Source organism: Pipra filicauda, unplaced genomic scaffold (genome assembly GCF_003945595.2).
Source record: "Pipra filicauda isolate LSUMZ 115617 unplaced genomic scaffold, ASM394559v2 scaffold221_size1283894_pilon, whole genome shotgun sequence".
NCBI classification, from domain to species: domain Eukaryota; kingdom Metazoa; phylum Chordata; class Aves; order Passeriformes; family Pipridae; genus Pipra; species Pipra filicauda.
In genome coordinates this window covers 680,439-968,796 of record NW_024104334.1, presented here as the reverse complement: position 1 = coordinate 968,796, position 288,358 = coordinate 680,439, and the positions used below count along the sequence as shown (strand labels likewise).

Below are 288,358 nucleotides of genomic sequence, written 5' to 3'. Positions count from 1 at the left end.
GCCTGTAGAGAGAGGATGGGTTTTTTTGCTTAGATCAAGCACCTTTACCATTCTTGCCTTCCTCCTTTGATACACACACATTAGAGTAGGGCAGAGGAGCAGCTGTTGCGTTTGGCTAGATGCAAACAGGTTATATTTCAGGAGATCTTTAATTAAAGACAACAAGTACAAATCAGTTGGTTTATATTCCACAGCTTTGCTTTAATTCTCCAAGGTTCCATGATGAAATATATAAACAGTGCAATGTCAGCAGACAGGTATTTCCCGCAGAGCTTACTCCAGTTCCCTGTGGCGTGACAGCTGCCTGAACTATGAGCCGACATGGGTGAGGAGACTCACCTCCTGCACTGCACACCTCTGCTGGCTGCCACAGCCTCCTGACAAGGCCCGTCTGTAGAAGCCCCAGAAGCAGGGCTGCCCAGCCTCCCTCAGGTGAGTAGTGCCTCTGAGAAGTGTTAGCCCTTGGAAGCCCAGCAGTGCAACTGAGCTGCTGCTGTTACTTATTAGAATGTATAGCAAGTCTAGGACTGCTTTTTGCTGGGTGTGACAGTGTCCTCTGGGCAGCACAATGCTATCAGCAGTGGGCCAACAGCAATGCTCTGAGCTGATACCAAAATCCTTGCTCAGTTTCAAGAGAATCTTTGAGGATTTAGAATAATTATTGTTCAGTTCACTTTTGTACGTTAATGATGATGTGCTGCTAGTTCACTTTTTATTCTTCTTAAAGAATTAAGACACTGGACTAGCTCTAGGGAGGTGCTAAGAACAGATCAGAGGGTCCCATTAGGGCTGTGTAGAAATGTTTTGTTTAGTTTTTCTATGCTAGTAGGTAGTGCAGCCCAGGAGGAGCAGAGCTGTAGAGTCAGACAGTTATCAGTGATGACCTGATGTTCACTCTACATAAGTTTTGTGAGGGTTTATTTCAGACCACCATTAGTCCAGCTTTATGGAGCTGTGAGCCACCTGGATCATTTGGGTTAGCTTCAGCCAAAAGCAATCTTGTTTGCCCACTGTGTGTGCCCAGTGCCATGGACCATAGCACAGTAGGTGGGGACAGTTAGGAGTTTCATGCTCCTGATTTGAACTAAGATGCTAATTTAGCCACACAGAAATGTGGAATTAGGACAAGGCAAACATGAGTGGGTAGTTGTTGCTACATGCTGTGACCGAAGGCTCTTTTATGGTTCAGTCTACAGCATTCCTAAGGAAAAGGAGCACCACAAGCAGAGTGCAACAGTCGTATATCCAAACCACTTCTCCAGCTCTGCTTCAGTACCTGCTGCTGCACATACAGTGCAGAAGATCACAGTCAGTCTCCAAACAGCTGGCCACAGGTGAACGTGGTAGTACTTCTATCCCTTTAAGAGTACTACATAACATGGAGTGAGAATAGAACTCTCATAGCTTGGTATCCGAATATCCCTTTGCCATCAGATCACACAGTGTAACCTGCAGAAACAGTACAGGGAGAGTGATACTGTTTATAAGTTTGGATTACATTTTGTTGTGGAATTAGAAATGCTGGGTAAGTTGAAACAAAACCGCTGTCACAAGCACTGCCACAGTCTGGCCTCCGTAACATGCAGGGTTTTCACCAAAGATCAGATTTGTCTCCCTTGGCTGGCTCTTGCAGGAGAATGGTATCTGCTAGCTGGAAGTTGGTATGGAGAATGGTATCTGCTAGCTGAAGGGCACGGCGTGATCACAGGCTGCTGTGACAGTGTGAACACCCTTCAGGTGATTCCTTGTCTTTGTACATTGGTGTAGGGAAGTTTGTTACTCCTGATTTTCCTTAAGAAAGAGTGAGCACACTGTTGACACTGTAGTGTAACAAAGAGCTTTATGTCAGTGTGTCAAAATGTCCCACGTCTCCCAGCAGTCCATCAAACATCACATCAATACAGTCAATACTGAAAGTGTCAAATAGAACATAAGTGCAAATAAAATGACTGCAGCGCTGTAGCAGGAAATTCACGAACTCATCTCGGCCTTCAGTAGCATACAGTGGCTTGCAAATATATTAAAAAAAAAAAAAAGGCTGACTTTTTTCCAAACAAGAATTTTTCTGAAAATTGTGGTGATCCCTTGCTAGAGATCCTACATCTTCTAGACAGCTAAGGCTATGCTAAGTATCTCAAGCCTTTGTTTTTACTTCATATACACAATCACATTACTTCACAAGGACATATGGCTGAAAAACACTAAGCTGATTGTTGGAAGGCTTTAAACTCTCCCTCACTGACCTAGAGTTGAAATAGCTTGTCCCAAAGTGGATGCTGTATTTGGAAGCCCCAAGGTGAGCTTCTGCTATCTGTCCCTAGGAGGGTTGCTGGCAGCAGTGTTTACCAAGGGACAAGAAACTACAGCCTGGTGCTAGTAAGAAAGCCTTGTCTTCAATCTTACATAGCCCAGAGGGGAGAGAGGAAGAGCCAGAATCTCACAGTCTTAGAGAGCTCTTAAGGGTTTGATCTTGATCTTTGTTTTATTCTGCCTTCCCCCATCTCTGGAAGAAACCACACATTTCTACTCTAGGATAGATCTCATGCACTGGAATTCTTCCCAGAGTTGGCACAGCTTCAAAGGGTTTTCTCTTGGCCGTAGAACCCACATGCTGTTGCAAAGATCCCCAGGGAAAAGAGCTGGAAACAGACAAAAGAACAACAAAGCTACAGGGTCCTCCAGGAGGCTATACCCCACTGGGATGATTCCCCAAAAGCCAGTCATACAATCCCTCTCTTACTTCCCCATCTTCCATTGGTCACCACAAAGCATCCTAGCCCTTGGGTTCTCTTCCGGACCCGTGACTTTCACAGTGCACTGTCCTGTTTCCTCTGCTGGTGAGAGCTCTTCCTACAGATGCTGACTTAGGGCCCTAGCAGCTTTTCCTTAATGGCATTTTCCTGCTTCTTCAAGCTCTCAGCAGAACATTCATCTGCCAGAGCCCTTCAGACACTCACAGCAGCAAGCTGTTCAAATGATCTCACCTGTTGCTACTGTACAAAGAGCCCTAGGAATGAATGCTGAGTCCCTTCATCCTTCTCTGTACAGGAATACTCTCCTTCAGTACTCTTTCAGGCTTGGCCATAAACATTCATTTCAACCTACTGATTTATTACTGGTGTGTGGGGTGGAGCACTGACCTTAGCAGCAGAACTCTGAGGACCCACAACAGCATTTGACACAGCTCCGAGGTATCCACCTGTGTATCTACATAGCAGGTTGTTCAATTTCTATCTACTCTGCAGGTGCAAGGTTCATGGGGTTCTGCCTGCACAAAAGAGAAAATACCGAAGAAACCTGAACGTGCATAAACTGGTTGCTGTGGAATAATATTGGTCTTTAATCTCAAAAAGCCTGGGTCTCTTTCTACCAGGTTGGATTGTGAACTGTCAGCAAAAAGTGGATCAAGAGCAGTGCTGAGGTTACCTGTGAAGTTTGTTGTAGCACTGAGGAAGGCTATTAGTTGGAAAAGGAAGTTCAGTTCCAAATCAGATACTAGCTTTACCTCACAAGCCTGATCCTGCAAGCCTCACTCATTTAAGTGGCTGTCTTGCCCTCAGCAAGATTGGTCCAGGCAGCAGCTCTCAGTGGCTCGAGCCAAAAGTTTTTATAGATAACTACATCCAGGCTGGAGGGGAAAGGGAAAAGACAGACATAGCAAAACTAATTCATTTTCCACAAAAGAGCAGTAATAAAAATGAGATAGTAAGTGAGCCTTGCCCTTAAGGTTACTGAATAGCTACTAAATTAAAGGAAAGGCTACCATGTTTGGTAATAAATTGTATCATCCGCTGCAGGCATCAGCTGCAGTTACTATGGACACAGCTTCCAAGACAGAGATAGGCAGGAAGAGAGAGCTGGAACAAAGAAGGAACAGTAGAGCTAAAAAAGGGTTAGCTGGGATTTTTGGAAGATCACTGTCTAAAAACCTTATTCAGTATAGAGTCAGAAATCCTTGGTGTGCCGAAATTCTGGCATGCTCCAAACCCTTCTGGTGGGCTGGGTGCCCCGTTCCACATCCTCGGAGATGGTCTTGATATCACTGATGAACGGGGAAATCCTGGACCGAGATTTAAATGTTGCTAAGGAGAGGCTGGTTCTGTTCTTTGTGTTCCATTGCCTGGCAAGCTTCTTGGCTTCTTCCTCCTCTTTGATCTTCTCAGCAGCTTCCTGCAGGACAGACCGGAAGAGCCGGGATACTTCCTGTGCTTCTGGTTCATATTCAGCAACAACTTGCCGGAATCTGAAAGCACAGTCAAGGCACAGCTTTGATTAAAAACATCAATTTACGGATTGCTGCCAAATCCCTGTCTAGGCTTGGAACTCGCACTTTCCTGCTAAATGGGACTTTCTGGACTGAAGGGAACAACAACAGGGAGGGGCCATGAAGATATGCTCAAGGTCTCTAAAATCACAAGCAAGCCATGGAATGTAAGGAAGCAATGAATCACTGTTTCTTATAAGCACAAAAGATAGTTGGGAGAACCAAACAAAGCTAGAAGGCAAGTTTGAAACAGAAGGAAGTGCTCTTTCACATAATACCTATTAAACCAGAACTCAGTGCTATCAATAGCTAAGAAACAAAATTATTAGAGAAGTTTATGGAAAATGTCCCCATCAGCACTGATTAAATATGATTGTCCAAATGCAAATCCTTGCTCGAGTAGTCCCTTAACTGCAGCTTACCAGAAGCTGAGGGTAGACCAAGGAAAGGCCCACTAGACTTCCCCTTTTTCCAGTGCTTCTTCCCCCTACCATTACCCAATGACCATTAGACAAAAAAAAATCCAGTAAAACTCTTCTTTGTTTGGTAGTCTTTCAATATCTAACGTTCAGTGAAGTGGTATTTCATCTTTCAATGGATTTCTGTAAGATAATGAACTGGCTCAGTTCATTATCAGCATGGTGTTGTATCTAATTAGATAACTGTGAATTACTTCAGTGCCTTTTTTGAGATTTACTAAGCTAGCTTAATACCAAGGAAGTGAAAAGAATCACCACTGTTTATTTTGCAGGTGAGGAAGATGAGATGCAGAGCAGGATAGTTTTCATGAAGCCGCTGAGTGGGCCACTGGCCAGGCAATGAAGAGAGCATGCCATTGCTGACACTTCGTTGGGTGACTTGGTCCCCAGCCTGGAGAGTGAGGGATCCGCTCCCTAGGCTCACACAGCAGTCATGTAGATATGCTAATTGTTCTGTAACAGTATGTATTTATGACAGAGGGTAATATGGGTACTCTTCTAATAAATATTCACTTCTTACTATAAAAATTACACCTACAAGCAGACAGAGAGCTGAACTATTACTTCATTAGAATGCAGGTATTTGTATTTCATGGAAGCTAAAGTGTATAAGGTCGGTAAGCATTCTGATATTTTTCTGCAACAGAACTTAACAAGGATGGAAAACAGTAGGGCTGTATTTAAATAAGCCTAATACATCAGAAGCAGGTAGAAGAAGATATTGACTCTTGGTTTTTTGGTAAGGCCTAGGAATGTAACAGGGAGTTTAGCACATATAGCATTGCACTACTTAATGGTGTGCCAAAGGGTACCCAAGATAATAAGGACAGAAAGAAAGCCAGAGAGAAACCAAAAAGACTTTTTGTGCATTTATGTATTTTGACTCTTACTGCTGAGGCCTATTGTTGGACATATATCTTGACATCATGCTGTATCCCAAATAGTTCAGTGCCTTTCTCTCCCAGCAGGTACTGGCAGCTACATATCCAGCTGTGGAGACACCAGTCAGTATTGCTTCCTGAGGGAACTCGGTGTCAGCAGAAGTCACAAGCCCCTTCCAGCATTAAGCTATTTCAGTTGCTTTGGATGAATTCTTAGTCTCCCTCCCCTCACCAAAACCTTTTAAACTTTGAACATTTGGGTGCAAAAAGCCTCTGAGGCACTGTAGTTCATAGTGGTACATAAATACTTACACAGTGATGCCAAACAGCCTGTAAATGCAAGAGACTAGGTCTTGCTGAGGGTAAGCACACAACAGTGGTAACAGGGATTTGCTGCACATTGCAAACATCCTCTCTGCCTTTTGAGGAGGCACTTCAGTTGTGTTATCAAAGAGCCTAAAATGCAGTTTTCACAATAAATATATTTTTCCTTTTATCCTATTTGAAGTATAGACAGATAAATGCATGGAAGCCCAAGTCTTCACAACATTATTATTATTATACCAGGGAAAGCACCTTCAAAGGATTTTTATTGCAGAGGTGAACTAAATGAGTCAGTCCATCATTTTATCTCCATGTGTATTTTAAAGAGAGGTGCTGTCATATTTTATGCCTGTATATATCAGTACATTCTCCTTTTTTCTATTGACAATTGTGCACCCAAAAGGCCCCATCACTGCCTCTGGTTTTAGAGGTTGTGTGTCATACTGCTGGATTGTGACTCCGGAGCAGGTAGCAGCATGTGTCAGGCTATTACTGGACCAGTGACTGGCTCTGGGAACAAGAGAGGAAATTGGGTGGGTTGATAGCACAGAGCTCTAATGGTTGTGCCTTGTGTTGCTAATAACACTCCCAACCAATTTAGCTGAAATAGTTTTCTAGAATCAGAGTAACTTTCCACCTTCACAGCTATCTGCCTGTTTGCACTCTTCTTAGCTAGGACAGTAAGAATAGTTTTGTGAACTCTGCTGTTATTTACCTCTGACTTATCAGGACCAACATCGAAACTACTTCATATGGATTTAAGCAGGTCTAAGAAACAAAGAGAAAGCAATCCAAAAGGTTGTCTGCTAGTCACCCAATGAAAAGCCACTCACATTCTGATGGAGAAGGGAAAGGGGAGCCTTTTCTGTCCCCTAATAAGATGAACTACTTTATCCTTTTATTAATGCTCACCTAACTTCAGTACTGGCACGTTTGTGTAAGGGGCAGCCTGTGTAGGAAGTCCAAAAGGTGTGCACACCACAGATATTTCTCAGCGGAAAAGATGGACAGGCTTTCAGGGCTGAGGGTGTAGCTAAACCAGTCTGTCTATCAGAGGACAGATGATGTTTGCTGCAGACACCTACACATAACCAAAGCCATCTTACCCGCTTATCAATGAAAGCCATTTGGTGTGCTGGATGATCCATCAGTCTGCTCTCTGCACAGAACACCCAATGTATAAACACAGCAAAACCACTGGAATCAAGGGATATGGGCTTTCACCTTGGCAAACAAACTCCACTCAAAGCTGCTCAGTGGAATTTAGCACACAAAATTGCACAAGGCTCACTTATCTTCTAGCACAGGTTAACACCCTTATGCTTTTGCATGGAACAGTTTCAAACTAGGCAACTGCACAACCATATCTAGAAATGCCTCAACAGGGTTTCCTTATTCATCATAAAAGCATTACCTATCTATCTTGTGACACAAGCTGTGAGACTGCTGGTAGCCTGTAAGACATTATGCAAGTCACGCAGACATGACTGTCAACAAAACTCACCTTGAACCAGCACGGGAAGCCTGGGGCAGATCTATAGGCATACATAGGGATGAGCACATTCCCCAGTCCAGGCAGCGTTTTAATCACGATTGAAACAAATTTGTTTTTCAAATTGTGACCCTTCTGTTTCTTAAAGATTTTAAGAATCTGGCTGCACTTGGCTCGTACTGGCACTGCTTTTTTAAAGCGCTGTCACCTGCCTATGTTATTCCGTAGGTCCCCAGTACGGAGGGTTCCCTAAGTACAGCCTGAACTTTAAAGACCTGTTAAATCCAATGGCAGTCCATGGACTTAAACAATATGCTTATAGTTCAGTGTATTCCTGAGTGCCTGGCTGAATTGGGACCTCTAAGTGGATTTAGTAATTCAAAGAAAATGTGGGGTGCTTAGTGCTAATAATTAGCTGCTGACTCCTGAATTTTGAACAGGAATTCTGGTTATAGTGTAACACTGTGAACAGCTTTGCTAGAGAAGGCTCCTTGACTCCTAAAGAATTATGGTATTCACACTAATTGCAACACTTATATCACATCACCTCAAACTTAAGCTCATAATTGTAAATAAATCCATTTTTGATTTTAGTCATTTGTCTTCAAGCATACTAGGAAAGCCGCTTCAGCTATACACAAACCTTAGAAAATTACAGTCCTTAGCCTGTGATATTAATAACAACCTGGGTCACCAAAATGCAGGTTTACATTTCAGTATTAGTGGGGTTTTTTTGTTTCCCTCTGGGCAGAGAAGAACAAAAACCCACTGTTTCACTTTTGCTGAAACCAAAAGAAATTAAAGAGACCTTCACTAACTCTGATTAGGGCTAAAGCTCTGAGTTAAGATGGCAAAAATCTAGAGTTTTGTATTGGTAACCTACTTGTTACCTACTAGTCTACTTGTTCAATTTAACCATGGCAGTCAGGTACCAAAGGCCTCACTGTCATTTCCTTCAAATGGTTCCAGGATTTAATTTTAAATAGTCAGTGATCTCCAACCCAGTAACCTAAAGCTAAGTTACTCCTGAATGCAATAGCTTTATTTGCATGAGGTAAATCAGAGTCTCCAGATGTCTGATGGTATTTGCAGTGTATTTGAATCCTTCCAGAGTTCCAGCAGACTCAAAGAGAGGTTTCTATTGACCTGAAATACAAAATTAGCAAACTGGCTGTGAAAAAAACCCTTTCATTTGTGAAGTGCTCCTTTCCAGCCTCTCCCACATTTAAAGAAACAAATTTATAGAAATTTTACCTCTCAGTAGATGAGACTGTAGCCACAGAAAAGGACAATTTGGATATCATTTAGACCTTTGGAGAATGAAGTGACATCTCTGACAACCCATACAAAAATTTTTTGTTCTAGCTTTGACTCTGAGCTCAGTCTCAGAAAGGAGACCTTGCATGACACAAACAAAACAAACTGCTGTCTTGCAAGTTGCCTGCTACTTGTGTTATTTAAGTATTGCATGTTTGCCAAGTACATCAAAAAGGACTTCAGCTCTTCAAATGCCTAAAAGGGAAGGGAAAGGATCAAGCTTACTATTTCAGTCAGAACCAAGGACTTCAGTAGGGTACACACTCTGCATTTCAATTTCCAAGTGCAAGCTCATAGATGGGGGTTTTTTGTGGAAGATTTTTCTAGAAGTTGCTGCATATTACGAAGTCATAGAGTATTCAAGAGGAAACATCAGTGGTGCAATGATCTTGTTATTAAACTACTTCACTGGAAATGTAGAGGTTTCCGTTGAATTGCTATTATACTCATCTTGTGGAATTTTGGGGAAGTTACTAAAATCTCTAGCTTATCTCGCTTTCTGAGAAGAGCATTTGTCCAATTTTGGCTGTCTTTCAATTAAATTGCATGTTCCTTCTTTCTCCTGTACATTTTCAGCTCCTAACATGGCAAGCCCCATTATTTTTCTTTGTTTCCATGTCAGCAATGAGGATTTCTTGGAATCACAGAGCTCTCGGTTAGAAAGTTATAAAAGACGAGGGATCAACTGTTTACATTTCCAACACAAGATGAAAGGATTATTGAATAAAACTAGGACATATGAGTTAAAGACAAGCAAAACACAGTTTTTTACAGCAGAGTTGTAGTTCAGGAGTGGAACTCTTCCACAGGGTGCCACAAATGCTAAAAGTTTACTTGTATTCAAAAAGAGAAGAGCCCCCACAGCCTAAACAAACTACTGAAAGAAAAAGTCACAACAGCCAATTATGGACCAAAAGTCCACTTCTGGCTCCAAAAGTCTCCCAGTTACAAGGCACAATTAGTTGGATGCTGTATATAAGGTATTGTAATCGCCTGTACCGTTGGATTTGCTTGCCTTGTTCTTTACTATTTTCCTTACACTGATGCTACTGGCCACTCTCACACACAGTCTGCACATCAGACCATTCAGACATTTGACCCAATCCAGTTCCACCGTTTTTGTGGCTATGATTTTTCCCTTCTCAATTGTGGAATTGAACCAACTTGTCCTAGTTAGGACAGCTGAGACCAGTTCATCATGGTATGGGTGTAACCCAAAACTGTGTATTCTATAGCCTTCCATGCCATTTCCCAGAAACTGTTGTCAATAGACTATTCGCACCCTCTGCCCATAGAGCCTGACTCCTCAGGCTATAAACTAGGTGTTAAGAGGTCTGTGAGATAGGAGGATGCTCTTGTCCTCACACCCTTTGTGGAACTCCCCGCCCTGAGGGAAGTACTGAGCATTCCTGCCTGGACTGGAGGATATATAATCTTGGAGTCTTGGAACATTTTTAACCCACTCGTGGGATCCAGAGGAAGACTGCAGCTCATCGCTCTCAACCAGACTTAGACCACCACTGGACTGCAATCACCACTTTTGACCAGACTGCAACAGCTCTCCCACCAGCAGGTTCTTCCCCTCTCCCTTTACTTTGGACTCAAGCGGGGCCCAAGGAACACCACGTTGTTCATGCCCCAGGGTACTGGGTTATACATTTGGGTTTTGTGGGTTAAGACCAATTGTTTGTTTGTATGATTGTACTTACTGTATTATTTTAGTAAATTGTTATTCTGACTTATAATCTCTCCTTTGAGTTGAGTTCATTTCCCCTGCTGGTTAACTCTTAAACCAGTACACAACTAAAGTTATGGAAGCCTCATTTTGTTACGTGGCTCTGCGAACCACGCAAACTCTGTAGTATGGAACAAAAACATGCCACTTCTTGAATCATGCTGTAACACAACTTATGATAGCCCACAATAGCAATTTGTAAGAATTTTAAGAGGATGGTTTTAGCCTTTTTCAATCATGCCCACATAGAGCCCACCAGCATTGCTGAGTACGTTTATCTACTGCCAGCAGTATGCCAAATCCTGAACAGTGAACGACACTACAAGCTGCACTGAAATCACACATCTTGCATGATCTATTTCAGTTAAAATAAAAATTAAAAATTAAAAAATAGCAGAGCAAGTTGTATGTGGCTCAGCTTAATACTTTTCCAAAGAAGATGATGAACCTTGGGGCCTCCCAGCTCCTGCAGCTGAAGCTTGCTCTCATGGAAATAACCTGTTTGCCAGACAGGCCCCGCTCAGTGACCCTGGGGATGGTGAAAATAACTCTGAACCCCAAGGGATTTGGAGTGGCTTGTTTACAGCATAGCTTGGAGTTATACAAATACAAGGGAGGTGCTGCCCAGCAAACTTTTAGTGGAGAGAACTTGGCCACTGAGCGATCTCTGATTCTGACACCATGGCCCTCTTTTCAACAAGGCCTGCACCGGCTTGCTTCTAAGATTCAGCCCCAGGGCTAGAGAGGTAGCTTTGGCATCCTTTCCTGGCTACTCCAGTGCTTTTACAGTTGTAGTTCAAGCACTGTAGATTCATTTTTTCAAGGGAAAACAGGTGTCAGCATATGCAGTGAGGGACTGCAGAGTGCTGAGACCCCCCTTGTATATGGCCTGCAAGGACTGCCTTCTAATCCTAACTGAAGAACATGTTGGAACAGGGGAATTTGATTATAAAGGTCCATTTCACAGCTTTGCTTTGGCTAAGGTGGGCTTCAGAGTCACTATTTGTCACTTGCACTGTGCTAAGTGCAAGTAAGGGTTTAACTTACAACAGCCACCTCAAAAGAAAAAGAGCCACACCCCTCCCTTCCAGTTTGGATGCTAAGGCAGAATTAGGTGAGATTCTAAAGGCATTTCCACAAAAGGTCACTCAGCTGGCAAGCAGCAATCCTATGTCTAGCACTTGAAAGGCTCAACAGCAAGTCCTGTTTACATCCACACTGCAGAAGTCAGAAGCACCACTTAGCTGTTCAATCCAACCTCATGCCCCACCTGCATCCCGCTCCATGTCAAGGATGTGGAGGGGGCAGAGGAGGGAGACACAAGTCCCTCATTTCTCTGGGAATACCTGGCTCACAGGCTGAAAAAAAATAATAGCACCTTTTGGCTAGTTTGGACACTGAGGACGAATGCCTCAATAGACCTACTGGACAGCCTAAATCAAGGAATGAAGGCTCCAGTGAGAGTGGATAAACACCAAAGGAGTGGAATCTTCACCCTTGGATATATTCAACAGTGGACAGGACAAGGCCCTGAGCGACCTGATCTAACTTTGAAGTTGGCCCTACTCTGAGTAGGAGGTCAAAGTACATACCTCCAGAGGTCTCTCTCAACCTCAATTTCTCCAAGATTCTAAAGTCTGAAGCAAAAGCCATCACAATACTGAAATGGTGACTTTTCATCAGACAAGATAAAGCTGCTCTGACTGTTCAGGAGCATAAAGTACTCAAGCCAGTCTCAGGGGGAGATGGCATTTAGTAACTTGGAGGAAATAATGTCGTGTTAAACTGACTTAAAACATTAGATTTCCCTTCTTCCACAAAGACACTGTCCCAGCAGAACTTATCATACAGGATGCCAAGTTTTGGTTCTGTTGGTCCTGGCAACTCTCATTCCCTCTTTGCATATCATATGGAGGAAAAGGGGAAAGGAAAGGTCTGTATCATCACATCTTTTACTGTACCTGACTATGACAGGCCCACAGTAGGAAGGATGTATTTTGGCACACATATCCTCCAACTGCAGCCGCTCTCCTGGGCTGATATCATAGTTGTGTTTTGGATAGCTGACCAGCCAGCCGTAGTCCACCCCAGTCTTGATCTTGCGATATTCATTCTCCCGCTCTCGCTGCTGCTTCTCTGCCTGCTTGATCTGCCAGCTCAGCTCCATCATCAGCGTTTCAACCACCATTTCTGTGGGGTTCCTCTGGGAAATGCGGCTTGGGGGCTCATTCCACCTGAACCAGGATGCCAGTGACATAGTGCTCTGTGTGTCTTCACTGGGAGTGGGTTGAGGGTAGGGAAGGAGAGAAAAAGAACAGTGCCATCATCAACAACCTCAGCCGAGAACATGCTGCCCCACATACCCCCCAGTCTGTTGTTCACCTAAAATTGCTACTGGATTAGCCACTTGGAAATAATTGGTGCTGGGCACCTTGAGAAATCTCACCCACAGCAGCCAACTTGTGCAGAGGGTGAGACAAAGGGTGAAGAGGCACCATCCCCTTAACTTCCACTCACCATGTAATTAAAATGAGTCATGGTTCTTACACCTTAAGTCAGGTTACAAGGATACTTTGCTCCCTCCAGGCTAGGCTGGGAAAGCCTTCTCCTGCCCACAGACAAGAGCTGGGGCTAGGGCTTGCCTGTCTGTACCCTTATGGGAGGGCACAAGCTTGCAGCAACCCTACATATGAAAAATCAATGCATGGAGCCAAACTATTGCTGGGAGGTACATTCTAGCCAGGAGATCCTTAGGGAGGAGGCAGGATGGGTGACCCGTGTGGTGGGTTGACCCCAGTGTCCACCAAGACCCCACCAAAGCTGCTTTATCACTCCTCAGCTAGACAGGGGAGACAGGCTTGTGAGCTGAGAAAAGGACAGGGAGAGATCACTCAGCAATTACTGTCATGTGCAAAACAGACTCAGCTTGGGTAAATTAGTTTATTACAAATCAAATCACAGTAAGATAATGAGAAATAAAATGAAACCTTAAAATACCTTCCTCCCACCCCTTTCTTATTCTTGGGCTCTACTTTACTCATGAAGTCTCTACCTCCCCCCATGCAGCAGCATAGGGGAGTGGGGAGTGGGGGTTGCTGTCAGTTCGCCACGTGTTGTTTCTGCGGCTCCTTCCTCCTCAGGGGGTGGCTCCTCACGTTTCCCCTGCTCCAGTATGGGTTTCCTCCCATGAAAGACAGTTCTCCATGAATTTCTCCAATGTGAGTCCTCCCCACAGGCTACAGTTCTTCATGAACTGCTCCAGTGTGTGTCCCTTCCACAGGGTGCAGTCCTTTAGGAACTGACTGCTCCAGCATGGTTGACCCCCCGGTCACGAGTCCTCTATCAAACCTGCTCCAGTGGGGGCTCCTCTCTCCATGAGGCCACAGGTCCTGTCAGAAGCCTGCTCCAGCATGGGCTTCTCACAGGGTCACAGCCTCCTTTGGGCATCCCCCTGCTCTGGCGTGTGGTCCCCCAGGGGCTGCAGGTGGATATCAGCTCCACCGTAGACCTCCATGCTCTGGAGGGGCACAGCTGCCTCATCATGGCCTTCCCCTTCTCTGGTGCCTGGAGCACCTTCTCCACCTCCTTCTGTGCTGACCTTGGGGTCTGCAGAGCTGTTGCATTCCCATATTCTTACTCTTGTCTCCTAGCTGCTATTGCTCTTTTTTTCTCCTCTGCTTCTTAAATCTGTTATCCCAGAGGTGCTCCCACCTGGACTGATGGGCTCAGCCTTGGCTAGTGGTGGGTGCACCTTGGAGCCTGGCTTTGGCTTTGTTGGACACAGGAGAAGCTTCTCACAGAAGCTGTTGCTGTAGCCCCCCCCCTCCACCCCAGAACCTTGCCACTCCCACCAAACACACCTGGGTAGGTTTGCTGCTGTAACATAAGCAGCAGAGCTCACCCATATTGGGTAGTACCCACAGGAGCATTAGCTACAAGGCCAGAAAGAGCTTTAACCATTATTTAGCAAATATGTTGTTGAATGCAGGGGAGGCTACATCACCTTCTGTAGACTGAAGTCCAACTATCAGCTTTACTGCAAGAGCATTCCTTCAGCACTACCATCAGTGGCAAGGGAACTGAGGCTGGTCTGAGATGGAAGTACAAGCAATACCAAGGTTTAAACTGTTATTACTTCTAAGTAAGAGGTTTCTACCTCTGGGGCATTACCCAGCACTTAGAAGACAGATCAAATTGCATCAATCAGCTCAGAAAAAGATGGAATTAACTCCCCACCCAGCCAGTCCCTTCATGTTGTCCCTTCAGGAGGACAATGGATGGAACAAAGTTATTACCTATTGTACTTGTATTTAAACACAATGGAATCCAAAGCAGGCACTAGGGACCCGAACAGGAGCAAAACAGCATCTGTTTCTTCACACAGTGCGCTTACGTGCCTTGTTGCTCCCTTCCATTCGCCCCTAGGGAGAAGGGGTGGCACAAACAATGATTGCAGCTGGGATTACAGAAAGGCTACTCCTGGCAGCAGCCCAATCAGGGCATGGCGTCAAAAGTTAACATGAGGGCAACGGATTAAAGAGTCTGATTCTGCAGGGCCTGAGCAAATCCTCATTATTGAGACACACACACAAAGGCAGGCATAAAATGGAGAAAAATATGCTTTTGATTTAAGTTTTCACACTGGGGTCTAGGGCCTTTAGTAACAATGCAAATCACCAGAAGCTCATAACTACACAATACTCCCGCTAGAGCTGAGAGCCACGAGCTCCCAGACTCCTTGGATGAGAAATGATCAGTAGGGTTCTGCCCTCAATGTGAGGAAAAGTTGCTTTCATGCCTTTATCACTTGTCGTAATGTAGCCTTGTTCTCTTTCAAAAATGTTCATACCATATAAATACATCACATCATTAAAGAAAAATGCTCCAAAAACCTGGATAGTCTGTACAATGCCCAAGTCTGAAATTATTTCAGGGTCTAACGCTTAGGCTTTTCCAGAATCAGGAAGTTTGCCAAACTGCACCAAAGGACTAGTTTCCCTAATCCTATATCCTACTTCTCCCAGCAAGCAATACCAGTTTCTTCAGAAGAAAGACATAAAAGGGCTGAAAATTTCAACAGGTCACAGATGTAGCTACCTTGGTGTGTAAGGCTGCAGGTGCTCTCCTGAGACTGTGTAAACATTAACACCTTTGCTACTTTGCAGCGCTTATACATGAGAGATCGCTGTAACTGGCTTTGCCCTGGAGCATCAGCTATGATTATCCTTATGACAGCAGTCACAGTCAGCAGCTGCTGGAAGTAATCCTGCTCCTGTCTCATTTCTGTGCTCTGGAGGAGGAGGAGCAGCAGGCCCTTTCATTTGTTTTTATCACCAGGGTGACTCCAGTTAACAACTCTCAAATCACCACACAGTGCTCTGGCTATCCTGCCACTGACTTACTTGTCCAAGACACATGAACGAACTCAGGTTGGAACTGATGTGCTGACAGCCTCAACTCCATGATCCCACCATTCCAACATGTACCTGGATCTTGCTGCATGGTGGCCTCCACTCACCATTATGCATTAATAAGGATGGAGATCTTTAAAACTGAAGACCTTTTCCTCGGTCTCATCACCCCTTGTATATCGCATAGGTGAGCCCTGCTAACGAAGTTGAGGAGCATAACAGGTCACAAGCTGTTGTAAATAATTTAAAGTCTCCTGTTCCTTTTCAGCTTCTGTGACAACAGCAATATTTTGTAAGCTTTTACAGGTACCTGACCAATTAAAGTACCATTATTATTTCCATTTGTGCCTTCATGTGATGAAGGTGAGCATGCCCTTCTCTATTTTACCAGCAAAGTGGTAGCTTACTTTGGGCTTATTCTGGCTATGACCTGGTCTCGCATTGATTTAACTCCTTTGACTTCAGGGGCACTAGGGGGCAATCAGTACAAGTGTGAAGCTGAAGAATGCCCTTCCAGCTATTCCTACCTCACCAGCTGTTTCATTAGAAGAGGAGCAAGAGGGGAAATTATTTGGCAGACCAGGACAGAGAGCAAGGAGACTTGGGGTCTAATTTGACATCCCTGGCTTTCACATGATTCTGGGCTGTTCTTACTGCCTTTATGTGTTTTTTTCTCATAGGTCTGTCTCAAAGCAAGGCATTCTGTATGAGAACCATTTCACCTAGCACTAGTACTGCAGAAGATAAACAGAAAAATATTTTGCATACCTTGTCTGAGCAAGGCCTGCTGAACCTGAGCCTTGCCCAGTCACAGAGCTTTCATAAAGTAGAGGTACCAGGCAGATTTGCTTTTGGTGTGGGAACATGAATGCCACAGACTCTGAATGGGACTTCCACTTGTCTGACATTAAAAAATCTGCTTCCACAGAAGAAGATATAAAGGAAGGAAAGCACTCACCTGCAGCTGAAATGGCCTATTTTCAAATGAAGGAAAATCCCCTGCAAGCATTTCATGCACACTGGCAGCTTGTGCTGGCTGTTCCTAAGGGAGTCTTGTTTGTATGAGATTGTTTCCGTCCCCATCTCTCATCCATCATCTCCTCTCTTTGAGAGCTGGCAAGTGGCCATCTCTATTTAGCAGGCTCAACAAGCCACCACTCTACCCACTACTGCCCTTTGCAGCCTGCAGAAAACACTGTGGGCTCCATTAATTGTGCCTGCTGTTTTTAAATTGAAGTTCACAGGCAGGCTAATCATTAACTGACTCAAAATGGCTTTCCTATTTGGAAAAACTGGAAGGACTGTCAGCAGGATATGGACAACTAAAGGAAGGCAGAAGTTACAGCCTGACCATCTTAATGGAGAAAAGGACAAATTTACACTTTGCAAGCAACCACATTAAAATTATTTTTAAAAAGAGATATTGTCCCAGCTGAATACACATCTTTCTGTTGTACAATTAGTCCATTTCCTGATTCCTTGTAAGAGGCTATCCTGGGAGGTGATACAATCCAGTTGATAAATTCCTCTGGTGTTATTTAAGCAAAATTTTGAAGGGGTTTATGTGTGTTCCACTCCAGAAACAGATCTGGGTTTCAAGACTTTGGTCTTATTGACCCTAGACCTTTGCCTAGAAGACAAGCCTTCCCCTCACAGTGTTGATTGCAAGTCTGACCAAGCACCTCACAGAGTTAAGCACATATTTACCTTGGCTATGTTGAGGTCTGGAATATCTTACTTTCTCTCACAGCCTCTGGAGGGTTGCTTCAAATATTAACGATTGTTAGTTAAGTCCCTCTGAGACTTTTTCAGGGAAAAGTTTCCTGTTAGCTTTGCCTTCCTTCAAAACTCCTTTTTGTTCTCTACGCTGTCAGCAATTCCTGCGTTTTTCTCCTCATGTACTTTACAGCTTTCCCATTCTTTTCTCAGGGCATGTTCTGTACAATTTCACCTTATCTTCCACTTTTTTACCTTCTCCCATATTTCCCCATGTGATTTCTTCTTGTTCCAGAGAATGCACCAAAGAATCATCAGAAATATCAACATTCACATGCCTTATCTGTTTTTTCACCTTCCTAAAACAGGAGTTCAGCCTTTCCTAGCTCTTTTTCCAACAAAGGGAGTATGTTTCCTTAACCTTCTCTCTGGCTGTTCTTTGGCCAGCTAGAGGCTGTTCATACAACCCTACAGACATCAGTCTCCTTCAGGCTCTTGTGGGCTAGATCACCACTTGCTAAGACTTGTTACAGCAGGGCTGCTTTCTGTAAAACATGAGTCAATCAGCAGGGCCTGTTTAGTGTATAGAAAATGAACTTCTGAGAATAAAAAATTCCTTTTCCATTGATCCTTTTCCTGGTTCCCAGATTGCAACACCCTCGAGGACAAGAAAAATGTAGGCAGAGGGTGGGAAATGTGCATTTCTGAAAAAAAAATGAGAATACAGCTGGACTCTCTATAAAGGTATGTCCTTGGTTTGACAAGTCTCCTGTGGTTTGTCTTTGCCTTCACAATCTGTCAGTCCAGAAGTACTGCTGACCATCCTCAGTGACTCTCGAGAGCCTTAGAGGTGTGGTAGTTGTGTCAGAGCAGGAGGAGAAGTCTTAAGGGGCTTCAAATCTAATCCAAAGTCCAGGGATGTCAATAGAAAGATTGTCACTCAGCTGGCTATAGATAGATTCCTGGGAAATCCACTGTCATCCAGTAAAAGCATACCAACAAAAGGGGCTGAGGAGCTGGGAAATGCCTTCTCTCCCTTCTTGTGGGTGGTAGGTCCTTCCTACTACAGTCAGAGAGAGCAGAATTTGTTCATGCAAGATACCCGCTTAGCCTTTTTCCATACATGCCAGATCAGAGGGTAACAAACAATGAAAATTATTTTTAAAATAAGTGGGACAAGCTCCATCCCCAAATTCTGCTCATAATTGTACTTTTTAAAAGACATGCAGTCACAGGGAAAAGAGATGATGCGAAACTGTGAAGCATATTAAACTTTGTTTTAAATGATTTACTTCCTAAGTAAGGTTTGGATTACTCTATCCAAGAAAGTCCAGTGTCCTTCAGATAGTGAAGGGTATCTAATATCTCCCTGGACTGCAACTCATAGGTATACTAAAGTTGATTTGGCTACACCCATCTCTGAATTCTGTACATGCTAACTGATGCAATGTTTAACAAGCTGCTCAGGCAGAAATTGCGGTCATGGCTATGCTGCTGGCCATACCTGCAGGAAGTAGCATTAAGTAGTGACAGCATCAAAGATGAATCTCAAATTCTGTTTCTCTTGGGACAAAGATATTTTAATTCTGTTCCAAAGAATCTTAGCAAGTTCTAATTAAGAAACTGCTGCCAACACCTTCTCAGTTTTATTTATATAGTCCACCATAGCTTTGTGAAAGAATCCCTGTTCTCTCTTCTCCACCACTTTCTGGTTTGTTCAGCCTGGAGAAGAGGAGACTGAGGGGAGACCTCACAGCAGTTTACACCTTCCTCATAAGGGTCAGCAGAGGGCAGAAGAGACACTGATCTCTTCTCTCTGGAAGTGGCAAGACCGGAGGGAATGGCCTGAAGTTGTGTCAGGAGAGGTTTAGTGTGGATATTAGGAAAACATTCTGCACCCAGAGGATGGTTGGGCACTGGAACAGGCTCCCCAGGGAGGTGGTCACAGCACCAAGCCTCACGGAGTTCGAGAAGCGTTTGGATGATACTCTCAGGCACATGGTGTGACTCTTGGGACTGTCCTGTGCAGAGGCCAGGAGCTGGACTTCAGTGATCCTTGGGGGTTCCTTCCAACTCAGGATATTCTATGATTCTATGATTTTTTTTTTTGCCATTACTTACCATTATTGGCTCCATACAGAGACTTTTACCTTATCGGAATACTAAAAAAATCCTACTTCCTATCTGTCTTTCTTGTTTAGTGACATAGAAGTCTAAGGTGTTTACAGCTACTTACCATGCAATTGTAATCTCAGTGGAAATTATTATAACCTCAGTCTGAGATGCTACGAGGCAATTAATGCTGGAAAAGCAGTAGGTAGGGCTTTTCAATCAAGAAATTTAAAAGCAATGCCAATATAATTATATTAACACACTAGCATTCCTCGTTCTGACCTGTAGAATAGAGAGAGAACTTTTGAGGACACTCAGGAGTCTGCTTATAGACCGCAGCAGAGAACCTGTGTTTTGCTTTGTAAGCATACTGATTCCCTGTTGTGATGGACACAAGCTATTTCTGGACTAAAAAACCTGAAAAATCTCAGTGGTTAAAACGTATCCAGGCACATGACCCTGTTACAAGTAGCAAGGAGTTTTGAAAAAGAGAAGTGCCGGGGGTCGAGCTAAGGCTTTAAATGCTGCATTATTTATTGACAAGTCTTCATGGCTGCAGGCGTTTAAGGGTAGCAAAAAGCACCTCACAGCAGCATCCAAGAGTGAGCCAGCTGTGACAGGGCACTGTGGCAGCCAGCAGGCCCTTGCATGCCAGGTAATGCCTGTCTGCCCCTAAAAGGGCAGTGCTCATGGTCTGACCTGCCTGCCACAGGCTGACAGCTCCTGCTGCTGCCCGGGTCTGCTTCTGAGGGACAAGTGCGCTCAGAAATATGTGAGAACCGTGCTGCCCTTCAGCATGTACTCTCGTTCCTGCATGCGCTTTTCTCCAGCAGACTTTGCATTGTCAGCACTATAGAAATGGGCTGGCTCTGTGTCTGGTGTAATTACCACAGAGTTACAAGTCACTTAAGCCTTTAGTGAAGGTGAGTGACTGTAAAAATCACCACTAGGTAAACCAGACAGACAGAGAGGTAAACCAGGCAGTCAGAGAGTACCACAAGGTGCTACAAGACAGAAACTTCTCTCACTCCTCAGCATTTATGTAGTGTGTAACCCATTCTTAGAGCTTCAATCTTTTAGCAAACAAGTCTACCTGATGCATTATACATCTGCATTTTGCTTGCAAGAGGGGTAAAGGAACAAGAATTCAGCACGAACTGCACCCCAAGCTCAGTATGAATGAGAAAGGTGTTTTTCAATCCCTAGCCAAAACATGATGAGAAAACGTAGCTGGTCAACTGGTACAGCTTTGTGATCTACAGTAAAGCTGCACTAATAGAAAACAGATTTGCCCTACTGAAATAAATGAAAGCTGTGTTGATTAACTCCAGATGAAAATCCAGGCTGCAGATCTTAAAGAAAGAGTGAGGAAGGGCGCAATAGCCTGGAGCTCTACTGATGGCTGGGACTCTACAGAAGATAATCTTTGAGTTAGCTGCAGAAGCAAAAGGGTGGGTGCTACTCAAATGTACTTATGAAGCACAGCAGCATTTTACAGTTTGTCTCCTTATCAGAGCACATGAGTTCTATTTGTTGAGAAACAGGACTATTATCATGCCAAATTCCCACTCATTCCTTAAACAATGTTTCTAGTAGCAGCCATAAAAACACTCTGTTATATACAACTTCCACTAAACTGTTTTCTAGACTTACAGAAGCCAGGAAGTTAAAACACACTGAATTGCTCTGTTTGCCTAACTTGTTATTAAAACTCGTATATATTGCTCAGGTCTTGCCGTGATGGATCAAACACACCTTCAGTTCTATATCTTGCTTTGATCTCTGCAGACTACAAAGCCAAGTTTCCAGTCAGGACAGAGGGACCTAAAGTATTCTTCACCATTCATTCAGCCATGTAAATGACAGTTCAGAAGGTAACACAGACCCATAGCCTTCCTGTTATTAACGTTATTCAAACCACAAAAAGAAAAGGTATTACTGCAATAAAGCAAGTAATGTCACAGACTGAAGCTTCTAATGCTGTCATCCACTGTAAATACTTATATCTATAGAATTACAGAAAGAGTTTGAAACTCAGATCCAAAAGGATATTTCACCTCTCATCAGGTTCTCTGAAGTTTTTTTTTTAATCATATATTGTGGCATAGACCAGACTAAGTGCTGTGAAAACAGGTGGGTGAGGCATGCATTCTCCATCCAGATTGAGGACTAATTCTTCCGTGAAAGCAGAAGTAACTCATTGCATCATAAGGTGAGAATCCATTTTAACAGATTTCTTTACATTTCTGTCCAGTACTGAACCATAGTTACAGTATCTACCAGGAAGACAATTGATTGAAGACCCCCAAAGTCTCACTCTGGCTCGATTCACTGCAGAACTAAGCCTCTAGTGAGAGTTTTCTCTGTACTGGAGAATACTAGGACCAGTGTTAAAGCTTCATCCTTGTGACAGGAGTTACTTAAAAATACTCACCGTTGTAAAATTAGCACACAAAAGAAGAAAGCTAAATTTACAGTTTGAAAACTTAAGCCTGTCTTTGTTGAGATCACTTACAGCATTGTGAGCAGCTCTGGGAAAGCTCATGCTTTTTGCCCTGCAGTAGCTGTATGTCCCAGCTGTGGGTATAGAGAGAGCTGTCATATAAGCAGTGAACAGTGCTGTCTTGAGACAGATTTTAATTAATGTGTTAGCTTTAAGAGATGTACGGTGTAGTCTATTCTTAGTTACACTGCCATAACTCCAGAGCTATCTGATTGATGTTAGTGCTACCTGGCTGGGTACCCCAAATACTGGACCTCCCCACTGAAGATACTTAGTAGGGCAGGTGTCTAATCTAAGAGATTTTAAAAGTGTCATATGCATAAGGCAGCACAAACCATGCTTTCCTCCTCAACTGCCTGTTCTTTACGTAACCAGTTACCCAGTGCTTATCCATGCAGGCAGCCGTGCCCGATCCCAGCCTGGGAGAGCTGTCCGAGCACCCTGACCCCCTTCCCTGCCCACCCATCCCGCCTCACCTTTGGCACCAGCGCTCCCGCTGCTTGTGCGGACAGACGGACACGGAGCGAGCGGAGAGGGTACCAGAAAGAGGACGTGGCTTGAAGTCAAGCCCTCTAAACTGGCACAGCAAGCTTAAACCCACAGTGGGGCATGGATTAGCCTTGGTGACGAGGGATAACAGCTGGGCTTACGGCAGTGCTTTTGAGCGATTAGGGCTTGGTCCAGTACTTCCACGGACACAGTCACCCGGCAAAGAGCTGGCACCTCTCGGCTTAGCCAGACTTCGGCACCTGCTTAAAAGTCCTTTCAAAACATGAAAACTTTGTGGGGTTTTCTAACCTGCAGCTGAGTCGGCACTTTGAAGAAATGAACGTACTTCACAGCACTGGGACTTTCTGAATGCGGTAAAGCGGCATTTGCTCCCTTCGCCCCCCGGCCGTCGCCCCCCCGGCTCGGTGCCCCAGGGCTGTCCCGGCGCTGTCCCCGGCGGAGGGCGGCGGGCACAGAAGCCCCTCGGGCTGGGCGGCCAAAACCCCACCGCCGGCACGGCGGGAATAGGGACACCCCAACCGCGGACTCTTCGCGGCAAAGACAGCGGTCACCTCCGCTCGGCACCACCTCCGTCCCGCCGGGCACCCCGCCCGCCGCCGCCGGCAGTGCCTCCTCCTCCTCCTCCTCCTCCTCCTCCTCCTCCTCCTCCTCCTCCTCCTCCTCCTCCTCCTCCTCCTTACCGCGGTCACCGCTCCCGTCCCGCCGCCGGCGCTCAGGCAGCGAGCGGCCGGGGCAGCGCCGCCTCGACGCCGCCGCTTCGCCCAAGTTGAGCGGAGCCGTCGCCGGCTTCTCCCTCCGCTCCCCGCCGGCTGCCCCCGCTCCCCGCCCGCGGCGCTGTTCCCATAGCGACTACGATAACCCGATTTGGTCCAGGGGCGGTGCGCTCCGACGGGGCGTCCGCCCGGCCCCAGCACCAGCCCCGGCCCCGGCCCCGAGTCGGCGCTGACCCCCCGCAGGGACTCACCTCTGTAGATTGAATTTGCACCGATAAATAACGGCGCGGTAACTGGATCTATTTGATTTGTTTCTCGCCACGTCCTTCAGTAACAGATAAAGCTGTCCAAGGGGTTTCGGCCACAAAAGCCACAAGGGTTTCACTGGGTTTAAAGGGACGAAGGATGAGGGGTCGGCACGGGATCTGGAAGGGCACGGAGAAGGTGAAGAGGAAGAAGTTTTTTACAATGAGAATGGTGAAACACTGGCACAGATTTCCCAGCGAGGTGGTGAATGCCCCATCCCTGGAAACATTCAAAGTCAGGTTGAACAGTGCTCTGAGCAACCTGACCTACCCGACGATGTCCCTGCTTGTTCCAGGGGGGCTGGACTAGATGGTCTCAGCCACATGTGGCCAGAGTGACCTCCGTGAGCCCACAGCTTCTCATCCCGCCTCTTACTGCAGTACAAAAATGCACAGAAAATCCCCAGTGTCATTGGTCAAACCCCCATCAAATTCAAGGAGAGCCAGGCTGCGCCAGAGGGTTGCTGACCTATAGCCTTGGGTAAGGACAGCACATGGACTGCTGGCACCACTCAAGGACACGTGCAGTGTAAGCACATGTGTAAAGTCAATCATGTCCCCACTGAAAAGCTTTCATGAATTATGGCCCAAATTCTGATATCTTGGTATTTATGCAGTACTCACACAGCCAGAGGACAGTGGTGCTTCAGACTACGTATGTCTGTACAGCACACACATAAATCAAAACAGGCCAGTTAAGAAATTACAGGTTAAAAGATGCCCAGTGCAGTCTAAATTAAAATGTATGAGGATGGGTTTTTTAAAGTTCAGTTTATTATTAGATCAAAAATTACAGCTGGACTAACAAAGAGATTAGAAGCATTTTCTGCTCTAATTACCTGTGGAGGATTACATGTCTGTCCTGAGCTTCAACACCAGCCCAGTATACTATCCAGTTTGCAGACATATATTTTCCAGGTTATATTTCCAATGCAGTGAATTCCTGGAAATTCCTGCCCTGAATCAGAGACAACGATGACTGGGGAATATCTTCAGGAACATTTCTTTGCAGATATATAAGCCTCACAATGGAAAAATCGTTCATCTCTCCTATACCTTATTTATCAGTTGAAGCCAAGGATTTTTATACTGTTGTACTGATATGACTTATCAGATCAGTCAGCACTCAAATCATCAGTTGCTTGGAAGCAACGCTCTGGTAACATAGGTGGAGGAAAGATTTATTCAATGGTACATTTTCCAGCACATGTCGTGACAATTAACTTTCACCGTACTGCAATTTGTAGCGCTGTCCATTTGAGACTGCTGTTTTCATGGTTTGTCAGATGCTTCTCTGACCCACCTCAGCACACCACTAACACTGCAGATGTTAGCTGCAGAGCCTTCATATCTTGGTGTCAAAGCCATGGACACTGGCTCTAAAGGTGGACTTCTTCAACCAGTAGCAGTCACGCTGCTGCTGCCTTCTGCATGGGTCCAACCAAAAGCAAGGAATCTCACTGAATTGGTGACAAAAAAGCAAATATAATATGGTAGGGTTATATATGGCCTGCTGTTTCTTGGCTTAGTTGGTGAAGTGTGACAATTAATACAATGGGGCTCACAGAGGGGACGTTGCATTTTCATAGGCTTAAAACCTTGCTTGGAAAAGTGCCACTTCCAGAGCTATTTGCCATATTTTTTTGTAGTGCTTGTTTTCCCTCAGCAAAGCAGTTTTTCATTCACTGGGAAGATCATCTTCCTGCTGTTTACTTCAAATCCAGTCAGCCCACCCACACAGAAGCGCACTGTGAGCAAAAAAAGAGAAAGTTCATTCAGTCTCTAGCAGCAGTCCCCAGCCTTTGTGAGACTGAGGCTCATTTAAGGATAACTAGCAAAGTTGCCATGTCTTTTCTAGCACGTCTCTTTCTCTCTCCCCTCACTGTGGGGCTGTACCCTTTCTCCCTCCATATGCAATGGTCGGGTCATTGGCTGTGCCCAGTAAGGCTTAAATGCTTGGATTTGATGCCTCAGTTGCCATGGGGTGTGACCTCCCACAAGAGGTGTGCAGAAAACACCAGCTCAGAAGGTTAAAAAAATCAACTCAGAAAATAGTGTCCTGGGTCAGTAAAAGATAGATACTTGGACGTCGTGTTCCAGAGCACAGCTGGATAATGGACACACTATACAGGGCTTTCTCAAGAAAAGTTAGGTGGAACTATTCAGAGTGAGTTGTACTTTATCAAGGACTCTTGGGTGAACTTACCACGGTGTTATCACAAAGATAGCTCTGACTACAGTGAACAGCCTTTCTCCTGTCACCTTACACAAGCTCCTGAGCAACAGGCCTGTTACAGTATCTGAGTAGGCTCTGATGCTGGTTTTTTTTCTCCTTCCCTCTTTTAGGAGATTACAGTTGCTATGGTTTACTAAAAGAGAGAGATCCTGAAGCCATAGAAAAGAGAATCACGGGATGCTACAATGCCAGGAGTGAAAAAAGATTGCTTAAAATTTGTATTAATTAGAGTAAAGGAAGAAATATAAGGAAAGAAAATTAGGCATAAGCAGTGACTTCAGATAAAAGATTTGTATCATGGCCAAATATTTATTGTGGATAAGCCCCCAAGCTAAACATTTCAGAGGATTCTAGGAAAGCAATAGAAAATTTACTTCACTGTAGGGAGATGGAATGAGTTCTCTACTAGGAGCATTATACCTGTAACCCCAGTAGCACTAGGAAATAAAAACCTACAAATGTTTCTTCTCTGCTGCTTGCACTGCCCACTAGGTGCAGTCACCTTGAACTGCTTTTTCCCTCTGACAGACTGTAATGGTTGAAGGGAAGCTGGATCTACGCTGCTCCTTGTGTATGTCAAGAGGACCCTTAACCCTGAAGCAGAGAGTGTAGCTTGCTGTGAACCTCAAAAACACTTATACTCGAGGAGACTATCCAGAGCACAATAACCAAATACCCTTCCAGTCATGACATATCCTCTTCTCTCTGAAACATCCTGTAAGCTGGGGATTCAGAGCCAGCACCTGGCAGAGCCACTGATGGTTTTACCTCTGTGCAGCACCAGAAAACATGATATGCAGTTTTTTAACTGCTGTGGCTTCCGTCTTGCCTTTCTGTTTGCCATTTAAAGACTCGTTTGCCACAAGTGTGGTGTTCTGTTTAACTGCTGATTATCTTAACTGAGCAATTTTAACTGGGCAAATGTAAGATCTGTACTTTTAACGCTATGAGTGAAAATGATGAAGTGTCATGAAATACTCATCCAAAAAACAGATGTAGTAAGGCAAGCTGAGCAGCAAAAAATACAACACAGATGGTCATGATAAATTAATCGAAGACACAAGGGGGGGAGATGCAAAAAAATGCCATGGAACCTATAAGTAGACAGATGTCAAAAATATCCGTGATTATGCACACATTCTCTGTGATTGCTTGGTTTCTAATGTGCACTATTAACAAACAATAATCTTCAAAGACGTTGTCAAGGTTGTTTGCTTTTAAAATGACCACAATCACAAAAGCTGACACAGTCCATGATGTCATCTTTATAGGGGAAATAATTTTTTAAGCATTAATTTTCACTATGTGATGAAAATTGCTCTAGTACTAGAGATGTAACTACTTTCACACCATATCTGAAGGGGTTTTGTCTCTGTCTTACCAAAATACATATTATTTTATTTTACAGTATTGCAAATCTGACAACAATTGACAGATTTACAGTAGTCCCAGGAGGATTTTAATTGTTTGTTCTCTTTCATTCAAGAGTGACTTTCTTACTGTTCAAAATTCAGTTCAACAGGAGTTTTGCCATTAAAATCAACAGGACCAAGGCTTTGTCCATGCTCTGTTTGAGTTTATTCCAGAGTCTACTGAAATCAGTGTTGGAGGGGGTGGCAGGATGGGGATTGAGAGGGGGTGGGTGGGAATTCAGCTGATTTGGGAAGGAAATTAAAAAAAAAAAAAGAAAAAAACCAGGGCTGTGTGTAATGATAATGCTGCCATTTCTCTGAATACAAATACAAAGCACATAGGGAATCTAATTATTTCTCCATACAGTGCCTAACCTCATTATATTACTGAAATTTAATGGAATGTGTTGGGCAAGAAACTAACACGTAAAACCCCTTCAGGAGATAGCAGGAGGAAGAAAAAAGACAAGGAGACTGGAGGACACAACAGCAGTAAGATCCTCTGGAGGCAAGAACTGAAAACTCAAACAAGTCCCCATGGGATCACACTGTTTGTGTAGCGGCTCCCAAAGAAAGCCAACTCTTCCCACTCTGAGTGAGCCAGACAGAGCTCTGGAGCACGCCTGTATCCTCCTCGAGTCTAATAGGTGCTTCTTTTAAACACTCTAGGAAAAGATGCAGGGTACAAAATCTCCCTATTACTACACCCTAAAACCTTAAAGCCTACATTCCACAGTTAGGGAAGTAGCATCAACACTTTCTCATTGCCAACAACTGCTTAAGAATGAAGGTTTCTGAAATTGTGGTGTTTTAGAGAGAGGCACCCTGTGGGCATTTGAAGTAAGCCCACATTTCCTGAGATATCACTTATATCCACAGGTTCTTTCCCAGGTCACCTACGTAGCACATGGAAAGCACTTATATCTAAGTTTCAACCCAGCATTTGGGGTGCCCCTTGCACTGCTCCACTAACCTGCTGAGTACTCTAACACTGGCCATAAGTCTCAAATACCTTTTGGCACAGCTGGAAACAAAAGCTGGCATACTGCGACGCTTACACTGGCTTGGGCCAGGGGAGGATTTTCCCTTTGGGGAGGCTGCTCCCTGCTTTCTGTGTACTTTCTTCACTGGAACCTACAGACAGAGGGGTCCACTGCTGCAGGAGCTGCAAGAGACGCTCCAGCTCAGTTGGGCTGGGAAAAGCAGAGGGCACTCACAACAATTTACCCATTCCCGCACACAGTGTTTTGGAGAGAATGAGTGTGTTGCCTCTGTTGCCTCCTGACTTCATACCTCCAGCCTGAAGAGCCCGAGTGTTCCAGGGGCAAGGGGAGACTTTAGTTGCTCCCTGTGGGTCACAAACAAGCCATTAAAGTAGGATCGCAAGGGGAGGGTGGGGAACTAGGGAGCTCTAGCATGTTTGTTTTTCCAGACCATATCTAATTTGCTCTCTTTAAAATGCTAATTCTTAAGGTAAATCTTAAATGTCTTGAACATAATTCCTTCAGTCAAATGCCTATTTTCCAAAAGATACGTAGCATTACCCACCCACAGACCTGTATTTCTTTCAGCGTGGGAGGTCAACATTTGAAACCGTAATCCCACAAATGCTGAAATTTGTTCTAAATCTAGAGCCTGTAAGTTTTTTTTTTTTTTTATTTTTTTTTTTTTTTTTTTTTTTTAGATATTGTTTAAATTCAACTGAACAACTGGTCTTTCCTTAAGGCCAGCCCCAGGCCGCCCCACTCACCCATTACCTACCATTACACTGAGACTATCAGACCAAGTGCAGTCCTTGCCGCAGGGGAGCTTCACTGAGGAAGGTGTTAAATGCAGTGATTTAGCAATAGCACATGTTTCAGTCTCGGTCTCGTAAGCAGCCGGTGCTCTATGCAAGCAGATGCATCTAGCTAATTGTATTCACAACACGTAGAGAGTCAGTTCAGTCAGTCCTGAGCCTCTGTGCCCACGAGTGAGTTGTAGAACCTCACTGCAGCACGGTCCTGCACTCCATTGAAAGGTAAAACTCCATACCCGTGGCATGAGGCAGCAAATGCAAGAGATGATGCAGAGGCTGTCCTCTGCATCAAGAGAGCTATCAAGATATAGCTGAAATAAATCAGGCTCAGCCTAGATGAGATATTCTAATATGGTGCTTATCTGCCACCCCACCCTTCTGTATGACAGAAACTGTTTTGGGCCTGCCAGTAGAATGTTCTACATCGTAACTCAAAATATTAATTATTTGACAAGCTAGTGCTCATTTTCTTATCACTGCAGCTGTCGGTCTTCTGTTGTGATTCCAAATGGTTAAGCAAACTGTATGCTAGGAGGCGTAATCTGCTGTAATACGCCGCGGTCTGATGCATGCACCTAGATTGGAGTGTTACTTAAGCTTTAATCCCCAAGAAATCAGTGATTACCCACAGGAGACAAATGGAGTGCTGTTTATAGTATAGTTGCTAGACAACGGTGCACCATATAAAGTCTATTTGTCCAAAGATTAACTGAATCTCAGAGGCTAACAACTTTTCCAACAACCTCTTTATGAACGGCAAAGTTTAAAACATCTAAATTTTCGATAGAGAAGAAAGTAATGCCATTATTACCGGGCATTTGCAGGGACACGGGGAAACGGTGAGTGTGGTGTACAATGTTGAGGAAGGGGCTTCTAGGGCTTAGTCTGCAGAGAAGTAAAGGAGCAGCACGGTGAGTACTCTGCACAGGTCCTTGTCACTCCTCTGCACACACAAGGTATGCATTTCCCCAGCATTTTTACACCAGTGCCAGGCAGCTGTTTTAAAGCCTTTCATTTGCTGCCTCCCTCAGAGAGTAGAACCAAAAATAGTAAAAACTGACAGAAAAAATGCACCATTAGATCCATCTCTTTTTCTCCCGTTTCCTCTCCTGAGTGCTACAGCACCTGCCTTTGTTCGTGCTGGCAAAGGGGGATATGTAAATGTAGCAGAGCTGGGCTGCACTTATCAAGATCTATTTGTGTTTCCTTATTTACTGCAATGCTGCCACACTTAGTTTTCCCTCTTTTTATAGTTTTTTTTTGTTGTCTCTTTGACCACACCATTTTTACCTTCTTCCCAATAGAGAAAATGAAGCAAGGAAGGAATATGGGGGCAAGGGAGGGGGTCCTGTGTGCAGGAGAAGCAGATGGACAAGAAACCCAACAGCAGCTCAGATTAGCAAGCTTTTCCTGACCTGTCCTTCAGATCCTATTTTAATTTTTTAAGAATTGAATGTCTGGATTATATAGTCTTTACAATATATTTAGCCTCTGTGTTACTTGATAACTTTCTGAAATAATCTTGGGGTTTTTACAGGGAGAGAACTGTTCAAAATGTACATGAATTCTTCAAAATCCAATCCTCTTAAATTATTTTCTCAAAGCCTGGTCAGTGCTCTTTTGTGTCTTCTTAACATATGGCAACAACACTGTGAATTTCCCCTTTCTTTCTGTAAAGTCCACGTAGGCCCTTACAGACACGTGATGGCTTAAATGCCCTCTTATGACCTCTTTTTTCACATGGAGAAATTCAGCAAGTTTGCGCAATTGTCCTACAATTTGCACAGAATAAAACTTCTATCCCTCCAGGCCTTATTCTTGCTGCCAACTGACATTTGTATGGTGAAAGTGTATTCCTTCAAATAAGGATTTAAGAATAAGGTTCACTTTTCTGCCAGATGAAGGCAGGACCAGCTCCAAGCCTAGCAGTAAAGCAGCAAAGAGGGATCAGCTAAATGGTGCTGACTTGTCCATTGTTGTGCTGTGGATGCCCAGGTGTTGAAGGTGGTCACTACCGGTGACAAAGCCTCCTGCTTTTAGTCCCTTCTGGCAAGAAGGTCATAGCAAAATTATATAAATATGTTCTCCAGTTAGCCCCACTGGACACTAATAAAAATATCCAGCAGAGACAGGCTCACAGCACATCCCTGTTGAGACCTTATTTGAAATTACCTCTTAACACTGAGATAAAGGAACCAGAGAGAGCTCAGAGAGTGATTTTTCAACCAGCATTTATTTGTTATGGTATTTCATCTACACCACAGTGTCCCTAGTGCATCATTAACTTCTAAATTGTTGCACAGAAGTCTGTGCAGCCAAGAGCAGGATTTGGCTTGCACGTTACTAAGATTTGCTCTTCTGGTTTATGCTGTTTCAACAGCCATCAAGATGAAGACTATCTATTCTTAGCTTGAGTAGTGGCATTAATGCACAGCACTGCAAGACAAGCAGAGAAATATGTCCCCCAAAGTGCTACCTTTCTGTGGGACAAAGGCAGTCAGGGTCAACCATAGCTCCCAGGACACCCATTTAGACATTTACACACAAAACCTCCAAGGTACAGGACACGCATCCTCCCAGGCTGAAGCTAGAACTTGCTTGCAAATTCAGAGAGAGATTTAAACCAGGATTATCTGTGTAGCTTAAATGGACAAAAGAGAACCAATATGGACTTCACTGAAGATTTCCTCCCCGTAGATGTGCCAGGAAGATCACATCCACTGTACCAGAGCATTTTTTTTCCTTTCTATGAATAGTGTCACAGAATGAAGATTCAGAATATGTAGGCTCTGGTTTTGTGAGGAATTTTTCTTCTTTTGTCTCTTACCTACCAGGGATTTCGGTACCTTCTGCCCAGTGTGGAAAACACCACTTTAGTAAGTGGGAGCATTTGTTGAAATAAAGGGACTGAAGCTGCTGGAAAAGTGAGGACTGGGTGATTGGGCAGCTCTTCGAGCAAGAACAGAGGCACTGTAGAGAAAAATGTAGAAGTAAGAAGTTCTTTTCTTATGCAAAAGCTGTCCACCCCCTTATATCAAGAGACGACAGCCATTCCCTCATGGAAGTTAGCAAAAAAATACTGAACATCTCTGTTCAGCATTGCTTTCAATTAATCCTCTGTAAAAAGAAAATCTCTCTCACACCATGCTCACTTGGCCTCTCCACGGACTTACAGAGAAAAAGGTTTTAAGTGGTTTCACATGCATTAGTGGGTACTGTTGCCACTCCAGTCTCTGAGAGGGTCACTCCCTTCAACCCCATTTCCAATGCTTGTGGTTTGGAGAGAAAGGTCACGCATGAAGATGTGCATGGTGACTGAGCTGCGCTCCAGGGCTGGAGCCTGGCCCTTCGGAGGGGATGGAGGTCCTTCGTGGCAGTGGGCAGAGCTTCTCCCATGTCTCTGCCTGTTTGGAGGTGGATGCTGCAGCTCTGCTTACCAAAGGCTGACAGTCTGCAAGTGATGCTGATGCTTCCTCAACCCATGGCTGACCTGGAAAGGAACAGTATAAAAATGAAAGCCTCCTTTCTTTCCTGAGTACTGCTATTACTGTGAAGTGGTAGTCTGCTCAGAGCTTGCCTGCTGGGAGGAAGAGACTGTCATTTGAGAGCAGATACTGCAAGGACACACTTATTTTGCTGTGAGACTGCTTTTTCCCAATTATCCCAAATAACATATTACATAGGTTTCAATGCTGCCTTATTTTTTTCATGCAGTCAAGCCTCAAGTGCCAGCAGAAGATGAAACAGAAACTTGAGTAACCAGGCTACTCTCCTGAAGAGGGAAGGCTAGGCACTGCCCTCTCTGAGGACCCATTGTAGCAGCAGGTAGCAAAACTAGAGAAATTCCCCTGGAAAATTACTGACAAAAAATAAAATGCAAAACAAATAACCTGTTCCCATTTCAGCTGCTTATTGCTACAGCAAAATTGTCTGTCAGCAAGGGGGACAGAAATTGTATATTGTCCGTGCGTGGCAGCTCATATTGTCTTCATTTTGTGAGCACAGTCCAGCACAGCTTCCTACAGGCAGTGACCAACCTTCTTTGACATTCTGAGTGCTTCTAATGGGGAAGTGCACACATAGCACTAATTCTGGGGGAAATGTAACTTCTGGAGTGGGATACTAGTGGCAAAAAAGCTGCAGCATTCAAAGCAGAGGATCTGCCTGCCATCTTCTTTCCCTCCAGCCACTGTTAGATCATACCAGAAATCGAACTGTCCCGATGGGGTGGTCTCTGAAGGAGCTGCATGAATGGGAGGGTTGCTGGCTCAGAGGAGTGGCACTGCCTACTTTGCTTTGGTCTTCTGATGTTCTTATGAATATATATCATCATCACAAAGTGACAGTCTTGATGTAGAGAAATACCATCCCCAACCTCTTCAGCCAGTATGGGGACACTGCTGCTCATTTCCTTTACCTTCGTCCATCTTAGTCTTTCATAATACAAGACTCATTAAAAGCCTCCCAGTAACCTGGAGAGAGACCATGGTGACCTTGGTAGCTGTGCTGAGTTATGATACAGATGGCTCTGGTTCCTCCTCAGAGCTCAGCCCTACACTCTCATATGAAATGTGGAGTTGAGAGGCTCTGGGCCAGACCCGGTGACCACGCTGATCCACATCACAGGAATGATGGGTCCTGTATGGCTGTGAAACTGCTCCATTTCGCAGAGGGCTGAACTGCCCTGTGCAGAAGGAACAGGCAGAGAAAAAGTCTTCTTCACATCATGTTGCTGATCTGGTGACTGTGAAGGAGCAGACAGGCTCAAATAGTGCAGCAGCAGTTAGTGCTCTATTGTGAAAGAGAGCATGTGTGTGTGTGTGAGGTAGACTGAGTCCCACTCTAGGAGGCCAGATCTGGTGACTTAATGTTTCAGGTGTTCTTCCTTTTGCATAAGTACATTTCTGATGGCTGCAGTCCAGTAACTATTACCCTGAAGGACTCAGCAGAAGGTATACCACCACAGTTGTGTTGACTTCACTCAGTTCACACCAGCATGGGATCTAACCCATGCATACATTAGAGCAGAATCTGGCTAGGGATGCCTTCACCCTCTCATTACTCTTGTTTCACACCTGCTCCATGGAAATCATCTGTGTCTGTCATACACTCAACCTTTAGACTGAAGAAGAGCTCAAAGCACAAGGTCAGATTTTAACCCAGCGCAGCCACAGGGAGTTGAGGTCTCTTTTTTGCTGCAAATATTTGTCTAGCACATTCCTGATGCTTTGGGAGATAATGCTAGAAGATTAGAATGGTTATCATCTCTGTAAGGAGCGGCTTGATGTGATTCGTGAAACACAGCTCAGCCAGAATGAAGCTGGTCCTGTGCCAGCAGCTGAAATGCAAGGAAAATGAAGGGGAAAAACACTGATGTGTTTTCAGTGATAGGGCTACAAGAGGATTAATTCTGTGATGTCTGAGTCCAGCGTTCCAGAAAGTGACTAGCTATAATTCATTAACTCTACTGAAAGGCTTTGCTGTGGATTTGAGAAGGGACACAGAGAATGGCCAAAAAATCACACTGGTTCATGGGGCCTGATCCTTGGCATTGACTGATGTTCATTGTATGCTAGCAAGAGAAAGCTGAAAGGTGGAGATGAACATCCATGGGCTCTGTGACAGTTTATAAAGTAGCAGGACCAGCTCAAAAATGGCTGAGGCAATAGCACAAGGGAAAGAAGAAAGAAAGATTGAGTTGCAGTAAGCTGAAGTGTTCACTGAGCTTATAAAGCAGATCTTTTTTTTTTCCCCGCACCATGCCATACTGGTCCTTGACAAAGACAGATAAATGCATTTTTGAGTTATGATACCAACTGTAATGAAATCATAACACCAGCGAGCAATGCTGTTTTCAGCAGAAACACATCGGTTACAGGAGTTGCGGAATCCTGATTCAGGTGGCTTTGTGACAGGATTTACCTGCACATTTATTCTTTAAGGTGTTTCATCGCTATTAGAGCTACTATTCGGCTCAGTGGGTGGTTTATTTCTTCTTTATGGAAGCTGTAACTGTCCTGAGAAATGGTGTTCCTTTCAGTGACCGAACAGGCACCATACGGAGAGCTTCCCGCCTGCCATCTGCTCCAGCCTGGCTGGGAGGGACCGGCTGTGGAGGCAGCAATCATTCAATTTCCACTGACACCTAGTCCTTGAGGTCTCTGCTGATGGCCCATAACAGTCCAATAAGTCTTACTTGTGATGTGCACAACTATTCAATAAGAAGTTGATTAAGGCCATCTGTCTGATTAATGGCCCAGATTCCTAAAAGGTGATTATGCACTGCAAATGCAGGTAGCTCCTCTGAGGTTAGTACAAACCTAACAGTTTATGGCAGCCAAGGACCCGGCCCCTTCTCCGAGTCTGCACTTTACCAGATGCAATGCTACGGTGTTCTGCTTGGCTGAGGGCACTGGCACCCCTCACACAGCCAAATGTGGCGTGACTGCTGGGATAATGCTTTGGCAGAGGTCAAGCAGTGTGTAGCAAGTGATGTGTGATGTGAGGGATGACAGCTTGTGCGCAGCTGGTGCCCAGCACGTTGCTTACCTCGCGCCTGAGAAATGCAGCGTCCTGGAATCTGTAATGAGTGATTCTTCTGTAACTGGATGAACATATGTGTGTGTGCACTTTTAGCATGTTTGGGGATGATTTAATGATGGATGTGTCTAGGAAAAGGGGAAGATGCATGAACATTCCATGCACAACTGTTTTGGGAGCTGACTATATACATGGAGCTGTCCTCTCAGTTAGGTTTGGGCTGAAGAGTAAGACTTCACATCACCAGTTAAACTGTATTTCAGGCATGACAGGAGTCAGGAGTTGTGCTGCAGGAACTGACAGCAAAGCACAGAAAAGGGATTAGACCTTCAGATCAGCAAAAAAAAAAAGAAATAAATTGAAAATACGAAGGTAAAGTGCAGTCTCATAGCTGCAGATTGCACTGCATGGCTGTGGAGCACCTTGTTTTACAGGTATCTGAAAGTGATAGAAAAAGCAGAAATCAAGAGCTCCTGCTGTCTTCTATTACAAGCTCTCATTCCCACTTGCCTGCCACACACAAACGTGCAGACACACACCTGGGGTTTTTAAACACATATTGAACAGCCAACTTGAAGAGGACAAAATGTAAGAGTCACATAAGTCTGTTCTTATTAACTGTGCAATGAGAAAACTTAAAAAGAGGAAGCTACTGACTCTGAAGTAAAAGATGCTCAACTATAAGATGGTCCAATATAAATAAAATAAAGTTTAAAATACTGGTGTGCCTGTAGTTTTATTAGCAGGTTTCAGATTAGGGATCTACTCAGGCATTGCCTCAAGTGTGTGTGTGGGTTACTTCAGAAAAATGGTTGTGGAAAGTCAAGCCATCCTTCCACTCTGCAGTTGGCTGCCAGGAAGTTATACCTGGTGCTGCTCCTGAGACGAGAGTTTGCTATGGAAAGCTGAAACTCTGCTGGAACCAGCAGCCTGTGTGAAAAGCAGCTCCTGTGCACAGCTGCCTCCACTACCTGGAGGACAGGACAGCCCAGCAGCAACTCACCTGGGTCTGCAAGGGGACCACTGACACATGGAGAGTTACCTGCATCCCTCCTGCAGGGCTCCCTGTAGGACCAAGCTGGCAGAGGAGCCCTAGTCTCTACGGTGAGTCTTGTATCTCCCTGAGCTTTGGGTGAGAGCTGTCACCTCGTAGTTAGGATCACAAGCCCAGGAAAATACAAAGGAAATGTCCTTCTTTCAGAACTCTCTGGGTTCTGCAAACACAAAGCCTCTCCTCCCAAAAGTTTTCTTAGGGAAGGTGGTCACATATTACCCCAGACCTTACTGCTGCAGAGTAGCAGGATGCAGCACAGTCTGGTCAAAGAGAGGCTCAGTGACCCGCAAGCCACAGGGATGCAAATCCCAGATCCTCCAGTGTCAAACTGTAATTAATGAAAAATCCTCACTCAGTGTATTTCTTTATAATATTTCTGACAGCATGTCAAAACAGTTTCACATAACTGAAGAAGATGCCAATGCCGTTCACAAAGAGCGGGACCAGCCAGAGCTTTTCGAGGCACTGGTAATGTTGCCTTCACCAAGCAAACAAACAGTGGAGTGCCACGCTAAAAGCACAGCAGATGTGTGGAGGTGTAAAAAGCAGAATAAGGGGGATGAGTCACCACTCGCCCCAAAGGCTTGCGATGGGGTGGCCGGGGAGTCCCAGGCATGACAGCTCTGAGCACAGATGAACTTCAGCGGTAGATGAGCCATGTTTCATTCATTCATTTATTCCTAACACCACTGCTTTTGCTTCCTGTGACATTAGCAGAAGTTTTAAGGCTCTCTGAGAAAGTTAAAAACTCTGTTTTCTAGGAGGGGGTTCATTTTTGAAACCATTGCCTTTCAACTGCAGTCACTGCCATCTTTGAAAGGAAAATAGGCTATCAAACCAAAGAGGAGTCGAGCTCCCTGCACTGCAGGGGAGTTTGGGACCTAGCGTGGGCTGATCTCTGCAGGCAGAGGTGAACTGCCAGGAGCGCTGACATCTCTTCCTACCCAGCAACCAGGTAGGGCTCAGGAGTGAGCAACCAGGCAGAGCTCATGAGTGAGCAAACTTTCCTGGTGCAGCTCAGGTCAGAGGTGACAACAACCAAACTAATCCCAAATCCTGATGATCTCTGCCAGTAGCTTCTACCAGTAGCATATGTCCTCCACATCGTTTAACATGATTGACAGTTTCCGCTGAAAAAAAAAAAAGGCCACCAAATATTACAGGTCAAAAGTGAGCCACTGCATAGAGCTGGAGGAAGTGTTTGGCCCTGGCCAGCACTCCTTGTCAGCAGCACCAAAGGCCCTCAATAATTTGTAAATGAGCAGGAATAGAGACAGAATAGCTGTAAGCAAGGTAGTTTTACTGCAGGCTCATGCACTCCCTGCACCACAGGAAGGCTTTTAGCTATTTCAAAATTATTACTGCACAATCTGAATGTGACAGGTTTAAGGACCAAGACATCCCTTCCTCCTGCAGCCGGCTTCCCCCACTGGCAAAATCCCTGGTTCACAATTACCACAATTACCTTCAAGCCTGTAACCGGCTATTTAACTGCTAGAAACAACTTAACTCAGATTTTATCACCAGGCACCACCTGTGCCGGAACATGTCTATACCAGGTTATTAATGTCATGTCCTTGAGCACTTCTCTGGCAGGAGCTGGCATGATGGCAAACACTTGATCAGCTTTGCCTTAGGTCTGTCCTTAGGAATGGTCACTGCTATAGTACTGGATATGCCTGGGCTTCAACCTGGCATGAAAATTTGCATACAAGGACTTCTTGGAGACCGCACCATGGCTACAGCCGGTTTCAGTTGGCACATGTTTCTTGGCCCTAGTGATGTGATGTATAGACATTTCAGCCTGAGGAGGAAAAGCAAGGCCAAGCTTTGTTACAAACTACTGGTGAAATCCTAAAATTAGCATTAAGCAGAATGACTGCCTGAAAAATCCATGGCAGCTTGAGGATTGAAGGCATATAACCGAAAGCCTAAGAGTTGCTATCGAGTGAAGTGCTTCAGCTGGCTTTGGGCAGGCCTTGTGCATTGGCTGCGTGCCAGCTGACACACGCACAGCGTCCTCCAACTAAAATTAGAAACAAATTCACCTCTAGACTCTCCTCAGGGTTTTAAAAAATTCTCTGTTTGATCCCAACAGCTTGAAGAGAAAACTGAGGAGATCAGGACTGAAGGAGCAGAATCTCAGAGGTGGTTTAGCTGGTTTGGCTGCACAATTGTTCAAAGACACTCACTGTTCAAACAGATGGGAGCAGAGCAGACCTCTTCATGATCCAGCAGAGGAAAAAAACTTCTCCTGCACCAAAATAGCCAAAACAAACCTGAATGTGCACTACAACCTGAATAGCACTGCCTCCCATCTGTTCAATAAGGTATAATTGAAACCTATGATGTCCTGCAAAAACTGATAGAACTCTGCCTGAGGCAGAAATCGCAGTACCGTGTCTCCAGAGGGACTTTCATTGGAATGGAAGGGGTGGTCTTGCATTAGATCTGACCTGCACCTTTAGCTTTTGCCAGAGTAAACTGGCTCCTTACAGCACATGCTGAGACCATCAGCCCATCTGTCTTTCTCATTCTGGCCCTCTCGTGCAGATACTTGGGCTCTTGCCAGGGCTGGTCTTCGTGCCATTTGAGCCAAGTCCAGCTGAATCCCAGCACCAGAGACTTGCCATGAAGGGGGAGGAGATCGCTCTTGCTCACATCTGTAGTCCTCCCTGAGGATCAAGGCAGGTTCCCACTGGCTTGACAAAGCTCCCAGCAGAGCCTTCCTGGCAGCTCCCTATTTCCCAACAGCAGCACACAACAGGGCAGCCACGCAGTCACCTCGACTCTGTGCACACTGTGGGGGCTGTGCTGGACAGGCTGTGACAGGGCCACGGAGTAACCATGAGCCTCCCTGGCACAGCAGAGGAGGGCTGGACAGCCCATGGAGCACAGTTCGAGCATGCAGGCAGGAGGGTGTGGCTGCACTCCTAGCAGGATTTGCTACAAGAGGGTCTTTTCAGGAGGACAAACAAAATTTCCCCCTCAGTGAGCAGAACAGCACTGGCCAGGCAGGGCATACTTGAAGGACATGAGGACTGGACTGGTTTGGGGTCTATCACTGCTGCTGCTGCTAAAATTCCAGGCATCTGCAGCAAGGCATTTTAATGGAAACTAAAAGCTTTGCAGAAGGATAGCTTGAATCTCAAGTGAGCGACAGAAAAATGACAGGCTAATTCTATGTTTCATTTTTAGTAGTATTATTCCGAAGTGTAGGATGGTGGTTAACTGATTTAAGCAGGTTCTTACTTGATGTAAGAGAAGCAGAACAAAGAGAATGACTATTTTTTTCTTTCTTTTTGCAATTTGTCATTACAATCAAGCAGCAACATTTATATCTTTAGCTAAATTTCCATGTATAAGCTTTTAATTGTTAATGAATGTGATTATAAGAATATTTTTGCTTAAAAACAATACATAGAACCGTAACTGTGCACTTACGTTTGTGTAGTAATGAATAATTTTACTTTTAAATTACGCACCATTTTGGTCACCCTCAGACTGGCTGAACACACTGGTTTGCAGTCCTTGGAGATGCCCAGAAACGTACCAAAAAACAAGCCAAGGAGAGAGCAGCTTTCCCTGGCCAGACAGCCCCAAGGATAGTGCCTAGGGATGGATTCCCAAATCAGGCAGGCTGCCCTAGGGAGGTGGTGCAGATGGCGTTCATCAGCCAGGATTAGTGGGTCCTCCACAGATCCTAAACCCATCCTCTCTGCGGAGGGTAACTGAGCTACTTCCTCTCAATCTCAGTGGGTTCCAGCTTGAGGGACAGAGGTGTGCTTGCTTTGGAATCACGCCCAGAAAGCTCAGGTGCCAGCATCAGTTCCCAGTGGTAAATGATCTTGTAATTAAATGCACAAACTAAACTGCTAATAGGGGTGTGCCCACATTAGGCTGAGGATAAGGTGTAAGGTCAGGTTAATAACCAGCTATGTGGCTCTCATGGTGTGATTTACACTGGGAACAGGGGTGACACATGTTAACCAGGGGATCCTTCATCCTTAACCCAAATTATAGCAAAGATGTAGCATTTGGCAGGTGCTGGCAGGATGAAAATCCCCTCTTTTCTCTCCAGCAGCCTTTTGGCAGGTATAGGGTGGGGGTGGATGCAGAAGGCAAGCCTCCACAGCCCTTTCAGCTGCTCCTTTCCTGGAAAAGCCCAAGAACTCATGTGGTTCAAAGGTGTTCCTCTCCCATTATCTCTCAGGATAATTTTTAGGATGTTATTCAATAACACTTACTCCTTTACAGCAGCAAAATCCTTGTTAGTGAGCCAGTGAGCAATGATTATTACCCTGACTACCAAAGGGCTTTGCACTTCTTTTCCTTCCTGATCACCTAGCCCAGTGTGCTAATCCAAACAAGACCTTTACCGGTAACATGAGCAAACCAAAGTTGTGTAGGCTAAACTGGGCAGAAGCATCATCTGCTCAACTACATGAGGTGGGAAGGGCCAGACTCTGACCTGAGCTACGATAGATATAAGCTCTCTAGACTCTAAATTCCCTCAGAGTTCAGGAGAATCCAGTCTGACACACATCTCAAAAGGTAAATTTTATAGTACAGTCAGGAGACAGAATGACATGCCCCATGGCCAGCCCTCTCTAGTTGCTGTTCTCCCTTAAACTTCTTTTCTGTTTGGTCGGAGATACACCCTCAGTGGCAAGCACTCTCTTGTGCACCATTTCTGTTCCAAGAGCAGAGCCATTTCAAAGTGTCACTGGAGCATAAGCAGTAACAGCACACAAGTGGGGGAGAAGAAGCCACCAGGGTGCATCTACTTCCCAAACAATCTCCAAGAGCTCCTTCCCTCTTTTCCTGAGTTTTGCCTTTTCCTTCGAGTCTGCAGAGCAACTTCTGCTGTTGCTGTGAGGTCCATATATCCCCCCATCCTGTAGTCCTCAGCTGCTGTCGCACCTCAGTAGCTCTGGGATTTGGTAGAGACTCACAAGGCAAAACTGTCATGGAATTCCACACAGGCAGAAAACAAAAGTGATCTTACAACAGTGACTGATTTTTTTAACTAATTTTTTTTAGAAGCTGAGCCTGCATTTGATCACCAAAGGCAGGTCTTTTTGGGTAAAGGGCACATGCATTTACTGAGCTTCCTTATGGCAACAGACTAAATACCCTCTCCCATCACTGCTTTGCCTCAAAGAGTATGATGAATAGGAAACAAACCCAGCCTTCCTCAATCCTCTGGTCTCCTGTAATCCAGCCCACTAGCCTCCTGCAGCAATTTCCTCCACAGCCCACCATGCAGAGTGTGCTCTCCCTGCCCTGGGCCTGCCTAACACAGCTCTACCTTAATCTGCACCAGCAGCAGCATTACATAAATTACTTACTCACTAATGATGCCTCTCTTAAGTAAGCAAATGGAATGACATCACCCACCGGCAACATACCAGCTGCTCAGGGAGGGAGGGAAGGGGTGAGAGTGTGCCTGCGTGGGTGTGCACACAGACACTGCTTAAGCCATGGTTGCATGGCAAAGCCCAATCCTCCCAGGAATGGAGACAGGGTCAGGAATAATTAAGGCCTTGAAGGGACCTCAGAGGATCTCAGCCCAACCTCCTGCTCACAATAGGGTCAGCGATGAGGCCAGACCTGGTTGCTCAGGGCTTTTTACAGCTAAGTATTGAAAGCTTCTGAGGACGCAGACTACAAAGCTTCTCTGGGTAACCTGCTCCAGGGTTCAACTGTCCTCACAGGGAAAAAGTTTTTCCTTGTGTCCAGTCTGATTTCTTTTTGCAACTTAAGGCAACTTTGCCAATTGTAAAGGTAGTTTAAAGTACCCCTATACATAAAAACATCATGTAGATGCATTCAAATAAATCCACATCTCTGCCCACATCTTTGTTCATAGCAGCCCAAGCCTTCTCCAGCCTTTAATAAACTTGTTATACAATATTTGTTGTACACAGCATCATTTAATTTGTCTGTAGGAGTGCAAAAATTTGTTCATCTCCTAAATACCTCAAGCAACCAGGACTATATGCACTAAGGCAGCTAAAATGACTGCAGCCTATGTTGTGTGTCCAGATGCTACATCATTTGTTCTTGTTACGCAAACCTGCCATTCATGAACCGTTCACAGCCTCCCTCCAGGCAGGAGGACCCCTGCCAGGTGCTTGTCTCCAGAAAGTTTCTTCCTGCCCAGCTCAGCCTTCTCCATGGGGTCAGACAGTCCTACGTTTGGGGCAGCCCCTCTCCAGCCCAAGCTGGTTGGTGACAGAGACATCACCTTGCCAGAGGCCACACAAAGTCTCCTGAGTGCTGGGGGTCTGTCACTGGCCTCAAGCACTGATAAGCTGTTCTCTGGGAGATAGATCCTCAACACCCCCAAAACCATTACCACCCCACAGAACCATATCCACCAGCACCTGATTTTGCTCCTTCCAAAAGTGTGGTCAGTAGAATCTGGTGTGAGTTGCTGCAAAAGGAAATTGCATCCACCTGCCACATTCAGAAATCATCTAACAAACTGACAGCTGGTGAAGAGGAGGGAGTGAAGAAAGGCACTGACAAGCACCGTAACAATTGGTGCTTGTTAATATCTGCCTTTGGGAAGGGAACTTTGCGTGAGATGGTTCGGCGGGATAATGCACAACCAGGACAGTGCCAGCTTGCATCTCTGGGCCCAGATGTCTCTAAAACTAATCCAGATGAGAACAGTCTTGCCAAGTCTCAGCTGTCACCATTTACTCCATAGTTTTATGCACAGGCCAGTTCTGTATTAGACACATGGTGGAAGCAAATACTTCCACCTGCACTGAGACAGTTATTTCCAACACCAAAATCAAGGAGTGTATCTAAGTCCACTGATTCCCCACCCCTGCACAGAAAACGTGCTTTCAAAATTGCCAGCTTTAACATAAAATCAAGTTCAGGATATTTTAATTTCTCTTCTGATTTTGAGCCTCTTGGATGTGCTCCAGTTATGTTGTGAGGCTTCTTTCTAGAAAGATGAGTGCCAGAATTGATTTTTTTTTTTTTGATCCAAAAGCAAAACTCTCACAGAATTCTGTAATTCTTTGAAGGCACTTGAGGAGAACAAAAAACTATGAGACCTTGCACAGAAGCAATGAGAGCAGTTGCAGCTCATATCACTTGCACTGAGATATACCTGTATCTGGAGGGGAGACCTTTAAACTGAGGAACACCCCTAAAAGGCAAAAGACAGTGAACAGAGTAAACCCCTTGGAAGCTTAAGGAATGAAGGAGGTTTGCTGCTCAACTGTTTTGCTCCCTGCCCTGCTTGACGGACTGTTGTTGGCCACACCAACACCCAACACAAATATCAGTTGCAGGTTTACTGCCCACCACCCCCAGTCACACTGGGGGTTACTGCTTGCAAGTGCTTTGAACATATATGCCAAAATAATTGTGCACAGAAATACAAACAGTACAGGGATGCTGGAGATTAAGTATGCCTAGGAAATAAGGGGCTTTTCTTTCCAAAACTACCCTGAGTTGTATCAGAGGATGGGAGCCTGCAGAGACACTGTTGTTCAGTGTATACACTGCCGTATGAAATTCTTGCCTGTCATCTCATATTAGATCTGGTAACTTCCTCAAACTGGAGGAGAAAATGGATTTTTGTAGTAAATTTCAGGCATCATAAAGAAACATGAAATTTTAGGCTCTGTAATTATCAAAGCAAATTCTGAAGCCAGAGGAAGCAGAGAAAGCTATTAAAATCTGCTCAAAGGATAATTAAGTTAAGATTGCTTGAAAATGTAACATGGTTATATGCTGCCTTTTGAGCTTTGTGAGAGCAAGGTTACTGGCTCAGATATATCTGCTTGTTAGGAAGACTCATCTGCAGCAACCTTGCTGAATAGGTTTCTGGCAAGAACAGAAAAGTTGGCTGTCCTCGGTGAGTGGGTTAATACCATGCTCACAGAGTTTGCCAGGGATAGAGAGACCTCCCTTCTCCCTATGGCTAGATTCCTGAACAGAGCTTGCCAAATCTACAGCCTGCAGAGCACTTCTTGAAAGTAAAATGTAGGGTAAAGTGAGTTCAGCCTGGGGGCTGCAGAAATCAACCTCTCCCTACCTAAAAAAGAGGATTCAGCATGTGCTAAAAATAGCACTGACTGCCCTGAAGTCTTTTCTGGTAGTGCAGAAGCCCCATCTGTAACCAGAAAGTTGCGATGTCCGGTGTAAATAATTACCAGTGGGCAATCCGAGAAATGACAGATGTGTCTACACCGAGAGAAAAGCGAGGCCCGAGCTTTCCAGCGCCTCCCGCTCTGGAAAGGTGCGGCGGGCTGGTGAGGCGGCATCATGTGGAGAGCAGCCAGCTGGGAGCTGCTCCAAAGCCAGCGCCCAGACAGAGGAGAAAATCAATAACGCTGCTAATAAATCAAAGAGCAATCACTGGCACGCAGCCCGACTTTGCCCCAGCCTCGGGTTAGTCACTCCTGGCTGCTCTCCTCGGGCTGGGAACGGTGTAGGTGCCTGCTCCTCCTGTCAGCTCCCGGCTGGGTCAGGGGCTACTCCCGGCTCCGCTAATCCCTCCGGCTCCTCCAGCCCGGCGGGTGGCGCGGGAAGGTGAGAGGCTCAGCCGTGCTCGGCCCCCGGGCTGCCCCTTCCCGGGAGCTCTCCCGGAGCACCCGCGGGATTTCGTGGGGGGCTCGGGGCGGGGGAGAGAAGGGGCTCAGCCGGCTCGCCCGGGCTGCCAGCCCGCACCCCGCCCGCAGCCCGGCTCGGTGCGGCGGCCGGGCCGGCAGTGACACCGCGCGGCGGGCACCGGCACCGGCCCCGGGGGCGAGCGGGGGCACACGGCGGGGACAGCGCCTGCTCCGCCGGGGGCGGTGGCCTCGCTGTTGGCAGGGGACTCTGTGCGCCCTCATCCTCCATCAGCCTTGGGAGAAGGAGCTTTCTCCTCCCTCCCTTTCTGAATATATATACACACACACGCACATACACGTATATATATATATATCTCGCTGCAGCCCACCTCCCTCCTCCTTAACTCAAAGCCTGTAGCGCCGTCGTGTCTTGCCTCCGCACCCCGCCTGCCCATTCCCACCGGCAGCCCGGCGTGGTGCAGCAGAGGTGCCAGCAAACCCTCCCGGCTCTGCCAGAGCCTGTAGGAAGCAGCAGCCTTATCTGTAATCAAACTCACGCTGCTTTTTCCCAACCTCAGTCCCTTACACCATCCCCATTTGGCTTGCCCTCCTGGGATGCTTTAAATGAGATTCTAATTTCTTCAGGCCAGGGGTGATCTTTTATCATGTCTCGTACAACACTTACTGTGCTGGGTCCCAGGCAGCATGGGACCTGCAGGCATAATTACAGTCCCGATGATAAGTACCAGTCACGTTGTTTGTCTCCCTGCTCAGGCTGCCACGCTGCGCTGTAATCAAACTTGCTGATTGTTTTTAAAAGGCAGGTGTGTACTTTGGGCCTGATGCAAGGCTGTCCTACATTCTGCTCTGGGTCACGTCAGGATCTTTGGATTCGATACTGAAGGACAGTGGTACTCCTCCAGGCTCATGTGCTGCAGGGCTCTGGCTCCCTGTCTTCCCCAAAAGACCTGAGACCCCTGCGCTCAACACAGCATGTGGGCACAGTGCTTGCCCATAGGACACACCTATTTGTTTGTCTGCTGCAAAGAAAATGGTGAGCTGATGCAGTCTTCTCGTTTCACGTGGCGACCCACAGCGTTTTGTGAAGGCTGTCAGCCCTGCGATGCCCGATGCGACTGACATGCTGGGTACGTTTCTCCTAATCTTCCCATTAATAAGCATGTGATAAGTGCTGGTGCTGGATGGCGCTGTACTGCCAGCACCACAGACTCCCACGAGGAGACATGGGAGGACAAGAAGACTCCTCTCTGCCTCTCAAATTAGCATATGTCAAGTCAAGGTGGTTGCTCCAGCTGTGCAGATCAGTACAGGATAGATACATCAGCACATCCTGAAATGCCAGTTTACAGCTGCAGCTCCCTCTGTGTGGCCAGCCTGCCCTGTGGGAGTGATAGGCCCTGCCTGCCAAACTCTCTGATGAGCACACAAGTGCTTGCAGACACTGCCGGCACATGATGCTGCTGTGGAGCTGCACTGCAGACACAAACTTCTGCAGAGACCATGTCCCAGGTTTTCCCCAAAGTGACCTGGGCAAGTCTTTAGCTTTGTCTTTAGCTGTGGAGAGAGAACCAGAATTGTCACTGCCAGCTCAGGTGCTGTAGCACTCAGGGAAGGCCTGGGAATGCAATGAGACCCTGAAGAACAGTCCTTCTTTCAGATGCTACTGTGACCATAACAGCAATGCCTGTCAAAGTGCTGAGGCTCACAGGGCTGTGTATCCCTGTGCCCAAGACCCCAGTCACGGGAGTGAGTCATCCTCATATGTCCAGAATGAAAACTCAGGGACATGTCCCTTCTTTCTGCTCACCCTGTCCCTTGAATACTAACAGTTTCTTCTTCTGAAGTCTCTACAGGGGCCTCAGATACAGCCCCCTCAAAAACACGGCTTGGAAAAATGTAAAACACATCCACACCTGGCATCAGGCAGATGCCCATCTGGATGCTGGAGAGCGCTACAAAAGAGTCTGCTCTCTGAATATCACTGAGATCAGAGAGAGCTGGGCCTCTCATCTGCTGAGCAAACAGTTGCATAAATGAAACTGCCTCAGGCTCACTGGAGTAAACTCACACACCCAGTGTGTCCCGGAGTTCAAACATTTTAGAGAAGAGAAGAAAAGCACGGATATATCCTTGTCTGCTGGAGACAGTTCACTGCTCCACCTTTTTCAGCTCTCCTCTGGCAGGTTGTCATCACTCCTTGCCTATCACACAATTCTCACCTGCCATGAACTGTGGGCAGATTTCCAGGCTCCAGCTGGGGAATACCAACTTGATTAGATTTGAGTCACAAAAGCATTTCACAACACTTGTTCACCAAAGCAAAATAAAAGTCCTGAATCTAAGGATATTAATTAAGGGCAGGATATATCCTTTTGAAGCAAACTACTGGTAACTCACCAAATTTTAAATAATACATTTTCCTGCCAAAATCCCCTGCTGAGATAAAGTTCATATAAGTTCAGCTGCTCAACCCATAACTTCCTGAAATAGGAGGTGACATGTTTTTTGCTTTTGGGTTCCTTAAACATAAAGGCTCCTGTTCTGATTTTGTCAAATTAACCACTTATTACGTGTGCAGGTGGTTTTAGCCATCTTTTCAGGACTCACACAAACAGGATGTCACCACGGATAAGGAGAACGTTATGTCTCTTACTCTTCCGTCTCTGGTTCCTTTTGCTTGGACTCCCAACTGATGTGTCCAACATGCACACTAGGAGCAAGAGCAAAAGCCATCACTCATGCAGCAATGTTCAATTTCCAATAATCTCTGCTCAAGCTCGCTTGGGAGGGAAGAATCCCTGACCCAGCTCTGTGCTGTGGTTTCTGTCATACTCAAAATTCACTTTTACTCCCCTAGCTGTTTTCTCTGTAGCTACATATAAGTAGGAATGAGCTGGCTCCTTTCTGAAAACTAACAGTCTTTGATGATTACTGCTGAATTCATAGTGTTGTTTGCCACTCCAGCCTCTCTGTCTGACATCATGTTCAGTTCCACAGCACGTTGCTCACCTTGCCCATCCAAGAGGCTGTAGCTGGAACTGCTTAAAAAAACAACAAACAAAGTACGCTGCACAAGGAGAAAACTAATGCTGACATACCAACACCCTTCCTGGGTGCTCAGGGAGAACAGCAGAGCTGACCTCTTTGGAATGAGGACTGGGGACCATCATTTGCAAGCCACTGTCTCTCCTCGTGAAGAGGTTAGCCTTGCTTACCAGTTCAGCCACCTCCTGAAGCATTCACAGATGCTGAGGTCAAGGCTGGCTTTGGCTCCAGCCCTTCTGGCAGCTTCATCCTGAAAGGAAACCACTGTAGGGACACATTCAGTTTCCTCTCCATTAAACCATTCCAGAAAAATAATCTCTACCAAATGTACTTTCTTCAGAAGCAACACAAAGCCTGCTCTGTGAATCCAAACAACAATGTGTTCATTAAAAACTTCCTGTTACAAAAAATGAAAATGCTCTTGAGGAATAGGCCTTAAAAAGGGGGTACAGTCAAGAGCAGAATGATTAATTCATGAAGAAAGGAATCCACAGTCAGACAGACACTCCTTCACTAGGATGGAGGTGCTTCAATCTTACTGCAAAATGCTTCAAGGCAAAGCAAGAGCCATTCCTGAGCAGAGGAAAACATGCAGGCACATGTTACACTGGCCTACGGACACTGCTCACGAGATGAAAAGGGCACCTGAGGACTACATGACAGGTCCCAGGAGAAGGCCATGGTTGAGGTGGACCTCTGAGAAGTGCAGGAGACTGGCCTGGAGCTCAGCACTGTTCCCATCAGCTCCCAGCCTTGCTGAAGGTAGAGGGGTTTCACGCAGTCTCAGATGCAACACGGGGTTGTGCCACCGCCGTGGCCACAGCGCCTGTGCCCATGCTTGGGCACAATCCCTCACATCCTCCAGGGAAGCACAGACCCCAGTTTGCCAGGTAGGTCTGGTGCACCACACTGCAACATGAGACAAGAGAAATTGCCTGTATCAAAACGAGTTGCTTTGATAATTCCTTTAACTGGAAATTTAACTAAAGTGAAGACCATTGTGCAAAATGTTTCCACATCAATGAATCAGCTTCTTCCGAAGGGAAAAAGCTGTGTCATTCGAGGAACACTAGCCTGTTACACAGAACAAGCCCTCCCCCAGAGACCTTGCAATTAAGTCCTGAGACAAGCTGGAGCAAGCAGGCAAAATAAACCCTAGGATCAGAGGTATCAATTAAGCAAGGAGAGCAGAAATCTGAGTTTACCGCTGGCCTGACCAATACCAGAGGGGAAGAGTTTGCTGGCAAATTTCAAAATTAGATTTAAAAGAAGAGTTGGTTAATATGAACCAAGCAGCCTCGCTAGGCTGAAAAACGATGAAATAGCCCTTTGCCTGTTCCTGCCATCTCCTTTTAGGCATATGTCATAAATAATTAACTGGCTCTTTGTCTTCTGCCCTTGATGAATTCTGGGGTGTAATAACAGGAGTAGCTGATGGTATCTCGACTCTTCTCTCTACAGACAGTACTGGGCTCTTGCATGCAATCCAACAGTGGCACAAGGCAGGTTCTCCTTATCCTCTCAATCAGGTTTCTATCCTGTCTTCTTCCTGTGCATGTAATTATCTTCTGGAGTCACATTCATAGAAGCAATAAGTACATATACCACTCACCAGCACCGTACGGACTGGCAGAGCTGCTAAGGCTGGGCTGTAATTGTACAGTAGAAATCCTTCAGCAGCCCTGGACAATAAACAGCAAGCAACACCTTGTAGGCCAGCTTACCCATTAGTTTTTTTATTATTTTTGTGGTCATGAGTCACATGGGAGTACCTAGCAGGTAACAAGTTTTGGGCCTGGAGACCAGCGGAGCAGCCAATAATGTCTTTTCTTTGGCTGTAATCTGAGCCACTCTCATGAGGCAAGGCGGATTATCACCATCATGGCAGTCATCCTGGTGGCCAGGAACTCTGGGAGCTGGGAGCTGGGCAGCATGCCTACCAACATCGCATCTCCCAGTGTCATGTTTGGTAGAGAAAAGTGATTTCCTGTGATTTTGTTGAAGAAAGCTACAGCTCAGGACATTGTAGCAGGTCAGTTCCTTCTGCACAGAAAGTTGGTGTCTCAGCTCTCTGTTGGCACTATCTCCATATGGGGCCAGGTGCCCATAGGTCTTCAGGTGACCATCAGCCGGTCACCCGCTGTGGTCTCGCCTGCAAATGATGTTCCATGGTGTGAAAAGGTGAGGCCAGGTTCCAGCTGGTGGCCAGGAGCCCAAGTCTGTCACCTCTGGCGTGGTTCCTGGGGGTTTGGACAGAGCTGGAAGCCTTCATGACTCACACAAAGGACATCACCATCTTCCTCCTAACTGCCTTTTCCCAGTGCCCAGACATCCACATCCCCTGTCCCAAGAGAGACTACATCTGAGAAATTCCTTGGGATGCTGTCTGCATGGCCCATCCATAGTGGTGTATCATCATGATGAGTTGCCACAGCAACTGAAACGCAAGACAGGAGGTACTTGAAGAAATCCGATCTACCACCACTGGGGGCAACTACAGTCCATATTGAGAACAAGTCACAGAGAATGGAATCTCATCCCACCCAAGGACAGGATTGTCATATTCCGCATTCTACTAAACCATTCAACTGTCCAAAGCTTGGGAAGCTCTGCAGGATACCTTGCACATGTTGATCCACCTCCTGCAATGTGGATAAACATCATCCTGAAAGTGTGACAATATCAGAGGCTGAAGTAAATCACACTGCTGTGTGCAGGTGCCCACACTTCATCCAACACAGCTGAGATGGGGAAAGGCAGCCTGGATGAAGCCAGTGGTCACTTCTATAGTGAACAACCATAAGAGCCTTGCAGAGGGAAGTGAGCTTTCTGGGGAAGGAGACAGAGCATGGCTGGCACAGGGGGTATAGACAGGAGGACTGGACGTAGCCAGGGTAAGACAAGCAAGTTTACATTGAGATCTTGGAGGCTGATTAAAAAAATGAAGCACAAAGGTAAGTCTGAAGAGTTGCACGGGCGGTCACAGGTGAAGTAGCACAAACAGGTATCACCGGTCTGCGTCTCCCTCTCTATCACCCACACCCCTTGTCCTGCCCCAGCTGCTGGCTCCACAGTGCCTGCATCTCCACAGCTCCCTTCTGGGAAAGGAGGGCTCCCAACCCTCCTCTCTGTCTCCTGCCAGCATCTCCTCCCCACATCTCCCTGCTCTACCTTTCCCACCTACATGCTCCCATGGGCCTCAGGAGGCCTGCGGACTGTCCCTGTCTGACACTGCAAAGAGGCGAGGGGCTCCTGCACCCTTGTGGCCCCTTCCTGGCTCTGAACGGCTCCTGCAGGCAGCACACAAGGAGTGACAAAGCTCCAGTGGTGAATTTTCCCCCTCCTTCCATCACGCATTACAAGCCTTTTGTGAAAGCAAATAATTAAAAAACAAATTAATAAAATAAAATGAACTGAGACATGACCTCAGCCTGGCCGCTCAGAGCGAGAGGCAGTGTCTGGACCTGACCGACTGTTGCTATGTCTAAGCCACAGCACTTTACAGGATAGTCAGAGAAAAGGCAGAGTTCATGCTGCATGTTATTAGTGTTTTTTGATGACAGAACAACACTATATTCCCAATTTTCCAGCTTGTTTTTTTTTATGGGAGATGTAAGGGTTTGACTGAGAAGTGTTTACCTAGTCACTGGAGCTGAGAGTGAAGTGAGTGTGTTGCACCCAATAAACTGACCACTTTTTCCTTTAAAACAAATAAAAACAGCAGGATCAAAACCTGTTCTTTTCTTTGGTAGAGGCAACGCCTGACTCGTTGCAGCTAAACAAAACACCTTTCCCTCCAGCTTTGTCCTTCACTTTTGTGTCACTTCCCCCAGCAAGCCTGGGATCTAGGAGCAATGTGGGGACAACAAAAGGATCTATCTGGGACAAACACTCCTGTGCAGAGTGACAACGAGCACAAGGCAGGTGATTATTGTGGGCTAGGGAGTGTATCCACCTCAAAATTGCTGTTGACTGCAGATGTATGAGGAAACGTCACCATTGTAGACAGACGTGTAGATAGTGATGTCTGATTCAGATCACTACTAATTACACTGGCAGAGCACTTGAGGTGCCTTAGAAAGCCAACACCCTCTGATGAGGTGTGATGCTTCCTGGAGTGGTGTTCTGCCACTGATTGCAGCTTGGGTGTTTCAGCTTATGCTTATCTTTCCTCCTGAGAAGGGGGTTGCAACAACTTCTGACCCTGAGCTCCCACAATGAGCGTGTTCACTGCTCTATCATCACCTTCTTAATGAAAACTCTGAAAGCAAGTAAATTTACGACAGTTTGATACTGAGCTATACATAACTGCTCTTGGGGTGTGAATTTTCACCCACTGTTGCTTGGCAGTAAATTCACTCAGAAACTGAAAGAAAAGTAAGATGTAAACCATGCTCTAGGCAAGGAAGAGGGAAGATGCAAGCTCTGCCCCTCTGTCCATGCAGAAAGGCTCCGAACAAGACAAAGTGAAAAAAAGAGTGAAGCAAAAAACAGTGACGGATGTGAAATGCAAGGGGGAAATATAGCTAAATATCAGGGGGATAAAAAAACTTTCCAAAGACAGGAGGGACTGCTGAGGGAAGTGGTGAGAGAAAGAGCAGCAGTGAATATAGTCCCTATTCTCAGTACAGAAGCTCTGTGCATTAAGACAGCAAGGGCCCAGTGCCAAAAACTCATTTCACGATACCCAGAAAGAGATGTGCACCCTTCTCTGGGGCACCCTTCTCTGTGGCCAGGGCTTCCATTCCAGGCAACTGTGCCACATCCAGCCCTACCATGGCCTCTTACCTATAGCAGGGGACCTGACAGATGTGAAGGCCACTTTGAGCCAAGGGTCACTGATTTGTCCCCAGGGCACAGTTCATCCTGCCCAGCCACCTCTGTATTCCAGCACAGTGAATGAAGAGGTGAATGCCAGCTCTTCTGGACCCTCCCAAAGTGACACTGAACTCATGTAGCGCAGACACTGGCTCCCGCAGGACAGGTAATCTTGAAAAGATCCACTGCCCCAGGGATGAAGTATTTGAGCTTATTTGTAATTTGTTTTTAAAGGTTGGAGAATCCTAGGAAAAGAGCTGGGGAAAGCCGTGTGAAATGACTGCACTGGTTTTCTAATTGGCATCTTCTTGGTATTGTAGCAACACACATTAGCAATAGCAAAAGATCCAAGACAAGACATTCAACAAAAACGAGGTCACTGGAATAAAACACATTATCACCGAAAGCACATTGCCTCACGACATTAACTGTGCCACAAAACACGCTGGTTCAAACCCGATAAGGGATGAAATGTTAGAGATTGCAGCACACATTTCTGAAGATCTCCTCTATTGATCGCACTGCCCAGTTGAACATCAGCCTCTGACAACTTCCAGTTTCACAGGGTGTCCTTTTATTTCAGCCCCTGTGCTGATGTGAGGCTCCCACATTATGACTTGCGCAATCTGGCACTGGCAGCAGTGCTGGCTGCTCTAGATTCTTCTGCATGGTACTTCTCATACACCCATGGCACTGCTACCCTGGCAGTCCTGCCTCCTCCTGGGCTCCTACTACTGTTAGTCCCCTTCCAGTTGCAGGGGTAGAGGGGTATACAAACATGTCATCCGTTATCTGTGGAAATAACCAAATATTTTTGGTTGAGAGGATTGGCATGATGATTCTGATACAGAATTTGGCATTTCAGTTGCAGAAGCCTAACCCACACAAAGGCTGTGTTTTTCCATCACATTGCTCACACATTTGTTTTAATACCCTTTTTTCCCAAAAAGGAAAATGGAATTATTTTTTTCAGGGTTGCTTTCTGTTTTGGGTTGGTTTGGTTTTAAAGCATCTTAGTATTACTTGTAGAAAAAGGGCTTGCATTTTGGACCTTGAGAAGTGGACTGATGCAAGTGGCCATAGGTGAAAGGGTACTCTCATTCAAATTTTGTACTAAGGTCACACAACACAAGGAAGCCAATTAGAATATTTTTATCACTGTTATGCTAAGGACTTTTGAAAAAACATCCAACATTTTGCAACCTTACATTTCCTGACACATGAAGATAAATCTAAGTCCCACCACTGGGAGTGAAGATCTTTGTTTCTTTGCTCATATGGAAAAAGAAAGTGAAAAAACACATCAAAAGAGTACTGCTGTCTATCAAGATGCCTTGTTGGAAAATGGCAGGACCATGCTCCAACAGAAACAGTCGAGTAGACACCTGCAGGTGGACTTCAGAACCATGGCAAAGTTAGGAAACCCACCAATTTGACTGAGAAAGAAAGGAAAAGCCTTTGGCTGCAGATAAAAAAGTACTCTTGACCTTTAGCAAAATTGTCTCTCAAAGCCCCCCCAAAAATCTGAGCTGGACTTTAGCTGTTTTTCTAGAGAAAATAATGCCACAGGTGTACTGAAAACTGGAAAATAAATGTTAGCAACAGGGTGGTTCATTAATGATAAATCATCACAACACTCTCCATTGCACAGAAACCAGGAAGTTTTTTTTCTCAAGTGTACCAAGGTCTTGAGGAAGAAATGATTGCATACATAGTTGCTGAGTCTGTTACAGATAATTATATCTGTTTTTTCACGGAGGTAAACTCCCTCACTCTTTTGCAGTTCAGCTCAGGTGATGGTTTTCAACACTCACATCATCATAAAAAGGAGCGTCCAAAGTCCTGCAGGGACTGGGAGAGGCAAGCAGCAGGTATCGGCTCTACCTTCTGCCCAGGAGCATCAACAGCACCTGGCAGGTGATATGCAGCATCCATTGCATAGGGGTAATATTCAAGCAGGCAAAATCAGCAGGTTTCCTATCCTGAAGCAAAATAAATTTGTTGAGTTTTGAAATAGATTTTTATTTGAATGAGAAAAGCTAGCATGGAGGAGAAGCTGGGAGAATCTGCAAGGCTGCCACTGTGGGCTGCTTGTGCAAGGTGAAGAGGGAAATCCCATCCCATCCCATCCCATCCCATCATTGCTGTCATTCAGGGCACTGGAGTAGGTCCAAACCTGGAGCACTTGTTCCTGGAGCAGGTCCAAAGGCAGAGGACGACTAGCCCAGGCACCACAAGGATCGAGGAATGCCCAGCGAGGGAGTGTGGGGAGCTCACCCTGTGCCACTGCTCGTGTTCCCTGCACGCTGACACACAGCCCTCTGGGTCAGATTAGTACAAGTATTTAGCTGCCTACAAATGCAAATCAGGCACAACGTGGTGTTTCCCAAACCATTTGCATCTCAGACACCCACATATTCTTAAAACTCTAGCCTTCCGCCTATGCATGCTTTAGTTTCTTAATTTCTAAAATGGATATGGTAATTACCCACCTCTCTGGCAGCAGTAGGAGGAGACGAGATACCTGCTGTGCCGTTACCCGGCAGCACCGGGTCCTTTTTCCTTCCCGCTCTCTGCCTTGTGCCAGGCAATGCCAGCTGGTCTGACCGCACCTGCAAATTCATCTGGTGATTTTGGGAGAGGAGAGAAACGCCAGCTCTGAGTCTAGCCCTGATTAAGATGGGTTTCTGGAATGATGCTTCCTGACCATCACTTCAATATCTGTAGGCTTGTGCCTCAGGAAAACTTCAGGCTCGTCGTTTCACACAGGCAGCTGCTGGCAGGCACGTGATGGGGACTTGCCAGAAATACCATGGGGTCATGTGCATGCACTGCAGGGAAACAAAATCTATGTGGGTGCCTTTTAAGGAAATCACTAGCCTGCCTTTGGGCACCCAGCAGTCACACAGCTCAGGAGAATCCCTCCCCTATGTGATTTTTTTGCAGTGTACGTTTCCTGGATTGTCAGCCTTTTGTACTTCCTCTTTGTAGCTAAGCCATGTCTTCATCTCTTCTTGGCAGTGATCATTCCTCACAGTAAGAGAATATTGTCAAACCCTAAAAATAACAAACAGCAGTGTATTCTTGCCCACCAACAGAAAGTGGCTCCACATTTAAACCAACCTGCTGGATATCACGATACCACTTTACATCCTCAAACATGAAATCCTATTTTCCTTTATATAAGAAAGTGAAAAATGTGTGGACAAAGAGGTTTCACTTCAGGAACAGGGAATACCAAAGAGAGGTCCCCAAATCAGTTTGCAGCCTGAACTCAGCAATTAAAATATTAGGACACAAGTAGGAATTGATATGCCCAAACAAACGCTTTGGCTGATTGTCAAGGCAGGTAGGCAATCCATCAGGTTTGGCCACTGTGACACTTTTGAAAACTTGTGCAAACAAAAGCAGCAGACAGTGCAGCAAGTTAGACCTTGAGGCAGCTGAACCAGCTGCAGGCAGAGCAGCACATCTGACCTAAAAGCACCTGGGCGAAAGAGGGAGCCGTCAAGACTGCGGTCACAGTGTAACACTCATAGTGGGGTCATGGTCTTAAATTCCAGGTGCTCAGGTGCTTCTTTCCATCTCAGACCTGACATAAAAGGTACCACCAAACCAGCAGTGTAGGAAGCAAAAGGATGCAGCTCATTCCTTACAGCCTCTCAGGGATGTGCTGAGTGTCAGTACGCTAAATTAGCAGGAATGCTGCAACTCGCTTATTAACGCATCCTGGGAGCTGCTGGGCTCACAGAAACTCCACAGGGCATGGTGGAAGCAGACTCTGCTCAGCTACAGATCTGTTTGTTAAGCCATTCCAGCTCTTATTTTTCATCCATGGCAGGTTCATTCTGAACTAGGGCACAAGGTATGGTGACAATGGATTGGTCTTGGGTTTTCCCTTTGCAACAAGTGTAACACAAAACAGCCTTGGAGTTTTAACTCAGCCCATGGTGCTGCCTCCTGGGAGTCTGCTACCAGTGTTTTTTTCTCATCTGAGCACTCAAAAAATTGTTTGGTTATCTAAACACACCAAGATACACAAAACCTTGGGAAGATCCTAACAGTGGAGAGCTGAGCTGCGGTGTTTAACACAAAGACACCAGATCCTTCAGGCTTTCATTAGGGAATACAGTAGAGACCTGAGTCACTGGCTGCTCACTGGGTTTGCTGCAGCAGTGGCACACAAAAACACCTTGCAACACCTCTGCTGGCTCAGCCACCTCACCTGCCTGGAAGTTTCACTGCAGCCCACAAGAGTTATGCTCCAAATTGTGCTGGAGGATGGAAAAATCACCCAAACCATGGTTTCTTGAACAGAACACTGGCTTGTGGAGTACACATTTCAAATCTCACAGCATGTGGAGGAGTATCAGGGTACTCAGATACAGGAGCTACAAGAACAAAGCTACAAGTGCCCTGGTCATTAGAAGGTCTCAGGGTTTAGGCCCTAGGCAGGGTGTCAGAAGTATCCCACATTCATCAGTTCATAAATCTCTATAATTTTGTCACCTAGGGACTGCCACACTGGGTCTGATGGGTCTTCATTCTGTAGCCTGACTCCGAAAGGACCCAGCAGTTGGTGCCTATGGAAAAGGGGTAAGAAAAAAGGCATGTACTGCCCAGCCCCTCCCTTGGTGTGTCCTCCTTTTCAGAAATTCTCCTTTTGCCTCCAAGGTGTGCAAGGCTAGAGGCACATTTCTGCTCACAGATAGCTTATCTCTCTGGTTCATCCCCAGCCCTGGGGCCCTGGATGCTGCAATGCCTGCTGTCCAGCAGCAAACCTGCATAACTGCCTTGGGCAAAACCCAAGAGGGGAAAAAATGAACATCGTGCCTCAGGGCTATGAGGGGATTCAGGTCAAAAGGTCTCTCAGCAGGCCCCCTCCACAGCGACTCCCACTGCAAATACCCTTCACAGCAGACCCCACTTCTCCTTAGAAGGTGTTGCCAGCCAAGGAGCAGAGTTGGTCCAGAGAAGCAAGTGACAAAATTCCTGCTGAGTTCTGTGATGAGAAGCAGCAGACCAATCTGTGACAGTCCAGATATTCCTGCCAGATGCCAATGCAGATTTTTCAGAGCTGGTTTATGTTATAGTGGAAGACACAAAGCATTTATCTGGCTTCCTCTGGCATCCAGAGGTTTCTCCTTAGACAGAAAGAATGATTAAAGACTTTGGTAGTTATTTGTGCAGTCTGGTCTTACACTGTTCACTCCTCTCACAAATGACAACTGCAAGCATGGTGGAGGTGGGCTAGGACAGACACAAAGCCCTGTGATGGGTCCGGCTCAGCAAGTGCTGCCTAAGACTTACCATGGGCCAGGGCTCAAACTTCCTCGGCACTCACCCCTCCACAATATTAGCTCCTGTTATGCTGACAATTACAGCTGTGGAGAACCTTTTGCTGATTCATAGGCTTTGCAAGGGTTATTATTAGCTTATTGAAAAGAAATAGCTGTTGATTTGAAAGATTTGTTACAAAACCAGGGCAGGGTGACCTGAAACTGGGAGGATTTAATTTTTTTGATGGTAAATGTCAAGGCTCATCATGCTTTGCCTGTATGCACATACAAGTTGATGAGGATTAATGATGCACAAGTAGTGCACTATTGCTACTCTTAAATCAGCAGCACCCTCCTCCCCAAAGAAAAAAGGGGAAAGGGAGAAGTCCTTCCACATGGATCCCCATCCACCTAAACAGGAGCACGGGACCTGGAGGTGACAGCTCTGGGGGTTGAACAATTGGGGCTGACAGTCGCTGACGTGAGGTGTCCACCTGCCATGGGCTGGCTGTTTTGCTATACAGTATTGGTTCCTAGCAAAAATGCCCAGTGCCTTTGCCCTTCATCTTCCATAGTCATCTTAATCCTTCAAAGCAAGAGCTGTTGTAGTAGGAGTTGGGAAATGGAGTCAAATGTTTCCTGAACTGTCCTATAAAGTTTCTCTGCTGCAGGGTTCAAGCAGCAGTGACACTGCAGGAGAAACACAGCAGCAGTCGCTACACAATCCTTCCACCATCTCAGCAAACAAAGAGAATAATGTATCCTGTAACAATTTATTTGCACCAAATCATCCAACTCCACTTCAGAAGCAAATCAGATCGCTTCCTTGGCATTTAATTAAGCCAATCTGCTCTTCCTCGGACATATCGGGCCAGGATCAGTTGCTGTCACAGCCATGACTGACTTCTCAGGGCTCCAGCTCCTTGGATGGGTATTGGAAGGGAAGGATTACTTTTAGTAGCAGCTCCCTGGTTGGCCACTGCACCAAGAGGTCAAAGCTCAAGTCCCTGCCAGTGTGGCACCTCAGGAACAGGTATTTGTGCTGGTGCTGTCCAGCCTGGGCTGTTCTTGGCACACCAGTCCAGCTCTGCAGCCTTCTGCCAAGGGAAACAAGGGCACTGTGGTGCTCCAGGCAGGCTGATACTCAGCTGCATGCACCTCCCTGATGGATTCAGCCTGCAGAGTACCCACACAGCTCCCCTGAATTCTGCTCATCTCAATGAAAGAAGAGAGATCAGCGACAGAGTTGACAGCTGAAGCCAGACCTTATGGTTTCCCCCCATTCAGATCTGCTGTCACTGGAGAGCCTGGTTCAGGAATCTCTCTCTGACTTTCCATTTGGACCAACAGAATTAGTTTGAGTACAAGAGGGCAGCGATCACGTTCTTAATTTGTTTCACCTTGGAATACATCATCATTTAAAAGCCTGGAATATTTATTGTTGGCAAAGAGATATTGATTGCCTAGCCACAGGCAGAGTAAAAATCATTGAGGGGAAAAAAAACCCCAAGCAATGAACCAACGAGAAAAATTGCTCTGGTGCTTCCTGCCATACTGGTGTGTGATGCGCTGCTTCCGTCTTCACTGCCTTCCAGCATCCCTCAGCTGTCACAAGCTTCCAAGGCGTGTGAAACGGCCTTTCCCTTTGAATGTATTGGTGAATGGTTTCCAGCAGCTCCCAGGCACTTTATCACCTTCCTGCAGAGGAACATAAAACAGGGCCCTTGTCTCTGCCTCTGCCGTAGGAACAAATAAATAAGGGCAGCTCCCTGCAGCTTTGCCACCGGCTTGTCCACGCGCGGGAGTTGGATGCATTGTACTGAGGAGCTCAAGCTGCGGAGTTCAGAGCCAACTCCACTCTGAACTTCCCACCGCCCCTGGATGTTTGGAGCCAGTTATTTCCTTCTTAAGGTTTACCCAACAGGAAAGCTGTTTCCCACCCCTGAAACCTAGTTAAAAGCTCATTGCAGCTCTTGTAAAAGATGAATTTTCCTGCTAATGGTGGCTGCCACTTTCTTGTGGTGGCGGCGATTCCAGCACTTCTTGGACGCTGCAGTTGGGTGCATGTGGCCAGAGAGGTTTCATTTCAGCAAATTGCATTTTTACAGCATAGGGGCAATCACTGTCATCGTGGGGGCTGGATGGTGGCCCTGCAGAAAGCCTCGCTGTCACCCCATTTGCCACAAAACCCCTTGTCCTGGTTTCCTCTGTTGTCTGCTCTCAGGAAGAGTGGCACTGGCAGGATTGATGCCTTCTAGGGTAGTTGTGGGGAAGCACCAGACAGGGACCCACCAGCAGGAGAAAGTGGGGCTGATCCTGTAGGCAATGGCCAAGTCTTTCAGTGGCATGGGACAGGGGGCTGGGCTAAAACCTCCTGGGTGAGTGAGCAGTGGTGGAAAGCTCAGGAAATTGCCACTGTATATGGAGGCTGGCAAGCTGTCACACTGCTGCTGGCCAGAGCCTGCTCCAGCCCAAGTACAGAGATCCCTGGGTTGCCCCGGGGCCAGGGGAGAGGCAGGGTGGTGCCGGGCTGCTTCGTGAGATAAGTGTGGGGCTGTCCCCCCCTGCACGGGCGGCCAAGCCTCTGTAATCTGCCCCCTGGCACCTGTCCAGGGCCATCCCAGTGCAGCCGTGCACGAGGATTGCAGCTGTGCAAGGTGACTGCGGCCATCCACAAGAACTGAGGCCAAGCACGGGGATTGCAGTGGAGCACGGGGATTGCAGTGGAGCAGCCCCTCTGGAGGCAGCTGGCTCCCACAAGCCCGGGCACAGCGGAGCGAGAGACTGAAATGTTAACGGCAAGGCTGCGCTCGCCCGTGCTGGCATCAAACGGAGAGCAACATCCCTGCGCAGCCGTGCTCCCCGCCACGCAGCCAGCCTCTGATCTTCCCAGCACCCTCTTTGTTGGAGTGAGAAAGACGTAAATTAGTGCCTCCATAGGTTTTCCTAGGCCGCCTCTGGAAATCTGGTAGGCGTTCCTCAATGTTTTGATTATTCTAATTTTTGCCTGGTTTCAGAGGCAAAAGAATAGCATAAGGTGCCACTGTTATTTCAAAAAGAAGTGCGTCTTAACCTGGCAATTGCAGGGAACAATTTGTTTTGTTTTCATCGAGCCATACTTCTATTTGTTTTTGCAAAAGAAAAGTATTGTCTTTTGTCAGCCTGACCTTACTGATTATCCTTTCCCAGAAGCTTTAATTATTTGGTTCAACATTTATCATTTAAAGAGTAATTCATGTGCTAATATGCATAATCCAACAGCACAGTTTAATTGCAAGATCTTAGTGCTACAGTTGAACTGCATTGTTGGGATTAATTTCTCTTATTCTTCAATGGGTTCTAATTAGCACTGTGCAAATAACAGACTTTCTACATATTAGCATCTCTGAAAGCCATTAGCAAAAGCTACTGGGGTCCAAATGGTTTGTTCTACTTGAAACATTGAGAGAATTTGAACTTATAATTTCACTTACAAAAGCATTTTAAAATGGAAAGTGGTTTGTAGTCAGAGGGTTTTTTTGTAACTATTTTGGGAAGTTAAAACATTAAAAAAAAAAAAAAGTCATCATCCCCTGAGTCTGTCTCTGCAGTGAAATCATTACCAGCTACTGAAATGTTTGTGCTAGTATTTTCAAAATTTGGGGGGAAGATGCAGATTCCTGCTCTTGCCTATACATCACTAAAAGGAGTAGAATTTGAAAGCACACAAAGTTAACCATCTGCTTATTAACAAGACGAGTAAGGGCTCTGGGTGCCCCAGTGCCCCAGATCACGTCTGGGCTTTCCAGTCATGCCACACAAAATAGCACCTCTGCTGTATGAGCAGGTTTTTTTCCCCAAACAGACTTGCAGCATTTCCAAGACGATCTCAATCCTGTATAAAGCGAACAAACTTTCTTTAAGGAGTCTTAATGTGCCAAATGCAAGTTAAGGAGCCTAAACTCTATGAAAAATTGGTTGGGATGTAGGCCTCTAAAGTACACAGGGGCTTGGAAGCACTTGAGAGTGCGGCTTATTCCTCTGGGTCTTTTAGAAGCATCTAAGCAGCACGTGAACATGGTGGTTTGTCCCTACATCCTGTGAGACAATGTGATCCCCCTATACTTCAGCAGGCTGACAGGTGTCCTGGAGGCTGCTGTGAGCTGGATGTGGTGCTTCCTTGCCCTGAGGGAGGACGAGGGAATACCCTGGGACAACTGAACTCTCTGGGACAAGATGGATATAGTCTCTTCTAAAACCATAGGTCTTGGTTGCACCTGACATGCTATGGACTCCTCCTGAGCACCAAGACTTCTCTCTCTTTAAGCCCCTCTGCTTCTCCCCGTGTGAGAAGCCATGTACCAGAGGAGGCGATGCTGACTGTATTTTTGTCACACTGACTGAATACAGATTGTGGAGGGCTCTCATTTAACCACCTGACACATAAAAGCAAAAAATAAAGAAGTCAGAAATATTATCGCCATGGAACTTTTTTGGATGAACTTTGTCTGAGATTAAAACCAAACCAGAAGCATTTTCAGCATGGCAGGCATTTTCTTTAGCTTCCAGAAAAGAAAAATATGAGTCAACAGGCTAAAGAAATCACAGAAACAGGTGGCTGTATGGAGTTCAGTATTTGTACAGTTGCCCTGGTCCTTACACAGGCCTGTTAAAAATGAACCAAAATGCCGCACTGTGTTTGCAGTTGATATACATTTACTGCCTTACAAGCAATGGACATCTACTGTAGTTTTGCTCCAGTGATGTTTATTCATTTAATAAGATAGTATTTTAAATCTCTTCTCTACAACCTTTAAGAAAACCAATGTGTGACCAAATAAAAAAAAATTAATAAAACCCCCCCACATTCTTTCAGTTCTGGTTGGGGTTTTTTTCTGGTTCTTCTGGACATCAAAGAGAACAAAATGAGGAAAATCCTTGAGTCGAACTGCTTCTGTATCCCTCCTAATTGACCTGCACAGGAGTCTGTCTCTATATCACTTTCAAGCTTCTTTAGCTAAATAGCTTCAGGATACAAGAGGTTAAAGCATCCTGCTGGGCAGAAAGCTTTTACTTTAAAGGTCTAACAGCCTTTCCCTTAATCTGCAGAGTGGAGCTGTGATCACACAACAGCTAAAGTCATGAGCGTGTTAATGCTAAAATGACAGATGTTATAACAACAGGATATTTATTAAGTTTCCCATTACCCTGCTGGGTTCTCAGACCCCAATTTCTTTCCAAGACTGCTTTTTGGTTTTTTAATAACCAAAAGTTAACAGAAGTCTGTTTTCAGCCTTCTAACAAGAAGTCACACAAAGCGCAAAAGGAAAAAAAGCTACACAGAAAACATTTATAAACTGTCTCTGTCTCAGCTTGACTCCTGTTAAAGAAGGAAGTAGTACTAATTCTGTCTGTCTTTCTCCCTCCATGTTATGGTATAGACTTGTTTAAGAGTAGGTGTAGTTTTAACCTTGTCCTTCACTTAAGAGTTGGACTCAATAATCCTTGTGGGTCCCTCCCAACTCAGAATATTCTGTGATTCTGTGATTCTGTAAACACTATAGAGCATTGCATGAAAAGTCAGAGTCCATGTGATTCCAAAGTCCTGGACACTTCAGTATCTATTAGTTATTTAGTGAAGCACTGCAAACTCTCTAGTGGTGGGTGTTTTTCCCCATTACCAGATAAGGAAGCATCCAGCAGCCCTGCCTGGAGGATCCCTACCCGCATGCTCAGTGCTCCGCTGGGAGGGGACAACCCCTGCCCAAGCAGTGCTTAGAAGTCTTTGTGGAAAAATGGACAACCTAGAAAAGCCACCTGCACAATGAAAGAAGTAGTAACCAGGTTTAAGCAGTTATTTCTGCATAAATTATGTTTCAAGATTCATTCATCAGTTCTAAACTCAGTAGCAGTGTTAATCCTACAACGACTGGAGTAGTAGCCCTGTATCAGAGATGGTGCCGTTTCTACCAACCCATTGCTCCCTTTACACCTATGCCTCTCATAGCTGGATTTAGAGGTCCTTCCTATACAGAGAGTGGAAGTTCTAAACATTCAGGGACAGCACTGTGTGTGCATTTGTTGTTGGATGGGTGCTTGGTGACAGGAGCTGCTTGGAGCAAAAGTTAGCTGGCCTGCACATGTCCCAGCTCATGGCAGGAATGCCCTTGCTTCTCCTGTATGCTGTGGCCCTAAAATCAGTGCAGCACAGACAGGATTAGCCAGCAGCAATCCAGGCCTCTCGCAGGAGGACTGCTGGTTTTCCATTCCTCAGGTTGGGTCTGCTTGGGGTGAAGTCAAAGGGAGGATGACTTCTTTCCCTAGCACGGCTGCACTCCTGCTGGATGCCTCTCGAGATTTGTACGAGCCGCTCCCCATCCTTATTTTTGAGGTCATCCTTAAACTGAAATTTTAGCTTTTTGGGGAAATTGAAGTCCATATGGAGACAAACGAGACCATTCAAAGAACCACAGGTTCTACAAAGAAAGCAGTCACATTTTCTAGTCTCAGAGAGTACTTTGTATTTCTTTAAACACTATCTAGCAACATTTGATGGATGAAAAGCATGGCAGAGGTCAGGGCCCTGCATGTGCTATGAACAGAGAGCACTTTTTCACCAGAGTCCCCAATACTGTACCAGGGCAGGCTCTTTTATTCATAGTCTACTTATCACAGATGCTAGGAGATGGAAAACACACTCTGAGGGGTCTTGAAACAACCACTACCATCCTATTCAATTTACTTAGTAAACATCTTAGATCTGCCAAAAACCACCTCAGTGAATCTTAACCTTTTCTTCTTCTAGATATGAGCAACTCTGTTTGGGGTTAGTCACATTTGCAGAAAGTAAAAAAAAAAAAAAACAAAACAAAAACAAAACCCCCAAACAAACAAACAAAAAAACCAAACTCCAAACCAAGAACCCAACTTTTCTTAACAAACATTAAAGGTGTTGAGAATTATTCTAGCCTCATCCTCAGCACATTCTTCCACATTTTCAGATCTTGTCACTGGCTCAGCCAGCCAGCATGTGGCCCCTGAAGGCATTGTCATGGCAAGGCACTCTGAAGCCAATTTGGTTAAAACATCCTCCTTCAAAAAGAACCTGTCAGAACAAAGTTCCTGTCAGAACAAAGTTGTTAGAAAGTAGGATGATTGGATTTGGGTAAAACCCCAAACACACTCTCACATTATTTAAAAGCAGAAATGCATGCACTCCAAGGAGTAGCTTAGTGATGTACAGTCCAGAATTGCATCTATCACACTCTCCACTGTCCTCCTACCATACTTTCACTGGCTGGATAAATCAATGCATAGGATAGGACCTAATTTGGTTTTCTGGAATAAAGTTATAATTACATGACCAGTATCTCGAAGAGTTAGTTTTGCAGGATGCTATAATGCAACTTAGGAACAGATACATTTTCTTAAGTATTACTGAAGCAGCTTCTTCTTTGTCAAGTTGAAGCAAACATTTTTCCACCCTAATTTATTGCTGTGGTCCCTATTCTCACATGTTCTACAGCTATTCAGAGCTCTAAACAGTGCTTAAGTACTTGTTAGTGGCGAGTGACCTGCTATCAAAATTGTGTAGTTAATTCAACTTTTTCTTAACTGAAACTTCCTTTCTTTCTAGCTGATATTAAAAAACCCACAGTGTTAGCAAAAATAGGACAGGTTTTTGAAAATGAAGGTTATTCCTATGTCCTGTGAATTACTTGGATTGGAAACAAGGATACAGAATTAGTAAATCATTTATGAAATGCTTTATCAGGAAAAATAATTATTTAATTTCAAAACATCCTTAGTAGTATTTAGTAATATTAAAAAATACTCGCATCTGAACTTTAAAAGCATAAGAAATATTGCTGTTACCTAGAGGAACTTTCAAACCTTCATCATCATTGAAATAAGTAAGATCTACTAAAACATAGCTGGTTTCAGTAATTGCAGACCCACTGCATTGCGTTAACCTCAAATTTGCAATTTAAGGTTAAGGTTAGAGATAAAGGGGAAGATGACAGCAGTCCACCCTTGTTTATCTTGTTTAATTTTTGCCCTAGCCCGAACCAATGACTTTTTCTCTCCAAAGCACTGTTTCAAAAGGGGAACTCTCATATTGCACAAGGACTCTCTACATTTGAGTTTACCTTAAGTCATTTGGAGAAATACTGCTCTGTTAGGGTTTTAACCACTGCCAGCAACAAAGCCTCCATGCAAAGACATTATTTTTGCCAAGCTGCATTCTGTTGCAGAGAGAGACTACTTCTCATACGCGCGGGTGTGAAACAAAACTACTGTTACCTGATTTTCTACACCATTTCTGTACTTCACACTACCCTTTCCTGATATAACTGCTGAGGCTGTGCTGGCTACCTTCTCAGTCTCAGAAAGATTAAGGTCTCAGTTTCAGCTGTGATCTGTTTAAGCTTTTTTTTCCATATGTTTCACTAACTTTGATTTCCATAGACACCATGTGTAGGTCTCACAGTAATAAGTTATTAAGGACTGCAGAGCTATAGAGGAAGGCCAAAGAACATCATTACCCTCACTGAAACAGCTGCAGGAGGAGGAAAAAAAATATACCCAATCCAAAAGCAAAACCTATACACACTCCATTGCTCATTTTTTGCCACTGATAATTTTATTTGCTCTCTGCTAACCAGTGACCACCACAGGAGAAGTGATCTGCCTTTCTGATACTACCAGAGCCAAAAGAAAATTTGGCAAAAATCTTGTAGATCAGATTTTCTATTCTTATTAAAAAAAAAAAATATCTAAAGAACTTCAGTGCCTGTCCCATTCTTTTTCCATGCCATACTAATTGTTGCACGCACACACAGTAATAGCCAAGGTAATTGCCCGGGCAGAGGCCAGCAAATAAGAGCACCACAGAAGGTAACCACAGAAGCTGTGCACTTCAGTATCTCACCACCTTTCAACAGAGAAACATTGTTTTGACATTCCTTGGTTTTGCAGATACTTTTAGAAAGGGCACACAAAATGCAATGGCATCCAAGCTCTGGGTTCAATGGCACATAACTTTTCAGAGCAGCACACAGTGTTGCAGGGCCATTCAATGTCACACTCAGTCGTCTCCCCTTGGCTGTGTGGCTAAACCTCTCTGCATTAAGGGAATGGGAAAAGAGAAAAAAAAAAAACAAACATGAAAGTTTTCAGCAAATGTTACCGAGCTTTTGAATAACACATACAGCTTGGGTGATGCTCTGAGCTTTTCACATACAGCTAGTGATGTCACACTGCGACTGTGACATCAGTGCGGTTCTGACACAGGAGCTCTACCCACGCAGCTTGACTCAATATTTAGTTCTGTAGTTTTCCTACTCCTTCAGAAAAAGATAACTGGGACAGTATGGTGCCAAGTGTCATTCCATTTCCAAGCTCAAGCATATGTACCAAACACCTCCTTTCTAGCGATAGCTTGCCGACTAACTCGGCAGTGTCTCTACTGTGCATCTCCTGTATGCAGGGAGATTTTTGACAAACTGGAAACACACCTACCCAGGCTGGTTAATAATTCTTGTGATAATTAAACACAATTCTTCCCTCCTTTTTTTTTTTTCTTTTTTTTTTTTTTTTTTTTTGAACAGCAATGTGAAAAGAGCAAATCACTTCAAAACAGCATGACATAGAAGTCTAAGACTCTGGCATTATGGGTATTTAGGATGAACTGCTTGAGCCTAGATTTTACCTAGTATTTAAATCCAACTGCTCCTAATGCTCAGCTGGAAGCACACAGACTAAACCCATCCACTTGGGTCAGAACCTTCCCACACGCCCACAAACACAAGTGAAAATTATCCCCCCAAATTTTGCTAATTCACGTAAACCCTTTCTCAAGGGAAAACATGCTCGTCTGCAACTGAGTGGGGGAAGAGTCCCAGAGCACCCCAGAATAAGAACGATGGGCTGTGTCTCCAGTTGACACTGCCTCATGAAAAAATCTTGAGGGTATAGCAATATGTGCAGCATCTATCTGTGGGAGTGTTGTTCACTCCTAAACTAGGGTATGAGCACCCAGATCAGGTAAGCGGCACTGACCCAGTTACCTGCAGAGACTCACCGTGCTGCACTCGCTGCACCCTCAGCGAGGAGGATCACACGGTAACATCAAACCAACCCGTGGAGCTGAATCCAGGTCTGCAGCAGGCCAGCAGCATCCGCTTACACTCGGCAGATGTACTCTGGAGCACGAAAGGCTGGCAGCAAGTAAATATTTCACTCAGCTGAGGTTTTGCCTATACTGCAGAATGAAGTTACCTATAGTGCAGAAGGCAACTGAAACGAGTGTGGGCCAACCCACAGCAAACCAAATCCAACAAATCAAATCTAACAAATTCACCCAGTGAGTCCAGCAGCACTAGCAGGGAAGATGAGGAGAACAGGCTTCAACCCAGGCCAGCAACACAAGCACAAATGCAGGAAGCCCAGCAGGTTGCACATCCTGTTCCACAGCATCACCATGGCTATTCTTAGCTGCAGGAGCTGGTGCAAGGGAAATGCTGGGAAGCTGAGAAACGCTGTAACTAGAAACAGAGCTTGGGTGATGTGGGGGGGGGGGTGGTGTTGCAATTTGGTCTCAGCACTGGTTTAAGGTTTGCGCTGATTGTCACCAAAAAAAAAAAAAAAAAAACCACCAAAACCAAAAATGCATGTATAAACATGCTAACCAAAGTTTCAGTGGCACAGGTTTCATGCCAGGTTTGGGATGGATCAGACTGAGAAGGTGCCTGCTGAAAGTGCTTGTCTGCCTGGGGTCAGACACAGCTTCACTATCATCCTGCCCTTCTCCTGTGGCATCAGCTCCTCCAATGCAAACACAGCAAGGAGCTGTTTTTCTGGGAGCAGGATCTGGTCCTCGAGGTAGTCAGGCAACTATCTGGGGTAGGAGGTCTAGGAATGACATGAGTAAAGGTAGGTGTAAAAGCAAAAGTAAGCTACAGATCTGAAGCTTCCCTTCTATTAATTAAAATTGCCAGAACAGCATGTCTCATAAAGGATATTCATATTAAGTTTAAATCACATCTTTTCATAATGAGGTAGAAGTAGCTTTGGAAAATGGCAGAACTCAAGCTCATGTGCAATGCTTACAGCACATCCAAACACACCCTCCTGTGCATATAACTAATAATATGGGATCACCTTTCCTTGAAGCAGTAAAAGGAGCTGCTGAAGCTGCACCAGTGAAGGGCTCCAAAATGAACTCATCATTGCAAGCTCATTAACAGCTCAAGGCAGGTATTAGTAACCATCTTGCCCTCCTCAGTGCTAGTGCTGGCAGCCGCAGTCAGTCCTTTTCTCCCAACAAACTTCACAAACTGCAGTGTTTCTGAATGAAATCAAATGAAGTCGAAAAGTACCAAAGCATCTTCTGCTCTAAAGTAGCTTTTTTTTCCAAAGACATTAAACAGAATAGTACAGACTTCTATTAGGAAGCCTACCTTATTGACTCTTACGTTAGATATTTAACCACAGTCAATTAACAGGACAAGAAAATTTTTTTATTCTTTTCAGAAGCTGTTTTTCTTACAGGAAAAAAAATGCTTTTTGCATAATTAACCCTGCACATGATACTAGAACTGAGCAACTGTTCTTTTAATTGCACCTGGAATCCAGACGGTTGGAGGCCAGCACTTCACAACTCATTTACTAACCTCCCCTTCTGTTTGTGCGCTTCGCATTTGTTTCTGAGGTTCTGTGAGATGGTGAAAGTGCATTCCAACCAGTTAAATTCCTTCCCAGGAACTGATCTGAGAAAGAAATCCCAACTAAAAGTGTTTGATGTTCAAGAGCTCCATTTATTTTCTCAGCGCTTTAATACTTAAAAAAAAAAAAAAGAACAAAAACCCGAACATTATTATTTATTTTAAAAGAAGGCAAAAAGAAATATCAATGAACAAGCTATGCCAATTATATTTTAACATTGTTCAGAAACAGGATCCAGGACATGAAAAAAAAGAAGCCAAATTAATCCCATGTGCTTTTTGGAGATATATAGATGAAAGATATTTTTCAGTTTTGTGGTTTTGCTCTTCAACTAATTAGACCACACGGTGAATGCAGAAAATATAAATGTGAGCCTGCTATAACATGGTGCTGTACCTCACGGGCAGCTAACCACACAAAGAAAAGGTCACAAGGAATAATCAGACCCTTCTGTTATCAGCAAAGCTATGTTTGATTTAGAAAACTGTCAAGTCTGGCTTTAGCCCAAGCAATTGGAGCATCCACCTCTTTCCATCTAGCTGAGAAAGAAAAAACCAGAGATGCTATGGAGCTGACAACTTAAATGCATACCTAAAAAGGGTGTAACTGATGCTATGCTATGAAACTAAAATAGTCAGAGCATATTTATATGCTTTTAAATATAGTTAGCAGTATTTCCCATTCCCTCCATGTGGAACTCGGAACATCTAGGTAAAAAATTCACCCCCTCTGTCCCCCCAGGTCTCTCCATAGCTGAAGAGATTAGAAAGTGCAGCCAAAGCAGGGGGCAGGGGAATGAGAATGGCAAGAATCTTTATCCCTCCTCCCCAAACTCTACCAAGCAGTGTTTAATAAATTCAGATGGCCTGATTTCAGAAGCAAACAGCAATGTCAGTTTAGCTAAACTTGTTAATAAGTCTTAGGACACTCAGTGAGCTTTTTTCCCTTTCTTTTTTAAGAACGGGGGAAAGGAATAAATCCTGGAATTGTATCAAACTGACAGTGTTTCTGCAGCAAATTTAGAAACACCACAATAGTCCTGATTTTAATACATCCATAAAATCTAGGTACTTTCACTCTGCAAAAGCACTGGCAGAAGCTTTGGACTGACTCCCACAAGTAATTCTTTGCATGCAAGTAAGTACTCGTCAGCCCGATGAAACTACTCAAGAATACAGAAATTTTCAGGAGTGAGCCCCTGCCGTGACTTTTGGGGAGTCACAAGTCGGGGCGAGTTCTTTTACATAACTCTGTGTCTGTCCATACCGCACACCGCGATGCAGCAGCAACAGATACCACCGAAAGCCCAGAATGGCTGTTTAAAGCAACCAAGCTAAAATTATTAGGGGTTCCACAGAAACGATTTACCCTGCTACAAAGGAAGCTTGATGGAGCTGTGGTTAGCCCACTGAGTGTCTGAATTAGTTCTGCACTGCACCTTAGGCGCAGATATAATCTAAGAAGTGATTCTAAAACAGCATGTTCCTGGATGAGACATATAGTAAGTGTAAAATATTTCACCCAGTGACGTTTGGTACATCTCTGATACATTTAATCAGAAGCCTAAACAATCTAGACATTGAAGTACAAACATATTTTTCCTTAAAATCAGTGTTCCATAGGTTTTTTTATTTTAAAAATTTAGGAATGTGATACACAATACAATTAGCTCCCCCTCCATTGCAGTGTTCACTTACATGAGATTCACTAGTTCCATGCTTTGTGGAAAAAAAAAAAAGAGAGACTGTGCAGTGTTTTTGAATGATCTCAGTATTCTGAAACTGTGATCTTCACAACAAATCAAGTCTGTATAATCTCAACAGATCAGGTTAAAAAAAAATCAAGCTCTATCACAAGCTAGTGGGCTACAGTCGGGTCTCATACAGCCAGAAAAAACGGAAAAATTATGTTCCTGCTGCTGCACAGCCACCACCTTGACCTCACTATATGCTTTCAGGGAATTTGCCATGGAAGGCTAAAGAGACTAAAGGGCCCCGTCAACACCAGCTGGTGCCGCACGTGCAACACAGCACATGACAGAGAGACCACGCAACTCCCCCTTCTGCCCCCATCACCATCATCATCATCACATCTTCATCCTGTAATTAAAATAATGAGGGGGAGAGCTTTTTGTCTTTTAAGCTAGCCATTGCCTGCAATGGACACAGAAATAGAAAAATATGACTTCTGGCTCAAAAAGAAAAGATTAAATAGTTTAAAATGGAATAGTGACTACAACTTCATCTATCCAGATGCATTTACTGAGACTGTTAACCAGCGATGGCAACTGTTATGACTTAATAGTTGCTCTGTTTTTATAATAGCAACAGGAGAGAAGTCACAGTCAGTGCTACTATGGTTTGTCTTGCTGGTATCTTTTTAAATAAACTAAAGAGCAGTAGTACTATGGTGCATTAGAGATATACAGCAGGACCTCAACTAATGATTGAGACCAATTTTAAAATAATGATCAAAATAATTAGTGAAAGTTTACCATAAAAAGCAAGGATACACATTTAAAAAAAATAGTACTTTGTTCCTTTCAAAATTTACTTGCTTAATATTCTGTAGTATACTAGCAGTGGTAGCATATTCTGCAAATGTAGTCTCATACAAGATCTCATTTAACAGTCAACTCTAGATCATATACAGGTAACAGAAGAAAGAGTTAAGATAATTCAGACAAAACAAAAACATATATAAATACTATATTAACATATTTAAGTTAGTTTATGAGACTGTACAACAAGCATAAACACAGAAAAAGGGGAGCAATGCTGGTGGCTGTGAAGCACCAACATCCCCAAACCAGCGCAAAGCTGAACCGACCTATCCACACCCTGCAGCTTCCTGCAGATGCATCTGAGCAGCCAAGAGGCAAAATAAGTGCCTGGTGCTGTGCTGCACCCAGGTCAACACACCCTGTGAGAGGGGCTCCTGTGGAACCGGCTGAGTGCCTCTGCTTTTCCAATGCCTTGGCACACAGCACTTGGCCAGTGCACAGCACACGATGCAGGGCTGGTCTGGGCTCTGCAGACTGCACAGTTAATACACAACACTGGTAATCAACCCATGGATAATCGAGAGTTGACTGCAATGCTCTGCTGAGAGGCTGGGTAAGACCACTGACGTGACTTGGGCCAATCCAGGTCCAATGAGCAGCAGGACTATTTTGAACTATTTAGGAGCAATTACGATATGAGACGTAAGAAATGCAAACTAGCAAGGTGTTCTGTATCTGGAGGCAAAGCTACATTCCCTTCACTAACAAAACATTCTTTTTTTAAAAAAAATCTACATTTAAATACTGTTAAAAACCTGAAAACCACAGCATCAAAGAATTTCATAAGGCCAAAACTATTCTCAGTTCCCTCTGGTTGTGCCTAGATATTGCCATACATTTGTAGAAGTAGCAAACACTATGTAATCTAGTATCTTCTAATCTTTTTCAGTGCCTTCCAGTAACAAATCTCAGAGCTCTTCACACAAGAGTTAAGCCTCACAACACCCCTGTGAGGTAGGTATTATCCCCATTTTAAGACAGGGAAACTCAGGCAAAGTGTTTATCATGTCCAGAGTCATAGAACAAACAATGGAAGATCTGAGTTGTTTTCCAGTTTTGAGCATAGGAGAGTCAAATAAGCACAAGACATTGGTTCCCGTACGTAACGCGAGAGTGGATCAAAAGGGCTGGGGTTTTAGATTATATTTCTTATATGTTTTATCTTCAACTCTCACCTAGTCTCTGCCAAATTCACAGAGCCCACTGACCAGTTTCTCCTCTGCTAAGGTGTAAGTTGGCAGCATACTGTAACAGCTTCTTTAGAGCCAGTTGTCAATTAACTGAGTCAAGATTTTAAACCACAGATTTGGATACTTAATAAGTGAAATTATGTGATACATAAACACCTCAAAGTGTGAAATAACAGTGAATGAAATCCTGCTCCCTGTGCCACTTCCTCAAAAGTCCTGGAGGGCTCCTGAGGACACGGTGGGGACCAGGACTGTAGTCACTGCAAGCGCTTCCACTCAACTAGAAGCAAAATGCACCACTGCATTACTTGTTGCGAAGCTGCTGCCTGAGCTGGAAAGCACAAATTATACTGTCCGTGCTTGGCAGACGTTCCCCGACCGCGCACTTACTGACATAACTAATTATTTTGTCTTAGTAAACTCAGCATCAGTTAAATATAAAGCTCCAGCTCTTGATTCACAGCACTGTGAGTCAAGGGTTCTTTAAATATTGAAGACTTCCAAGATACAACTTGGAAGTAAGAAAAGCCACCAGAAAATACACAAAATATGAAAGTATGTGTTACTGTATCAATCAGTCTCACATCTTGATCAGAGAGCAGTATACAGTAGCTTGAACTTCCATTCTGGTAGAAAAAACCCCTTTCACATCTGTTGTTTTCAATTACTTTGCTACCTTACCAAAAGAAGTGGGGACAATTTCTAACAATCACAGGATGTTCTCTTCAAAAAATGCAATAAATTCAGTTGAAAAGCCTTCACATTTATTATTATTACATAGCTTTAAGAAAAATATGTGAAACTGCAAAGTGGTTTCCAGTTTTTAGTAGCTTTCTCTTTTAAAATGTTCTATGAACTTTGGTTTTCTTAGGGCTTCTAAATAAACAATATATTAAAACATCTACAAATCAAATATTAAAGGAAAAAGTAGGTCCAAGAAATATGTAACACAAATCGAGTTCCTACATGCTTATCCCTCAAATACCTTTTCACTTGAAAAAAAAAAAAATCTTAATTTGAAGCACAGCAAAAAGTGTCTCTGCTGAAATGTTGAAACTGGTTTTCTGAAGTTGTTACAGCATAGGTGCACTTTCTGTCTGTCTCAGTCAAACAAAGTCAACACAAACACATTGTATCATGACAGTGACATTATATTCTTTAAAACAAGCATTCTATATTTAGCAATATGACAAGAACAAGGACTTCAGCAATTACACTACTTGGCAAAATTGCAACTCAAAACGTCTGTCTCTTCCTCTTGCAACACAGCTGTTGACAGAGTTACCACAACTCAGGTAGCACCGTTCGGGGAGTTACAAAGATGACTCAAATTGCTCATTTTGATCAGTGTTTGCCTCTAGCTTCACTGAAGGGATGCTCTCCGACTTAGTCCTCCTCGTTTTTGGAAATTCAATGACAACTTCTGAACAAGAAATACTAAGTGACGAAGATTTTTCTGTCTTCTTTGCAGTACTATCTTCCCCTGTTCCGCAACACTGCTTCAAAGCACACTGAGTCCTGCAAGGCAACTCACATTTCCCTCTCCCCGATTCAGAGCCAACGCTGGCAAACTCAGGCTGAATGGTAGTTGCGTGAATCCCTTCGTCATGAAAGATCTCTTTAATGCGCTTTGCCACCATCATGTACGTGGAAGGGTCAGGGCACTTGATGTGAGCAGTGCCAATGATCCTACTGCCTGCTAGTTGCCAAATGTGTAATTCGTGGATTGCTTCAACTCCTTCGAGGGTACGTAACTTTGAGTTCAAAGAATGAACATCTATTTGTTTGGGAACAGTCTGCAGAAGTATAAGGGCTGACTCCCTAAGTAATGGGTAAGTTGTGTAAAGGAGTATACAGACCATAATCAAACAAAGGACAGGATCTAAATATAGCAACCAGCAAGGACCAGCCACTGTAATGCCCTCTTGCTCAGACTTGTTAGCTCTCCCAAGTGTTTGGGATAAAGTAGCATTTTCCATGCAATGATTATTGATACATGGATTAAAGCAAGGCCCATCTTCAGGGCATGGATTCCACAACCCATAAAAGAGCAAGGCATTCACTACCACAATTACTGAACCTAAGGCATCTCCAAAAACATGCAGAAAAACTCCACGCATGTTAAGTTGCGCACTAGAGTCTTCTTCAACCTCCTCTTCATCCAGAGGATAATGGCCAGCATTCCCGTTCACCTGTAGGTCAGCCATGTCATCTTTCATATCACCTGACAAGAAAACAATAAAACCATTAGGCAGATGCTATAATACTACACATTACTGTAATTCTTTATAAAATAATAGCCAACATTAATTAGCATGCCACATCGAGTATGAAACTGAAAAGCAAGCAGCTCTACCCACACACTTAGCAAGATCTTCTCTGTCTGAGAAATATTCAGTTGTCCCAATAAGTGATCTAAAGAGTCTAAAAGGTAACTGTTTCTACATGGAGTTTAAAGATGTAGAGTGGCAAAGAATGAAGATGACCGTGTTTTAATCTATTCTACTGAAAAACTACTGTCACCTTTTCCAGCTGTTTAACCACTTGACTACTCACTGTTTGTTTCTTAAACAAAATGCAGAACTACAGAGCATATGTAAAAAGCTGGTTAAGTAGCTCAGTTAGTTACGTTAGTTCCCTCTTTTGAGACACTAGAAGACTAATCACATTGCTAAAATCTCAAACCATAGGACTGCATTGCTCTTTTGTATTACAATTTGAAGCCAGAAGCTCAAAAGCTGTATGAATACAGCTGTATAGCAGCTTCTTTTCAGGTTCAGAAGTGCATTTTCAAAAGGCTTCTGAATTCAAGGAAAAGGAAGTTTTTCCGAGATGGCGCACGGAGCCAGCAGGACAATCAGCTGAGTTTCTAGGTCTGAAATGCAGAATTTATCAGCAGTATTGAGTATAGGACAGTTTAAGTTATCTCTGAAGCTCTCAGTGGCTATGAACTAGTGTTATTTATATTTCAGAATGTAATTTATAAATAAATAAATAAGTACCAAAATTACACTTTTTATGCAAGTGACATACAGCTTCTGATGTCCAATGCCATATGTCATGGACTGTGCAAAGCATAAACGAACATTTTAGTGCTCTTCTTTGTCAAAACTGTCTGCACTATTTACCATTCCAATACAGCTAACCAGCTACAGGGGAACAAATATACATATCACATTTTCTGAAAGAAAATCATCTTCCGTTGTTTAAATTTGAAAGAATTTTACATGATTAACCTCTTGCTTTACTTCAAAAGTTCTTCCGTGGACACTTCCAGTGCTAAAGAAATGCAACATGCACTGGCCCCTGGCCCGACAAACTGAGACAACAAGCTCTTACTGCTTTTGAGGTTATTCAGTTCAGAGCTTTGTAAACATTAACACGTTAATAAGACCTGCAGCTTCTGCCGCCCTGCTCTCATGGCTGCAATTCTGCAATGGTAAAGTGTGCACGAATCCTTTCCTCTCTGAAGAAGGGGTGGGCTCTTTGAAGGCAGCTGAGCACCGAGTTCCAAGCCTCAGGCTCACTACCTCATGCATCCCGCTTCTGCCCTAAAGCTCCAGCTAAATTTTCCACACTACCTCTAGGAGTTATGGAACATGGGACCTGTAACTTTCCAGAGAAGTCAATAAATTAGAGAAAAATATCTCAGGTTACAGAGTTCAGACCTCAAGGTCCATCATGGAAGCAAGGAAATAGGAATTCTCTGTTCTACATCAAGTGCTTGGAATAAAGGAGAGCTGAAAAGTCAGTAGAGCTGTCTACAAGAAAGGGTAACAGGGAACACAGTTCCAGAAAGCTCTTGAGATTTTTTTTAATGGCAAATGGTTAAAACATTTGCATCTGAAATATGCTCATTGAAATCTAACTATAAACTGATTACTTTACATAAATTGTATGCACAAAAATGCCTGTGCAGGACTAGCCCCTAAGGTTATCCCTTGCTTTCCACTTTCACCTTAGGAAATCAGGGACAACCCCTCTTTGCAATTTCCAGTGAAGGCACAGGACCACCCTAGTCTTTACCTATACATCTTTCACCTTTTCTTCCAAGTCTCCAATCACCTTTACCTGTAACTTTTCCATGGGTAAACTATGAATAACTCCATCCATTACATAATCATGACAGGGCACAGAAGGAAATACAAACTTATTTCAAAGTTTCACTGTGACCAAAATTATGCCCTATTACCACCTAAATACCCACAACAAATTATTTGTTATTGCCAGAAGCACATCCATGAGACATTCCAGACAAATTAGCTCAAAACAGTATACATTTTAAATTCATGCTATAAGGTAATCTTTTGGTCTAACTAGTCCAAAACTTGGCTAAAAGCACAACTTTTCACCATGTAAGAATAATTCTGAAGGCAAGATATCTATCAGACCAACGGTTAAGGGAATTTTACATTGTTTGAAACTAATTATTAGGATATCTTTGTTGGAACTAAACCAACACTAAGAGCTTATTACGTGGTCAAGAAAATGGTGTAGTGTATTCAGAGAAACTCTCCTGTCCTCCTGCAAAACCTGTCTTTCCAAAGCCAACACGGAGTCAGAAAAACAGAAACTGCTAAGTTTCTCAAATGTATACTGGAACCTCTGACCACAGAAAAAATGAAACTGTAGCAAAGTTCACTCTGCTCAATTAAAGCTCCATTGATGTCACCCTGAAACTGAAAGAGAGAGACATGGGTTCCAAAGTCTTAAGCCCCTTCCTCGAGGTGACAAAGGATGCCATATGAATAGAGAAGTGGCAGTCGCACACCTTTCACTCTGCTACCATGCAGGACTTGGGCTTCAACCAAGCAGCTTCAAAATCCAGGCTTCTGGATCCTTCAAAAAATAACCCAAGAAATTCCCACCCACGGAACAGACAGTTTGACCACAATAGGGAAGGGAAGATTTTAAATTTGTGTCTGTGTGAAGCTGAGTGGGAAGATGCATGCTTTAGAAAGCTAAAGAAAACTCATTCCAAGACACCATGCGTGTGCTCTGACACCAGTGAGCTCCACATTCCGACTTCCACAGTTCTGACTGGCAATTTCCAAGACTTCTATTAATACCGATGCCACGAAGACGTACAACATTACTGCAGTGGAATATACTTCAGCATGTTGCGTTCGGGTGGAGAGCAGCTTCTCAGGTACCTGACAAGTAGCTGATAACTGCTCCAATGAAGGAGCCGGGACCAAGGCGCTGAGCTGCGCTCCATTTGATGTGCAGCCAGTTCGGATGGCATTAGGGCAGCGTCTTGTGACAGCTCGTGTCGCTAGGCAAGAAACGCTTGTCATGTGCCTTCCCTAGCAGAACCAACTTTTTTCCCACGGCACACCGCTTTATCCCAAGACTTTCACACTCTGACCTGTCTGCAAGACAAGCATGCAGCTCACGGCATCTGAAGGAAAGGTGCGAGGCAGAGGTGCGACAGTCATGAGCCCAACAGTGCTGCTAAGAAAGTTTCTAGCCTCTTCCCCAGCAGGGGGGACAGGTGGTCCCCGCACAGCCCGCGCCGGGTGTGACCAGGATGCCACCGCCCTACTCGGGGAAAGGACCCCTCCCGCTTTTCTCTGCCTGGATGGGGCAGCGGCGCCGCGGGGCTTACCCAGCTTCTCCTGGCTGACCCCGTTGGAGCTGCTGCAGTTCTCCACCAAGGTGCTGGTCTCCTCGCGGTGCAGCGCTGCCTCCCCGTCCCCGGGCGGCGGCTCGGGCTTGGGGCCGGCGCGGGGGTGCTGCTGCCGGGCGCCGTGCGAGTGCCCGTGCCCGTGGGCGTGCCCGTGGCCCCCGACGCCGTGGTGGTTGAAGAGGCAGAGCCCCAGCAGGTTGATGATGAGCCCCGCCACTCCCACGGCGATGACCACCAGCGGCTGCTGGATCTCGTGGGGCTCGGTGAAGCGCTCGATGGCCTCCAGCAGGATGGTGAAGCAGAGGGCCGTGAGGAACACGGCGTTGACGAGCGCGCCCATCACCTCGGCCCGCACCCACCCGAACGTGTTCTTCTTGGTGGCGCGGGTGCGCTGGGCGAAGCGCACGGCCACCAGCGCCACGACAAGGGCCATCACGTCCGAGAGCATGTGGAAGGAGTCGGAGAGCATGGCCAGGGACGACGTGACGCGGCTCACCGCTACCTCCACCACGAAGAACAGGAAGGTGAGTGCCAGCATGCACAGCAGCCGCGCCCGCCGGTTCTGCCAGCACCGCGGCCCGCCCGGACCCCGCGCCGCCATCCCCCCGCACATCGCGGCTGCCCGGCGGGAATGGTCGGAGCGCGGCGGGCGGTGGGAGCCCCGGGCGCTCGGGCGGCCGCTCCGCTCGGCTGCGCTCGGCTCCGCTCCCCCCGCGCCGCCGCCGCCGCCGCTCCCTCCGCAGGCACCGGGCGAGCAAACTTTGCACCCGAGCCCCCTCACTCTTTCCACACGGAACCCAAGCGCCGCCTCGGCCACGCCCCCGTCCTCGCCCCATTGGCCGCCGCGCCCCCCCCGCCCTGCCGTGCCCTCCCGCCCCCGCGCGCGGCCCCGCTCGCCATTGGCCCGCGCTCCCTCGCGACAGGAGGGCCCCGCCCCGCCCGGTAACGCCCATTGAGCCGCCCATGCCTGGAAAAGCGGAGGGGGCGGTGCCACGCATGACGCGCCGGGGAGCGACCGCTCCGATTGGACGAACCCGCCGGCTTTCCCCGCCCGCCCCGCCCCCGCAGGCCCCGCCCGCGGCGAGCGGGACTCGTGCAAAAGGTGCGCTTCACACGGCCCCGGCCCGGCGCGCGCCCGGGGGCGGGGCTCCCCCTGCGGGCCGGGAGGGGCGGGGCCGCGCCTGAGGGGGCGCTGTGACGTCACGGGCGTGGGGTAGTGAATTTTGTGAGATTTGACCCTTTTTCAGTGAAGTTTGGCCCTTTGTGCAGCCCTTTTTGCTGTTTAATTTTTCTCCCGTTCGTACCACTGAGGACAGTGAGATGAATCACTCATTCATCTCATGAGGCGATCAATAATAACCGATGAGCTACTAAAAAAAACTGGGAGAGAAGAGAGGAGTTTTGCATGAAGTTTTGAGAAGCTGCATAATACGATAGAATAATATACAATAATAATTGTTATTAAGTAATTATTAAATATTATAATTATAATTATTATTATAATTATATAATAATAGAGAAAAAATCAATGCTGAAAGGTCAGTCCCTGGATACTGTTTGGCTTATTGCAGAATCAATTAGGTTGGAAAAGGCCTCTGAGATCATCAGAGCCCACGCTTTGGCCTAACACCACCTTGGGTACTAGACCATGGCACTGAGTGCCACATTCAGTCTCTTCTTACACTTGTGGCTAGGAAAGGGAAAGAAAATGTTTTGAGACATCCAGACAAACAACAACAACAACAACAAAACACATAAAAATGTAATCACAAAAAATTACAAAAAGGCAGAGCTGAGCTCATACTTTGCCCACTGTGTTCCAAGGGAGCCAACAATCACGGCAGCCAGAGAAAGAGTGCCAAAGAATATTCCATAAGGAGAGAGATGGAACAACCAGCCATGGCTCTTTGCAGCTGTAGAGGTGTAGCTGTGTGTGTGAATACACAGAGGCAGGAAGAAAAATGCTGCCCTGAGAAGGAAGATCTAGCAAGACTGCAAAAGCCTGTTGCTACACTTGGAGATTCCAAAGGGATTGTGATCCAAGAGTCTGTGCAAAGACTCTTGACTTCACTTCATTAGTAAAACGACAGAAGGTGTTCACATTTTGACAAGGAAAGATTTATGTGTTCACATTTTGACTAGGCAAGATTTATCAACAAGCATAACTGAGGGCAGTAATTCAGGTCAGGCTTCCCCTGAGCTCGGCAGCGTCCCCGTGAGCCCACATCTGAGCACCACACTGCTCTAATCTGTGTGTGCCATCCCCCCACATTTACTTAACCTGTCTTGCGTGCCAGATGTGGCTTGGGCATCACAGGCACTGCTCTATTGACCTGTGTCCCCGAACCCTGTTGTCTGTGAGATCATGCTTGTGTCAAAATCCAGGTCTGCTCTGGAGCATAGCGGTAGGGACCCACAGGGAATGCTTTAATGACTGTCATAAAGAGAGTCAGCAATTAGATTGCTATAACATTCTCTTCCCCTGCCTGGCTTCCCGTATGCCCTGATGTCACTTACTAAGAAGTAAATAATCAGGAAGCTAACCGGCAATTATATGGAAACGGAACATGCCCGTGTCCTCTCCTCCTCACTCCCACACAAGGCCATTAGTTGGCAAGGAAGAATTACTCAAATTTAGGATATATGGGTCAAAGAAACTGGTACAGCTCAAACCTTTTTTACTGCCTGTTAATGAGGTGGATTATCATTTTACAGGGATTGGTGTTAATCCAATGGAATTTAGATAGGAAGGCAGGGAGGATGAGGAGTTTAATATCTCTCGTTGACTCTGCCTCAGGAATTACTGAAGCTGTTAGTTGGTTGCTCCTGTGATGTCGTCATAGTTTTCTTGATTAAAAGTACTCAGTCCCCTCCTGAGGGAAATAAACAGGATATTGATGTCAGTACCACCCTGATAAATAAAAATTCACCATCACTGAACATAAACTGTGTCAAGAGCTTTGCCTGACTTGAGGAGGGGAGTTAGAGCTTTTTGGGTATCTTTCTTGGTATGTAAACAATGTCCAGATCAATTTGTGACCCTTTTAACATTTCTTCACTGCGAGACCTCCTAATCTGCTCAAGGATACCCATACCACTGATCCGTGTGCTGCAGTCTTCCCCTTACAGGATGGCATGCTCTTGATCCTTATCCATGTCCAGGAATAGCTTTTCTTCCCACTATACCAGGCTGAATGCTTAATTCCTTTTGGGGCCAAGAGCCACAAGACATGGACCATATACCTTAGGAGAATGGGAGGGGATGGTTTCTTCTCAGGCGGGGAGTAACAGTGTTCCTCAGGCCTTCCACTGCTCCCCGAGGAATAGGACTGCGCATGTAGTTTTACCCATCAGCCACCATTGTCTCCAGGGCCTTCCAACACAGGGGCTTTAACGTATAATTGCCCTGTGGCAGCCCAGTCCCGCTGCTGGACATGACAGGCACAGACCGGCAGCTGGATCACACAGCAGTTCACATCGCTATGACTTCCCCACACATCGCTACGACTCTTTCTCATGACCCAGTGTGCTGCATGCTGCTGTTTCCAGGCCTTTCCATTCTATTACCGTACACCAAAAGCCAAGAGAACCAGGGATCGTTCCTAAATTTAGGGCTGCCCATCTGGCAACACTATCAATTTTAAGGTTAATAGGAAAGTGACTGATAATGGTACCTAATGACACCATAAATGGTTTGTTACAGAAGAACATTTTGTTCCTGCTTATGCTTTTGAGGAGAATACTTTGTCTTCAAAGTAGGGAGGACTCAGGGGTTTTTGTTGTGTTTTCTTTTTTAGGCTTCCAGGCATTGTTTGTGACTCACACAATTCTTTCTCGGCTCAGCTTCTGATCCACACATGTGGAAGGACCCATCTAAAATCTGTTTACTTATCATAAATGCTCTGTGTTCTGAGGGGAGAAGTAACTCTGGGTCTCTGCCACGCAGCTTCATACCACCCCAGAACCAGCTGCCAGGGCTCAACAGAAAGCTGCTGCTTGTCGCCTGTTCTGAGAGGAAATGTATTGTACAGAGTGCTGCGGAGCTCTCCTAAGCCAGCTGAGCACTGTAAGAAGAACAGGACTTTGGTTGGGAGTTTTGCTATTACTCAGCATATTTGCTGAGTAAATAAAGTCACTGCTTTTTTCCTTTGAATTTCTGCATAGGTTTGCAAGTGGAGAGATCACCACCACGGAGGGCTCTTCATCACTCCATGCCTTTCCACTTGGAAAAGGTGAAACCCTGCATATAAAATGCTGATGCAGTCACGTATTACAGAGCACACTGCCTCCTTTTAACACCTAACTTTTCCCCTTTCTGTGCAGTCATCAGACCTGTCTGCTTTTAATGAGGGCTTGTGGGACTCTGGCAAACATGACTCCATCTATCTGTTCCACTTCAAGGCTGTCAGTGTTCATTTTAGGCTGCGTTTCTTGCAGCCAATGTCTCTCCCTGGTAGATGCCCTTTCAAGGTTTCTTCAAATTAGGTCCACTCAGCAACACCAAAGCCAACAGAAGCATTCACTGTCCAGTTACCTACATAAACAAGTTTGTTCCTTGTGATGAAAAATAAAACAAATGAAAAGTGAATATTACTGTTCACATTGCTCTGCGTGGAATTTACTGTTATGTCCTGATTCAGGAAAGCAGTTTTATCAAGGAAAGGACTTAGATATGTGTTTATAGTTAATTAAAAGGACTTCTTTGAACAGAGGTGAGTTAAGCATGAGCTTATATGCTTTTGTTTGCGACCTGTGAAGAAAGACTACAGCTATAATTGACATTAAGATAGGAAATGAAGGACACCTTGCTCTATAAAGAGATTTCTTCTACATGGTTACAACGTCTGTGAAATATGGGCTCTTTGGAATTAGTAGAACTCCAGACAAGTTGAGGGGGTCAGTAGATCATCCACTACACCTCTTCTGAACCTTGCAAAGCAGATTAAAAAACCCACTTTTTTCCCTTCCAAGATATTTTTACCCTAATAAAGAAACAACTGGTTTTTAAAATATGCCTTTCTTATGTCCAGTTGTGGTCTTTCTACTTCAGTTATTTTGCTTTCTTACTCTCAAGCCATTCATTTGATCCAATGGCATTCGAAGACCTCTTAACTGCTTCATGACTTCTGGCACAATTAACTGCACAACCAATCTATAACTCTTCCTAATAAACAGTTGTTTTTTTCTGGTGGGCTTAAGACCATGTCCTGTCTGCTTTGATTACCAATTTGTCTGCTCATGAGACAATTAGTATTTTCTTAAAATCCACAACTAGGCAGGCAAAACAGTTGCTCTAATCAGCTGTGAAGTTAATACTAATAAGATATTTGTAGAGCTAATACCTTATTCAGCCAATGCTCAAGGCTCAAGTGGATCCTACTAGAAAAATCACCACCATATTAATCATTAAAGGAAAAAAGTCAGGGAAACTTGTGGTGTTACTCACTTTTGCACATAGTGTGGCTCTCTGCTGGAAAGACAGTAACAATGATTCAACAGGGACAGGAAAATTCTGTTAATATGGAATTCTAGAATGAAAAATATTCTTTTCAGCCAATTGGTTGGTAACATTTTTAATTGTTACTGACATAAATTATCTTTCATATGGCATTTTAATAAATCATATTGTTAACTCTGCTTTTTATTACCTTTAGAAAGAACATGAGATTGCTCCCTGTAATCCAAGCCAGTTCTTTTGGAGCTGTGGCAATGAGTGTCAATGAATTAATGGGTAATTGCCAAGGACAGGCACTGAGAGATATGTGCTAATCACTGTAGCACCTGTTCCACCTATCTTCAGTATCAGGCCCTGTCAGAAAACATACGATACTTTCTGTCATCTGAGTTGGTTATCGGGGCAGGGATTTTCACTGTCACTCTAGGAAAAAGGATTTCATTAGTGTAGGATCTCTAAAAGTCTTTTGTTGGAAAAAGATCACTCAGATCCTTCGAGGTAAGTACCTACAGGAACATGTAATACTGTAGGAAGTCATAAACGTGCATGTTGTGGCATTGGAAAAGTCAGTTCAAAACTAGTTCAACAAGTGCAGCTTTGAATTGTGCGAGGGTGCAGAGCACCTCCGTGCAATGCTGCCAAAGAAGAAGTGCCCTATGGTGGCACATTTTGCCCTGACAAATGGGGCTATGCTGGTACACCTCTGTGTCTCCTGAGAACTCAGTGACATCAAGGGAACATTGTGCAAAGAGCCGACTTTGGTGCCAGGGACTGAACTAGGCAATGTTAGAACATGGTACGAGAACAGTGTTGGCCCAGAAGAGGAAGATCCCCGGGCAAACTGGAATGGAAGCTGTCACGCTGGCTGTGTATATACGGAGTTTACAGGGTGGTTCCTGGCACAGCCATGAGCACAGGATATGGCACATCCTATAATTTCTACTCTGCAAGACAGGCCTGCCTGCAGCAAAGGGCCTGGTGGCACAGGACGTGTAGGGCATGCTCAGGCACAGGGGCCCCTGTGCAACACACTTTGATGGGCTCCCACTCTGACCTGGCACCAACAGGTCTGATCTGGAGGGCAGCCTCAGGCTCACCCTCCATCAGCAATCCAGGTACTCCTGGTGTTTCCAGCCAACTCGCCTACCCACACATCGCTGCTGCTCTTGCTGCCACAACACACATCAGGCAAGAGCTGCACCCTTCTGTCTTGACACAAAGTCTTTTTTATGTAAAGTCGTTCAAGTGGCTGAGCAATAGCATATTCATCATTTTACCATTTGTGTATTAGATATTAACTACATCAGCTTGACATGGATGAATTTCACTTTATTTCACAATAAATGCTGATGCTTTTATTTGGAATGTGCTGCGATCCTGACTCTGAGACCTGCTGGACACCGCTCCTTTTTGCAGACACCAAATGTGACCTTCATATAAGGACAGAGACATGAAGGCCTCTTTGAAGGATCAATTGTATTTGATGTTTGTCAAATCATATCCCAAGGCAGTAAGCATAGACATGTTAACTTCATGTTCTGTAACTAAATCTATTCATTTTCAGAACTGCCTTCCACAGAGAGCATTTTGTGGTCAACTTAAGCTGGTCCAAATAAAAGCCGGTGCCAAAAAGGGCCACCACAATTCCTTTTCAGAATTACATTCCTGCTCCCAATCAGGCCTCAGATCTAGAAATTAGGGCATGTGAGGGGCATCAGCTTTGCCTGACAGCGTAACCAAAACCGAATTCTTTTTCTTCATCATTACTTTTCAGCCAGTTCAGCAAGTTAATCCTATTTACCTAGCACTGCAGGATTGCTAGAGCTGACATGCAGAACCATGTGGTTGGGGCAGGGAAAAGTGTGTGACCGTATACTGGCAACAGCTGATGCTGATCCTGAAACCACAGCCTCAACTGGACAATAATGGAGGGATTCATGCTTGGGAATTGGCAGCTGACACACAAACATCTTCAGATCACGAGTCTCCCTTCAGAGTCAGCAGAGATCTAATCACACTTGTCAGTGGAGTCTGCAATGTGGTTTATCTCCTCCTACAGTGCTGTGTACTTGATTAGATGAATCCCATCCTTAGAGTGCGCATTTCTGTCGTGGATTATAAAGAAAGTCTGGTGTGAATTGCTTGGAGATTAGGTCAATGGCTAATGAGATGACTCCTGCCACAAGTGTTAGTTCTGCCCATTTTAAAACAAGGATTTTTCTTATTCATGCATTAAAGCATGAACTAAGTGAGCTCTTTAATGTCACAAACTGAATAATGTCAGAAGGAAGAGTAGAATCCAGTGGTCTGTCCTGCTAGTATTAACACTTACAGCAATATATTACAAATGTGATGTTCAAAGCTGTGTCTCCAAGCTAAAATTCATAGGCATAGAGGAAGTGTTTTCATTTAATCAGTCCTGGGCAGTAGACAGTTCCCTCAGAAGCAAACACAAGACGTGGCTGCTTTTGGAAAGCAGGTCATTTGTGTAGGTGATTAAGCATGGAGGAGCCTCACTTGGGGCATGAGTTTTCAAAACACTTTCATTTAAATCTTACAAGCTGATTCTATACAGTTCGTTATGAATGGCTATTTGCATAGCAAAATAGCAACTCTGAACACTGCTTCTTGCAAGCTTTATTTGTGTAGACCTGCTTTATATCTAGCCGGATATTTTGATCTTAATGTTCACATCAGCATGGATGGATTAAATTATGTGCTACGTACAGTACCTGCAGAGCCAATGGAGGGAACCCATTTCTATCACTGCTAAGATGACAAAGCAATGATCAAACACAGCAGTTACCGTGGCTGTCCCAGGAAGGACTTGTCAGTCAAGTTTCCAAGTAATCTGTTTGTGAAATACGTGCTCCGTCTCCCTTACTGACTAACAATGTATATTATCTGTTTAGTTAACTGTGGGGATAAAGGTCTTTTTTCCTGTCATTTGTCAAGCTCTTGTGCAAAAAGCTGCAGTTAAACTGTGTATAACCTTAGGATCCTGAACAGTGCCAACTAAAGTTCTAGGAATATGCTTATTCAGTTTTTTATTAGCCACATATAGTAGGCATACTTTGTGCCTTTGCCAATTAGATAAACCAGAGCCTATCTCTTTCTTGGAAATTTCCTTGTAGAAAGATATTCTCCTTGTAAACAGGGGAATATATAAATAAGCAAAATACGTGCCTATTTGATGAGCAGCTTCACAGCACACCAGTGTTGTTATTACACAGGTACATGCATTTTACACCACTGTAGTGATATAAAGTCACCATAAACGCTATCAAAATACATAAAGACACTACTGTTAAAAGCCAATGAATTAGTAGATCTTTTTCAAACTGGTCTTCAGAGCTTCTGTGTTGTTAGTAGTTATATCAAACACCTTTGTACCTAATCCTAAGTGGGAAAAATGTTTCCCGTATGATGTTTCAGACTCATAGAGACTCGATTGCAGCATATAAGCACACAGAAAGGCAGCCAATAGTGTTTGTGTGTTCATGTTTCCCCAAGGAGTTGTAACAGACTGGGCTGACACAGTCCTCCATGGGAGGCAGCCATATCAGTGGATTCTTCTTCAGGACACTCTGCGTGTGTGAACAAGGATTTGGGTGTGCACGTGTGTGGCCCCTCCTGAAATCTTCTGTATGGCAACATGCAGGCAGAATGTAGGCTGGGAAGTGTTATGGGGGGGGGAGAGGAGGAGCTGCTTGATCTCTGTCATTATAGTTTGCCATAGCCATATGTGATGGGTTCCCGGCATTGACTCTGTCCTGCTCTAGCAGTCAGGGCAACAGGGGCAGTCTGGCAATGCTACATGGCCCAGCACTTCCTACCAGGGTGTGTAGCATGAGTGAGCCTTCTCTCTACTGAGGTGACTCATCCCCACATTCCATAGCATCCTCCTGACCTCCTTAGTCCTCCTGGCCTCCTTAGTCTCTCTCTGACCTGTAACTGTGTCACACAGCCTGTTTGTGCTGTTTGGGATGGTGACACAGGTCCCAGCACGTGGACGTCACTCTCTGGTAGCCAAAGCCCAGTGCTCAGCCTGCCTGTGGGAGGGAGCAACCAGTTACAGCAGCTCAGTGCTGTACCCTCTGACTGACATGCCTCAGTGTAACCCCAAACTTGGAGATGGCTCTGCTTCATGTTTCTTTGTTATCTGCTCCACCCAGCAAGGGAACCCTCTGGGTCAGTGGGATAGCATGGGTGCTTGGAGATCCTCCTGCCTGCAGCATGGCAACCAGCACAGGTGGTTCACTCCTGCACAGGTGTTTTTCTGGGAGAGATGGAGCCTTTTGAGGGGAATGATAATCTCCAGCTCTTCCTTTCAAGACTGCCTGCACAGCCTTTGGGTGTGCCTGAGTGCCATGATCTACAGAGTCTGCACTCAGCTTGCTGAAGTCACCGAGGTGGCAAAACAGCTAATAATTAAACCTGCTTTTTCAGTTTTACTGCTGGAGAAATGCTTCTGTGGCAAGGCACTGAGAAGAGTACAATACTCCTTTCACATCAAAAGAATATGCAGATACCCAAAGTAAATACTGGCCTGCATTGAGCACACTAATTTCTGTGCTGCTATCTACTTACCCTGATGGTTTCAGTGAACTGAGTGCTTCAGCCCTCTAAACAGTTCCCAGCACAGCAGTCAAACAAACAATGTAATATTCTGGGTTTTATTTGTTCCAGATTAAAAAAGAAAGGGTGACTGAAAAATACAAAGGAAATGGAGCAGAGAGTCAAGATGGAACAAAGACAGCGAGAGAGAGGGAAAAATCAAAAGCAAGTAATAGGCAGTGTTAGATTTAGTAATTTCTTCTAATTCCAAAGTTCTTGCTTTCTTCCGCCAGCCTCACTTGATTGTTGGGCAGTAAGGGTGGTTTCTACAGGTTTCTCTTTAGTTAAAATTATTTGTTTATAAGACATATTATTTGTAATAAACACAAGGGTATCACTTTGTAAAAACATTCTTCTTCAGGAAGTAATAAAACACTTGCTCAGTTTAAAGTCTGTCCTCAAGTGTTTTTGCTGGATGGGTGTTACACTCATGTGGTTTTATTCCACTGAAACATCCCTGGGGAGAGTAGAAACGAGGAATGGTGGGGAAAGAGATTTGGAAACAAATAAACACTCTAAATCAAAAAGACAGGACTTTGTACACAACCCAGGCCACAATAGCATCAATGGCTCCCACAAGAGCTTTTACAATCCAAGGACAAAACCTAATAATCTTGCCCTAGCTTTGCATACTGTAGCAACTTTCCTTAGTAGTTTGCAAACCTCAGTTTGTCAGTGTCTGACTTATGGCAGATGTCTCCCAGAGCTGCAGAGCACCAACACTGTCATTCTTCTGATGTCACTCATGCCTGAAACTTAGAGGACTTATCAGTGGGCAAGTGGAGGAAATGAATTTATCAGCAGCTTTTAGTAGAATAGTTCTTAGCAGGTTATATATTTTGTGAATAAGGAGAGGTTTCTTTGGGAATCCCCTGTCCTCCACAAATGCTCTAAGGGAGATGAAAGAAAATTTACAGAAAATCTCAAGGACAGGTTCTCAAATTATTGCTCAAAGGTTGTTAATTAGGAGCTGCAGTATTGATATAACTTTAAGCCCTGACTCAGAGATTCTCACATCAGAAACTCCTGTCTAAATTGTGAACTGACTTTTTGAAACCTAGCCAGCAGCAATGGAAAGGTTTCAGGTTGTGGGGAAGCCGACTCATTCCTCAGTATCTCAGCCCTGCAGTCTGGCTATTCCCTGTCTGCCTGGTGTCTTCTGGCAAGAGCAGCCCCAGTCACTCAGGTCCACGTACTGGAAATGTTTCAAAAGTAGATAAATAAAACATTAATTATGATCAATATAAGAGAAAATCCAGAAGTAATACACTGCAAAGAGTTGACCCTAAAAAACAGCTGAAGGGGTCAATGGACTTTTTATTATGATACTAAGCCCAAATTTTGAAAAAAAGGTTTTTCCATAAATCGCAGAGGAAGATATAATTGTGAAATGGGTTCTAAATTATAATTTCTGGTTACAACACACGCCTTGCAAAGGCAACTACATGGAAATCCTTTGCTTCCAATGATCTCAAATTAGGGTTAGTATTTCTACCATCCCATAAAAATTACAGTGAAACCCTAAGTACCTGTAAATAAACTACTGTTCTTTTAACAACCGCTCCCCCTCCTGTACCAAAAGACAATTAGCTTAGACAAAATAAAAAAAAAAAAAGGAAAGTATATCAAATATTATCCTTTGCTTCCTCCTCAGGAATCTACATAAAATTACTTAAAATTATCCTTCCTCTGTTTTTCAGAGCAGTAATCACTTCCTAAAACAGATAAGCAAGAGTGACACTAATCTGACCAACCTACGTGAGAAAGCAGAGCACTGAGTGCATGTAGAGACAAGTTCCCCCTGTTAATTCAGAGTGAACTTCTTCTCATCAAGTACTGAGCTTAATTTAAGTAATAAAATTGAAAGGGTATGTGTTGCCATGGAGATATTTCCAGTTTCACCAAGTGGCCTGCATTGGTGTGATGTGAAGGACCCAACAGGTGTGCAAAGACAAAATATAAGCATGGGTTTGTTCCTACTAACTACGTGCTTAAAACCAACAAAAACCTCACTGCCAGGTAACACAAATCCTAAATATGAGTTTCCTTAGATTAACTCCCAGGTTAAGAAATGTCTAGTGCATGCACTTATTTCATGCATTATTATATTTTATATTTATTTTATATATATATTATCTATTAGACATTATATTTTATATACTTATATATATTATTATATATTATATTAATGCTTATTTCATGCATTTATTATTATTATTAATAATAATAATAATAATAATAATTTGCCAAGGACAGGAAGGGACCTCATTGGTAGTTGCAGGTCTTAAATGTGTTGCATGTGGTCAGGGCCGTGCGGTGCTGAGGCTGGGTATGTGTCCTATTTCTCAGCATTGCTGAGGCTGAAACAGGACAGGATGATTTACAGCATGGTAAGGAGTTCTCCTGGCATTAAAGAAGTGAGCAGCTACTATTCTTCCAGGCTGAGCCTGTAAATGGGGGAAGAGGCTAACTGTTTTGTGTTTGGTTACTAAAAAGGAGAGAAGACAATTCTGTGTTTGCATATACTGAAAGCTGTCCTTACCATTGCAAAGGTTTGCTTTCCTTGTTGATGCTTCTGATTTTCTGCAAGAGAACAATTGGTGATTCTACTGTAGGATCATTCAAAAATATTCATTCACAGCCTGATATTGTGGGATACTGGACTAGGACTGAAGTTGACCGTGTCTTTGGTAGTACACATTTGTGTAATAATAACAATAATAAATCCATGCAAAACATACACAGTTTTTCTCCAACTTTGTACCAATTGTTTGTATACAGTATATCCCAACATGTTCACTAATAACTCTAAATTTAGGAGGAATTAAAGAGCATTAAGAGTTAAATAGCATATCATAGTTGTTGAAAGGAACTTCGTCTGGGGCCAGCTCTTCTTCCTGCTGTGGGTGTCTCGAGGGGGGTACCTGGCTTTGTGGCATGGGGGGAATAACAGTGTTGGGAGATTGGAGATGCACACGAGCATTCTGCTTTTGCAGCTGTGGAGGAGGTTGATCTCCCATGGTTAGCTGGAAGAGGTGGCACATGTCCCTCTATCCTGCTCTCCTCCGAAATGGAGAATTGAATGGGAGACATTCGATTGGACATGGACAATCTCTGAGCACTGCAAACCCTGCAGTGTCATAACTGGGCACTGCAAACCCTGCTGGAGGGTGGACTGGAGCCTTCTCCCACTGACTGGTGGTTTCTTGTTTCTCTCCCCAGAATGCCAGCACCTCATCAGATGATATTTGTCCATGCATCCCCTGGACAGGCCATCACTGGAAGATATTTTCAAGCATTCTTGATTGGAGGATGTTCACCTGCCCCAGAAGACAGCAGAGATCCATTCCCCTGCACAGTAGGATCCAGGAGCCCAGCAAGTAACAGCTCCACACGTCTCATGGTATTAAGAAGCAAAGAAAACCAGACTGTTTCCCTGCTACTCAGTAGCACTGAGTAGGGATCACAGCTGATGAGATGCTTCCACCTGTCCTGGAGGAAGTGTCAGAGGAAGTGGCTAGGTGCTTCCATCATATTTGAGAAGTCGTGGCAGTCCAGTGAAGTTCCCACAGACTGGAAAAGGGGAAACATCCCCCTCACAGCGCAATGGCATCATGGTCACCCTGCAACTCAGGGCACAACTGTGGCATCATTCAAGCTGGAGAACATCATCCTCAGCTGGCCACCGGCAGGGCAAAGCTGTTTGACTTTGGTTGCAGCACTTTCCTCAAGGACACACTCTACATCCAGATGAAATCAAGATGAGTCCATACCCAGTGTGAGGATGCTCCCAATCCCGGGAATCAAAGGGCCCAGCCTGGCCAGACAGCAGAGGTTCCCCTCTTTGCTAGGGAGGGATGGAATTAATTTTTCAGCTGGCTGCCAAATTGCTTTTTGGAGGGGGAGGGTGTGGATGTTATGGAATGGGAGCCAGCTCCCACCTCGCCGACAGTGTCCACCGCCCACCCTGGCCCGGACTGGGACTGGGGGAGGCAGCCTGACAAAAACATCCACCCGTGGAAGTGGCAGAGGGAGGAGTCCTGAACCTGTGTGCAGGCCAGTTTGCTTTGCAGGTGAGGAAGGGCTTGGGCTGGGCTGGGGGAGGGAAAGGTGGGGGTTTTCCCCACCTGTGGGTGGGGTTATTCCTTGTATGTAGTGGACAGCTTTTCCCTGGGCCTTGATACAGTGATAATATTTCACCTTTTTTTATTTTTCCAGTTTTTGTTATTAATGTACTTTCATGCATTTTTATTTATTTTTTAAAGGAAGATTCTACCTGGTGCCTGGACAGATCGGGAAGTGCTGGGACCAGCTGCCAGTGCTACCCTGGCCATGATCTGCAGGGACATGCTCTTCAAGATGAACAAGGACATCATCCAGGATCAGCTCCTCTTCCAGAAGTGGGTCTCTTGGGGTGGGTACCCGGCTTCATGGCATGGGTGGGATAACGGGTTTTGGAAGGTGGCAGCAGGCACACCCATTCTTGCAGCTCCTGAGGAGGTTGATCTCCCATGGTTAGCTGGAGGAGATGGCACATGTTCTCCTCACATCCTGCTCTCCTCCAAAATGGAGAATCAACTGGGATGCTTGGGTGCAAGTCTGAGCACAACCAGTGGAGTCTGGACACTGTGGACCTGGTAGAGGGTGGACAGGATCTTTCTCCCACTGACCATCAGTTTTCAGTTTATCTCCCTCTCCCCAGAGTGCCAACACCTCATCACATTGAAGCATCATCACACAGCCTGTGAGTTTGGAGGGTGGGAGTGGGAGGAGGGTATCTTTCTTTATGAGGAGGAAACACTTCATTCACTGTCAAAAATAAACTTTATACTTTTGGTCCCCTTCCTCTAGGGCAATATTTTTGTGTCCTTACCAGCTTCATTGCAGTTAGGAGGGGGTTAATAACACAAAAAGTGAAGCATCACCTCCTGTTTCAAACTGCAGTAGCCACTTCAGTGGCCCTGAAATGCCACCCAGGCACACATGCAGTCAAAAGGTGAGTGGGTTCCAGGGATGGAGATCTTGCCCTGCTGTGAAAGCTGTGAGGAAATCAGATGTGGCAAAATGCCATTTCAGCTCAACCCTGCCCAAACTCTTCCTCTTTCCTCACCCAAAGTGGCTGGGCTCCAGCGAGGCTTAATTTTTAGGTCTTTGTGCTCCCTGGCAAAAAAACGATCAAATAAACTATAGTATGTATTGATTGGAATATGGCTACTGAAGGAGGAAAGGGAATGTCAGGAGAGAAGAGAGTCTCTCCCCAGGAGCCCCTCTTAGAGAGAAATGCCTACGCTGGGTTCACATCTGATCCCTCCCCACCCACCCCTTCCCTCACTCCGGTGTCTGATCCATCCTGTGGGCTTCAGTAGCTAAACTAAAAGGAGTCACAGTATCAATCAACATGTGCTCCCTCACACAGCAGGAGAAAACACTGCATGGAGGGGAGGTGTTGATCCCTGTATCATCTTGATTCCACTCACCCCACTTCCCCCCCCCCCAAAGATACCAGATGATCCCTAGGAACCCCACAGTAATCCACTAGATCCCAGGAGCACTCCCTCCAACAATCCTTGGTGGCCTCAGAGGTGCTGCATAACCATGCAGCTGTGGGACAGCTTTTCTAGGACCACTTTTGCTGTGTGCAAGCAGCATACAAGGAGCAGCTACACATGTTCAGAGTATACAATAGATCATCATTGCACACAAACAAGAACTGGGATTTCCTGCCCTGGCAGGATAAGTGTTAATATCCTCACTGCCTGTTTTCCCCATGATCATGCCAATGAAATCTGAAGAATTGCCGCTGTCCAGGCGGCTATCAATGAGGGCAGGATAGGCTTCTGCTCCTCACATTTCTAAGATGCTAACTGCCAGTTCCTCAAGTTTTCCTTCAAAATTGCTGAGGCTTTTACTATTTTTACTATTTCAACATTTTCTGTGGATGAGTAGCCACCATGAACGCTCTTTTTCAAGGCCTTGAGGTACTATACAGCCCCATTCCAGCTCAAGTTTCTGTGCTTCCACTATCTTGCACTATCCTACAGTATATACCTCCTCACAGCTCTATCCAACAACTTAGCAAGTTCCTGAGAAATCTGAGTGCGCAGATGGATGCAGCCAAAACCAGGCCTTGAATCAGACCCCAGAGAGATGAACCTTGGAGATTACGAATCTTACTTCAGGAATAGAGTTTGAGAGTTGTATCTTTCAGGAGTTTATAATTCACTCTAGCAAACCACAAAATGCTAAACATAGGCTGTGAACTTTAAATGAAACAGCAGGAGGCCTGAGAGTACAGGGATCAATAAACCATAGGCCTTGGACCACAGCAATACCCCGTAAGTTGTAAACTCCTGGCAAACTACAGCAAACACTGAAGGCTAAACCCTAAGCAACCATCAGCCTAAAGCTGGGTGAAAAGCTGGAAATGCTGTTTTACAACTTTTCTGGGGGGTAAAGAATATGACAGAGAATAGGAGGTTCTGTCTGCAAGATGGTATTTCTGAGAAGTCTTATCCACTATTACACTTATACTCTGTTAACACCTCTGTGTGGGGAGAAGTGGGGGTACTGGACCTCCAGAACAACGTCAGCTCCACTGATGGCATCGTGGTCCTCCCACATATTTTCCACATCCCTTTCTTGGACTGGGAAATGAGCAACAGCCAAACATCAACCACATCTGGAGAAACTCAGATGAGCACCGTGGAGAAAACTCACCTGGGGTGCGGAGGCTGTGCTTGCCACTGGGACCCAAAGAAACAGAGACTTGGAGCTGGCGTCTCCCATTTTTACTAAGCTTGATGGTCCTCTATATTTGTGTCTGATTTTCTCTGAGCATTTTGTCTTCCCAGCACTTTTACACTGTTCAAGCACTATAGTCACATGGAATGGACTGTCCAACTGGCTGCAGAGAGGACACTTGACCAGGTTAATCATTAAGTAAATTACTTTAGTAAGTCACCACTATTTTCCCAGTATATTCCATTCCCTACTAAAATGCACAACCATCTGAAGTAGGAAACTGAAGTGGTTATACCACTGTCACCAAAACTCTGCCCAAATGCAGACCTGTAGAGCATCCCAGTGCTGTCTCTGAGCACCCTGCTGTGACAAGCCTGTCACAGGTGGGAACCTAAGGCCTGGGACAGGATCTTGATTAAGGTCACGCATGAAGGCTGAAAATCAGGAAACTGGTCCAGAATTTTCAAAGATGATGCAACTTCCCCTCTAGACTACCCTTGAGCTAAACGATGTTCTTATGCATATAAACCTTCTGTAATTTCAGAGGTGCTCACAACTAATCATATTATTAAAATACCTGACATCTGTATTAAACATTAATTTATCTCACAACATTCCACATAATAATGGTGTACACCATAATAATGGTGTACATCCTTATTATCATCCTGTAAGGCTTAAGCTGTACCATATCCATATGTACAAACTTACTTTCTCTTTTAAGAGCTAAGTATATCCATCTCATGATGGCAATGTTTTGCAAGCACTCCATAGGCAGTCACTTTTCGCATAAATATTCTATTTATGAATGTTCTATTTCCTGAATATTTTTGCAAACTGCATCCTGAATGCAATTCCAATGCTACACACATTCTATTCCAAAAACAACTTTGTTCTTTCAAGATTTTTGCTTTGGAATCCTGAAACTGACATTTTTCCGCAAGGGCAAAGACCATCTCCAGGATGCCTTTCCTTATGCTTCAAAACCCTCAAGAAACACTGCATTTCTCATATTAGAGTGATAATACTTCAAGAAGACATTGTAAGTAATGCAGTTAAATAGCTTAATGCTACAGCTGTAACTTAAGCTGTTCTCAGTTATTACTGCCATTGTGATTGATACAGTTTGCGCTCTCTGTAGCATTTTGTATTCCTAATAGTGTAGTTGTTAACTGGGACTTTGATTCAAGTATTTTTATGAAACATGTATAAAAGTTGCAAACTGGCAAATTGGAGATAATTACAATTAATTGCACCAGCAAGTACTAAAGCATCCGTGTCCTAAGAAAATCCGGATCTTGCAGCAACATGCATAGAACAAAACAGGTAAAAATATATTTTAATCAGATGTTAAAAGTTGGACCAACGTATAATAAAAAAGTTTCAGCAAAGACAAGCCAACAGTGCCATCTTGAGGTCACCAGAGAATTAAAGGAAGAGGAAAGCTGCAAGCATTGCTCTGCTTTTAAATGCCGAAATTACTTGTTCAATCTGTATGTTCCAAGAGGAAAGAAAAATACTCTCAAGCCATTTTCTTACCTCGATCTTATTAAAAGCAATGCATTTGCAGACACCGGACCTTTCACGAGTTGATTAGAGAGAAGGAGCACCTCTCCTATAAGGAAAGGCTAAGAGAACTGGGATTGTTCAGCCTTGAAAAGAGAAGGCTTCAGGGTGACCTAATTGTGGCCTTCCAGTACCTGAACGGAAACTACAAGAAAGATGGAGAGGTACTTTTTACAAGAGCATGTAGTGATAGGACAAGGGGGAATGACTGCAAACTGAAAGAGAATAGGTTTAGATTAGTTATTAGGAAAAAAATTCTTTGCTGTGAGGGTGGTGAGCACTGGAACAGGTTGCCCAGAGGGGCTGTGGATGTTCTCTGGATGGTCCCCGGCCGTGTGCAAGGCCCAGTTGAACAAAGCTCTGAGCAACCTGGTCTAGTGAAGGGTGTCCCTATCCATCACAGGGAGGTTGGAATTAGGTGATCTTTAAGGTCCCTTCCAACCCAGGCCATTCTATGATTCTATGGATATGACCTTTCAGGACTTATTTTCTTGGCTGCATGGTTTCCTCCTTTCACTAGTTGATACCTGCAATTTTACACATAACAAAGTATGCAACATTCTTGCATCATACATATTTTTTCAGATTGGACTCACACCACTGCATATCCTACCCTTTAATGTTTTATGAGTTATACCCTCATAAAGGTCATGCACATGAAGGCTGGTAGAAATGCATTGCAGGTCTTCTGATTGAGGCACAGAACAGAAAAATCTGAGTGTACAAACAGGGTGAGAAAGCAGGGATTCATGCTCCACACATATGGGAGAAGCTTCAGCAATATGAAAAAATGCAGAAGGAAACCCGCACTGATCCACATGGCACAGCTACTCTGGCTGTGCATATATGCCTGCCAGACATGTCCACCACACCTACTGCTGGGGAATGGCCACCAGAATGGTGGCAATTTTAGACTACCAAATAAAATGGTCCTGTTCTAATTCTTTTAAGAAAAGGTTGTGGCAAAAATAGTAACCTCTGTGCAAGCAAATAGGGTAAGTTCTGCTGGGTGGTTAAGAATCAGCTAGTGCAGAACTATTGTTTGGTGACACAAGTACTTGTCCATCAGCAAATCATAGAACGGTTTGGATTGGAAAGGACCTTTAAGATCATCTAGTATGTCAAATCAAATTGATGTTTCAAACAAGATTCTCTCTTATGAAGTAAAAACCATCTCGAATACCTCTTTAGATAACATCCATAGCCCAATAAAGAAAAAAATTGTTTTGAAAACAAACTGTTTCTAAGAATGTATGTTTGGTGGCATTTCAATAGGGAGAAAAAAAAAATCTTTATATAAAACATATGCTGGACATGACAGTTTCAAGGGATATTTTTAAATTCATGAGTCTGAGTTAGTTCATGAAACTTACACCACCTTAAGTGAGCAACTGCTACTCTGGCAGAGAATTGTTAAGGGCAAAATGGAGATACCTCATAAGCTTCAAGAAAATAAGGATTTACTATTCAAAGCACAACAGCTCCTCTGCAAAACACAGATGCCAATATCCAGGATGGTGTCCCATCCTGGACAGCAGTCTTAGGGAATCAGTTTTTAATACGGTTTCAAGGCAAAGCAAAGGTGTTATTTCAAATCCATGCCCTGAAGGAACCAATGGACAAGACATTCAACTGCTCAGGCAGAAGGAATATAAACCCATAATTTAAGTTATGCTGACCTATCACACTCACTAGTCAGAGACATTAAATTTAAAGTAGCCTGCTTTGATAGGTCACTTACTTAGTAGGAAGAGACAGCATAAAATCTTTTTGCTCTTTTTTTGGAAAACATTTACAAGCGCAGAAAAAAGTCACTGTTTTTCCACATGTACAGAATATCAATATTTCCTTTATCAATAACTGAGCATTACATAAAGCATCATTTTAACCTACAGCTTGCAAAACTCTGTACATTTTCCACCTGAAGTTTTTCACATCAGATTTTAAACAAATCATTTATATATATATTCATTCTTTATATTTTCAAAAGAGTAATGTAGGGTAAACAGGAGGACCAAAATACTTTTTCTTTAATAATACAATTAGTATAAAATACCTATTTTCATAATATAACATTTTACGCTTTTATCACAAACTACCTGTCACAAACTAAGAGTTTGTACAAAAACTGTTAAAATCATTTTTCAGTAGGTTCTAGCTTAAAAGAGGGAGGCACAAGGATCTTCCTATACATTTAATCATCTTTTAAAAGACAAACAGGTCTGTTACAGTTTCAACGCATGCCCAAGATTTGTCTGCTCTTTAGTTGATAGTTTTTTTCCAGTTCAGACAGTGCTTGAGCTCGTAGATTTGCAGCATACAGACGTTTTTTGAGATCAGAGCTTTTGTCCTTAGAAAACAGATAGTTTTCCATATTATTAGGAGACACAGCTTTCTCTTCACTTCCATCAAAGGGTACATTCTTCTTGGTTGTAGAAAAGGGAAGCAGGAGTGGGTTATCTAAAGAAATCAAAAAGGAAGTACTAAATTAGTGCACCTTCCAGCATTTATTGAATTTACCCCTGTTGCCCATGTCATCTTCCTACGGCTTTGAGTGATCTAATTAAACTTATTTCAGTTAAGAGCAAAAATTCTATTTTTTGAGGAAAAATTAAAACAAGACTTTTAAATTATTGTTGTAGAAGGATATATGCCATAGTAGTTTTTGGGTGCACATCCCAACACCAAAGGGAATATTAGTTGACACAAGGAGAAAAGAGATGATGTTTCTTCTGATGGACAGAAATGAAACAGTAACATAATTCGGTTCAAAAGAAAATAGAGAAGTAGGCTCTCAGATACTGAAAAGAAACTGTGTTTCCTTTGTAGCAGGGACAGACCCAACCTGTCCAGTGATCTTTCTATATTACCCACATTGTTCCAACTCTGTCTTTGTACTAAGCCAATGGGGTACAAATTAGGCTCTGACTTGATGAGTAATGAGTTCAGGTGCATTAAAAATTAAGAAGTTACTTTCACTGCAGCCTCTGGAACAGGAATTTTCATAGTGCAACCTATAGCATGCCACAAACAAAAGGCAGGTATAACGACTCAAGAGTACAAAGACTACCATATAAAGCTATTATAACAGCTGAGTTGCCTCTCATAAGAGCCAACTTCACAATATTCAATTTAAGGTGTGATTTTTATTTTTATTTAATCAAAATTCTAACTATTCTAATCTTAACACTGTTGAAGCCCCAATTTTCAATTTATTAGGCTACAGCAAGGATGCAATAAGCACAAAAGAGCAAGAAAGAACTGAAGAAGCCAGTGAATATTTTAGCATTTTATAGTTTCATAGCAGTAAGTCAGATCTGTTTTAACATTAAATCATTTCCTAAAAATTAGAAAATCCCTGTAAAATAGGATAGTGTCTAGGTCACTGTCTTAAAAAACAGAATTTTTGGTATTCCATTTTACTGTGAAGTAAACCACACAATGGACTTCAAGGAGAAATTAGGGATCTAAGAGATGTGTGAGAGGCAATACAGTTGTGAAAAATATAGTAACGTGAGCAACTGAAGATAAGCGAGTGATCTTGGTACCCTACTGGAGAAACACTTCGTCCATTTATACAAGAACAGGGAGAATTTCAGAAACAGTATTGCAAGAGCACCATGGAATGAATTGGAGGAGTAGCAAACCAAGTGGTCTACAGATACTGTAAGATTTGATCAGTCTTGTAGTAACTATGTTTACTTTTCTGCACTATCTTGAAGTATTAACTGCCCAAAGTAGTTTTATCTATCTTACAAACTCCTGATAAGGTCAAAATATTACGTAAAATGGTGGGAGATGCAGGAGAGAACAGAAGCAAGAGCTGAAGCTCATTTGCCTTCAGTCATCCAGTGTTAGATGCAACATCAAAAAGCCAAAAGCAAGTTTATTCTCAAAGTAAATTCTTTAACATATCCAAGTCAGACAGTATGTTGAGAGACAAGTGGAATTCTCAAAGTTGAGAGAAGTGTTAGAAATAGCTCAAGTACCACTCAATTCTAGGGGCATTTTACTTGTGCTCTTTCCTGCTGTGATAGGCACTTAGAAAAAAAAAATCCACTTCAGTTTTATTCATATTGGAGGCAGGGATATGCTTATCTTGCTTTATTGGACCAAACTAAAGGAAGAGAGTGTTGCTTCATGTTAAAGAGTGTTCATCTGTCTTTGTTCTAGAGTACTACTTCTGACCTAGTTGTTCACTATTCCTGCCACTACTTCAAAATGCATTTAGAGACTTGAATAATTTCTAATAGTAAAAGATGGGTGCAATGAACAGATGATAGTACCTCTTATGATAGTGAGGACTGAACAATCAATGCCAAAGTCAGTGTCAAATATTACTGTAAAACCAACTGGACTAGAAGGAGGTAGGAAGCATTATAGCACATTTTCAAATCTGGTTTTTTTCCTATAATAGCAGTTTGCATTCTTTATAGACTATATGATGCACCAATCACAGCTGGGTCACTTGCAACAAATAATATTTCCCACACTGAAGTTTTTGGAAGTTTAATGAAAGTTGAACTGATTAGACATACACAATTTTATTAAAATTAACTAAATCGAAGGTCTATAAAAAGACATTCACATGTAAAATAAGCACAGCTCTGAGAAAGGTTTGGGTTACAAGAAGGCACTTCCCTTAGCTTGCCACAAGAACCTAATTTCCAAAACAGCAAAAGACTGCAGTGCAAACAGTAGTAACTCAAAGACCTATGATTGAGCATCACTCCTGAAGTCCTTTTGCAAAGCAGAAAATCAAAAGTCTCTTCCCAACCATGCAGCAATAATTGGGCTATGTGTTGCCCTGATGGGACTATGTACAGGATGTTGAGCATCAGGGACATTCTTCTGGTCATACCAGCCTACATTTATCTGGGCAAGTGCATTCTGGCGTATTTGCATACCTGGACCATCTGCGTAAGTTACTGCCCGCTGCTGCTTGTGGAGATCATAGCTCCTCATCAGGCTTTCAGCTCTGTTTTGGAAAGAGAAATTTAAGCTTTCTGTTGTCAGATTGTAGAGTTTCTAATATAGACAATTACAGGTTAGTAAGATACCTAGCAAGTTTGTCCTCTGCCAGTCTCTCTCGCACACAGAGCTCCCGTTCTCTCTCTGGAAGTAGAAATATGTGATAGTATGTTGTGTTAAAATGTTAGAGTGATTGTGCATGATGGGTTTTTCTTGCAGGAAAAGACAGCAGCAATAGCAAGCTGCACACATATTTCTGATTCTATGGCTCTAAACAAAGGTAACTGCTGTGTAGATACACCTTTATCAATGCACCAGTAAAGCACTGGATGAGTACGTGGAAATGCCAGGCATGCTTTTGTTCCCAAACTTTGACATATCTGCAACAACGAAGCCAGAGCGGCTTTCTATTCTGCACGTTAACTCATGGCACACATGACACCAGATTTAAATATTTATATGCCAGATACTATAATTCAGCTATAACTAAACACACTGTTTACAACATCAGCAGATGTCATTCAGGCTCAGAAAAAAATAAATATAGTTAAAAACTGTATTGCAGAGCCTACTGCCTATGCAAAGACATTTTATGTGGGCAGGAAATCCCAGCACCTGAGAACCAACCATCTATACAGATTCACAGGTAAGCTCCCTGCAGAGTGCAGCTTTTATGAAAGTTTACAGTTTACTCAAAGATGTTTTTCTCCAACATCAGGCTCACCTTTGGTTACATGTTAGTACAGCCAATGCTAACTTACACAGTGGGTGAAAAGCAACCTACATGGCACAGTGAGGAACAATATATTCAAACCCTATTTTTCTGTATACTTTCCTAATTGCCACTCATGTTTAATAATCTTCACAAACCAGACTGCCATATCTAAACTGCCAATTATATCCTCGTAACTTAAAAAAAACCCTAGTACAGAATGAGTAAGCCCCAAGCATTCTTGCTTTGGTCTTTAGATACAATTCCAGTATTGAATGCAGGAGTGCAATATCCTAGTGCGTTAAAATGAGGGTTGTGAAAACTGTCTACCTTTCCTTCCCCCAACTGAATCAGAATCCCATTGCCCCCCCTTCCCAAAGTAGAAAATCATACGCTCCAAACGTTGTTCTCTCTCTTTAATGGCTTCTTCTCGCTCCTGTAATTGTTGTTCCTTCCGTTTCAGCTCATTCGCTGCAGCATCCGAGTACTGCAGCTTCTCTGGCTCCCACGATCTCCAGCATCTTCTATCAGAATTCTGCTTTTGTTCTTCTGTCACCAAGTCTGCTATCAAGGGGTTCTGCAGAATATCTTCAACGGAAGGTCGGCAATAATCCTAAAGGAAAGACATTACCAATAGATTCCATCTGTAACCAAGAAACATTAAGGCCAGAGATTCCCAAGCAAGACCAGCTGAGGTATTATACAGTGAAGAGGTTGGAAAAAAATGGAGTTAGGAAGGGGTAGCACAACCAGTTGACAAAAGCTAAGGGAGGAGTCTGTTACTAGCCTTCAGATCCAGAGCCACAAGTCTGTCTCTCCCAGCCCAGGCACCCACTCCTTTCAGAGCCTGAATGGGGCGGGTGAGCCTACAGAGACAATTGTCAGTAGATTCTGGAGATACCACTCTGCATCTCTGCCTGTCACTTGATTCCTGAAGGATCCATACCTGCTGGAGACTTGGGACAACAAGCTGTAACAAGCATCCATGCAGTATTCTTCTCAACACCCTCATGCCAGCAGTGGGGAGCAAGCTATACATTAGCCATATAAAGCAAAACCCAAAATGAAGACAGAACAACCCCTTCCAACTTCCAAACACACTAGAACCATTTTAACCCTGAAATTATAAGACCTCAGTAAGCAGGCTCTTAGGAAATCCTGTATAAGCCAATATTGAGGCAGCCTTTTTGCATCCTGTGAACCTGGCATAAAGCTTGAGTTGCTCCCTTTTTTCCCCATGGACTCAGAGCACAACTCCTCCCTCCTTTTCCTACAAGTGACACTGCCAGTGACAAGGTGATAGCAACCAGTGCTTCAGGTTGGTTTGTTTCATAATTGAGAAGAAAATCTAGTATTTCAGTATTAGTTCAAATTCCAGGTGCAAACATTAGTAATTGATTCGTACCTTTACATTCAGCATCTGTTTGAGAAGTTCATTCAACTCCTCTGAGTAACGATACGGTATTCTTCTGAACTTCCCTTCCCTTATCTTTTCTGCCAGTTCCTTTTGGTTGTAAGCTGTAAATGGAGGCCTGAAAAAGAAAAATTTTTCTGGATTCTTCCTCTGGTTTCACAGAACGTATTTTCAGAAAAAAAGTATCAGACTAAAAAGCTGCAATCAAGGGTTTGTTTTCACTACCTAATGTCAAGACAAATACAGAAATAAAAATCTAGGACTAGACCCTGAAACCTTTAAGCTATCATCTATACAAAATTTAATCATACCTGCATTAACAACTATGTTTCCATATTCATTATCACACTACCATACTTACGAGAGAGCACATAGTTCATACAGAAGACATCCTAGAGACCAAATGTCAGATTTTTCATTGTATGACATGTGGTTCATTTGTTCCTAAGGAAAGAGAACAATCTTAGGTTTATTAAAGAAGACAGTGTTCCACTAATGCAGGATAGTCAGCTACTATTCAAACCTGAATCAAGTCATTACTTACTGGGGTTACTTCTAAGATTCCATTTTAATTAATCTCCACATTCAATCATACTATCAGGATTTTAATAAGTTGTGGCAGTACTCCACTGCAGAAGACTCGCACGTTGCACCAACCTTTAGTCGATACAACTCTATTTCAGTCAAAATTAATCTTTTCCCCAAGAAATGCACTATATCAGGGCAATAAGTAATTTCTGCTCATTTCACTACAAATTAAAATCCTACCATCAAGAGGTAACTTAAGCTCTTTACCTTAGCACTACAAAACATAAAAGCTCTCTAGATTCCCTGTTCCTTTTCAATATACTACAACACCTGTAATATCCCAAGAACAAAACAAAACTTATACAGTGAAGAGTAACTTTCATTAGAAGGCAGCTGACTATGTGGGGAAGAAAGGAGATGAAAATAACTGCAAAATAACCTTGTGTTCAGAACATATAGTCTATGAAAAAAGTCACCTGCATTTCAAACTAGTAAGTCTTCATTAAAACATCCCAAACATTCATGGACTCTGAAATCAACACTGTAGAAAACACACCTTGGAGGGGCAAAAGGGAAGATAAGGTATAGAAGGGAGGTCTTACTGGAGACATATAATATGGAGTTCCAACAAATGTTTTGGCAAAGCTGGTATCATGATGCAATATTCTAGCCAGTCCAAAATCTCCAAGTTTCACATTCTGTTTGCCATCCAGAAAGACATTTGCTGGTTTTAAGTCACGGTGCACAGTGACTGCACCGTCACTCCGTCTGTGACACTCCTTCAAGGCCAATGTTAATTGAGTCAATACTCGGAGAACAAAGCTTTCTTCCAAGAAATGCCTGGAAGATGAAAATGTTTTTAACAAACAGATTTTTTGAACGTACATCAGTTCAAGTAGTTGCTGTCAGTCTTAGTTCTGTAACCTTTCTAACACGCCTCTTATAAAACATCACTGAAACAACCACTATCAGCAACAAGTATCTATGCATTCTATTTTCAAACTTGACTTTTTTTTTAAATTACTGCAACTATGTTGAAAGACATTTATACTTTTGTTGCAAAATCCCTGTAGCATTTCCTTCCTCACCCAAACAGTCTATCATATACACAGCATTTTCATTACTTTCAACACAAATATCAATTTGATCTTTTTGTGATGGTATCAGTCCCTTGATCACTTAAGATAATAGTACATTGTCAGCTGTTTATAATAAGCAACATCCAATAACAGAGCCAAGAAATGGCTGGTTTTTAATATAACCTTCCTGAAATGAAAGCACGGATGTTGCTGGGCAGCTGTGGTACTATTTTAGACTATTCTCACAAAGTAACAGAGGTGGAGTCATGTACTTCTTTAACATGAAATGTGAAAACTGATACTATACTTAAGTAGGCTCCTAAGTCTAAAATTAGACCAAGGTGAAGCCTTATCAACTTGATAAGGCTTTATATGCAAGTACATAAAGTAGCTTTTCACACCATTCATAATTATTTTTCCCTTCCACGTATTTTGGTGTTTTAATAAAACACAGGGTCCAAGTAGTTTTACTGACAGGGAAGCCAGAACCCACAGACCAAGCAGTCTATCTACAAGAGCTAGGATTTGCTCTTTATGTTTACAACCCTATGTATAGCCAGAAACCCCTCAACAGCTTCTGCCTCACAAGAGACCTCGGCTTTTGGTTTTTTTTTACTATTTCAGCACTGACATCCAGCCTCATGGTGCATTCAATAGCACAATTCCCAATGCTGCTGTAATTTTGTACAAAACTTTTCACATTTGAGGAGAGTTGTTGGGTCCAAGGGGTTAAACCCGAAACTGCTCAGAAGTTGAGACGCATTCCCCGTCTCTCTGGATTGGCCAAGACATCTCGTGTAAGACATTCCAAGCGCGCCACAAACAGATTTCACGTGCCTTTCTTTTGAGCACTTGGCAATCAAGCTCGCCAGGTCTCCCCCATCGCAGTACTCCATCACGATGTACAGGGTCGTGCTGCTCCTGTCGATGATCCGGTCGTAATAGCGGACGATGTTCGGGTGCCGCAGCTCTCTCAGCAGGTTCACCTCCGAAACGAGCATCTGCTTCTCTGACTCTGTCATCGAGCCATAGTCCATCTCCTTCCATACCAAGATCTGGGGAGGAAGAAACACCTTACGGAGCGGCTGGGACGCCGGCCAGAGCCTCGAAAGGGGAAGACAGAGGGGCTTCCAGAGCCGCTCGCTCGCGTATCTCGGAGAGGCGGCAGCGCCGGGCTGGGACCCGCGGCAACGGCACAGCCGCGCTGCCCCCGCCTCCTCCTCCTCACCTTGCCGTCGGCCTTGCGGCGCACCTTGCGGCACTTCCCGTAGGAGCCGGCGCCGATGGTGAGCAGCACCTCGTAGTCGTCGGGGCGGCCGGGCATGGCGGGCACAGACAGGGCGCAGGCTCGGTCCCCGCTGGGCTCCGCTCGGCCCCGGCTCGGCCCGCCCGCCCCGCAGACCCGCCGCACCGCCCGCGCCGTTCAAACGCACCGCCCCGCCCGCCCATTGGCCGCGCCGCGCGCGTGCCCCGCCCGCCCATTGGCTGCGCCGCCGTAAACAGCGCGCGGAGCGGTCGGGCGGGTATGGCCGTTACCGCTGGGGGGCGGGGCCAAGGGCATCGCGAGAGCTGCGCGGAACCGTCGGGGCCCACCCGCGGGGCACCTGCGGCACGCCCTCCTCACACCATTCTTCCTCTTTTCCCCCTCTTTTTCCCCCTTTCCTCCCCTTTTTCCTTTTTTCTTTCCTTTTTCCCTTTTCCTTTTTTCTTTTTCCTTTTTTTCTTTATTCTTTTCTCTTTTTCTCTTTTTTTTTTCTTTTTTTTCTTTTTCGTTTGGGCTTGAGGTTTATTTGGCTTCTGTTGGCGTTCTTGCTTTTTTCGGTTTTGTCTTCTTTCTTTGTTCTGTTTTCGTTTTCTTTTTTCTTTTTCTTTCTTTTTCTTTCCTTTTCTTCTTTTTTCCTTTTGTCCTTTTTCTGTTGTTTTTTTTCGTGTTTTCTCTTTTTTGGCTCTTTTCTTCTCTTTTCTTCTGTTTCTCTTTATCTCTTGTGCTTTTTGCTTTCTTTTTTCCCGTGGTTGGCTTGGTGCGCGTCCCCCCGTGCGTGCGTCTGGCCTGTGTGTCCCTGCACCCCCCGGGCTTGCGCCTAGGGCCGGTTTCTTCCGGTTTGCGGGCTGGTTGTCGGTGTGGTGCTGTGCCCTGGTTCCCCTTTTTCTCTTCCCTTTTTTTCCCCTTTTTTCCCCTTTCCTTCCCTTCTTCCTGATCAGATAAACCACCAGGCCTGAAGGTATGAATAAATAACTCACATCCTCATAGCTCCTCAGGAAAATACACTTTTTTTCCATTAAAAGTAACATTTCCTGAAAAACTTACTTCTATTGAACAGATAGCAACAGAACATTGGAAGATCTTAGCAGAGTTTTTTTAATACTGAGAAGTGCTAAAAACCCCTCAAACTATTTAAAATATCAATCTCTTCTGTACTTATTGCAGTCACAACTTCCACGTGAGGGGAAGAGGAGGAGCAGGCACTGATCTCTTCTCTGTTGTGACCAGTGAGAGGACCTGAGGGAATGGCCTGAAGTTGTGTCAGGGAAGGTTTAGGTTGGATATCAGAGAAAAGTTCTTCACCCAGAGGGTGGCTTGGCACTGGATTAGCCTCCCAAGGGAAACGGTCACAGCACAAAGCCTGACAGAGTTCAAAAAGTGTTTGGACAATACTATCAGGCATGTGGTGTGACTCTTGGGGATGGTCCTCTGCAGGGCTAAGGTTTGGACTCAATGATCCTTGTGGGTCCCTTCCAACTCAGCATGTTCTGTGAGAATTGTCCTTTAAAACTGTGCTGAAAATTCCTCATGATTCTTCAAGAAATCATTCATTGAAAACTCCAAAACTTATGGCAGCTATACTGTCACACCACATATGAACACCTGTGTTATTCCATATCCAAACCTCCTGTTGAAAATAAGCCCAATAATGTAATGGCTTAAAATGCAAAATTTGAAAACAAGAATATGTGGGCTCATATCCTAACATTGAGCCAGGAAATACTATGGTTACATTAAATGGCACTGAATAACATCTCAATATACTAATGATATTATAGAAATTTTAAGAAGCATATAGTGTATTTTCTAGCATCATTTACGATAATTCTGGAGTGATGCCAGGGTGCAGTTCTGGATTCAATTTAATCTCTCTCCATGTGGAAGTGGCTGTGACTGAAACAAGAACTCCTAGTTCTTCAGCAAAGAATTGTAACACACTTGTATAATTATAGAATCATAGAATGGCCTGGGTTGGAAGGGACTTTTAAAGATCATCTAGTTCCAAACCCCCTGTCGTGTGCAGGGACACCTTTCCTGAATGAGATGCAAAAGGGAACAATTGTATTTGTTGACCTAGAAGCTCAGCAGCAGGACAGAGTAGTTCCTCATAGTGCATCTCCACACGGCCTCGATCATTTCCCAATTTTATTTCAGGCTTTGAAATAGGTTCGAGGGGAGTAGTTGTCATGCTATTACTGAATATTTATGCAATATTCTTCTACTAGTCTTTAGAAAAATCTAAACCTTTACTTTCATCATCAGGAGGCACAAAAGCTCCTGCTGTCCATTATAAAAATCCTATAGCTTTCTATCTGCAGATAATGTCTGTTCATTACAGGAAAAAATGAGCAAATGAATTATACAGTGTAAAGACATTTTAGTTTTGTTGTTAATGAGGAACAGGGTGATCTAAAGGGTTCATTTCCATCACCGGTTTCAATTATCTTAAAAGAAAATCCTCACATACACCATTAGCATAGTAAATAAATTATGGCATTATACAATAAAAAGGACAAGCAGTACAGTATGTATTATTCAGCTCTAAGCTTAATTTCTGGTTTCAGATATCTCAGTTTCAAACTTCTGTACCTTCAAATTAGCAAAAGGTCATCATGCATTCCCACTGTTATCAATGGGAGCCCTTCTATTTATATTTCAAAAGAAATAGGGTAGGTTTTCAATACTGTGTTTTGTCTAGGGACTATCTTGAAAGTTTCCTTAGAAAGGTTGGTTTGAATCACAGAAATGTCAAAATGTCATGCTTTAAAAACCAGCAGCAGAGTAGTTTTACTTTTTATTATATTTATTTTTAAGAGCTGGCTAATTTTGAGAAAAATGCATTTCTAAAAGTGGTCATTAAAACTTTCAACAGGCACTCCATTTTCTTTCTGTCTGATTTTCACACTTATAAGAGTTATAGCACTTTTTTTCTCTTACATATGGCCATATAAGTGAACCCAGATACCAATTATTCAAAAAATATACACTGAGTTTTAAATGGAGGCCTCTTCTGTTGTGCATTTTATTTTCAACTCTGGTCTCTAGTTCAGGAGCAACTCTCAGATTTCTAGTCTTGAAAATACATGTAGTGACTTCAGGTCTTTGAAAGCCACCAAATAGTTTTCAATAGCCTACTTATAATATTGCTTCTAATATTTTATTCTGCTTTTTTTTTTTTTTTTACATCAAATGTCCCATATAATTTCCCAAAACTTAAACAAAAAAAAATTGCTCTGTAGTTCTCCACCAAAGTTTGTCAGTTTTGGTGACATCTCTCCCTTGTGCTTTAAGGAGTACCTTTTCCCTTATTGCAGGGCCTAGTTATCTGACAAAATATTAAAGGCTGAAGATAAATAATATGGTAGGCAATTTGATATTTCTCTGAAGATTTTTATTTTTTTTTGCACATGGAAATAGGTAAGAATAAATGGCAAACACTTTGCTGTGGGAGCCCAACACAGTATACTTATACAGATAGATAGCAAAAAAGTATAGTAAAGTATTGTAGCAAGTTCAGTTATGTTTCTGGCAGATATTTTTTTGCTTTCCCATCAGAGGAGAATGCATAGGTTCAGAAGCCTTAACAAAGCTCAATAGGAAAAGTATTGAAAATAAAACCAGACAGATGATAAATAATGAAAAATATATGTTCCTTATAAAAATAATTAGAAAAATAGTTGATAAAAATCTTGAGGTTTCTGTTCAAAGAGATGAAAGACATGTAAAATCATACTTCAGGTTCTCAGAAATGTGCCCAAGTCTTCTAGCAAAAAGGAGGAATTGAGTACTGAATATTAACAAGGTAAGATATCTTAAGAATGCTTTTACATGACAACTAGAGGAATTATAAATATTGGAGTGACTGAGATGTGTTTTATATTAGCTCATTTTCTCCACATAAGTAGTTTGAGTTTTTTAATATTCAATTGCATTTGTGCTTACATGTCTTTATGCACATTGGGTTTTTTTCCTCACTTTCGCTCATTTGGTCCATGCCCAGAAATTTTAAATTTACCCAGGATTGTTGTACACAGATGACACCATTTTTTTTCTACTGTTCTGGTTACTGACTTTAATGTTAAAACTCATACATAGGATTAACAAAACCATAAAAAATAGTGGCATATTAGACAGAAAGACTCTAAAAAGTACCAGAGGGTAACATTTCTCACTACTTTTCCTCTATTGCTTTGTGAGGGAAACAAGGAACATGTTCATTGAAGAAATTCTGCAAAACACAGCTGTGGACAATGGACAGCAAAGGAACAAAAATTAGCAGCATTAATTATAGTGCTTAAGACCATGATAGGTTTCATCTTTTGTAATGTTTGCATTCAAAGCCAAGTGAGAGTCCAAAAGCAATGTGTGCAGCAAGGCAAGCTTCAATAAGGGAGTTTGTTGCAGCAGCTGTACCTCCATGGTTTTGCAAACCATTTAAAAGAGGAAAACATAAACCAGCATAAAATAAATTCAACAGCAGGTCAAGTTTTTACATGAAGGACTAAAAAATAAAAAAGTTGACAGCAGGAGAATTAATGAGGAGGAGAACAAGGAGAGTAGAAAAGACGCATTTTTGCATTCAGAGAGGGGAGCATATGAACTCTACTAACATATCTATCTATCTACCTATCTACCTCTGTATGTATGTACGTGTATGTATGTATCTTATGCAACCAAAAATTTGTTTGCCTTTAGTGGGAATCAGTTGGGCCGTTTCTTAAGAGTAGCACAGCCCTTTAACATAGGATTCTCCAATACTCACAGTGTAGTTGACTTTTCTATTCTTCCCCCATGATCCTGAATGCCATCCTGTGGCAACAGCCTGATTTATTCTCTCAGAGGATACTGATGTGTTGCCAAGATATACATTAAGCTCACTGCAGAGACGAGGTATGAGGCTAGGACAGGGAAATCAGGCTCAGAATGCTTCAGTGAGAAAACTAAAGACACCTGGGATCATGGACTGGAGAACTTTTGCAGTTTCTATATAGCCATGGGCATTAAGCAGGCTCAGCACTAAGGCCATAGCACTATGATTCATGTTACCTACCACAACTTGCCAAACAGTGAGACTTGGCTGCTGGCGGCAGCATGGGAAGTTCAAGGCTAATTTTCCAAGGGGAAGAGAAGAAACAGATCGTGATTTTCCAGGTCAGTGAAGCTGTTCCTGTCATATTCAGAGGGGAGTTATTTTGGCACTCGGCAAATCCAACAACAGAAAATGTCAAAAGCTACCTGGAAATATCTGTGACCAGAGGAAGAACCTGCTGCATGAAAGATCTCTACTCAGGACTGACATCACTTTCCAGGGTAATCCCCCTATTCAGTTTGGTTATTTTCCCTCAGCCCTGTGACAGAACACAGGGGAAAAAAGTCACTGCAAAACAGGGCAGTTTTATATCCAAATAAAAATATCTTTTGTCAGCCTTTCCTGGAAAAGCTGGACTACACCAACAGAAACTAGAGGCACCTCAGACTGCTTAAGTAAAATGTCCAATAGGGATATAATTCAGTCACAGATGGCTATGCTTCAATTATCTGTGGATGGAGTGGACCCTCAAACAGAGCAAGAGCACTTAGAAAAAGAGCAGAGCTGTCTAAAGAAGCTAAATGCATCAGGAATGACTGTGAATTTCAAGTGAGGACAAGATCCTAAGACAGCATCCTAAACCAACATCAGTCCTTGTCACTCACTGCTTAATGTTTGAGAGAGTATTATCTCAGAATCATGTCTGGTTACCATACCAGTTGACAACATGTTGTGCTAAACCCACTGCTAAGGATGAGTGGGAAATAGGAAAAGTGGCTAGCCTGTGTTTTGCTCCCACTCCTTAATGTTGTCTCAGAGTTTAGAGACTTTTTCTGGGGAGGAATGAATTTCATCTGGGGACAGACAAAAGTTGATGGAATGACTCACCCACCTGAAAGACCCCAAGGCCCACCATGAAAGCCTCCAAGCTGGTGAAATGTCTTTGTAAAAGATGTTGGCTGTATAGATATCTTCTGCTGCTGAAAGGCCCAACTGCTTTAAAAACCTCTGCTGAATGTCAGGTTTCCAGAGGTAGGGCAACCATACCCCTTTTGTTCTTAAAGGATGCCCTTGTGTTTAGAAACCTCATGCCCTTCAATGTGACAATCACCCTGTCAACCTGCTGGGATTATGGAGAAGGCCATAGTCTTGGGTATGTCAAGTCCAAGAGAATGTCCCTCCAACTGATGTTAATAGGGCTGTAGGTTCTCATGTTTAAGTTATACAAACTCCTTTCTTTTTTTTCACATGTACCCAAGATCTAAGGGGTTCTTGATCTTTCATGACAACTGTCTAATCATACATCCAATAATTTGGGATAGTCTGGCTGTTTAGCAAGTCCAGGTGGCACACAGCCTCTCTCCTGCTTCTGTTGACGTGTTGCAACAGAAAATGGGAGAGATGCATGGCTGAGATTTTAAACACGGTAGCACAGCAAAGAGGTGAGGTCTTCAGCCTCAAACCATGATTGTGTAACAACCTTCCCAGAGGACTCCAGGCAGCCACAGGCTCCTGAGCCCTAGCTGTGCATGGCATGATGCCTTGGGCACCATTCTCAGCTAGTGGGCCACAGTTCTGGTCTCCAAGCCGGATATGAACAGAGTCACTAGCTGATGTCCTTGGCCTCATGCCTGCCAAGGCTTTTCCCTGTAGATCTACCTGCTGTGTCAAACAGCCTCCATAGTAAGCCCCTTCTGCAGTTGGTACTGATGACTGGCACTCCATCAAAAGTCAACTGGATTGGAGCTGTGGTTACTGTTACAACCCAAGCTCTTTCCTACAAGGTTTGTGCAAGATACTTACGAGACTTCTACTGAAAAAAAAAAAAAAAAAAAAAGAGAGAGAGAGAGAGATGTCCCTGTATTTGGGGGAATTTACTCCCATTTAAGAAGTTTTAGTGCTGGAAAAATTTTTAAGTATTTCATCAGGATTATTTTGTGGCCTGTCAGAGTCCCTTTAAATGCTGTTGTGGCCTGTCAGAGTCCCTTTAAATGCTGTTGGTAATTCTTCACTGCCCTTGCTATCTGTCACCTCCAAAATACTTATCAGCAACTGCAGCTACCTATCAGCTGTTACAGAACCATCTGTGCAGCCTTTACTGGTGTAAGTTTTTCTTCCAGATTACTACCATCCTTCTGGAAAGAGAGAGTGGGACAAAATGTTGCAGTGGTGCTACATAGTAGGGCAATTTATTGTGAGTGGCTACAGTACAAAAGAGACAGTTAAGAGCAGTGGCTGCTGACACCTCAGGCAGTCCACAGTCCCCAAGTCTGCAAAATTAGGATGGTAACAATTATTGTGGTATGCGACAGACAGATACCTAAATCCACGGAAACCTTCTCTCTCTGAATGTGAAATCTGATTTCTACAAGACCTCATTCAGTTTTGGAAAGGCTGAAACTTAGAATCAGAGACTATTTTATTTGTTTCCATTTTGGTGATTTCAGTATCATCTTGAACTTAGCTTGAAGCCTGGAAATCTGTAATAAAAATCCAAATTGGAATGTAATTTTATGGGTTGCATTGATCTGTAATTGCTCTCTCTTTTTCTACTCGCAAAGAGAAAGAAAACTTTACTTGTACTTGCATTCTTAGGTACAATTTTAAAGAACCTGATTACTTCTGTTAGCAGCTTATCTCATCATTAAAAAGGATGAAGAGACATTACAGGCTCTGAGTATCAAAATTCAAGAGCAGCCACACAGATTACTGATGATTTAAATCAGATAGAACAGGGGGATTTTTTAGAAAATAGATGCAGAGTTTCAGGGAGAAAAGGATGCAACCCTGATGCAGGTTTGCAAGGTCAGCTAAAAATAACAACATTTTTTGTGGTCAAATGCATGTTTAGTTAATTAGATCATTTGATTCACAGAATATTACTTTGAGTAAATACAGGGCTCCAGAGTTCTCCAAAGGTCATTCCCTTCTGTCTTCAGAGAAGTACCTACATGGTGTAATCCCAGAGAAGACAGCAGCTTTGCCTGGGTCTCTGGGGCATGGTGCTCGTCCCTTAGCACACGAGTGCATGAAGTTCCTTACTGTCTGCCATACTGAGAAGCTGCTAATTCAATTTCTCAGCATCTTCCAACCTTCCCTCTGATCTTTTAATCTTGAGAGTTCGAGGTGTTAATGTGTTCTCTTCGAGAGGTGATTATTATGTTTATTAGTCATGCTTCAAAGCTCTATACGGATAACACTGAAGCATTTAACAGTCAAAAGTTACAATGCCACCTCCTAGAATTATGTCAAAGTGACCCTGCAAATAAAATCTTCGCCGGGGGTTGCTCACCACAGAAAAAGCGATTCTCCCTCTGGCCACAGGGAGCCACACAGCCACCGCGATGAGGCCAGGGAAGAAAGCAAGGGAGAGAGCAAAATCCGTAGTCTGTAAACTCCGTGCCAGGTGAGTTTACGACAGGGGTTGCTCTCTCCTTGAGGTTACCCTACCAGTTACACCTGGGCTCCCATTACCCGTTTTCTCACCAGTACCTGCTGAGGATCCTGCTCTGTTTTTAGCCAGGCATACAGAATGTATATGCAGCAAAATATTTGCACCTACTTGCACCCACACAAACAGAGTAATTAGTGCAGACTGTCATCACGATTTCTAAGTTCCTTTTTGACTGCAATTTAAAGGTAACTTTGCAAGATGTACAACGACCATTAATCTGTGAAGCCTTAAGCAACAGCAGCAGTTGTTTGACCCCAGAGAATAATCCAGGTTTTGTGTAATCAACTCAAGCATATGACTCTGAAACATTTAATTCTCTCAGTACCAGCAGCATTCTCATCGGTAACATAATAGATCAGAAGGCCTAATCATTATCTCCCCCTCCATACATCTAAGATAGTTCTGGCATTAATGTACAGGTCTGGTAGCACTCAGCTTCATTGTGCTTTCTAGACAAGACCATCATATTAAACTCTTTCAGTACCGTTACCATTTTTCTCAAGACCTCTACCTGGCTCACAGAGGCAAAACTTGTGCTGCACCTTCCCAGTGTCTCCTTCAATGTTTGTTGATCAAATCTCAGTCTGGTAGGCTGGGGGGTCCAAAAAAACCTCCTGTAGATCTTCAAGTGAGAGAAGGAAACAAAACTTAGGCATACCAGCAACTTGATAGAAAGGCATCCAGGGAATAAGTGACTAAGGTCCACTGAGGGATCAGTTTTCTTTGTTTTCAGCACATGCTTATCTTTTCCTTTCTCTAGACACTGTATGTGCACTACAAAGGTAGAAACAAACTTCTTTGGGTGTTTTAATTCTAACTAGGCATCTAAATAGATATTCTTTCAATTATTCAGATAATTAATGCCCATAGATAGTCATGCAATCTCATTTATCAGAGTGCGTAAACACATGTCAAGATATTGCCTAAGGGTGCAAATATTGAGACAGTTAGTTTGGACTAAAAGGTCTGCTTCACTGATTCTCACTGTGCAGGGTTAGAGAAGGAGTGCTGATAATACCATGGAGCTGCCTGGTGTCACATGCCCAGTTAATTGTTTACCCAGAAATCAAGCCTGCTAATGCTGAATTTCAGTCTGTTGTCTCATCTACTGATCTTTGCTACTCTCAAATCATAAGTATAGCTGCTTGGAGGTGCAGATTTGTTCTGTAAAACCAAATTACATTGGCTCAGTCCAAATGTAGCCTCAACTCCAAACATCGAAACTTCGTCTGAAAGTTGATACTTCCTAAATGCAAAGTTCCCTCTGTTTCATATATCTGGTGGAGATAAAGTGTACAGAGCAAGGAGTATTCCTTGGAGGACTTCAAAAACGCTCTTTGACCAGAAGATATTTGACATTTCCTTTGCCACTCTGCCAGGCTCCTCAGAGGGCTGAGCTACTCTCATTTCTGCCATGGAAGCAAAGCCACCATTTCACTTCCCTCAAGCTAAACAGTGTATGATGGGCAACAATTCAGAATTAATTTGACAGAAATGGAGTTGACAACTATTACTGTAAGGTATTTCTGCTATGAACATTATCATCCTGTCCTCATTTCACACACCCCCCACATCCTCCCTTCAAGTTTTTGGTGTTACAAGGAATCTCTGAGCAGTGGATAACCCAACACATACAATGCATACATGTATACACTGCTGTCTAGGCACAGCAGCAACCTGGGACTTGGCTTCTTTGGATACTCCAGCTTGGAGACAGAAAACAGCCCCAGCAGCATGGGGCTACAAAGTGCATTCACACACAGGTCCACAGGAAGTAGCAATTCCTTCTAAACAGGAGTCAGGTGTAGAATCATAGACTAATTTTGGCTGGAATGGATTTTTGGAGACCTTGTGGTCAGTACCTTGCTCAAATCACGAGATATCTAAGCAATAATGCTTTTTACTTTCTTAACAATTCTATTTCTGCTTAAAATGCCCAAAACAAACTGGTGGTAAAAAGATGCATTTTGTGTACATAGCTAGAAAAAGCAGTGAAGGTTAAATCTGAAATATGCACAATTCCTTTTCTTCTAACATAGGTATCAATGTAGAATGAATAGCACTGAGACCAACATAATCAAAAAACCAGACACAACTGGCTACAATCACCACACAGTATCAGAATGGATCTACAATGATTTGATGTATTAAAACACAGTAATTTAGGTCTTGCAACCCTGAGAATGAGGGCAAAGTCCTGAAATAATGAATGGCCTAGGGTGCAGAAAACTGAGCAGCAGTCTCTTTATACCACACTCAAAACACCTTCACTTCCCTTTGACTTCTCTTCCCCTTTTTAAAATGAAATGTGATTCAACCTTCCTTGCGTGAGCCTGGCTCCTGCCATGCCAGATATCCCTACTCAGCAGAGAACTGCATTCCACTCAGCCTTGTACACTTACCCACAGAAGGCACAGCATGGAGCTGCTTGAGGCTCACTGCCAGTGTCACAGGCACAGCCTCTCCTTGATCCCAACCTGCTGTACATAACGAGTTTGTGTCCTTTCTGTGGAGAACCAAGCTAAAGACAGGTGCTGGAGCTGGCCACTGAAGGAACCCAAACATGGCAAAAGTGCCAAGATCTGCAAGGACAAGCATTGCAAGCAAGGCAGAGCTAGGTAAAAGGGTTGGGGAGAACAGGGTTTGGTCTGCTCTGCTCCTAACTCATTGCCCTGATAGCTTCCTTTTAGCTCAGAAAACATTTCAGGGTTATTTATATTTTTACCAAAAACATGGACAGGTTCCTATCCAGCTGATGAAAGAAATTTCCTTAGCTTTCAATGTCTTAGCAGCTGAATTTGTAAAATCAGAACTTAACATTCTACCAAGGTCTGAACATGAAGTCTCAGCTCCATTCAAGTCAATAGGTGCCTCATCTCTAACTTCACTCTGAATAACTAGTGTAGGCTTATTTTAGCAACTAGCCCTGTATTACAGCAACTATAATAAAAAGGCGTCATGTAAAAAAATCAGTTTGAGTGTTATACTTGGAAAGATTCAGGAAACAAGATGATTCCAGGGGGCTTCTGTAAATGTAACTTCTACAGGAGTAACAGTATTGCCTTCTCGGTCTAACCTAATAAGCAACACGATTGCCAAGTTCAGGTAGCAATTATTTCAGTAGGCTCAACCAGAACACATTCAGCAAGCTCCAGTTATGAGTAAGTCCTTCCCTTCATTTAAAAATGGACAACAGGAACATCAGTTATCCACATGCTGCTGTTACAAACAGGGAGGCTTGTTTTTACTCAAACCCTCCCTGCTGGTTTTCCTGTGTGGCCACAGGCAAGTCAGGCATAGAGGCTGTGTGTCACTTCTGTTTCTCTGGAATTAAATGAGCTCTGCTACCAGCTTCTCAGGACACAGGTAGTGATCAAGATTTTGATCTTTTGATGAGCTGCAGCATAGAAGAATGAGATGCTTCCATTGTTAATATTCTCATACATTTATCCTGTAATAATTTATGGCACGAGCCAAGAATTATTCCTGAAAGAAATGTAGAAGATAAATCCTCTTGAGCTGTTCTATGGATTCCTACAGATTTGAGCTTTTTAGCTCCTAAACTTTGCTCCCTGCCCATAACAGTAGCTCTGCTGCCTATTCCCTGCAATGCCCACTGGGCAGGCACAGCACACATTGCAGCCATCCACCAGCTGACCAGATTATATAAAATACCTATATTTTGCCTACTTTTTTCTCAGGTGGGTCACTTAAGATGGGAAGTCTGTCCTCCATGCAGCTATCATTTTTTCAGTAAAAAACCCTCTTAGGGTCACACTTGAGACTTCTGCAAGATTTAAATATAGCTGAGGATGGCCAATAGGCCTGGAAGCTATGGGTCAGGGTAAGAACAGATGGATTAACCACAAAAATCTTCTCTCCTTGGGAAACTGGGGATGTTTCTCGCAACCCTAATGTGGGTTGGAAAATCAGTATCAAGACTCCCAGACAACCTTCTGTTTTATGGCAATAAAATGCAATACAATAAGCTAAAGGTGTTTTCATGTTTTAAAGATAATTTCCCTATGTTGTCATGACAGGGTTGAATCTTTTTCCATGTTCTAGATAGGGATTTAATAATATTGTATCTTAATATAACCATTCTCAATTTTCAAACCTCTTGGTTTGGCGATAATTCAACATTCCTATAGCATATCTTATTGCAAATTGCTAATATAATGGAGTGGATAGAGACCATAATTTTGTCTATAAATTTCACAAAGAAAAATGTCATATATCAATAAACTACATTTCTAATGCCTTGAAAATATAAAATATTGACCCTAATTCTAAAGCTGTCCTTTTTACAATTGAATCTAGCTTTTCATTCTTAAGATCAGTATTTCATTAAGTCACAGGCTGACAAAAGAAGTGTAGGTAAAAATAGGAGAAGCCTGTTCTTTGGCCTGGCTAACTGCAGATAGTCCAAATAGTTATTTTAATACATCTTCCTCTCTAGGAGAATTATAGTGACATGCATTTGTGCTTACAACACTAGCACTGACAGGAAGGTCACAGGTAAGTTCAGTTTTTTTATCTGAGTGTGCTTTTACCTAAGCCAACAGCAACACTCAGGAAGGCCTACAGCTGTACATACACCAAAAGGGAGTAGTGCTACTGTGAAAGTGCCAGAACAGTATGGATGTTATTCATCTCAATTAATTCAGTCAATGCAAAATGTTGTTTATGGAAGTTAAGTGCTAAGCTAGTGTGTCCAGTTGGATGTGGCCAAGGACTCACCTTAGAAGCAAAGGAGCAAGGGTAAAATTTAAATGGATGTGATGTTAGACTTTTAATAGGAACTTTTGGGGATACTAACCCCAAAATTTCTTCTTTCTCTTACATTAATGTCTCTAGTAGAAATGGCCTTTCAATCACCTCCTTACATGTTAAACTTCCTCATAGGTGCAGCACACCTGCTGTTCGCTTTGCTGCCATATAGTGTGTAAAAAAAAAAATCTAAAAATGGATTCTTAACTTTCTATAGATCATTGAAACTACATGAATATGACTCAGGCAAGATTGTGTGAAGTGACAGTGTCTTTTTTTTTATTAAGTCTAGTAAAATACATTTCTTTTCCCAAGAGACCTTTCCTAACGTCTTCAATGGAAAAACATACCATACAATTATGTGACTCCTAATTTACAAGGATTGTCTCTGAATTCTTCTGCTTAAGATGTGCTGGCCTGCACTGCTCCAAACTGTCAGCTTTAGCTCAGTATCTTCAATAATGGCATGACCACTTGCTCTGTGCTTCTCAGTGGGACAGATCACTGACTTCTGCACAGTCCCTGCGATATCAATCAATCCTGTCTCCTGTTGGCTCACACAGACAGCTTAGTCAGCTCCAATGAAAGGTTTCATTTTTAAAATGAAAGATTCAGATGAAGATTGCTGCTTTAGCTGTCCATGATTCAACCGCTTGTGAAAAATAGCAATGTCCTCTAATATTCATTGTTTGAATAGTAGTGGTGTACTGGAGTGACAATCAAAGTAAGATAAATTGTAATTTTGAGTGAAAATAAGGTATCTGTGTCTAGAGGATCTGAGGACACAGTTCATGGTTGCATGGGACACCCAAGAAGAAAAGAGGAAGCCCAGAAGATATACCACAAGGTGCAGGGCTCCAGTTTAAACCTCATTTGAAATGGAGGTGTTGGTCCTCTGATTCTGAGGCAAAAGTCATATTGGTCACATCCAGCAGGAAACACTGACCCCGTTACCTAACCTCTGTAGTTGCACTGTAGACAGAATCACAGAATCTGGTGTTTGTTTGATCCCTCCACAAGCTAATTCAGCATATTGCGCTAGCAGAAAATTGCTAGTGTTGGTTTGGGTGGCCATAAGGTTTTTGTCACTGTTATTCAGCGCAGAACACAAAAGCACAGGGAGGCAAAGTCACTTGGTAGGCCAGAGGGGCACGGCTTTAAAGTCTTTGCCAAAGCCAGTCCAGTGGACTGACCACAAGACCTCATGTGTTGTTTAAAGTATTGAAATGGCTTCCAACATTTCAGTGTCAAAATCAATAGCACTCTGATGAATTGGGACATTAATTTTCTTTTCCCCCCTCCTTTTCACATTTTTAATCTCTTTCTCTCTGCTGGAATACTAAATATGTTTTGAGGTTTCAGACAAATTTGGAACATTTTAGTTTTTAATTTTAATTAGTAGACATCAGAGGACCTGACCCCTTTTATAATAACCGGAAGGGTTGAATAATTGAGGTCTCAGTAGTCAAGGTCAAAATATGTAGCTTAATCTAACAGATATCTAATACAAACTCTATACACCACTGATGTCTATGATGTTAAACTACAAAATCTTTAGAACCCAAAGATCCATTTTTTCTCTATGAAGAAATTAAACAAGACACACTTTTTAAAATGAAAATTATTGCCTGACATTGCATGTTGTAGCAGTGCATCTGCTCATGTTTAGGTCTGTTCACATTAGCAATAATACTTAGGATAAAGCTGCTTCTGCCTTTAATACAGGATCTGTTATGTCACGGGAGGTTCAATGTCTGCAGCACAAGCACAATTACATAACGATGCATCACCCACAGTATCTATTAGTGTACATTAGTCAGCAAGGACGAGAGGCATATGCTCAGAGGGATCAATGCTCCTGTTAACACATTGCATCAGAGATGTGAACAGACACCCCCATGAAAATGGATCCAAGGAGCAGGTGGCCTGGTTTCTTAAGGCATTGTTCTCATTCTTCCTAAAAGTAAGAATGAGATCATCTATGTTTGATTATGCTAATTTGTTTCAAAGCTTGATATAGTTTGTCAGAGCAGGCTATTTCACCATTATAAAAACTCTTAACTCGGGGTGCTTCTTCTGCAGCAATGGATTTAGGAGAGAAAAGGGAGAAATTGGTCTACACACAGAGCTACACAGTAGCATCAGTTCATGGGACTGCTTACCACACTACAACTAGTGCATTTGGAGACTTAAGAGGAACACTGGAAGCTAAATAAGTGTGCTTGCACATGCACGAGCCAGTTTAAGTAAACCACTGCAAGCTTGTACATAAGTAGGTAAGGTCTTTTCCAACCTTACTGGTCCTATGATTATTTCTACAAAGCTGCTTCCAAACTCTAACATTCAAATTACCTGCTTTAGTCAAGTAATTATTTTTCTTCAGATTTTCAGAGAGAACAAACTAGAAATAAGGTACTTATATTAGAAAAGAATAAAAGGCAGGAAGATACAAATTGTGATGCAAATACTATGGGTTCGGTAACAAGGAACGGTTCAGAAGAGGGCAGGGTGAGGCATTTAATTCTTCTGAATGGCCAATCAACCACCCTCAAGGCCAATACTGAGTACTCATCCCATAACTTCATCTTCAGTGATGAGCTCACCAGACCCTTGTCCTGAAGTGTATTTTTGTTTTATTGAACTTTTCTTCTACTCTCCTAGCTCTATTTGGAAACTCCTCGGAGCAGTGCAGTGAGATATAAAGAGCACTATTAGTCTGCTCCCTGCTGCTTTGGTTCTTGGCCCGATGTGTAAACACAGACTGAACTCAGGGCTTGTTCAAATCAATATGCCACACTCTGAATGGAATGTCTGAAGGCAAACCGCCAATCTACAGTTTTTAATGTAGTGGTCACCACTGGCAGAGACACTGAGAGGTGCAGTAGTAGGCTCTGCATCTGCCACAGATAAATCAGATAAGGAAAGTGAATTAAGAGCTCGGTGCTCCCCATCCATTGGGGAACCTGGGGGGAGCCAGTACTGCAGAGAGGAGAGGCACTGTTATGAATGGGCAGCTTCAGAGGCTGCTTGTCACAGACTGCACACAGCACCAGGAGCTGATTGCAGACTGTGTTTTAAACATTGCCCAGTGATGTAGAGGTGACTTGGTTTGAGAGATTGTGCTTGAACAGTACTCTAGCCCAGGGCATCTCACCCAAGGGAGGCAATCAGCTGGCCCAGCTTCAGCCTTGGGCATTTACTTGGAAATTCACTCCCTCCCTGATACATCTTTTGTTGAAAAAAGGCCATTATACAACAGAAAACAGGAATTAAACCTCAACACATTTGCTAGTCCTAACATTTGCTCTATACAAAACTAATGCTTCTTCTAGTACCTGAATGACTTACAATAAAAACATAAGAATTAATGTTTTATAAAGCTGGAAGAACAGACTTTCCAGTACAGTGTAAAAATGCAATCCATCTCTCACATCATGTTTACTCTTCACTTTAAGCAGCTGTAAATGCCATTCTTCTTTTTCATTTTGCCACACATGCACTTTTAGCCTTTTCTTTCCACTTTTATGTAAATGTTAAAGCAAATTGCAATCTCTAAATAGCTTTCTAAGTCTTTCTGGTAGGTCTGTGACATGACCTTGAAGCATCTTTCCACCTCTTTACTTTCTGTGTTTTACCGGTGCAGTCCTGAGATAAGCAAGGGAGCTTTCTCCTCGTGTGAGGCTTAAGTGTGAGCCATTACTCAGCTGAAAATCCAGAGGGAATGCTGTCAGCAGAGCTCTTCCCCAGCTCTAGGACAACATGTGGGCAATGAGAAAGTAAGGCTGATAAGAGGGCAACATCTCACTGGCTATTTAGCTGAAACATTTATTGTAAAATCTCTCAGTCACTGAGAGCAGCAGCTCATGATCCTGCAGCTACTGGTCTGAGGAATTCCTTTTTGGAACAGGCCAGCACAGCACAGCAAGTGGTACTGATGCTAAACCAATGCCCCAGAAGCCCAGGCCTAAATCGTAAATGTGGCTGATAGTCAGTTTAACAAATCTACCAGAGATCAGGCGAATGTAATACAATTAGTAACCTGCTACATCACCAGAGAAAACTAATGCCAGCAACCAGTTTGAAAGATCTTATATAACAAACAAGTCCGGTCCAAAAATCTCAGCACAGATGTAATAATCCTCTTATTTATATATCTCCTTTTGGAGGGGACGAAGTACTCTTAACATTTCGGTACTGGAAACTTCCCCTGGTGATGCAAGTTGGAAGTGTCCTGAAGGATTGAGGTAGTTGAGCCTCTGCTGAACCACAACAGGCCAGGTAATACTGTCAGGCTGCACTATTCACACAGAGGGTACTGAGCAATCCAGGTGCAGCTGGTGGCTACAAGATGCTTTTTAAGAAATGTTCTCCAACCTTGAAATGAAAAGTAGAGAGAAATAGCAAGTTTCTCTCTAGCTGTGGCAGATAATTTCCAGAAGGGTTTTGCATTTGGGATGTTTTTAGCAGAGATTTATCATCTTAAGGAAACAGTGGGCTTTGCCCAAAGTCAAGACAGGATGGCCTGTGCAATTATGTTTGTGACAACTCTTTGGACTACAAAGAATAAACAATAGCCAGTGAGCAGCCTAAAGCCTTATGTACAGCTGAAACCATAATTTTATCCCTTACATTAAACTTCAGTTTTCCCACATGCTCTTAAACTTCTTGTTTTCAACCTAAAACAGGATCCTGGGCATGAAACAGCAATCCAAAAGTTAAATCACCCAGTTTTTAGTACCATGGGGATTTACTTGACTGAAACCAGCACAATTTAAATCACACCCAAGTTAACTTCTGACATTAATGTCACATTCTCAGCTAAAATTAATCACCAGAAAACATTTTGTCCACACCAATGTTTGTATTGCAAACAATGCAACCAGCTCATGTAGCATAGTGGGGTGCACTTCATTATCTTTTCACCTCCCTGGAAAATGTACTGGAATACAGGCACCTACCAGAGTGTGCCAGTTTTTTGAATCACCTATCCAAGGAGATGGTGCCCTCATGAGATCCAGTCATCCTAAAAATATATGTGACTTTGCTCAGGTAGGGATAAAAACAGTGAAAAAAAGTGTGAAAAGTGGAAAAATTTATAAAGGTTTGTGAGGACAGGAGAAACAGTCACACTTTATTTTTCTGAACCCAATCCTGGAGACTTTCAAAGCTGACAAACTGTAGATGCCGGGCTTACCCACTTAACCTAGTGTTGGTTGCAAGTTCCAGGCTAGGTTGTAGTTATGGAGAGATCCCAGGTGGAAGAAACTAGCTGGTTTTCTATCCCCATCCCTTTCTGAATGTGATTTAATGATCCTTTAGAAGCTATGTGTCCCCTTTCCCATCTCTCAGGATGTAAAAAGTTGTTTTGACTTTCCCACTGATTTGCTTTTGTCTGCCTCCAGTTTTTCAGCAATGCAAATGTCTTCCTGGCAAAGAGGACACACCATCTTTGATGTTTGATTTAACTACCAGCTGTCAGCACACAAGGCAGGAAAGAGAGTAAGCAAATCTCAGTGCAGAGACTTTCCATACAGAGAACATTTATTTTACATAAGCATGTAAGTCAACTCTCACTCCTCACGGAAACACCTGCCCAAGGCTCCTGCAAGTACCTCGGTGCTTGGTCATTAATTTAGCCCTAAGAACATCATCACAGGACCAGGCCTGGAGGAACTGACACTCAGCTTCATCTTCGAGGCATATACTGACAGCAGTGATCTAAGAACATAGGTTCCCATTTCAAAGAAACATGGAGTGGGTTTGTTTTCATTTTCCTTTTTTAAAAAGTTGAAATACCCTGTTCTTTCTAGGAAGAAAGTCTATGTGCTATCTTGTATCCTGATTCTGAAAGATTGAGGTGCTCAATAAAGTATTTTGGATTAACAACATTTAGTCCCTTCACAAAGGCACAATGCTTTAAAATGATGTAAGAATTAATTTTTAATTATTTTTATACAAATCATAATTAAAAATCAATGCAAGCCCAATCACGACAGGACACATTACAAAACCCGAAACGGATTCTCAGTTGTAGCTTATTTAATTGTCAGGTTTATGCAAAGGAGCCTTATTGCTGGAGTTTGTTCTGGTTCACCTTCAGCCTGTAGCCTGTGAAACTGCTACCTGGTGGTGCTGCCTTGGGGCATTCTCTAATCCAGTGCCACAGACAGTAATGACAACTAATTGACCAACTTACGGGCAGGGCATCTCACTCCTTACAACCACAAAATATCTCCAAAGAATCCCCGATGGAGTTAAAACATTAAGCTTAAACCCCATTTGTCAGATTGGAACATAGAGAAAGACTGATTTGTTTAAAAGTTGCAGTTTTCTACAGCTCCTTTTTGCTGTTACTTTTCTTTTTCTTTTAACAGTTTTAGCCTTCTTAACTTTCAACAGCAGAAGATGCAGCAATTAGAAGAACTAAGTATAATTAACCAGTAGCAAAATGTATTTTCTTTCCCTTCTGACTTGTGAACACTTAAGTGTTAAAAAAAAATTAATAAAAAATCTTATCATACTAATTTCCTAGGTAGGTGCCACACTTGTACATTATCTTGTCACTGTAACACATACTTTCAATACCAAGTAAGGGTTATTGCCATAACCTGGAGACTTCCATGCAGTACTGTAAAGTAAAGAACTTTTTGTTCCTGCAGTTTTGATAATTTAGCTACAGCTCTGGCCTGTCTTACTGTGCAGCATATTGCAGATTCATCTTCTGAGCTTACAAAATACCATATAAAAATAGATTATTGTTCTATCTAAATTTCCATAATCCTTGTGCTCATCAAAAATAAAGTCATATAACTGTTCTTAGTCAGGATTGTACTAATTAGTACAACTGGCACTTCTGACCTTGTGATATCTACCCTTAATACACTCAGGTTGGCTGTGCTGCCTGCATTACCATACACAGCATATACAACACCTCTTTACAAAACAAAGTGCTAGAGAGAGAGATGCAAACCAGAAAATAAAGGTCAGGAGCCTTTTGCATGGTTGTATGGAGTTTCTCCATATCCTGATTCTTTGGCTTGACTGAATATTTTGTATTTATTTTCATATAACCAATATATATTTATATAACATATAACAAGGGCCACAAATAAAAATCAGAGGGCAACTTTTTATAGATCCTTTAGGGAGACAGAGCTGTTCCCCAAAGAGCTCTTGACTGGTGGCTCTGGTTCAGGTTAGCAGCATGTTGGCTTCTACAACAGCTCCTTGAATCTCAGAGATTTCAGGGAGATACCAGCAGAAGCTTATAAAACTTAACCTGAATGTTAGGATCAAGGAAGCAATTTCCCTGTTCTCTCTTTTCACCTTACGGAACAGCTTTATCTGTTTAGTCTTCTTCACTATGCAATCAATCTAAATGCGTGCATTTTTTATGCAGAAAATAGAAAATTATTGGCAGATTTTTTTTTTTTGCTGTAGCTGCTAACATATTTACTATTTGATTTATATGTGTCACTGGAGTCAGGAAATCACTAATCCATTACTAAATCTAATCCTCTCACCATCAAGCTGTATGGATAAGTATTTAAATAAATTATACTGATAGGGCAATCAATTCTCTGAATGTTATAATAAAAATCAGAAGGAACTTAACTATGCAGGTGATGGATCTACCAGAACAAGAACAGCAATTTAAATAGTTCAGAGAAATACTCAGTCATGGTAGACTGACAGAGGTATATAAAACGAGGAAAGGTAGGGAAAAAAAAGCTACATCAGGGTTTGTGTTTTTTTTAAAACCTCTCATAACACAACAGAGAACAAACAACCAATAAGAAAACAGAACATTTATAAAGAATGAAGCTTTTTCTGAAAGAAAGTGGACTTTTGACAGAGCTTCTAAGTGGCCTGCAGGACTCATTAACCTCCCAAAGCTCAAAAATCGTCAGGTCAACAAAAAAAACCCCAAATCCTGACACTAAGGAGGCAAAGTAAAAGCAAAACAAAACAGGGAATATAAATTTCAGTGGGCCAGAATATAAGCCAACTTCTAATGGAAGGGTTAGGAAGAAAATTCCTGTATATAGCAAGGTTATTCAAGGCTTGTCCACTCCAGGGATCCTTACACTTTTCCCTGAGGCACTTGTCCTGGCTATTCTGGGTGTGAGGATAATGGCTGAGACATATCTGGGGCCTGATTCTCTATGCAGCTCCATTCATCTCTGTTTACATAATAAAGAAAGGCACTTTAATAGTTACTTCAAAGATGAAAATTAGGAAGTATTCTGAAAAATTAGCATTATATTTATTGCTATTTCTTGCAAAATTCAGGGTTTGTAAGCCTAGAGCAGAAAACAGAAACACTGCATTGAGACAGTAAAAGCATAAAGAACGAACTTGCCATCTAGCTACTAATAAAATTAAAAGTTTCATAGACTTTTGGGCCAAAGCCCATCAATTATTTAGTCTTGTTACCTGCATAATGTAGGTCACAACCTCCCACTGTAATTAGGCTAAATAGTATCTACTTCTATTTCAGCTCTGTAATAAAATATTTAAGACAACAGTTCTGATTTCAAGAGTTGAGGAATGGAGAACCAAACACATGCCCAAGCTGGGGCTTTCCCTCCCTTCCTCATCCTGAGCTGGGCTTTATTCTGCACTGAACTGCAGCATATTTAGTAATTTTTTCCCAACTGGATTCCATGAAAACACCTGCTGAGTACACCTGATTTGTACAGAACATAATGGTATTTTACTTAACTCTTGGATTAACTAAGCAGACTAGACTCTCTTCTTTCACTTAACTAAATTTTTCCAGATTTCCTTTGTAGCTTTAATTGGCTCAGTTTGGGATCTTTCAGAGTTTGTGTTGGTACAGCTTCACTTTGTGTGTGTGTGAGTTTTATTCAATGAATAATGCTAAAAATTGATCTTGATCTAGATCCTTCTCTCAGCACAACAGAGAGACTTGTGTAAGGGGCACACAGCGGCAGGTATTACAGGCAACCTTAAGTAACTGCCCTCAAATGTATGTCCTTCTGTCCACTTAGCAAATACTTAGTTGCCTGCAGAACACACTGATGTTCTGAACCTTTAGGTAACAGCTGCAGTGCAAACACAAAACATCAAACCCCACCTTATCAGTGTTACTGTACGGGAATTGCTGGAGTAGGAAAACCCATCAGCTACAATCTTAAGTGACAATGGAGCCAGTACTGAACATTGGAATAAACAGAAGCAGGAGAAAATTTATTTGACAGAAACTAATCCAGCACTAGTTAAGCGGCATTATTTCAGCAAACATTACTGCAGGCTTGTGGGCAATTAACAGAGCTTAGTTTTAAGACTCTACTATATTAAATACTATTTATATCTATTTTTGTTGTTAGTTTTGGCTTAGAACCTTCCTCAAAAAACAACCCCACCCTAGTTATAGGATACAAGGTTCAGCTCTGGAAGTTCTTAAAATTGCGCTTGTCAGGCGAGGTCCTCTAAGTCACTGGCTGTGGTGTAACAGCAGAGCATTGCATATAAAATGTTCCACTACTTTTGCCAGCTGCAAGAGAGTATTTAGTCAGAGCAGTGGCAAAGAAACCCAAACACCAAACCAAAACCAAACCCAAGCCATCAGTTCTGTTCTACCGATTTTAAGTTTGCCATTTTCAATGCAGGAAAATTACCGTCTCGTCCAGTGGAGGGAGTTTTCTTTCTTTTCCTGGATGCCTAACATCTTGTGCACTTGAAGACAGAGGTGCAGAAGGACAGCCCCTATCTACTAGTTCTGGGTTTCTTCCCTTCAAATACTTGCTGATGAGCAAGACACCGTGTGTCAGCCTAAGAGAAACACAGAGATAGGGGAACACAAGAACAACAACAAAAGCATCTTCGGTGTTTCTAAAAGTGTGGAGGGAGAAGAAAAGGCAGCAGCTTCACCTTGGGGGAAAGCACTGGCAGGCTGTGGGTTTCACAGCACCGCTGTACCTGTCACCTCCTCCTCACGAGAGATGTGTGCAAGACAAAGGGAACAGCCTTGCTGAGGGGAAGTGAGGGTGAGACAGAAATTAATCAGCAGGAGTGTTTAACACCATTGTATCTGAACCTGAAGTTTTGGCTTCTAGCATCTTGTGTGATGGTATCTGCTCCTTGAGTGGATAAAAACCAACTAAGATTGTGGGGCAAAGGTGAAAAAAAGAAGGTCCAACGACAAAAGCAAGTCAACGAGTTAGAGAGCCATAGCTCGGAGCTGGGAGTGGCAGTTCCACCACAGGAAACAGCTGGAAGGAGCAGTGAGCAGCCAGCCACCCCTCAGAGGTGAAGAAAACCTTGCTAAGAGACTGAGCAGTGTTTTATTTCAGCTCAAAGCCAGCCAGCTACACCTAGCCTGGAAACAACAAGACTCTTGGGAGGGAAACATTGGTTTAGAAATTCTTCTCTTCCATCTTGCCTAGCCACTTTGAGTCTATATTCAAAATACGGTCTCACTAATGCGCAGAGGGAAATCCTACTACTCTCCGCTCCTACTTGGTCCATTTGCTTAAAGGGTTAAATCTGCCCTTTTATTTATTTCTATGTCAGTATCTTCTGGGATAATTTCTCTTCCTGGGAGACATCTATTCCTTGTAGCCAGATAAACCTTCCTTTTGGTTAGTATCAAACACACACTTTACTAAGTGATTTGGGCCACTCAGCAACTTGTCCTCATTAATAACAAATTAGTAGATAAAAAAAATTGTATTTTATTTCATGTCGTTTATGAAAATATTGTACATTGTTGAACAGATCTGCAGAATTAGTCCACTGTGAATGAAAAACTTCCTCTCCAAAAGTAATTTAGTATAAATTGACCTTTTAGTTTTTCCCCTTCAGATTCTCAAGTGAGATTACAAAACCCTCAACTATACTCTGTCATACAATAATCAATTCTGCTATACAATAATCAGCCACATTTGCCATCTCATCGAGTTTAGTCTTGTAGGTTTGTTTAGCAAAGCCAGAGTTGCTTTTTCCCAAAGCCATGTAGAGGGGCCTTACTGAGGTTAGCTTATTATTTACTCACTGCATAGACCTAGAGTTTGATCCTATTGACCCCTGTCACAACATCCACATTTTTGGAACTTTCCCAGTTTTCCAAGGTAAACTTCACCATTCAGGGAGCTCCTTACCACTTTAGTGCTCATAAATTCACTATCTGTTCTTGTCAGACTTTAATACTTGCACAATAATGTCATTTACAACAAACTTTATGATTTATTTTTAAGCAAAAATATCAGTAGCCTTTATACAGCTGCACTAGCTGGTCTGAAATTCCTGATGTATCATTTCTCCAAACTCACGGAGAAGTCTTAGGCAAACCAACTGGCTAACTTGGTACAAAACCAGACTGACATTAGAAAGGACAACCAAACCAAGAGACTTCTTCCTTATTCCACACAGAACCTAAAGACATATGGGAAGTTTAAGTACTAACAGATTCAAGACATATAAAGATATTAACAGGAAAGCCTTTTTTTTACAGGAGATACCGTCTCTTTACTTTCGAGATCAAAATAACTGCAGCATGTAACATGTCTGACCACCTCAGGTACCCATTTTTATCCACACTTTGGACTTGTGACACACAGTGAGCCCCATTCTTCCGTTCTGCCCCTTACTCTGCAACTTCTTTCAAAAGGAGCCTCCCCTTTACAATCACCTAGAAAGTTACGTACTCTCCACACCTCTATTTTAGAGTATAGCCAAAGCTCACAGCAGCCCTCAGGGAGGAAGGGGGAGAAGAAGGGGGAGAAACACCTGGAACTGGAATTCAACTGCAGCAATTCCCCCGTGCCCTAAGCTTACCTGCAGCAAGCCTTTCAGTACCTTTCCCAGGGTGAATTCAGTATCTTTCACAGGATGAACGTCTTTTGCTAAACCAAGACGAAATGGTTCTTTGTAAACCAGAGTAAGCACACGACCTTTTTTATTTGTTGTCTCAGCTGAAATTAGTGATATTTATAAATGAAGAGCATCCTTTCAGAAAAGCTGTGACAGTTACCAGAACAGTAAAAATACAATAGAGTCCTGAGAGATAAAAATTTATTTATCTGATCAGCATGTCATGATATGGTCACAACTCATACAGCTGACATTCTCATAGCCAAAAGAGGGATGTTTTTTCTTTTTAAAAATACATTTTTCTTTCCAGCAGGAAGAATTTTTTAAAACAAACATTTCATACTAGGCAGGAATTAAAAACAATGGCTTTTTCAATATGACAACACCACTGGTAAGCACTGGATCCTCCACCAGTGTCTTAATATTGAGATTTCAAGTTTTCCTTCCCACTTCCCGATTCCCCCCACCCCTCACAGAAAAACACCACACAGAAAAACAAGACAAAACCCAGAAGGGAAACAAAGAGGTAGACGTCACTACAACCATGGCGCTGTTTTGGAAATTGTGCAAGATGTCTCATGATGCTCCAAGGAGTTCCTTTTTCCTTTATTACACATTGCAGTATTGCAGACCAGCAGTTAGCACAAAAGGTGACATGGAGCTAAGAACTATTGTTAGGGAGAGATGCCAGGGCCGCAGAATGAATGGTGCTGTTCCACTTGATATTGCTTTGCCTAGCTAGAGCTGTTTAAAAACAGATCACTCTTTAAAAATACACGTATCTCACAGTAATTACGGACTTGCTCGCAACGAGGTTGGAGTCACATCATTTTAGGATGGTGGTAATGCAGGGTCAATGGGGTCTCAGGTTCTGCTCTTGGCATGCCCTCAACTCAGAAACTTAAAGATTCATTGCTACACAGTGACTTGCAGAGAAATTATGCAGCCTGAGCACCGGCACAGCTTCCAGAGGGCGCTGGAGTGAGTGAGGGTGGGGCTGCAGAAGCTGCTTTCCCCTCTCTTCCCTATTGCTACACTCCTGCCCTTACCACTTCTGGCATAGAAACATTTGTCTCTGTGTCCTTCCTCATGAATGCTCTAATAAACAATGTTATCTATCACAAATTAACACTGCAGCTGTGTAGTGAACCAAAGTGTTATTTTACTATTTGTTGTGTTTATGGTAAGCACAATAAAGGGTGTGTATCTATTAGTTATAAGCACAATAAATATAACCAAAGAAAATAATCTAATCCATTAAGGATTAGAAGCATATGAAATAATCTTGACAAAAAAAAAAATCAACCACACACACAAAAAAGAAGGAAAAGAAACCTAATAATCTTCACATAGAAATGCTGCTTCTGGTATCTGTCTACATTTCTGAAAGACATCTTGGCTGCTGAAAAGATCTTATTAAAAAATCCAATGAAATAAATTCAGCAAAATAATTCCAAACATGACCAACCCTCTGCAGAACCACTGACAGTCCCTCCAGGCTTCCGCATCCATTTTATCATATGAAACAAAAACACAGGTAACACAGGAGGGAAGGAGAAAATTGGAGGAGAAAATAACTGGTACAAAAAAACCTCTGTTCATCATACAATATGAACATCAAGGTAGAGTAATTTTAAGGAACTAACTCACTTTAATAGGACAGCTGTTCAGTGAATAATTACTTCATTATCCCATGATAAAATAAAAGGTCTAACTTTAAAATGCATAGAATCCTTTCAATGACTTATTTTGTATCACAGCCAGGTAGTCTACAGTTTTTACAGAAGAAGTAGAGCTGCTCAGAAGCATTCATAATGTATGCAGACATTTTAAACCAGAGTACAGTTTTATTTGCTCTTCCAATTGTTGTTTTGAGGTTTTTTTAAAGAAGTGTAAAAACTATCAAATATGCAATTTTGCAAAACAACCCTTTATTTCATATGGCTCCATTATTTCCAAACAATACAGAATCCCAGATGTATAATTATTTAATGTGATTGTTTCAGATCACCACAAAATCTCCAGCTGACTGTCAAGAGAATGCACCCAACCCTGGGCTCATGATTTGGAAATCCCAGTTTTAAGTACCTTTGGTCCCAAAATTTTGTCAAGGCAAAGCGGAGCAGTTGAATCCTGTCACACACAGTGATCGGTATCTGTTATTGTCTTGTACAAACAGGTGAAAAAAGTTAACAGCACTTTATGGCAGTGTCAGACAAAAAAAAGTTAGATCATTTGCAAACCAAGTGAATAATGAACAGTAGCACAGTGATGCCTGTATCTTCACTGCAATACGATTTTTGCATCTTATTTTTGATGGTGGGGGTGGAGGAGGGAGAGGGAAGCTTTTAATTTTCCAGTAAAGCGAGTTGAACCGAAATCTCACTTTTCAGCATCTGGTGAAAGCAACTTAAAATAAAAATCCCTCCTGCAAGAGACACTATAGTTGCAAAACTAGACAGAACCATACATGGAGTCCAAGTACACCCATAATGAAGGCACACTCACCCCAGGGCACTGAAGAAACACTGCTCTATGTGGATGGGCACATGCTTTTCACATAATGAGAATTCAAAGAGCACTAAAGCTAAACCATGAGGACTTACATAATTTCAATTGTAACAACTTGTTTATGAACAATTAAATGTAGAAATGTAGAGATGTTTTGTGTGCAACCCTGGCAGAGAATCACCTTTATTTGCAATACACTCAAATTGCTCTCTTCTCACTTTGTGTGCAACAGCTTTCAGTTAGCACTTTTTTCTGTGAATTTTTCATTCTTGATCATTTTATACATTTTTCTATTATTTTTCCCCTTAATATAAATTCAAAGTCATATTCATTTGTGATCAACTGTATGGTTCATTAACATAATTTCCATCAAACACATTTTGAACTCTCCAGAGGAGGAAGCCCCATGGATGGTGCAGCAAAATGCCCTCTACGTCCATAACACCAGCCAACTGCCAGAAGGTAGAACTGAACTGCAACCGACAGGAATTCATGTTTTACAAAGTAGCCTGCTAAGCTCCACGCAGTCTGGACCAGCAGGGTATTTATAGCACAGAATTTCCTAGACATTGTATCCACTTTAGTTTTCCCTTCATAGCAAAACTTCAATCCAATTTATTCTCTTTCATGAAGCAGCATCCAAGATCACGCTGGGAGGGTACTTTGGAGTTGCTTAACAATGGTTTTGTTCCACTGTCATCTACGGCAACTCAACCATGAGGAGACACAAGTCAGGCGCTCTTCACATTTTCCAGTGCAGGCAGGAAAGAAGCCTAGGACCTAAATACTATTTACTCACCCTACTGAAACAACTGAAATCAGTGCTTGAAAACAAAGTAAGAACTATAGAGGAACAAACTGAAAACAAACAGGACCAGATAAATCAAATGCTTATCTGAAACGTTATTGTGCATTACTAATTCCTTTAGGCAGCACGTGAACACTCGCTATCGACTGCAACCCACTGGGAAAAAAATAAAAATACTGCTTTTGAAAAAACAAGATGCTCTTAAAAGGAGTTCACAGCGTCTGTAAAGAACAATCTCCTGATGTGAGTAACTGCTGTGCAATCTGCTTATATAAACTTCCCTTTTTATATCACTCCAGTCTGTCCTAGCTCAAAATAAAACGAGCTGTACTATGGCCATCTGTGGTTCTGATCAAACTACCTGGTGGAGGACAGTAATAAGCAGCTTGCCACCTGTGTTTTGCAGTTTTAAAGATTCAGTCCCACGTGCAGCAGAAATAACCACTTACAGGGTAATGCTGCTGGGCTGCCCCAACACCCTCCTGTAAAATAGCAGATTAAATACATTCATTCCATCAGCTGGACTTTAGCAAGAGCAACACAAAAAAAACAAATACTCCTCAGACTGCCTCCCTGTCAGGGCATACTTACCTCTTTTTAATGTATTTTACATTACACCAGAATTCAGGTGTAAAGAGATGGTATTTAGAAACAGTATCTTGCCTTAAACAATGAAGCTATTGGCAACTAATATCTTTTGCCTCCAGGCTGCACTGGTGCAGCTACGTTGCTACATTTGTGAGGACAGGGGTGGCATATTTGACAAGGTATTTTTCCACAAAGCCGGGGAAATTGGCATTGCCTCGTGTTTTGGTATGCTCTTTGCTCCCCCACAGAAAGGGAACACTGGCTAGGTTTTGTATGCTGCACACCACCTACTGTGATTCATGTAGCAGCAGAGGGAGTGAGAAGGGGAATCAATATTGCATGCTCAGAGCCAAAACTACTGAGGGCTTACTTTGTTCTCAACAAAATTACTCTGTAAAAGGCAGTATGCCAACATCTGAAGTTCTGGCTACCCTGCTTGTATTTAGACAGATTAGTTTTATTTTAGGAACAGTTCTCACAAATCTCTGTATAATCACATAAACACAATGCCAACCAGACCTGCCAGAAGTAAGGCTGTACATCACAGGCATCCTTTCAAAAGTATCCTGTGCTACACATCTGAAAGTGTCTTCTGTTCCCATTTGCCCTTCAGTTCAACTCATCTTCTTTCAGTAAGATTTTAGCACAATGGTGAGCTAATTAATACTGTCCTCCGTGTAGTTATTCAGAATAATTACCATACTTTTTTTTCAGTAGTATCTTCCTATAGATTTATGATAGCAATTATACCTATATTTTCTTTTTAAGAAACTAGTTTTTCTTCTATTACTCCTTAGCAAAACATTAAGATGGTTGGCATTGAATTATTTAAAAACTCTCCCACAAGTATATTTAGCGCTGTTGCAATTAGCAGGGAGAAAAAGGCCTCTATAAACCACTCGAAGGTCACCTTGGTTGGACTGCAGTATACAAAATACAAAGGTGGCTAAAAATCCCCAGCAACACCAGCAGACCTTCAGCAACAGCTCGAATCGCTCTGGCTTCCAATGTGTGACAAATAAAGCTTTCTTCTATTCCCTAAGTTTAATGTCTTTCCTTCACTGTATTTTTACCTTTAAAAGTGCATTTTCAAAACTGATGACAATCACTGAGAAGCATTCTGAACAAAGAGGGAAAATTAACCAAGTGACTTTATATTTTCCAAGTTTCCTCACAATACGAGATACTTGTAGCACACGGAACTGGGAGAGCTGATGTTTAAGACCACAGCAGGGATGGGCTGATTAATCACATGTGGATAGCTTTTAATCACACTACAATGCTGCAATGCATTTTTGAGGACCAATTCCTCACAAAACAGACCTGACACTAGATCTTATTTGGGTCTTGGGTTTAGATCAATGTATCTAGTACAACAACTGCTGACTGTGTAGCCAAAAAGATGCCACCACCAGCTCTGTCGAGTATCTTTGACTCCAGCACAATGAGTTGCAATAAAGTACAAGTTGTGCAAATGAGGAATCTCTACCACACCAATGTTGTACACACTACTGAAGAGACAAGTTGCTGCATTTTCTGAGCTCTAACTACATGCCAAGAAATACTTGTGGTGACAAAGCTCTCTTGTCACAGACATTCTTCTACGGTGGTTGTACGATTGCACCTTTTGTCCAAATGCTGAATTTGCTTAAGTGTGGGTGAGAGTATACATTTTTAAAAATACAGACAATTCTTAAAATAATACATCATCAGGTCACTATGTTACTGATCTTCACTTTTAGTGGAGTTTAAAATTCCCCCAAAGAGAGGTAAAAGTCCGTCCAGTATTTTCCTTTACTCTTGAATATTCACATTTGCACATACAACATGATACTCATTTGCAAGAGCCTGGATTCCCATTGTGTCCTCAGGTCCCATTCCACTTTTAAAATAGGCAATGGTACAAATACTGAAAGATGCAGTACCACATACCGCCTGACAAAAATGCAAGTGATTGTATGCCAACTAACCACAGGTTACTGAGGGTCATCTCCCGAGAAATAGCTTTTGTTTGACCCTTCGGTGGGGGAAAAGCTCCTACAAGAGAAAAGAAAACACATTTAATGCTTCTGTACAGGAACGACAGCCTTAGTGCACAACTCTTTACCACCACTGCTTGTCCCAGCAACAGTGCCCACAAATGATTAATTAGTTTCTTATGTGCTGTGCTGTTGAAACTTGTAAAAGATTCTCCAGTATTACTGCTTATCTTCAATAAAATAAAATAAAATAAAATAAAAAAAACAAAAACAAAAACCAAACCCAAACCCTCAATAAGAAAAATTTTCATTTCCTTAGAAACTTTAAGCATAAAATTCAAAGCATTCCTTAGAAGCAGCAGTCCTCATTGTACTCAGTGTTTGCAGGGAGATCCGACTGTCAACTAAGTTTTCTGTGTTATTTTTGAAGTTTTATTAATATCTGTGTGGTCAAATTGAATGGATTCCATATCCAATTTTACAGTTGCCCGGTGATGGGTTTGTATACTGTGAAGAAGTAACACATAGACATTCTTGAGGTTCCTCTTGAAAAGACACACAGATAAACACACACACTTTTTTAAACAACAGCTTCCACATGTTGTTTGAACATTCACTGGCCAGTCAGTCATACAGACTAAGGAAACATTATAATTTGCCATGGAGTTTTCCAGAAATACTTTACTGAAATGCTTGCTTAGATGGGAAAGACTGGAAAGAGATACAGCTGACAATAATAAAATTTAATTTTTCCATATTTTGGCTTCTTCTGATTTGCAACACTAAATTAAATGCGTCTGAATACATCATAGCTTTATGAGCTATTTGCATATATTTACATCAGCATATCAAATAATTTGTTTTACATTTTACTGAGATGCACAAAGCCTTGATGATACAAACCACTTTTGTTGTTGTTCATCTTGAAAAGTGCATATAAAAACTCTAAATACACAGAGAAAATTATGTATTTGCTGCAGCATTACGGAGTCTCAACTTCTCACAGAAGAACGTGAAATTAATGATTCAAAGAGTCAAGACACAGCAGTGTCAATTTTTAATCTCAGGAACCACACAATTTGGGCAATTAGATGTCATCAGCAACTTATCTCTGTGCTTCACATTTGCAATCACTGAAGGAACTGCAATCAAGCGTTTAAGACAAAGCTTTTCTTCCTCCATGAATGCTCTTAAATAAAAAAAAAAAAAAACAAAACAAAACCAAAAACAACTAACTAAGAAAAAGCCTAAAAAAACCCCTCTCAGTGATATACATTTTCACATATGGGCAGATGTGCCACATCATTTATTCCCACGGCAAGGTTCTGTTTGTCCACTCTACACTGCATTTGTACTTCTATGGCCCATTGGTTTTTCTGTACAGACAATGACTTCTGGTTTAAATAGCTTTCCTTTTTCTTTGGTACATACAGATGGCAACTGTCTCTTTCCCCTCTCCCAAGTCAACTCGTATCTTTGATCCTTCACTTTCCCAGCTGAGACAAGCCAAGTACTTTCAGTTGTCCTTCACAGAAATGATGACTCCTTCCCCTTAATCATCTCGGCATCTATTATCTTTCCCTCTTCCCAGTTCAATTCATATTTTTCGAACAGGGATGATGGACATGTATGCAGAATGTCCAGATGAGGTTTCAGATTTGGTAGAGTGAGGGGTGTTTCCTGTTGCCCTGTAGGATGACACTGCTTACTTTTTTAGTTACCTCACACCAGTTGGCTTATGAGCACTTACAGGAAAGGCAGGGCAAGACTATTTACAAGAGCATGTAGTGACAGGACAAGGGGGAATGGGTTCAAACTGAAAGAGAGCACGTTTAGATTAGATGTTAGGAAGAACTGTGAGGGTGGTGAGGCACTGGAACACAAAGCCCAGAGAAGCTATGGATGCCCCATCCCTAGAAGTGTTCAAGGTCAGGTTGGAAGGAGCTCTGAGTAACCTGGTCTAGTGGAAGGTGTCCCTGCCTGTGGCAGGGGGATTGGAACTACATGATCTTCAAGGTCCCCTACCAACCGAATCATAGAATGACTCATAGTGAGTGAGGAGCACAATGACTTCAGTATACAATTACTCCTAGTTTACAGTTGCATTTTTAATTTCTTTTTTAATTAGTACCCAAGTGTTTTTGTCCTGATAAATGTAATCTCACTTGTGTTACTGTGATGTTCAAGGTTATCCTGCTGAACACTTCAGAGAAATCAAGAACTTGCCAATACAAATTTTCTACAAGCTGCTAAAATATGAGTCTGTTACTTACACCTACAGCTATTAACCCTAAATGGTTTTAATTTTATAAATGAAATGTGTAAAATACACCTGTAAGAAATTATGAGATAGTTTAATTTCAAATTTTAGGCATATACTTTTTTTTGGGTTTAATATCAAGAGGTCTAATATTACAGGTTTTCCCCAGACAATTAAAGTTCTTAACACTTAAGAATATAGCAAAAAGGAAAAAGGTGCTTTAGGCTTTGTTTCTTTGTCTTCCCAAATAAAAATATGCCAAAAGAATATATTCCTACTAATGATACTGTCAATGAAAACTTTTAAAGTTTCATGTAGCATTAAATGTTATTCCAGCTTTATGAAATAAGCTTCATGAACAGAGACACGTTCCTAAGCAGTGGGTATTTTAAAATAAGAAAAAAATAAGAATAAGAATAAAATAAAATCAAAATGCTGAAACAGCACTAAGTCTTAAAACCATGCCAACTTGTGACCATATAATAGATCAGTACAAAGAGGGCTCTTGAGCAGCTTCAGGGATTCCCCTCACATTCAGCCTCAGGACTTTTCTAGGGGGTTTCCAAAAACACTTTTCCAGTAGGCCAACAAAAGCAATGCAAGGAAGTTCTCAACTTCACTCATAAATGGCAGTAACTTTAAATTATGCTAATTTATGCCTAATAAGGTCCATGTCATAGAATTTACATTTAAAACATGTCTTATTAATTCATACTGATTACACTGGCAAATTATAACCAATTATCCCATTTTGGAAGTACATTTCCATGAATAAATCTGATTATATTCATTATACTCTCTGAAATTCTGGACTAGTTAGATTTTCCGGATCTGACTTATTTCAATGGTATTTATAAAATAATGTCTTAATAACAATAATTCTTTAAAATGTATGGACTACACTTGTATTTTTAAAGATACTCATAAAGTTATTTGTCTAATAAAGTCCAATATATACATCTGGATGCAATTTATCTAGCAGGTCTGACTTTTGCCATCAATGATGGCCGAGTGACAGCAGAATTTCATAAAACAAAATAAAACTCCAGGTTGTTAAAGAATTCTATTAATCTTTTTAAGCATTTTGATTGACAAATTAAGCACTCAAAACTGAATTAAAGCAGCCTTTGCAATAAATCATCTGATAGAATCAGCATCTTTGTTTAACACAGTCACCCTGGAATATTAAACTCAGCTGATTTGCGAGACTGAACACTTTCCTCCATCAACAACTGTGATTTGCTAATGAAGAGAATATTTTCCTTTATAAACTTCCTTGCCTGTATATTGAAATTAAACTCAATTTTTTCCTCTCTGGACTTCGTTTTTCTTTTTTTATTGTGATGAATTCCTCTATTTTTTATCCTGAACACATTTTCTCAATTCCTCCCCACTGGAGGGCAGATAACACACTTCAGTATCAACTGGATGGAAAAAAAGAGCCTTGGGGAAACTTCTCCAGCTACAGTTTCAAAATATTTACCTGATGTTTTAAATCACATTTGCCAGTATCCCTTAAGTAATGCTATTAATGTCCCAAGTTTATTCAAATTGCACTGATCCATTAACATTGAAAGTTTATGATGACAGAAGTGATCCTCACAGCAAGGAGGCCAGTACTGACAGCACAGGGCTGTAGAGCAAGGCTCCACAGACTTTGTGTGATGTCATTCTCACAGACCCTTCCAATTAGAGCATCTTTTGGTTTAGTTTAACATGAAACAGAAGAGGACTACGGGTTTGGAATAGACCTGCAGATAATTTTGATCAGCTTTCTCTAAGAGCAAGTGTCAGAGGAACAGGCTAAACAGCCACACTAAGCAGATAAAATAACCTGCCTCACACAAGGATATTATTTAATCCTTCTTAGTCAAAAACTTTGAACCCTGAAGGTTTTATATCCCCTCCAAACTTAACATAAGCTCTGAATACTTTTACTATACATTTAAATGGTCACTACCTCTTTGCATCTTGCTAAATTATTCCACTCCATAAAATCTCATGGCAGCAAGGTTCACAGCTGAGCTTTCTGTTACTGCAGAAAAAAAAAGTATTTCCTTAGATCTGCTTTGAATTTGACAGTTTTGAAACACTACCCTAATTCTAATGTTACTCAGGTAATTCACCTTTCATAGATAATTTTTTAATCACACTTCTTTGCCACATAAAAAGTAGTAAAAATTATATCTCCTGTATTCATGTGAAGAATGCTTACACATTCTTACACCATTTTGAGATCCTTGTGAGAAAAGTCATTAGCAAAGAACAATTCTCTTTGTCAGATATCATCCTACCTGTTTCATAGAAATGTGTCAAGAGGTCCTCCTTTTCAATGAATCGTTGATACAGCCAGTTTGTGAGAGCTTCAGGCTCTGCAGGTACATCTTTAACTGGAAAAATCCTACCAAAGAAACAAACATAAATTAAAGCTGGAAACTGTATTCTGCATGTGTAGAATAAAGCTCTTCTCCTTCTGTCCCAGCCCTCTACAAAACACAGAGAACAAGACTTTTGTATAAGTCTAACTGCATGGTTCATGCTTCCTCCAATTCACAGATCACATAGGAATTAAGGATACAAAACTGGAATACTCCAGGTTACCATCCAGAAGCACACAGAAGACAAAGGCATTAGTCTCTATCAAATAATGTACTACAGCATTTGATAAAAGCTAGTAAGTTGCTGGGGTTTTTTAATACAATACCACCACACTGTATGTATTATTATCCCTAAAAAAAAAAAAACAAACCGAGAAGCAATGAAGTTCATACACTGAATGAAATAAAAGACTGAGAAAATTCATCTGCAGTTTTGAAGAAACATTTCAACAAGCAGAAGCCACATAATGACATCACTAAGTACCAATAGCTCTTTCATACCCCAGAAAACATGTTTTCTGTGCTTTTCAAAGGATGCCAGCAGCTTTCTTTGAAATTTTTAAGGTGAGTTTTACACTGAAAATTGACCACATAAGTAACTGTACTCAAACACTGCTGCTCTACTTTGAAAACATCAATGGAAGAATTATTGATGTTTTGGTAGTTCCATGCCGAATACTTTGTTTGCTTAGAAAACCAGATCCAGGCCAGAATTCGCTGAGGTACATACATACTGAAACCCCCAAATAACCCATCATACCTCACTGGATTTTTTTTCAAGTCTTACAGTAACTGTGAAATCTCCTCAGCAGACCCTAAGTGCCCTTTGATATATACATGAATTTATACATCCACTGTGTTTCACTGGGAGGCCAGTGCAGAAGAGTTCTGTGTATCAGGCTGGCCTGAAAAATTCATACTCTGAAATGCAAGACTTTTACTGTAGGTTTCTCTTCCCAGGTGAGCTCCCACTTAGCCTGTCATCTACACCATGCTTCTATTTTCCTTAGTAGATTTTCATTTCATTTTCAACACAGTCTTGACTGACTATACTCCAAAGAATCTGAAGTAACACCACAATCATGTAGGCAGTCTCTGAACAGATATGGGAACGTTAGACTACCAAAATAAGATGCTTCTGAAGAATGCTTTTGTTGCTGTTACAGTTTTCAACATCTTTGCTTCCCCTGTTGCCAAGTCATTTGTCCCTCCTCTCTTCTGTATGATGCATGGGAAAATACGCTGTAAGTGGGGGAGATAAGCAGCAAAGCATTGCTCTAATGAGGGAATTAAAAATAATGGTGCTTTGGTACACAGAGAGGGCTCCAACATAAGGAGATGAACAAATTTATTTACCATCTATGGTATCAACATGAACTCAGCTATTTCTGTAGTCTTTGTAGCAATTATACCTACATCTTCCTCACACTGTGGACTTCTCTGTGCTCCAGTAAAGCCAGTCTCAGAAACCAGAAATTAGCAACTGCTATCTCAGATAAAATAGCATTTGAAGAAAAGTCTTTGGTGAAAGACAAATGTTATGAGATGCCAGTTCAGTAAACAGTTCAAGTCTTTAGTGTGCATACTAAGAACAACGACAAAGACAGGCAAAAAGAACTGTTTTATCTTGAAGCCCAGATGTTCTACAGCAGGTTAAAATTAAAACATGTAGAGGCAAGTAAAAAACACACCAACAGAGAAAGGACCATTTCTGTTGAGGGTATAACACTCTGAAAGACTTACTCCGTGTCCCCAAACAGAAGCGAGCTGCCAAGCACTATTTTTACTCTCTTCTGCCTATCTGCTGTGAAGAGATAAAAAGGCTCAGCAACTGAATATTGTGTTTCACAGTATATTTTTGAAGGACAGATGCTTGCTTACGCAAGTTTTAAGATGGTTGAGAACTAACAGAATGTGTGTGTGGGCTCAGGACAAAAGTCTAGGGTTACCTGGCTTCATATGCAGCCTCCATGGTAAACTGTAGATACTCTTCACCTCTGCCTTCACTTCTCCCTTACCTAATTGGTAACAACTCTACAACTCAATCACCTAGTTAAGCCTGATATTTTGCCAAGAATGTACCTTCGAGTCTGAAAACATTATCATATGACCTTGCAAAATACCCACTAGAAACAATTGTTGAGCTGGCACTTCAACGGAGTAGCAAAGTAGCACAGGGGACACCAGTATTGTGAGAGACTAATGGAACACAGCACATCACTTTTCTGCTTGAATCCATCCAGGCTCTTGTGGGAATCAATAAGAGTGCCATCATACTTGAATCTCTGGATATAAACTCTGTAGCTAAAAAGTTTAAGAAGCAATCACTGTTACACCCAGTTTAAATTAATATTAATAGAGTGGAAAACAACTGGTTTTCCAATAAAGCTAAACTGGCTGCCACAAGTTAGCAATGGTAAGTGCTAGTGTATTTAAAAGCATTTTCAAATGTATTTTTAGATTATTCAGAGTTATTTTTACTGGCACAACATTCTTACTAATGACTGAGCTAAATTAGAGATTAAATATTAAAAAAAAAAAAATCCTCAAACTCTGGAAACAAGCCCTTTCTGTGCTAGATAAGGCGATGTTAAACACCCCTGTATTTATACTAGACATACTGCTGATATCATCATTCTCTGCCCATCAGATGGCTCAGCTGGCATCTGTGCTTTAAAAGAACACTCTCTTTAAGGAGACTGGGTTCAGGAAAGGCAACTGAGCAAGTCTATTGTTACAAAACTCGACACAGATAATCCAAAACAATTGCAGAGCGCCATTTCTCTGACTGGAGCAGAGTCATCCCTGGCCACTGGATGTGACATCTGCCAGGTCTAATGTTAAAAGATGCAGGAAACAGTTTCTTCTTTTCAATGAAATGTGTAAACAGGTGTCAACGTGGTCAGCGCATGAGCATCACCTTGGCTCTACCCCATCTCTGAGTATGCAACATCAGGAACGCCATTAGAAGCAAACAGATTGCTGATCTCCTCAGGAGAATAAAATGTCATCATCACATAGAACTGCCTAGGCCAGAAACAAGGTCAAAGTGTAGGATCTGAAGCTCCTAGAATCTCTTGGGCTCTTGAATCTTTCCAGCTTTTGGACAAAACAAACCTCACATTGCATGAAAATAAGAGCATCTTCATTCCCAGTGTGGCAAATAAGGAATTTAAGAGCACTGGATAAGATAAATTGACCAGAAAATTCAAGTGGAATGGAAATACCTTCTTTCATTTCTCATCACAGGAACAGCTGCTTTGCTATCATCAGGGGAATTGGGGAAGAGGCTAAAAGCAGTGATACCACAGGCTGCACCCTGAGAAGTTAAAAGTGGTGGTAGAAGTAAAGATGTACTCCAATGAGAATCTGCAGAGTTGTTGCAGTAATGAAGCACCGTCTTCTAGCTGGAGGTTCCCTACCAGCAGCTGAGAGGTGACAACTGCAGGACACTCTGGGTAGGTGAGGGACGGTGATTTCCTTAAACCACTACACAAATTTGTATCTATGTCCCAAACCAGAACATATGAGAATAAATGACAGTCCAGGAAAGAAGAAAGGATTTTAAGAAACAGGAGATGTAACTGCTGAAGACGTGTTGGCATACATATGACATTGTGGAGAATTAGCTACCGATAAGCCATTTTTCAGAAGATACCAAATAATTTTCAGAAATACAGCATTTTCAGAAACACTTAATCTCTCTTAAGTGGTCCTTATTGGAGAAACAACCTCTGATTCTGTATTTAAATTCTGAAGTTCATAGATACCATTAAGTACTACTACCTGCCTTTTCTCATCTGTCCTACCGTGAATTCAAGTTCTGTATTACCTGCTACTCTTTATAAATCATATTATTACTTGCTGTTTCAATGACTCTAAATAAATTCAGGACAGTGAAGGGCGTTGGTAGATCTCAGGCATGACCAAAAATAAGTCACTTGCGTAAAAAAGTGTATTAAAATATACTGCCAAACGGGATGCCCTTCACAGACACTTCTGCAGAACTCATTCAACAACTACGACGTATTTCATCTTATTTATAGCTCGGAGCCTCGTTTATTTCAATAAATCTGTATCAACGTGGACACAAAAAAAGAACCTCCTCAGTAGCTGAAAGCTTGTTTCAAGAGCGGCACAGTACAAAAAGTGGTACGAGGAAGAAAGGTGACAGAGCAGTCATTCGCATTACGGCACAAAGACGGCTGAGTTAGCTGGGAACAGCGAGGCACCTCCACACGGCACAGACACAGCACCCTCTGCGTCAGAGGTGACTTGGGCTGGCTCTGACGTCGCGGCTGCTACACCACAATCCCCGTCACACAGTGCCAAAGCAGGATGTGGTCATCTGAGGGCATCACTCGGCAGGAAGCTAATGCAAAAAAAAACCCCAACCCCATGCCACTCCTGAGGGGATGCTGTGCATCAAATAATCTCTGTAACAAGGTTTTTCCAATTTTTAACTCTTGGGTTTTGGCAACAGAACTGCAGGACGTGGGAAATCCAACTACTGGAGAAACTTGGAGACCAGCTGAGAAACACCAAGTCAATTAGACTAAAGAAGTGCTCGGTGTAAGAAGAAAAGAAATAATCCCCAAACTTAAGACACGGTGAGGAAATGGTGGAGCTGAGAATAGTAGCCAGTACAAAGTCTTGCTACATGGACACCAAACCACTCAGCTTATTTCTGCTAAGTGGAAGCATAAGGAGTCTGAATTTAGGGTCAACACACACCACAAAATGATCCAAGCATAAAGCTAAACCATCAGAGAAGAGGAAACAAATCTTTCCAACAGACTTATTACGAGGCAGGTCTCATAGTGATGCCTCTAGTTAGAGATGCTTTGTACCTTCAAGCCCTTTTCTTTGGTGCTTACTGCTTTAACAGATGGATAGAAATCTCCCACAAAAATCCCAGAAACATCTGACCTGGAAGAAGTTCATTAGATATTTTCCTTGAGTTGTTTCAGAGAGCAAATCCAGTTTTGCAGCACCTTCCAATAAGTTTTGAGACAAGTCAGTCAGGGTCAAAAAGTCATTCAATAGTTAGATGGATAAAGTTTTTACACTTTTGTGTTTTGAAGATTCAAACTTGGCAAATGTTCTTTTTTCTAGGGAAGTTTCTTTTGACATCCTGAGGAAAATCAGGCCACAGCCTAGCCTAATTATGAACTTCCGAAAAACATGGCATTTGTACTGAAAATTGAAGTTTGAAAACCAAGGTTCAACTCATTATCAAAATTGAGCCTTTCGGAAAAAAATATTACTGGATTAAACTGATCCTTATATGCCATTTTCATTAGCTAGAAAACCAACCAAAAATGATAGCATAAGGCTGCTTGCTCTGTTCTCTACACTTCTCTGTTGCTCCCCAGTAGGATGAAAAAGAAATAACCCTGCAGCAAAGGCACAGATTATGAGAAAAGGAAATCACTAGAATTGAAAGTCTTTAAAGCAGAAAGAGACAGGTTGTGATCAAGGGCCACAGCAGAAGGGACTGACTGAGACACCAGAACAAAAGCAGCTCCACAATCTCCTCTGCTCCAGTTTGAGTGGGAAGAAAATGTTCCTTTTTTCCCCACTGCTGTCATACATCAATACCTTGCTCTGGACTACTCTAAAAGGGAATAAGCATGTTTAAATCCTGAATTTCCTCTCATACAGTAGAGATGGCATCTTGACAAAACTATTCTTTACTTTTTCCAAAGGGGTACACTTTTTTTTCCTATAAATTAGTTAAAAGGACAGATGAGAAACCAGTATGCTCTCTTCCCAGTTATTTAAAAATTACCCTTAAAATTTATTTAAAATGTAATTCCCCAAGACATTCTGAATTTCAAATGATGAGCAAATTTTTATTTTTATTGCACCAAATTCGGGAAAAGAGGAGAATAACAACAAGCCAGACATACCCGATATACATTTCATGAAAATTTCAGGGGACATCCATGTCAAAATGCAGAAAAACAGAAACACACCTCTGAAAGTTTCCATCTTTTTAAAGATGAAGTCCACTTTACCTCAGGTTTTCCTTTGCTAACTGAGTTTGTTTCAAAGAGTTAAAGAAACTCTTTAACATCAACTTTAGCACCAACTTTACAAGGGCTATCTCAGGGCCCAGCATAGCACAAGCTTTTTCAGACCTCAGTCACTGATTTAATCCTCACCTACACTGTTAAGGGCAAAGACTAGTTAATACCCAATTGTAACCAAAATTAAAAACTACTGAAGAACCACCTCGAAATAGCGACCTGCAGAACAAGTGCTGGCATTCCCAGCTGACGATCCCACATACTCTAATGGCTCTGTTACACCAATGTTTTGGTCTCCACAAGGAAGATGACCTTAAAGAAGTAGTTTAGGTTTCCTGGTCAAGCCGTACAGTTACACAGATGAAGTGCATCATCCTCCACTCTTGGCTTGACCAGTTCTCAGAGAGAAACACTGTACAGAAACTTCCCAGGACACTTTCCAGCACATTAAAAGGTAGTTCTGCATTTCCAAACAAAAGTGGCAGAGACGAGAGGAAGGAGGTTGACATGACAAGGATCAGGTAGCTGGTCACAAAGTACAGCTGTTGGTTGCACGCACTGCTTAACCAGCACAAAGTGGTTTGGGGTTTTTCCAGAACTGCTCCTGACTGAGATGTGACACAGACACAGGCTCAAGACATCATGGTATTTCTGGGCAAGTGAGGACAATACCTAGGAGGCACACGTGCAAAGCTCCTGAGAGACAGTTTTCTACTGCCCATACCTATGTTTTCAAAAACAAGCTCTAAGGAATTGATGTCAGCCCACTAGACTTCAATTTCCCCATCTTCCCAATCTTGGAGAAGGTTCAATAAAATGACAGCAGAGCTGTAAGGTTTTCTTTAACACCAGATATACCTCCATGAGAGAATGGTTGTTCCCTACTCTTCCCTATCCACCACTCCCAGTTTCCCAGGCACATACTCAGTCTTCACAGGTTCACAGTGGTACCAACAACTCTGTTCAAGTCATCAATACATGATTTGAAGTTGTCAAAAGCCTGAAAGTGCCCAACACATTACAGTACTCTACTAAAAAATAACCCTTAATGAGTAAGATCAGGTGATCTGGGAAAAAATAAAAAAAAAAATCAGTTGTTGTAATGCCCTGGAGGGAATCCAACAGGAAAATTTCCATATAAGCAAAAGAAGAAGATGATGCAACATGAGTAAATTTATGAACACATGCTGTTCAGTCGCTATCTGCTAATCCTGCCACGGATAAATATAACCTTTACGTAAAACTGAAAAATATTTTTAAAGCCACACAAAAATATCTAAAAATAAATGTTATTGTCAAAAACACTGAAGGTAAAAATTCATTGTATTATTTTCAAACTACAGCTCTAATTCCAGATACATTGAAAGGTCTTAGCATGCTAAGATGCTACATCAAATCTGGAAAAAAAGGATACAAGAGTGGTATGACTTTTCTGGTATAGAATTATTCTGAGTAGTCAAAGAGAAAGGACATGACCATAGTTGCAGATAAAATTAAATACCAATAAATTCAAGGCAATGAACCCTGAGGAAGGAAAAAGCACCACCAGTTACACATGCACTGCTACAGCCTCTAAGATTAGCTATTATTACCCTGGTAAGTGATCCTGAAATCAGTGTGAGGAATTCAGGATGTCAGTCAACTCGCAAACTAGTTATAGCAGAACCAGAAAATGCACAGACAAAAGTAACAACATAATGAGGGAAAGGCTTTTGTGTAAGAAGAAGATTCACTGTGTTGGGAGGAGGGATGGGGACAGCTAAGGCAGGATATGAGCAAGCTCCATAAAATCACAGAGGGCATAACTGAGGAACAACTCATCCACCACTGGCAGGACATGGGAAACATGATACTCCCACTGAAGGCATCAGGAGGAGAACTTCACATGATTAAAAAGGAGATGGTCCTGGTTGCCACCCTCACAGTCAGTCCTGTGAAGCTGTGTCATGTACAAATCTGAGTAGGTTAAAAGGAGTACTGGAGGCCAGGCCCATCAGCACCTACCAAAAGGGTGCTCCAGAGGCAAGGTCTGCTTAGAACAGGTTACAGCCCCCGCGTGCCCACGTGCAGAAGGACAGGACAGCGGACAGGACAGCACACAGGTGGCCTTCCCACGCCTGTGCTGCTACTGCCCACTGTCAGGGCCAGGGCACTTTGTTAAATGCATCTTTACCAATTCCTACCCTGCATCCAACTAAAGCCCTTGCAGTTGAGAGGGTATCTGCCTAAAGAATCACCAGGACCGGAAAGTTAGCCAAAGCTCCAGTTAAAACCAGGACACCCTGTTCTCATTTCAGAGGTATCACACCCTGCACTTGGCCTTCAGAGGATGCTGCTGCATGAGTTTCCATTTGGGGCATACTTCATATGTTTTTACAAGGTCAACCGAAACAACTAGAGGCTATTAAAAAAAAAATAATCAAATAGAGAGGCTTGGTCCATCTAAACCAGTGATTTAGACCCTCTGGAAGAAAACAACAAACCTACGTGCAACAATAAATTTCTGATATTTTTCTTAGAATTTCAGTACTGCAAGAATTTTAACATTCAAATTCACTCTACGGAAGGTTGCACCATATTTATGCTTGTGCTCAGAAATAGGTTTGAATATATATTTAGAAGTAGGAAGTTAATTCAAGTTAAGATAACTTTCTCTTGTTTTTAAAGCAAGTATTTTTGGAAATATTCTTTAGTAGAATTCTAAGTACATCTAACTTGCAATTATCCTAGAGATTTGAGAGAGTACTAAGGTGACCTGAATAAAACATAATGGATAAAATGATATCTTATATAAATTAGGGTGTAAGTATGTTCACCTTCAGAAAAACTTGGAAGGCAGCTTTCTATAAAAAGTAAGGACAGATTTAAACATGGCTGTGGAAAGAAGCTCCAGTGAGCAGCCTGCACTCTGCATCACACAACACTGACACAACAGTGATGCTGCAGAAGGGCATTCCCACTTAAAACTGCCACCCAGAGGATCCACACTAGGATATTTGACAGCTTACTGTAAAAGTCTAAAAGCTCCCCAAATCAACAAAAGGGAATAAGACAGAATAATATAATTTTGGGATAAAATGCAACAACTTATTTATTACGGTAAAAGTGTTAAAATACTTCTGGATATTTCAGACTTGCAATTAACTGCAAACCAAAAGTAAAATGTAACTTTTCTCTCCCTCAGTTTAGGTCTTGAGACAAAAAACTACTGATGAGAAAAGTTTTAATAATCTCCCACTCTAGGTGTTAATGAGCACTGCTACTTTTTCCAGAGTGTTGCTCTGCTCAGGAGTATGGTTTGAGTGAAAAAACTGATATTTCTTTGTCAGAAAGTTAAATATAATTATCTCACAGGAAACTTATTTATTCAACAACAGGGATTTTTAATGTGTTATCATTATTAAAAAATAAAATAAAAATCAAGTTGGGTTTATCAGCACCTTAATGTTACAATGGAAAAAATAACAGCCTTCAAATATACTCCCCATGACTGTGTTTGGATGAGCTACCCACCTGGGTGAGACACATTAAAAAAACCTCTCATTGCTATTGATTTCCCATATCCTGAAACATGATGCTACTAATTTGTGAATACTTGCTTTTTAATATTTGAGTTCAGTGTAGAGTTTATTTCCTACCTGTAATGTACATGTGTGACTGTTGGTTGTCGATAGCCAAGAATCCAAGTTTGGATGTCTATAGGTTCACCTTTGGGATACGCGATAGTTGTATCTATCACCCACTGGAGGCCTTTTGCTTGGCTCTCTAGGAACAAAAAGAAATGGGGTATTAAAGGTAATCAGAAAGTGCATGTCACTTATTTGAGAGTTATTCAATTTTTATATTACTTTATGAGGTATGAGGCACAAATAAAATAAGACCTTCAAAAATCAAATTCAGATTTCACTAAAGAGCACAGAAATACTCTTAGAAACTCCAGTCAGACCTAGATTTTACTTTCATGGTTATTTCTCTTGTTCCTACACACTGTAGTACAGAAAATAGAACAAGTACTATAGCGTATGAGTACAGTCATGTGATATGCTGGCCCCAAAGTTAGGTGCTTCCCACCCTTCACCAAAAAAGAAAATTCCAAAATAAACATTCAAGCCTCTTGGTCTGCACTTCAAGCACCTTTACACCTGGGCCTTGGTAAAACTCGCACCTGCAGCTCACTGATGGAGCAGCAGCCGTGCAGATCCCTCAAAGGTTCTTAAAAATCTGAGTTATGGCACAAAGACAAAATCACCACTTTGTGTATTCAGGATAAGAAAGCAAGGAACAGAAGATGGTCAGTTTTCAAAATGGAGAGGATACTGCACCCGCAAGATCCCAGGAAAGCCTGATACCAGTACACGCTCATATGCTGCTCAACATATTTAGAAACTAAAAAAAGGATCAAAGGAGGTGAAAATATCTGTTATGAAGATTATTCAGGAGAGTCAAATTTAAATCTGAATATAGGTTACTACCAGCAATAGTTCAGGTCATGTATCAACCTAGCCACTACACCTCTCTGGCATGTCTTCAATCCACAGGTTTGCAAAGAGGGAGAGCAGCAGATCTGTAAAGTAAACCAGGAAAGAGAGGCACATTGCCAAGATGATGCTTTGAGTTTAGCTTGTCAATTTTTATATCTATTCTGGAGCTGCCTTGTATTTGAGGTCATTGTATGTTCAGACTAGTATAGTAATGCTCACTTAATCACACTTGATACATTAGTATAGCAATATGCTTACATCATACCCAGCAGTATCTTCAAGCATTCAAAAAGCTGACTATCAAAACCAGCCACCCACTGGCAAAAGCACACAAGAAGTGTCAGCTTTTAGTACAAAGTACAATACTCTTCAAGCCTGCAGCTGAGATAGCTATGAAACAACTATAAGAGAGGCTGACAAGAACACTGTCAGCATGAAGAAAATGTACAGGGATTGACTGTTCACCATCTTTCTCAATACGAGAACAGACGTATTCAAAATTAAGCCAAAAGGAAAAGTTTTCAAAGCAAACAGAGAAACAATTTTTTCTGCAGATGAGAATAAAACTGTGGGGAATCCCTTGTTAAAGGATGTCAAGACTTGGATTCAAGAGGGAATTGAACAAGTACATGGAAGAAATCCACTGGAGGGTTAACTAACAAGGCAGAAACTCCCATCTGGCTTGGGAAAGCTATCACACAGGAGACAGTCAGAAGCTAGGAGAATATGTGGGAGAAGTATGATGCATGTTTGCTGTGTTCACACTCTTCCTCTGAAATCTACTTGAAGCCATGGACAAGATGTTGGGCTAGACAGATTCTTGGTCTTGCCCAGAGTCACCACTCTAATTTTACAGAAGATCTATGACGAAATCTGCAACACACAGTCTGAGTAGCACTCAAAAAGCCACCTTTATTAATTTCAACTAGAATGCACATGCAAGGAGTGACTTACGAGTTTCTACCTGCATTTAATTTAATTTGCATTTAATTTAATTAAGTGTGAAAAGACAATTACAGCAATACTGTCACATGTATCTATCAATTATTTTAACAAGCAGCTGGTGTTTTCATGGTGTCTACTCATCAATGGAGTGGTACTGCTTTGTTACAAATGCACATGTACTACTTGAGTCAGGCTAGACAGCATTTCCTAAAATTTAGGTTATGAGTTACCAGCAGCATGCAACATGCCATTCAAAAATTTGACCAAGGGCAAGCTACACAGGTCAAGCTGAGACATTCAGTGCTACCTCCTGGAAATACAGTATTTTAAAACTCTGACAGACACGTGAAATGAGAACACAAGGTCCCATTAGAGGCTCCAGCTTGCCAGCATCATGACAGAGTGCTTGTCAAGTCTCTCTTAAGCAAAGCACTAACTACAGAATCCTTCATTTTAAAAGTAGCAATGAATCAGAGAAAAGCCAATATGAAATTAAAAGTAAATCCACAAAAGTATTCATTTAGAAATAGATTTCATAACAAAGTAATTCAATTTATTATTTTCCCAGATGTAAAGCAAGAATGGATAAAGAAAAGTAAATTGTCTGACTAAGCAACAAAGATCGTTAACTGCAATTAAAAAGTGCCAGATGAAATGAGCACATTATCTTATTATTTACAGTAAAGTGTTTTAAAATAATTTATTAAATATTTAGCTTCTACTTAAAGCTGTTCTTTCAGTGGATAATGGGTTGAACTTCATTATGGAAAGACTCCTGCAGTCCTCTGCTGTGCTGATTTCCTACCTTCTGCTTTTGTGGAGCAGAGCTGCTGCAAAGGACTCCTCAGACCAGCTCCAAACTCACCCCCAACCCCTTTCAGGGCAGAGTGGGGAGAAAAAACTCTGACAGCCCAGGAACCCCAGGTTAGAAAAAAAAATAAAATTTCTGAAGGTAACATCAGCCTCTACAGATCCTCCTCTAGAGCAAGCAGGTCTTAATGCAGCTACCTCCACGTGCTATCAAATCACAGTCACAAGCCTATTTGTGCATGCTCTGGTTTAAAATAAGCTTTACATAATCATCCAAGATCTCAGACTGCCAAAAAAACTTAAGTCACGAAGGATTTAAGAAAATTAATTTTGAAGTAAACCTTGATGTCCTTTTGGAGGGGTTATACTATGTTGCACCCTCCTCATGAGCAAATTTATTTTAAAGCCAGGAAGCTCTAACAGATGTTGAAACTGAAAAAGAAACAGACAAGTGCACAAGACACAAAGGGGTAGGACCTTAATATCTCCAAGGATGCTGCTTTCAGGCCTAAGCAGACCTTTGAACAAGAATAAACCCTATTACATTTTAAATAGAGCACATTAACAGGAGCTCAAACCAGAAAAATTGCTGCATTACTTTGTATGGTGTGAATCTCAGGTCTGGCATTTGCAGCTGGGAAAACAGGGAGCTGTGTATAGTAAGTAATGGCCAATCTACCTGCTCAAGAACTCCCTCTGCCAAGCTTCTAGTACTTGCTGAAACATTGAGCAGCCTGGTTGCTGAAAAAAATGCTGCAGAGACCATATTTAAGCTGATCTCTCCAAGCACTAGTTCTTCTTCTGTGGTGTCAGTCTGCTTTGCCACTGGTGGAGGTGCTCAAAATACTTCAAAATGTTAACAGTCTGTTTCTCTTTAACAGTCTGTTTCTCTTTAAATAGCACATAAATGTTCAAAACAGGCCCACAAGCACTTGTCCTATATAATTGCATCCAAACCACACAGTAATAATGTACCTTAGTATGAATGGTACAAACTTGCCTTATGAGTGCTAAGACAAGACTGAACAATCACATGTAACAGTAGCTTTCTGGTCTAGATAAAAAAAAAAGAAAAAAAATTCAAAATAAAATTTAAACAGTTTCCTAACTTGTTTGGGTTTTGGTTTGCTTTGTTGTGTTTGTTTTTGTTGTTTTTTTTTAAATCACCAGCAGAGGCAAGTCTTCAAAGCTATTTTCTTCTTTATTTTTGTTCTAGCTGTGGGTTCAGTGATATTAAGTTGCCCAAATTTACTTAACGAGCAACTTATCATCAGCATCTTTAAGACATTCAGTGATCTGTCATCCTCTATGATCCTCTCAGGGCAGATACTTGACTGTCTACTATCACAAATTTATTGTGGTTCAGAGTTTCTTTTCATTCTCTCTATGTCCTCCCTGGGGTTACTACTCCTTGGGGTCAACTAATGCTAAAAAATGGATTAGAGCATGTGCAGAACTCCTCAAACCTGCCAGCAGACTGTCAGTGTTTACCACTGAGAAAAAGAGCAAGTTATAAAGATGTATTTCAGCAGGAAACTTTGCCTTCAGCTGAGCTCTAGATGGTGTGACACTGTCAGACTGAATGCAGAGTGGAAAAGGATGTACCAGCCAGGCGTGAACTTGAGGACTGCAGCCTGCACTTGAAGAACAAAATATTTACTACCACTCACTATTATTCAGGTGTGGTTTCCTGAACACTTGCATCACCCTGAATGCAGCCAAAAGAGGCTGTTGCCTCTCCCTGCAGAACAATCCATTCTTGTAACTTGTCCCTCGTTCTCTACTTGTCCTTGTGTGATCAGCTGGATCACTGACCTCAGAATTAACTTTTTTCTCCAAAGATTAACTCTCAGACTGAATATCTTACTCATCATTCCAAGATCTTGCCGTAACAAATCACCTGGAACAAAACAAGAAGCTCTTTTTCCAAGATAGAAAAAAATAAAAAAGCTTTACATGTTATTCAAATCATACTCCTCATACAACAGCAAATCAAAAAGTTTGATTTAAAAAAAAAAATCAACTATTAAATTCAGTGTCCAACTCTGCAGAAGGGCAAATGGAATTCCTCTGACAAAAAGTATCAGAACTGAATGTACTCTGCTGTATTTGAAATCAGTAAGATAAGATTTCAATATGGCTCTAATCAAGCTCATAGCAACTTGTTATCAGACAAAAAATGGCTGCATGGTAAAATAAAACAAGTTTTAAAAAACCATACTAGAGCAAGATTGATCAAAAATTAGCTCCAGAATGTTTATCTTTGAAGAAGAATTTCTCCAGACTCCTTTGAATTGCCAGCTGTTTGACATTTAGGACATTTTGCTACTTCTAAAGCTCAGGAGATTAATTCTTATCAACTGAAGAAACACTATATTTGCAACCACGACTAAGTGTTCTGCTAAAAAACAAACAAACAAACAAACAAACAAAAAAACACAAACCATAAAATACCCCTGCAAACACACATATTGGTTCCTACAGGGCTAAGGTGAGGATGGCCTATATAGGGTTAAGGTGATGATGGGTATTCAATAAGTATTTTTATGCTGCCCATATTTCTATACTGCACTAACATCATCTTCTGGAATGTGAGCAGTGCTTTGTTTGGGTGGCACTGCACATCTGCCCAGAGGGATGCTCTCATCAGACACCACAGAACTACCTTATACTCTCTTTTCAGGGACAGACATCACTTAGCTACATTCTTTGGACTATTTACATTCAAACGTATCACACCTTCAAGTGATAGTACTACCTTTCCTATGTTTTCCCATCCTTCTATTTATTTAGGAATAAAATTATATAATTTTGTTAAATTAAACAAGAGTTTCAAAAGGCAGCAAAAGCAACAACTGTTCTAGTTGTTTAATTTAGAATTTACTAGTAAAAAGTCAGAATTCACCCCGATGAAGATTAGTACTTGGGACTTTAAATATGAATGAAAACTGTTAGGAGGAGGAAATTAAGATAAAGGCTGCTTGCCTTGGAAAAGCCAATGACAAAGAACTGATCAGTTAAAGTATAAGAATAATCAAACAGTAGCTCAGGAACATTCGTTCTTCCTCCTACTTTACAGAGGAGGAATCCGCTAACAAACTGTGGCAAATTTATAATCAGTACAAAAATAAATTGAAAAGGGGATTGGATATTAAGAACACTAGTAGCATAATTAGACATGAATTTTTGGGGAGGTTACTGAACCTCACACTTCTCAACATAAACCCACCTCTACCAAAGGGATGACATAAATCAGATTAAAGACCATATAGAAGGACAGATGATGTAACACTGAGTTACAATTAGCCCAATTCTTGAACTACTACTTGAAGGCCACAATTTCAGTGAAATGTGACAAACAAAAGCCAGTTGGGCTGAGGAGCTGGGGTGTGACATGATCAAACAACTGTATCTGACTTGGTTTGTGCCACATATGGTGCAGCATAACAGTATATTAAGAATGAATCATCTTCTATTACAGTTGTTTTTGTCATCTTTTCTTCCTTCACCCAGTATTATACTCAATTTCAGCTCAGAAAGTAGAATGGTATAAAAGCTGCAAGGATCATTTAAAATGAATTAAGTACTAATAAAATGACAGCAGTCAAGAACACCACAACTGTGTACCATGACTCATCATAACACAGCTACCCAGGAAACTCCACAGGAAGGGAACATAATTTTTGATGAGGAGTTACTCTAATCTATAAATCAATTTAACTAAAATCAGGTTGGAGAGGAATGTGAATTCCCATGAGTATCAATAAAGCTTGGTGGGAACAAAAAGACAGAGAGAATAACAAATAATGGAGAAGAAAGCTTCTTATAGTGAGCTGAATAATTTGGTAACCCAGGACACCAGGAGCACTGTTAAGTAAGCCAGAATAGAGCACAAAAAGAAGTGGTGCAGAGGAAAAATGTTTTCAACGAACCATGAAGTTCAAGTGCCATGCTACTGAGAAAGAACCCGTTTCCCAAGCAAGGCAGCACAGTAACAATGCACAAAAAGTTTATATACAGTCACTATGGAATTCACTGGCAAAACCCTGACTGGATACACCACATCTAGCTCCAGCACCCACAACTCAACAACGGTAACCTGAAGAGGATGCAAGCTTGATTTCACTGAGCTGGGTTTTTCACGTGATTAAAAAAAAAGGGAAAGAAAAGAGATTAAAAGTAAAGATGATCAATAACTTGTTAGGCTTCTAACTTTAAAACATAACCCTATTAATTTATACAATTGTATTTCATTGAACTGCACAAACATTTTCTGATGTGGCAAGAGAACAGTAAAAGCCTTTGAAGGGCAGAAGATTAGAGGAAGAATGTTTTATACAAGATACAAATCAAGAATTAACATTTCATACATCTCTGAAAGGGAAGTTTTACAATGCTAGAAACATTTTTGTGACCTTAAAAGAAGAAAGGACAAAATACCTCAGTGTCATTACCTATCAAACTTTTTCCTTGCATATAAAATTTACTTTCACTTTTCTTTTTCATCCTTTTTAGTATGTTTTCAAGCCCATTACTATGAGAAAATGACAGCTAAAACCACACGTTTTGTTCCTATTTTGTCCACTTATCTTTTCTTCTGTCTTTTAAATAGGATGAACAGACATGGTTCCATTTTATTTCTGAGATAATTCCTTTATTTTAGTATCCAGTTAGGTCAACTACTATCAAGTGCTCATTTCTCCGGAGTCTGAATCATGCTACTCAAAAAAAAAAAAAAAAAAAAAAAAAAAAAAAAAGCCAGGTTTGATGGTCAGCTATGTTGATAGCAATCTAAGAGAGTAGGAAAACATAAAACTGGTATTTGACAAGTGCTTTTGGTCTCCTTCCAGAACCAGAAGGTTTGTAATTCATTTGGGGAACTTCTTACTTTTCATACCTTTTTGCCTTTGAGATGGGAAGAAATAGAACAGGAACAGGCCAAACTTTTCTCCTCAAAAAACTTTTTAACAAGGACTGGGGTATTCAGTTTCTCTCTTTTAAACCTAAAATTTTTAATGACAACAGCTTTTTCAACCTTTCTTTTCTGAATATTGCCTGACAGGATATAGTCTGATGCATTCCACAGCTTGATTTTTCACTTCATTTTAAATCCTACCTTCACTCCTGCAAGAACATCATCTCAATTTATTTCCTATGTTGACAAGAATAACTTAAAAATTAAAAATCTGGAAGCAATTTCTGTACAAGAGTTCTTGCTAACCCTGAAATTTGAACTTCAGACAGAAAAAAACCCCAAAGTCCTCTGCATATGTGGCTTCATTAGTATGGATCTTTGTTTCAAATCACTAAACAATTATCAGAATTTGGCTATGGAAACACCAACAGCACTCATCAATAAGAAACTACCACAACCCCCCAATCCATTGTTTCTATAATAAGTAACATAAATCCACAACTAAGTTAAGATCTAACCTTGGTCTTGAACGTGCCAAGAAATTAATTTTTAAAATTGAGAGACTAGAAGCACCAAGTCCCATAACTACAGGTATTATTTATATCCCAGCTATACCCTCCTCTAGCCCAGGCACCCCAGAACAATAATGCTGCAGGAATATCCTTATTCCCTCCTAACTCTTCTGACATAAGACAGCCAAAACAATCCTTCAAATCTAGTACTCAGTGACTTAACTCCAGTAACAATAGGGACAGTCAACATAAAGATCTGTAGAGAAGAGAATAACTTGAACTCCATAGAAAATAGTTCAAGGGGAGGAACAGCACTGGACGCAAAGACACTTTTAAAGTCAGGAATAAAAATATGAACATAGTATATTCCAGAAATACTTTTACTATCATTCCATGCTATCACAAAGCAGTGCAAACCATCAATCTTGCTGAAAGAAGCAGCTCATCTTCTTGCTCACTCTGGGGACCTATTCCAGTATCTGCTTTACCCATCATGTGAACCAAGCCACGCATTCACGCAGCCACACCACAGAATAAATCAAATTAAAAGTAAAATTTCATTCCTTCTTTTTTTGTCTCAAGGTCAAAAATAAAGTTAGCAGAACTAAAAGTAAATATGAAAACATTTATATAAAATACAATGGTCCACAACAACCCCATGCAGCGCTACAGGCTGGGCACAGAGTGGCTGGAAAGCAGCCAGGCAGAAAGGGACCTGGGGGTACTAATTGACAGGAAGCTCAACATGAGCCAACAGTGTGCCCAGGTGGCCAAGAAGGCCAATGGGATCTTGTCCTGTATCAAAAATAGCGTGGCCAGCAGGAGCAGGGAAGTGATCCTTCCCCTGTACTCTGCGTTGGTGAGGCCACACCTTGAGTATTGTGTTCAGTTCTGGGCCCCTCAGTTCAGAAAGGATATTGAGGTGCTGGAGCGGGTCCAGAGAAGAGCAACAAGGCTGGTGAAGGGACTGGAGCATAAGTCCTATGGGGAGAGGCTGAGGGAGCTGGGGTTGTTTAGCCTGGAGAAGAGGAGGCTCAGAGGTGACCTCATCACCGTCTATAACTACCTGAAGGGAAGTTCTAGCCAGGTGGGGGTTGGTCTCTTCTCTCAGGCACTCAGCAATAGGACAAGGGGGCACGGGCTTAAGCTCCGCCAGGGGAATTTAAGTTGGATATCAGGAGAAAATCTTTACAGAGAGAGTAATCAGGCATTGGAATGGGCTGCCCAGAGAGGTGGTGGATTCACCATCCCTGGAGATTTTTAAACGCAGATTGGACGTGGCACTGAGTGCCATGATCTAGTAAATGGACTGGATTTGGACCAAGGGTTGGACTTGATGATCTCAGAGGTCTTTTTCCACCCTATCGATTCTATGATTCTATGATTCTATGATTCTATGATTCTATGATTCTATGATTCTATGATTCTATGATTCTATGATTCTATGATTCTATGATTCTGAATGTATTTGACATTTGAAGAGACCAATTCAACACAATGTTTTTCTTAACTCAAACCTTTGACATTCAATTTGCTTTTTACCCAGAAGAGTGAAGTGGTCTTTACCTTTTATCACAGCATCTCCACCGGCTGGAGTTCCATTTTCTTGTGGTGCTACAAGTGTTTTCAGAATTACTTGTGTTGCCCCAAGTCTTGGCAGGGTAACATGTTTAAGAAATGGCAAATTGTTTTTCTTGGCAAATGCCTGGCTTGTTTCTCTCCTTTTCCTAAGAAAGCCACCCTCTGGAAATAAAACAATCCATTTCCGATTGCGGCTCCTGTAGTATTTTTCTAGATGATCCTTGAGTAACACAAGCTGCTGGTCACGGTGTGTTCTTCCCTATAAAGACAAAACATTATCTAAATAAAATGAATGCTTAAAAGTAATAACACCAGACATATTGTTTCTAAGATTTCTCTCTTTTCATAGAAACAAACAAGCCCTTAAGACAAAAAAAAAACAATTTTCTCCTTCGAGTACATCCTGGTGGTCAAACTAATGCCACTTTACAGAAAGGCTGACAAAAAGCCCCTGAAATTAAAGATGAAGCTCCTGATTTGATGACTTCTCTGCAAGAGTGACATCCCGAATGTATGTGGGACCTTCACTTATATATTTACAGAATTCCCTCATTGTTACTGGGCCCAGAGCTGAATTTGCTAAACTGAATTCTATAACACAGTCTAGGGGTCAAGCTATGACTTTGAGGTCTATGTTTAATCAGTAATTTCTGCAAGCCAAACAGTGTCTCTGCTTACACCGTCTCCCGTGCACCTCTCCCGTCCCCCATCCCGCACCAGAATTGCAGCGGTACCACGGACAGACCAGGCCTCAGCTCGGTTACCACGGCAGGACCACAGATTTCACTCACATCTGCACTGCTTGAACGACTCATTCATTTCTCCTCTTTGATCTATTAGCACAACTTTGTCACTTAAGACAGTAAGTACATTTCTTAATTACTGCAGAAATATCTTCAATAACAATCTTCTCTCGTCCCATCTCTGCACACACCAAGAGCAAGCTACCCAATTTTTCAGAGGAATCTGTTTACATTAATTGTCATTTCAGAGTGCTCTGAAGTGACTTTGTCAAATCACTCAAAAGACACAGGAGTCCAAAGAAAGCTCTCCTCAGCAGAGGCAATTTTAATTCTCTGAAATGTCAACAAAACTGACACAAACCTTGCACTCTGTGGTGGTTGGTTGAGCTTTTTTGGCAGAGGAACGAAGAAGGAAAAAGAGGGGTTGAGTGAAAGGCAACAAGAAACAATATTTTATTGAAGATGAGTTTTGTGAAAGTGTTTCTCCTAGATTTAAGTCTCACTTCCAACTTACCTCATGAGAGGGAAGTAAAAAGCTCTGCCTGCTCATATTAATGCAATTAAAGAGCAATATAAAAGTTCCTCAGTTAAACCAGTCCTTTCTTATCAGACCACAGGACTCCAGGATAGCATAACAGTCAAGAAAAGAGCAGTGAACAATAAACTTTTCACATTAGATACTAGAACTCTCCAAAACCTAAAAAAACCTAAGAAATATGACTGGTGAACAAACTGTGGTTTAGCAAATACCCTGAGCTTTAAGATGCTGCTGCAATAGAGGAAAGTTTACTGGAATAGCTGAAAAGAGCGGAATGTTTAAAAGCAACCATATTTAGTGGAACACTGAGGAGCCCTGGAAGATAAAAAGCAGTTAATACACTCTCCAGAAAGAAGAGGAAGTAATTCATACAAAAGTAGAAGCAGCTCCTTAACACAACCAATTCTTGAAGACCATGGCTAGCTGATCATCATCACAACTCTTTAGAATGCCATGTGCTTTTGTACCACCAATATGGCAAGTTACCAACAGTCTCAGGAGAAAACACTACTCAACTTCCAGTCGACCTCAGAGGGATTCCTAAAACTGCCATTGGCTCTGGTCATGAAAATGAGGCTACTGTACATTTTTAACAAACAGGATGCACTGCACCATGATCAAATTATAATATTTTATAGGGAAAAAACCAAAGTATTTGCTCATCCAAATATTACTAGGGCCTTTCTAGAGCTAGGCAAAGGACCATTACTTCCTCACCTAAAGCGTTTTTGCTATACCCAAAGGCTAACTAAAAGCCAAGAAACATTTTATTTTCAACCGGTTTATATTTAGACTCATGATGACGTAATTTCATTTCTGATGTTGCATATGTGAGCCACTTTACAAAAATAAAGAAAAGCCTTAGATTTTGCCGCTCAGTAATGGTTTGGGTTTGTAACTGGAATTGCAACACTACATTCAGAAGTTACAACTACAAGCTGACAGCCGTGTGTACCTCAAAATGTGCATCTTGTGAATTCTAACTACTGAAACAGATTTGTATTTTACACAGTGTCACATCCTGTTCCTTTCCGTATTCTCACAGTATACAGTTGTATACCTCCAGAGACCTTTGTTTTATTATCTAATTTTGCCTGAGGTTTTCTGGCCATGCCTCTAGTCTGCCTACAGCTTTGATTAAGTATTTCCTTACTTCATTCTGAGAAAATTAGCTCCTCCTCTGCAAAGTGATAATTCATTAATTCTCTCTGGCTGCCCATACATTTTATGTCCAGACAAATAAAAATAAGGAGAGGAAAAAACATGTATGCTAGATACAACAGTTCACATGACTGCAGCAGGTTCATGCTTATCATTATCCATCTAAGTTTCTACTTTTAGAGCACAGGCTACCAAACAACGAAAAACCCCGCCCAGACTGTATGAAAAAATCTGAGGCTTTCACTCAATATTTCCCTTGCTGAGTTCAACAGACATTCTTTCCTGATGCTCAAAAAATAACTAACCTTAAAAAATAAATTAATTACTATTTATGCAGGTCCATCACCACCTCGAACTGGTCCATTACCATGTCACCACCAAAAGGGACAGTCCTGCCTTTCCTTATTTGAAACTGACAGTCAGAACATGGACTTAACCAGACTTTGCACGGCTTCAAGATTCCTAAGGAAAGACAAGAGGTGACGACAACAACAGGTGCTCAGAAACACAGAGACAAAAAGTACTGTCCATGTATTTTCCTCGAACACCACTCTCATAATAGGCTCCCATCACAGTTGGATTCCATAAACATTCGTGTCCAAGCAAATAATAAAGTTAGCTTGGAAAATAAAGCAGTTTCAGAACAAAGACCACTCCAAATATAAACTTCAAAGCAGTTATTTCATCCTGCAAACCATCCGGGCGCTAATAAGTAAGTCCCATAACACCACAATGTGCCAAATATAAGGATAAATCAGAGCACTATTATGTGCTTCCATTTACCTGTCTTATAAAGAAGTCTCCGTGGATTAGAGACACAATGCCAAAGTTTGTATACTTAAAAATATGATCCATCAGCCACATCATCTGACGGACAACCTGAAAAGTAAAAAAAAAAAAAAAAGTTTAGTAAATATCAATTGCAGAGAATTACATCTATTCTGGTCACATTCTTGTCACTCTTGCAACAGCAATAAAACTAGCAAATATATAGAATAAAGTCCTTTATTTTCCAAAGTATAGAGCAACACAGGTGCTACACTTCTCCCTCAAGAGAAGGATTAAATAACTGCCTTTTTGTAATATAATACAGAGTTCTACAACATTAGTCATATGCTAGTTATTTCTACTCTACCTTTTCACACAGGTAGTGTAATGCTTCTTACTGACACACCACCACAATTTTAAGCCAGTTGCAAGCTAAAACCATTTTCAGTGTTTGTTAAAGTACACAAAACAATTGTATTTGAAACCTCCAACTGTTTTACATCTACCACACAGGCAAGTTTCCTTACGTTATTTTGTACTTGGCAATTTTGGGGATAAGGTCATGCTGTTCTCACGCTTCTGATGTGCATATGCTCCATATGCTCTCAGCCTCTGAACAGCAGCATTCACTAAGACCTTTGTACAGCCCACATGCCATTAGCAATGTCTCTCATGGTAGAGCAGCCACATGCATCCCTGACAATTTAATTACATCCTATTCCTTGTCTCAGCCGAGCAGCATGGTGAGAAGGCAAAAACAAAGGCTGAGCCACTAGATTCACTTATACCATTACTTCTTGCAGGACAGCGAAGGCAGATTCTTTACCTGCTCAATCCTTCGAGATTTAAAATACAATAACTACTCCCAGTGAAGTAAGCAACAGAAGGGAAAAGCCTCCCCTCTCACAAGGTCTTTCCCTTCTATTGCTCCTACATGCAGATTTTGAGAGGGGTAGGAATTAGGTCTCCTAAATTGGAAAATCCAGTGTCTCTTACACGCTCTCAGTCATGGACTAGGCCAGCTGCCTTTACTCTTCCCTATGTTGCGAGGCCACACCAAGACTGACTGAAGTTAAGTGACACCTAAAGTCATGTAACACAGTACTCTTCCATTTATCATCATAAAAAAAATAATATGAAGAACCGCGACATTTCTCTGGTAGTCAGATGATCATTCAGGCACCTTCTGCTTTGCATCTTTCAGTTGCCTACAACACATACTTTCAAGCAAAGACAGAAAGAAAGTAGACTAAGAAATAAAGATTTCCTCTAGAAAAACTAAGGTATTATTTATATATCAGTCAATTACATCTACTACTCGAGTGTACTCTCCAAACACCCAGAGGCTTGCACAGTAACTGAAATACTCAGACTCCACATCCATGTCTTCAAAGTATTTCTAAGAAAATAGTTTGATACAGTGAGCTTTTACTTGTTTCCACATCTTCATATGTCTACATGGAATTTGTAGAAAGCAGCAGATCACACTTTATGCAGGAATTCTGTTTTGTAAAAGCAGCTCTATAATTTGCAATTTCTATCTAGAACTGCATGTATTGTTAAGTCTTTCTTCCAGAGAAATCTAATTATCTCTTTGAGTGTTCTCATTACCTATTCTCACTTTTGACCACAGAAGCTATAAGTGAATTGTGCATTATATATCTGGAGAAAGGTAACTGTCACATAGCCCAGATGTTCAGCAAAGTAAAGTTTTTACACACATGTAAGAACATACCTGTCATAGAACCTCTAAGACACATTATAGCCTCAGACATAAAATGATGCCCCAGCAAAATCTGAATGTCACATTTAGAAGCTGTCTAGCCTCACCTAAGAGCACATGAAGATGATCTTAACTTTTGTTTTAGTGCTACCAAGTACCAGATCTTGAATGCAAAAGCACCCATTTCTGGACCCTCTAGCATATGTGGAAATCACAGAGAGAAAAGGACAGCTCTCAAAGATATGAAAGGTTCTGCTTTGGAAACAAGCATTCATCTCTTCTCTGTGACATGCTAGTATGCCAATGCTTCCTGTATGCCAATGTTATTCCTTAGTAGATGGTATTCCTATGGTATTCCTGTACATCCCAAGGAACAAAGGCACACTATGTATTTGTGAGTGACAAAAGAAAAATTGTTTCCTAGATACAATCCCCCACTGGAGACTAATATTAGGGAAATGGTTTATCCTACAGCTATCTCCAGGCCTGCGGAAAATAAAAGGCAAGATCTTAAAGCAACAATTCTTCTCTGCAGATATTCACATTCTTTCCATTTCAGTAAATTAAAATGCCTTAGGGAGGGGAAAAAAAGAAAGAAAAGGTGTACCCTAAGGACAAGAGTTAAAAAAGGTATCACTGAGAGGTGTTACTGCTCTTCAAGGCACTACAGTGAGTTTATGCCCACGCATCAGCCCAACAGTGACAGGCTGGTGTAGGGAACCATATCCTTGGATAAAAACACCCACAACGTTTCACTAATTACGATTTAGCCTGCAGCAGTACTCAGGTCTGTCAGTGTTCATCTACTACTTTGGTATTTTGACAACTGTTGTTCTATTATATCAAGCAGAAGTTACACCAACATAATCTATTTTACTGGAGGAGGTAAGCAAGCTTAATTATCTGCTTCTCTGAAAGAAAACGTCTTTTGAGGAGTCAACACCAGTTCCTAGATGTTCTATGAAAATCCTGGAGGAGGAATTCTTGCCCAGCAATGCCAGGGCTTCTCCCCTACCATACCACTTTTTATTGTCTTTTTCTTTAGATGATGGTAGGTTTACCCTGAAAGTTGATCATTGCTCTTCAGAATCTCAAGTCCAACTCACCACATTTTAGGTGATACAGTGCTTCTAACTAGCATCCCTGGACTTCCTCAGTCTGTCTGAGAAGGAATGACATGATTGTGTCACAGATAAATGTCACATGTAAGTTATAATTAAGACAAAACATACAGGCAGTGTGTGGGCTATAAAGAGAAAAACTCCAGAATCCAGTGATAATAAATCTGCCTATAAGCCTTGACAGTAAGAAGTACAAAGAGGAAATATTTTTATTTATGAACTCTAAGACATGAAATCAAAAAGGAGTTCAAAGAATAGGACACAATTATCTCGTTTGCAATCAAAAGGCAAACTAGATTAATGGATATTCATTCTGTTCTGTCATCAAGGGCAGAATAGAGGACACTGCAAGATACTGGTGGTGACTATTCTATTTAGTATCCTCAGGAATGAAACAACGCTTATCAGATGAGTCTCTTATCACTTGCATTTTCAAGGAGGTTTAAGCAAAGACATTCAGAAGTGTTTTGAGCACCGATTCATAGTTGTTTACGGATATGAAGAATTTTTGGATGTCATTTAAGGTCCTTTTTCTTTCATCCTTCCTGATTAAATAAGTTCAGAAGGTAGAAAAAGCTTTTACCAATTATAGGAAAAAATCTAGGTGCCTTCTATTCACAGACTCACTTTCATTTCCCTCTACACAGATTTCATAACCAAGCAACCTGGATAGACTGACTTTCATCTTTCAAGCACCTCTAACTTAACAATGAAACCTGGGAATGCATGTCTTGAAATCTGCATTCAAACAGCTGCAAGCTCTACTTTTTTGTCTCCACTGCACCCTTCCTAGCACTGCTTTCTGTTCCAAATAAGAAAAAAAGAGCCTCGTTTATCAGTCCTAATCCAGTCAGAAAGCAGTAATAGCAGCATTTCAACCTAATTCTTTTTGTTAAACACATAACCTTTAATGTTTATGAGACCACAACTAACTTACTAAATTTGTTTTAACACTTATTTTCACAAAGAAATTGGAACAATTTCCTGAACTGTATAAAAAGTGTAATTAGTTCACTTCTGGTTCACCTGAAACCTTACTGTGTGGCTTGTCTTGTGGTAGCCTGTATTAACCAAACAAAACCAGTCCAATCTTTCCACTAAAATTCTAACTTTTAGCTAAAAGTTCCACTTCCCTAATAAGAGATCCTGGGTTTTTACTCACATAAGTGAATCTGAAAGACTAGATACATTTTAGCATGTGTATTTTAGCTTACTTCTTAGAAAGATTAAATTTGCTTAAAACAGATAGCCTGCACTATCATTTGTATGTAACATTTTATAAAACACTAGAAAAAAATACCATCATAGTTCTCGACATGATCCTTAGGAAACACTGTCAAGCTGCAAGACTGTTTCAGTCCTCAATACACAGAAAAAACACAGAACTTTAAATCAAACACTTCTGATGTCTTAAATTAACTTTTTTTTTTTTTAAAGCAGCATAAACAGTAAGCAGATTATATCTGTTTTCAGCCTGTATTGACTGGCAAAAGCAAGCAAAAGAAATTTTGGACTGCCACAGGAGGAAGGATGTCCCTATGTCTGCCACTGCAGAATCACTGCCGAGAGGCCACTTTTGCTAAGCTGTTGTACTTGTTAGTATGCCCGTCTGAGTGAAATGAAAGTGAGCCTTTCACCTCTGAAAATGCTTTGAGACCTAAAAAGTGTTGTCTGAGTGGTAAAGTCTTTAGGAACTAGTGAAGCTTAACTCTTCTAAACAAAAGAAAAATAATTCTTGAAAATTACTATCTTGCTACTAACAGATGAGTATCAAGCTTGTGAAAGACTTCATGTTAAGTTTAAACTGGATTTCAAGAAAACCGATTAATTTAAGCAGTTGCAATACTGAGTACCACTTCCTTTTGGACAGGGAGGTTTATTTTCACACCCCCCCCCCAGTACTTTCACAGGCACTAAGACAAGACAATTCTCTTCTGTTCAGAAATACGAAGCAAGCAATTTAAAACCATCTGATTTAGCAAGTTCTAGCAAGGATAAACTATCCTAATCTTCCTCATTACTTTTAGCCACTTGTACTAGTCATGCTATATTCTAAGCATGCATTGAAGCTCATACTGTTTTATTTCTTTATTAACTAAAACCAATAAAGCTATACCAGGCTCTGGACACGTACATTCCAAGAGCAATGTTTACAACTATTTAAGGGAAAACCAGTGATTTTAAGGATGTTTTGCTTTTCTAAACACAAAACTAATAGTTTGCATTGTGAACATTATTGTGATCTCAATGCCTTGCCCCATTTTTAACATGTATTACATTCAGTGAAACTTACTCTGTCTTGACTGAAACTTAAGCTATGGAGTCAACCAGGATAAATTTGACTTAGATTTATATATACAACCTAGAGTACACACATGAGTTAATAAAGCTCTATGATATTTGAAACACCTTGGACATGAACTGTCAAGATCATATGCAACCACATACCCACAGGACTACACCCTTACAGTGATATCTTTATGACAAGATTGTCCTATGCATAATTTTGATTCAAGGGAATTAAAGAGTTTATTCTGTCATTCTACTCATTTGGGTACAGTATAGAATACCATATATACCAAACTTCCTCAATTCCAAAAGAAATAAAAGCAATTAAAAGTACTTTTAAAACAGCCTGCTCTAGGCTATAGTAGAAAGAAAGAAATGAGTCTTTCCTCCATCCTGAGTAACATTTTCATAGTTTCTTTGTTGACTTCGGTTTTTTGGAGTTATTTTTTAAATCTGTTGTCATATGTAAGATCTCTAAAACTTCCTGAAAACAGTAAATCACTGATCAAGATACAATATATACATAATCTATATTATACGTGCTCAGAAAAATAGTGTCAGGTACAAGTTGTGCAGATGCAACAAAAAGAAGTTGTTTCCTTGTTTCTCCACTGTATGGGTGCAAGAAAGAAAACACTAAGATACAGCTGATGCATTTTTTCAGCTTGCCAGGTATGTTTCCTCCTTTTGTAGCCTAATCATACACAATCCCCTTCTTCCTGATTTATACGTAAATTTTGTTTCCTGTTTAAATCCTATACTCGTTTCCACTCCTTAGACATGACTTTTCTCAACAGCAAAGCATGAAACCATTTACATTAGTTGCACTTCTCACCAAGAAATGCTTAAGAGCTTGTCAAATAAGAGCTCAAGCAATTCTGGATTTAGCTAGCTAGCTTAGTTTTGGGATGCCCTCACTGCTACCAAAATCCCATATACAACTTGCTTCTAACTTTGAGAAAAAAATCCATGCTGAAATGAAGTCATAACCAAGAAGGTAGACCTGTGTTGTGTTGAGGAAAGTTGGCACGAGTTGCACAAGGACATGAGGTGAGAAGAAAAAGCCAAGTATGTGATTACCTGTCAGGAGATCTGCTTCCCTCTATGTTAACCTGGACTGGATGCACAGTGACTCAGCTCGTATTTGACCTTCTCCAAAAACAACGTTTATGGTCTAAGACCTGATCCAAGCTACTGGCTGTCACATTAGACCAAATCTAAACAAAAAGCTTCCTATTCAGGGCCTTCAGATTATTTGGTGGATTAACACCCCCAAGTCAGCCATCAGTACTCCACACAGATGGAAGCATTCCCAAGGGAACAGACTGCACACACAGAAGCTCTCCCATGCCCCAGTTGTAGCCTACCGTGCCTTTATCCTGAAGGCACATCATCAGAGTGCAGACGTCACCCGTTGCTTGATGGTTCACCAGCACCATGGCTTCATCTTCTGATACTGCTTTAACATCATCACCCCATTCCACTACTATTAAAAATAAAAAAAATAAAAAAAAGGTAAATTTTACAATGAGCACAGGGAAATTTTACTATCAACAAAACAATAAAAAAAGACCCCACACCCAGACAATTATAATAAAAAACCTACATGCTACATGTCAATTTAAATTGGCACATAGCATCAGGTAGGAATATTAGCAAGACCATTTTTCCAAGCAGGGGGGTGTCCAGCTTAGTTTTAAATTGCATGCGCAGAATAAGAACAAAACAAAAATACTCTATCAGAACATGTGCATGGAGATTGATCTTTTTGTGTCATCACACCATTCTACATTTAGGGTCTCAAAATTACATAAGCTTTTGACCCAGCTTTCATATTCATCTATCTCACCTCATTAGATGTAAAAGAAAAGAAAAAAGAATTTGTTGTTGAAAGTGGGTTTTGTTGGCTGTTTGCTTTAGGGTTTTTTTTTTAACTTAGCAAATTTGTTTCATTTCTACACTTACTATTGTTATTCAACTCCAGTAAAAGCAAAACAAAAAAATCCGTAGTTGGGTCATTAGGTTTAAAATGCTACATTAAACAAACTCAGTCATTCAAATCTAACCAAGTTAGCTAAAGGCAAGAAAGTGGGTTCAGAAAATGCTGTTCAGATAACAGAAACTATTGGTCACTATTTCGTAGACCAGAGACCAGATGCTTCAGTGGCAAGAATGATGACAGGACGAAGATACAGCTGTTGATCATCCAACATTTACACTGACTAGCAAAACCATGCTGAGATAAGGAAGAGGAGTTAAAAATTGCTAGTTCCATCACAAAGTAACCAAGTGGAGAAAGAGAAGACTGCCTCCCAAAGAACACAGGATGGAAAACTAGAAAATGTATGTTGCAAATTTAAAGACCAAAATATGTCTAATGCTGTTATTGGGGCAAAGAGACAAGTGAGTGGAGACTGGCTCTCTTCAATACAAGGGATGGTTACTGCAATGATGGCTAAAGGGAAAGGATGGGCAGGCAGAGGAGTTCTGTGAAGTTCCAAAAGTAAGATGCATTGTCCATGCATGTAGGATATAATTCTTTTTCTGTGTTTGTTCAGTGTCTTAAATGGTTCTTACTGGCTGTTATTTTCAGTTCTGACAACAAAGGAAATATTTCACCTGTACTACTGAATCTTTTGTACTGTTATTAACAGGTTTCCAGGCAGTGAACAACTCTCAGCACAGGACAATTACTTCATTACTATCTGTCTTTTAATACATGGTTTAACTGATGCAAAGGTAATAGGCTACACACTCAAAACAAAAAGCAATAATCCATGCATAGCTTCCCTATTCTTGCAGAAATCAATTACCATCACACTTTTGAAAATGGCCACTTCTATTACTTTCTAATGGCTCCCAAATTAGTACTGAATTGAGACTTGGACACCAAGCAAAAAAATAAAATGCTGTATTTTGTCACAGGTAGATAAAATCAGATTAGAGATACGAAAGTGAGGAGGACTGTTCATTCCATAATGTTCAACCTCCTTTCCTTTCCCCAGGCGAGCTAAGCACAGATCCTTCCTTACTTTTCTCAACATAAACTTGGACATTCCCTTTATGCCTCCTTCTCACTATGTGTGAATTTCCTCTGATGGCCTAACTCCATGGAAGTTGGAAAATGCTTTGACATGGCAGTCATAGTTGCCTGTGCACCTCCCTTATCAAGTATTTCACATATCCGGCTATGGCAGTATCCCACAGGGCAAGAAACTAAGACAAAAATGAGAATTGTTTTAAAGAAAAACAAATCAACCACATACTGACTTTGAAATTATTGCTTCGGTGTCTTTATTAAGCAGCCAATATACAACCTTCTTATTGAACTGTGTCTTATTAAAAGTAATAAAAACTAAGCACTAAATACATTAAGCATGTGCAAAATCAGGTTTCTCACACCTAATTATTTCCAAATAAAACTACTTTATTTCTAGATCACTCGGAGAAAAAAAATGCAATACTTCACTATAGATACTTCCCTGGAACATATCAATTTATAGTACTAATCATTTCAACTTTAGAACAATTTAAAAAGCAACTATTTTTAATCTTCAAAACTGATTCAAAGATCGAACTTTCTGAAGGATTAAAATAAAGCTCATAACTGAAAAATGTAAGCCATGAGAAGCAGCACTCAATTGAAAACAACTGAAGAGTAGACCTTATGGAGCTTAATTTGCTAGAAAAAAGTACACTTTTAACATATTAGGTGAAGACCAATGTCTGACTTTGAAACTTTCAGATATGCCCCAGTCAAAGAGACACAGGAAAAAAGTTTGTGGTGTCTATTTTACCTACTCTTGTTAAATCCACAAGGGTATAAAATACACAACCAGCTTACAATGCACTAACAAGCTTCAGATGACAAGTAAGAAAAAAGATGGGCTCTGTTATCCCACTCCAAATGCAAGGTAAAACAAAAATAAAGTTTGATTTAAATCTTGAATTGATTTACTCAATTCATTTTATCTACCAACCAGCCAGGGTAATAGCTCAACTTCTGCCACTCAGCTGACAAGTAGTAGGTTATTAAATCACAGTGAATCAGCTAGCCCTCCTCTAGCTTCTTTTCTTTCCCTCTGTCAATTCTCCTCAGGCAATCAGGCTGTCTCTTGTGCTTAATAACGCTTTATGGTCAATTGATTGACCTGATTATCAAGGAGAAAAGAATCACTTTGTGCAAGTCCTTCACAGAGCATTTCTGGATCAGAAACAGAACAGCAAACCACAAAAGTATGCAGAAAAACCACTGCCATTACTATAATTTTTTAAAGAAGAAAAAACCCAAACCCTCAAGTATCTAGAATTTTAAGTTCACAGTGTCCCTTTACAATCAGCAGGAGGAATAAATGCTTGTCTTCAATTTTCTCACCACACTGAAATTTTCCAAAGGAGAATCTTTTGCTTTAAGGAATACTTGTGCTATTACATTCTCCCACTGCAGTTGGAAACATTCAAATCAAAACCTCAGCTGCATGGCAGCAGAACCAGCAACTCTGCTTTGCTCCACTGTAACCAGACAAAAAAAACTTCAAAGACAAATATTTGTCATTTGGGGGCCTGAAATCCAGCAAACATTCCTCCACAGCTTCTTTTATTGCCAGAGCGTATTTTATAATGATACCAGTTCTGTGTCAACAGCCTGGCAATAGCTGGGCTTCTGCAAATGCAGTTTAACACAGTAAAATAACATAAAGGAAGGAAAGACCAGGAAATCAGTTTAACATGGTAAGACAGAAGTGACTTAGCTGTGAGAGACACTTGATTTGTGACTTAGGGTTGTACGCAAAGGCCTTCTCCGGGAAAGAATGAAGACAAGTATACTTGCAATTACATGAGCCCTAAGACAGAAATATTTATCCCTCTCTCATAACAAGAAGTCCAAGATCTAAAACATCAAGCAAATATTTCATATAATGAGCTGCAGATTTAGCTTTTTACAAGCTAATCCTTGCAGAGCTTAATGAAGAAAATAAACGTAATAAAAGTTTTTTCCATGTTTTTAGTGAACTATTAGACATCTAAATGTAGCTATTGAGAGTTCTCAGAACACTTGGCTACTTCGTAATCATGTTCTTAATGTAACTGTGTGCATACAAGCAATGCTCTGAATAAATATTCAAGCACTTTAATTGCAGTACGCCACTAGGCTGGGCAAATGACTACTCAGCTAACTAACAATTCAGTAGATTTATTTTATACTTTTGGATATACCTGGCAAGAATGGCAGTCTAGTGTTCTGTGTAACTGCCTAGCCATTAATAGGAAAAACTTCGTTTTGCATACTGCATTTTAAAACTTAAAAAATGCTCTGAATTTTTTGTTATAGTCAATAGTTTCACTACAGTCTGTACCATAAGAATTGGTATACATTTTTTGGCATCATAACAACTTAAGTCCTAAATTATTATTTCAAAATCCATTGAGTTTTAAAAGATTGATACTTTCTGGCAAGATCACGGGAAGTCTTTAAGCGTTCTAATTACAACTATTAAAAAGCCCAAACCCTTAAAACAGCTAGGTAAATCACCATGAAGTTACAGTATATGTTAACATATAATTGATTTGTATATCCACTTTATTTGCCATAGGGATTTCAGTAAACACAATATTCACAACTCTGCCTAGAAACTGGAGAAGAACTTTCTCTCTAGAACTTCTCACAAAATCACAGAATGGGTAAAGCTGGAAGGGGTCACAGGGGGTCAATCTTGTCCAACGTCCCCACTCAAGCAGGGTCATCCTAGAACACATTGCACAGGACTGTGTCCCAGCAATTCTCCAGTGAGGGAGACTCCATAACCTCTCTGGGTGATCTGTTCCAGCACGTGGTCACCCACACAGTTAAGAAGTTCTTCCTCATATTCAGGTGGGACTTCCTGTGCAACAGTTTCTGCCCATTGCCTCTAGTTCTACTGCTTGACATCACCAAGAAGAGCCTGGATCCATCCTCTTGGCATGCTCCCTTCAGATACTTAAATAGATTGATGAGGTCCCCTCTCAGTTGTCTCTCTCATCCTTTCCTCATAAGAGAGATGCTCCAGTCCCCTCATCATCTTTGTTGCCCTCCACTGAACCAGCTCCAGGAGCTCCATGTCTCTCTTGTACTGAGGACCTGGAGCTGGACACGGCACTCCAGACGTGCCTCACTAGGTCTGAGGGACAGGACCACCTCCCTTGACCTGCTGGCAACGCTCTTCCTAATGCACCCCAGGACACCATTGACCTTCTTGGCCAGAAGGACACACTGCTGGCTCAGGGACAGCTTGTTGTCCACCAGGGCCCCCAGGTCCTTCTCCCCAGAGCTGCTTTCCAGCAGGTCAGCCCCCAGCCTGTGCTGGTGTTACGGGATTATTCCTCCCCAGCTGCAGGACCCTGCATTTTTAAACATATCCTTAGCTTATTTTTTTCTTCTGATCACTTGTAATCACTTGCACCCATGATGCAAGACTTCATGAAAGTTTGTTCCAAGAAGATGCAGATTGGCAACACTTGGAACTGAACAGTACCACAAGTAAACAGCATTACTGAGAGACAGACTCCTTTGCTTCCTCAAGAGCCAGCCTGCTTTCTAACAGAAGGAATGTTATTATTAGGTATTTAATGTGACTGCAACCCATGACAACCAGGTTTCTATGTTTTAAACACTCCTCCTCTTACTCAATCATTTATGTCTGGCAAGTTGCAATCCTGCTTTCCTGTTATTCACAAATGACTCGTCAAAGCATGTTTTTGCTACAGCAGCTACGTACAGTTGTTAAACTCATTTGTCTCTCCTTTGTAGATGGGATTCTTTGATAGTTGGCAGTAAGAAATCCCAGAAGTGATGCCAGAGGTTAAATACTACTTACCATGATGACTACACTGCATTACAACAAATAAAAAAAAGACAAAGACATGCTAAAGGTGGGTTTTCCCCTTAATAAAAAGGTTAAATCTCTGGAAATTGGTTGCATACAGCAAAAAAGAAGAAAAAAAGGACTAAGCAAAGTTGCATACAGTTCCATTTTACAGTTTTTTTACATTTCTTAAGCATGTACTCTAGGTTTAGAAGGTATTTTAAAACACCTATATAAAATCAGACACACACTATTGAAAAGAGAAAAATAGCTCTTCCTATCCCAACCATTCCTTCCAAAATTCATACTGCCAAGGAAAACTTAATTTCTTGTCTCTAAGTACACACAAGACATAGAGACAATGAATAAAAGTACAGCACAGAAAAGGAAGGGAAGAACATACACACAATATCATATCTCAATAAACACAGCTTCACTTAACATGCTATCCTTCTGCTATCAAAAAATGTACCCTTCCTAACAAAAGTATTGTCAACTTCAATGCTGTTGCAATATACATATCTTTAGGTTATTATATCAATAATAAACATGTAGCTTCAACAAGATTTTGATATCAAAAAGAGCATCTTTTACAGATAACTTGATTCAAATTTTATGATGATAAACAGACCTGCACTGAAAATTTTATCCTTTTATTTCCATCAAGAAAAACACAACAGAAAAGTCAGGGTAGAAGCAGCAGCTAGGGAAGGGAAGCCTGTAAATAAAGGGAGATTGTTCTTACAGTGCATGTTAATAAACCAAGGCTGGGTTTAAGATGTCCCAGTCACCATCTTCATTTTTCTGCAGCAAACCATTTTGCACACCTCCACACTTAATTGTAGGAAACAACACAATTTCCTTTTGCTTTCAGTTCTATTCTTCTTAGTTTCCACCCTCTCCTTCTGCAGTTTACAGTCAGATCTGCTTTGTGGAGAAGAGGACTTTAGCAGTCACAATATTTGTTCCTTAAGTTAACCCATACTCTTAATTCAGTTAACTAACAGTTGGAGGTGTTAAAAACAGGAGACAATTACAACAGAGATGCCCGGGCTCTGTCACTGCTCTAACCATTCCAAGAATCCTGTTTTTCCTAAAGTACAGCAATTCCTTTTAGAAACAGGTTCTAGTAATGACTGTTTTTGAAGACTGACTTAATTTTCCTGGAGTGCACGTTCAAAACCTCAGGGGTACAGTTTACTTGAGTTCCATAACTCACAGGCACAAGAGATGATTCTTGTGGCTGAAGAGAGGGCTCCTTTTACCCATATGTGAATGAGAATCAATACTCAGCAAAACCTTAGCTCACCTTCAGGGAAGCAAACCTCTTCCACCACCCTCAGTACTGGCAATAACATTTCAAGAGTTTCAGCTCTTGGCAATTATGTTGGGCAAGTGGTTTATATGCTAAGAAAACTCTTAAGATTAACAGAATCTAACAGAATACACAAGCTACGATCACAGCAGATATTTAAGGAATAGTTCCAAAGTATCTTAAGTCTTACAAGAACACATCATGCACTGGACACACCCTCCACATTTTGCTGGAGGTCTCTCTATCCGTTATTTTATGCCGCTCCCATAACACTGCTTGAAATGTCCCACAGCTCACAGTTTTGATCACTGACACTAAAACCCCAGTTGCATATGGTGGTCACTGCTTCCAAAAAGCAGTACAAGACAGTGTTCTTAGTCACACAGGTAAATGGGAACTGTGAGACATGAAGACTGTGATTGATGTCAGCTTTCATGACTATACTGGGCACAAACTGTAGCAGCTGAGAAGGAACTCCGCTGTCTGTTTTGCTGCTTCTATTCTTAGAAAAGCAACTGCAAGACTGAAGAAGGAGATGGAGTGCTGAAATCCTTTTGAAGTACCTCATGCTCGTGAGTCAGACCACTCGCAGAAGGAGCAAGCTGTACAGCACATTCCTCCCTGATGACAGATAAAATACATTAACTACCCAGGGGAACATCAATGCATTCATGAACTAATATCCTAATGCTCTAATACCTCACATGCTGCAGAGGTTATAATGGTGAGAAACAAACAAAAAAAAATAAGAAATAGTTTGTTTGAAGCCTAGAGGAAGGAGAAGCAAAACAGGAGGGCAGTTTTAAGGGATACTGTAAATCAAACAGTCAGGCCTGAAAGTTAAAAACGATACCGACAGGTTTTAAAGTACGCACACAAAAATCACCTAGTTAGAAGCACACTGTCACCAAGGTCCTAAAAAGGCAGAGGAATCTGAGCCAGCAGTAAATACCCTTCAGGTTAACTGCTATCACTTCAGCTTGTATGTCAAGCTGACATTCTGTACCGTTTTGGTCTTTCCTAGTTACAGCGTGGAAAGAAACAACATCAACTTATGTTCCAAAATGTTTATTTTCAACATCAAAGAAAGACAAAGTTTTCAGGACTGTCTTTAAGACGACCATAAACCAAAAAAGGTATGTACGCTAAGGATGAACTTTTGCCCGTTCCCAGTTAAAAGTTTTTGAACGCTGGGGATGACCAAAAAGCTGTAGCACCATAAATGACAGAAGCAAAGAAACATATTTTTGTAAAACAAACAATCAAAGAAACTCTGAATAGAAGGATCTCAGCTAAGTTGTTACAAAGACAAGATTTGCAGCTTACTGAGACTGCACAATTTTACATGGAAATAAACAACAATCACAGGGCCACAAGACCACTGGCATGAAAAAAATGTCCCATGGAGTTTTGGTCCACACATGTTTTATTGGTCCTCAAACAGACTGTGTGGATTTGAAAATTTTAAGGAGAAGAACCAAGACATAACATTTTTTTTTACGAGTCTGCACTTTCCGATTCAACCCCAAGGTCAGAGACAACGATGGAAACACCAGAGTCAATCTCTCAACACAAAGAGGTCAGCACTTGCCTAAGTAGACCCTTTTTGTCAGACAAGGCTGGGGGTCCTGCATTTCAGCCTCTTTATCTACAAGAATAATTTTTACAAGTGAAGAAGGATTCTCACCACTCAAGCACGTGACTTTATATACTAAATCCACATAATACTTTTCCGTTGTTTTAAAACACAAGAATCAAATTCTCAGGGTTTCACCTGTAACACTGATGATGCTTACTCTTAACAAGAGGGTAGTCCAACATCAAATTTGCATAAATTCATATCTTAGAAGTCCTTTTCAGTTTACTGTACACTGAAACTGCAATAATTTAACTATGGTTACAATGCAAAACATATTCTAAGCTGAAAGAAAATTCTATCTCTATGACTGTTTTATGAGAAACAGACTGGCTTTCCTAGAATGAAAAAGAAAAGTTACTTTGGAAACAGGAATTTTGGAATACAACACCATTGCAACATTTCAAGCACATTTCTTTGTAAAAGGTTAAGTACTACAGAGGAGCAGTCAGAGGAGGAAAGAGTTCATTTTCTCTGATAAAAAAAACATACCAGTGCAGCTGGGTAATGAAAAAATGCTACAAATATGAAGCTTGCTATTATTGTTACCCTTATCACCCTTTCAAGCAAATAACAGTTGGCTGAGGCTCTGTATTTTTAATAACTTGAACCCAGCAGGTTACTACGGTACTTGACTAATACTCATCTGCCCCATCACTACTGCTGTGCAATGAAGCAAGCAGGAACAGAGCTGACAAACAGGGTCTGACTCAGCAAACACCAACAGACAAGAACAATTCAATAAAAGTGCTATGGTACTTTTGTCTTTATTTTCCCTTTAAAAACTACTGGTATCTTACAAAAAATTCCCATCTGTTGCATGAGCTGGAGAACTCATTCCCTATGGGATTCAAGTCAGAAAATACCATATGACTTCATGCTCAGTATATAAAGTAGGGGGAAGAAGGAAGAAAAGAGATGTTTGGAGTGATGCCATTTGTCTTCCCGAATAACCAGTACACGTGATGGAGCTTTGCTTTCCTGGGGATGGCTGAACACCTGCCTGCACAGGGGGAGGAGTGAAAGACTTCCTTGTTTTCCTTTTCTTGTGTGTGTAGCTTTTGCTTACCCTATTAAACTGCCTTTATCTCCACACATGAGTTTTCCAGCTCTTACACTTTCGATTCTCTCCCTGATCCCACTGATGGGGGAGCGACCAAGCAGCTGTGCTGTACTTGGTTGCTGGCTGGGGTTAAACCACTACAGTCCAACAAAGGGCCACTGAGATGAGTAAGGGACGAGAGCATCTTTCATACGAGGAGAGGCTGAGCGAGCTGGGACTGTTCAGCCCAGAGAAAAAAAAGGCTCCAGGGCAAGAATCGTACCCATGTATCAGTACCTGACGGGGGTGCAGAGAGAGGAATAAAGATGACTTAGCCAGACTCTCCCCTGTAGTATGCACTGACAGGTTGAGAAGTAATAGGAGCAAATAAAAATACAAGATATCCCACTTCAATACAAGGCAAAAAGGAAGAAAACCCAAATATTTTTACTTAACATTTTTCCAGGTTGTGAAGTGCCCATCCTTGGAGCTATTCAAACCCTGACAGGACATGAACCTGGGCAACCCGCTCTAACTGACCTTGCTTTGAGCAGGGGATTCAACTGTATGATCCTCAGAAGTCCCTTCCAACCTAAACAATTCTGACAGCCTGATACCAGGAGGAAAAGCACAGTGTTAACAGAATTCTTTCTTAGCAGATATGTTCAACTGCAACAAAACCTACAGTTTCATCCTGCAGCACGAAAAGGAACAGCCTTTACAATCACAAAGCACATGTTGCAAATATAAACTGGCAAGGTTTTTCTGTTTTACTGCTGCAGAACTGCAGCAAAGACATAGATCTGAAGGATAGTTCAAACCTTAATATGAAAGAAGGAGAGTATGATTCATCTGGGATCATCAAACTCAGGCACAAAAACAGGACCTGTAACCAACACCAGAAACTTGAGGCAACAATGTATTTTTTGCCAGAATAAGCCATTGTGTTCACTGCTAGTCTTGATATCTTCATTTAAAGATCCAAAGATCTTAATTTATATAATTATATATATAAAATTTATCTGTATCTACAGCTATATTATCAAATATCACGGCAAACTAAATTCCTCTGTTGAGACTGTTTTGTCTGCATGTCAAACATGATGCATGTAAACAGCTACATTGAAACAGCTACTTTTAATTACTCAAACACCAAGACATTCAAATTGCTATTTAACACTACTGACACCTACCTAAACATAAAATTTAAAGCCTAGAATAATAACAACTAAACAAAAAAGACCCCAACATGTGAAGTGTGAAGGTCTCAATTATTTCCCCTACTATCTTTATCTCAGATATTTATCTAAAATATTTACCTAAGTTGCTCTTATACTTGAGAACCAGAAGAGTCACTGCAACATCATGTGACCATCTGTGCTGGTGAAAAAAAACAAGGGGCAAGCCAGCACAATCAGAGCTATCAGAAGACAGCAGGATGGGGCAGCAGGCACCAGCTGGACCAGGATGAATCCTTACAGAACTGTGGTTTGCTATGCTGGAAGACCTGCTGGGCAAGTCTGGTTTGCCCAACAAGCAAAGCATAATCAGTACGAGTCACCCAGGTTACCTTTGAAATTGATATGAATTTCTTTTTGAAACAAAGTTGTTGTTCATTTAAAGAATATGTTTAGAGGACATTAAAAATGTGCAACCCTCCACTCTTCTTTTCTTTCTAAGCCTAAATATATAAGAGAAAGATAAACATCCTTGTTATAAAAATTTCGTAGCCATGTGTCACAGAGACTACAGAGCCATCATTTAGGCAGGAACAGGGTGACGGCTGTCTGATTTTTAGTGGGCTTTGGATTTGTTTGGGGCAAGTAAATTAAAGAAAGTATTTTCTCCCTAAGAGAGCAGTCTGAAAGCACACCTTCATCCTCACAGTTAAAGTACTAGATTGTAGCAGTAACCTGAGCTGTCTTTGCAGAATCAACTGACTAGACAGCAGAAACTACTCAGAGGCAATATCAAAAACTACAATACAATAAATATTACTACAGTTTCCTTTTGAGTCACTGGCAATGGTATGCATTACTAATTTGATCCTGTTGCTTGTCTTTCCAGATGTCAAATTCCCTTTGATGCCAAAAAAGAGTCATTCATAAGGTACTTCACCTCCCATAACTGTTAAGGTGGCTCAAAAAGTACACCTACCATATCATAGAGCCTTAAAAAGCTAAAAGGTACGGGACAAAAGCAGATCTTCTTAGTCAGGTTCCAGGAGAAACAATGCCCAGAGAACATATCCAGGTTTGTGGCTCTAAGTAAAGGGGTACTTTTCAGATTGTGTAATCAACACCAAAAACCAGTATATCCAAACCAACTGTGTGAAAAATCCCATTAGGGTAATGGTCTGTGCAGAGCAAATGGCTTGTGAAATCGCAGGCCTGTTTCCTCCAGACAGAGAACCATCTCTTTCAAAGCCTCAGTTCTTAACTCTGAGAATCCTGATGCAAACTAGTTGGCCTGGTGCAAACTGGCCAAAACTAACAATCAAGAAGTCAGTGCACAGAAACACAGTATTCCCACAGTTTCCATTCAATTGCTCAGCTCCTTATGCGGAGATGCGCACTGCAACACCACAGCATTCTGTCAGGAATCTAATTTTCTTCTTTATGTGACAGAGATAGAGTCTGTACTGTGTAATCCAGAACAATATGAATAACCGTGAAACTGGACAAAGACTCACTGAAAAAAAATGCATCCACAAGGCAGAAGGAAGCCTTTTAATAAATAATTGGGGAAAATCTGTAATGTTTCAAGAAAATAAGACATAACCAGAGTCCGATGGCTATAAAGAAATAAAGAAAAGAATCATCTGTTATCACGGATAGGTAAATAAGGGGATGCAATCCATACTAGATGTTTTGCTTTTGAAGTGGACAGATTTGACTCCTTGTAGCTTCTGGGCAGCAATACATAAGACTTAAAGGAATTTATTACAAAAATTTAAGTATATGCACTGATAACTGTTGAGCTGCCCAAAATGAACTCCTGATAAAGACTGCACAGAATTTTAATTGTTATTCAAGATGGAGCAAGCTCTAGCACAACAAAGTTCTGCAAAACTTGTTGTTTTACTCTTTAAGAAAAAATAAATGTGAGGTATTTGGAAAGCCACAGTTTTAGGCATACAGAAGATTCTGCTTTCACTTAACCTAGATTCCCAAGTCAGCCCAGTTGACAGTAAGGCTTTAAAGAGCAAGTAATTGTTGGCATATAGCAATGAACTTGCTCAGGAAGAGATGGTCATTTCCTCTCCTTTTAAGATTTGCAGATTGCAAGCTTCCCATATAATTTCAAGAAAACCAGGAAAGCTTGAAGATTTTCAGATGTTTTTCCCAAAAACCACAGCTGCAGAAATAATATAACATATGCAGCAATCTTCCAACAAATATCCCAAGGCCATGCCATATCAAGACTTTCTGGGGACAGCAGAGGAATTCAGCCTTACTCTATCAGGGACTGGAGAGGCTGGCCAGCAATGAAATGACACTATTTGGAAGTCTCATTTACATTTTTAACTGCGCATCTTAAGTTACTACATAATTTGGGACCACAAACTTTTCAGAGCACTACCCAAGAGGCTCTTTGAGGTAAAACACATACAGAACGCAGAAAATCAGCACTGGATTGCACAAAGAGGGAGTGAAATTTCTCACAGGAAACTGATAAAACACACTATTCTAGTGCAGTTACATAGTAGAGAGGTTTTCAAGGTGTTTCTGGTCCTCATTAAATCCTCTGACATGCCTTGAGGGTTATCAAATACAATAACCAGAAAACTGTAATAGGACTGAAAATGAGGAAATTACTACTTTTTCTTTAAACAAAATGTGGAACTTGGCTAAAACTCCAAGTCAGACTGCATTCATCTCTCCCTACATCCCATCCCTAAATAAACAGCATGGTGAGGTGAAAAGCCTGATCAGCCCCCAGTCATTCAGCTACTCAGCTCTAGAACTGTACCACCAGGAGAGGGCACAGGCAAGGGTTACAGCCACAAGGGTGCATACCAAGAAAAGCTGCCAGACTGACTACAGTTAAGAACTAAGACTATGCTTTTTAAAAGATATGCTAGGTTACAAAAAAAATCATTACACTACTGAGTAAGGAAACTGTTCTCCAAGTGTTCAAATCCAAGTGGGCTCAGAAAAAACATGACTTTTCATATATCCTTTAAATAAGTCATATTGATTAAAAAAATCCCTAAGCAGATCTTCATCTATTTTTCCTCCTAACAGAAGCAAACTGCATGACTTTAATCACTGGCTGAAGGTTCAAGCCAAGAAAACCAACAATACTATTATTACTGGACATTAGGATACTAAATGTGGTAAGACCACCCCTATTTCCCCGCTCTGATCATTACCTTCTGTTTATCTAAAGAAAGTTCAGATACCTTGCAGTTACCTTATAATATTCCTCAGCTCCTGCCTAAGTTATTACAACATGCTGTCAATGATGTCTTGTTTTACAGTTGACATTTTTCACCCCAGCTCATGGTACAGTACAAATAATCACCACACAAAAGTAGTGCCAGATGTATTTGGAAAACCCTTTACTTTTAGATTATCTCCATTAAATAGCCAATATGGGAAAGGCAAAAGGTCATTCTGTGCATTTATTTGTTGTCTCCCTACACTGACCTCAGAACTGAGGAGTTTGTCTCCTCTTGAAGGACACTGAACATCTAAACCTCTTCAACTTAGTCAAGTCTGGACAGAAAAAAAGAGCACCTGAATGATCATAAGAACACTGAGATTGCAGATGTAGTGTAATTTAAAAATCAATTATCCTCAAGCAATAAAACCGACTACTAATCACGAGTTGCAGCATTACTCTCTTCTCCACCCACGCACCTCTGCACCATTCCCCAGTTCCAGCGGGACAGCATTGCCACATACCACAAAACAGGACCAATTCATCAGACATTTTCAGGTTGCAGTGTGGAAGGGAAAACTTAATAATGAAAGGTCTGCAAAGGATCAAAAAATAACTGGATGCTGATGTAAGAAAGCAGAACGACAAACCTTTTAAAAGAAGCTTTAAATGTTTCCACCATCAGGTTTCAAGGACTTTATAAAACTTCTCATCCATGCTACAAATAACAGTCTTTAAAACACGGAAGCTATAACATGAACAAGAACAATGAAAACATTGTCCCTTTGACTTTTTAGGTACTACATTAATTTTTTTCAAATAATGGATTTTATAAAGGCCGGGGGGAAAATGATGTTAAGTCACCACAAATTTCATCAAATAATTTAATCAAAAACCAATTAGAAGCTAATGATGCAAATAAATATAACAGCAAAATCCTATATTTATTTAGTTTTATGTTTCTGCTTATGCAAATCCCATTATTAAAACAAGAGGCCACAGCAAGCTCTAGCTGGGAACTTAAGTATTACTTCTGTTGGTATGACAAAACCAATGATTCAAAACAACAAAGCCTCTTATTAAATTTACCCCAAGTTATCCTATACCAGTTCAGCAACTCTTAAAAACTGTGTTGCCAGGTTTCAGGTTGACAGTAAGCAGAAATCCATCATCATAAAACCAGAAGTGATGCCTTAATGGCACACTCAGGCTATCACAAATTAAGTAATTAGCAGGAAAAAACAGCCTCCTCATTATATTGTTCCAGCTGATGTACCTCAAAGCAGCAGCAGAAAGTTTACTGTTCCTAATTTTAAAAAAAGTTTAGCTCTCTAGCATCTGTTACTATTACAAAACAAATAATCCTCTTACACCTGCTGACAACTGTAAAAAATACCTTGGATTTGTGGCTGACAGTCACTACTGCGAATTTCAGTAGTATTTTTTACTAACAGAAAATGGTCAGACTCTATACAAACAAATTTATTCAAACATTCTGAATGGATGATTCCAACACCTACCCTTCATCCTCAGTGCACAGACTAATATTCAATGCACCTTTCAATTAAATACCCAGGCTCCAATTGTGAAACATGCTGCTTCAATGGCAGTAATTGAGGCTCCTCTTCCTCTCTCTGTTCTTGCTCCTCAAATTCAAAAAAAATCCACAGCTCAAATCAAAAAATTCTTCTATACATTGGGAACTAACAGTAAAAATGACAGCAGACAATGCTGGGGAACAAAAAAAAAGAAAAAGAACAGACTTGAGTACTTCAATTAAAAACAGTACTTCAATGCAGAGCAGTTTCTCTGGAGAGCACCCATAAAGGGGTTGAACAACTGAGTTGTGGAAGACTCAGCAAATGGGCTTCTCCATTTCAAATACAGCAAGTGTGCCACAAATGAAAGAAGATATTATGACTCAAAATTCTACTTTACAATTAAATGATGAATGTGAATACTCTGAAGTCTGTGAGCAACAGTAGGCACTGTAACCACTTTACATGCAACTTGTTATGATCTGTGGCTACAAGTGCCTTGGCTGAATCCTGAAGCCCTTGCCCAAAGTCTTACAAATCAGTTTTATTTCAGATTAAAAGAAAACTAGGCAAAAAAAGAATTATTTATTCAGGCTACAGAAGTCTAGCATTCCCATGGAGTAAGAGCTTTGTTCAATACAGTTCAAACATCAAATTCTACCTGTCCAACCAAATCCTCCATGCTCTCTTCAAAGAACCCCTGCCCCAAAGCAAACCCAGTGAGTGACCAGACACTCAGATTTACCACATGTTTTTTGCAAAGTATCAGGAAAGGGTGGTAATGGGACTGGAAAAGAAGGGAGGAAGCCACCCACTAGTTATTTCCCACAGCAGCCACCCAAATAACTCTTTGCCTTCCTACAGTGACGCAGTGATGCCACTTATGGCTACATGAACTCAGCTCTGCATTTCAGCTTTTAAAGTTCACTAGGCTGTTAAAACATTTGCAGACAATGTAAGCAATAAAAGAAAAAAGAGGTATGTTTCAATATTTTCTCCCTTTGAAATAGGTGAGGAACAAAAGTGCTTCTCCAGCCTGTAGAAATCTTGTCAAACTCCAGCAGCCCGAGGTAGACATCAAATGATCTTGAGTGTTTCAAGATGTGTTAACCAAGACAGAAGAATTACCTGGGCAAAGGCCTTTGCTGTTGTCACACTCCCTTCCTCTGTTACTAGTTTATAAGACAAAAGTATTAGGTTTGATGATATAAATAGAAGAGTTCCAAATACAAAAAAATATTCATCTGTTTGTTTTCACATAATCCATTACATGCAAGATGTTTAACAGACATTTATATTAACCATACCTGCATATGAAAGCATTTTTACAAATGTAACCTGAACTCCATGGGTTCTTCATTCTGTGTTAGTACATACACAGGCTACAGTTATACTCATTTCCAAGTAATGCTGTTGACAGGAGCAACAACTGGACTTTATGCCACAGACAACCACAGGAAATAAAAATGGATGAGAAAGAAGAATGCATTTGAAAAGAAAACTGGCAGTTACCGGAGTTGAAGATTTGCCAGGCCATCTATATATAGTTATGCATATCAAAACAGAATAGGTTCAGGTACAAAACTCAGGAGGCCAAATTTCTAAGGTAATGCCTTCATGTGTGCTACACAGCGCTACAGAACACTTCCTGGCAGACTCCCATTTACGACCCACACCATAGCTTTCTCCCAGGTCTCCCCAAATATACTCAAATACACCTTGACCTTCGTGTTTCTAAATGTCCCTGGGTCATATTCATAAATGATTTTGACTCTGACCTGCCTAGAGTAATCTGAGCATCACTGCTCTTTCTTGAGAGTTTGTCGTGGTTTTAAGAGGAAAATTAACAGCAAACCAGCCAAAACCAGGATGAACTTTCAGTCAGGTTGATGTCCTTTAAGCCCTTCTTTTAGGAGGCTACATCAACTCCTGTTTAATATAGAGTAGAAAGCATTAAAAACCTCAATATTTTAAATTCTTTTTACCACTTAGCCTTTTTTCCTAATACTAAGACTAAACAGTTTTCTGCATACACCCTTTGGATCTAAAAGGCTGTGATAAGCAAGGTGGGCTAAACATCATCTACGGGAAAGGATTCTGCTTCCAGCACCATCTGTCATTGCCAGATTAATGTATTGCTCCAGAAGCAGAAGTAAGAAAAGCCTGGTTTACCAAAAATTTGTTGTCTAACCTCCTTCTCCTCAAGAGGGTGGACAAGATATGCTGGCACTGTGGCTAACCCTAAATCATCGATGCACTGGTTGAGCAAGCAGCGGATGTCAAACAAGATACACAGAGTCCGAGTCTGCCTGTGCTACCCTCAGCTGAGGCACAAACTTGGGTCTCTTCTCTGCTCAGCTGTCAATTTTCACAAAACTCAGGAGAACACCATTGTGCCTGAAATCTGAACCATATGCTCAATCACAGACAGATTTGCAAGGAAGCAAATCAGAAGTGTGGGAGAGGTGAGAGAAAGAATAGCTGTTAAACAAGCAGCTTAATCACACTGGGAAACTATACTTAAAACATAGTCACACTTATCTACATAGGTAATAAAATACCCAAGTCACAAAATTACATTAAAATGGTGTTCAGTGGCCCACCCTAAACAACACACTCAAACACAACTGATGCTTAAATTAACCAAAAGTACAGGTTCTTAATGTTGATGGGTTTTTTTCTCTCCCAGTTCTGGCAAGCAAACACAGACACTATGACTTCCACAGAGACTCCACATGCTTGTAACTTTGGGATGCTAGAAAACAAATTAAACCAAATTAAAAAAATAAAACCCAACAAACAGTCAAAATCCTCCTTTTTGTCACCAAAAAACCCCACATCCACAAGCACTTATACCATGTCCTCCCAAACAGCAGCAGCTCTGGCCCTTGCTTTCAGACCACCATTTCTATTTTTAGTTCTACACAAGCGAGAAGCGGTAATAAAACTACTAATCTTTCCTCTACTCCTTTACTTAAATCACAAAATTGAGATGAATCCCTAAGCTATAAACTATTAAACTCTTTAAACAGGGACAGTACCTTTTAAAACTGTAACAGTTAAACAAGAAGTTTCCAGAATACGTTGTATGAATCAAAAGAAGTAACACCATTTGTACTATCTTGGAAAGTATTTGTGAAATGCCATAATGAAAGTATTTTTAAAAAAATTACAAACAAATAAAAACTCTACGCACTGCTGTCTTATTAAATCTTAAAGACTTGCAATTTTCTACCTTCCAATGGGGACACTAAAAATCCCCTTCTTTACACAGAGGCAAGGAGATTGTGACTCTTCCACTTTATTCTGCCCAGGAAACAGAATCACTGAGTTGTCCAATTCAGTTCTGCTTCAAGTCCAGCTGTGAATGAAATGGTTCTGATTTGATTTCAGCCTGCACTAATGAAGCTGATGATCCTCTTAGAGACCCTTCTTAATTTTTCAACAGCTTTAGAAAAATCAAGACAAAAACCACTGAAGTGAGAAGGTGAACGACTGATATTTTTTAGTATTATTCTCCCTTCTGATCTTTACATACTTTATAACAGAAGGTACAGTTGTGCACTGAGACAAAACTTTCCCTAAGCTCTCCACCATGACACTCATCTCTTTCTTAAACTGCTACTTTACTTAAATGTTTATTACTTTTTATTGTTCAACACTAAACAACTTCTGCATTTTGTTGGCTATTCATGCAGTTTAAGTACTTTTGAAGTTCTTTATATTTGTCTCTGTAGCTGATAAACTCAAATAGTATACATACAAAACTTCATATGAACCCCACTGCTAAGCTTTCATCAAATGAACACTGGTCATCTTATTCCTTTATCAACCAGTCTTCAATTTATCATAGTCCTTTGTTCTCACTGTAAGCTTAGTTTTTTTCTCTAAAGGAACTTGGCAGAAGGCACTTTTCCAGTATAAACATTAACCAGTTATAACTAAATAGCAAGAAAAGATGATGAAGTCTACTTCACTGACATTTTATTCATATACAAAAGCCCTATTCTGCATAGGACTGCTCTCTTGAATTTGCGCCATAAGCAGTAACTCAAAAAATACATTAAAGTTGGTACTGTCTCCAGAAGATGCATTTCCTTCCTCTTTCCCTTTGCTACTTGTACCTTCTTTTACCACATCCACAAAGCGAAATGGGTTAGGAACTGTGTTTTCTTGTGTAACCCAGCAAAAAAGGGGGTGGGTAGTTTTAGTGTGGATCGGGACCGTGATCCAGATCACAAAACTATCATTAAACACTTGGCCAATAAAACTGCAGCAATGGTGGTAGGATGAGTCTGAAAGGCTGGGACTGGCTTTCTTCAGTGGCACCCTCTGCTTGAATGCTCGTGGGGGGAGAGGAAAAAAACAGGAACAGCCCCATATGCAGAATCCCCCACTGGTGTCACAGAACATTTTTAGGTATTAGCCTTATATATCAGTCGCTGCAAACACAAGTGGCTGGACTATTATCTCAACTGTGCTGACTGCAACAGCAGTGCAATTACATGCCTATGCAATCACACATTTGACATGTCACCTTAAGCATCAGAGTTCATATCCCACTGTAACAAACATGAGCAGATTATGTATCTTGGAGCTGTAGTTTGGCTCAGTTCACACTGGAAAGTTACACCACTAGGATTATATTCCATAAAGGATTTACTAACTACCCTGTGTAATTAAGGTTGCACAACTCTTCCATTTCTCAGCAGCTTAAAACCTTGCCAAACTAATCTTTGGCAAGGAAGAACCTAAGGTCCTTTGTCCCTCACACACGTCCAAAAGAAAAAGGGAAAGTGGTGTATTCTCTTCATCTGTTTCAGTCTCATTTTAAAAAAAGTAATTTCCCCGAACAAAATGTCAGAGAAAATAAGTCTTCTCCATATTAAACGTTCTAATTTTTTTCTTCAGTTTTCTTGAAAAGCGTTAGAACTTCTAGGTTTTACAACAGTTACGTTAAACGAGAATGAGAAATTGCATCTCTGACATAAAGGCATCACTTCTGACACATTTCAATATACACATGATAACAGTGTTTAAGTGAAAAAAGAATTCCTTCTTTATACACTGCAAGGAATTTGTGGACAAATAATTTAACCCGCTAAGACTTTGCTTCTCCAATCAGAGTTGTACAAGAGCTTTCCTGTAATTACTTCGTGTGGTTCTTAAAAGCCTACCATCAAGAGAAGGAACAAGAAAAGGTACAGAGAACAGAGACACATCTCTCAAGTGTTCTTAGTCATATCCTTTCAGGCACTCAATCAGTAACAACGGGAGAAGACGACTAGCATGAATAAATGTGCTAAAAACAAAGGCCTAGAAGAACCAGGACAGATAAAAACACACACTAAAAATAGCACACTCAGCCATAAGTAGGAATAGAACCCAAAATTACTAAAAGTCTGTCTTTTATTTGCAAATATGTTAATTCAGAATTAATCACAGCCATTCCTGGACTTCAAAGTATAGAATCACACCTTTCTGTATAGGTATTAATCAGTAATTTCATCTTTACTATCGTTGGGCTGATGTGACACATTTGGTATGCACGCAATAGCTTTTGTATTATCCAGAGCAGGTGAAACACGAGCAGAGACTGTAAAAACCAAAAAGAAAACAAACAAAAAAAACCAAACAAAAAAACCCCAAACCAAATCAACAAACAAACAAAAAAAAACAAACAAAAAAAGAAACAAAACACAAAAATACCCAAACAGAAAAATCAAACCAACCAATTGACAAAAAAAAATACCAACAAAAAAAAATGCAGAAAGGACTTAAATAGCAACAAACAACAAAAACAACAGTGTGTGCTCTAACTTAAGTTTTGTGCCAGAAGGCAGTATCATTCTGAAAATAAAATTCTGAATCTTTTGGAATGATCCTTTACAGTTAAATGATAAATGACAGACAAGCTTTACCGCTTTTGACACATTGCTGACACTAGATGAACTACAAAAAAGTATGGTAACTGTAACTCATGTTCCAAAAAGGAGATATGGGAATTTCCTGATGTGATTTCACATGTTACTAAAAAGGACAAGGGTCACTGTATAGCACTCTTTACAGACATATCACTTGCACAAAGAAGTTGACACGAAGTTCACTGCACTCGTTACCTCCTCTTACTCAAAGGCACAATGAGCCTTTGCTCTGATGTCCCCAGCTCTTTCAACTCTGACCTTTTCTTATCGAGACAGCTCGCAAATTACACATAAACTTCCTCTTACAAACATCAAAATAAATCCAAAGATTCCTGCTTGATCTCAGCATAACTTACACATCAGAGAAAGCTTCATTTAAGTCAGCGATTGCCTAAAAACTCAACACATATCCACAGCATAAACTAAGTTTCTACCCAAACGTTGCTACCCAAATGTACTAAGTCACATCAGGTATCTTTGCACATTCAAAGAAAACATAAACAAGAACAATTTTGTTTCTCCATTTCATACACTGCCTGACCTCAAAAACACAAGTTGTTTCCTCAGTGACTCTCCCTGCCCAGTCCTCACAGTAGTGACCAGGCCCAAACCCCAAATACTGCCAGTGAAAAATCACACTGTAGGAACTGAGGAGGGCAGAATCAATGTCAGGGTTAGGGGCGCAGATATGTCTCCTGAAATAACATCTTTTGCCTTATTTGGGGCAAAAAATTTACTTTATTTCATCTGCTGTCCTCCAGCCTCTGCTGCACTTCCTGCCCAAGGAGAGGGGCCGACTTGTCATGAGAAGCAGTGCAGACAGTGAATGCTGCCTGCACAGAGGAAGTGTTGTCACAGCAACTCCACCTGTATCTTTCACAGTTCTGGAAGATAAAAATATTTGCATTCTTAGAAGATCAGAGGAGTTGAGGCTGTTGGCTGATAAAATGGAAACGAAATTTTGAATTAGAAGGACAAAAGAAAAATACGACTGCTGAAAAACTATAGAGTGGTCACATATTAATGATATGTATAAACCATTCAATTAAAATGAAATCACTTGAGGGGAAAAGAGGGGGAAAACTAAAAATCAAAATCTCAGTTTTACTCTGCTTGGGAAAAATAACAAAGGAGGAAGAAAGGGAAATTTTCCTCACTTGACAAAACCTGACAGTTCTTACAGATACTCTTTTAAAATCACCATCCTGGTTGACATGGAATAGTAATACCATAGGATTAGTTCACTTTTAATTAAGTACTGCATCATTATACTAGCAAGCATACTCACACCATTAAGACTTTTTTGTGTGTGGTAACAGAGGCGTATTACTCTTTCATCAGTCCACGACCCATCAACCTGCCCAACATTATTGCAAGACAGTGTGTGTCGTCAAGAGGCTGAAACAGAAGGTTTTGTCAAGGTGTCCTCTTCACTGCTGGAGTATGAAATATTCCAAGCACAACTCTCAAGAAAACCCCTCCCCAAGGTGCACAGAACCCTGCTGATCACATGTAACCTCCTCTCCCCTGGTGCTCTGACAGGCAGAGGAGCTGACATGGCTGCAGGCAGAGGACGCTCACTCTCCACCAGCTCCTCCCTATCCCAGCCAGAGACACAGGCTGGGCACACAGCACCGCTCCCTGCAGTGGGACTGTGTGGAGCAGAGAGAAGTAGAGGATCAGCATAGTGAGTATCAAGACTGCATTGCTAACCCATTACTCTGCCGTCCTAGAGACTCCTAATTGCAATACTGCAACAACGCTATCACAGGCTCACACGTACTCCTGCAGCTAGACAGCAGGAGAAGGCAACAAAACAGTTTGTTTGAGTGTAATCAAGCAAAGCAAGCTTCTCTCTAGCAGTCCTATTTTTGGTGATTTGATTAGATACAGGGATATTAAACTTTGGTCTGCAATAGTTACTTGACCAAAGAAGATCAAATCTATAAGACGGTTGCTGTAAAACTAGTTTTGTAAGTGAGCAAAAGGTCATCAGAAATTCACCACCACTGATATGCTCCATCTCCCTCCCATTACATCTGCTGCACTATTTAGTGCTATCTGGTGTACTTGTATATTAAACGACAAATTACAGTGCAGGAGAAAAAAGGTACTTGCCAACAAAGGAACAAGCACTCTCGAGTTTGCTTTTTTTAGAATGCATCTTCCAACAAATGCAGGAAAACATTTAGAAGTATTATTCAAAGGTGCCTTTCAAATCACACTAATATGCAGATTCCAAGTGCCCTAACTGAATAGCTCCTAGGAGAGCAGTACATTTATATAAAAAGCCTTTTAAAAAAGAGACTTAGAGTTATAAGAAGACCTTTCTGAAATCATATAAAAATAAAATAATATTGCTAGACTGTCTGAACATTCTTCATAAAAAGACACTCAGTTTTCATTTTCATAAGAAGCACTACAGAGCTCAAGAGAACAACACAGATATTTATCACACTTGCCCTTTAAAAATCAAAGGCAACCAATTATACCCAAGTTCTCTCTCATACTTGCATCTTAAGAAGAAAAAGATTAGAGAAAGGAGAGTGACCTCTTCAATTTCTCTTCCATTCCTTTCTTTATTTTGCTTGTCCAGTTATATGCTATCTCTTTACGTAACATCAAGTGCATCTGCAAACAGAAACACCTACATTTATCAAAAAGCACGGATTAGAGCTGCCAATATGGACACAGATCATGTAATTTCTGTAACAAATCCTCTAGGATCCTAACACAAAACCACAGGTTTAGGCACGGGTGGGGAAGAGAAGGGCAGACCTAGTTCATGAGTGTTCCTCAGCTCTTCCAGCTATACTCAATAAAATATACTAACAATTACACAACAGCAGCAAAGCCCAGAAGGATAAGTTAGCACTCACCATATTTTCTTCATTTGGTGTCAAGCTCTCTCCTACACATTACATACAAACTTACAGGAGTAAAAAAAGTCTGCCCTGAATCTACTTTGCCGGCTGAGTTTAAGTCCCAAATTACGAATGGTTTATGTCACTTCTTACCCAACAGATGACCCAAGCTTGCAAAGGGAAAAAGTAAATAAACTAAAAAACTAAAACACACCTTCAACACAATTAAAGCAGAACACTCCTTCCAATTAAACAACAAGTAAACTTATTTAGCTGGTTACCCTCTTAACAAAGAGCAAACAAACAAAAAAAGCCCTCACCAACTACTCTGCTACTCAAAAGAAAAATCTTTAATCTTTTCAATGAACCCATGCATACCTACTATCTTGTATTTATTTACTTTTGCAAAGATCGAAGATACCAAAGCCTATCTTTGACTTAGCTTTTGGAATTGAAAACAGAAGAATCCTGGAGCAACGCCTCTTTCAGATGCACCACTGCAAGTCTTCGACACCAACTCTAACGAAGTAGAATTTCAGTTCTGAATTAGTTATGTCATACTATATAAAAAGAGGGGACCTAGTGACAGTCTTGTATAAATCTATCAATCTGGAAAAAAACCAGGTAAATTGCTCTGCTAACATATGTTGAAGCCAGAAAGATACACTTTCCAGGTTTGTTCTGCACGTGGTGGTGAGCACTGATGAGGTTAAAGAAAGGACAAAGAAATAAGCTGTTCTTGCTATTTTGTAGCTTTCGGTATAAAACACAATAATGTCTTCAGGTCAAATAAAATGTATTTAAACTAAAACTTCAGACAAGCATTTGCTTAAAATCCTCCCCAAAAGCCATGCTTTATAGTGAAAAGCAAAAAGAAGGGCCTCCTTACCCATACACCATCCCATAAAACACTTCTGCGTAGCTGTTCATCAATGATAGCTCAAACAAGTATACTAAGACATTTCAAGACTGTAAAACAAATGATTTCAAATAGTCAAGATACATGAGCAACGCCAATCAACAGATGCTTCAGGAAGACTCCAGGATATGCAGATCATGCTAAGACCACTTTCCAAGCAATAGGCAAAAGAAACCACACAGTTCTGCAGTCAGCGGTAGAACTACCCTGAGGAAACTGCCTTCAGGAATTGACAACCATAATGTCATGGGACAATGGCTTGAATTTTAACTAGCACATTCAATATACACAGTGAATCCTCGGGGCCATAAGCTGTATGACTTTAACATCACCATTATGCCCCTAAACTTTCCCATTTCCAATTAATAAAACGCACAACACCTTAAAAGTCGATCCTTCCTTCTGGAAGGCATTTGTGCTTTAAGGCATAGAGCAGACTTTTACAAATGTACCTGCCACTGCAAACACCATGTGGACTTCTTTTAATGAGCAAATACAAACACATAAAAAGATTTTTAAACAGCGTATCTGGATAAGCTTGAGCTGTACCAGGCAAGGCAATTTTGAAGCAGTGCAACGTTGCAACAGTTCTAGCCCGACAGACCAGAATCTAGCTTGCTGCTGCTGCCGCCATCTCCTTAAGAAGAACTAGAAGCTCACCTAGAGTATCCACAGAAACTTTGTGCATCTCGGAAAGGCACACGACAGGGTATCAAAAGGCACATTATCACAGAAGCTTCAGCTCTTGTTGCCTAACAAAAAGAGTGCTCCGTCTGGGTCAACACTGACTTTCTGACTAATCAGGAGTCTGACCAGACTCCAGAGCTGCGTGCTGCCATTCCTTTTTTTCCTTGTTTACATGGACAAGACCTGCAGATGCAGCCTGGGCAGAAGAGAGGGAAAGAATTTTAGGAGGCCTGCTCATATATGGCACTCAGCAGACTAATTTCCTCCCTTTTCTAAGCACATACAAAGAACTGATGGCTGTTTCTCTTGCACAAAGTGCAGCAGCCAGGATGAAAATCAGTGCATTCGAGGACAAGACTAGAGCCTTCCTTAATATTTCGGTTCAGTCCATCACCTTGATGAGCCTATGAATACTAAATGAGCAAAACCAAGTTTAATAATAACCACAAACCAAGCATGCAGAGGGTAAAAACACTACAGATACTGTAATTAGCTCTGCTAACAGTAAATGAAGAGTCATACAGTTGAGAAATACTGTGTATCACTACTCGAATGAAAGAGGTTCCCTCTGTTTCCCTTCACTCTGAAGCTGCAGAGAAGACAGTCGCTGTTGCAAGGAATAGAAGACCTACTCTTCCGACATGAACTTCGTGTAACACTTCTTAGCCTTGTGTCCTGATAGTTCTAAGGAAAGACGACTTAGAGATGCACAGACTTAATAAAGAAAAGTTTAGATCTGTCAGCTACATGCACAGTACAAATCAACTCTGTTTTGAAGAGATGTACCTTTTTCACGAAATACTAAAATAAAGTGATCTAGATACTTAGGAAAAATAATATTTCTCATTTATATTAAGACAAAATGTTGATTGAGAAACCCCTAACACATATTAAGTTTCTAGCTATGGTTTAAAAAAACGTTTCAGTACACAGCATCTCAACCCAGAAACACAACACATCTGTGTAAGAAAACCGAAAGAAAAACATCCCACATATCCACTACGTTCAGACATTCCCCTACACATCCCCATACGAAAACATCTCAGTTTTAACACTTATTTACATCTTTATATTAGTACATTTTAAATTAATGAGACATTCTTACCTGTGTATCCTGCCCACCAGCCCCAGGAAGCCACCATAGCTAAAAGCCACTTAAATAACACTCCTTCGATATACCAGAAGCTTTTACTATCCAGCATTCGGAGAGGCTGCAGCATAATTAAATACAAGACGTACGACGGAATAGCGACCAGGTTATTGGCGACCATAAAAGCGAACCTGAGGAGTGCTTTCAGGCAGGTATAGCCCACCCGCCGGGCCTGCTCTAGAGTCACGGCCATGCTCTTCACAGCGGAGGGCGCGGGACCGTCCTGCGGGGAGAGGGAAAACAAGGTGACACAGGTAGCGCTCTCCGAGCGGGGCGAGGGGCAGGGAGAGGCGCGGGTGGCCGCCGGCCCCGGACCCAGCCCGCTCCCGCCTCCGCCGTGAGTCACCGGGGAGGCACCGACCTCCGCTCAGGGGGGGCGCGAAAGATGCGGCACGACCCTCCGGCAGCGCCGCCTGCCCTCCGCGGGCTGCGAGGGACCCCAGCCCGCGCTGCCCGGCGGGGCGCACAGCCCCGGGGAGGGGGTCCCAGCCGGCCCCCACCTCCTCCTCCCCAGAAAGGCGGCGGGCGCTCCCGCGGCTGCCGGTGGCCTCCCCGCGCCCCGGCGCGGCTGACAGGAGCCGGGGCCCGCGGGGCGGCGGCGGCTCGGCCGCGGGACTCACCTCCGGCGGGGCGGCGGAGCGGCGGCGGAAGCGGCGGGGCTGGAGGAGCTGGGCCCGGCGGCGGCGGTCCCGGCTGGCGGCGGCGGCTGGCGGCGGCTCATGGACCCGGGGGTGGCTGGCCCGGCCGCGGCAGCGCCGCTCGCCCTGCGGCTCCCTGCGGAGGGAGAGAGGGGGGCGGGCGGCGTGAGCGCGGGGGAGGCGGGAGCGCCGGGCCGGGCGGGCAGGCGCAGACCGCGGGTTCACCTCGGTTCTCCCGCGCCCGCGGCCGGGCCTGGCACGCTTTGCTTTGCTTTCCTTTCCCTTCCCTTCCCCTCCCTTCCCTCACCCTTCCCCGCCCCGCCGGCTCGGCTGGGCTCCGCTCGACGCTCCGCGGGCGGCACCGCGCCGAGCCCCGGCCCCGCAAGGACAGGCGGTGCCGCGGTCGGCGGCGGGGGAAGAAAAGGACCCTGCACCTGCCGGGGGCGGGTGTTCGTACCTCGGCACCGCCGCCGCCTCCGTGCCCCCGCCGCGGGTTCATGCCGGGCGCTGGGGCCGCGCTCCCCGCCCCCGCCGTGACCGCCCGGCAGCGGGGCCGGCGCTGCAGCGAGCACCGCCCCCGCCGGGCAGCGCAGACCCCGCGGCCGCCCGCTCACACACACAGGCACACACAGACACGCACACGGACACACGGCCGGAGCGGGGCCCTCTTAACCCCGGCAGCTCATCCCAAGCCGGCCCGCGGGATATCCGCACCCTGCGGAGCGGGCAGAGGCAGGGGCTGCCCTCAGGGCTTCTGCGCCCGTCCCGGGGCCGGGCGTGGCGAGACCGGGAGGACCGAGGGAACCGCCTGAAGCTGTGTCAGGGGAGGTTTAGGTTGGATAGTAGAAAAAAGGTTCTTCACCCAGGGAGTGGTCGGGCACTGGAACAGGCTCCCCCGGGAAGTGGTCACAGCACCAAGCCTGACAGAGTTCAAGAAGTTTGGGCAGTGCTCTCAGGCACGTGGTGTGATTCTTGGGGTGTCCTGTGCAGGGCTAAGGGTTGGACTCGGGGATCCTTGTGAGTCCCTTCCAAGTCGGGATAGTCTGTGATTCTGTGACCGGGGAGCAGCACGGCCCGGCCCCACGGCTTGGCAACCCACTGCTTTAATTCCCTTTCGCGGCTGTTTTTTGGTATAAATTGGGTAATCGGGGAAGGTGGAAGAGGGGACACTGTCACAGGTCCTCTCAGTACTCTCGTGAAGACCCTTAGGATTCGACAGCAACGGCACATTTTGTCTTGTCCCTGTAGTCGTAAGTCTCTTGTGCATGCTTTTTATAGATAAAATTTTCCAGCTTTCTTCCTTCTCTCTCATCCCTCCCCAGCAGCCACAAACATCATTATGTACTTCCAAAAAAACTCTGCGAAGATCTCCAGCCTCCAGTTGCAGAAGCAGCTGTGGGGAGAGACTTTGCAGCGCCATCCAGAGAACCTGCGCCTTTACAAAACCGCTCTAGGGTGAGGAATTTTTGCCTTCTGTGTAACTACAAGATCCCTTGTGGCGATACAGGACTCTTGTCTGTTCGCTGTGCCTGTCTGCTCTTGCCTTCTCTGTAGCGCCTGAACAGACCACGGAAGAGCACTGCCAGACCTCCTTCAGCCCTCTCTGGCCTGACCAGGCTGTTTTCCCTCAGCTCACTTCAACTATTACAATAACACTGAGCAGAATGGCTTGTGCAAATGATTTTAACTCAGCTTGAGTTCTTAAGGAAGCACAGCAGCTGAAAAAAAACACCACCACCTTAAGAAGGAGATATGCTAGAGGGTCTTTTGTGTTAAAAAAAATAATTTCAAATTGTAAATGTGGACTGAAAAATATATTGCTTTCACATACTAACCATGCCATGTGTAAAGCTAGTCCACTGTTTCCTAGACAATGAGGCTTCAGAGATGACTGCACCATCAACAAAATTAAATCCCAACCTCCATTTCAGGAAGAAAACAAAACTGTTATTGCAGATAAATTTAATTTAAGAATTTAAAAATGCAAACAACCAAATAATGCCATCATGTTCTATTTGAGCAAAACAAAACAAAACTAAACTGCTGACCTTTTTGACAAAAAGGACACATCTTGCATAAGTGTTTCCAAGTCTGGGTGGGGTTTTTGTCTGTGTTATTCTTATTACTAGGTTATATCTGACAGTTGCGCTCAGTAATCATTATGCAGTCAGCTGGAGGTGTTCTGAAATGTTGTCAGCATCAGTAAAACTTGAGTTTTAGGTTGGTATTGGTTTGTTTGTTTGTTTTCCATATCTCATGCAAACAACTCTGGGCATACACTTGAAGTTATTTTGCTCCAAAATCCTCTGGTAGAAAAAGGAAAATTTTTAGGTCACGATTAAAGATACCTTTTTTTTTTTAACGTATGACAGCAAATGAAGCCCTGTTTATACATTATTCCAAGATTTAAAATATGAAAAAAAATATGTACAGTTTGGAATACTATTCTGAAATCTGATGCATCCAATGAGGGACTGCAGAAATGACGTTAGACAACTACTGAATTAGGCAATTTATACTGCAGAAAGGAATTGCACATGGGGAAGCAGCCGTACAAAGCATTCATTCTTTGTCAGTGACTGCCATAGAGCTTAGGAAGCTGTGGTTTAGCATTTTGCTGAATGAGCTCATAGCAAAGACCCACCCCTATTCCTCATTCCCTGGCCTTCACATGGACAACCCAAGTCCTCGGAAGTGTGCACAACAAAATACCCCTTTTCTGATCTTGAGAAGCCCAACTGTCTGTCTTCCAGTCTGGGCTTCTGAAGAATCCTTTCTAGTAAAAAGTAACACATACATGTATATGTGTGCCATTTCTGCGAAGAAAAAGAGGGAAACAACTCAAAGCAGCAGAATTGGTTTGGGGTTTTGTTGTTTGGGGTTTTTTGTTTGTTTGGTTGGTGGGTTGGTTGGTTTTTTGTTTGGTTTTTTGTTTTTTTTTTTTTTTTTTTTTAATTTGGTCAATAACTGTTAACTCTGAAGCTCAGAAGTTCCCCAACTGGTTTTGGGGTTTTATTTAAAAAAAAAAAAAATCTGATTTCTGGAAGCAATTCCTCAACATCTGAGCTTCATAAGTTTTCATTAGATCTTGTTTGTCAGTTTATTATTATACATGCAAAAAAGGAAAAAAATTAATATAAGCAACTCTCAATTTGTGGCCTTTTGAATAATTTCTCTAATGTTTATGTATTTTTTGACTGAATACTCCCCATAACATCTTCTTTTCAGCCTCATAGAAATACTGACAGGGATGTCACTATTGATCATTGTAAAAATGTATTTTAATGTGCTTATTAACTGGTAGATACAGATACAAATATTGATACAATTAGGTGATTAAGTGATGTCAAGGACTGCTGGAGCTGATAAGTAAATATTGGAGTTGTCTTCCACTCACCTCCAGAAAAGCCTACAGACCAAAAACACATTAAAAGAAGGTTAGGCTTATTCCGGCCAATAATAAGGGAAAACATGGTATTATTACTGAGATGTGAATGTTACACAGTAATAAACACATCTATCATATTCAGTTACTTTAACAAGTTATCCTAAACAGTAGATGGGTTACTGCATAGTCCAGAAGAGTCTTAATTCATACAGGCTGGATTTAAACACTGTATCTGGCTGCAAGATTCAAGTCAGGTTTCAGTCATAAACTCCTTGAAAGTCTTTTGAAGAAGATAACGTTTTTCATCTCTGGGAACACTTCAAGAAGGGCTCAGCCACTGTCATTCTCACGCGCTACCCTTCCATGGCATATATTTGCATTCCAACTTTACTGTAGCATTAAAGCTGCCTGCAAGCATAGCTGTGAGGAGGAAATGCACTGCAGACATTCAAGTAGTCCCCGAGTCACAGAGGCATGGATAACCATAATGAAATCCAGGCTTGAAACTGTAAACACCAATTAACTAAAAGATTTGTTTCTGGAGTTAGGAAACAGCGAGTTTTGGAATGCTTTTGAACCTCTGTCTGGGTCAAAGATTGGCAAATAAAAAGCTGCTCATTTGTCTCGACCAGATTCAATCAGTTCTCCCTGTTTGCTTTCCTTGTAGCAAACTGAAGTTGCGGATGCCATATGGTTGGGAAAAAAGGGTTAGGAGGATGCAGCCGTGTGCTGATGACAGTAAAAACAAAATTGCCTTTAAAAATCACAAAGGTCTGTCATACAGAGAGCAAAGACAAGAAAATAGCCTGAGAAACGTCAGAAATTCTACACAGCAGAAAACAACTACTGCTTCCAATCTCTCGGAAAGAACAACTTGCTACTTGGAGAATTTCATAAAATTTTATTAAAAAATAAAATAAAATTACAGAAAAGATGAAAGTAGACAAAGCTGCCAAGAAGAACGACAAAGATGGGAACATGTGCAGAACACAGTCTGTTGGAAGAGGCTTAACATGAAATAGGGAATATACTCAAGGGTGCATAAATCCAGAAAGCATCTCAAGTGAATTAAGTAGTTACATTGGACTTGGAAAAATAACAATTTAAAGAAGCACCAAGAACCTATGTTTTCTATAGTCTGCAATAAATAAAGGGGGGAAAAAGATAAGAAAAACAAAACACAATACAAAAGGGAGGAAGGTTTAGGACCTGGAAAAAAATTACTACATTTAACCTTCAATTCTGAGCTGCTTTACAGTGTCAAATACCCTAGTGTGGAGGATTTTTGCATTACTGTCCTTCAGAACATTAAACATTTTCATAAGAACAGTTAAACCTTCCTAAATATTCCGTAACAGCAGCTTCCACCATGTAGTCTGTATGAGAGGCAAAATCACATCCATTCTCCAAGTAAATTCTTAAATTTAAAGGACAGTGTCAGTCACTCCATCTCTACCAGCTGTACCTCAGGAGGAACCATGGTTGTCAAAGACCCTTGATCTTAAGTGGCAAGCTGATCTCATGTTCTTTCTCAGTCATCCACAGTAGAGGACGATTTTTAAAAGATCTATTTTCAGTAATCTTTCAGATGCATGTTCCTTTTGAAGACTCACATCCATTTATCACACACAAAATGTGAAACCCAGGCCACTTTCCTTTTCTCATTTCTCTCTTGGAAGTAAATGTTATCAGACTATTTGACCTTTTGGTCAAAGATGCTTTTGTTTGCATTTTAATTCTTATAAGGACACTTCTGAGTGATACGAAGAAGATATTAAAAAGGCATTGACTTCAACACTTATCACATTCCTGTATTTGTGTAAAAAGGCTTTAACTGACCTGACACTGAATCTCAGCCCTCTGACAAGCTCCCTTCCCTTGCTCTCCGCTCCAGATCTCTTTCCCAAGATCAGCCAGCTACAGACAAGTCAGCCTTACTAGTTCCCATGGCTCTAACATACAGAGTTATCACTTTTGCTCATTTTCTCTAATATGTTAAACTCCTGGAAGAGAGGCTAAGTTTTTTCACATTAAAAAAAATTATAGGCCCCAAAGAAAAGGCCACAAGTGTGACCAAAAATTTCAGGCTTATGATAAATGCAAACTTTTCTTGCCCTTCTACTAACTTGAGTCCGATCTCAGATAGTGTTCATTTGAACAAGACTGAAGGATGCCAAGTTAAGGTCTTGAGTTGTTTTAGGGCAATTTTTTTCTCTAGGAAAAGGTGGCAAAAAAAAAAATTTTCTGGTTTTAAACAAACAATCTATATAAACACACAAACAAATAAACAAAAAGTTATTGCTAGTGTAAGAGAGACTAAACAAAATGTATTTTTTCCTGAGTAAATAAAAATAGAATTGAAGTAGCAGTGTTTGACTCCAAATGTGGTTTGGTTGTTGTTGCTGTTTGTTTTTTTAAAATCAGGAAACATTAAATATTATGCAAGTTGGATTGTTAAATAGCTATTTAATATTTCATTCCAAAATTTTTGTAAGCCTAAATGAGACCAAGTAAACAGTTTATAACCAGGCATTATTGCATTTGTAATTTTGCCCTAGGGAATTTTATACAGTTAGACACAGACAAAAGACCAACTCTGGCTCCAGTGAGGCAACTCCAAAGTAATGCCTGAAGTTCTGTCCAACATAAAGTAAAAACTAAAATTTGGCACACAGCTTCTGAGGTGCCCTCAGAGCAAGCCAAGCCATAGCCAAGGGGGTCATATGACACAGGAGATACAGCTACTCAATAGCAGTGTACATGTTATCTGTTATCAAGGACACTGGGAAAGAGAGAAGACCATTCACTTCTAACCCTGGGTCTGGCTATGGTCCCATCACTCCGTTGAGTAAATCCTACATCAAAATGGATTGTTACACATTGAGAAATCTTAAGATTTGTACTGCATTCTCCCTGCTCTGCACTTCGGATTGCACTCAGCTGGCGGATTACTGCTGCTCAATTTAATCGGCCAACATAGTTGGGCGCTTTCTATGGGAATGTATTTTTGTCCCATTTGATAGCTAATTTTGTTTATCGTGTGTTCTGCAGTTGTTTGCTGAGTCCAAGTGTCAAAACAGATCTGCTGGGTAGGGACACATATAAAGTGATATTTTATAAACTTTTTCAGGTGGAGATTATGTTCTAAAATCTAGAAGTACTCTGTTATTTATGATTTGTCAAGGGCTTGTTTTTAATTATTTTTTGATATATTTATTTCCTTTATGGCACAAAAGCAGTGTGATAACCAGTATCTGTTAAGTTTAAGGCTACAGAAGGGGACCAGGCCATATGATGCTTAAGTGGAGGCTATCCTGATCTCCCCAAAGAAATTGTATAGATTAATGTCTGAATGTACTTATTATTTCTACAGCATAAAAAGACCAAATGAAGGGAGTTTGGAGCTACTTTAGAACAGCACACTCACCTTTGTTCATGAACTTCACCATTTGTTAGAAAGACAAAGACCAGAACACATCACATTTGAACAATTTCCCAGTTAGTCAAGAAGGTGAGGCAGATGTAACCGTCTCTCCCTTTCTTCTACCAGCTATAGGCAAATTTCATAATTTTCCACTTAGGCAGAGCTTGCTAACCTTTACACAATGGCATTTTTGGATTTTCTATCTCAGTCTGTTTTACATAAGATGTATTCCTCATAATTTTTTGGGTTGCTTTTGGTCTAGCATATCAGGAATATAAGCCCTCTTGTTCCAGCTACATGTTCTGTAACTCATATGCAGACCTGGTAAGGTTACTTGTAAAGTATTTCACAGTAGTCTAAATCAATATAATCTTAAAAACAAGAGAGGTTAGCTCTCAAAAGAAAAGTTAGGTTTTAAACAGCAAATCCCCTCAAAAGATATTTCAATCTACTTAAAGAGGCAGAAGTTAACTTGACTTTTCTGGCTACAATTTTCCTAAGGGTATAAGATAAGAAAGAACCTAATATTAACTATAGAGGAACATTGCCTTGAGCTTCAGGTTTGTGATATTTTTCATGTGACCCTCAATTTTGCAGTAAACAAATACATATATCTCCCTACAGGAAAACCACTGTTGTTCCTGTTACTACAGTGCCATAATAAAGTTTCCATATCAACGCATGTAACTGTGAGCTGAATAATTCAGATGTTTTGAGGTGTTTGATTTCTCATTGAAACTAAACTGAAGACTTTTAGGCAGAGACCACTTATTAAAGATGGGTAACAGATACACCGCGATGCAACCAGATGGCCAGCAAGCAACACTTTCATTTGCTACTGTACGTAATGTGCTTCTGCCATACTGTGTGTGTCAATCAATGGACCGCTTGAGTAGAGCACAGCAAAGCTGAGTTCTTATCTCAGTTATATGGGTGCTTTTCACCCATTGACACTACTGTCACCAAGCTAAGTTTGAGCTGAGCGTTTGCTTTTGATTTGTGTGGGGCTTGTTTGGTTTAGTTGTTTGGGTTTTTCGGAAAAAAAAGGAGCTCCAGAGTTACTCCAACTACTTATTTAATCTTTAAGCTCTGTGTGAGCTTGGTTATGAAATCTTTTATCCATGACATTGATTTAGTTCAATCACATTTACAGACTCATATTACTTCAGGCAATGATGATACCCTGATTATATATAAGTTTGCACTTTGTGAGATTCTTATAAGCCCATAAAGCTTGCTTAAGGAAGTATGGTACAAACACAAAGATGAAGCCAACCCATGTTTAGGCAGATGGGACTCCTATAATTTTCTAGCTATCACAGTTTTACGATTAGCCATTAAAAAAAAAAAGAAGGTAAGAACTTGACTGCCCTGAATTAATCTCTATTTTTTTTTTCTCCATCTGTACTGGCAAATTAAGCACTACACTGTATGGTCCTGGTCATAAAGATCATATGTTGTGTAGTCAGTCATCAGATGAAGCTCCTATTTTCTTCAAACTCATTCAAGGTTATTTCAAGTCAACTTTACCAGACTGACCTACTTGGGTTTTGGTAAACTCTTAACATCAAGTCAATGTTTGTAGATCAAACCCTAAATAAATACTTATCACTGTCATTAAGATGATTCTCACACTTAAATCCCTAGTGAACAGCTTGTTACAAAATTAAAGAGGTATTCAGACTACTTTATCCTTCTTGTGTTTGTTGAGTTCTATATCACTGCAATCTAAAATTAATTTTGATGTTTCAGGAAAGTGGTGTTTTGTCTAGTTGAAAAAGAAAGTAAAGAGTCCAGTGTAACAAAAACAGCTGCTTTTGTAGGGGAGTCTATTTGTCCATGCGCTGAATTCCAGTGACTTCAAACAGCACTGTGCAAAGTGCAAAGGTCCCATCCCTTTCGAGCTGACTGAAGAACTTGGGGCAAACTATTCAGGTCTGATCCAAGGTCCACTGTACATTTCCAGGAAGTAAATATTGTAAAATAAATACCATCATTGAAATTCGATCAAGACAGAGGTCTATTAAAAAACTCATCTTCCCTCCCCCAGTTTAGCACAGCACGCAACCTCCTTGTCTTATGATACCATGTGCAGCTTTGCAACTCTTTGCTGAGCTTCCTCAAGACTATGTTTAACTTGGTTACCAAAAGAAGGTCACGAATACATCCATGTTGCAAGCTGGTTATGTAGTTTTTGCACAAGCTCAAGCTGACTGAAGAAATAATGCAACGCTGGGAAATCCAAAAGGAGAAGTTACACCATAATTTGCATTTAGGCTGCTCACATCCTCTGCAGTCTCACTACCTGGCTGAAAAACACTATTGCTGTCCCTGCTGAATGTAGAATACTGATGTCCAGTGTTAACAGCAATTAATCATTCCTTTGGGAAAAGTTCAGTTAAAGCTACTGTTGGCACTGGCTAATGAGTAATCATTAATTAAGGTAGATAACACTATCAGTTATGCATTAAAAGGTATCCTACGTTTTTTTTTCTTTCCACAGACAAAGATCACAGAATGGCTTGGACTGGAAGATCATTTAGTTCCAACTCCCCTGCCCTGGTCAGGGAACTTTCCACTAGACCAGCTTACTCAAAGCCCCATCCAACCTGGCCTTGAACACTTCCAGGGATGGGGCATCCAGAACTTCTCTGAGCAACCTGTTCCAGTGTCTCACCACTCTTACAGTAAGAAATTTCTTCCTAATATCTAATCTACTCTCTTTCAGTTTGAAGCCATTCCCCCTTGTTCTACCATTACATGCCCTTGTAAAAAGTCCCTCTCAGTCTTTCTCATAGACTCCCTTCAGGTGCTCAAAGGCCACAATTCGGTCACCACAAAGCCTTTTTTTTTTCAATCAAGGTAGGAGAAGGTTGGATTCCAGAAAACCCTTATACATCTCAGTTGGAGTTTCATATTAAGTTTATCATCCTAAGCCAGGGACAGCCCCAGTGTGCATCAGAGGGAGAGGAAGGGAGGAGGCAGTATTACATCTGCCATGTCATATGATTGGCATCAACATTAAAACCCCTTCCCATCTTCCCCACAGCAACTTCCAGCTAGGCCACTTTAACCTGATTTACACTAGCCAACAGTCGTCATCAGTCAAAGAGGAACTTTAATCTAGATATGAAAGTAATGCTGTTATATACTTCTTACCACAGACATCCAAGATCAGTTTCCTTAAGTCTGTGCCACAGCACAAACATGTTTGTAAAGGACAAATACTCCATATTTTCACGCCACAGAGTCAAGTGTTCCCCCAAAACTCCATAGGTTGGCATGTGCAGTAAGTGCTGGAAATTGTTCTTCCTAAAATACCACAATTGTTTATCATTAGTGCTATTGATGCATTTCAACTTAATAAAATGTTATAAAATCCATTACACCATTGTTAACTGTGGCTAAGAAAAGCAGTCCTAATGGCATAGATGAATCCAGCCAGACCACAAGGGATTACATAGTTTGATTTGCTTAGCCTAGGTCTCATTTCAAAAAGGCAGAAGGAAACAAAACTAAGGTTTTGAAATTATAGATATAACAGTAGTGCTATTTTTGCTTAGATTTATTAATCTACTAAGTATTTAGAAAAAAAATATTAAAACATGTAAAACCATAACAGAGATGCCCTTTATTAAATGTAAGTGATGCAAGTGGAAAATAATCCCCCTTTCAAACATCTGCTAAACTATTACCCCTTTTTCTCCCTGTACAAATACTGTGCCCTCAGTAGTTCCAGTTTCACTGAGCTCCTCTGGATACATCTCCCTCACCTTGTTGATCCCATTTGGCCCAAGCTGTAGCTCATCAACCCACCAGTGTTTTATGCATAGTGCCTCATGCTGTCTCAAATGGAACGGTTTCACTAAGGTCCCAGCTTTCCCCTCTCCAGTCTACAGCCTCAAGGTTTCAAATGGAAGCTGGAGCCAGAAGAGCTCAGAGCAGGAGGAGGCAGAAGAGCACAACCTGGTCTGATGGCCTCCTTGAGCAGGACACAGCACCTGCAGCATACTTATCACAGGACACTCATCATGTTGTTCAGATGGGGATCCATTCCCAGCTTTGAGGGTTAAAAAGCATTATTAAATGCAGTTTTGAGACTGATAAATAAAGTCTGGTTATTGGTATAACTCAGGTCTTTCTGCTTGCTTCTACTTATAATTGTCAAGACTGAGAGACAGCAGTGGAAGCCACTATAATTAGATTTTGGGCAGGGGGAGGAGAGAGAAGAGAAAATGGGCTGATGTGCTAAGGTTCTGAAAAATTATCAAGCAAGATGTGCCTTGTGTTAATGCTGAATAAAATGATACATCACAGCAAATTCAGTATCATAGAACCATAACTGCTTATCACACTCAGCTGTGAGAATTTTGTACTGACTTAATTGAGGTCAAGAATTAATAGCATGTCTTTTAGATAACACTTCTAAATGGCAGCATCTGTCTAAAGAGAAGACATTAATTCAAATCTTTTAGGCCAAAAATTTACAGAGAAGCAGAAAGTTCCAGCCACAGCCAGAATGTAAAATGTTATCTTGTCATAAAATGTGTCTTGATTGGCAAGCTATAAGTATGGATCAAAGCAATAATATGCTGGAAAAATAGCTAGACACAGCAGAGTGTAGGCTTAAGTATTTAACCTACTATTCAATGTTCTTTTTCTGTACTTGTATATTGCAGGGAAACTTGCCTCCCAAAACCACCTTCGCATCCTCTTTTCCATTGTTAATACTCAGTGATGACTGGAGTTAGACCCTTACTAAAGCAAAGCTACTGAAGATGAGATGAACACAAAAATAAAATCTACCAACGGTTGAAGAACAAATTATGTTGGATTTGTTACAACATGTTAATAAGGATTCTCAAGCTTGATTGGTGAAGAAACAGGACATACCATGGGGTGGTACTTTAATTCCAGACTATTTTGGTGCCTGAGATTACCAGATGACAACCTAGTAGACAGCAACCCTAGCCAGGGCAAGGTCTTGGACACAAGCATCTGCAGGAGTATCTACCATGCCCAGCGATAAACTCTTTCTTTCCCTGAAGGGAGGGAGTAGTGGGAGCATAGGCTTGACACCTTCCAGTTCCACATCAGCTATTGCTGACTCAAATTGGGGTGGAGGCCAGTAATTTGGACCATGTAAATTATATTGCACATTCCACTCCCTGCAACACACACTCATTGTGGTAACTTCTGTCTCCAAGTGGAGGTAGTATAGGAGTAGTTACATTCCTTAAATACTGATCATCTCCTCCCTAAGGATGTGGTATACATTAAGAAACAAACAAACAAACAAGACTCCCAACCAACCAACCCAAACCAACATCAGCCATTTGATGAGTCCACAAAAACATACCCTGGGCTCCACTCTCCTGGACAGCAGCAGCAGTATCTAGGACTGCAAGCAAACATAAATTACACGTGTCCAAATCTATAGCAGAAAGGCTTACATTCCAGGTGAGGAATCTCTGCTCTTCATTATGCTGCCAAAGCACCTTAACACTTGCTCCTGGCCACTAAATTTTCCCAGTGAAATGTGAGAGATAACTTAAGTGAACTACAAAAAGAATCACTAGGTATACTTGGAAGGACTGGATGTGCAGGACAACCTGTTAGAAACTACGGATTATGTCTCAAGGAGATGGATGAAAAGGTGCAAGTTAGCAGCTGAATGATGACACGACTGAGTAGAATCCACTTGTGAATTTGCAGAATGAAGGCAGTAGATTGCAGGGGAAAAAAGTTAACAAAGTGTTCACATAAGATTGCTCAAACACACTAAATAATACACTCTGAAGAAGCTTAGACCATTGCAGGAAGTCAGGAAGATTCACAAATCACTGCTGTAGCCAACACACCCAGAAGCGGTCATTCTTCACCAGTATTTACCAGAGGCCTTGGAAAACACCACTGCTTGACTTTATGATCAAAACAAAAAGATAAAAACATTGACTTGCAACTTGAGTCTTGCAATCCTGTAGCTCAGAGATCAGCAGATGCCAAAACCTCACACTGTCTCTGGTCGCCATCTTTAAAAACAGATGACAAATGAAATAACTGTACAAAATACAACGGATTAATAGTCTGCTCCAATAGAAAAAGTGTTGAGTACCACAGAAAAACTCTCTGTACCCTTGTTCACAAAAGCTCTTTACCCTGTGAGCGGTGTTGCTGAGATCCTACCAAGCCTCTTAACAGTTGATCTAGTCCACATTGAATTTCAGTTGAACTGTTATAAAAATCCTGCCGTGTTTCTACAACAGGCCATCACAATGTATGCAAATGCATAATGAAAGGATAGAAATGAATGTACAAGATAAACAATATGAATTACTCATTAAAAACAGTTCATCTGAACCTAGGTATTGTGTATACACCAAAGATGACTTTTTGTATCATCTGATCATACTGGTCAGAGAGTTCATTATGCAGGGAAACATGAGCTGGAATACTCAGATTTTTCAGTGCAGTCTAGAGTTTCACATATAGAGCCATTTGCATGCATTCAGTTCCAGGCTAAGTCCACTCCTAAGTACATCCGTTGTCTGCAAACAGAGTTCAACAGAGCTGCCTATGCAAATGCAAGAAAACCAAATTTTGAATCTGTGATACAATGCTATTGGATTTGCCATTAAAGAAAGTAACACACAAACAAGCACAGAAGCATTTAAATTCCAGCTATTACTACCAGGTAGATTAAAAAGAATGCTTACAGACAAGGTTCTAGTTTTAGCAATTCAGAAGAACAAATTCTGTTAAATTAGACTCGATCATCAAGAACATTTAAATTAGTCTTTAATCAGTAGTTTCATTACTTAACGTGCTATTTGAGTGCTTTTATGAAATGCATGGTTAATATTTACCCCCCACCAAAACTCAAATACTTCAAGGCCCTTCTCAAATTCTCTTTTAGAATTCATCTTTAATCTTTGCTATTACAGAAGTGTAAGTTTGTCCAGTTTCTCTTATCTTTCATCCCCCTTCAGAGTATCAGTTGCTTATACATGCACAGATACTTTAAAGGCTTAAATTCTTGAAGAAAAGATACAAAACTTTCATGCATTTCCAACATACTTTAGTAAGTAGAATGCCCATGCAACTGCAGTCCCTTCTACTCCTAGGTAGAGTAGAATATTTAAATAATAAGTAAAATAATTAAATAATGACATTAATCACAAGTAGCATCCTTTGCAATTACTAGATTCTTTTGCCATTGTCTGGACAACACAGATAAATATTTTACTGTATCAGGTTGTGTATCTTGCCAGGCTTGGAATTGAAGTGGTCTGAAAGTTTAATATTTTAGAGAGGCACAAATGAGTCATGGTCTCAACTGCCTCTGCTGAGCATGAATTATGTACCAGAAGTCCAATACAGAACCATGGCAGAGATCCTGTGCCCTGTGTCAACCTTAGTACAGCCTTAAGGGCATTTGTCCTACGTTAAAGGAAACTTCTGTCCACATTCTGTTTAGAAATCTGATTCCTGAATGGCTTATGAATCCATGTAGACTGTTGAGTAACCAAATCACTGGTGAATAAATTATGTCTCAGGCAGCACTGCTGCTCTCTTGCTGGACAAAGGCCTTTCTACCTCTCTCCTGTAATTTCAGCCGTCAATTTTTCATTACCAACAGCACAGCTGGAACTAAGAGCAGGTACAAATGAATCACTGCTCAAGCAGGTAAACCCCTATGACTAACTCAGGCTCCACAGCTTCTTTAGAACACTACTCAAGAGTCTTTCCTGAAGTAAAGGTAGAAGACAAAATCAATTATGTTTTTATTCCCAGTCATCTCAATATTGCTATACTGTAGTTTACTAAATAAAAAACTTTATTAGTTGTAATAATTTCTGCGAACACAACCAGAGGATGCTGATTTTTTTTTCCCACTTCCAAAGGGTGGAGATAAGGAAATAAAACAAGTGATAATTACAGTGATACATTTTTAAATCACTAACTTGCCATTAACTTTTGTCAACTTGCAAGTCACACAAGTGCTGCCCAACTCCCACCCACAGGTTAAGTGGACACTTGGCTTGTAAATCTTGTTGAGTTCCTATACTGCTGTTCCTTTACTCCTTGAATGGCCAAATATGTCAGGCACAGTCCACCAAGACTGGGTATTTAAAGTCCAAATCAAAGCTAATTGAATTGTCTAACAATATTATTGAAAGGACAAATTTTTTTGGAAGGACATATTTTACTGAACATTTGGTTCTTTAATTTATTTTTTTTAAGCCACACTTCCTGGAGTCAAGTACTAAAAATAAAAATGAGGAATGAGATTATGCTAAACAAGATTTATGGCTATCATGATTGTAGAGAAGCAGCTGAAAGTAAAAGCTCAAGAGATTAAAAGTGGCATTTTTCAAATTTATTCAGACTGCACAGCAGAGTATTTGAGGTAGTCAATGCCAACTTCTCCCAGGGCTGCCTTGGACCTGCTGGAAGTGGTCAAAGATTTACAGCAGGAAGAGGATGTCAATCTCCCAGCAGTTTTTCACAGCAAAGAATATTTTCATCTCTGCCAGCAGGAGGTAAGTGGTCAGACATAGGTGAGAACTCATGAATCAGAAAAACTACGTCACAGGTAAACAGTGGCTGACTTGGCAGTAGATGTCTGAAATCAGGACAGCCTGTGTAAATGCTGTTATTAGCCATGACTGTAAGGGCAGTGCCCAGAAAGCACAAAGCCCAAGGGATGCAGAGAGGCACATTTGAGGTGATTAAGCAGGGCATTGCAGAGGGCTCTCCCATCTGTCTTTTCACAGGAGGAGCTCGCTGTATTTGTACTGCAGAACGGGCTCCACTGAAAACAAATTTTAAATTCCATAACCCTCTTGGTAAGCTGTTTTCTGGTGAGGTAGTGTTTAATATATACATAAATATATTCAGTGAATCATCAACATTCCCATCTGCCATTTAGTACACTCACATCATTAAGGGACAGACCTGAACATGAGTACCTGATCTGCAATACTGTTTTTTGTTGAGAAAAGTTTTGTTGGGCTTTTTTTGTTTGTTTTAATTAAAAGATCGATTAATCAGCATGACATTTAATTTTTTTTTTTTCCAAAAGCATTAATTGCCATCTAAGTTCTGATCTGGTTTTGTTATCTTGCCAAGCTGAACTACTGGAGGCATTGCAGCACAGTCAAGAGTCATGCGTTGTGTCCTCCTTTTTCCTATACAAAAAGAAAAAATATCTCTCCACAAAACAGCACAACGTTTTTTTTATAGGACCAGTGAATTCCTAAAACTCTGAAAGCATAAGGAATTAGGGTTTTGAAGCTTGTTGTTGTTACCTGTTTTTGTTTTGTTTTAAAAAGGAAAACCAACACAACAACTAAGTGCTCCTTTTACAGTCAGGCTGAAATATCAGAAATAGAACTAAACATACAGCCTTCAAGCTATTCTTATGGTTCTCCTGTACTGCCCTACTCCCTCTAAAAATGAAAATCAGTGCATATTTTTGTTCTTAACCTAATTTACTCAGGCTAACAGAAATACAAACCTCTCCAGGGGATCTATTATGTGGGTTGTACTACACAGATGCAATTAGAATTAATGCTCTCAGAAATTCCTACCCAATTCACAAAGACTTTGTCCACACTAACATGCAAACCCTTACAACAGGAGAAAGAAGGAAAGGTTCTGCGTCTCTCTACCGGGGCACAGAAGACTGTCAGGCAAACTTTTACCTCTGCAAGAGTGAAAATGCATATCAATTCACTACTGGTGACAGAGAGACACAAAGGAAATACACTATAAGAGTTTGTACGTTGCAGGCAGGATCAGTTTACTGCTTAGGAAAAAGCATGTCAGAGCAACAACTGCACTAATGAGTTGCAATAATTAGCATAATTAATTATAATTGCTTTTGTTCCTCCCTCATTAAATGAGGGAAAGACCTTCTGAAGAGGTCATACAACATTTTTTGTCAATTATTACAACTCCTGAATTTCCTGTATCTCTGAAGTGGATGACTAGCTCTGAGAGGTGTCCATCCATGCTGCTTTTCCACTCTACTCAATGATCTAGTTTGGACATTGTCATTTGCACAGACCAGTTTCTGCAAATATGTACCCATGAAACTAGTGCCAGTGTATTGAAGTCTAAGTGATAAAAGCCTAGTTTTAGCCAAAATTTCCAAGTGTTCATGTAGGAATAACACTATGTTCACGTAGGAAAAATTAAAATACCTGAAATCAGAACCTTGACATCTGCACGCTTCAGGATTTTGTGAAACAAGATAAGTTGGACAGCCGTCATCGCTCCCAATTGCCAGCTGCTGCCCACATGCACTGCTGGCAAATCAGGAGGTATTCAAGCACCCCTCACCTACTCAGAGCAGAGACTGACACTACAGGCTTGGCCTCAGCCACAGCTCCACAAGGGCATTCCTTCCCTTCTGTCACCTCCCTCGTGGGTGGTGACTCGCAGCAGACAGGAAGGCTGGACAGCTGGCTGGTAACCACTGCAGTGATCCCTGCCCTCCCGAGCTGGCCATGCAGAAATGCCACAGTTCAGATGTACGTGAACAGATTGTTGCCTCCAGATTCGTGTTAAATATGGAAATACACAGCAGATGTAGGGTCAGTCGGTCCAACAGTTGATTATTACCTCTGGGATACACCATACGTCTTACCCAGTACCTTTCTTGTACTGATTTCGTTGGTCAAGTTGCTTTACAGTCAGTCAAGACAAACCTGCTGATTCAGCTGAAAAAACACCCTAGACAAATGGAACTGTTTTAACTGGATAAACGTGTGATCTGATCCAAAGAGCAAAGATGGAGTTGGGAATAAGCACAAGAGAGTCCCTTTCAGCAATGCCACACACCTAGACTGTGTTAAGTGAAGCATGAAACTGTACCCTGAGGATTCACCTACCATCTTTGGCAGAGTCCATCCATCCACATACCATTCAGTTTATATTTATCACAGTCTCTTCTAGCTCAGCTGCTACTCCTCGGTTTTGTCATGTAGTTAGAAGCTGTGTGTTAAGCCTCTTAATTTCACATTAACTGCATTCCTGAATTTAGTGCTTCTAGGAAGCAAGGAAGGGCTCCATAAAATGGATTGCCAACAAGCCACATACTTAAACTGTTAAACAAAGGTATTTTAAATCAGTCAACCTAAATGAGTCTCTTATTTTATCCTGTCTTCTTTGGAGCTTTGTAGTCACCATTGATACCCGTTAAAAAGACCTTCAAAACAACTGCTTTTATTAATCACAGTTTTAAAAGACTTCTTGAGAACTCCACACTCAAATCTGAGGGAATGTGAATGTTCCCTATCTATTGAAAAAGAAAGAAGGGATGTTTTTCAAGTCTGTGAAACGGCTCTGGCCTACGTTATATATCTACACAATAAAAGAGCTTCAGTATCTCTTTGTCTGCTCTACGGGGTCACTGGTTTAGCACTGAAAAGAAAAAAATCACAAAAAAGAAAAATCAGCTTTTTCTATTTAGGTGTCCAGTAGATTAAAGTGTTTAAGACATTGTCACAGGCTCTTTCTAATCTAAGAAAGTTTTTCCTCTCAAAAGTCTCTGAACACTGCTCTTACCTTGGCTAAGATCCTCGGATCAGGAGGCTGAGGCTAAGTGTAAACTTCACTAACATACAGCCAAGCTGTCCTTAATTTTGATAGCATTGCTTTGAGGTGGGCAAGCAAGAGGTAAAGACTTTATCCTAAAAGCAAATGAGAACACCAAGAAGATACTTCCTCAGCTGGCTGTCAGCAGATCAGAGCAACCTTCTAAAGTGTGCAGAAGTGGGATGACTACTCACTGAAATACACACAATCTGTGATTTCAGCAGTGAATTTGAGCAGCTGCTGTTTGTCAGAGAGGCGTCCCTCGGAGTGCAAACAACCCGTGAACTATCTAGGGTCACCACTAAGACAGGCTTGTTTCCTGGTAACGCAAAACAGCACCTGGCTTAAAGATCCACATGGGGAGAAGGTAACTGCGATACTGCATAATGTGCCTTGTAAGAAAAGCAATATAATACTTGGTTTTCCTTTGATTTCAAGAAGTGATTTTGTCTCTATCATGCTCTGCTTGGGGAGATCAATAAGCCAAGGTTCTGGATAAGCCTCTTTTTCCTTAGCATTTAAGGTTGTGTCCTCTAAGGCATCTACATGTGTGAGGCAAGAGCAGCTCCAGCAGTGCTGGACATAGAGTAACAGCAGTCAAGCAGAAAGAACTACCAGTTCTTGGGCTCCACTCAGAACTGCTTTGAGAGCTGGCAGGGCTCCTAGGTTCTCCCCTCTACCCTCGATTTTCCCCATCTCTTCTTGGTCTGCACAGTGCAGATACCTGAATACACCTGCACAAAAACGAACAGATTGTTCAGAGAAGATGCTGGCAAGAATTAAAAGGACACGTGTAAATATGCTGACCAAGGAGACAGCAAAGCACTGTAGGTGAACAGAAACACAACAGCCAGAAAAGAAATGTAGCTACTTTGAAGGCAAGATGCTTCCATGCTGCGGAAGAAGTATGAGACAGTATAACCTCTTGCATGAGATCTCTTTCTCTATACGCATACACATTGAATATCATTCAAAGGATATTTTAAGAATTCAATATAATTTATTCAAATTCGATAAATTATTTCAACAGACTGGTGTATGTTTTTTAACTAACATTGTGACATCACTAAATAAAACAATTCCTTAAGTTTACACGTATGTTTAAAGAAATATTGAACATGCTTCTAGACCTGTCCAATTCCTGCACAGTTTCACAGGATTAAAGTCAAATATATACATACATCCATTATCAAGTAATAAAAAACTTAGCTAAATTAAGGCATTTCAGTACTCGGGTAAAATGAGGGCATATCCAAGGAAACAGAAACAGGAAGGGAAGTCTAAGATGCCATGAATACCCATGATGAGTGCAACTCCAGGGAATCACTTATGAAGCACACTTGAACGACCTTAGCAGGAGATTACACTCTGAATTCCAGAGGAAGTTAGAATCTGACAGGGGAAATTCCTTCCCCACTCTGTGTTGAGCTCCACATTGCCTTGAGCAAGGGATTAGCCAGGAATCTAGAAATGACACTTTCTGGTATGCCTGAGCACATGTTCACAAGAATGTGAGTAGTAAGTACTTCAGAGAGTAACTGGCTACATCACCCATGGAGAAGTCAAGTCAAATTATAGAGCCTAAGCACCAGTAACTATTGTCTTAATGCAGAACTGCACATTTTATCAATACCTCCAGTCATTTTAATTCAATCACCTCCACCCTTCCCCAGCCCAACAATTTATCAAAGCTAGATGAAAGCATATCTTAATGATTAGGACCAAATCACGACACAGCTTTCTGCATAAGCCTTTCTGTTGTTTGTATTCTTAGCAGCTGCCTCAAGACCAATGTCTAGCCACTGAATATTTTCTTTCTTTTGCCAGTAAGTGAAACGGATCTGAATTGTCTTCCATTATCAGGGTGCAGCTACGCGTAGTGATGAAGTGACTGTTTTGTTTATTGAGAAACACTAAGGAGATTTAACTTGGGTCTGCATCATAGAAGTACTTTCCAAATACTTTGTTGCACATCTTCAAGTACAGGCACCAGAAACAGAACGCAGGATTCAAGCAAGATAACCTCCTTGCTTCTATTAATAGTCAAGGATCACATTCACTGCTGATAGCTGCAACAGCAGCTTTCTGTATATTGCTGTAACTCTAACACCCTTCCTGACTTCTCTGTAGGTATTTTGAGTCATTGTTTGCTATACAAATCTTGGTTTCTGTTTGCCAAGTGTATTTCACTGTGTATTAGGAATAAAAATACACAATGTCAGAAAACAAACAAATCACACACCCAAAGAATTAACCTCACTACAAACCCCACATAAAGTGAAACACTGTGCTTACATAAAAGGACAATTTATTAATTTATTAAGTCCAGGGTCTTTCCTAATCAGCACACACAAATAACTAACCTGCAAATGAGCCAGCATAAGAAGTCCTTCAGAGTTTGTTAGAAATACAGATATTTGCACAGCAAGTGACCTTCCTATACAAGCTAATATCCAATAAATAGTACCTGCAATTTGCCAGAAGACATTCACCCTCATCCTGCAATCAATCTCCCATATCTAACATCCAGATTTTCAGACTTTGTTATTTCCTGGCTTCAAAAACTGATACAAGTTCTTGGAGTTCTAGAGGCCTCTCAGATCAGGCAAGCAAACTTGTTTGGAGAAGGAACAATTTTTTCAACTGTAGCAGGGTTAATCTTACCAGCTCAGAGACAGTTAAGCCTCAGGCCAGAGGAGAGCTTTCCCTAGATAAGGTTTTTTTTCTACTAGGCTCCTCCTAAGTTTAGCTATGCACTGTGAATGTCACATGACTTACAAGAAAGTTGTTCCCCAGCATGGAAATGTCCTGTAATTTCTGAGTTCACAGGTTTCCAGCAACATGTTGGTAAATAAGAGAGGAAGAAACACACATTCATTATGCAGAACGAAAAGTTCTGTGGTTTTCGGGTTTTTTTGCATTACAATACTGAGGATTTTGTGGTTAAGACACTGATCCACAGCTTTAATGAAAAAACCCAACTAACCACAAAAAGTTCAGATCTTCAATCTGACAGACTGCATACACAAACACCAGGTGAATCTCTCTTTCTGGACCATCTAACTAGATGTAGCTATGCAATCACAGAATACGCCAAGTTGGAAGGGACCCACAGGGATCATTGACTCCAAACCCTAGCCCTGCACAGGACCATCCCCAAGAGTCACACCATGTCTCTGACAGTATTGTCCAAACACTTCTTAAGCTCTGTCAGGATTGGTGCTGTGATCACTTCCCTGGGGAGCCTGTTCCAGCATCCAACCACCCTCTGGGGGAAGAACATTTTTCTAATATCCATTCTAAACCTCTTCTGATACAACTTCAGGCCATTCCCTCGGGTCCTGTCACTGGTCACCACAGAGAAGAGATCACAAGGAAGTTGTGACTGCAATGAGGTCTCCCCTCAATTTCCTCCAGGCTGAACAGAAGAAGCGACCTCAGCCACTCCCCACACGGTTTCCCCTCAAGGCCCTTCACCACCTTCATTGCCCTCCTCCAGACGCTCTCCAATAGCTTAATATCCTTCTTATATTGTGGTGCCCAAATCTGCACACAATATTCAAGATGAGGCCACACCAATGCAGAGCAGAGCAGGACAATCCCTTCCCTCGACCAGCTGGCGATGCTTTGCCTGATGCCTCCCAGGACATGGTTGGCCCTCCTGGCTGCCAGGGCACTGCTGACTCATATTCCCCAAGTCCCTTTCCATTCCCTAACCTGTACAAACATCCAGGGTTGCCCCATGGCAGGTGTAGAATCCAGCACTTTTCCTTGTTGAAATTCATACAGTTGGTGACTGCCCAGTCCTCTCATTTGTCGAGGTCTCTCTGCAGGACCTCCCCGTCTTTGAGGGAGTCAACAGCTCCTCTGAGTTTTGTGTCATCTGCAAACTTGCTTAGTATCTCCTCCAGTTCTGCATCCAAGTAATTTATGAAGATGTTAGATGTTACATGTACGTATGTGTGCATACACAGGTATACGTGTATACACACACACACAAAACTATAGGCATAGAGCCACAAAAGTGGGGACAGAAACCACCACTTTCCCCAGTCAGCTTGAAAGGCAGTGGTAGTTTCAGCCTCCTGCCCAAAATAAAAATCAGATTTAAGAAGGATGCTGATGAATTTTTCACCAACTTTGTGAGTCTTCTATTTCAACCTTGCATCTCAATTATCTTTTCTAGTTACGATTACAGCCTGACCAAGATATTATGACATCTAGCGTGATCCCTTCCATTTTAATTTTTTTGGTTAGTCTCAAGCCAAAAGGAAGAAAGTTGATTTCTTAGGTAACTACTACGGGAAAACACAGAAAAAAATTCTTCATTCATCTATGCCAAGGAAACCCTAGCTTACAAAATTCATTATTATATTCTCTGAATATAAAGCAGGCAAAATCTCTAAGCTCCAGCCAGCTTCTACAGTGTAATCAATTTGAACAAATAACATATAACAAATATCTTAGGAATTTACCGAGAAAATAACAATGAAAATTTCTGCTGCAATGAGGGGGATCCAACAATTTACTAAGTGAAGTCTATAAGAAGTGCCATCCCTCCTCCTCTTCACTCAAGTGGGTTCTACTTTTCTGCTGATCGAAAAGCAGAGATTATTTATGAGGACCAGGTGAAGGTCATGTTATGTGATCTATTGCCTGTAAGTCTGAAGACAGACAGAGTTTCAACATGAAAACTGTGTACGAAGCAGTGTACTTCCAAAATTATTGTGAATCAATTTCTAGTATTGGCAAAAACCTCTTTCAAGTTATACTGCAAAAGTAACAATTAAGATTAGCAAATTGGTCAAAGAGTACACAAGATGACAAGGCTTTGGTATAGAAGATTCCTTTTAAAAAACAAAGCAGTTAAAATGAATGACCACTTGCCAGTTAATTTCCCTCTTAAAAGAATACCCCCTCCCCACCAAAATGAAAGGTTTCAGAAATACAGATGCATGAAAATCTAAAAACAATGTAGTAATATTTTCTCTATCATCTCAGAAACAGTCACTGTTCCCACCTGTAAAACTCTGCCTCTTGCAGACCTCCCCAGACAGCAACCCCTCAAGCAGTCTCCTCCCTCTTCAATGACTGGGTATGAGAAGTGAGCTACAAATTTCTTCCAGATGTATGCATTAAGTAGTGCTGATGAATTGTAATAATACACATACAACAGCCAAATACTGGAAGCTGCTATTGAAATGTCAGAAATAAAAGTCCCTGGATATTCCTGCCTATTCCTTCACATTAAAAGATACAACCTTGGTATTACACTCAGTTCTGTATAACCAGCCAAAGTGTTTACTGATGTTCTGTAAGCCTAACATTAGAACCTATGTACTTCAAAAAATGACAGCACAGAAAGTACACAGTCAAAGAAGCTCTTAAGTGTCCCCTGCTATCACAGTTTGTGGAGCCTGCTGGAACAGGTTTGTAAACAGAAGTTAAGAGATCAGGTAGAAGTTCTTATAGTAAGAGCACAGCTCCAAATATGAACAGCTGCCTCTGCTGAATCGAGTTCAAATTTACCCCAGATAATTTAAAAAGCAACAAATTGGCATCTGGGGCTTTCTAGGAGAAGGTTATAATTGTAGGTCTTCCAAAAAAAAAAAAAAAAATTTCCAAGAAAAACTGCAATACCAGCTGACCAGTCACTTCTGGGGATTAAAATCGTGAGTATGCAGTTCTTTGCTGCTGCTGCTGGGACGGCGGCTGTCCTTGCTGTTGCTGGAGACGGACCTGCTGGGAGTACGGATCCTCAAGAGATTTAACAAAAATAGTTGTTTTAGGCCCAGTTTTCCAGACAATACCATTTGAATCTATTACAGAGGACTCTACTGTGATGTTGTGGGTGCCAAGTATCACAAAGTTTAACAGAAACTGAGTGCTGAAGTAGTCGTTGTGTGGTTCCACCCTCTGCTCCATTTCATTGGTCATGTTGTCAATAGGAATCTGAGAACAGAGATGGTTAAAATGTCACTTCATATAAACCTGTCAAAAATAAGTTTTCTGCTCTCCATTTGAGGGAAAGAAAGGAAAAAAAGAGCAAATTTTGTCCTCAATTTTCCCAGACCAGTGCATGTTTGAGACAGCTTGACACGCCTTTTCATCCATGAGTTTTTATATCTACTCATGGAAGCAAGGTAGCCAACAAGTTTTTCTACCTGAGGTTCTAGTTTTCCACAGAGTAATGCAAGTCAAACATTACACACTTCCTAGTTCTGTTTTTCATAAGCAACAAACCTTCCCCTTTTCCCCCCCTCAAAAAACCCCAAACAAACAAACAAACAAAAACCCAACCCCAAAACCCACCAGAACAGGCCTTTCACCAAATACCACACATCAGCAGAACCTAAAATCCAGGCATGCAATCTTCGATAAAACTGTTGAGTTAAATTTAATATGTATCTCCTTAGATGCTCTTTAATTTGGACAGTCTGTCCTCATGATTTCCATAAACAAAAGAACCTTAAAATGATGATGAGTAAGTTCTAGAGACTATGTGGTAGAGAATAATCTGCTCCTGTTTTTTTTTGTCCTGTGGAGTTCCATATGATATATACCTAGGTTGAGTATTCCTGATCTCAAGCAGATGCCTAATGACTTGTTCTGAACATCACAAAGCCTCTTTCTTTGGAAGAAAAGTTGTTTTTAAAATGGCATTGGCATATAGCAGATTTGAAAATCCCAGATCCCTTCCAGGCGCTATGCCTGGCTCTGGCCAGCGCTCGAATGTCAACTGTCAGGAGTGAAAGAATAACAGAACCACCCATTTGTTTCAACCTGAAAATTCTGCTAACCAGAGTCAAACAAAAGAACATGAAAACACAGCAAAAGAGCTTCAGACTCCTCCTGGCTCTATTCTATCCATACCTTATAGTCTTGTCCAGATTTGCTCTGCAGCACCGAAGAGACATTTAGACAGACCGATTGGATTTTGCGGAAAAGGCCTGGTTTAGATCCATGCTGAACCACTCCTTCCACCTTTAGGGCCAATTGCTGATTGTTCTGTACTGCTATAGGTTCTGCTGGGTTCCTTGGAGATGGGGATAGAGCAAGCTGAAACACAAGTAAACAGACCAAAATGTAATTATAAGCCTCCAGAAAAGCAAACACAATAAAAGGATGAAACAGGACACCTTCTTATAGCAAAATTTCCAAGGAGAGGTTCATAAGAAAACCAGCAAATGGAAAAACAGATATTATCTGAGACCTTTTATTATATTAACTAATAAACATCAGCAGCAATACCAGATATTGTGTTTATATCAGTTTCATTTACTATACTTCCACAAAAGATGTGGAAAAAATCTTCCCCCAAAACAGCCACAAGTAAGTATATTAAGCTGAACAAAGAAGTGAAATGCAATAAGAATAAATATAAAAAAACTTAAGGCTTTCATTTTTCCCCCCAAAAAATGAGCACTTAAATAAAACAAAAAAAAATATGATCATAGTCATATATAGTCATTCTTGTCAGTCAGCTGATACATATCACAATTTTCTTCAAAATAGTAAACCTTGCTTTTTAAAGGAAAAGCTGCCTTCCTGGGACCAGAACATTATTTAGCTTTGCAGACTCAGAATCAAGAAAAATTCCAGCAACATTTTGCCTTTAAGGCTTTGCAACCAAAGAACTGAATCCTACTTATCGAAGTCCCGGCCTAGTGGTTCTCAAGGACCATACATGGTAGTATTCAATTTATTCCTAAGAGATAAACCCAAATGCTATTTGCAGTTAAGTATCTTCACTAAAGTACTGAAGCTTTGTGCCTTCAGTAGGGCTTTTCTCATGAAATAAAGACTCTGGAAAGAGAAATTTTAGGCCATATTTGAACAGTACTTACTTTGATACTTGTAGACTGCAGCTTTTGGAAAAAGTACCTTTGAAATGAAAGGGGCACCTTCAACAAGGCAATGACAGCATTGCACAGACAAGCTGTATGCTGCAAGAAACAGAGCCAGAACAATTGAGAAGAAAATACCATTCACAGCATAGGAAAAAGACACGTACTCGAGGTACTGAAACAGCAGTAATTTCCACTAGAAGTCCAAAAATATATTAATACAGTCACGGAATAACAGCCACTATGATGACAGTGATTACATTCAGCCTGTTTATGTTCTGCTTTTTATGAAGAAGGTATTCTGCTCTGGAAACAACAAGGAGGCCAAGAAAAAGAAAAATACAAATCTTTCCAGTCCTAGTGTTAGAGTCAGCAGAGCAGGATCTGCTTGAAACACTCGTACACAAAAACATCACACACAAACTCCCCTCCAAGCAAACAAGACTGGCATCTATCACAACTTAATACAATAATTAAGTTTTAAGCCTCTTGACCACTCTTTCTTTCCCTGCTGCACTATACCACCCTTCTGGCTCAGATGAACACAAGCAGTGTGTTCAGCACAAGCTGCTGAAGCCACGCAGCTGCCTTGGTACAGAGCCAGTGACAACTAAGTTTACAGGGTTTACCTTTGCTACCATTTACGGGACTCATTCTTCAATTCTATTTGGAATTGGTAAGGACTGTTGAATTTAGAAACAAGGCAAACAGAAGCCAGGCATGATAAATAAACTACCTGGTTCCCATTAACATGCACTTCAGTTTTATGATGTTCACTAACAGTAAAAGACAGAACCACTGCAGCCCTGTAAAGGGGCACATTATCACCTGGCTGTTTGCACTAAGCACACTTTACCTCGTGTCCTCTGATGACCTACACTGATAAGAGAAAGGATACATTCACAAAACACAGTATTGTGAATGTACAACAACCAACAGCTCTGGGACCAAAGCTAGGCTAGTGCTGGACCCTCCAGCACTGTGTGTGGTAGGGGGAGAATTCCTTCACAACAAGAGCATGAACAGAGAGAAAGCGCTTCAGTGTTTGAATGTGAGTGTGGCGAGAGGTCTGACAGAGTTGACAGTACTTTCAGTTATCTTATCAGCATCTGCTATGCTCTAAGTATCAGAATTTTTAAAAGATTATTTTTAATCATATCAGTAAGGTTACAGGTGTTCTATCAAAAACATTTTTGAAGTATTTTTGAAGTAGTGTGTCTTTGTAGAGACCATTTGTGCCAGTAAGAGGTTGTGCTAATTAACTGAGCGTGCTTTTTGGTTTCTTGGCCATATGCCCATAGATACATGGAGTTGCCAGGTGTTTAGAACCTTTGCCTACAGAATATACATTTAAAATAAAACTGTTACTTGCCAGGTAAGACACAGGAGCATACTTCCTGTTGAGGGATTCCACCTCCTCTAGTACATGATTAAATACAGACATCATTCTTCTTTCATATTCACTTTCAACATGAGCTGTTCCATTTGAGCTATATTCCTGGAAACTAAAAAAATAAAACTTTTTACTGTGTCTAACTAACTTTCCTCATCATAATCTGGAAGGCACACTACCAAACAGACCCAACAAGACCATCCTCTGTTACAACTTGAAATCCATTAAGGGATATCTTTCAAACTGTTTACTCTGTTTCTTTACTATTTTTTTCACTGTAAGACTTGCTCTTTACATTTAAACCCTTCTAAACTACAGCTTAGCCACCACTTTCTGTCCCCACCCTCTCTCACTCGAAGCAGTTACAGGTCTAACAGACTCAGCATGCCTATTTCCCCTGGCTTTTATTTAAGACTGCAGTGTTTATAACATTTTTAAACACAAAGAAAAGCAAGAATGCCAGTCAGAATTAAGACTAAACCTGGAAGTTTATAATCTCACGACTTGAATACAATTCCATCTCCTAGACACCCAGCTTCATACGAGTTTGATTAATACACCTTCTAAGCAACGCTTAATTCATAATGAGTAGTACAGTCACTTAGGGTGCTCACTTTTATTGCTCACTTTGTGATTTACAAAATCACTAAGAGGTTTTATCCACAGTATTTTCCATTTAATCTCAGCCTGGGAGTTTACAACAGTGATCCAATTCATGGGTACTTCAATGTGATTTTCTAGTGGACATAAGTTCACTGTTAGAAAAAGAATCAGAGGTGATGGATTTACATTAGAAATTTTAACTAATTTAGTGCATATATTTTCACAACTGTGAAGGAAGCTAAGGTGCACTCACAAGTGCAAGCAACAGGTAGAGGAGCTAACACAGGATGACACAAGATAAATGAGTTGGTTAAAGGAGAGATTAAAAGTCTTTTTTACTTTAATGCAAGACTATATTCAAGACAAGTCCAGTATAGTGCTCTCGAGTAAAATCAGTGCAAAATGCAGAACTCAAAACACAATCCCCAGCCTGCCAGGTATAGCACAGAAGCAATAGATCCTTAAGCCTGCCCAAAGTACAATTAGAAGGGTCTACTGAGAAACCTTTCCGAACATTCTTCCAATTCCAGCGCTTAAAGCTCCAAGGATTTAGAAATAATCAGAAAAGGAGCATGAAGTTAACTATCAAACCTACCTTGCAGATTCTGGATCCAAAATCAGAGCTTCTATTGCATGTGAAATCAAAAGGCAGCTCTGCTGTTGTCTGATATTAATACTAAGGAGTTGAAAGGCTTAAAAAGTTGGCACCTAAAACAAGAAATGCAGTGTATTTAGTAGCACTTTTCCTTGTTTCTCTAGCTTTTGTGAAGTAATCCTACAGTCATTACTTGTTAAGTAAACATGGAGCAAGAACTATGAAATTACCAAGTCTTGTGCTGCTCCAATTTTTGTGTAATAAGTTGTTCATAAAGTAATTACAAACAATAGTGTGGTAATGTTTATTTTCAAATAGGTTTAAGCAACTGGTACATAATTTTTATGTTATTAAGTGCTTCAAAATGACTTTGTGGCAGTCTAGAGAAAAGACGATTGTTAAGCTTCATGCTGTCTACATGAGAAGGCAAATGGACAAATTATAAGATATTAAAAGGATACAGTTCTACATTCCTTAGAGTAGCAGAGTCTGCATCAAAAGATGACTGATACAGATCTCCATACCGTGTAGCCAAGTTTCGGAATTCCTCCATTGAGTGTTTCATCTACAGAGACAATGTTACTAGTCAAAAACACCAGTCAAAGGAAAACAAACAAAACACCACACATTAAGAATACCAGTACACTATAACATACAACACTGAAGGAATAAGGTAACACACTCCACCAAAAAATATAAAGTTCTTGCTTCTTCACACAGATGAAAATTACCAAAATGACAGACTGTTATCCACGCATTAAACAGACATTTCTCCTGTAACAGAACACCAACATACACTCCTGGGGTTAAAAATAAAGCAAAACAAAAAAACCTCCAGCAACAACCTCCTCCATTCCCTACTGGTAAATCAAACTGCTTTAGCTTTCAAAGTCTACCCACTGATTCCTTCTTGTAGACTACATGCTTTTTAGAAGCAAACCATCTCGGTGTTTTTCATGGTATCGAGGCAGTTGCCAACACTCACCAAAAGGAGTTGCAGTACAATCCTAAGGTATATATATTCTTCTGCAGTGTAATCACAGTACCTGAGGTGTTTTAAGACAAGGTGTGAAAGGTCTTGCTGCGAGTTTGAGCGGCTCACTACATGCACATCCTTGGAAGCTGTGCGTGTGAGTGTACGAGAAAACATGCGCACACTCAGCTTCAGAGTATGACCCGTTACAGGCAGGTCATATTAACAGGGCAGGCATTTTTATAGCTACAGGTGAAAGCCAAGGCCCACTATTCAGCAAAACACTTCACTGCTACTTTTTGTTCTTCTGAAAGATATGACTGCTGAGAAGCAAAATTGGTACCCAAGTCCCAAACAGAACTGCGTGAGAGTGGAACAAGAACACGTGCCTGGTTAGAGATGCGTCCACACCTTTGGAGATCATTTCCTGATGTCATAGCAATCGTTGTGGCAATAGCTGGTGGTGGGCTTGTTTTTAGGCTGTTGCAGGTACAAATAAGTTGAGAAAAAGCTTGCAGAAGGTCAATCCTGAGTTTCACAAATCCACACTGAAAGCTCAGAGGATTAAGTGGAGTACTAGCAGCCTGAAACACAGTAATAGCAATGTTGGCAATCTAGGTCAAAAGCAAAAAATGATAAAATAACATTGCAGTGTCACTGAACTGTCTCATCAGACAACTAAAACCTAAAGTTCAAATTCTAAATGCTTTTTTTAAAACTACATTTAACAGGTTTGTTCAATTTAAATCATACTAAATATAAATGACACAGAAGTTACATAATTCCTAAGTCATATTGTAAGCATCCCACCCTTGTAATAAATGTGACTTAAGCTGTTACAATGCTATTAGGGCACATATTTCCTCTTTTTCCAAGGCCAAGTCATAAGGCTTCAAATGACATTAGCCCAGATAGTCTTTACTGTAAGAGAAAGTACATTGAACTGGATGTCAAACAGAAACACAAGGACTGAAAAAGTGATTCTCTACATCAGCCAGAAGAGAAAGAATTGGCTAAAGTTACCCAGAGCAAGAGGAAGGGGTGATAACCTTTGATTTTTTTGGACTGTGAAATGGATGGGAACATTATGAAAGCCCTGAACCTTGCATTTGATGAAGGCCAAGAGACAAGATCCAGGGATAACTAAGGACAGTAAATAACAGAACTCCAGGAGGGTAGACAAACCACTATTATTTAGAAAATACAGTTCTGTGAAACTTTGCTCCCTAAGAGCTTATATGACTTGTAGAAGCATCTGTGACAGCTTAGGACACCCAGGAGGGGCTAAATTTGAGCACTCAAGGTTTGATACTACTTAAGCCAAAAATCCACTACTTATTTTTCTTAAACTCTTGGATTTTGAGAAGAATACACTTTTTTCTTTGCAGAGGGGGAGGAAAGTCATCTGCAAAACAAAGCACTGGGACTTTCTCTTACTCAGAGAATGAAAGTATGTCAAATTCATGCATATCTTCCCCAGTGCTTCTTATTTCTCAGCATGTCACTTCTGAAAGCAAGAAGTTGTAAGCCATCCCAAAACCGTACTAAGAACCATTTCTTTGCTGGCAGAGAAACAGTTAACTAGTGTCTCACAAAACATCACGTCATCTGAGAACTGGCCCACTACTGATTAAAGTGAGGAAACATAGCTGACTGAAGCCACTTTAAACTATTGAGCTAGATTTCAACTGAAGAAATAAGATTATTTCATCACTTGAGCCACTCAGCCTCTCTTATCTATCACTTTGCTTTTGCACAAAAAAAATCCCTTTTGAATTGAAAACGTTCAGTTTATTCTGCAGGGGTAGTTTCAGAAAACCCTCTGTGGAAGAGGGTCCACTGCACTGTAATTGCTCTACAGAGACTACATGCTTTTAAAGAGAGTAAAGTACCAGTACTTGTATCTGAAAATCCAGACATTTTTAGTAGCACAAATGGGACTTGATTCTTGCAAATGGAAATACAAGCTTGTCTCATTAATACTGCAATTACCTTATCTGCTACTCATATAGCCATGGGCAATAAATGAGCCACAATTCTTTTTTAAAACTGACAGAGTTCTTTAGCTCAGCCAAGTTCTTTGAACACCATCACTTGCTATCAACATATTTGGAATTAGTGCCACTTAACCAATGGCTGTATGAATGCTTTGTTCAAGTTTTGTATCTTCTCTAGATTGCCAGCAGTGAAAAATAAGCACAAAGCTTCCAATGAGACACATGTTCCATGCCAGAAAGAGCAGGTCCTATTCAAACCTTTTGATAGCTCTACAAGCAAATACACAGCAAGATGGATGAGGACTGAGGTCAATATGCTCCATGACAAGTCCCTGTCCTCCCACATACAACTCTCATCCATAAAGTAACGGGACTACTTTCCCTCAAGCACACTAAGTCAGATGTAAGAACATTCTGCATGCAGCAATGCAAGACAGTTGTATGTGTATCAAGGAGGAATTGAGAAATTTTCCGACAAGATCAGACACTGTCTGAATGCTTCATCATTGCAAAACTGTGCTGACTAAACATCTGCAACAGATTTACTGGCAGTGTTTTCCAGCTACAAAGAGGAACAGCTACACAGGATTCATCATACACACCACTGGTTTGTGGTATCACCAGTGCTGAGTTGTGCTCTGCACTGAAACAGCAGAAACAGTAAATCTGAAGTCAGGGGGGAGAGACAGCAAGTCTTCAGCAGCAAGACTATCGTGCACTCTGTGCACTTTGCTCCCCTTTGAGTTCTACAGATGCAAACAGTGAGTGGCTCCTTTTACAGCTGATACACTCAAGCAGGTTGGGAAATTGTCCAGAATGATGCAACAAGTCAGCAACAACCAGCAATAAACCCAAATTTTCTCTCCTCTAACCCTACAAAACCTGTACTTTCTCCTCTGGACCACAACCACTCAAAAGGAAGGTACTGCACCCAGAAAAGCACTATGTGCAGCATGCAGGAAGCGAAGTCAGCAGAGACGAAGACAGGAACCCTTCAACAGAGAAACAGTCCCAAACTCTAGGGAGAGGGTAATTAAATTCCTGAATCACAGAATGACTTATTCAAGCAAGTTATTTTCCTGCCTGTATTAAATATTTACATCTAATTAGATGAGGTCCTCCCCTCAATGTCTTCTCCATGCTAGAGAAATCTTGAAATGCTGAATTAAAAGCCTTATTCACTCAGCCAACAGTTAAAGACAGACGCTTCAGGAATAATGGGTCTTTCAGAGGATAACAGTGTAAAATTTATGTCCTTTCTGCTTATTCAGGGACATTTTATTAATAAATAGTAATATCTGAACTTTATTAAACACTTATATATGAATTGTCATGACCCAGACAGTGCCGGTCACTAAAAAAAGAGAAAAAAAGCAGCTTCACTGAAGATACGCAAAGAAAACTGTCTGTAAAGATTTCTTCATGGAAACTAAAATACGAAATAAAGCATTGTGTGAAGCTGGATCATCTTTAGTTAAGAAGCAACTTCACAGTAAGAACTGAAGGTCCTTATTCATTAATGCTTTTTTTTGTTTACATTCACAGATGTGGTATTTTTACCACTTCAGAGAAGCAGAAAAGTATTTGCATAAAAGCAGGTACCATCTGAATTCTGCCAATTTGATGAAGATGAATTGTCTGCTCTCCTCTTTCTAAATTGGTGTTGCCTTGTTGTTAGGATTCCACAAGATCACACTGTCAAATACAAGGCAACATGAACTCAACAGGAGGGAGGAAGACAATTAAATTCTTCTCTATATTTTGAGAAGATAGCAGCCAATTTAGACAAATTCCCAGGTTTGACTATTACAATAGCTTTTATTCAGCCAAGACAAAGAGTGGAAAATTTTAAGTACTGTAACTTTAAACGAGATCTGTCACATATCATGTGATCTGATCAATGCAGGAAATGAGGGGTGGGGGGAAGAAAGAAAAAACAAAGTAAAATCTAGCTAATCACACTTGGCTGAGCTACAGGATCTTTTCTCTGAAGATGCAGTGTTACTTCTCTGCAGTCATCTCAAAAGGAGTCTGGCAGATGCTATACATCTTTTAAAACTTTTCAGAGATTTAAGAACAGAAACCAAACACATGCTGCAGTAGACAGAAACATCACCACTACAGTAGATGTGTGCTGACCGTCAGCGATGCTATTCCTTTGTGATAGGACTTTAAAGCTTCAGCAATGCAAGAAAGTGCTGAGCTGTAGTTGTCTTCCTGCAAACCTGTCAGACACTGTTCTGCATGGGAGAACTCCTTCAAGCTGTTCAGCCAGAAGTAGAAGTGTTCTGAAGCTACTTGAGTCAGCAGGCTTTGATACAGTTCTCTGGCCATGTCATGGTTGCCCTGTAATGAGAAGAATGTTTCTAAATGGGGATGTGAAAGAAGGCTGTGGATTTCTACAAAACAAATACAAATAACAAAACTGTAACATCTCCAGAACTACTCCTAGCTTAAAAATAGGACAGTGAAAGTTTTTTCAAACCTTTGATCGTGACAATCCTAATAAATAAAAGCACAAATCTTATTTTATGGAAATATCAGCCTGTATATACTAGTTATTTACACAAGATAATTCAATAAGATGAGAAACAAACATTGAAATTTACTTTCACCTCAGCATCTCATACTAGGTTCTGTGTAATTCTAATCCCAGCTGCTAATTTACTGAAGGGAAAAGGGAAACAGGATCTTTTTCTTCCTTTCTTCACATTGAAGAAAGAGAAGCACACATCAGGATGACCTGTATCATCTTCTAAAGAACAGTTAGACAATACAGATTAGGTATGTGCTCAAGAAAGTGCCAGGCCATTACTTACTTCCTTCTCAAATACTTCAAACACACAAGTGAAAAACCATTCTGATTGGATCAGTGTCCTAAATGGCATATTTCTGAATCAGCTTTCCAGGGAAGTAAGAGAGAAAGCGATTTCTACTCCCCACCCCCATTCATTTCCTCCTCCCAAGTCCTACCATTTTCCTTATTTTCTCATCCAATTCAAAGAAATCAATAGCATCCCTCCAAGCACAACAAACCATTTTCCTCCAGATATTTTCACTTACCATTCTGGAAGCCTGCCTGGCTATCCTGTAGGCTGTCCATCCATTGGAGGCGTTCTCAAGCTGCTGTTTGATAACAGTTTTGATTTCTGTGGACAAAGCTTTCTGACTGGAAACAAATATCACTGTGGCAAGAGAAACCTAATAGAGAGTGGTGGAGTGAGGGAGAAAGTTATATTTCAGTAACTAAAGAAAAGAAGAAAAAAGCCAATTCTGTTTTATTTTAGGCTCAAAACTACATTGAAGATTACATATAAATTTTAACTGCAAAATTTTTCTGAGTCCAATCTTTTAAGTAGTTACAGCCATCTCAGTATTTCTTGTAGATCAAAGTAACTTTCATTTAAAGAATCTTTACTCTCCCTTTTAACTGAGATATTTCAAATGCTCCAAATAAACTAACAGAAAGCTTGTAATTTCTTTTTTAAAATTCAAATTCTTTTCCAAATAGATGTGATGAGAGCATTTTTCTCACTTACAAGATATTAAGTCATTTTGCATCAGAGCACCATATATAAATGGAGCTAACTGCCATTTTGCCTATAACCATTACTTTAGAGATACCCCAATAATTTCAATAGCCAGGTTTGTCTAAGCAGTGCCACCTGCTGGAAAATTTAATGGAATACACTGCTTAGTTCAGCTCCATCTAGGAAATAGTTCTACACTAAACGCTGACGTATATAGTCAAAAGTTAAAACAAAACTGAAAATAGTGGCTGTAGATTGGCACATCAACCTGGACATAACAAATGTTTTAGCTGCCTTTTTAAATACAATTCATCTACAGTTGTTTATACAGACATTTATCTACAAGGGAGGCCTTACCAAAAGTTCCTGTTTCTTATCTGTGGCAGATTGTCCAATCAATTTATAGAGGTCCATGAGGTCTCCTAGGATCCCATCTGCTAGGACAGGCAGCTGCATGGCAATAGCTGCTAAACAGTGGCACATGAGAATCCTGGCATTGTCCTGGGCACTCTGCAGCTGCGTCAGCAGGGATTCAACCACTGACTGGCTCAGGTGAGGACGGCACTTGACCAGCTTCACCATACAAGTTAACGTGATCTGCAATTCACACATTCAACAGGTACAGTAAACACGATGTCTACTCAAAAATAAAAAAGCCAGGCACGCTTACTTATCTGCAAGTATGACTGCAGAAATATAGATCTGGCGTTTTCAAAACCATGTACTCTACAAAGGTAAGATTTTTCTAAGAGCCCAAGCCTTTGTCCCTGAGCTCATAGCACAAAATCACATCACATATTCAAGAAATGTTTATAGTCTTTGTCAGACCACCAGCCTTTACAGGTAAATAACTAGAAAAACTACTGACAGCAGTTTCTGAAGTGGGAAAATAAAAATAATAAAAGCCTTGTGATCATGTACGTTGCATCTCCATCCCCATAAAGCAAGTTCTCTCCAAGATCCTTTTGTCCTCCAGAGACACCTCCATCCATTCTTCATGTTTAATTACAGCTGTTCCTCTGAGAACAATTCACTTATTCTAGAGTTGAGAGATGGTGCACTATAGCTGTGCTCAGTTTCTCTAGAGCTCTGGACTCTGATTAGGGGCAAACCAGAAAAATCTTCATTTCCCTCCAGTTTGTTACGCTTCCACCAGAAAGGATCTGGTGCATATCAGCCACTCTGTTACACAAGATGTTACTGTAGCTTACAGCTGTGCTAGGGGAAGATAAGAGTAATGTCACCTTTAAGGTTGCTTGAGCTCCTGGACTGTCATCTTGACTACAAAGAACAAGAAGAGCTTCTAAGCCAAAAACTGCATCTTGCTCCAAAGGCAAAAGATCTACAAAAAGAAAAGGAGAGTTAGCTTGTTCTCTATTCTGTTTTCTTACCACAGTCAGTGTAATGCCTGCAGTGCTGTTGCAGTCATGACAGATAAATATCTCCCTAATACTTGGGTCTTACCTTACTTTAGAAACAAATCTGCCATCCCATGTCTCAGGTAACTATTCAGCAGTCACAGCAACTGTGATATTTGTAAAGCATGCATAAACCTATGGACTAAGGCTTCTAAATGCTCTGTTATTCTTTTGCAATGAATTTTGCGCAAACTGTTTTCAAAGGTTGACAAACAATTCACTGGTCTTACAGCAAAAGGGAAAACAAGCATTTATTTAGCACCAGTTCTACTATGCCCAGTAATTTTTTCTTAATTAGACAAAGATGGAATCTTCCCAATCATTCATAACATCATACAGAGTATTTTCTACTATTTTATAGTCCTTATTTTCCCTAACCAGTATGAAGGATCAGACAGATTTACAGACAGGTTCACAGACAGGACCAGTTAATACGTGTTAAGTGCATAAGCGTGATTGTAAACAGACCCACTTTGTTGCCCTTGCTTTCACTTACCTTTGTCCTGACAAGAGGCTGATATATTAGTCAGAATTCTCACACCATGAGCTGCAATGCCACGGTTAGTATGGTAACAGCACTCCTGTGCTAGTTTTACTAAATCAAATGATCTTGCAGTTGTAGCTGCTGTTCCTAAACAAAGACAAGGCAAACAGAACACAAAACTGCACAGTCCATAAACATACCATGTTAAAGATCCATCACAGATCTTTAAGTACATTTCTACGAAACAACTATATTGACTACAGATTTTTTTGTTATGTTTAAATGACAGGATGAAAGTACACTACAGCAGTTAGACACGCATAAGAAAGAACATTTGGGTCTAAAGGCTGATGTTTCAGGACTCAGAGAAATTTTCAGGACTCAGAGAAAATATTACGTCTGATTAAAAAAGCTGGTGAGCATATTAATTATTCAGACATGCCAGAATGACTGAAGAGAATGTATTTTTTTTTCCCATTTCTGCAGTTGATGTAGTTGGGCTTATAACACTCATTAGGGCTGTCTGGCTTTCAGGAAGAAAAAAGAAAACAGTATGATGATAATTCTAAGAACAAGATACCTTGAATCACTTTTAAATGTCTACTCTATTTCTCCAGAATATTGTCACAAGGCAGAAAGGTTCACCTGATATTGCTGCAGTTCATTGCCACAAGGGTGGCATAGCTTCACTGTACCTGGATAACATGCCAGCCCACCCTCACACCATGAAGCCTCCCTGCTACTCAAGAACTGTGCAAATCTATGGTTTCAAAGCACCTCAAGCAGAATGCAGGTCAGCCATTTGAGAGGCAACACACTGATCGTAAAATGAAGAAATGTTGAAGACTCAAAGGTAAAAACCCATTTCATATACTATAGGACCCAGAAAACAGAACAAAATCTGAGACCATGATTATTCAAGGGTATACAGCATCCTATTTTAAGTTTACATGTGATAAACACAGTCTGACTCTCAGCTAGTATTCTGAAGTTCAAAAATAGTTTAAGAATATGCTACAAAGTGTTTAGACGCAACTGATCATCAGTAGAAAACCAATCTACTAGAAATGCCAAAGATAACTATCTTTTCTTACCTGGAGCACTGCTGAAGTATTGTTTAATGGCAATGGTCCCAGATAATGTGGAAAGAACAGATAACATGCCCATTTTCAAGCTGTCGTAAGGAGTGTGAAGAGCAGATTCACAGAGTGCCTAAAGATCAGCAGGAAAAAAGATACAGAGATAAGAAGTCCCATAAGCAACCTGTAGTTCCACTTCTCTGAAAAGTTTTGAAAGTCAAAATTTTCCTACAGAAAATACTATACTAAAATCAAGCAACTGTTCTAGAAGACTGAGGATCTGGCTTGCAGAAAAGTGACAGCGGGTCTTTCTTATATGCTATGAAACATCAATTATAAGTCACTTATTAATTAAAAATCAGTGGCAAAAATATTATCAGGTCTCATTGATCGAATACTACACAAGATTTTAAGAGAGTTTCTCCTGTCTTAGAGGCATACTGATTATTTTGCCTTGTACCAATCTGCAGGGTTTTATGTAAACACACACCTCTGAAGAGCAAAGTTTCAAAAATCATTTCCTTTACCAGTACTGGTGTCCAGCAGAATACAGTTTAAGTTCCTTGATAAAAATACTAAAGTGTATTTTATTTTTAATTCAATTATAGTAGAATGTGCCATCATACTTTTGTGCCTTGCTTTTTTAGTCAACAGAGGGACAGTAATATGAGATACAAATGGAAAATATAAGTACATTCTGCCTCAGAGAGTGTCAAAGCTGAATGATAATATCCAGTAACTGAATAAAGAAAAACAACAACACAGAATTAGTTTCACAGGACAAAAAAACCTCAGTGGTGTTCTTATCAGGCATATGTATGGTGTAAGGGTTAAATTCTAAATACATCTGTAATTTGTACCAATTAGTACTTTGTTAATCCATTGAATAGTATGGCATCAGCAGACAGAGGAAGAGACAATGATTAGTGTTGAAAATGAGTCTCAATGTCTCCCAAGACACTGATGTTTTACTCCAGTGCTATTAGATTCCCTCTCAGAACTTTGAAGGATGCCAGGAGCACAGAATTAGCAGGATGGAGCACAGACTGCTGGTTACCTCTGCAGACAGAAGGACTGCTCTAGACATCAACAGCAGCAGCTTCTAAAGCTGATGTCTACAATTAGGAAGTCTCCACAACTCAAAGACCAAGCTTCCCATCTGACAGACTCAAAATGCTGAAGAAACTAACCAACTTTTGTTGGTAAAAAGGTACAAGAAGCAGGTCTTGCCACAAGAAAAGGAGAGTTTGTTCCAGTCCCTGTTTTATAAACATTACTAAGTCATTTAAATATATAGAGAACAAATTTCCCAACTATAAATGTTGACTTTATACTTCAGAAGGCAGAAAAATTCTTATTATTTCTGCACGCCATTCAGCAAGCAGATAATTCAGACAATTAGTCTTGTTTTAACCTAGCCACTGGTTTAGTTCTGATATCAAACTGCCACTGGTTTAGTTCTGACATCGATGGAACTTGTCCCTGCGCATTTCAAACATTGGGACATCTACTCAAAGACACTACGTGACAACAAAAGCCATGTTATCCATGTCTACTCCTGACCAGGCATAATGGTATAGAGTAGCATTTTGACTGCAAAGAATCCATAAAACAATCCATAAAACAGTTCCTTAAAAATACTTTTCTGGTATTAATATATTATGAAGGACAAACCAGTTCACTTAAACAAAAACCTCTGCACGCTCCAAATCATCATCTCTAAGAATCAAGGGCAAAGCAGAACATGCTTTATTTCTCACATAATTGTTAACAAAAACCCACACAGTTTTTCCTCCCAGCTGCCTTATGCTCCAACAACATAGAACAAAAGCGTAGCAAAAGCAAAGAAAAATGACCCAGAAAAAAGTAGAGCTGTAACCCTCTGCCATTAAGTTCTTGAAATATTTACTTTTCCATTAATCTAAGCCAAAGTTATTTTCTATAGTCATTTCTACCAGAAAAAGAGAAAGACGAGGAGGAAAAAAATATTCACATGCAACTGTGATTGAAAGAAGGCAGTGACAGTATCTACAATATAACAATAGTTTCCCCAAATAGCACAGGTGCACTATAAACACTGTCTAGGGTCTCATTCATACTATGAGAGTCACAAGGTTACTATTGAAAATAAGCCATTAATCCTAAGAAAGTAAGTCAAAATGACACTTGTCCTTTCAAGTATATCTTGCTGGATGACAGGCTTTGACAAATCCCAGAGACTCTGTGTTAATTAAAGCATTAATAATTACTCTATATTTTAAGATTAATATAAACATTCGCTCTCGTGTCTATTACCTCAGATCAGTTTGTCAGATGGAAAAGTTATTTCCTTACTGTAAAAAGGCCTACTACATTACACATACCTTTCCTCATCTTTAATACTTCAATTTTGATCCTTATGTGTCAACTTGTCCAATAAAGATATTCTACAAACTGCTCATTAAGACTTGGCTACTCTGCTTGGCACCTAACTTAAGGATATGGGGATGCATGTTCCTCCTTCCTTTACCTCCCAAATTGTTCTTCTAGAAAGAACCCTACAACTAATTGGAAAGTTTCATAATTAACTTTAGCTTAAAAATGTATAAACCTGAATATTTTCTCTGCTCCATGTATGTGGTGTCTTGTTGGCCAGCAACTTCAAATCCTGGATCGCAAGCCTCTTCACAGCCTTCCTGGGGTCATTTTTCAAGTACTGCAACAAAAGTTGGATCTACAACGAAATAAATTCATTGTTTAAGAGATATGCTACTAGAAGGAAGTCTTTCCAAAAGCACTCTTGAAGAAATATTGAGCATACTCAACCAAAATTAACTTGCCCTATCTGTCTGATTGCTTGCCACATGGCTGTGAAGCCACTGCAAGCTAAAACAGTCTGGCATTTTTTACCATCCAGCTCTCTTAGTTCATGTACCCTTCTCTACATAACCCTGCATACCTGAGAAGCCTCAAGATATGTTTCAATGCTCAGAAATACCATAAAACATCCCTGAGAAACTCAGTAAACACCTTATACTGTTGTAATTATGCTGCTAACCAGTATTCTGGGCATTTGATGCTAATTTGGGCATCTGTGTGATCTGCACTTAAGAGATAGCAAGACAGACATACCTTGTATGTCAGCAGTTGCAAAAACAACCCCCAAAACCCCAACCAAACAAAAACAATCCCTACCCACACCCTCTGAAGCATTTATCTCAATTTAAGCAACACTTGCCTGCATGTCCTTTATTGTGACCATTGACTGCAAATTTACAACCACGGAAAGCCAGGACATGAAAAAGCATGAACCTCCCCATCATGACTACATCAGTTTTAAGCAGTATTGGCTGCTGTTGTGCTGCAGAAATACAGCCCAAATCTCCATGCTTACTGCCATTTAAAAGAAAAAAAAAAGCAGCACATTAAGTGTTCTAATGCTGTTTCAGTAGACTGAGATTCGGTACTATCAAAAGCATCCTCTGAAATACAGAAATGAGCCATACCAAAAGTTTCAGACAGATCAATGCTATTAGTCTAACAGTAATAGATACCAGCTTTCCACAGCTGTACAGGACTGAAATAAAGCAAATAGACTTTCATGACTACTTTACAAGGATTAGTGAGATGAGTCTCAAGTGTCACTGTGTTCAGATCTGCTATATAAATCACATCCACAAAGCTCATTACCAGAGCATAAAAGCATTGTACTTTTCCATCACTGCTTTCCCATTACTTGGTGTATAGTCCTAAATTTAAACAACAGATTCAAATTCTCAAAGTTCTTCAAGAAATACATTTTAAATGCATTCCGTGCTATTGGAATATTCATTTGCTTGCATGAAAGAAAGACAAAAGGCACCCCCACAACACAAGGCAATATACAGCAGTGAAAAGTGAAGCCTGGCTTCTACAGCCACAATGAAATGTTTTCAGAAAGTCAGGGTGTTTGCTTTTCAGAATGCTGATCGATCCTAGCTGATTTCAATCCCAGTTGATTTAAAGAAAGACAGGTTATGATCTGTAAAAAAGGGTTAATGTATTTGATGGGGTTGTCTGGAAACAGAACCATCCAGAATTTGAACTTTTTTCAAATGAACTTGGTACTTAATGCATTAGGAAGAATTACCTGCTTAGGAATGTCAACCAAAGAAGAAGCAGCAAGCAGAGTAAAGGTGTGCAGAGTAACAATGACCATCTTGGTAGAGGGGTAGGATGTCACCAGCTGCTGGAGCAGCTGCCGGGAGCTGGAGGCCAAGCTGGCATCATGATGCATGTGCTGCAGAATAGGGATCAACTTCAACTTCAAATCCACGGGTGTGGCCAAACCTGCAACAAGGAAAAGAAACAGGCAGAGTGTCAGTCCTTGTACTGAGGGACACAATATGTCTACATTGCTATCAGTGCTGAATGCAGACTGTGCAGACACATGCACTGGATTCAAATAGCTCATCTCTGGGACAGGTGTGTAACAACAGCAGTATCAAGCACTTTCATGGCTGTTTGAGAAAGCTGCTCCTTGATTCAGTGCAGGTAGCACACATATTAACTCATCTGAAGCAACCTGTGAGAGTCTATGTAAGTTTATTCACCTACTGTAGATAAGCTTTTATTCTGTACCAAACAGGTGCTTCGAGAACTTAGATTTTAAGAGGACACAAGAGCCAGACATTAGATTACTGGTTAGCTAATTTAATTTAAAAATTGGACTTATCTGAGTACAAGGGCAACAGCATTCTGGTATCTAATATGTAAATATGAATAATAAAGAATTTTCAGAGAAATTAAAGCTTTTCCCTTTTATCATTCAATATATACATGTACCTTGAATCATCTCACTGATTTTATTACATATTCCGACAGCAAAATCCCTGTAGAGAAAAGAAAGTACCAGGTGAAATGAAAAATCAAAAATTAAGTAATGAAAATTCTAAAAATCAGATTTAAAAATCAACTGAACGTTGTGTTTTAACCATAAAAACCTTCCCCAAAAAGTGCCTGCCAAGACCTAAGTCTTTTCAGAAACTCTGCACAAGGGGATGATCAAATGATAAAATGGAAGCTTTCAAAAAAATGTGACAAAATGACAAGCAGCACTACATTTTGGTCTCTAATATAATTTCTGTAAAATAATCCTTGATTAAAGCTGCTATTCCACTTTGAATTTTCATATTTATGAGCTTTCCATTTTTGAAAAAACTAATGTTAAACTTGTATTCAGGTTTCTCTACAATACTATTATTGCACATAATTATATGTTTTGCTATAAATGACATTGTTATCACTAGAGAAGGAAATAGTAAAGTTTGTGAATGAGTTAATGAAATTAAAAAAAATCTTACTTAGACTGTGCAGAAAAGTTGGCAGCAGCAAATATAGCAGCTTCCACTTCCACATTATCATGGGAATCCAAACTCTGACGAATACTGTGATGCGCATTCTTCCTTTCTGGAATAATAGATGCCATGCTGCCCAACATCCTACAGAAATCAATCACAGAAAAATCAGGAAGAACGATGTTCAAGAAGAAACGTAAGATGAAACCAAACAGAAATGTAAAATGACTGGTTAAACCACTATTTTTTTCTATAAGTATGTGTGCTCTTCCACACCTATTACAGAAACAAGCAAATGCTAAAAGTTGGCATATAATTAAATGGTGACAAATTTTGTCATGAGGGTTATGTCAGTGGTTTGATAAAAACTTAATTATATTATGATACCTCTTATCTTGAAATTGTACAGTGAGAAACTTACCAAAAATTCTTTTAAAATTAAGAGTGCACTATGGCACCAGGAATAAGCATTTTTGAGATGCTTTTACATTCAAGCTCTGATATTAATACAACAGATTTAATGCTAAAATGTACTGATGGCTATTTTCAGAAACACACAAAGAACACCATGAGATATAAATTCAAAAATGTGGTAGTCTAGGGCGATATAAAAACACATTTAGAGAATTACTAATTTAATTTCTACTTTTTCTATCCCTCTTCCTAATTAAGACTGCAGAAGTAAGTACAGAAGTAAATGTCTGAACAGTCATAAATTTTAACCACATGCTATGAAAGAGAAGTTTCTACAGTAGTTACTATGATCAAGTAATCCAATATCTGACTTTCATAATTTGTTTCTAAGATCTTTCACTGATGTGGGATAAGGTTATTAGTAGGAATAGTGCAATACCTTTTGTGTAACTGCTAACAAAGTTGCAAGTCAATTTATACTTTTTTATGAAAAGATACCCTTCAGACACATTTAGCATAATCCAGTTAAAAGAAAAAGGAATGCAGGATGGTAACATTGATGGTAATTTTAGCAAGAGTTCTGTGCAAGTATTTACACACACTTATCTAGCAATAAAATTTCACAAAGTTTTGGTTTAGCACATCTTTCTTTCTACATATTCTTTCTTACTGACACTATTCAAGAAGGACAAAACCAAATCAATAGAAGATTTTAATCTGGAACTGCTGAACCAACAGCCATTTTGATGTTTCCCTTGATGCATCCTGTGAATTTATTAGTAATTTAAGTATTTTTTCAAACAGACTGGATTCCTGGGACTTCTATCAGTCTGCTAACTCTCAATGCCAGCCAACAACTGCAAGTATATGTTAGAATACTACAGTGGAACTGCAAGAAAACATGTAGTCCCATTGTATTTAACGATTTCTGAGACCAGAGCATGAAAGCACAATCTCAAATGAAATATCAAAAGAAAAAAGAAGTGGACATATGAGCTAATCAATCAAACCCATTAATGCCTCCCATCTTTCAACAGTGAAAGTAGTAACAGTTCTAAATGGAGAGAAAAAAAGAACATAAAGGGAAAAAGAGAAGTGCTCTTCACATTCACATTCACCTGCACAGGGGTTGGAAGATGCATGGAAGATGCACAGAAGATGCACTTAAGATGAGGATGTTGGACAGTGCTGGAGACACAGACACCAAAGCAGCAGGACAATGACATTAAAGACAGGTTTATTTTATTTGTTTTCCCATTTGATTCCTAGGAAGCCCAAAGCAATCAACAATACAACAGTACTTCCTTAGAAGTTATTGATCAGACCAACAAGCAGTAAACTTCTAGGACAATGATGAATGAAAAACAGGTGCAAGTATAACAAAGTTCGCATAAGCTTTGGTTATTAGTTAACAAAAATTATTTTGACATGCAAGGAAGCACTTTCCTTTTGGTCCTGGTCTAAATATATCATAGGCAATATATGATATATTGCATATGGCTACTGTCTGGGTTATCCATACAACAAGGTTCAGTTTTCTTCTTGTGAGTACACAAAATTTCAACACTACAAATTCTGTTTTACCTGAAGCCATCCACAAAATTCTCACCATCGTACATGATTAATAACCTTGTTCTTCTGATCACAGATCTTTATCATTCACCCCCTTTAAAGACAGATGTCTTTGCTTTTAACTCCATGAGCAATGTATAAAAAGCCTTCTATATTTCATTCACATAATCGTAGAACAGTTTGGTTTGGAAGGGACCTTAAAGATTATCTGGTTCCAACGCACCTGACATGGGCAGGAACACCTGCCACTAGACCAGCTTGCTCAAAGCCCCATCCAACCTCACCCTGAACACTTCCAGGGATGAGGCATCCACAGCTTCTCTGGGCAACCTGTTCCAGTGCCTCACAACCCTCCCAGAAAAGAATTTCTTCCTAATAGCTAATGTAAATCTATTCTTTCAGTTTGAAGCCATTCCTCCTTGTTCTCTCACTACGTAGACGCCCTTGTGAAAGGTCCCTCACCATCTGTCTTGTAGTTTCCCTTCAGATACCAGAAGGCTGCAAATATGTCATTCCAAAGCCTTCTCTTCTCCAGGCTGAACAACCCCAATTCTCTCACCCTTTCCTTGTAGGGGAGGTGCTCCATCCCTCTAATCATCTCGGTGGCCTCCTCTGGACTTTCTCCAACAGGTCAATGTCCTTCCTGTGCTGGGGAACCCAGAGCTGCACGCAGTGCAGTGCTCAAAGTGAAATCTCACCAGAGTAGAGTAGAGGGGCAACATTCCCTCCCTCAACCTGCTGGCCAGGCTGCTTTGGATGCAGCCCAGGACACGACTGGGTTTCTGGGCTGTCAATGCACACTGCTGGGTCATGTCCAGCTTCTCATCCACCAGCACCCCCAAGTCCTTCTCGGCAGGGTTGCTCTCACCCCCTTCATTCCCCAGCCTGTGTTGATACCGGTGGTTGCCCCGGCTCAGGTGCAGCACCTTGCACTTGGCCTTGTTGTTCCAGTCGAGCACACTGATAATTAGCTACAGATATGAAGTAAATTAGGATCATTTATGTAATACATACCGGAGTGTAATAGCCCGAGCAACTGGATCATTGCTATGAATTACTGAGAAAACTCTTTTGACAAATTCATCCACATTTAGGATCTTCTCCAAGTGCTTCTCACTCTGTTGAGTAACTTTCAGCACACACAACCTCAAGAAGTTGTTCCTATTAGAAAATACACAAGTTTCTTTGTCAGGCTATTTTATAACAAAAATTCAAGGACTTGAAAACAAAATTATTTTAAAACAACTTCTGAAAGAAAATTAAAACGAGGAAATGTCTACGTTTCAGAAATGTTTGAGTAGACTGATGTAATACAAAAGAGACTATTAGTACACTAGTGTTTTATTTTCTAGTTCTGGTAGTGTCAGATTTAGGCCCAATTCCAGGGAAATGAACCAGCTGGCACCAGTGAGGAGGGGTGTAAGCAAATGCCTGTTTTGTGCACACTTAGGGATCCAGTTCTTCTAGAAAAACACATCCAAGACTAAGGCAAGAGAACTTAATTGCCAATGTCAGGTGTGAGTGAATTTCTTTCCCTTCTTGGAGACAGCAGTGAAGATTCCACATCAACATTTAACTTTGTAACTTATTCCAAAGTAGCTCCAATTCCATTAGAAACATCACTTAGACAGCAGACACCTGGAAAAGCTATACTTTGAGCTTTGTTATTAACATTGCATGACTTAGAGACAAAATTTGCACACGTGACCATTCATCTTTTTACGAATTACAAATCTGAATGTGCCTGTGAAGCAGACCTTACATCAGTGAACTTATATCAGTCAGGAAGGGAATCCTCAAATCAGGACAGATGAAAAGGAACTCTGTCATTGATCACTAACAGCCACTTAAACCCACGAAAGATGGGGAAAGCAAACTTCAATCGAGCACAATCTGTCCCCAAGAGTGAGTCCTACCAACCGGAGATTTGAATGGAGAGAAACTCACCGATGGCACTTACCCCACTCTGAAGACATCAGCCAGCTTTAGGAACGCCGAATTGATGAGAATAGGGAAGGGATATTTCTGGAAGAGCCTGGGAAAACGAACGACGGCTTCGCACTGCTCCCCCAGTTTCCCAGACCTGAGGCCTAAGCGAGACAACAGGAATTACCGCAGATACCTCCAGACCCAGATCCTCCCTCCGCCCTCGCTGTGGACAAAGCGGCACAGCGCCAAGCTCCCACCCCGGCCCTGCGACAACCCCGAGCCCGCGCGGCCTCACCTTTGTCCAGCTCCATCAGTGCGGAGTTGGCGTCCAGCTCCTGCTCTCCATAGCCCGCGTCGGCCAGGAACGACTTGGCACTGGACGCCATTCCTGCCCCTCGCCGCCGGCCCCGCGCACGCGCACTCGCACTCCCGTCGCCGCGCCATTCCCGCGCAGGCGCGTGCCCGCCCCACCCACTGCAGCCGCGGGAAAGGGCAGCCCGGAAGCCCCGCCCCCCGCACCGCCAACTCCCAATCAGAGGAGGAGGGCGCGGCGCCTCGCTCTTCCCGCCGGCCAATGAGAGCGCGCCGCGGGTTTGGCGGGCCGGTCGTTTTGGCGGGAGTTGTATTGGCGCGCACCGGCCGTGTCCGCCCGGCCATGCTGTGCCGCGCGCTGCTCCGCCGCGCCGCCACCGCCACCACCGACCGTGGGTACCGCGGCACGACCGCTCCTCATCTTGACCTGCCCCCGCGCCCCTCCACAGCCCCTGCGGCGGCCTCGGGGCTCCTGGCGCCCGAGCCGGCTGTGTCTGGTGCGCTTACGGTCCGTCTGTCCCGTTGCAGGTCGTTCCCCGCCGCTTCCCCTGCAGCATCTCTTAGATGGCTACCAGTGCAGCCAGGAAGATGACCACCTGTCTTATGGGGAAACGGGGTTGCCGGTCCCTCCTTTCGGCTGCACCTTTTCTACAGGTAAAGTCACCTTCTGAAAACCCTTTTGGAGGCCAGGGTGTGGGCACTGCTGTCAGCTTTTTTTGTTGTTCCTGTTTGATTCTGTCTCATGATTTGGTTTCAGACTTTTCTTGTTTTAAAGTGAGCTGGTAAAAGTGCACTTGCTTCTAGATGTGATATACATTGGATCGTGGTGCTTCTATATATACTGATGGAAAGTATTCCCTTAAAGAAGCAACTACAAAGCATTTATTTTAATACCTCTTTGTTTCAGCTGTGTCTGTTTCAAGGTATGTCCTCTTGGTGACAGTGCGAGGCTACATAGGTGAAAAACTGGGGTTTGTTCAAAATAGATAAAAGATGCATGGAGAACAGTTTGTAGAAACCAAAGGTGGATGCATGTCACCAGGCTGTTAACACACAGCATTTCTCCACGGTGAGCATGTAGTGGAGTAAACATGGAAGCTCCTGGATTTTTAGGGCAAAACTCTTTCATTCTTAGTACTCTGGTTTCAACGTGAGCTCTTACGTTTTTCCAAGGCAGCTTCCTGCTTTTCCAACTCAGATCATGAAAACTGCTGGAGGCTGTAGATGATACATAGCATAGACAGAGAAAACTATAACTAGAGAACGATTATAACTGGTGAAAGAGGCCACTATCTCAAAAGTTGCTCCTGGAGCCATTTGGTTGCCCATGTGCAGTTACTCCTGAATGGAACGTCTAGAAAAAATGCTTGCCAATATTTCTGCATTTTGAATATTTAAGTTGCTATGTAAATACTGTTTATTTTGCAGCTATCTATTTGCTGTGTACTCTATTTAAAGAGTCTGTGTCCCTTCACAAAGAACAGGGGTATGAGTATGAATTAGCTACATAATATATTATGTTTCAATTTATTTTCAGCACCGAATTGGGAGCATGTACTAGCAGTTACAAATGAAGAAGGATTTGTTAGACTCTATGATACTGAAGCTCAAGCTACCAGGAAACTCATCTTTAAAGGTAAGTGTTGAGTAGAAGGTAATCTTCATTTGGTATAACAAGTATGGGATTTACTGGAATCAAAGTAAGCTTTTTGCAAGTCATTAAAACATAAATGTAGGCAGTATTTAAATCCTTTCACATACTTTGCTGAGTCTTCTTAACAGAGTAGGAGCATGAATGTGCTCTTACAACAGCAGTAGTAGGTGAATTGTTCTATGTTGTTTTTCATGCCTAAGCAAGCTGTTGACAAGATTTCTGATTTCAGTGTCTGATGTCCTTTAGTCTTCTGCAAAATATTGTGCTGCAATGCACTGAACTAATCTTGACTTTTGTTTTCTTGTTAGAATGGCAGGCTCACTCAAATGCTGTATTTGACCTTGCCTGGGTACCAGGGGAACACAGGATTGTAAGCAGTCTTTTGCCTTCTAACTGTTTTTAATGCTTTGGCGACTGTGTACAGAAAAAGACTAAAGCTTTTTATTTTTGCTTCTGAAGGTCACTGCTTCAGGAGATCAGACAGCCAAGGTGTGGGATGTGAGAGCCGGCGAGCTTCTTGGCATATGCAAAGGTCATCAGTGTAGCCTCAAGTCAGTTGCTTTTTCTAGATTTGAGAAAGGTAAATGTTGATATTCCCTATTTGTTCCTCTTTCTCTCTGGCAAAGTACTTTAAGAGCTAAAAAAGGGCTTTGGAAACTGACAGGTACAGATATCACAGGCCTACTGAGGAGGGACCCAGCCAGAGAAGCAGAACTAACTTGCTGGAACTCGATGGTGTTGTGATGCTGACATCTGCACTTTTCCGTTCTTGGGCAAAGTTAAGATAGAATATTTACTTCCATACATAAGTGTGTGAATATGCTTTTCATAAGTAGATTTCTCTAGAGTATTAGGAAAGAAAAAAAGAATAGGAAAAGTAAGAAAACTAGTCAAAAAGCATGGCAAAACAATGGCCTGGTTTTCGTATTTCTAGGACTGGTATCTCAAGTGTTGAGGCAGAAGAGCCAGAGTGCATAGATGTCATTGTATTGGATTCAGTTAATTAAATTAACACTTTTGGAAGCTAATAGCACTCTTTTTCTCCCTCTCAGCTGTCTTCTGTACTGGAGGCAGAGATGGAAACATCATGGTTTGGGATACCAGATGCAACAAGAAAGGTAAATGAACTTTCATATATGTATGAAAAAAGCTGGGTATCTCATGTAAAAGTACTGCTCAGAGCTACTTGTTGGACTAATGCTTTTGATTACGATATAGGCAAAACTTCAGTAAAAGGGAAGGATTGTCACATAACTACTACTTTGGTACCGTAAAGGAATGGAATAGGTATCTCTTCTATGTATGATGCATTTTTCCACTTTGTAACAGTCTCAGGTTTGCTGCATGATACACATGCTGGCTTGATAATACCCTGTGTGTTGGTAAGGAGATAAGGGGGAACAGAATACATCCCTGTTAGGACAGCACAAAAAACAGATGAGCTGGGAGAGACTGCTTAGGTCAGAGCCATCTGGAGGGATGAAGAAAAGCTGGAAAGGCTTCTGCCAGAGAGGGAAAGAAGGCAAGAACAGCAGAAGCAAAGGAGCTTGTGAGTGCTGGCAGCAACTGAGTATATTGTGGGAAGACCTACTGTAAATGTAAGGGTGAGCTCATTCTGCTCCTCTCTTTCTGTTTCCTGGAGCTTCTCCTTCCCCAGTCAGGTTATGCCCTTATGTTTTTTCCCAGTTTTCTGCTCTGTCAGAGCAGCTTCCTTGCCTGCACTGCCAGAACATGTCTTGATCTTCCATCTGTCCCAGATTCCCTGGCTCTTCCAATGGACAAGTGGGGGAAAAGAGAGACTCCACATGATTGAAGTGGAACGTGTAGGGAAAAAAAAGTAAGAAAGTTGCATTACTCTAGTAAAGCAGTAAGTTTCATAAAGTGAGAAGTAGCAGACAAAAGACTAAATAGAAAATTATAAAATAGAGTAGAAAAGCACTGTGAGTGCAATTCCGCTTGGGATGAGTTGAATGCTCCAGACCAGGTGCATGCTGAAAACCAAACCGGGGGTAATGATTTCTAAAGGCAGCCTGCTCAGTTTTAGTTTCAGTGTCAATGCTACACTGACCTTTGTAATTTTTTGCATTATATATTCCTGGTGCTTACTGTATTCTCACCAGTTTCATATATAACTAACAATTTTTGTTTTCAGAATACATGAATGATTTTAAAGGTTTGTCTCAGCCACCTCTTAGGACTAATTCCAAGTTGATGCCTGTTTTATTAAAGTGACAGGGAAATTGCATGGAAAGTATTAATTGAGATGCCTTTGATTTCTTTCAGATGGATTTTACAGGCAGGTGAAACAAATCAGTGGTGCACACAATGTGGCTGACAAGCAGACTCCTTCCAAACCTAAGAAGAAGAGGCAGAACTTAAGAGGACTTGCTCCCTTGGTGGTAGGTATCCGGGGAACAAACAAAGCATAAACCTCTCTTCTGGGGACACTGTTATGCATAGAAGTCTTCCTAAGTAAACATAGCGAGAAATATGTGGCTTGTATGTGGTAAATGCTTCCATTTATCTTTGCAGAAGTAGGTTTTTGTGTCATGGTCACTTGCTATGGCTAATTTTAGACTTTGTTTAGTTGCCTAACAACCCATGTGCCATCAAAGCCAACTTTGTGCAAATGCTGTGTGAAAATACATCTTTTCTTCCCAGAGAGGAAAGGAATAGCCAGCATTTTGAAGGGGGGGAAATGGCAAGGGTTGTAATATTTATTTTTTTTCTGTGTTTTTCTCCCCCTAATGTGACCTGACAAATTACTGCCTTATTGGAATAAGACCTGGTAATATTTAATCTATTAAACTTTGCGATAAAAGCAGCTCTCTTATCTCTGACCTGAAAGGTATAACCTCAAACTTCTGCCCAGACACTCACTGCTCAGCAGCAATTTCCCTGGTGGGAGTGTTTGAAGGATTGTTGTGTCCTTAATGACATCTGGTATTTCCAGGTTCTCCTGTGTGGCTAGAGGGAGGAGGTTTTCTCAGTATTCACTTGGCCTTCAACTAAGCAGCAAGATCTTGCTGACCTTAAAAGAAAATAAAGTTCTTTTTTTTCTTTTCTTTTTAAGGATTTCCAGCAGAGTGTAACTGTGGTGCTGCTTCAGGACGAGCACACTCTTATCTCTGCAGGAGCTGTTGATGGGTAAGGAGGGAGGATGCTTCCTTGTCTGTGTGCTCTTCTTAGTGGCATAAAAAGATTAGGAGATTTTTTTTCTAAGATCACTCGGTGCACAAGGCTAGAGTTATTGCTAGGTAGAATCAACAGCTACGCTGTCAGTTTGCATTGGCAAAGCTGAATGCTGCTTTACTTCCTTACTGGAGATTGCAGCACTGGACAAATTGTGCATATATGGTAAATGCTCGTTTTGGTGTCCTAGGTATGGGGCAGAATGAGAGCAATTCTTATCTTTCTCTCTCTGTTCTCATGGACTTCTGAGACCACACATAGACTATTGTTATACAGCTGTTTTGTGATGTGAGTGGGTGCTTGGTGCCTGGATATGTGTAGGTGTGCTTGAGAAAATGTTGCCTTGAGTTACAAAAGATGCGTTCTTTTAGGTGCCAGATCCATTGCAACATCTTGGAGCTCAAGCAAACTGTCTCATTGATAAGCATGGAAATTACCCTCTTGGATTCAATTCTTTAGCAGGTTCCATGTGCTCAGAGCCTTTCTGGGGCAGATAACATTGACTTTTCTGCTCATGACAGAGGCTTGGTCCCCAAGAGCAAGGGAAAAAGGGAAAGACTTAATTTTTAAAACTACAGACTAAAACTACTACTCACAAATGTCAGAAGTAAAAGGCATCCTTGTATTACCTTTTACTAGTTGAAGAAAGTTGGCTTGCAGGCTCTTGTTTTATCTTGTGTTAGTTACAGAAGGCAGTGCTGCCTCCTCGTCCATATCCAGCAGAGCGCTTGTTTTGCTTTCAGCACATCTCTGCGCTGCTTCTGCTCAGTTCTTGTCTCCTTAGCACTGGACACTCCTCAGGAATGAGCAACCTGACTTCCTGTGCTCTTAGAAGGCCCAGTCAGCATTGCAAGAGAAATTTTGAAGTTGAAGACACTTGTGCGTGCTTTTCTATTTCAGTGTGATCAAAGTCTGGGACTTGCGTAAGAACTATGCTGCTTACCGTCAGGACCCGGTGCCCTGCAGGTCTTTTTGCTACCCTGGAACCAGTACTCGCAAACTTGGTAAGTTATTGGAGATGCATTTGTTGAAGTGCAAAGTGAATTGAAGAAGTAGTGACAGTGACATCTCTTATCTTTTAAGCCAGTTATTGATCAGACTGGCAAACTCCACAGAGTATTTTGATTGCCAATACCAAATTTTCAAGTTTAAGAGTGAAAGTGCCCCACTTTTTTATTGCACCAATGATAAAAACTTGCAAAGGCTTCAGTAGTACATTTTCATAAATGGAGATAAGGGAACAGTAGAGCTCTTGATAAGGAATTTAGCTAATCTTTTTCATACATGAGTAAAATTCAAATTGAACTGCTTTCTTTGCATTATATCTTCCAAAGACAACAGACCGGTCTGGGTTTTTACATTATCACCATCCAGAGTCAAACTATTCTTGAAGCTGCTTGTTATAAAAAGGATAGCACACCTGTACGTGTTTTTCTGTCTTCTTTGTATCTTTAGTGCCTTACAGTGCTCTGATGCCACACAGTAATTCCTGATGATTTGTCTAATCAACTCTCTTGATGTGGTAATGGTCAGTGTCAGTCCCGAGGACATGAGGGAAATCCTCGAAGAGCTGGTTGTGAAATAATTTGCCTGCAGGGAAAGATTTTTCTTGAATCTGAATCACTAGCAAATCAGAGGATAGCTTATTGTATCAAAGCACAAGGGTTTCCATTTATTTTTCATCTCTGCTTCTGCAATTGGTTGTTCCTGTTATCTCTTTGAAACCATCAAATAAATCACTGGCCTGCTCTGAAGGTGTGATTCCTTTCTAAATACCACCCTGAATTGTTATGAGAATATGTAGATGTTATTCTAGAAACTTTCCTTCTTCAGCAAGTGCTCTGTCAAACATACACACTTTCCAATGACAATCTCATACATGTTAGAAATCCTTTCCAAATTTCACTCTCTGGGCATTTCTTTGAGAACTCCTGGTTTCCAAATGTTTTTTCTTACAAAGAACTTCTCTCTTTGTCTATAGGATATTCTAGCCTAGTTTTGGATTCCACTGGTACTAATCTGTTTGCTAACTGCACTGATGACAGTATCTACATGTTCAATATGACAAGTTTAAAGACTGCTCCAGGTAAGCATATCTGTGGAAATAGCTGCAAAAAATAGATATTACAGAGAATAGAAAGGCAAGTCTATCCCTCTGACTTAGAGAGACAGAGACCAGGTTCAACACTTAGGAAACCTATTCCATGCTCTTATCTCTAAAGCTATATGGGAGAGATTCATATTTTGCATTAAGCCATCCACGCAAAATTAACAGCACAAAAACTTTTATGAGTGCAGATACTGGTTCACCCAGAGACTGAAGGTAGTTTACATGTTGGCTGTAGTTCCCTGGTGAGGAATGGCCAGTGTCCAGCTGCTACCCACCTGAAGCAAGTTTGAATCTTCTGCTTACTGGCAGTCACAGGTTTCTCAGACTCTTAGATATGAATCTACATAAAATGATCACCTGACACATTGTATTTGGGTATTTTAAAGTGCCTTTTAAATTTAACTTCTACCACAGTTCCTGGGAGAAAGGATCCCCAGCATTTTTAGATTCCTTCAGCTCTGCAGCTGTGACCTTTACATGTACAAGATTGCCCACAGCCTTTAATACACTAAGCTGCTTTGTCATAGGCCAGTGACTGCTTTTCAGAAAGTGGCAAAACTTGTTAGATGCATTCCAACCAGACACATGACGTATTTTCCATTGCCTTTTCTCAGTCTCTCAGTTGTCTGAAATTAAATGAACAGTGTATCCTTCTGTCTGCTCTTCAGGAAGGCGGTCTGGTGGGTGGGAATGCTTCCAGAGTGGAGAAGTGGTGCAACTAGTAAATATTAATAGCTTGGTTGTTGAGGTTAACCCCGGGTGCCATTGCCAAGATGTGGAAATGGGCTCACTGGCTTGTTCCCTCACAGGAGCAGGCTCTCACCAAAGCACTCCTCAGCCTCCTCACAGAGCTCTTGCCTTCTGTGTGCAGCCGATAAAACCTAGGGAGCAACCTCCATTCATCCAGCTGGATGGAACACGTGCAGCCTCTCGGTGTGCGGTGGTTCCCACAGAGGGCAGCGCTTGCCCGCAGGTTGTGCCTCTCTCCGCCCTCGCCAGCTTTAATCACTGTTCCAACTGCTTTTATCCAGTATTGAAGCAGCTTTATTTTGCAGAGGGGGACGTCAGAAAATCCTCACTGTAACAGGACTTGCTGCCTGGTTTAGGAGGGGATTTGCTGTCTGGTAACTGCTGCACTGAGAGATCTGTGGGCAAAAAAAATTAAGGGATTTTTCAAAGACTGACAAAGGCAGCCACGTGTCCTCTGGTCTGTGGGTTGTCTCCTTCATGAGAACTACTGCTAAAAGAAGGCTGGAGGAGGAAGTGCCAGCCCCACCTGGTGCTATGCTGAGAAATTTGCCCTTCCTGCCCCACTGAGAGAACAGGACATGGTGTGGCTAAGTGTTCTAGATCCACACTGGAGTCTTGTGCCAGCTGCTGGCTCTGAAGGTCCTCCCAGTAGGGGGAATGTCAGCAATTTGCCACCTGTGTGGAAGAAGGCCCTTACTTTGTGACTGCCCTTTTTGATGTAACGGGACTGGTGATGGCGGCCGAGGGAGGAAGAGACAAGGACCCTGAACCAGAGTAGTGAGGCAGCCCAAGTGATGTCTGAGTCTGCTAAAGCTTTAATTAAATTGCCACTGCTTTGTTTGGGAACCCTGAAGGGCTCCCGCAGAATAATAAAAACTTCCTGCCACAGGAGCCCCAGAGCAAGGGAGCAATGCAACCACTTTCTCCAAAGGATTCGTGGCTAGACAGGAAAAGCCTGTAAGATCAGCACTCCTTGTGCAACTGACTCCAGGGCTGTGCATTGAGTGGGGCTTTTATTCATCTTTTTTTAATTTTCTCTTCACAGTGGCTGTTTTCAGTGGGCACCAGAATTCAACCTTCTACATCAAATCCAGCACCAGCCCAGACGACCAGTTCCTGGTCAGTGGTTCCAGTGACTGCAACGCATACATCTGGAAGGTGAGGCAATTGGGTGAGAACCAAGCATGCAGCCTGGAGCTGCTCTTGCTTTTCATGTTCACGGAGGACACTCCTTGCCTCCCAGTCCTCCTCAAAGCAGCGTGGGGTTAGCCCTGGCACGCTGTGCCCAGAGTGTGTATGTTGCTGTCAAGGCTCGATGTAACTTTAATGTAAAACAGAGGTAGCCTCCTGCCATCAGTACATCTCTCATTGCTGCTGCTTATTGCAAGTTGCTGTTCTTAATCTGTTTTAATGGGCCTTAAAATCCTCTTTCAATCCTATTGATACAGCCAGCTATGACAAGTAGACAGACAGTTCTTGGTTCATATTTAGCAATAGAACTCATTAGCAGAAACCTAAAAGTTTAATTGTTTTAAAGGGCACTTTTCCCCCAACTTCCCCTTTTTCCAGGTCTTGCTTCAGACATAGCTTTTTCTTATGCTTAATTTACAATAGTTAAAGCCTTCATATTGCAGCAAGTGCTCAGCCAGAGCCTTCAGCAAATTTCCAAAACACTGTCTGACAGCTGAGAGGCTTTGTCACTTGACATCTTGCACTGACGTGTAGGAAATGCAAATGTCACCAAGATAATAGCAGGGACCTCAGAATAAGGCATGCTTTGAGTTCTGTTCTCCATACTGGACACCCATATGGGAACAGAGTAGACTTCTTACAGAAGCAGAATAGACAGAAACCACAGGTGACTGCCTATTTCAGGTTTGGGGTAATTTTTAGGGAATGTTGACTTGTTTACCCATTTTACAGTGAGTTTGAAAGTAAAATACAAATCTTGCAGAGGAGAAGGTCAGCCTGCTGAGACTGCAGTTTGAGCATATAGCCTCTTTGATTTGAAGAACATTTGTAAGCAGCTGGGTTGCTTACTCATTAGGAGCAGGAGTGTGGTAGCATGACTATTCCTATGCCAAGTGGGGTAATTTTAACTTTCCTCATGTTCTTGTGCAAGTTCAGCAAAAATGCCTGTGCAAACTTGAGTTGCACATTCTGCGTTCGAGTGTTTTGATACTTTCTTGGAACACACGTTGGGACACAGTTGAGAGTATTCAAGGATGTCATTACATCTCAAAATTTAAGCATTTAAGCACATTTAAAATGCATTAATATACAGAAGGCTTCTGTTGCTGTTGCATATGAGTGACAGATCATATTACATATTTATAAAATTAATCGTCAGATGATTACTTTTATTTTAATCTCATAGCCATGTCGGAAAGTGGGACTTCCAGCAAAGTTGTCTCTTTCAAGATCTGTCCTATCCCAGGCTTCTTAATGTAAATGTTGATAGATTTTACTGACTCTGAAACATACGTATCTTTTCATGGGATGAGGACTTATTTTGCTGTGAAAAAAACACGGTTAGATATTACATGTGCAATTAACAGGTAATGTTAGAAGGAACTTAATGAAGAGGGCTAGCTTTCCAGATCTAGAGAGGGATGAAGGGCAGAGGCCTTGTCCACTCAGATTATTTCTTTGAGAAACTTTGCAGCAGTGCTAAGTTTGTGTTTGGGTGAGCAATTCAGAAAGAACACTGTGGGGAGAAGTTATTGCTGACGAGGATGCTATTTCAGTCTATTTTCATATATAAATCACTTCCAGGCAATGCACACTTGCTTTATTGTGTTGGGTTTGGTTTTTGTAAATTACAAGTTCATTGATTAATGAACTGACTCTTGAACAATCATAAGATTTTAAAAGCAAAGAGCAGAGCTTTTTCTGCAAAGATGGTACCTAACTGAGATACCTTCCTGGTAATAATACAATACCATTTATAGATGTGTACTTCCATTGTTCTTTCAATCCTTTGATGCAGATCACTCCAAGGTGATCAACTTATGCTTTGGTCTGTCTCAGAACTGGAATGTACGTGCTTCTGTATCATGGTGCATAAAACTAGATATGCCATTTTATGCTGAATCTTGAAAATGGATATAACAGCTGTTTCAGTGAGTAGAGTAACTAAAAAAAGTCTCATTTCCTTGGTTTCTCTTTTTAACTTTTCTGCAATAGGTCTCACTTCCCCAACAATATCCTGTCAAATCAGACAAAAAAAGCAGCATGTGCTGTGGCTAATCCTGACTTGACATGCACAAACTGACCAACTGTCTTCTGCCAAACACAGTGGACACAGCTATAACTATGCGTCCCTCTTCACTTCACAGTAATATATCTTGGGGATAGTTGGTTAATTTACACTAGTATAGCATAAAACCACTGCATCCCAAAAAGGGTAATTCTCTTACTCTGCATTCCTTTCAGTGATCAGTGGCTACTGGACAGCTACTGTGGCTGTTATGAGTGTATAGCAAGACTGCTATTAAATGTAAATGAAGGTGTTCTCTGCACCAAGGTATCCTGTTGTTTGTTCCCTACACAGGGATTTTGTTTCCATGGTATTGCATGTTTTAGCAGAGAAGAGAAGAGAATACTCTGACCAGGGCATTTAGTGGCTATTTGGTCAAGTGATTGTCTCTACTATGCCAGGGGAAAAAAAGTGTCCTATTAAGATGAACCTCTTTGTATCAGAACAACTTCTAAGATCTGAAGCTGGATATTCAACTGCAGTTTTGCAGGCTTTTGTTGGAGGTGATCCACAAGAGAAAAACTTGTGTGTAACTCAAAAGCCTTTCCCAAGGTCTTGCATCTTCCTTTGAAACCTGTGTATGTATGTAATGTCTACTCCTTTTCCCACACAGTAAAGGATCTGTTCATTCACTTAGTCATTTATTCAAATTCCTTGATAAATTCCCCTTAAAATGTCACATCAATGATGGTGACTCATAGCTCCAGAAAGGATTGCCTGCTGAAAGCAAGGAAAACTTGGATAGAATCTCTGTGAGTGTGTAGAGGTGTGTGTGTATGCATGTGTTTTCTTCTTTGGGCCACTTTAATGCTGGCTTCAGCTCTGTCTGTCACTTACAGGAGCTGTAGTCAAAGATAAGTAGCAATACTGTAGAAAAGGAGAAACATTCTTCATAAAAATCTAAGAGAAATGGAGATCAGTTGAATGAGCAAAATTTAGAGAGCTTTTTTATGAACTCTTAAAAGGATCTCTGGAGCAACTGGTTGGCTGGAGGAGGCACAGTCAGACAAATGCTAGTGCAAAGCCAGTGAAGGTTCATCTGTAGAATTGTGTTTGTGGCAGTTTCATTTTATTATTAATCCATTGACTTTTGATTGGGAATGTATTTGCCTGTCCTGATTCAAATTATGAGCCTCCCAAAATTTAAGCATCTTACATAGAACAAGTAGAGGTACTTAATACCTTAAAATGCTTGTGTTGTGTTTTGGGCTGACAACTCTGGAGGCAGAAATCCTGTGTGTAGCAGGAATTGAACAAGTGTTTCCAGGCAAGTCAGTACATCTCAGTGCTGACCAGCTGCTTCACCTCTAGAAATGAAACATGAACTGATTCTTAGGGCTCTGTCAGTTGTTGCATCATGATGACAGCCCGAGTGCGTTTGATTTATGCATTTCATACAGGGAAGATGGAAAGTATTTACATGCTTCACCGGTGGTCTTAAAGATGTATATTAGGCTGCATGCCTTCTGACTGTATACTTGTTTTTCTATGGAATTTTTAAGGTTTCTGAGCCCAGCCTTCCTCCGTGGATACTCCTTGGTCACTCTCAAGAAGTTACCTCCATTGCTTGGTGTCCTTCAGACTACACTAAGGTTTGTTTCCTGGAAAATGGTCTTTCCCATGAAACAATACATGTGATGTGGCAACATCTGCTTTCAAAATTGCAGCAGTCTTTGTTTATTTGGGAGAAAATTTTCAGTCAATAACTTTTAAAAATGTTCATTTTGTGGGACAGTAATACAAGCTTGTCATATGACTACAACGTATCAGAGCTTTTTTATTATTTTCAAATAATTTAGGCTATTTGAAAACTCCTAGAAAATTGCATATCAACAAAGACCTCTTAGTGAGAGCTTATGATACTACCTATAAGAGACAAAACTGACATCCTTTAATCAGGGCTTTTGTAAGCCAAAAGCTTGTTTTGTTGTTCCATTTTTTCATCTTGCTTTCCTTCTGACCATTGATACATCTGCTAGTTTTGAATGCCCTTTAAAAAACATATTAAAAAACTCTTTTCATTGTGACCTTTTTTCAAAATCTGAGCTGTTTTTATGACAAAAAAACCTACAGTGAAATTGGGTCAGTAATTATTCACCAGGTATTACAAAAAGGAAAACAACTGCAGTAGGAGATCAGTTCAAATGTTCAACCTAGCTCAAAACGAGAAGTAACCCTGAAAAATCCTGGACAGTGTTGTAGTAATAGCCAGAGTTTCTTTCATCCTACAGTGTTAAGCCAGTCAGTCACTTTCCCTACCTTGCATGGCAGCACCAGGTCTTCAGAAAAGCATTGCAGTGTAGGAGGGTGGAAGTCTTGCAGGCAAATGTGGAATTGTTCTGGTTGTGTAAGACGCACAATACGAGAACAGGCGTTTTAGATGAAATCTGTGATCTAGAGATAGCCCAGCATCCTGATCATGATGTGTTGGAAAGGCAGACCAATTCAACCTTTAAAATCATTATTCACACTGGGGAAATAGTCAGCCATTGTTCAGATGACAAAGCATGAATTGGAAAATGTGGTGCTAAGACAGGTCAGGAAGCTGCTTGGAGTGATTTGAGAGGCAAAGTTGCTTTCTGTAGGGACAACATCGGTGTGACAAAGGTCAGAGTAGAGTAACTTTCCCATTGAGATTACTGTGAACTTTCACCACAGCATTTCCTTTTACTTTCTGCTGATTCCCGATTGAGTCACCAGCTAATCTGTCTAAAGAGAGCCATAAAATGTGGGCTAGATTGGTCCTACTGCTTCTTCGTTTGAGATTCCACAGATCCTTTTGGAGAGCGTGGTGCTGCGGCAGGAATCTAGACCAATGTTTCTAGCAGAGTTGGTTTCTCTGCCAGATACTCCTGACATCTGACTCGGAAGAGATAGCGCTTAAGGCCAGGGCAACAGCCTTCCAGTGTCACCTTCTCAGCTGCAAATGTTTGTCCTTGAGCAGAAGAGGTCCTGAGCAACAGACAGAGAACGAGGTGCATTTGCAAAAACCAGCATGGCTGCTTTTGTCTTCTGAGTGATTGAAAACTCAAAATGTGCCATGACTTCCTGAGCAGAGCACTGCAAGGCAAACTATTGATGGTGACTGAGATTTCTCTAGCAGAAAGATATGAATGCAGCAACCTTGTGTGTTTTAAAGCAAATCCTGCTCTCTGGTATGCTAATGAAACAGAGCTGAGTTATTTTCTTTGTTTTATGGTCAAATCTTGTGCCCCCCTCACCAGGCTTCAGCATCGTTCATATTGGCATGGTGTGTCAAACATAGCTGTAGTAGTTCACTTGGCCAGTCTTCTATAGGATGTGCCTTGGATACCCTAATATAAACCAATTTATACCATAGATTGCCACGTGCTCTGATGACAACACTGTGAGGATTTGGCGCTTACGACGTCTTCCTGAGGAGGAGAAATCAGCATCCAGAAAAATCAATTTGGTGGGCTGGGTCACTCAGAAAAAAACAGAAGAACAGCGTGGAGCAGGTAAGGCCCCTGAGCTATTTTGCTCTGCAGTGTGGCTTCTGAATTTTGGCTGTTTTCTCTGCCAACAAAAGGCTTTGGCTTATCTTACTATTCTTCTGGGGTTTTTTTCATATTAGGCAATAATTCATATAGCCAGACAAACACTTCTACTTGTAAATACTTCTGCCATCAACAAGACAAGCTGGCTGAAAGAGCTTACAAGTATGGCCTAGTTTGTATGACCAGACCACAAGGCAAATATTCATTGATACAGTTTCTCAGGCAGCCAGATCTTCAGTGGGTTTCAACAGGGTTCAATAATGGAACAGCCAAAGGAGATGTCACTGTAGCAACAAGTCACACCTTTTTTTTTAGTATCAGTTAATAACCGAGAGCAGTAAGATCATATGCTTTTTCCAGTTTACCCAGTAAAGGTCTGACAGCACACATACAGCCTTGGAACTCTGAACTGTTTCCTCCTGCCCACTAGTTCAATTGTGCATAGATTTCTTTACTGCAGATACTGGTATTGTATCTCTTCAGGTTCAATCGGTGGTACTGACTGTATGCAGGCTAATGCTGTGTAGTGAAAAGTACTTAAAAATGCACATAGACAATCATGATATGACTCTAGTGTTTCATAATTAGTCAGTTCATCTATCCACATGTTAAGGCTAGTGAACAAATGCAGTACCTTTCCTCAAAGCCTAGGCAATCAGACAAGCTATGCAGCATACTCTCACAGCTAGCGAATGTATCTGGGCTCTGTAGAGAAAGTAGTCACCAGGTAGGTAGCACCCTAGACCAGAAGAATGGAATCCTGGATCTTAATACTACTTTGATTTGTCTGAAACCTGCATTTTATTGCAGTAGAGTAGGTGAAAGGAAAATAACCACCCTCCCTTTAAAGTGAAATAAGATGAAGTTCTCTGTAGAGTAGCTCTGAAACTAAGAATACAATAGCTTCCCAGCAGCTGCTGGTGTGACTTCCTGCATTCCAGCTATCTTTTCTAACCACGCTCCAAATGAATTTCAGCTTGGCTATCACAAATAAAGGCTGAAGGTCTTCAAATCCCACTAATGGGATAGCATTACCTCTAACCTTTTGCCAGTGAGTAACAAGTCTAGCAGGAAGTTTGCAGGACAATAGGAGGGAGAGTGCCAGGTCTGCTTCATAGCTGCTAAATGGTTTGTGTGTGCGCACACTCTGTTTCAGAGAAGGCTCAAAAATCTCTTTGTGTAATAGTTTCAGCAAAAGAGAGGTAGGCATAGGTCTAGTCCAGAAGCATGGAACCTAAAGTAGTTGTACACTAAAACTTTACAAGTCACCTTTGGCAATTATACTGGAAAAATGACTTATTTCTCCTTGCTCTTGCTGCATTAAAGTAACTCAGGAGGGAAGAGGAAACAGAGACACTGCAAACACAACAACAGGCTTCCTGCTGACCTTGGCTCCTGAACACAAAGCACGTGCTTTTAGAATATGGGAGTTATCTGCAGAGACTGATTCAGAGCTGGCAAGCAAAGTACTGTTTCAGACCTGCTGGAATGAACCTAGGTAGTTCCCCACCCATTTCTGTGGAACAAATTGTGAGGATTAGGGTGGATATTGACTGTTGACCTATATCGTCAAAGGTAGCAAGCAGAGTTTCCTTTGCTTTGGCAAATACTTCTGTGGTTTCTCTAAGGTGTACTACTTTCTCTATATTTTTGAGTACCCAAATTTCTGGAGCAGACCTGTACGTGGACAATTTAGAGATTATCAATCTGGAGATTGATAATATCACTCTAGGAGATTTGTGGCAGAGAACGTAGGAAATATCTGAAATAACCTGCTTTGGTGTGATGCAGATTGACTGCAGGTATTTACAGTATTGTACTATGTGTAGTGGCAGCATAAATGGAACCAGCTTGAACCTGTCTTAGTAGAAGCCTGAATCATGCACGCAGTCTGGGAAAGAAAAGCCTGATCTTCATATTCTTTATCTCAAATTTGTGTTTGCTTCTTGCCATGACACTAATCCAATTCCCAGGGTAGCTCTTTTTCCATTATCCAGCATGACCAAAGCATAGCTTTCAGACTGGTTTGGGATTGAAAATGCTTATATCCAACTAGTCATGCAATATTTCTGCTATATGAATTTGTAATGGTCATTGTGGATCAAGAGTTGCTGAGCTTGTTACTTTCTTCTGCCTCTAGGAGCTTAGATTTTTGAATGCAACTAATTCCCCATTTGAGTTATTATTGTCTTGTAAGTGCTCATTAAAGTAAAGATGAAGAGAAACAATCTTGGCAGTTACTTTCTCTTAGTCCAGATTGAAGCAAGTTGTTACGAAGTAGCATATTTTATCAGGAAAGGAGCCTTTAACTCTATTCTGAGTGTTAAAGTTATTTGTAGTGGGATCCTTTAATGTGGGATCTTTTAATATGGGATCCTATTTAATTTTGCTCTGATGCAACACTACTTGTATTTTGGATACTAGCTAATACAGTAAAAGGAAGGATCAAAAGAGGCTTAGTATGGTATATAATCAAAGAGTCTCTCACTGAACATGTTATTTTTGAGACAGCCCAGCACCGTAAAGAGAATGGCAGGTTATTCACACTAGACTTCTCGTTGTTCTAATGAAGTGCTCTTGTGCTCAGCAGTGGAAGAGCATAAAGTAACTAAGGCACTGTGCTGTTTAATTTCACTGCAAGTTAGATGAATGAGAAAGCAAGCATCTAACAAACCCACTAATGTGTTCTCTGTTGGAAAGAATCCCCTCTAATATTGCTGCAGACCAAGATGTTTGCTTTATATGATTCACATTGTTGCTAGTGAGGTCCTTATGGCCCTATCTATGACTACTGTTTTAAGAAGCTGGGTGTTCAGAACTTCTTTTTTACAAGCAGAAGTGTTTACATCTTGGCTAATGAGCTCAAAAGCCACTGTGAAATATCTGTTTGGGTATCATTTGTTTTAAAGAAATAACTTACTGCAGTGACAGATTTTATTTCCTTTGAAATTTAAGTCCTTGTTCATGAGGTGAAGAATTTCTCACATTTCCCTTGATGTGGTAAATAACTACCATGTCCATACTAATATAGCATTGCAGAAAATCCTCCAGCAAAAAGACAAGAAAATGAAAGTTCTCACACTTCTAACATTTTTAAAATATGCAACTATTAACACCTGACTAGGTGCATTATTCATATAGTAGGGCATCATAGTGTAAGGCTTCCTTGGTATTGTAATTAGCTGTAGGACCTGCTTACAGTACCTTTGTCCCTCAACTCAGTTATGCAGCAGTTAAAGACGGCAGTGCAGGTGGAGACCAGCATTTCTGGACCAAATCAGTGCAAGGCTCCAACAAGGCTAGATAGGCTTGGAAGGTCTGTTTTGTCTGTTTGTTGTGGCTGCAGCTCATGTAAGAGTGCTCATTACAGAAGGGATAGATGTCAAACATTGCAGAAATGTACTGTATTATACTTATCAATATGATATAGGATTTTATATCCTAGCTGAAATTAGAGGGTTTTATACAATTTCATAGTTAAAAATGGTGTGTCTGAGGTACAGGGTCAGCACTGAATTCATCTCCTAGTTGAAAGGGGGGTTTATAACGGGGCTGTCTTTAATCTGCTGTTCTGCGTTCCTCATCAGACTACTTATTTCTCCCCTATCAGGACAGCCAGCCAGCCCACAGAATACTCCTGCCAAGGCCTTCACAGTGGGCAGCGCATGTATTTCCTCACCACGGCCGGCTGCCTGTGCTCCCATTTATTCTGGAGACCTTCCGCTGTCAACAAACACTCCGACGGCTGCTCTCAAATCCCAGACGGCCACAGCCTCCACCCCAGCCAAGCAGACTGAAGCCAGCCCATGTGCATCTCCCAAAGTGATCTCTTCCTCCAAAATGTCCATTAAACGTTGGGTTACAAGGACTCCATGCTCTTCTTCTCCAGAAGTGGGGAAAAAGGCTCCTTCTCCTAGGAAAGCCCTGGCAGAAGTCACCCAAGGTCTCCTGGAAGCTGCCTGCCCTCCTAAAGCACCACACACGCAATTTGAAAAGCGTGCCAAGAGAAGGCTTGACTGCAGCAAGGAGGATGATGTGGGGCACAAGTGTCTGCAGGCCTGTAGCTGTGTGACTGAACTGGACCATGCAGTTAAGAAATCCAAACTGAATTTGTGTCACTTGATTCCAGACCAAAAAGCTTGTGATGAAGACTGTCTCAGCCAGGCTGACTTGGTTAATGACTACGAAGGCTCCAGCTGTAGCCCAAAAGAGCCTTCCTTTTCTGGAAGCCGTATTAATCCATCAGGTGTTCAAACTCCCCCCCATCTTTTCAGATCCCCATGTGGGAAAGGCACTGAGGTAGTAGATAAAGAGAATAGTTCTCCTGAAAGAAAAAATTGGTTGTCTGCTCTGGGAGAGAAGCTACGGATTGGCAGACCTGGCAGCCAGAGCACGTCAGACAGCTCCCCATCATCTTGCAGTCCTGTTGCCAAAAGACAAGAGTCTGTGGCAGTGGCCACTTCACCAAAAACTGTAAGTAGGGCATTCAGCAACAATTGCCATGAAAGAAGTTATCCCTAGTTGTCACTCCTCACTTGTTTGTTCTCTCTTCCTTGGACACTCAAAGAATTATCTGATCCCTTTGACTATGGACAAAAGGGATGATTTCTGGCCTAATAAACCAGGTACATTAATGCTGTTATCTACTAATTCCCTCCATACAGGAACCGAATTTTTAGGATAGTGGTATCCCTATTTTAAAGGGACTTAGGGCACACAGGAGCTCAGAGATCCTTGCAGTCCCCAGCTAGATGTTGGAAGAATGTCTCCATCATCTTGAACACAGCTCTAAGAGGCACAATAATGACATCACCTTCCCTGGCAGATCTGCTATGTATGTGTCCACAGTCCCATCTGCCTGTTTATGTTACTGGAAAACCACTTTTAGCATCAGAGGAAAGAGCTAAATTCTAACTCAGGTAGCAAAAGAATTTATTACCCATGTTATAACTGTGGGGTTAAATAATGCCTTCAGTTTCTTCAATGGAAAACTAGAAAACAAAGGAAAACAAGAGAGGGCAGGATTTGACCTACATAATCCTGCTTTTGATGTGTGGGAAGCCTGGCACAAAGCTCATCCTAGGATCTGAAATGAAAGTTAAGCTCATAAAGCAGCTGAAAAAGTTGGCTTGAGGTTTTAACATGCAAACTAGGAAATTATAATTATATTTTTCTGAAACAGACCAAACTTGGCTCGTCTCGGTGACTTTGAGTCGTATTTTGGTAAATGTCAGGTAAATTTTCAGTCATCAAATTTTAGTTGTACTCTCAATTGAATATCTGATGCTAGAAGTTAAGGCTTATTTTGATATCTCATTTCTTACCCGACTTCACCTTTTCCAACACTTTTATCAGATATGACATGGTTAAGCCACTACTCCTTAAGTTATTCCTAGCAGCTGGACTCTTCGTATTGTGGCTGTACCAAGTCTTGGTTATAGGAAACCTACAACTACTTGTGCTTTATGCTGTACGTGTTTAAACACAAGACAGAAAGTTTTGCCCTGGAGAGAGATTACTATAGGATAATTACCTTTCCTGCCCAGTGTGCTCTAGTTCAGATCTTGGGATTCTCCTGTGTTGTGCTCATAGCCTGAGGAGGTGCTGGGAGTACCCAGCAGCATTCACTGAATTTCCTGTATCTTGGAAATCTGCAGCTCTCTTATCTGCTATAGGGAAGCTGAAACTGCAGCTGGACTGCATTTCTCGTGGCAGTAGGACAACCCTAGGATTTAGACAGTGTTTCTTGTAGGTAGTAAGCGTCTTACCTGTGAGACAGATTGTAGCAAAGAACCTTTCATTTACTAACTTAGTTGGGAAGCTGAACAAACTGGAGCAATGATGGAGGGGAGACTTTGAGACTCCTGCAGCATATGAATGTTAACCTAGAAATGTTTCATGTTGTTTTTTGTTTCTGTTTCTTGCTAGGCTGCAACCACTTCAGTTTCCATGAGGAAGATCTGCACATACTTCCACAGAAAGCCACAGAATGAAGGAGCATGCGGTGGTTGCACCTGATGGATGTTGACACTGAGGTATCAAGACCAGACTTAACAACGCCAAAAACGATGCACCGGGATTACACAATTTGTTGTCAGACATTCATAGACTTGAGGTTTTAGTCTTCCTGTTTTTAAAGCTGTTAACAGTTGAAGTCAGCTGAATGTGTAAAATCTATACAATACTTACTCATGGTCTCTTTACTGACTTCAGATATGTATTTTTTTAATAAACAGTGTTTATTAAACTGTTTATGGCAACTGTTATAGTCCAAAGACAGCAACAGCTCTGCTGTTTATTGTTGACAGGCACATATAGCTTGGCAGTTTGTTACTAATCTGCTGTTGAAACTGCCTATACTTAAGAATAGCGTGTAAATCATTACACTCTCCTGAAAAGTATGTGTGGAAATGTATGTAGAGAAACTTACTGGAGGTAGATCTGAGCGTTTTCATGCTGAATGGCATTTCTAGTTATTCCTCTAGTACTGCAATGACTGCCTGCTTCCAGCAGGGAAATTAGGAATGTGTTAATTAAATCTAAAAGACTTTAAACACCTCGTGTCCATCTGATGGTGACTGTACTCTAAGAAGAGACAAAGTATAATCCAGTATGTAATGCCTGTACTTGCCTTGCTATCCCCTTTCTTCTCCCACTCTGGAAACTACGGTATTTACCTACTTCCTCTTGAACCATCAGCACTACAACTCTTGATACCGATAGTTTATCTGAAATAAGATACTGGCAAGGTGTGTTAGAAAAATTAGCTTGATGTATCCTAAGTAGGCACCCCATAACAGCCCATTGCTCAGTCAGCTCTTACAGATTCAGCCTGTAGCAAAGGCATTGTAACTGCTTATAACATAACTTCGTAACAGTTGCATAATACAGTAGTTATAAAATAATGCTTTGTAAATTGGGGGAGGGGCAATTGACATTTTAGAAAGCACTTGAGAGAGTTTACATATTAATATTAAATGCTTTACCGTTGTAAGTCATCCCTGATGCTGAAATGAGATCACTGTCCTGCTGGTTAATGACACTGTAACTCCTCAGCCATGCTTTTCCCAAGGGGAGCTGGTAGAAGATCCTTAGGTTGGAGCATTTACTCTGTGTTCTGGTGTAATAGTTCCTATGAACTTCAAAACAAGGCAAAACCTTAGAATCCCTAGTAAGTTTTTTTACTGCAGAAGAATTGGGGTATTTCAAGGGAATATGATCCAACTACCTTGTGTTTTCCACCTCAGATTTTCATGCCTACTTTACAGTAACATCAAATCGTGTAGTAGCTGCAAGCGATCAGGAGACATGCTGGTTTGTGTTTTATGTGGTAGATTGTATTTTGCAGGGAAATAAATTACTTGAGAGCAAATGGCTTTTGTGAAAGGTCTGTTACAGCTAGAAAGCGAAAGTAAATGTGTAGTGGGCTTTTTTTAAAAAAGAAAAGTACTTATTATCAAGTTACATCTTTTAGCAGAAGCACTCAAGTACAAATAGGGGCCAGAACAACTTTTCCTTGTTTACTGAATAACAAGCCACCATCTTGTGAAAGGTAATATAGTGCTTCAGGCATTTTTTTTAATAGTTCTTGTAAAAAAATGGATTTTTAAAAAGTGATTATCTGAATATATCTAGTATTTTAGGCAAAACAAGAGTATAAAAAAATCCACTAGCTTAACTTTAACCTACTTCTGGATGTTAAAGTAGATGGAAGTAGTAGAAACATAACCTAAAATAAGTAGGTTTGGTATTTAATTCTGTTTTAATTTTAATTATTAGAGCAGCTGTGTACGGTACAACTTCCCTTGCCTACAACTAGGTTTTCATGCAGGATTCTTCCATGCAGTTTGTAAATAACAGATTACAGAATAAGGAGATGTGAACCCTACTGAAGTACATGAGAGTCATCAGGCACTACAACAATAGGATTTCATGTTTCTCCATTCTTTCGTAATATTTTCCTTCTCCAGAAATGTTTTGCAGCCAAACCATTATCTCCTGTATCTCATAAATAGCTGTCTAGAGATGATTTACACTAATGGGTTACCACTTGCATGAATAATATTCTGTGGGGATGTGAGATTTTCTCCTTTCAAATAGTACCTGTTTAGCGGAACAACTTGTTTTATGGACCACCAGGCATTTTTCTTTTTTCCTTTTAGGCTGATGTCAACCTGGTTCAGAGTCTAGGAGAATTAACTGAAACGTGTTTTCTATGTCCAACTGCCTTGATCGTATTGTGATAAAATCAAATTGCAAAAGCATAGAAAAATTGCTGATACAATTATGCCAAGTGGTTCAAGGTAACCAGTACTGTCTTATCTGAGAAGCTTGATTAACTAAGCATTCAAGGAACTGAGTTCTTGTTTTGAGTCAGCAAGCTATACCTCTTAATTTTTCTTTCCTTCTAAAGGATTTACGGAAACTCTGACCTCCATGTTTTATAATCAAATTAAGCCTTTAAAGGTGTTATTCTCAAATCCTATGTCTATAGGTAAATCCCACCTTTTGTAGGTTTTTCTATGCAGATGATAGTGCTTCCTGTTGTCTTGTCTCTGTCCTCAGTGCTTACCCTCTGCTGAGTGGAATTTAGGACTAACCACACCAGTTAGTGATGGTGCTATTTCCAACAGTCGTTATTACTGCTTTGTTGGAAGTTATGCCTCTCACTGCTCAGCTCTGAGCGGTCAACGAGCTTAGTTCAATAGCAGCTGGAGCTAACCTAGCTTGCAAAACTGAAGAGGCACTCCCGGGATCTGTACAGGTGCATGGTCAGCAAGCCTTGGTAAGCATTTCTTATGGTAACAGCACTGACTTAAGAGTCCCTTGAGGAAGCTATCCTCAAAAAAAACTCTTAAATTTAATTGCCTCAGTTCCCTGACTCAGCAGCTAATTATACTGAAACTGTTGAGGGTACAGAAGTGAGAATGTGGGGACAACTTTGCCGCCAACGGACTATTCTGTCAGACTATCTCTTGATGTGTAGAGTTGGTCCCTTCTTGTCGGTCAGGAAGTGCTTAAGTCTTCCTCTGGCACCATTGTATTTGCAGCCACTGAACATGGCTGAAACCTCCGGTATGGACCATCTTACCTTTGAGTGTCCACACCACCTTGTAAACTGCTTAACTACTGAGGTCACAGAAAACCACACTCTTGTGGCATTGAAAAATGTTCTAGTTGCTATCTGTATGTGGCATATAATTTCTTAAGTTTTGTTTAGAAATAGATGCTTTTCAGCCAGGGATTTGCCAAAAGCATTCGGTAGCTGGGTATTCAAGAGGTTCCTCAAGGTCAAATATTAAGAGTTTTTCATCACTAATACTTGTTTGGCAGCAAATGGGAAATAGCATTCATCTTCAGGTCAAATTTACAATCAAATTTCATTCTTTCCCTCCTGAAGCTGATGTAAAGTGTTCCAAGTGAGTGGAAATTATCACTTTCTCTACACAGAAAAACAGAACCTTAAGGTTCACAGTTTTTCCTCTCTCTGATTTATGTATGGCCCAGTCTACAATAAATAAAATACGTCCTAATACTCTAGAGTGTCCATGCGTTGTCTTTCAAAGAACAGCTTTGCCCATAACGAAGTGTTCTCCATCTGCACCACACAAAATGCCAAATACAATGCAAAGCAAGGATGAGGAGAAAGCAAACATGAAAGAGACCGTACGTAATTTCTTTTAAAATACCTTAAAACATTTCATGCCAATTGTTTTATAGAATAATGCACAGTTGCTATGAGGACAGCATGAACCCAGAAGGGCAAAAGCAAAATTATAATCAAAGATCATCTTTCATTTTTAAGCCTCAATCTGAATTATATATTCTTCTACTGGGAATAGCTAACTTTCCATCTTAATTTGTGCATTACAGAAAAATTCCAAGGACTAAAAGTACAGCTAGATCAAAACAGGAAGACCCATTATTCCAGTCTTGTGCAACTAGACAAAGACTCACAGATCAGAAAGCATTATGTATAATGAAGTCCAAATACCGTCTTAATTTTTCAGTATGGTATCTTTAACTCTGCTTAAGGTACAGCAGTTCTTATTTTTGAGGTTGTTCAGTCTTGATTCAAAGGCTTTGCATGATTACATGTACATTATAATCATACATAAATTATTCTAGTGTTGAGATACTGTGAAAAGACTGACTTTTTGAATTTGCCTTTTACCTCTTAGCTCAGATTACTCACTTTTTGATCTGGGTTAAAGATATTTCCACTACATTAGATCCAATTTGTAGAAAGCCCAAACATGAGATAAGTGCTTGTTATCCTCTTTCACAAGCTAAGGAGATCCTACATACAAAACCCAAAATATTTTTCAAGCTTGAGTAAAACAGCTAAAGAAGTGCTTCGTTCCTTCATATTAAGGTGCTACAGCAGTAGCTCCACTTATATGAGCTGCTCTGTGTCTTTCCTTCACCTCAAGGACTCAGCTTTATGGTTTACTTCTCCTCTCTTGTCTAAGGAATGACTGAATCGTTCAGCAAAGTATCTTCAACCACCCACTTCTGTACCATGCCTGAATATTTTCATTTGGGTTATAAATTATATAACTCCTTGGTTACCTCGTAAGTGTGCTCTCACAGAGTCTTGTGAGTGTGGCAGAGGAGATGGACATAAATCCAAGCAGCAAAGACAAGGCTGACCTAGGGGAATTGATCATTCTTACATCAAGTGTGATGAAATGTCACAATACTCTTTATCCCTCTGGTTGTAACATCATTATGATAAAAATATCGATCTATTGTTCTATTTCTGTTCTTGCAAAAGGTGTTAAGTATCCAAAACCCAGACTAATAATAGTCCATGGGACTGTAAAGCCAGTTTCACCGTGCACTCTAGCAACAGCAAGGTAGGCTGCGTTGACAGAAGTTTAGCAGATATTGTCAGGGTGTATTACTGAATTATTCAGTGTCACCGGTATTTTTGTTCTGCTGATTTTCATGGATTTACTGATGGAGGAAGTGGCAGTTTGTATACTGTGAGATCAAGAGATGTGTTGGATTCTTAAAAACAACAGGGGACTGACATAAATGCAATGAGAGCTTGTTTGCTTGAATAGACTGATTTGCTGCAGGTAGTTGACAACAAAGGGATTATATGAAAATTAGAAGTGTTACATCATAAGGAACTGGCTGTTTGTAAACATAGAATTTTTAAAGATGCAGGACTGGAGAGATAAAGAGAAAGCTGATGTTTGCACAAGTTAGTAGGGGAAAAGCAATCACCGTAAGTATAAAAGAACAAAGTACATTGCGTAAGACATACAACTGACAGGAGAAACTAATATTCATTCAGTTACCTACTTAGAAGAAAGAATAGGGCTTGGGAGGCCCATGCTACACCTTCGTATCAGACCCACACCTTTATACTCTTATTTTTTTCCTCTGTGCAATGGAACAGTTGTCCATGCTTTCCAATTCACTCTGATTAAGAGAGAGTGTGAGTTTGAAAGCTGTTCCTGATCCTTGTCTTTGTGAATGCTCTTCTTCCACCTGTTCTGATTTCACCTAATCTGCTCCCGGAAAGAAGTCAGTTTTGACCAAGTATTAAGATTAACCAGAATAAGCCTATTTTTCATTAAGTTGTTCAGAAACAGCTATTCTGAAGTAACAGCTTTACAGTAACTCCATCACGTAGGCGAGTCTTCAAGAAAATGATGTGAGGCTGCTAAGGGAGTGGTATAACATAAAATCAAGGGTACTCTCAAGCATGAAGGCAGCAGGAAAATTTTCTGCATGAAAATTAATTTCTTAATTTTCTTGTCTCAACACCCCCAGCCATATCAGGTAGAAAGTGTGACACAGAGAGGGGCTCTGGCGGTGGGTCACACAGCTGGTGGTTTGGCTGTTGACGTGCTTCTGCCCATCCAAGGCTGGAGGGACTGCTGCTGCTGCACCTGCTTCCTGGTGGCAGAGCCCTCCTCACCTTTCTGTCCCTTGCTGATTTGTGCAAAACTGTGCTGCTCCGCTTTCCCACTGCACACAGCCCACGGTATCGGGGGTTTTTCCCGCAGTCGCTGTATTCTCGGGCCCAGTAGTTCTCCCAGGCCGTGCCTGCATCCCTGCACCTCCACTGCTCTGAGCACAGCCCTGCATTGCCTGTTCTGCCTCCCACCATCTTATGTCTCCAGCGTGGCTCCGTGGCCCCTCTCGGAGGGCCTGTGGGTCCCCTACTGTGCTCACACAGCTGAAATACTCCAAAGAGCATGTTCTGGCTGTGCTTTTATCTGCTTGCTGTGCACCCAGCAGGGACACCACCTTGGGCCACCCCTGCCAAAGGGCGTGCGTGCAGCCTTCTTTTTCATTTTCTCCCTGGGAAGCAGAGAAGAGTGAGTTTTAAATATAATGCATAGTTCAATGCTGCTAAACAGAGCCTGTCTGATTGCAGATGCAGCTGGAGCTCCTGGCTTAGTCCTGGCACAAGCAAGCTAAGGACAAAAGGTCTTCGCTCCTCTTACGCAAAGAGACAATTTCTATGGCAGCTGAGGGCAGCATTAGTATTCATGCCTTGGCTGGGCTGGCAGCAAGGCGGCTAACTTGATATTAACTGTGGCACAATGACTGGGCTTTATGGGCTGCTTCTTAATATATATCACAGGTAGCCAACCAAGTGTCTCTTTATCCTAATTTCCTTGGGGTACTTGCTCTCCTACATGTTCCAACAATGGGCTGTGGGTTTTTCTTGTAATGGTGGTGGGTTTTTAAGAGCCACAGGCAGATTCCCTGCTTGGCTCGTTTTTTGTCATGTTGTAATTCTGTATTGGTTTCTTTTCCAGCTGACAAAAGTTCCTCTTAAACTCAAGTCGTCTGTGTTTACAAATACTTAATTGTGTAATATACTAAATCTTTTCCCCAGCATTTGAACGGGACCATAGATTAGCTGCTGAGACATTTCCACATCATATGCATTAGGAACGTGTTACCCTGAATGACTAATGGAAATTATTTCTGCTTCAGGAAGCAAAATGATGCTGAGTGAAAGAGTGAAGAGGGTTTATATGGAAACAAGAGTATATTCCCCTTTGCTCAGACCCGCTGAAATGCACCCTCCCCTTCCCCCTCATCATGTGTCTCGCCACAGCACAAGGGTGTGCCAGAACATGTTCCCACAACCTTTCAACCCATTCAGTGCAGCCTGCAACTTTCCTGGCTATTTTTGTGTACTCCACTCAATGATTAAGTGCTTGGGACTGTGATAATACATCCTTTCACCACCAGTGCCCAACAAAATGCACTCTCAGCTGCTCATAGACAGCTTTTCCGGTTCTTCTTCCTAAAAAAAATTGGATTATCTGTAGATCATCCTTCTGATCAAAAGGAATTAAACTTGAAGATATGTTCTTCTTGGTAAGGACTTCAGCTCTTAGTAATTAGGTATTATTCATGTCGACAGTAGGGTTTCTACATCTAACTGAAGCCCCTTGCAGACTGCCTTTGCATGTTATAAACAAAGTGGCTCATCTGTAGGCAAAGATTAACCACCTCTGGGTCAAAACAGGGCATCTATTTAATTATATAAAGCTGTAGCACACAATGGTTTCTTTAACACCTCTGGTTCTATAGTGGTATTTTAGCTTTGCTTCAACTTCTCAGTCTCTTTACCAAATATGCTATAACCTTGCTGATGATTTATCCTTGGTGGAAAGGCCTCTTTCCCCTCTCACATCTGACAGTTTTTCCATTGCTCAGCCACACTCGAGTGTTGTGACCTCCACTCCCTTAGCAAGAGTAATTCAATCTCGTATTGACCAGGCGAAAGAGCTGCCGTCAAATCACTGTGGTTCATCAAACTTGTCAACACCGGAACAGAGTCTCCTGTTCTGGGTTGGGTGTCACAATGAAACAACCCCAATAAAGCATCACAATTGCTCCTGCAATATCAACTGACAGGGAGCAAGGCATACCATCTCCATCACGGCTGACGGACAGGTCACTGACAGCTCACAACCCAAATCACCTCTGCTTCACATTATACCCTGGTGAAAATTAAAACAACGAAATGGTAGCATTACCATTAAACAAAGTAGGGGAGCATCAATCACTGCAATGCAGACAAGACGTGACGGAATCAGAAATCGGAGCTTTTGGTTCCCACCTTCCCACTCATCTTCAGGAGTGCCTGAATCCTGTAGGAGCCTTCATTCTCTGAGCTTCCAGGCAGGCTCTGCAGCAATGTTTGAAAGCAGGAGTTTGTCTTCCAAGGACCCTTGGCACCAGTGAACGTTTCAGCATTAAGGCCTGACTCAGTAAACAGAACTGGGGTTAATTGCAGGGAGCCAAAATGAGAATCTGGCCCTACACATCCCTGCAGAGATGAGTGATTTTTCATGCCAAGGTGACCTGCTAGAAACAGGGTCAGGTAGAATAGGAAAGCACTCCCCTGATGGGTTACCTCTGGTTCTGCAGGACATATCCACTGAATCCCACAGAGCAGCCAGGGGAAAGTCTATATCCAGAAACAGGAAATGAGGCTGTTTTGGGACCTGCCAGCCACAGCCAATATGAGTTGCACAGGCAACAGGCTAGACTCCCAGAGATATAAATCAGCCAGGCTCAACCGACACCACAGCTTTGCTCGTTTACACTAACGGAAGGTGTTGCTCACTGTATTTCAGGTGTTAGATTCTAATTTATACTCACTCTCTATCCCAATAGGATAAAGCAAATCACATTCATTGGCATGCCCTTGGCTGAAGAGGGTATTGCATTATGCCTTTGGTTTGATTTTAAAAACCAAAAGCAAAACCTTAACTTAGTCCTTCCAAATTGCCATAGGAAAACGCACAACAAAACCATGCTGTAAAAATATTTGGAATGTTAAAAATAGACTGGCATTTGAATAGCTGTTGAAAGGGAAAGCATGCCCAACTAAACCTGGCATGACCAAAGCTGTTTATTTTCCATACACTTCCAAACAGGTTCAGCACACAGAGAGATCATTTCCTCATAGGGTCGCTGTATCCCAGGTAGCACTGATGGCAGTTCCTAGTGTAACTGTAGCTGGTTTTCCACTGCTGTCACCTGCCTTCCTGGCCTGGCATTCAGTCTGGGCATTGTCGTCATCAAACTGGAAACTTTTTCACTGAAGGAAACTGCGAAGGTTGAATTAATGAGACCAAAAATCTTACCTAGGAAAATACTAGCATCTTCAAATTTTAGCCTCTGAAATTCTTCTATGTTATTTTAAAGGCAGAACTTACCGATTTGTCGAATCATCAGACAGATCATTGCATGAAAACATTTGCTGCTTTCTCAGTGCCCTGTGTTGATGCACTTGCACATTGCTCATTTTCCACCACCGAAGTCATGCTGTGCTATATCAAACATTCATGTGTAAGTCTCTGCAGCATCCTTTCATGGCAAAATAATGATACCTTAGAAGCATATTTTTCTAGCTCAAGTCTAAGTGCCAATGTATTTTTTATACATCTACAATCAATATTCATCTTTAAATATGAGAGACCTATAGCACTTCTTATGAAAGCATTTTGAAGGGCCAGAGCACAGCATAAGTGGAAGGGCCATATTATGGAGAGGGGAATTGATACCAAGAGGAGCGATGAACTTAATGTTATGTGAAGCCAATGGACAGGCAGAAAAGCAGTAGATAAATAACCACATATTATTCTTGTTCAATTGAAGCCTCAAACCATCATTAGCAAGAAAGTGCTGCTAGTAGAATTATGAACATCCTCTCTGATATTTTACATGACCGTATTTATGTGTGTTTCTAAACAAGATCTCCGCAGCAGACTGCAACAGTCAGCTTCACACTTTTTCAAGGCAAAAAGCTTCACCTTTGCTCTTTCTTGCCAGTATGCCTCACTTAAATTGAGCCTGGGTTTTTGATGACTGCCTGAGGTGGTTTCTCTGTGTGCTAGAAGAATCATTTCAAAAGGCTTACTCGTTCTAAAGTGCACCAGAGGAATGTGGGGAAGTGCACTGGCAAGGGAAAAGATCATCAGTGCAAACAAAAAGAGCAGTTTAATCTTGCTCAGCTGTATCTCAGCTGCAATTCTACTTTCTCTGGGCAGCTTTGACACAATCACGATGCAAGCGGATGGCTAGGAAGTGCAATCTTGCAGTAGCACCCAGCCCCACCTTGAAACAAGACCAAAACACCCACAGAAAAAGGAAAGGCTTGCTCACCAAGCCATAATACAAAACAAAATTTTCCTCTACCATGGCTGCAATTTTTTGGTAGTCTCTTACATTTCTGTGTCTATCGTGTGTAGCAGGAAGCTATCATCTGCATTCAGCCTTATCACAGGTAGTGATTTTGCTTGGTAAGCCTGTGGATGAGTCATTAGGTCCACCAGCACAACACCGTGTGCTGCTTCATGCCAGGCACACCCTGAGGAGCCAAGGCAGCAGGGTGGCCATACACCTGTGGATGCCCACAGGAAAAGAGGCTGGAGTTGAACCCTGTCCTGGCCAGCAGCAAGTTGTTTGACATTTTTGTCTTTGTTTTTCCTCCTTTGTTAAGTTATTCCTCTCTATTTCATCTATTGCTAGTGGCATCTCCCACATGCAGAATGCTTTAAAATCATTGCATAAAAGGACATCTGTGGAGATGCACTTTCCTCTCCAGGGTAACTGGCGGAATGAGAAGAAAACATACTGCCCCCCAAATCTGAAAAGTTAATTAATTAGAGGCTTTCTGGCTCAGAGCTGGGGAAGCCAAAAATGTGTTTAGTGGAGAACTCTCCTTTGGTCTGGCATCTCACTGTGGGTAAGGGGGGGGAAACCCAGGGAAAGATCACTACAGTTTGCTTCAGAGGATGACTTCTTTACGGTGGATGTTTTATTATACTGGCTAAGGCTTGCTGAAGCTCTCTAGAAAAAGTCATATCTCCCAAATAAACAAGTACCTAATCACTAAAAAAACCTCTCACTCCTTGCATGTTCTTGCAGTGCTGCCACAAGCCACACAGAAAAGCAGGCTTGGGCCAGGGAATCCCTCTCCACAATCCTCATCCACAGCAAGTTGTGTCCTGGTGTTCCCAGGAGACCATCTGACTCTAGCAGGGCCCTTGCGAGCTGCCAAGCAGCAGTGTCAGCACTGCTCTGCCTGCATGTTGGGCTTTGCTTTTAGTCTCACTGCTATTACCAGAACCTACACTTGGACCAAAACAGGTTTCCTTCCTCCATTGCAACGACTTGGAAAAACATGGACTTATTTCAGATAAAGCCCAAAGAGGTGAATGATTTGAGGTGCATCACATCTGATTAACAAAAATCCTTAAGTAAGAATAATCCTTCCCTTTGAGCTACTTTGAAATAACCTTTAGCACAGATGTCTCTTCAGGCTCAGGACAGACGAATGCAAAGCAGACAGGTCCCGAGAGTGCTTTCCCCTACTCTCTTATACTTCTTCTGTATCTTTTTGCCATAATGTATTTGCATTTTAAAGTTACAAATGGAGAAAAATTACACCTTGTGGGAAGTTTAGCTCTGCTCACGTGATCTGCTTTCTTTTTTTAGCATGATGCTTCCTGTATGCTCAGGGAGGTCAGTCACTGTTTCTGGTAAAGTACATTCCCAGAAGAGAGGGGCAAGAGAGGAGGAAACGGAGTGCAGGGCAGGCAGTTTCTGTGTGAGTAGCTAAGTAGCCCCCAACAGCACAGGGGACTCAAAGGGAAGAACTTTTTTTCATGCAGAAATCTCCCTTCCTTCAGGCCTTCTGAGAAGCTGGCAGAGTGAGCGCAGCATCTCTTTGCAAACTGGTGCCTCAGAGATGCAGCTGCTGATTTGAAGTGTGAGGGTGAAATGAAAGTTGCAATCACCTCGCCCTGCTGCCTTCAAGGGCAACAGCACCGCTGTGGAGGGAGATGCTTTGGGCCCATTCTCCTCACCCTTTTCTGGAGGCAAAGCTCCTGGTAGTGCCTTCCTGCACCCAAAGGCACCCGGGGGAGGGGGAAGAGAAACCCTGGGGAGCAGCAAAGCCCAGCGTCCTGTGCCTCTCTGTGCCCAATGTGCCATTTGGGCTCAGCAGCCTTTTGTGACAACATCCCCAGATTCAGGTGGGAGGCCACAGGACATCCCTCCTCCCTCCCTCTGCCACCACCACCACCGTGTGTCATTTGGCTCCTCCGTGTCCAGGACCTGGCTGAGGAGACCTCCTGCCCATGGTGCTGGCAGAGGCCATGGTCATTCTTTCCATGTGATAAATATGGTAACAGAGTTTGCACAAGGTCAGAGCTGGGAATAAATTCCATTGCTCAAATAGGAGAGAGCTAAGTTTCATTCACTTGCCACTGTTCCAGCTCTGTGTCAACGCTGTTTGTTAAGGGTGACCTATTACAGGTGACCTAGAGGCTGCCCTGGAAACCAAATTCATTTATTATCTCTCCTCCAAGCTTGTGAAAGCACCTCGGTACAGCCAGTGACTGAGCATGCTGGACATGTTTGCTCCCAGCTGGGCTGGTGCTGCTTGCACAGGCTGCGTGCGTTTGGGCAGGCACAGCACGCTTGGGAGCTATAGGATCGCTGTGCTATGGACCCAACCCAGGTAGCAGGGCACTCGACTTGGCTGCCTTTACTGCATGCAGAGGTCAACCGCTTGCTGCCGGCACTGCTTTCCCAGGCCAAGAGCAGCCGCAAGCCCAGCATCTTCACACGGCAGTTGTGCAGCCCCTGCCCTGTTCCCAAAAGGCTCATCTTTGGCTCAAGTGGGGAAATCCCTTCCGTGCATCTGTATGTTGCGAATAGGTCCAGTCACTTGCCAAAAACTGGCTGTTGTGCTAACAGATGCACAGAGATAGAGTTATGCATTACAGGCAGTTTTAAAAAAAAGAAAATCTGGCATTTCAACAGCCCTGAGCACTTGCTCTTGTGACTTATAAAAGGGAGAAAAAGGATATAAAATATTCAATACAAAGTGTATACTAAATATTGCAATTGCATGTTGAAGACCATTAATCTCTCTCTGCTACCCATTTTTCTCAGATCACATGGAAAAGACTTATTTTGGAATACCTGAAATATGCAAGTGTTGTCCACGTTAATAAATTATGGGCAAATCAACTGTCCATATGCATAAAAACTGCTTGGTAAACATGAGAGAGGAAAAAAAATTCTCATCTGAATATAGCTGATAGCCTTTACACTGTTCTGAGTAGGAGGTTACCTAACAAATGCACATTTTATTTGAATGATGAATCTGCCTCACATCTGTGCACCAGTGTTTGAGATCTGCTCAGATTCACGCTGCAGTTGAAGTTAAATTAGTATTTCTACACTGGTTCTCTGGTTGAACAGCCAAGAGTGTCATTTCAGGTAATGATGTTTTGACTAGGGGGAATACAACCATGGAATAATAAAACAGCATTCTGAGCTATCAGACAACAGATCATATTGGACAATGTGAATTCAAAATCTTAAAGCTGTATCAAGTGAAGGTGCTTCATCCTCATGCTGGTTCAGATACTCAAGAAAATCATCTGGTTTGCTATCAAGAACATGGATGGAGTGAAACTTAGGTCGCTGCTTCCTAAACCATTCCCGTTCGTTATTTTAATTTTGAAAATTCAGAGAATAATGTCCTTTCTATGCTTTGATATATGGATGGAGAGGGAAAATGTGTTTTCAGGATGGAAGGTTGTGTAATTTACATGAGGAAACTCTAACACCGAAAAGCTACATCTGAAATCTGAGAGCTCACCATCGTACAAACATAGAGCTACTGTGGCCTCAGTGTGCAGAAGTAAGTTTTAAGACTCTTCAGAAAAGCAAATTACAATCATTTCCAAGTCTCCTCTTATGCATTACTAACTTTTTAATTGTCATCCATGTGTGTTCCATAACCAAGGATAATTCCTGCCTTAAGGAATTATCAAATCTATTTAAAGACTGATGAAAGTATAATATATTGCAGGTAAGCCGCTTCCATATTTTAAAAGTATCCAATTAAACCTGCAAATACACCTGTGGAATCAGCTGGTACCCTGTATTTAAACAGATAGGACTTCTCTAATTAAATTAGATGAGAATATATATGCCCAGTACACATCAGTGATGCTTGCTGACAGGTTTGCATTATGTTCCTTCAATATTTCTCTAGGGGCCCGCAGGCCAATTTGAAATCTGTGCACTGTTTATTTTCATTTTAGCCTCCCTCAGTGACCACATCATTTGTTCACTGACAGCACACTTGAAAGCCTCTACAGCTCTATTTGTTTTTACGTACAGGCTATTCAAGATCTTTTCCCATGCCAAGGTGAGAAGCATCACAGCAGATCTGTAAAGCAGGTTAGCAGGGCTCACCTCTGATGAAGGTGGTAAGAGGGGAGATGCTAAGGCTCTCTTGGGAGAGCATAAACGAAGTTATCTTCATGAGGAGTAAACAGATCCATCGCTTGGCATGGAAGAAGGGTGGGAATTACAGCTGAATTAGAATTACCTTTCTCTGTTTGCATTGTAACAGGTTTAATGTGTTTGTTGAATTCATTTAAAGAGACATTCAGATGTTTACAAAGATCTTCCTTCTGTTTTCTGTCCTAAATATTCCTTTGAAATATTGAGCCTTGAGCCAAATGCTTAAGTCTTTAGTAAGAACTTTGCCTAAGTAATAAAATTAATAATGACTTCAGATTTTGGCCGTAGATAAAAACAAATCTCCCTGTGACAGAGAAAAATAATCCATTGATATGATGGTCACTGACACAATAAATCATTTCATAAATCCCTGAGCATTGATCTTTCAAATGCTTTGTAGTTTGAAATAGACACACTGCATGCTTTAGAAAGTCCTTAATTATGCACTTTTTTCAATACAAGTATTCAAACCTCTCACATGACTAATACTTTTGTTTAAGACAAAACCTTGAGAAGGGGGTAGGATTAGTTGACATAAGGCATAATAATGGCTGTCTTCTGGACAGATGTGCTGAAAATGCAAGGGGCACTTCTGACACATCTGTCCAGAGGCAGCAGCAGTCTGGCTCTCCTCTCTGGTTAATAGCATCAAAATATTAAATCAATAAATCATCCTCTCCCTCATGACGTAACACCTGATATTGCTGCATTTATATAAAGCTAAATCAATGCTGCTGACTCAAACAACTCCCAGTTTGGTGTAGCAAAAGGATATCCTTGCATTTACCAGGACCTGGTCCACTCATGTTATTGAAAGTTAAATACCAGTAAGCCAGGGTACTACATTGCAACCTCTGTCAATGACTGCCCTGAGTGAATTCTCTTGTCTACTGTTATATTTCAGAAACCTCTTCAGTGGAGAGTTTTTTCTACTTTTGGATATTGTATACCTACACAAATACAAGTGACTCAGCAGAGAAGATTCCAGCAGAAAAAAAATCCCAGATAATCTGCTGAATTTGTTTACTTTATTGTAGGTGATACCCCTTTCCCAAGTTGCTTTAGCATCTCTGCTGTGCCAGCATTGCTTACCCCTGGGTGGGTGAGATAGAACAAGTACTTAAAGGTTTCCTAAAGGATATGGACTGAGATGCATCCTCAAAATGGAGGATGAGTCCACAAATTTCCTGGAAAGTTTTGTGTTTGTCATCTAGCCAAGAGTGTGTGTGCTTTCTCAGGAACATCTATGAACTGAGGTCAGATATATACAGGACAACACATCGGGACTGGTCAAGTTAAGCAATATACTTCCCTCACGCAGATACTCAGACAGGTCTTGTTAAGGAAAAAAATAAAACATTTCAAGTCTAAAAATTTACTAATTTTTCTACATTATTGAAAGAAAAGACAGATTAGAGCATATTTCCCTAAGCTAGGTTTGGGTCAATAAACTTGATATATTCTTAAGGATGAGTTTTTAAAGATCACTACCTTCTGTCTGTAAATTAACCCATTATCTCAGTGCAAGGTCTAGAATTTTAGTAACAAGGCACTTTTCTGATCAGGACAACAAACCTGATTTTTAAACAAAACTGAAAGAATCTATTTCTCAAATGTGCTGGAGGGAAAAAAAGGCGGATAGCTGTATTCCTGTAAAATCCTGCCCTCCCTCCTCCTATTTTGTAGAGGAACAAAGCTCTTATCTTGAATGTTTAAATTCCACAAACCCAACAACAATGGAGTGCTCAGCCCTGTGACATCTAAATTTCCTGTGTGGCTCAAACCCCTCATTAGTGAGATACCCTTTATCATGGGCCAGCCACTTTTGAAGTTGCAAGAAATCCCTGAAAGATGATGGGACACTTTTTTGCATCACTACTGAAATCTGCTGTTCTAACCTGCAACCCAAGGTAAGCTGTGAGAGGTACGTATGGGACTGGCTATACCTCCCCTTGTGAGGTGCAGTACTTTGCATCACCTTCTGCAGCTCCGCAGTGTCCGTGCAACTGTGAGGGTCCCTCCAGCAAACTTAAGCCTAATTCTATTACATCAGGCAAAAAGCTTATAAAGCCTTAAAGGAGGGATCAAAAAAAAGCATGCATTATTTTTTCTCCTGTGCTGGTGACCACAACCTTACACAAGAGTGTAAGGAAGGAAGTGAAGAAAGTGGGTTGTTGTGCTGTCTCACAGCAGCAACTTTCTGCAGCTCCTCAGGCCACAGAGAAGGGGATCTCAAATGTGCTACGATACGTAAACACAGCTCTGGGTGTAGCAAGGATATTGCGGGCAATATTAATCATATCCCAGGGTATCACTTTGCCTTTCTAGTTCAGACCCTATATGCAAACATCAGACACACCAACAGACAAATACATTACATATCAGTGCCATGACTATGCTTCCAAATGGGATGAAGCAGGATAGGACTTTGCCGAGTAACTGCCCAGAGTTATGTTTGTTTTCTGAGCCAGATTTAGCTGCGCACAACTCTCACTGATATAAGACTTACCTACTGTATGCCAGACCTTAATTAATTGCTTGTCCTTCTCAGCTACATAGTTTGCAGTTCTGTTTCTCCTGACCTAAGACACATTTATTGTCAGAGGGGAGCTCATGCACAGATGGTATTTTCTTCAGCAGTGTGTGTGTTCTTTGAAGGAAAAGTAGTTTGTTGATTTTTTACAAAAACAATTCTAGTGATAACTGTTTTTCCATGGTAATGGAGTATGTCTCTCTGCAGCCTTTCCACACACTTTTATGGCTCTGAGACAGGTGTCGCTTCATCAGACCCTGCACAGCTAAACACCTCTTGTGGGCAAGTGCCTCCCTTTCCACAAAGAGATTTAATTTCATCCTAAAAACTAACCAGCTGCTGGCCTACAATTAAACATCCAAGCCTCCATCTTCGAAAGTTTTCACCTTGGGCTGCAAACCCCATTTTTCTCACTGTCAGCAGCGCTAATCCCAGAATGACACCTGCCAACTTCCTGGTGGTCCTGATGGGGAAAGAAAGAAATGAAGTGAAATTTGTGAGGGTCCCCCCAGCACTGGGTGCATTTTGGTTTTTCCCATTTTAAGTTCAAAGCCTTCTACATGGCAGCTGAATGGGAGACTTTCCAAAATCTACAGGAGGCTGGGAAGGAATCCAGCATCACAAAGAGTATCCTGACGGAAACAGAAGAACTGGCAAATAACCATATGTGAAACGTACCCCTTTTTGTCACAACCAGAGGCACTGTTTTCCCAACAAACACCCTATCCATCTGGAAAAGAACAGTTGCTACCTGTCTCTGTGGTTATGATCCTTGCTGCCCAGCCAAAGAGAGCCTTAAGTACGCAATCCCTCCTCCATATACATTGCCCTCTTCTCACTTCTTGTTACGTTTTTGGCATTGCTGCAATTTCGTAACAGATGATATTCTTCTGAGACCCTAGACCTACAAAATTATAGTAGTCATGCAAATGGATTCATTTGCAGAATAAAGACTCATCACAAGCACAGTTTCATAGGACTGGGCCTTATATTTCTCGTTGAAGTCCTTGCAGCAGTTTCTCTCCTGCCAAATCCCTTTCTGTCTAGATCTTACTTTTACATTGAGACTCCATTTCCTGTGGCTTTGGTTTGGCTGCAGTTTGTGCTCTCTTTTCCTGCTAAATCCCTCAGCTTTCTTTTGCTGTGTTTTTGGGGTTTGTTGTTTGTTTTTTGGGTTTTTTTGCTTCTTGAGCTGGTAATCAGACTTCTTCTGCACAGCACTGAAAAGACAACACTGCAGGTCTGTCTCAGAGCATTAGTTTGCAAGCATGGGAAGAGGCAAAGAAAAACCCTCTGTGTCTAAATCCTACCATTTAAACTGTTACAATGGACGATGTTTGCAGAAAGTCTTTTCAATATGTTTTCTTTTAGAATACCTCAAATGTCATGCACACTGCAGGCACAGACTTTGTAGGTCGGCATCTCCTCTATTTTCTTCATAAGCAGTGAGCACAACTATTTCCTGATATGTCCTTGCCTTTCTCCAGAGGCTGCAATAATACCAGTAGTAATTCAGAGAAGAGAGCGAGAGGCTCCTGTTTTGTGTATATCAGTGAAAAGCCCAAGGACAGAGCCAGCCAGTGTTTCTGGCAGCACAGCACATGATAATTAGACAGCCCTGGTTACATATCCGTCGGTGCAGGAATGGCATACTTTCCTGGTGAGTTGGCAGGGGCAGGTAATAAAGCTTGCATGCTTACACGTCCATTATGAACAGACTTATTAAGAGCCTCTCCTCCCAAAGGAATGCTGTAGTATACATGGAAATGAGTCTGTGGTCACCCAGCACTTCACAGGTATCCAGCTGTGCACTCAGCAGACACGGAGCATGCAAAGTCGTGCCATGTCTCCCAGGCAGAATCCAAATATTCTCGCTTAGAGAAGCAGGATCCTTTTAGTTGGAGCAAATACAAGGTCCATTTGTTTCAGCACTGTTTGGAGCACAGAAAAAAAACATTTCTCGTTCTCTTCAAAGAAAGATGGTTGCACACATACATGCAGGCCCCCAAGAATATTTTTTTCTCCATCTAAAATCCTCCAGATTACTCACAAGTTTCTTAGCCAATATCTCATTGATTACTGTTGCTATAACTCCTAAACAGATAAAATATGTCAAGTGTTTCAGAGAAATGTCCTCTCTCTGTACTGACGTGCGTAGAAATGCCTCTCATACTTTCTGAATCTAGCTTATCTTTCCCAAGGGCTGAGGCATGACAATCCTTCACTATTCTTTTCCCTGGTATTTAGAATGGTGCTTCTGCCCTTCTCAAAGGATGAGGGAGGTCAGAATCCTCCCCCGTACATTTTGTTGAAGTTAAAGTATTTGAGACAGGTTATTACCGTTGATGTTATTAATTGGTTTAGAACATATTTTTACTTATAATATTTATGGACTTTATTGTGAATACTACTCCTTCCTTTTAACTACTACCTACTCCCTTCAGGTATACTTCGTTTGAAGCAGCAGGTACAGTGTAAATGCTTCAAAACTCAGGAGCTGCTAGGGTTTAGGATGCATGTGATGATGATTAGTATTTCCTTCAGGAACTTCATGTTTCTGAGATATTCTTAACATTGAACTCTTGCATCTCTCAGACACTCAAAAATCCCAGGGGATCTAGGGAAGTTACAGTCCAGCCAAGTCCACTTATTCCCACAGTTTGCTTTCCACACTTCATTAAAAAAGTGATTCAGGATTTCTCTTCAAAGCTTCAGCAGCCCTGCACATTAAAAAAGAAACCTTTCAGAAACAAATCCACATATGCCATTAAGTACATACAGTACTCTCAGTGGGATTATATGGCAATAAGGAAATATTTCTGGGTAAGAAACCAAAACAGAAAAATATTTTTAAAAAGCAATGTAATACAAATGAGGCTAGCAACTCCACCTGACTCCAAACAGTGTTCCAAGGTCTTCAAGGATTCATCTGTGCTTACCAGTTCTGCTACTTTAATTATGCTAACAAAGAGTAGCATAATGC

General features: G+C 41.6%; 7 protein-coding genes and 2 long non-coding RNA genes across 13 annotated transcripts; 3 read left to right on the top strand and 6 right to left on the bottom strand.

The window, feature by feature from the left end:
* Positions 1 to 176: 176 nt before the first annotated feature.
* Positions 177 to 68,627, bottom strand: RD3 (RD3 regulator of GUCY2D). Of its 5 annotated transcripts, XM_027723703.2 has the most exons (4): positions 16,862 to 17,085; positions 14,788 to 14,913; positions 12,454 to 12,768; positions 177 to 4,243 (listed from the first exon to the last, which is right to left on the bottom strand). In XM_027723703.2, the coding sequence occupies exons 1-4, from the start codon at positions 16,984 to 16,986 to the stop codon at positions 3,946 to 3,948; spliced, it is 864 nt and encodes a 287-aa protein (XP_027579504.1). In that variant the 5' UTR covers positions 16,987 to 17,085; the 3' UTR covers positions 177 to 3,945. The 5 variants fall into 5 exon arrangements, with proteins under 5 accessions (XP_027579504.1, XP_039237344.1, XP_027579508.1 ...); XM_039381410.1 differs by lacking the exons at positions 14,788 to 14,913; positions 16,862 to 17,085 and adding an exon at positions 68,611 to 68,627; XM_027723707.2 differs by lacking the exons at positions 14,788 to 14,913; positions 16,862 to 17,085 and adding an exon at positions 23,425 to 23,531.
* Positions 68,628 to 71,783: 3,156 nt separating this feature from the next.
* On the bottom strand, positions 71,784 to 80,375 carry SLC30A1 (solute carrier family 30 member 1). The gene is made up of 2 exons (XM_027723721.2): positions 79,615 to 80,375; positions 71,784 to 76,230 (listed from the first exon to the last, which is right to left on the bottom strand). The coding sequence occupies exons 1-2, from the start codon at positions 80,246 to 80,248 to the stop codon at positions 75,320 to 75,322; spliced, it is 1,545 nt and encodes a 514-aa protein (XP_027579522.1). The 5' UTR covers positions 80,249 to 80,375; the 3' UTR covers positions 71,784 to 75,319.
* A 3,196-nt stretch (positions 80,376 to 83,571) lies between these two features.
* LOC120323267 lies at positions 83,572 to 84,223 on the top strand. Its single transcript, XR_005563572.1, has 2 exons — positions 83,572 to 83,701; positions 83,800 to 84,223. It is a non-coding gene; the product is annotated as an uncharacterized LOC120323267 (long non-coding RNA).
* A 15,970-nt stretch (positions 84,224 to 100,193) lies between these two features.
* Positions 100,194 to 108,042, bottom strand: NEK2 (NIMA related kinase 2). The gene is made up of 9 exons (XM_027723762.2): positions 107,947 to 108,042; positions 107,556 to 107,773; positions 106,242 to 106,479; positions 105,473 to 105,555; positions 105,103 to 105,229; positions 104,091 to 104,310; positions 103,075 to 103,129; positions 102,922 to 102,992; positions 100,194 to 100,474 (listed from the first exon to the last, which is right to left on the bottom strand). The coding sequence occupies exons 1-9, from the start codon at positions 108,040 to 108,042 to the stop codon at positions 100,248 to 100,250; spliced, it is 1,335 nt and encodes a 444-aa protein (XP_027579563.1). The 3' UTR covers positions 100,194 to 100,247.
* A 25,103-nt stretch (positions 108,043 to 133,145) lies between these two features.
* LPGAT1 (lysophosphatidylglycerol acyltransferase 1) lies at positions 133,146 to 200,331 on the bottom strand. Its single transcript, XM_027723698.2, has 8 exons — positions 200,140 to 200,331; positions 199,475 to 199,742; positions 172,584 to 172,702; positions 166,099 to 166,194; positions 162,859 to 163,132; positions 153,268 to 153,394; positions 143,514 to 143,620; positions 133,146 to 139,017 (listed from the first exon to the last, which is right to left on the bottom strand). Exons 2-8 carry the CDS (start codon positions 199,710 to 199,712, stop codon positions 138,866 to 138,868), a joined length of 1,113 nt encoding a protein of 370 aa, XP_027579499.1. The 5' UTR covers positions 199,713 to 199,742; positions 200,140 to 200,331; the 3' UTR covers positions 133,146 to 138,865.
* LOC120323265 (skin secretory protein xP2-like) lies at positions 200,163 to 211,773 on the top strand. The gene is made up of 3 exons (XM_039381408.1): positions 200,163 to 200,606; positions 201,480 to 201,612; positions 211,649 to 211,773. The coding sequence occupies exons 1-3, from the start codon at positions 200,239 to 200,241 to the stop codon at positions 211,718 to 211,720; spliced, it is 573 nt and encodes a 190-aa protein (XP_039237342.1). The 5' UTR covers positions 200,163 to 200,238; the 3' UTR covers positions 211,721 to 211,773.
* An 11,764-nt stretch (positions 211,774 to 223,537) lies between these two features.
* Positions 223,538 to 248,124, bottom strand: INTS7 (integrator complex subunit 7). Its single transcript, XM_027723736.2, has 20 exons — positions 248,018 to 248,124; positions 247,754 to 247,883; positions 246,808 to 246,954; positions 243,814 to 243,951; positions 243,296 to 243,342; positions 242,601 to 242,800; positions 241,083 to 241,205; positions 238,508 to 238,625; positions 237,426 to 237,560; positions 236,756 to 236,853; positions 235,869 to 236,108; positions 235,045 to 235,182; positions 234,121 to 234,327; positions 230,374 to 230,568; positions 229,473 to 229,576; positions 229,012 to 229,080; positions 227,793 to 227,925; positions 226,421 to 226,519; positions 225,447 to 225,632; positions 223,538 to 224,525 (listed from the first exon to the last, which is right to left on the bottom strand). Exons 1-20 carry the CDS (start codon positions 248,106 to 248,108, stop codon positions 224,238 to 224,240), a joined length of 2,886 nt encoding a protein of 961 aa, XP_027579537.1. The 5' UTR covers positions 248,109 to 248,124; the 3' UTR covers positions 223,538 to 224,237.
* Positions 248,125 to 248,377: 253 nt separating this feature from the next.
* DTL (denticleless E3 ubiquitin protein ligase homolog) lies at positions 248,378 to 272,053 on the top strand. The gene is made up of 15 exons (XM_027723764.2): positions 248,378 to 248,426; positions 248,563 to 248,688; positions 249,572 to 249,670; positions 249,997 to 250,058; positions 250,148 to 250,268; positions 250,741 to 250,806; positions 251,972 to 252,087; positions 252,762 to 252,835; positions 253,781 to 253,884; positions 254,862 to 254,966; positions 256,786 to 256,898; positions 260,502 to 260,591; positions 262,340 to 262,478; positions 266,128 to 266,990; positions 268,446 to 272,053. The coding sequence occupies exons 1-15, from the start codon at positions 248,378 to 248,380 to the stop codon at positions 268,533 to 268,535; spliced, it is 2,217 nt and encodes a 738-aa protein (XP_027579565.1). The 3' UTR covers positions 268,536 to 272,053.
* A 5,319-nt stretch (positions 272,054 to 277,372) lies between these two features.
* Positions 277,373 to 280,466, bottom strand: LOC113989318. Its single transcript, XR_003541206.2, has 3 exons — positions 280,382 to 280,466; positions 277,727 to 277,840; positions 277,373 to 277,618 (listed from the first exon to the last, which is right to left on the bottom strand). It is a non-coding gene; the product is annotated as an uncharacterized LOC113989318 (long non-coding RNA).
* Positions 280,467 to 288,358: the final 7,892 nt, after the last annotated feature.

Bases quoted from the DNA above. Each gene is read 5' to 3' on its own strand.
- LOC120323265 (XM_039381408.1), top strand. From the start codon at position 200,239: ATGGACCCGGGGGTGGCTGGCCCGGCCGCGGCAGCGCCGCTCGCCCTG. The intron at 200,607-201,479 runs GTTCGTACCTCG...ATCCCTCCCCAG, and splicing joins TGCACCTGCCGGGGGCGGGT to CAGCCACAAACATCATTATG. The intron at 201,613-211,648 runs GTGAGGAATTTT...TGTATATTGCAG, and splicing joins CTTTACAAAACCGCTCTAGG to GGAAACTTGCCTCCCAAAAC.
- RD3 (XM_027723703.2), bottom strand. From the start codon at position 16,986: ATGGGGACGGAAACAATCTCATACAAACAAGACTCCCTTAGGAACAGC. The intron at 12,769-14,787 runs GTAATAACTTTG...ACCCACTCCCAG, and splicing joins TTTAAATACAAGTACAATAG to TGAAGACACACAGAGCACTA. The intron at 4,244-12,453 runs GTACAGTAAAAG...CTGTGCTTTCAG, and splicing joins TGTGGGCCTGTCATAGTCAG to ATTCCGGCAAGTTGTTGCTG.
- DTL (XM_027723764.2), top strand. From the start codon at position 248,378: ATGCTGTGCCGCGCGCTGCTCCGCCGCGCCGCCACCGCCACCACCGAC. The intron at 249,671-249,996 runs GTAAGTGTTGAG...TTTTCTTGTTAG, and splicing joins CAGGAAACTCATCTTTAAAG to AATGGCAGGCTCACTCAAAT. The intron at 262,479-266,127 runs GTAAGGCCCCTG...CTCCCCTATCAG, and splicing joins AGAAGAACAGCGTGGAGCAG to GACAGCCAGCCAGCCCACAG.
- INTS7 (XM_027723736.2), bottom strand. From the start codon at position 248,108: ATGGCGTCCAGTGCCAAGTCGTTCCTGGCCGACGCGGGCTATGGAGAG. The intron at 243,343-243,813 runs GTAAGATTTTTT...TTTTCTCTACAG, and splicing joins AACTTTTCTGCACAGTCTAA to GGATTTTGCTGTCGGAATAT. The intron at 236,109-236,755 runs GTGACATTACTC...TGTGAATTGCAG, and splicing joins GAGCTCAAGCAACCTTAAAG to ATCACGTTAACTTGTATGGT.
- LPGAT1 (XM_027723698.2), bottom strand. From the start codon at position 199,712: ATGGCCGTGACTCTAGAGCAGGCCCGGCGGGTGGGCTATACCTGCCTG. The intron at 143,621-153,267 runs GTAGGAAATAAA...TTTCTTTGGTAG, and splicing joins GTCACACATGTACATTACAG to GATTTTTCCAGTTAAAGATG. The intron at 139,018-143,513 runs GTAGGATGATAT...TTTCTCTTGTAG, and splicing joins GACACATTTCTATGAAACAG to GAGCTTTTCCCCCACCGAAG.
- NEK2 (XM_027723762.2), bottom strand. From the start codon at position 108,042: ATGCCCGGCCGCCCCGACGACTACGAGGTGCTGCTCACCATCGGCGCC. The intron at 105,230-105,472 runs GTAAGTATGGTA...TTTCTTTTTCAG, and splicing joins TATGAACTATGTGCTCTCTC to GCCTCCATTTACAGCTTACA. The intron at 104,311-105,102 runs GTACGAATCAAT...TCTTTCCTTTAG, and splicing joins AACAGATGCTGAATGTAAAG to GATTATTGCCGACCTTCCGT.
- SLC30A1 (XM_027723721.2), bottom strand. From the start codon at position 80,248: ATGTGCGGGGGGATGGCGGCGCGGGGTCCGGGCGGGCCGCGGTGCTGG. The intron at 76,231-79,614 runs GTAAGCCCCGCG...TTTTCTTGTCAG, and splicing joins GGTCAGCCAGGAGAAGCTGG to GTGATATGAAAGATGACATG.